The 288,358-nt window shown below is 38.6% G+C and overlaps 1 protein-coding gene across 3 annotated transcripts; it reads right to left on the reverse strand.

Annotated features, from left to right (window-relative positions):
* Positions 1–2,150: 2,150 nt before the first annotated feature.
* angpt1 (angiopoietin 1) lies at positions 2,151–196,887 on the reverse strand. 3 transcript variants are annotated; one of them, XM_002938913.5, is made up of 9 exons: positions 196,162–196,887; positions 104,136–104,291; positions 94,347–94,468; positions 78,921–79,153; positions 59,459–59,586; positions 56,068–56,169; positions 47,134–47,300; positions 15,059–15,189; positions 2,151–3,258 (listed from the first exon to the last, which is right to left on the reverse strand). In XM_002938913.5, the coding sequence occupies exons 1-9, from the start codon at positions 196,474–196,476 to the stop codon at positions 3,098–3,100; spliced, it is 1,515 nt and encodes a 504-aa protein (XP_002938959.2). In that variant the 5' UTR covers positions 196,477–196,887; the 3' UTR covers positions 2,151–3,097. The 3 variants fall into 3 exon arrangements, with proteins under 3 accessions (XP_002938959.2, XP_012820660.1, XP_031759961.1); XM_012965206.3 differs by lacking the exon at positions 196,162–196,887 and adding an exon at positions 170,277–170,366; XM_031904101.1 differs by lacking the exons at positions 104,136–104,291; positions 196,162–196,887 and having other exon boundaries at positions 78,921–79,157; positions 94,350–94,433.
* Between the last annotated feature and the right edge of the window lie 91,471 nt (positions 196,888–288,358).

The raw sequence follows: 288,358 nt of genomic DNA on the forward strand, positions 1-288,358 counted from the left end.
GCGAATTTTTTCACCTGTCATGGATTCGCTCTGAATTTCCGTGTTTCGCCAATTTTTTTTGCGAAATAGGCACAAAAATTTGCTGCAGGAAAAATCTGTTGCGTGACAAAGAAAAGTCACGCACATCCAAAAAATGGCGCACATAAAAAAATTGTTGTGCACATAAAAAAAAAATTATTGTGCGTGTCAAAAAAATTACGTGAACGACAATTTTTTTTGACGCATCATTTTTTAATTTCTCCACAGTTTCGCAATTTTTTTGCTGAAGCGAAACAGGACAGATTCGCTCATCACTATTTAGAAAAAACAAAGAAGCGACTGTGAAGTAAAGAAAAGTTTTGCCTGTGCAGTAGAAAGAAACATGTAGATACCAGCGTAGCTAGTACAATTACACAATATGTTTACACATGTTTCCAGTACCATAACTACAATACAGCAACCCCCATGACCGCTTGGAGGGGGTGCTGGGGACAGAGGGACCCAGACCATGTGGTTTGCTGTATTATAGTCCCCTTTACTAATTTTTGCAGGTGGCCCAGTCATATGTAGTTACACCACTGTATGTTTCCTAAATTTGCCCTGGTTTCTTCCCATACACATAATGGAATTTGACATCCAAGTATAGGTTTTTGGCACAAATTCCTGTGCATTTATGAATATCATGCAAAGGAATTCATATAAAATGAATTTGCTCTTTAATCAGTGGTTTTAAAAGTGTCACATTTCTAGCAAACATGATATTTTTATTTTAAAATCTTTGGCAGGGATTTGGGGCCCAGTTGTGAATATGTATTATCTAATCTTCACTGCACACAAGAGGCTGAGTGGGCTCTGCTTAGAAAACTGATAAGAGACGGCTGAATGTAGACTTGATAACAAACACACTGCAGAGCAAACTTGAATATTTCTATGAATTTATTGTTACATGTAGATATGACTGGCCCTTTAATCTGATATATTTGAATTGCTCTGACAAAGAATTGCTTGACGGAAGGGGTAATAGCAAACTGGACCTTATGACCACTCCAGTTCTCTCTACAATCAACTTGCCACTTCTCATTCCTCTGAATAGTAAGGGGGAGATTTACTAATCAACGAATGGTCCGAAGGCATCAGAATACGTTTTATCGCAATGATCGGTATTTTTGCGACTTTTTTTTTTCGTCGCCGTCGCGAAAAATCGGATTGGTTTTTCCGCTGTTTACTATTGCTCCATACGAAAAAATCGCGGCAGCGATGAAAAAGTTGCGCAAAATACGATAAAGTGACGGCAACGAAAAAGTTGTGACAAATACGAAAAATCGCGAAGGCAGCAAAATTCTCGTTTCCAATATGATTTTTTCCCTTTCGGGATTCGGATTCGTGCATTAGTAAATCTGCCCCTAAGTCTACTATTGATGAAGAGGGTGTTTTATTTTCAAATTCATTTCAAAATACCATGGTTCTGCCTGAGAGGACACGACATTCACACTGTTAGGGTAAAGACACTCAGAGCTACTTAGTAGCAGCTACTTTTTCACAGCTACTAGACTCCAGAAAATCCCCTGCCATAGATAAAACTGAGAATTGCCTCTGCTAAAACACATGTAGAGACAGTGTTTAGGAAATGATCAGCATTGCCTGTTTTACTAGCCACAACAAGTAGCTGCTACTAGTAGCTCCGTGTGTCTTCACCCTTAGGCTTACAAGCCTAAAAGTGGAGTGGTCGAACCAGCTAGGTAATTTAAACCATATTGCCATAACATCATAACAGTATGTATAGTACCCCTTCCCATCCCTTAAATGGAGGCTTTCCCTCAAAGTAGTAGCCCAAGAGAAGCAATATCCAATCATTTGGCCAGTGACTTTATCAACAGATACAAAGATAAGGGATGTTCGATGGACATATATATCTGTGGTCATAACACCCATTGTGCCCTAGGCCTTGCTGCCTTTCTGTGCCTTAAATACTGTATGTTCGAATAACACCATTTATAAACAGGGTAACTTTGCTCCTTAAAAAATAACTAATGTAGTTCAATAAATTCACATTTTCTGTAAAGAAGTCAAATTCTATCGTGTTGGGGAGGGGCTCCAAAAACATGGCTTCCATTTGTTTGTTTCTTTTTGGATAATTTAGTAACAACTTCAAAGAAGAATATAATCCTAGATAACAAAAATAAATCTTAATTTAATGTGTGAAAAACAAACTTTAACATTGTGTGAAAGAATACATTTAATAGCTGTGTATTGTTAAACAAGGGTATCACAAATGGTACTCATCTGCTCGCACATTATACTTCATATACATTGCTCCGGCAAAAAGTATATATATGAGTAACATACTAAGTGAAAATGTACTTACTGCCGTATACACATCTACTACAGCTTATTAAATGCACGTGGCTATGTATTCAGTACAATGTTTTTTTCCTTTTACATAACCATTTCATATTTGAATAGTAGAATGAATATTAATCTTGTATCGTGATTTACGATGGTTTCAGAATAAAGAGTTTGCAGATGTTTTTGTGCTCAATATAATTTGTAACTTCAATAATGAAGGTCTGCGGAAAAAAACATGGAAACTTTCGATTGAACCAAGAACGAAGAAATAATGATTTCTGAATGGTTGACAGGCTGTGGTTGCTGAAGAAAATATGGCTGAATACAAGAATAATCTTCAAACAAAATGGCTTTTAAACAAACCTTTGGGTCTTCTGATGAAGAGGCTCTCTCGGGAGCTGCATCAAACTGATATTTAATATTACTTTGTAACTACTATATTCATATCTACATAGTTCGTTATTAAAAACGTCCCGCTGATATTGTCATCAGGAGAAATCGGAAACGTTTGTTTCCGTGGTAACAATGCAAATCGGGCAGTTTATTTGTCTTCACGTTCTGCTGATGAAAATGTGAAGTTCTTGAGAACATTGTTTTGTTGTATTATGTTTTTTTTGAAATAACATATATTGATGCCTTGTTCCAAGTCAATGAAATTCATCTGAGAGTAGGAAACAAATGTTTCTATGTTTCTGCCAATCAGTCATTTGATGCTGAAATCAGAACTGACTTTAGAACCTTCGCAAATGAACATTGTCTGGTTCTTGAAGAATTAGAAATCCAATGGACGGATCATCATTGTTGTTGCACGTAGGGAGTAACTGGGCCCTTTGAAGTAATGCCACTTTATTCCATTCAGCTTTCCGTGATTCTGCCCCGCGGTGTAGTACATCCCGTTCAGATTTGAAGGACCACATGCGTCAAACCACCAACCTGAATAAACATAAAGGTATCTTATTAACAGCTGAAGGGAACACTAATAGAACATACAAATAGGTAATGTACATACAATTTAAAAAAAAAAAATCCAGTTACCTATTTATCAAATTTTGTATTTGTGTACTTTTGGTATTTTTGTCTACCCTAACCTAGCAATTTTAAAAAAATGAGAATGTTACCTTATTTATAAAAAAAATCTGAATAAATATGTGATCAAATATAAAACAACTGGAATACCCCAAATTTGTATTTGAATCATTATTTGTAAAGGTCGACAAGCTTAAAAAAAATTGAAAAACTCTAATTGACAAAATAATTAACATTTTGCTTTCAAATGCCAAAGTTTTACATTTGAGGTTTTCAAATTTTTCACTAAATAAAATTGTTTTTTTTAAACCTTTATTCAACTTCATGATTTTTAGCACAAAAAAACTTAAGTACCTTGTAAATTTGAGTACTGGAGGGTTTTATATGCTCTGTATCCTTTACAGAATACAAATGCTTTAGACAGACAACTTCTTCTGCATGTAACATAAATCACTGTGAGTTACGTTCTTATTCATTTTTTCAGTTATTTACTATCCATTTCTTTTTCCAGAAAAGTGGTTGATTCACACAGCATAATAATAATTAGAGAGTATAAGGTCCCCAATGATCTCTTGTCTCACAATTTCACTGGTAAACTGGCACTTGTATAGATAGCATGAGTAGGCACTTCCTAGTAGTTGTGGGTAGCTATTATAAATGAACCCAATACCATGTCCCTAGACCATCAGTTATTTTTTAATGGATTCAGATTTTGTACTTACATATATTGTGTAAGTTATTCAATGGAACTATGTTTGAAATGTCACAGTCACTTACAATAACGTCCCCCCAAGCATGTTAAACTCTGCAGTAAGGTTTTATTTCAATCTTTTAGTACTGATAATGCTTTTATGTCATTTATATATCCCCACACAGCTAAAAGAACTTTTAAACTATAACTTCTTAATAGAACAGATCTTACTGCTGGGATTCCCAATGTTTCTTACTCGTGAGCCACAGTCAAATGTAAAAAGACTTGGAGAGCAACACAAGCACCATAAAAGTTCATGGAGGAGCCAAATAAGGGCTGTGATTGGCTATTAGGCAGCCTCTATGCACACTATCAGCTTACAGGGGCTTTATTTGGTAGGAAATCTTGTTTTTATTCAACCAAAACTTGCCCCCAAGTCAGGAATTCAAAAATAACTCCCTGGTTTGGGGGCACTGAGAGCAACATCCAAGGGGTTGGTGAGCAACTTGTTAGCCACTGGTTGGGGATTACTATCTTACTGGTACAATTTCAGTACAAATTGGTAATTACTGTTTTCCAGGTGCTTTAATCAAGTCAAACAATTGATTAGCAAATATGTTGATAAATGTTTCTGCAGCTAGGTGTTGTTTTTACTCCAATATCTTTTCCATGCTAGTGTCTTTCATCAACAGCCAGAATTGTGCTTGGTATCATAAGTACATCTTAATATGGAACCCAAGTGTGACACGATCCTCAGAGAACCATGCTTATATCATAAGAGAAATCTTGACTTGTTAGAGATGTTGGGAGGGAATATGCATTGAATACTAATTGGAACGCCAAGTAGCCTTAATTGTGTGGCTATTCTCATATATCTGATGGAAGTAGGTTGAAAAAGTGTTTTAAAATGTTGTTTCTCAACCTGCCCCTTTTTTAGTAGTTAGGGGACCAAAGTATTTGTGATGGAATCCCTTCTTCTAAATGTAAGAATTTACATTTCTCTAACTGAGGCAATACTAAACATGAATTTGTTATGGTGCTGTGTTAAATATATTTTACATGTTTATATGATAATATAAGTATAATATTTTAACAAGATACCAAGGTATTGAGCTGATTAATAAGGCAAATAACATGGAAAAAGAACATCAAACTATTTCTACTTTCTAGCTACATTTTAACTGATGTTCCATTCTATGTCCTGAATGAATCCAAATGGTCATTATTCAGCCTTCAAGTACCGAACCTCAGTTCACTGCTCCTTCTCCTGGATTAGCGTTTCTATGCTATTCATTTAAAGTGACAGCATATCATTCATCTCCTGGGAGACCAAGAAAGACATTTTGAAACACGACAGGATGCTAGTGAAATGAAATAATAAGCTTATTGAATGTTAACACTGTCCATTGTATGCTGTAAAAATAATTCTGACATTATTTCATAGATCTTTTGGATAATCAACCTTCTGTTCTATTTATCCAAAGCAGCACTTCACAATAAAGACCCATAGGGGAAAAAAAATGATGCCAGAGAGTTTTGGCATGTTTCTTTGTTTCTTCTTTGATTAGGCTGTAATACAAATGGGACCAATAGTCAGCAAAATATACCAAATGGGTTTAATAAGTGTATCATTAATATGCAAAAAACAGAGAAAGAGGCAGAGAAGATTAATATCTCTTTCCATATTTTTGTGAAATATATTTTCCCATGGTGCATACCCTCAAGAATATCACACCATCTGCTGTGTTAACATCATTATAGGGGTTCCTTTGTGAGTGCAATACAATTTTTGTCATCTGATTCTTTAAGCCACAAGTTCACTTTGTCAATTGACACGGGCCACAGTGGGAATCCTGGAACTACCATCATCTTTGAAGTGCTGGTAGGTTCTCCAAGGTTCTCCAGCGCCAGTAGCCACACTGTGAACATTTCACTATAAGAGGTGGGACAGACCCAGTGGCACTGAGCTTAACTATAATATTAGTTTCCAGATAAAGGCCCTGCGGTCAGTATTAGGATGAAACTTTGGACTTTTGCTCCAGTGCAATTTGGATTGGGGCCAGAATTTTTCATCAATCAGGGGACACTCCTGTCCGGTTTTCAGACTAAAAACCAGCTGCCTTTATAAAAATCAGGTTGTCTGGTTCAAAACTGGACAGGTGGCCAATGTAATCATATTCCATCACTTCTTTGGTGTAACTTATACTATGGTGTAACTTATTCTATTCTAGATCAATGATCTAGTTGCTCAGCAGCTAGAATGATACATTAAGGTCTGGAACTGGAGATGAGGTCAGACATTGAACCTTTGGCATCTTTCCAAGTTCTAGACCACTTTTCCACTTAATTTACTGCCTAGTCTGAGGTTTATATATTAAAGAGGTAGTTCACCTCAAATTAACTGAATGTACTCCTTGTCTAATCAAAGTTTCCCTCAATTATTCCCACTTATAATCACAAAGCATCTTATATTTGCTACACTGTTGCAAGAAAAATGTGAATTTTCATGGCGTAAATTCTCTGTGAAATTTTACCATTGTATTTCCTCAAACATTTGCATTTTGCCATAAAGAAATGAACTATGTGCAAAATCACTACGAGGTGACGTAGATAATGTGATGCAGAAGTGGCTGCTCTATCTTTACAATGGTAGTTCACCAGTCTGAACTTGGACAAAGTATCTTGTTAAAACTTATTTTTAGTAAATTGATGAATATTCACTGGAGAAATTTCACCTGAAGAAAAAAATGTCAAAAGAAAAATTAAGGCCCTGCCTCAGCAAAATACGCCTGTGACCCACAAGGACCCTCCTTCACTCCATGAATACTATAACTATAACGAAGTTCCAGAAACATAACTTAGATAAAAAAACACTAAAAAATAAAAAATAAAGTAAATAATACCAATGGGATTATGCAATAAAAGACACTAAGTTTGCCCTGGAACAGCAACCCTTAGCAAGAAGTGCTGAGCAAATCTGAGCCATTTCGCTTCACTGTAAAATTCACGAAATGGCAAAAAATGTGCGAAATGCATTTGACGCGCAACTTTTTTGGCGTGATTTTTTTTTATATACAGTTGAGCTCCAAACATCTCCGGACACGATATGCTGCTAAAACCAGGTCTTTATTGTTCCATCTAAAAACTAGACGTCTAGTTTTTAGATGGAACAATAAAGACCTGGTTTTAGCAGCATATCGTGTCCGGAGATGTTTGGAGCTCAACTGTATATGATATAATCTCTCCCTTCAGCTACAGGTTCGGGGCCCTGAGCACCCGGACCAATTGTGGACTCTGGTGAGCTTTTTCTGATTCTGTATCAATTACAAATTTTCATTGGGGCCCCCTAGAGTTTCCTCACAACTGCGCTAGGTCTGGGGTGTTCACACCCAGACCTATTTATTTATTTGGTACGGGTTTTGATTTGTTTGGGGCTTCAATTTGTTATTCGTTTATATTTACTTTGTTATAAATACTATTTAGATCAGAGGCTTTATTATTTGTTTTGTGATTTTTTTTTACACCCGCACCAGTTTATATGCGACCGAGCCCATTTTGACACAACCATGCCCAGTTTGATGCAACCATGCCCAATTTGACCCGCCTGTGACTTTTTTTTGGATGTGCATCAAATTTTTTCACAAAAGTGAAACAAAACAATTTGCCAATGGCGATATGTGGAAATTCGCTGCCGATACATGCCTGGTGAATAAAATCGCTAATCACTAATAGCAACCAATCAACAGGTAGGATTTACTAGTAAGCTGTTTAAAAGCAAACATCTTATTGGTTGCTATAGGTTACTGCTCCTGGGCAAACTTAGTGCCTTTTATTACTTATAGGGGTAAGATGCTAAAAACTTCACATTTATAAAATTCTATGGAGGGGAATGTAATAAAAGCTGGTACAGGTAAAAAAATTTGCCTTTGCACAAATTTAATATTGCTTTTGCGAATGTGGAAACTGTTTAGCGACCACTTCTGACAGAAGAAAGTTTGTAAATATAATAAAATGTCTTAATGAAAATGTTAAATTTACTCCAAAAGATTACGCCACCTTCAAGCATGTCTTAAAAGTTCTTAATCCGCAATTAGAATTCGCAATGCAGCAACAGTCTAATGAAGAATATACATTGCGTAATGCTTATTTGTGTGAATTTTTTTCCATTTTACAACTGTTTTTACATCCCCCCATATATGTGATTGTATAGTTCAAAAAGTTAAATATTTAATTGCCAAAATGTGACTTAATACTTATATCTACAGAAGTAACATGTTACCTCATTACAGCCATTTTTTTTTTCTTTTGAGGTTAAAATACATCAAAGGGATTTCTGGTAAGCGTCAATATATCCCCTAATGTAAAACGACAGCCCTGTACTCCATCCTTCAGTAACTCCGCTGATATTTTTGGTTTTATTTTGCTTATGGAAACAGTTCAGTGTTGTACACTAATTGCAAGTTATTGTTCTTTGTAATGTAGAAATGCTAGTAATACAGTAACTCATTATAAAGCCACATACGATTTAGATTTAAAAAAACCCTCACTATTCACTTAACCCTTCTACCTTTTTTTGTAAGCCCTGATTATTTCTATTAATTTCACATGATTAATGTCTTATCTTTAAATAATAGGCAATATACATTCATCCAAAACATAATGGATCTTAACCCCCATTCTGCAGGTAATGTCTTCCAATTTTCTTTTTGAAGCTGTAGGGAGAACATAAAGTGGAAGGACACTAAGGGCTAAAAGCTGAGATGAAATGCAGGGCCCCATCTAGAATATGCAGTACAGCTTTGTTCTCCGATAAGCAAATGGGATATTATTAGTGATGAGCAAATCTGTCCCGTTTCGATTCGCTGAAAAATTCACGAACCGACAGTAAAATTTGTGAAACAGCCAACAATCTGCAAAATGCTTTTGTTGCACGCGCCTTTTTTTTGCCCATTTTGGTGCAACAGTGCCTAATTTGATGCAACCACAATGGTTTTTTTGCCGCACAACACATTTTCTTTGGAACTAATGCTTGCGGAAGTTTCACAAAACAATTTGCCAATTGCAAAATGTGGAAATTCAATGAGAATCCATGCGTGGCAAAAAAATTCGCTCATCACTAGATGTTATATAATAGAGACTCCAAAGAGGGGAAGACTGGCTAAGTTTGAGTTGTTTACACTGGAGGTGAGGTGCTTAAGGGGGGTATGATAATTAGAAAAAAATATATAAGGGGACAATACAATAAACTATCTCATGCTTTACCAGTAGGTACTTTCAACTGACATGAGGGCACCCATTCAGATAAGAAGAAAGAAGGTTCCATCCTAATGTTTGTAAAGGTTTTTTTCTTACAGCAAAAGATGTAAAACTGAGGAATTCTCTCCCCAAATCAGTTATACTGTCAGATACATTAGATAGCCTCAAGAAGGGGTTAGATTCCTTTTTAGCAAGTGAGGGAATACAGGGTTATGGGAGATCGCTCTTTGTACAAGTTGATCCAGGGACTGGTACATGTTTGAGTCAGGAAGGAATTTTTTCCCCTCTGCGGCAAATTAGAGAGGCTTCAGATGGGGTTTTTTGCCTTCCTCTGGATCAACTAGTAGTTAGGCAGGTTTCACTTAAATAGAATAGGTTGAACTTGATAAAGAAGTGTCTCTTTTTTCAACCCATGTCCATATGTTACTATTTAAATCTTAATGAAAAAAAATTACTTTTCTCACAGAGATCATAATTTTAAGATAATTGCCATATTTATCCATTTACCTTGTGTCTTCTCACGGGTAGTTTTTCACAAAAGACAAAGAAAACAATAGCATGTCAGTGCTTGATTAAATCTTTTTATCTCTTTGGTTTCTCAAGAAAACTTAAGTTGCTTTACTACAGAGGTATGGGACCTGTTATACAGAATACTCGGGACCTTGGGTTTTCTGGATAAGAGATCTTTCCATAATTTGGATCTCCATACCTTAAGTCTGTTAAAAATCATTATATCTTAGTTGGGATCAAGTACAGGTACTGTTTTATTATTACAGAGAAAAGGGAATCATTTAACCATTAAATAAACCCAATAGGGCTGTTCTGCCCCCAATAAGGGGTAATTATATCTTAGTTGGGATCAAGTACAGGTACTGTTTTATTATTACAGAGAAAAGGGAATCATTTAACCATTAAATAAACCCAATAGGGCTGTTCTGCCCCCAATAAGGGGTAATTATATCTTAGTTGGGATCAAGTACAGGTACTGTTTTATTATTACAGAGAAAAGGGAATCATTTAACCATTAAATAAACCCAATAGGGCTGTTCTGCCCCCAATAAGGGGTAATTATATCTTAGTTGGGATCAAGTACAGGTACTGTTTTATTATTACAGAGAAAAGGGAATCATTTAACCATGAAATAAACCCAATAGGGCTGTTCTGCCCCCAATAAGGGGTAATTATATCTTAGTTGGGATGAAATACAAGCTACTGTTTTATTATTACAGAGAAAAAAAAATAATTTTTAAAAATTAGAAATATTTGTTAATAATAGAGTCTATGGGAGATAATCTTTCTGTAATTCAGAAGTTTCTGGATAACTGGTTTCTGGGTAACAGATCCCATACCTGTACTACAGTCCATGGGGGAAAATAAATTCTCAACAATGTAAAAAGGTGAGAAATATTCTATGAAATGTCATATTCTATGCAAAAGAAATATAAAAAAAAATATTCACATTTAGATAAACCCACCCATCTGTGTTTTTCTTGACTTAACTTTCTTAACTTTTTCATCTGTTACAGTATATTTAGTAGGTAGTAGGGAATTTTTCTATTTATTCCTCCTTGCTGAATACTTACTGGAGCTGTTGTCCAGTGAAGGGGGGGGGCAAATATTTCAAGAGACACTATAATTAAAAATATGTTCATTTGTGCCACAAAAAGAATGTGTAATGTTAGGCAGAGTTTTTTTTTTGTAGGGAGGAAATTATATATTAGTTTTTACTTTCAAAACAAATGTCATAAAAAGTTATAGTTCCTTTTGTAATTTCTAGTGATGTCCGAAATAATTCGCCAGGCATGGATTCGCTGCGAATTTCCGCAGATTGCCATTGATTTTTTTGCAACAAAGGCATCAAAATTTGAGCTATATTTTTGCTGTTTTGCAAATTTTTAGGTACGCAAAGTAAAACTGTTAAGACTCACAGAGCAGCAGTTCTGCCATGCTTTATGATTGACAGTCAAGGGTCAGGAAAGCAAAAGCAAAATTGTAAGTAATAAATAGTAAAGTTGGCATAAAAGGCAGGATTTGCACATAATTTAACCCAATGTCTCTTTGAAAAAGTTTTACAGGGCTTAATATTTTTTTTTTTCTACTCGAAAGCTCCAACATTTTATAAGATTTTCAATTTTCAGCCTAAAGCTCAGTTATTTTTTATCTAAGATATTGTAAGTCTACATCTTTGTATAGATTAATTAGAATGAAAAGATTAATATTGTTCCATTTTGATAAAACAACTTCACCAAAAAAGTAGAATGCCAGAATTAAAACAAACATCCCAAATGAAAGACTGGTTTCAAATAACAATAACAAATAAAATAAAAACTTTTTCACCAATCATGTCTCATACACACACACATAAATTGTGTAATGGGAACATATACTTTCATAGACCTTTCACTATAGCCATCTGCAACATGTCAAGCAATGACTACATTCGAGGTACAGAGACATTACCCCCAGCAGTTTTAGCCTTCAGAGAAAAAAACAATATATTCCAACTCAAACAAATGTTGTTGGCAGAATGATGCATTATATTAAGGGGTATTCTTATGTTCAATTAAAGCTGAGATTTATAGGGCATGCCTATTTGTTGTGCTAGATACACCTGGAATTCCAGCATCACGGTTAAGTAGGGCTGAATTTTGGGTGACCAATAGTGATGATCGCATTTGTCACGTTTCGCAAAAAAATTAGCGAATCTTTGAAAAGATTCGAGAAACAGCGAAAATGATGCAAATAAAAAAAAATTGTGGCGCCCGACTATTTTTTGCCACGTGTAATTTTTTTACAACTGTAACCTCATTACATAGTAAGTTGGGTTGAAAAAAGACATACGTCCATCAAGTTCAACCATAATGCCTATATATAACCTGCCTAACTGCTAGTTGATCCAGAGGAAGGCGAAAAACCCCATCTGAAGCCTCTCTAATTTGCCGCAGAGGGAAAAAAATTCCTTCCTGACTCCAAGAATGCAATCAAACCAGTCCCTGGATAAAGTTATGAGGTAAGATTATGAGGTAAGAGGAGTCCTGGCCTATTATTGGCACTTAAAGCTTGAAACTAGGGATGCACCGAATCCAGGATTCAGTTCATTATTCGCTCAGGATTTGGCCATTTCTGGCAGGATTGGGATTCAGCCGAATCCACAGTCCTGGGTGAACCGAATCCGAAAAATCACATGACTTTTTGTCATATTAACACGGAAGTGGAAAATTTTTCGGGTTGCACGCTGCAACATTTAACCCTTCCAATTAGGATTCGGATTCAGTTTGGTATTCGGCCAAATCCCTTACGGTGGATTCGGGGGTTCGTCCGAACCCAAAAAACTGGATTTGGTCCATCCCTGCTTGAAACATCTGCAATAGGGCACAGAAAAAGGCTTATGGCTCACACCCACTGCCCTTTTAGCTGTTTGTCTTTCATTGTCAGAAAAATAGCCTAGAAAAAGAACTATTTATTACATGTACATCTTACTTGCATAATAAGACTAAAAACTGGTATTTCTGTAAATTGCATCAGTTCTTGTACTTTATTGCAAAACACATGGCACCTTCTTACCATATAAATAGATGTAATTTATAACAGCATCACCCTTATCCAAGAAGCCCCCAGTTTCAGCACCCAGCCCTGCCTACACACACTAATTACCCTCAACTGAAACAGAAAATTGCTGCTGGAATGATAAAACAAAACAGAAAATATGACCATGGCAATGAAACTTCTCCCGCGTTATCAATGGAGCCAATACTAATGAAGCTCTAATCTAAGGCATTTTACAACACTGACATAAACCTGCAGCTCAGAGAGCATAACACCCTGTCAACCAACAAAGCTTCTTAGATCTGAAAACAGAACGCAACAAAATAGATTTTCTAATAAATCTTTTTAAAAGCAGGTACTTAAATGGCTCCAATATCCTTTCATCGTGGTCCAGAAAATGTTGAGCTCTCAAGGTCTTTAGGGAATTTGCTAAAACCATGTATTTTGTTTTTAAAGAGTAAAGGACCCAACCCATAATGAGATGTGCATGGTGCAAGGCTGGAGGCTCAGTGTTGGTCCAAGTTATAAAATGGAACTAGAGGGTGATAAATAATCTAAAAACAGGAAAATCATGCTTAGAACCCATGAGCAATTTCTTATTGAAAATCAAAATGCTTTAATATATATATGGTAACTCTTAGCTAAAGATTTTGATTAATTTGTATTCCATTGTTCATATCATACTCTCGATTTCTTACACATAAGACAACTGCCTGGAAAACTAAAAGCTGGAGGAAAAACCTTGCAGAACAGAAAACATAAACGTAAGTAACAGATTGAGAAACTTTATCTTGGGTTTTTGCTCAGGTGGCTCCCCAGGTTCCACCATGAACTCTATATATGTTGGGCTGTGGTTATAGGAATACTGTCATGGGAAAATATGTTTTTTTTCAAAACCCATCAGTTAATAGAGCTTCTCTATTCCATTTCAAAAACACAGATTTTTTTATATTTAATTTTGACATTTCACATGGGGCTAGCCATTATCTTAATTTCCCAGGGTGCCACAGCCACGTGACCTGTCCTCTGATAAACTTCAGTCACACTTTACTGCTGCGCTGCAAGTTGGAGTGATATCCCCCCCCCTCCCAGCAGCCGATCAGCAGAACAATGGGAAGGGAGCAAGATAGCAGCTCCCAGTAGGTATCCGAATAGCACTCAGTAGTAAGAAATCCAAGTCCGGCTTGGGACTCCCCCAGTTACATGGGAGTAGGAGAAACAATAGGTTACCTGAAAGCAGTTCTAATGTGTAGCGCTGGCTCCTTCTGAAAGCTCAGACTCAGGCACAATGCACTGAGATGGCGCCTACACACCAATATTACAGCTAAAAAAATATATTTGTTGGTTGAAAAATAAAACTTTGAAAAGGTAGAGTGATTATTTTCTATGTAAACAATATAATTTAGAAATAAAAGGACCCCATAAAAATCATGACAGTATCCCTTTAAATATGATGTGATATTTAGAGGCAGATTTAGTAAAACTAGAATTTTTCTAATTTGTATTTGAATTTTTTTTTTTAAACCATGAAAAAACAGTAATTTATCAAAAGATCTGAATGAAGTACAGCTGTTTGGGACAGATTCGCTCATCACTATTGCCCAGTGTTTACAATTACAGTGTGGAAAAGAACTGTAATGCTGCTCATTCTGTTATCTCTTGTTCTCACTGCCATTGGGCTTTTTATCCATATAGGAGGCTTTTGACTAATGTATCTAACAAAGTCCAGTTGCTTTAGACTTAATTCTATTAGATATTGACAAAAGGAATCCACAAAATGCTTAAAGTCCAGATTCTTTAGCCTTAATTTACTAGATACTGTATATCATGACCTGGACGAATGAAAATCTTCTTATTTCTTTTGTCAATTTCAACCATTTATTTTGCAGCTCTAGGTTTTTCTTTCTATACCTTATCAAAATGAATTTTAACTAATCTTTATTTTTCGGTCTAATCTTTTATTTTTTTTTTGTCTGCATGTTAACCATTTACCCTCTTTATTTAAATATAGAAGTGTTAAATATTCTAGTGATTTTGGAACGCAGCACAATTCTGTTTAATCAGGTTGGTAGGTGAGCGGCTAAGTTAACTGGACTTATTTTTGCATCAGCTTCATTTCACTTTTTGTTCAACTCAGGAAAGGAATTTTGCAAATCTTTCTAGAAAATATTTGTACCACTCAATAAGAATAAAAATGATGACAAATACACCTACCTCCCGTCAGCATGAGAGCGCACTTGCACATACAGTTGTCATTGTCTGCATCTTTTGTACTGAAGTCTGCACCATGCAAGATTAGACTGCTTTGCTTCCCCGCTGTCCCACTGTGGCCCTTTAAGTATAATCTACAAAAAGATAACAAACATTGATCAGTTATTAGTGACTTGTAATGGAAATAATCCTTTTAACTAATTGGCAAGTAACATTTTAGAAGACTGTTGAGCATTAAGAACAAAACGTCTGTACTTAGAAAAACATGTAAACCATAAACCATTTTATTTCATGCAATTCAGCCTGTCTACCAAATTTGGTAGACTGAAATATGTGATTTTTTTAAAAGGTATGTTAAATATTTGTCTTTAACTTACAGATGGAGCAATGTTTTGACATTATGAGATTCATAAATCATTTGTTTTGATGGAAAAATGTGAGGTGTGTGGTTTTAATGGAGTAATATAAGTAATATAAGAAGACACGGTGATCGAATTAGCTCCATCTGTAGATAAATTCATATTATTTTGTGTGCAAAACTCCCAAATTCAAATGTTAAAATTTTATTAAGCACAAAAGAAAGATTGCAAGTTCACAAGGGAGTTGTCCAAGGTTTTAAATGATTTTTTTTCAATCTATGTTTGTCAACATTTTCAAATTTTATTGAGAGTTTACAGACCCACTGAAAATGAAGAGTAGAATGTGAATTAGATGCATGGGATGTTTTATTTGGTTTCTTGGAAAAAACAGTTTAATAAATGCACATAATAGTATGAGAACTTTCAGGTGCAAATAAAATAAAAAGTCTGATGATGTTTTACAGACTTTTCTTTTTGCTCTCACTCATTCCTATGTGAAAGACTGAAGCATTCTCCTAATGCGCACAGAGTGTCTCTCCAGTGCCAAAGTACAAGGTAATCATGGATTTCTGTGAAATGGTGCAAAAACATACAAACAGCTATCTGCTTTTTGAATAATTACTTCTAATATTCCTTTAGAGGTGGGAGCTGTATTTCAGTGACAGTAAACCAACTTTATGGTATATTTTCTGTAAATATATACAGGTAGTGATGAGCAAATCTGTCCCATTTCACTTCAATGAAAAATTAGCGAAACTACAGAAAAATTCCCGAAATGGTGGGAAAAATTGGAGAAATGTGGGAGAAATGTTGCGTGAATTTTCTGTAATGCATGACTTTTTTTGACGTGACCGTGCCTATTTTGACACAACCATGCCCAATTTGACGTGACCATGCCTATTTCTCGAAACAATTCCCTAAAGCTGAAATGCGGAAATTCGCTGCAAATCCATGTCTGCTGAAAAAAATCGCTCCTCACTATAACTATATTCAGTCAATAGTAATCAGGCCCGGATTTGTAGCGAGGCCACAAAGGCCCGCGCCTAGGGCAGTAAAAATTTAGGGGCGGCATGCCGCCCCGCTGCAATAAAATGTGTAAGTTTGGCTCCCTTACGGAGCAATGAGCAGGCCCGGATATGTGGCATGCCACAAAGGCCCAGGCCTAGGGCCGCAATAAAATGTGTAAGTTTGGCTCCCTTACGGAGCAATGGGGACCTCTCCCCACTGCTCCGTATCGGACTTTAAATGCTTGCGCATGCTCTTTCGCGGCCGGGGGGTGGTTCAGAGTTTGCGCATGCGCACACGGGGGCGGTGGTTCCGCATTCGCGCATGCGCATACATACCCCCGTTGGCCTTAGGGGCGACCAATGGGGGTGGCCTAGGGGCACCGGAAGGACAAATCCGGCGCTGATAGTAATCAATAAAAAATGTATCTTCACCATTTAAGCAAGTTGAAAAACACATTTTTCTCCCCATTTGGAATTTATCTACTTGCTTAAAAATCCATAAAAAATGTCTTTTGCAAATCGTTATTAACCCATTAATAATTTTTTTCCATAAATATGAACAAAATCACAGTAGAAGGTCAGAATCATGGGACTCGGTCAAGAGTAATGACAATTTCTTTTCACAATTTACTACAAATTTTAAAAATGTGCTGCTTGGATGTTCTTTGAAGAAACTGAACTTTTCCAATATTTTACCCCATGACTATTATAAAACGTTTAGCCATTTTTGGGCACTTTTGTAGAAATGATAGTTTAATCAGGCATTCTTTATAATTATTGATCTGAAAAAATTAACCCTGGTTTTAGTCCCATAAATGCTCAAACTTTAGTTCTAGATTTCTCTATTTCTGATAAAATAGCTTTTCAATTTTCAATTTCAATTTATATCTCGAAATGTGTTAATGTTATTTTTCTGTTTGTATAAAACCTTTTGTGTGAGATATTGTTGGGAAATATTTAGATCTGAAGAATTAAGTTGTTTCCTTCCTTGTGTCACTGGATGCAGCTCAGAGATGACTGATATCAGTTTGAGTTGTACAATAACAGCTTAGGAACCTTCATTTTTCACTTGGGACAAAATAAACATCTTTCCTGGCGTTGATGGAAATAAGATTTTTCAGAATCCGAGATTTAAACAGCAAAATCCCATAGCACTATATCATCAATTCAACTGAAAAAGTAACAGTACCATAGAAAATAGATGGGGATTAGTGATGAGTGAGTTTTTTCGGCAGGCATGGATTCACTGCGAAATCCCACATTTTGCCATTGGTGATTTTTTTCGTGTAACTGCTGCAAAAACTTGCTGCAACAAAAAATTCCCTAATTTCATGTCAGTCAAAAAAGTCAGGCATGCCAAAAAAGTTGCGTGGTAGTCTCATTTCGCATTTTTTTTTTAGCAGTTTTGCAAATTTTTTGGTGAAGTGAAATGGGACAGATTTGCTCATCACTAATGTGAATTCTTTTCAGTTTGGATATTTAATTTATTTCTTAAATAAAATTGCATGCATTTCTATAACATTATATATATTACATATAAATATTATTAAGAAGGTTTACATTGGGATTGACAAAGAAGTAGGAGATACACAATAAAAAGGGCCAGATCTATCTACTTACATATCTATCTATCTATCTATCTATCTATCCATATCTATCTATCTATCATCTATCTATCTATCTATCTATCTATCTATCTATCCATATCTATCTATCTATCTATCTATCTGAGCTCTCTTATTCTATCTATCTATCTATCTATCTATCCATATCTATCTATCTATCATCTATCTATCTATCTATCTATCTATCTATCCATATCTATCTATCTATCATCTATCTATCTATCTATCTATCTATCTATCTATCTATCTATCTATCCATATCTATCTATCTATCTATCTATCTATCTGAGCTCTCTTATTCTATCTATCTATCATCCATCTATCCTTTCATTATTCATACAGGTTATATAAAACTTTAAAAATGGAAATGCCTTAATTCATTTTTTTAACAATTAAACTTATAACAGTTGCTACAGAGTTATATCTCCCTATCAGCTGGGCAAAGCTGCACAGAATATTCCACATCATATATATTTTTGCTCTGCATTGAACTTTTTGGGGATTTTGTAATCAATGGCCTTATGTCTACTGCTTGTCTAGTAGCCCACAGCAACCAATCAGTGGGTAACATTTACGAGCTAGCTGTTTAAAAACAAACCTCTGATTGGTGCTATGGGTTAAAGTATAGCGTATATTGTAGAGTCATTTTGTTGCCAAAAAAGTTGCGCTATAGAAGTGAGAAAAAACACCCGTTGAGCTTAATGTAATTGCAGAAACAAATTTGTGCACATAAGGAAAAATTGTAAGGTGTAAGACTATTGATTTAAATGCATTTGGCAAATTTTTCGCCTTTTTGCAAATTTTCCGTCAGTTTCTGTGAATTTTTTCAGGAAGCAAAACAGGACAGATTCACCTATCAATTCTTATTAACCCTGGTCTTATTAAAGTAAAAATACTTATTTTCTTTAACATTTATAGACTTGATTTGGACCCTTGGCGGACTTCTTTACAAATGTCTAACAGACACAAATATCCTAAATGTATGTAATACTGCAGAACATTAAGTGGTCCATTTGCAAGAATAGGCAAGGCAAACAATACAAATCAATACAAAAGAACAAGAATCAAGCAGAGTTCATAGAACTTGGAATCACTGTTACATAGAAAGGTTTTTACCAGATTTACAGGTAATTGACATTTTTTGCCTGCTGCAAACAACTCAATCATGCTTTTGACAGTGGAACACTCCATATCACTGATTTATGCTCTGAGTCCGTTAAGCATTTTTGAGACTTGGAGGCTGAAGAAGACGAATTCTCCCAAATAAATCATTGACTCATCTATAAAATGGTAAATTAGTTTGTTTCTAAATATTCACTACAGTTTATTGAACATGTTTTTATTATAGTGACAGGGCTAGTGATGGGCAAAAAGTTTCGCCAGGCATGGATTCGCGGCGAATTTCCGCGTTTCGCCATTGGCGGATTGTTTCGCGAAACGGATGAAAAATTTTGCCGCGGAAAAATTTGTCGCACGTCCAAAAATTGTCGCCGGCGTCAAAAAAGAATAGTCGCGGGCGACAAAACAATAGCCGCGCGACAAAATAATAGCCGCGGGCGACAAAAAAAATAGCCGTGCGACAAAATAATAGCCGCAGGCGACGAAATAATAGCCGCGTGCGACGAAACAATAGCCATGCGCCAAAACAATAGCCGCGGGTGACGAAACAATAGCCGCGCGACAAAATAATAGCCGCGGGCGACAATTTTTTTTTGTCACACAACATTTTCGCCGTTTCGCGAATTTTTCGCCGTTTTGCGGATCTTTTGAAAGATTTGCGAATTTTTCGGCGAAGCGAAATGGAACAGATGCGCTCATCGCTAGACAGGGCCCCTTTTATTAACATTCAACACTTAATGCTTATGCCATGCAGTGCTGGAATCCTGAGTTCGAATCCAGTCTGGGTACCTAGGCTCCACTGGGGCAGACACCTATAACCAATCTCTATAAAGTTCTGAGTAGAATGTGTCATCGCTATGTAAGTAACAGATTCATTTGCCAGTTGCTTATCTTAAGCAAGAATATTTTTGTATATTCTAATGAATTCATAACAGCAACAACTTCAAAAACATGTGGATAGTTATAACATATTAATCTATTAAAGATATATTGCCATGCGTCACAAATATCAGAATCACCAACACATATGGAGCAAAACCTTTGGGAAAGAGAACGTTAGGCTACTTAGTAAAATCAAAATCTACAAAGCGGTGAAAGAAAATGGGTAAAGTGAGGGGAGTGCTGACACGGGCTATTAGCAGAGATTTGGGTTGACAGGCAACACGCCATGTTATGACATGGGCAGTAAGCGGCTGTGAGGATGCTAATCATAGGTATTACAGAAGTGCTGGATAATCCCACATGTTTATGGAAGACTGTGCAGTAGTAGGTTGATGAGAACACGTTTTACTGCCTTTCGCGTGAAGCAACCAATTTATTTTGACAGACACAGGCAGTAACACCATTTCAGCTAGAAATGAGACATATATTAAGTCCTTGGTTACAACCAAAATAATCACCAGCTCATGAGCCTAGACAAAATAATTTACATTGTCAGTTCAATAAAAACTCACGCTAATTTATTATTACTTTTCCTTAATTTTCAAAAAATACCAGTTCTGTATTTTAAACAGGGTAAAATAGTTAATTATAGTAGGAGGCAGTGTATGATGTGTTAATATGCATGTAATGTTTTATTTGTTAGTACCAATTCATTGTACCTTCATTTATATCAGAAATAACTGTAAACATGACACTATACATATATTTAATGGGGAACTCCGGCTTCTGAACCAAAATTTGTTAAAGAGCCCCACACAACACAGAACCCCCTAAAATATCACTGTAATCTGTTCCTTCAAAAAGTATCAACAAACAATTTTTATATGCTGAAATCCAGCTGTAAAACAGTACTACTCTTTCTGCATCATTTGAAATCGTGGAAGGGGAGGAGGGACAAAAACACTGATGTTACAACTTCGCTGATCACTGGACTTGCAGTTCAGTCTTTTTTTTAAGACACCCTAGCTATGGGCCTTTAGGTGCCTATATGGCAAATATGTTCCTTCTTATTCAAAGAGAATAGACTGGTAATCGTCATACCAAAAATGAAATCTAAAGCTCACCTTAGGATAGTGGCAACATCATGATAAGGTACCTAATCATAACCTACCATATTTTACTGTATCTGCTTCACTTAGTGAATTAGAAAAAAACATGACACTATTCTTGGTGTATACAAACTGATTTGCTCTTTTATAATGACAATCATAACAGGCTACATATATTATATGCTTGGCTGAACTGCATTACTTTTTTAACATGCAATACCTCCTATACCAGATAACTCTTGAAACTAAAAAAGTCTTGAACATTCTGATTTATATTTGTGGTCATTTTTTTTCCATTTCCCTGTGTATGTTGGCTGCTGTGCATGATCCAACCTATTTATAAGAGTTTAGTATCAGTATCTATATATTTTGGAGATTATTTAAGCAATAATTGAGCAACACAGTCTTGATAAGGAGTTTGTATATAATTCTTCTTGAAATACTTGGAGATCTGTTCCAGAAATGTATTTTTTGTATAATACTGTACATCTGCCAGCTGCCTTCCAAAGTGTGCAAAGTTCTTTTGCAGCCCATTATCTAAGTTCGCAGAAATATGCTGAAGTTATTATAGCAGTAAAGGGTTCATTTTGGCATGTTCCACAAATACTGGGGGTTGTTGAAATGACACTTGAAAGGGTATGTGCTGGCCAGTCAGTCTCTACTACAGACCCTCCAGTCCTTATAAACCATGGTGTGCTGCCATCTCTTATTTCTATCCTATTGAGTGTTTACAATCTTTTGTATCCATATTATTATTATCCATATAATCCTTTAGGGTTTATTTACTTATCCAAATCAAGAAAAGTCCAGTGTGACTATAATAACATTAACTAGCTCCTTCTCAACAAAGCTCTCATATTCTTCCATTTTACGGAAATCTATTAATATCTTGCCTATCCAACAGTTTAATTTTTCTAGGCCCTACGTCCTTAACATTTATTGATGGCATCAGCATCCATAAACAGCATCTCAGATACTTTTCAATCAGAAACATGGCAGTCAGCATTTTCCTATGTCAAATGATGGACACACGAGTGCACCCACATTTCCAGGCAATTGCTGTTCAAATCACTGGGGACCAATTTCGTTGCAAATTTGGAAAAGTTATAGACATTTTTGGGGCTTGTACAAAAAGGTGTTCAGTCTTCATAATCTTGCAAAGCAGCAGCCATGCTATAATGTAGAGCAGGGGTCCCCAACCTTTCTTACTTGTGAGCCCCAGTCGAATATAAAAAGACTTGGGGAGCAACACAAGCACCATAAAAGTTCATGGAGGAGCCAAATAAGGGCTAAGATTAGCTATTAGGGGCCTCTATGCACCCTATCAGCTTACAGGGGCTTTATTTGGTAGGAAATCTTGTTTTTATTCAACCAAAACTTGCCCCCAAGTCAGGAATTCAAAAATAACTCCCTGGTTTGGGGGCACTGAAAGCAACATCCAAGGGGTTGGTGAGCAACATGTGGTTTCGGGCCACTGGTTGGGGATCACTGATGTAGAGATTCTAGATATCTTTAGTTCAGGGCACAGTGGTCACAAATCCACAATTTAGATAGCACATACAGATATAAGATAGCAAGGCCCCAGAAACAACTCCATTCCTGTACTTTTTATGAAAACTGGATTTGATTTTTATAGGAACAGAAAACTACAAAGTTCTAATTAAAAGTGCATGAAAATGGAAATATGTAAAAGGGAATATTTAGGGGATGATGGCATCTCTTTAAATTACTGACATAAAGTAAATCTAAAAAATTGTTTTTCAGTTCTTTCGTATTTCTTGTGGTCAAAAACATGTGCAGTACATGCAGTCCATTTCTACTAAAATAACCTTTTGTCAACATGTCATCCATGAAATAAGAAACACATCAAGCAGTTATTTGTCTTTGGTGGATTTATATAATACTTGAGAAGACAAAATGAAAGCAGAAAATACAATAAATCTATGTAACCACAGTTCATATTCTGGCAGTTTAGGGATTTAGTAGTCGCTGTTGTACTGGCTAATTTGTCCTGGTTACCACATTTTGGAAAAGTCCCGTAAAAGGAATTAACAAAAAGATGTATCATGTTCACTTTATATCTCTCCCAGAGTGACCAAATGTTATAAACACATATATGATAATATTAAATGCTGAGTGATGGGATCCACTGTTCCCTGCTATGGAATAATGCATTTTATTTTGGATTGTAAAACTGAAATGAGAGCATGGTCCTAAAATGTATTTCTCACGTCCATTGCTGGATATTGTATCGGGGTTTAGTTATAATCAAATCTGTCCCATTTCGCTTTGCCGGAAAATTCGGGAATTGTGCAAAAGATTTGCAAAATCGCAAAATTGTCGTCATGCTTTTATTAAAAGGCTGTTTAAATTAGTCACTTGGTGTTTGTAGTTTTAGAGAAAATCAGTTTAGTTGTGGTTTCAAAAACCTCTTTCAATAAATAAACAGAACAGGCTTGTTTTGTCTCCAATAAGAATTAATGATTGGGATCAAATACAATGTACTGTTTTATTACTATAGAGGAAATTTTTATTTGAAAAAATTGAAATATTTGATTAAAATGGAGTCTATGGGAGATGGCCTTTTCAAAATTCTGAGCTTATTGGATACTGGGTTTACGGAATGGATCCATACCTGTATATGTAAACTGGAAAGAAGAAACACTGTAGTTAAATTGGGTATGGCTGTACAAAAAGAGTCAGGACATGATTTTGATTTTGTTTTACTGGGAAAAAAAAGCAAACGTGCCCAGTGACTTCAATGGATTTGGCACAAGACAATACTCAAGAAAAAACACCCATTAACTACAATGCATTTGGCATGAGAAGAAAAAACACTCCCATTGACTATAAAGAATTTGGCACAAGTAAAAACTCAACTGACTGCTGCATTTGGCAAACTCGCTATTTTTTTCGGCAAAGCAAAAGGGGGTCGTTTGCTCACCACTAATAACAGTGCTGTAAATGGACTGCATTATCTGTTGTGTTTGTTTTCAGCATTATTATCCATCAAACTAAAACTTCTTATGTTATTTTATTTATATAATAATCAATTATAAAAATGCCCTCTCTTTGTAATTATGAAAAGTTTATTGAACATGTATGTCATATGTAACAAAAATCAAAAATCCCATTGCCCATTGACGCCAATGCATTTGGTGCTGATCCAAAAAAAACCCTGCATCTTCTGGTTAAAATTTCAGCCTGACTTTCAGCATATGCCAGTTTTCCTCTTGCCCATCTCAGTATAATGAAACACCGCTGAAACATAGGGAAAGTATTTTCTGTTTGGCTCTGTCTTGGCTTTCCTTGTTTTTATTTACAGGCATCCATCTGTTATTCAATATTTCCTTAGATAACTACTAGGAACTTGTGGCTTGTTGTGAATGTTATTCTAAGATCATATTACAGCTACTATTATATCAGGTTCTTCCTTAAGTTCATGCTTTATGTATGTGGTTCCACTTATACTTAACTTTATTGTGCGAGCCCCCATCAGGTGGTCGTGGGGTTTTGTAACAGGATTTTTAGAATAGCGGAATATAATCATGGTTTCCTTTATAAACCACTGCAGTTACAAGGTGGATTTTATTATTCCGGATTGTAAAGCTGTCTTGTTGTTAAAGAAAAATCATCTCAAAATTGTAGCAATTATCTACATTGTTGGTGTTTTACTGAATTTCTTTTTTATATTCTCTAGCAAACACTTCTTTCTCTAACATCTGCACATGTCATGGGTTTATTTCTAAAGCTTTCCAATCTCTATACACAGGCAAGTTGTTCTACAGTAATTTGACCTCCAGTATGAGTTCCGATGATTGGTCCATTGAAATTGCTGTTTTGGTGTTTTGGCAATAACTGGAGGGTTTCCATAAACCCACACTCTCACATGGAGCTGCTTGAAAAAAACTGATGTCCTACTCCAATAGTGTCTGTGCTACAATAATAAAACATCTTATGATTGGAAGCTATTTAAATTGTATTCATTAACGTTTCATCCATAAATTCTTATATTTTTTTCTTATATTTCTGCTCATTTAACCTGAATACTGTAGAACAAAAAGTGAATAAATAACACAAATAACAAAACAAATGCAATATTTGTATGTCTACATTATTAGTGATGAGCGAATCAAAAGGTTCGCGAAACGGCAAAAAATTCGCAAAACAACGAAAATGTCGCGTGGCCACGACTATTCTTTTGACACGTGACTATTCTTGCGACAATTTGGACACGCAACTATTCTTTTGATGCCTGCGACTATTCTTGCGACTATTCTTGCAACAATTTGGACGTGCGACTATTCTTTTGATGCCTGCAACTATTCTTGCGACTGTCGGCCGCGACTATTCTTTTGACACCCGCGACTATTCTTGCTACAATATTTGGACATGCGGCGAATTTTTCCGCGGCAAATTTTTTCATCCGTTTCTCAAAACAATCGGCTAATGGCGAAAAGCGGAAATTCGTTGCGAATGCATGCCTGACGAAACATTTCGCCCATCACTATACATTATACACAAACTGTATTTAAGCAAACTGCTCTGTTAAGAATAGCCCTGATTATATGAAATAACTCACAGTCAACTGTGTATTCAGATTTAATCACCGAATCCCATGGAGCTCTAATGCTTAAACGGAACACCATTCCTGTTGTAATTCCAGTAGCGACTATTTCCTCTGCTTATGAACATCTTGGGAGTGGAATCTGCTTCAAAGGACTGACATTTCAGTCCTCCCTTGAGTACTCTAACAGTAATTTGCATTGATATGGTCATGTATTTCCTCTTCTACTTGTAAATGTGCTTACTATTTACCACAGGGGATTTGTGATGCCATGTGATTTATTTGTAGTTGACTTTACAGGAGAGCACAGAATAAAAAGCATGCGGAAATATACAAATTCCAGTTTTCTGAGTGCTTCGGGCAATTCCAGCTAAATACATAAGCTGTTCCTTCCTTGACTTTATGCAGGCTAGGGCAACATTCATTCTTTTAAAGGCCTGTTATCATTTATTTAAATAAGTGAACAGTAGGGATGAGCGAATGTGTTCGCAAATCTTTCAAAAGATCCGTGAAACGGCGAAAGATTCACGGAATGGCGAAAATGTTGTGCGGCAAAAAAATTTGTCTCCCGTGACTATACTTTTGTCGCCCGCGGCTATTATTTTGTTGCACGGCTATTCTTTTGGCGCCCGCGGCTATTTCATCGCCCAGCTATTCTTTTGTCGCCTGCGGCTATTATTTTGTCGCCGCGGCTATTATTTTGTTGCGCGACTATTCTTTTTTCACGTCTGCAACAAGTTTTGGACACGGCGAATGGCAAAATGCGGAAATTCGCGAATCTATGCCTGGTGAAACATTTCGCCCATCACTAGTCAACATAACTGTTGCTTTATAAATTTGAATACAAGTGGAATAAACTGTTATCCTTGTGCAACATATTCATAATGTTTTTGCTTCCATCTGTCTTATCTATTGTATCCAGATCACTCTTTTCTGTCAATTTAATATCCAGATTAAATTGGTTTCATTGATCAAATCTGACTCTTTAATTTAGCAAATAAGATTTCTTCTTAAGCAGTTTCCCATCTCACTGGGCAGGAGTGTTTTCTTCGTAAAAGAAGACAGATGTTTAGTTTTATATGGTAGCCAAAACACAATGGATGGGAAATAACTACAGTGTATTATTATTCTTCCACCCCCTCCCCCAACAAAAACTAAATTAAGGGGTTTGGATTGGTCAAAGGGCTTTTTGAAGGAATCCCGGGCTTTCCACTGAAACACAGGGGTTTGAAACTAAATCTCTGAAACCAAATGGGTGCTAAGCTGGTTATAACAAGTCACACAAAATGGTTTTATTGCATCCACAGGCCCCATATTTTACTTTGTGGGGGTCATTCAAGAAGATTGGGAGAAGAAGTAAATCAGCATTAAGTGGCAAAAGAATGTGCCCTTTCCATGGAGCACTTCTACCTCAGGTTTGTCTGCAGTCAAGCTAGATAAGAATTCTGGAGAGAGTTGTGTCAGGGGGCATTGACCAGCTCTTTCCTTACACCCTGTCATAGGGTTGGGGTGGTCAGAACCTGGTTCAGTTGTGGCCTTTAACCTCTGTCATCCATAACTTGAGCATCTGAATATTTTAGCTAGAAGTTGGTAGGGGGCAGAAATGGAGATGCCACCCCAAAACCCGCTCCACTTAATTAGAGCACTGATAAAGCCCCAGGGAGTAGCCGCAGCTCTTCAAAACAGAAGAAATACAATGTAGTGTGCCTTCCTTGCTGTAACATTGTAAATACAAACATAATCTTGAAAATGGAAATAAATCCATACTATCTAGAAAGGTGTGTGTTCTCTTTTTCCATATTGCAAGCCAATTCTACTGGTTGTACATAAAATAATAAAGGAACAGGTGCTTCAGTAGACGTAGAGCATTTTATTAAAAGAAAAGTAAAAATTCAATAAACTGTACTTATTTAGAGAAGGGAAAAAAATGTAGTATCAAAGTCATTTTATATATATATTAAAAAAATGTATTTTGCTTTATACATCAGGTTCTATTAACAGCACTAGGTGTCTCTGGCGTGTCACCAGCAGCATATACACAAGCCAGCTGCCAGTTACATTAGTAAGCACGCTTTACAAATACATGTATTTAGATTTGGCAGAAGCACTTGTTAGTGTTCCACCTGGGAATTCACTGTATAAATTATAGAGCACAGTCTGAGGGACCTCTAACCGGCATTCAGTATACAATTGGCAAAGGGATTCAGTTCACAAAACAGCCATTAAAATGCATTCTGCAGCTGCCTAATAGCTGGACATGGATTACTTCAGGGTCAAACATGGTTCTGATGTATGTTCACTAGAGCAGCCATAACATTTATAATTCAATTGCTCAAATGTTACCCTTGAAACAATTAAATACTAACAAAAGGCAAATAATACCAAGAAAGACTCGGAGCTATAGTAACCAGGATGGCTTCCCAGTGCCTTGAAAGAAATCCAAAGTCCCTTTGGCCGTAATACCTGAGATTATTTCTTCAACAAGCTAAAAATATTAGTTAACCGATTCTCTATAAGTGTGAGTATAAATAAACCTTCTACTTTGAGAATGATCGGTTGGTAACTACATCACAAATAGAACAGTGCTCTGCAGCCAAAACTTGCTGAAGGCAACCGTGCCAAGAAAGACAAGTGTAGAACATTGTGAGGATATATCACTTTCAGCTACTCAGTGACTCCTTCGAAGACAGCCATCAGCATGCCTATGTTTATTTATTTAGGTGCCCTGATATGCAGAATATCAACAAAACGTAACCAGACATCTCTCATGTGCATAACTAATGCAGCACGATCATTAATGAAATGATAGTATCGTCAGACCTTTTGTCGGAAGATTTTAATCTTATATTTTTTTATTACATTCCAATTGTCAGTAATCAATAGAGCCTTTATTCTTATGAAAACAAAAAAACCCATATATATAATAAAGTTGCAAATTATTCAGGCCCCCACTGTACTCCCAATACTCCTGCCCTTACCTACAGATACTGATGCTTTGTTAGATGATGGAAGATATTTATGGATTCCTTGCATTTGCTGTATAAGGCTAAGATAAGGATTTAGTGGATTCTTTATTCACCGACCAGTAGGACCATGTAACTTTTCATTTAGGGGTCATATAATAATGTAGTGCTTATATGCATCACTGCATTTTGGGGAAGGAGAACTCTCAGGTGGGCAAATTAAGGAAACCAAACCGGTCATAAGGATGGAAACAAGAAGAAAAGTATTCCTGTTTATGGAATGAAATATATAATAACTGCCTAACCCATCATAAAGGGAAGATACCAGCAGCCCCAAGAAGCCCTGTAAGGCTAGAGGCCCCCCATAAATGCCTTTGGTAAGAATGGTAGCCTTTCCTTAATTAATAGTTGAGGATAAGGGATATTTTCCACAATATAATGTTGGAAGGAACGAGGACTGAATATCAGTGGTGTATAAATGATTAATGCTACAGTAATGGAAAAACTTGTCTGATCAGCAACCACATAAACCTATTAACAAGTACTGTGTATATATACATATTATATGTAGCATGAAACAGGCCATGTCAATGTTCTGGGGAGTATATTAACTTGAAGATGGGGGCCCTTCTTGTGAGCTTAAGTTAACCAATCTAGCAAACAGCTATTCCCAGTAAACAGGCACTAGGGTCTCAAGCAATTTATGGGGCCCTTGTGAATGGCGGCACTACACCAACCAGTGAAATCATTCCAATTTCCAAGACATTTTCTTTTAAACTAAACTAAAACTTAACAAAAAAGTAATCTAGAAAGACCTGTGTCTTGGAAGATGACCGCTCTACATCTTTTTTTTTCTTGCGTTTTTGAGCTTAAGAACTCACAGTATACTCTATATATAAAATATAAATACACGTATGATTAATTCAGATTTGCACTACATGGCAGATCAGAAGCCATTGCAATTTCTATGGCAAGTGAACCTCATTTCTACTTGATGATATGTGATAACTAGGGATGCACCAAATCCAGGATTCACTTCGGTATTCTGCCAAGATTCAGCCTTATCAGCAGAATTCGGATTCGTCCGAATCCATGGTCCTGGCCGGACCGAATCTGAATCATAAAAATCATGTGACTTTTTTGACATGGAAGTTGAAAATTTACAAGACATAATTAGCATATGCTAATAAGAATTTGGATTTGGTTCGGTATTCATCTGAATCCTTTACAATGGATTTGAGGGTTCGGATGAATATGAGAACGTTTGTAATTCTGTGTATCCCTAATGATAACCCCTAATATTAACTTCTAAACTGCCCAGAGTGCACTGAGCATGTGCAATGTCACTGACGCTCCTTACAAAATTAACGATGGTGACGCTTCTTGCACAACCTTGAAGGCCTGGTTTAAAATCGTTTTTGAGATTCTGAAATATTAGGCTGGAAATTTAAAGTGATACGGACACGAAAAAATTACTTTTCAATTCATGAATCTACATAAAAAGTTCCCTATAGGTCATGTTGATCTTTTTTCACTGTTAGGGCTGCTTTTGTAAGTAATTGTTGCTTGAAGTCCCTAAACCTGACTGTTTTGCCGACCTGACTGTCCCTTCTCAGCCTGTCAGTTACAGCTTCTAATGCTAACGGCCTACTGCTGCACAAATATGGCCGCCCCCTCATAGAGGAACATGGGGGATCAGATAAGGAATGGAAAAGCATCAGGAAATACTTTAGGGCAAAATAACAAAGCTCATGCAAAGACAATGTTATGATAGATGTAAAAAAGGTTTCATTTCTGGTGTCAAAATCTCTTTAAGTACAGGTATAGGACCCGTTATCCAGAATGCTCGGGACCAAGGGTATTCCGGATAAGGGGTCTTTCCGTAATTTGGATCTCCATACCTTAAATCTACTAAGAAATCAATAAAACATTAATTAAACCCAATAGGATTATTTTACATCCAGTAAGGATTAATTATATCTTAATTGGGATCAAATACAAAGCACTGTTTTATTTTTACAGAGAAAAAGGGAATCAATTTTAAAAATCTGAATTATTTGATTAATGTGGAGTCTATGGGAGACAGGCTTTCCGTAATTCGGAGCTTTCTGGATATCGGGTTTCCGGATAACGGATCCCATACCTGTATATAAAATACAACATTTCTACGTATTTTTGTTATTAGGGTTTAGTTCTTTAAGAAAATTCTCTACAGTGCCTGCAAGAAAGAACATTGTATAAAATGTTTAAGAAACAACTAAGGAACTATAAAATTACTTTTAGTTACAGATTTCCATTTTTTCTTTACCTGTTCCCAACTCAACAGAAAAAGAAATGATAATATCGTATGATAGATAACAGAGAGGCACATTTTCTACTTAAGTTTTTTGAGTGTCTGTGAGTTTCCTTTTCTGCCGCAGTCCAATTTTTTTTTTTTTTCGTTAACATTCAGATTTTATGCCAGTTCCCATTTACAAAGCAAAATTCTGCTGTGTGAGAATGTTAAGAACGGACTTGGGAATGAAGTTATCACAGATCTTCTAATAAAAATCATATTTTTCGTGGGAATACAACAGCCCATGGTACTTTTGTGATTTTGGCACACAGTAACACAAAATAACGAAATACAGTTTATGATGAAAAAAAATTAACCATTGGTGACCTAGAAAGCACATTTGTTTAAAATATCGTAACATACGTTAGTTTTCAGAAGCTGCCCTCTATGTAGAAAAATATTTGATGACAATTTCAAATAAACTTTCAAGTGGAAAAAAAGGGGGAATAACATCAAGATCTTTATGTAGAGTAAGTTTTCCCTATTTCGTACCATTGTGCTGTTAATAAGATATCAAGTAATGATGAAATGATGTTTGTTGAAAACATCCATCTTGGAATGTTTTAGTTTTCATATGCGCAAGAAAATAAAAGTCAAATAAACAAGAGGAAAAGTACTCAATGTTATTATAAGGAAAGCTAATTATTCACTGCGGTTACAAAGGGCCGTGCTTGCTGCAATGAAGATATATATATACATACATACACACATTAATAATAAGTTAAAATTATTAGTTTACATAAATCATTTTGTGATTTTTTTTTTTTTTGGTATTCAGAAAACCTAAAAACTCAGCAAATGTAAATGTGCTTTTGGTGATTTCTCAAGTGTTTTTTGAATGAAAAAAACATTTTTGATTAAAGAACTTTATTCTCGAAAGCCTGGTCACTTAAAAACATGAAAAAGTCTACCAAAAACATCCAGTCTACCAACTTGAAGATCACTTGAATTTTGCTAGGAGAACTCCCATTGAGCTACATAAACTCACCAGCTTTTAGATGTCAAAAGTCTAACGTTAAGTTTATTGTGCTTAATCAATATCTAAAATTTGAGTTTAAGAAACTTGAATTGGTGAAGTTTAGCACAAAAAAACTGAAATCACTCCCACACACTTATTTGGCTCAAATGCTCCTGCTTGCAGCAATAGGGGAAAAGTCCTGGAGGCAATGAACATAGCGCTATAGAGGGAAGAATAGATGCTATCATGTAAATAAAAGAGACTAGAAGAATAAAGAGGTTGGGTGAGGAAAGGAGGAAAAATAGTTTGGAGAGTGGGCCTATGGTCTCAGGTTTTCTGGTGGGCCCCCTGGGGTCCCAATCTAACACTGGGTTCTATTACTATTCTAGGTACTAGTTCTAGGTACTATTAAACAGACATTAGGGGTTTATGTGCCATAAATCATAAAATCTATGGTGCTAACATGGTAGTACAAAGATGCCAGTGCCATGGATGCCATGTTTTAGGGTTATTTATATCCTTATGGATTAAACACATGCTGGGGTGGTCAACATTCATATTCCCTATGTAGACATCTAATGCAAATATTATGAGGTTGATGTATAATTATTTTCCTCTTGCTTTGTATTCCCTAGTTTCTATGAGGATGCAAGGGAGTCATCTTACAGTTATAGTCTTGACCATTCCTTCTGTCCTCTCATTGCCCTACTAAAATGTTTCTTTTCTTTAAAAGTAATAAGCTGGTGGTGCAGAATAGTGGCCCTGTGAGCATGGCCAGAATGCACCAAATACATCATTAAAAGTGATAAACCCTTATTCACTTATACTCTGTAAACAGACACACATATATAATTTTATTACATAATAGAATATAATTTTTTTTTGTATTGCATATAAATATGACGAGGAGCCACCATGAATGTGATATATTATCTATTTTACCAGCCAATACTCACTGTGTTATTGTGACCCTGCCATAATGTTACTGATCTCTCCCTTGATAGAAGTTTGTCAGTTCATATTAAATGAAATGTAATCAGGTTTAAATGCCCCAAAAGATGCACAGGGAAAACACTACCACACATAGGAAAACTGGGTGATTAATCATATAGGGAATATCAGCTGTCCTGACTCCTTTTCCAGAGGCCAGTGACTAATTACAGGCTATTGCAGATAAAGAAGCAACATATCTTTTCTTTCTATTGTATATACCAATGCACAATTTCAGAATTATGCTCCAAAGCTATATGTTCCAAGATTCCAGCGTACATGCAATTGTCAGCATTCAAACCCAAGACTTCAAACTTCAGACTTCACACAGGAAATGTCACATTTAATACTAAAACAATTCCCTCTCTGTCTCTCATCGCTATCTCTCATTACAGACCCAGCAAAGCACAATCGCCTCTTAAATATTTACAGAGTAAGAGCCTTAAATCTTAACCCACTGGGTGGTATGAGCACCTCTTAAACAATGTGAGGCAGAAGCCGAGAAGGGGTAACATGAAAAATAAGGTTGCTACTAGCTGGTCAATACAGGTCCATTAAGATTAAACTTTATCTTTTGTTACTAACAAGAAGGAAATGTATGAAAATGTTGCTAATATAGCCCACAGCATTCAAAACAGTAGGTGGCCAGTGCTCGGGAGTGTATTTATACATCCATGGCCATGTATCAGATAAGCAATGCGCTGACTCATTAGTACGGCTCACTGGTACTGTCCTATTACATGGTATAAAGTCTGGCAAAACATGATTTATTATGTGCAGGACACGTGAGCGCAATGCACCATGTTTTTACTCTTTGCTCCTTGCCCTACACGTAGAATAATTGGCGCAAATATCTGTACACCAAATTGTAGTGCACAGACCAGCATGCCACATTGAATACAGCTCTGCCCTTTTTTGCAGTGCTTTATTCATGAGGTGCGGGTAGGATGAGGCACATAGGGGCCCTTTACTGCCACCTTTCCTTTTCAGAGTGATAACCCCTAAGATATGCCAGTTAGGTAGCACCAGTTTAGGTGATAAGATCAGGGCACTCTTTTGCCCAACGATGCTGCACTTTGCCCCTCATGCTGGATTTTTATTTTATCCACCATAGGTGCATAGTATTAAAACCTTGCGTCAAAAAAGTCTCAGTCACGTCAAAAATGGCATGGTTGCATCAAATAAATTACGATTGCATCTAAAAAGTCATGGTCAAACTTTGTGTTTAATGTTAATGGCATTTTTGCATTTGTTTTACAATACATATGAGTTTTCTAATGAGAACCCCTCTCTATAACTCATGCATAATCTCTATATGAACATAAAGATAAAACACCAGTTAGCAGTTGTTAATATATATATACTGTATATAAACACACACAGCAGTGAATGTCCACTTTCACCATTTACAAATCCTTAATAATGTTCCATTCTAGACATATTCCAACATAGAACTGTGAGCATTGCAGCATATTCTTCCAACTAAAAGCAAATTATATTTCAGAGGTTATGGGAAAGTCCACAAACAAACTCTTGACACAATACAGAGGAAGTAATGAGCCAGGATCAGGGGGGGTAGGTCATGAATGGTAGGGGCTAAACTTGGGTTTTGACAGTGTTTGAAACAAAACTAGACATAAAAATCTGCATTCAAATATGCTTCAGATTAAATCTGAATGGCATATTTTAAAGCAAATCCCAAATAAAGCAGGGGAGCAACGTGAAAAAAATATTTTTGTTTACACTGTAACTTTTTTTTAAAATTCAAACTGGTTTAGGTAACAGAAAGCCTTTGGCGCTGGCTAAATCTGAGTAAAAATGAAACCTTATACATGAGAATAGCAAGATACGATATGCATACACCGTGATTAGATTTATAGTGCCCTTGTAACCAAATAGCTTGTTACATAAGCTCTCCGTACCCTTGATATAGCTGACAGTTGTGAAAGTGCCAGCCCTTGATCATAAATGACCCCTGCAAGGTCTTCCTAGTCTCGTGTATGCTCAGTTTCAATTCCGTTTATGTTTATTTGCAAACAAAAATTAAATTGTATTTATTTTGTCCATAATACGGTTTATCTATATTCCAAAATGCTTTGAAAAAAACGAGAATGTAGCATTTCAGCTGCTTTGTAAGAATCCATATGCTTTCATGCAATCGCTTTGTGCTACAGCACGTGCCAAAATGAATTATGTGAAACTAAGTCCTGCATATAAAAAATACAAACAGACTGTTAAACATATTTCAACTCCCCTGGCGTCACTTGTTACTGATAAACAAATAATCTAATTGAGTGATTTGCTATTTGCCACCCATTTTGCAAGCCAAGTGTTGTTCTTTTTCACAACTAGACAATGAAGAAAAAAAGTAATGAAACCCAGCAACACAATTCTATACATTCTACATGTATATATATTTCTACACATACCTTCATACAATTTTATAATATATATTAACTTTTGTTTCAAAGTGGTTGTTCGAGTTAACTTTTAGTCTGATGTAGAGAGTAATATTCTGAGACCATTTGCAGTTGGTCTTCATTTTTAATACAAGTATCGGACCCCTTATCCGGAAACCCATTATCCAGAAAGCTCCGAATTACGGAAAGCCCGTCTCCCATAGACTCCATTATAAGCAAATAATTCTGAATTTTAAAACTGATTCCCTTTTCTCTGTAATAATAAAACAGTACCTGTACTTGATCCCAACTAAGATATAATTACCCCTTATTGGGGCAGAACAGCCCTATTGGGTTTATTTAATGGTTAAATGATTCCCTTTTCTCTGTAATAATAAAACAGTACCTGTACTTGATCCCAACTAAGATATAATTACCCCTTATTGGGGGCAGAACAGCCCTATTGGGTTTATTTAATGGTTAAATGATTCCCTTTTCTCTGTAATAATAAAACAGTACCTGTACTTGATCCCAACTAAGATATAATTACCCCTTATTGGGGCAGAACAGCCCTATTGGGTTTATTTAATGGTTAAATGATTCCCTTTTCTCTGTAATAATAAAACAGTACCTGTACTTGATCCCAACTAAGATATAATTACCCCTTATTGGGGGAGAACAGCCCTATTGGGTTTATTTAATGGTTAAATGATTCCCTTTTCTCTGTAATAATAAAACAGTACCTGTAATTGATCCCTACTAAGATATAAATAATCCTTATTGGATGCAAAATAATCCTATTGGGTTTAATTAATGTTTTATTAATTTTTTAGTAGACTTAAGGTATGGAGATCCAAATTACGGAAAGACCCCTTATCCGGAATACCCTTGGTCCCGAGCATTCTGGATAATGGGTCCTATACCTGTATTTGTGTTTTTTAAATATTTCACTTTTTATTTATTCTCCAGTTTGACATTTTGCTAGGGTTCAAATGACCCTAGCAACCAGGGAGTGGTTTGAATAAGAGACTAAAAATTTATAGGAGAGGACCTGCATAGAAAAATATGTAATAAAAAGTAACAATAAAATTGTAGCCTCATAGAGCAATAGTTTTTTGGCTGCTGGGGTCAGTGACCCCCATTTCAAATTTGAAGAGAGTCAGAAGACAAAGGCACAAAATTCAAAACTATAAAAAATAAATAATGAACACCAATTAAAAAGTTGCTTAGTATTGACCATTCTATAACATGGGGAACTACCCCTTTATTGCACAATATGTAATTCATTTTGAAAATGTGGCCATAAGGATCTGTGATACCTTTGAAAATTGTGTTTCTTAAAGGCATAGAAGGCAGTAAGCATTAATAATTAATATTAACATTTTTAAAAGAAAAAGACGTGTTTTTTTTGTAGGGGCTTGGGCAATAGGCCTTCACCCTGTGGTAGACAGGGAAGACACCTGTGTATTAGGTAGAGCCGGACAGGTTAATTTTTTTTTGTATTTTGTTTTGTTTTGGAGAATGATTAAATAAACTGACTAAGGGCCACTTATACAGCATTAAACAGTATGTGACTCTTTTTTGGGTTTATGCAAAGGTCTATACCCCAGTGAGACCACAATCCAACTACCTGAAATTAGTACAACATATAGCTAAACAACGTTCTGGGATCAAAGTCACTCCCAGTCACTGGCAGGAACAACAAAGAACTAGAAGAGAAGGTTCCTTTCCTTTACACAGTGGTAGACCAGCTGATAAAACTCTGGCCTGAATTTGTTAGAAGGCTACAAAGGCCCAGGCCTAGGGTGGCATGTTTTTATGGGAGGCATGGTGCCCAGCTGCATCTGTAATTCCTACATACATGTTGCTCACCAACCCCTTGGATGTTGCTCCGACTGGCTTCAAAGCAGGAGGTTATTTTTGAATTCCTGACTTGGAGGCAAGTTTTGGTTGCATAAAACCAGGAGTACTGACAAACAGAGCCCCCTGTAGGCTGTCAGTGCACAGAGGGACTGCCAAATAACCAATTAACAATAACTAATTTTTTAATATGATTGTGTTGCACCTCAACTGTATATTTGAATGCAGCTCAGGAGCCGCATTGGGGCCTCTGATCTAAACAGTTAAGATGTCTTGCCATGTCCCACCATGACAGCTATGTCTTTAGCTCTATAATTAAGATGCTTAGTGACATGTTTTATTCTCTGTTGGGCATAAATGTATTTTTGTGCAATTTTTGGCCGACATTGCTCAATTCTTAAGTGACTATCACCTCCTGACCAGTACACATCTAGCTTACGTGCATATATACTTGTTAAACCCTGTTGTGTTTATCAAAGCCACTTTCAATTATTTGCCAGATTTGGTGACTAGACGACACTGATTATCCATTCAGACTCTACGTGACTTTTAACAGAGAAAGTCTCATTGACTGTCACATCAATTAATGATTGATCCAAGAAGTACAAGCTAATCAAAAACCTTACTCAGTGCAGTCTCTTTAACCTCCCCAGAGTAATTTAGCCCTTCCATTTAACTGTCAGATCCAACTCAGAAGATAAAAAGTTCACCGTTAAGTCACATTTAACTCCTTTGAGAAGATGGTAAATTTTTGTCCCTAAAATTGTTTTATGTCATCTTCTACCAGTGCTAATCCAAGCCAGACCAATAGCCTGTTGCAAGTATTGACTGTGTTATGTGTTTTTTGGGGTTTGTGACATAAAAGCCATAATTTGTACTTTATGTATTCAGCTGTAGTTTAGGTTGAACATTTAAGAGCAAGGACCTGCCTTCTGTTGGATATGTTGAAGGGTTAACAAATAATGACTAGTGATGAGCAAATCTGTCCCATTTTGCTTCACCGAAAAAATTCACAAATCTTTCAAAAGATTCGTGAAAAGGAGAAAATGTTGCATGCCAAAAAAAACATTGCCGCCCGCGACAGCAAATTTTTCAGTGGCAATTTTTTTCATCTGTTTCATGAAACAATCTGCCAATGGCAAAATGCGGAAATTCACAGCGAATCCATGCCTGGTGAAACATTTCGCCCATCACTAATAATGACCAGTCCTGGTTTTATTGGAGTCTAAAGGTCCCCATACACGGACCGATTGTAGCTGGCGATATGGGTCCCTTGGACCGATTTGGCAGCTTATCGGTCCATGTAGGGGCAGAAACGAGGGGCCTGCCCGACCGGTATCTGGCCTGAAGTTAGCCAGATATCGATCAGGCAGGTTAGAAAATTCAGTCGAATCTGGGACCGCATCGGCTCCTTGATTCGGTCCCCGAACCAACTACCCCATTGCCTCCAATTTAATTCAATCATTTGGCCCCAAGGCCAACTGGCAAATAGTGTTTGTCCATTTTGCCAGTTTCTGCCCAACTGGTTTGAAATCTGCTGTAAATCAGGAAATTGGTCATGTTGATACATCTATTCAGTTAACTGATGTCTGTGTCCATCCGTTGAATAAACACCACCCACATCGGGTCATCTGGTCATCCAGTATAATGCTACTACTAATGGTATATAGACGATCATAGATCCCCAACTTGAAATTATATAGTGAATAATGTACTACCTATTGTAAAATATAAAATATATATTATGTCACCAAACAGTTCCTTGATCATATAAAATCACATGGCCTAATGCTATGTGCTTATATACAGGTGATACAGCTTATATACAGGTTGTGGATTATTATAAGACAAAAGGTTCAGTGAGACATGTGACAGAAATTGCATCACTAGGCACTGATTATAACTGATGACATCACTAGGGACCTTTTATAAGGATATAATTATATTTATGGCTGATGTGTATTATAAAGTTATAAATTGTATGAAGTTGTACAGTACAGTTACAGTAAGTTGTGCATTATTCCATATGTTCCAGGACTAATTACATTACAACAACAATATTTCAGAAAATGAGGCTCATGTAGAAACATTTTAAAACAGTTTATACATATTTTAGTTGTAATGTAGCCTTAATTCTGCCTTGCAAATGACCAAAAACAGAGAGAGTCACTAACTCTGGCAATTTGTCCAACATAAACAGACGCCTGCAGCATAAATTACATGATTCCACATTATAAAATTATAGTTGCTGGCAAAGAAAGTTATACTTTTATGTTATTCATCATTTATTATGTGTGTAAATCCCTGTGTGTCTCTATACAGTGGAGGTCTTAACAATCGCATGCATTTATCATTATGTGCATTTATTTCTTTACATCAGGACAATAACTCACTAGTCGATTTTACACAGGGCTTAAATGCTCAAAATGACCCTCCCCATGACAACTGCCTGAAAGTGCTAGCACCAAAATTATCCCTCCTTTATGTATGGGGCTCTCCAACAGGCCTACCCAGCTGATATCTGCCTGAAAATAGGCCAGATATTGATTGGACAGGTTTAAAAATCTCATCAGAGCAATAGCTACATTGGCTCATTGATACAGTCCTCGCACCAATGGCTGTACAGGTATAGGAACGGTTATCCAGAAACCCATTATCCAGAAAACTCCAAATTACATAAAGGCCATCTCCCATAAACTCCATCTTAATCAAATAATTGACATATTTAAAAATTATTTCCTTCTCCTCTGTAATAATAAAACAGTACCTGTACTTGATCCCAACTAAGATATAATTACCCCTTATTGGGGGCAGAACAGCCCTATTGGGTTTATTTAATGGTTAAATGATTCCCTTTTCTCTGTAATAATAAAACAGTACCTGTACTTGATCCCAACTAAGATATAATTACCCCTTATTGGGGGAAGAACAGCCCTATTGGGTTTATTTAATGGTTAAATGATTCCCTTTTCTCTGTAATAATAAAACAGTACATGTACTTGATCCCAACTAAGATATAATTACCCCTTATTGGGGGCAGAACAGCCCTATTGGGTTTATTTAATGGTTAAATGATTCCCTTTTCTCTGTAATAATAAAACAGTACCTGTACTTGATCCCAACTAAGATATAATTACCCCTTATTGGGGGCAGAACAGCCCTATTGGGTTTATTTAAAGGGACAGTAACACCAAAAAATGAAAATGTATAAAAGTAATTACTATATAATGTAATGCTGCCCTGTGCTGATACAACTGGTGTGTTTTCCTTAGAAAGACTACTATAGTTTATATAATAAAGCTTCTGTGTAGCCATGGGGGCAGCCATTTACAGGAGAAAAGGCACAGGTTACTTAGCAGATAACAGATAAAACCCCATTATATTCTACAAAGCTTATCTGTTATCTGCTATGTGCCTGTGCCTTTTCTCCTTTTTCCCAGCCTCATTGGCTGCCCACGTGTTGACATAGCAGCTCATTTATATAAACTATAGTAGCGTTTCTGTTGCAAACTTACCAGTTTTACCAGTGCAGGGCAACTATACATTATATTATAATTACTTTAAAACACTTTCATTTTTTGGTGTTACTGTTCCTTTAATGGTTAAATGATTCCCTTTTCTCTGTAATAATAAAACAGTACCTGTACTTGATCCCAACTAAGATATAATTACCCCTTATTGGGGGAAGAACAGCCCTATTGGGTTTATTTAATGGTTAAATGATTCCCTTTTCTCTGTAATAATAAAACAGTACCTGTACGTGATCCCAACTAAGATATAATTACCCCTTATTGGGGGCAGAACAGCCCTATTGGGTTTATTTAATGGTTAAATTATTCCCTTTTCTCTGTAATAATAAAACAGTACCTGTACTTGATCCCAACTAAGATATAATTACCCCTTATTGGGGGCAGAACAGCCCTATTGGGTTTATTTAATGGTTAAATGATTCCCTTTTCTCTGTAATAATAAAACAGTACCTGTACTTGATCCCAACTAAGATATAATTACCCCTTATTTGGGGCAGAACAGTCCTATTGGGTTTATTTAATGGTTAAATGATTCCCTTTTCTCTGTAATAATAAAACAGTACCTGTACTTGATCCCAACTAAGATATAATTACCCCTTATTGGGGGCAGAACAGCCCTATTGGGTTTATTTCATGTTCTCATGATTTTTTAGTAGACTTAAAGTATGGTAATCGAAATTACAGAAAGATCCCTTATCCGGAAAACCTCATGTCCCAAGCATTCTGGATAACAGGTCCCTTACCTGTACTCCAGTCATTGTGATACAATTGTTTGGCCCATTTTGGCCTCAAGTTGGGTATATTGAGGAAAGATCTGCTTAACAATCAGTAAAGTTTTAATAAATGGACAAAAGGATCAAACAGCAAATCTGCCTTTTTCTTAGTTTATTTTTTCTTTGAATTTTCTTTATTTTAATGTTAACTTTTGTTTCTGATTCTTGCACGTTAATTAACTAACAGTAACACATTAGCAAAATGCTAATTTCCTTTCTCAATTTTGGCCATTTTTAATAGCTGTATGACTTTAATTGCATTTCCCAGGTATCACCACTTATAGAGGCCCAACATAAAATGTAATAATTAAAAACAAAAGTGACATTCCAATATCTGCTCTGCTCCAAAGGAACAGGTGGTTGAAACTGAGGAGTGGGCACGTACACAGAAATATTCCTGACAGCAAGGAACGTGTTGATAAATAGAGATGTAGCAAACTGTTCGCCGGGGAACAAATGCGCGCGAACATCGGGTTCGTATGCGTATGTTCGCAGTTTTGGTTCGCGCAGCGTTTTCCACCGCGTTTTTTATCGTCGCAAAAGTATTGTACAATACGCCGCACAAGTCACACATGACGTTTTTCCGCAAATCCCGTTTTCATGGTGTTTAGCACGACATAGCAAAAAAGCCGCGTATTTTCGCTAGAATAACTTGCGTTTTTTGCGCAACGCTGTGCCAACAAAGTATTTTTCAGAGAAGTTTTTGCCCTTGATCCCCCTCCTGCATGCCACTGTCCAGGTCGTGGCACCCTTTAAACAACTTTAAAATCAGTTTTCTGGCCAGAAATGGCTTTTCTAGGTTTTAAAGCTCGCCTTCCCATTGAAGTCTATGGGGTTCGCAAAGTTCGCGAATATTCGCGGGTTTTGGCGTAAGTTCGCGAACATGTTCGCGAATTTTTTTTTTTAGGTTCGCTACATCCCTATTGATAAATGTCTTGGGAATTTCTGTCTTTGCTTTTGCAATTTTTTTTAAAAATATATAAATTTTAATTCCATTAGGCACAAAATAAAATGTAATTGCTAAAAAGGATCAGCATTTAATTGTCGATATTATCTATAAAGGGAGGAGGAGTGGGCACACGTTCAGAAACACTTCAGCTTTTTAAACTCTCTTTGCACCATTTTCAGATTCTTTAAAAGTTTCTTAGATACCAGCTAAAAAAAAATCTAGTTCAAGGGCAAAGGCTTTTTATTTTTTTTTTTCAATTTCCCATCCCAGTCTTCTATTCCATGTTTTCTCAAGCTATTTCTGTAAGCATTAGCAATTCTGACATGAGAAAAAGACAAGATCTGCTTGTTCTTGGAGGCTTGAAGCTTTTGGTCCCTATAGTAACCTCTCATGGAGCAAAGTCATTTTTGTATTAGGGGGGGGGGTTTAAAAATACATTTTCTTCAGGCGGAACTTTATTAAAAGCAAAATGTAAAGCGTTAAGCCTGAAAGTAGCTTATTGAGTTTCAAGAAAGTGCTACTTGATACCTCAGGGAGAGGAAGAGCATTAGATAAATGAGGTTATGTTAAATAAAGACTGGTAAACACGGCTGCTGGGCTATTTCAGACTCTGATTGATTTAGGGATTGCAGACGCCACGAGGAACCTTTGCAAAGCATAAATATAAAGAGGAGACGGGTCTGGCACTATGACTTTCCTAATGGACCTTCGTATCTCTTTCTAACTTTGCATTAAGATTTGCGCACTCAGCTGATAAAGTATTTCGTCCTATGATGTGTGGCCTACACACTATTACCATTAGATCGAATTCTTTGGTGCATTTCTATTTGTGGGAGTTCTTTAATAATGATTCATTTAAGTTGTATGAATGACTAGTCAAGTGGAACTGTAAATTAAAGGAACAGTAACACCAAAAAATGAAAGTGTATAAAAGTAATAACAATATAATGTACTGTGGCCCTGCATTGCTACAACTGGTGTGTTTGCTTCAGAAAGACTACAATAGTTTATATAAGTAAGCTGCTGTGTAGCCATGGGGGCAGCCATTCAAAGGAGAAAAGGCACAGGTTACTTAGCAGATAACAGATAAACCCCCATTATATTCTTATCTACTAGTTATCTGCTATGTAACCTGTGCCTTTTCTCCTTTTTTCCAGCTTGAATGGCTGCCCCCATGGCTACACAGCAGCTTATTATATAGTAGCTTTTCTGTAGCAAAAACACCAGTTTTTTTGCAGGGCAACAGCACATTATATTTTAATTACTTTAAACCACTTTAATTTTTTGATGTTACTGTTCCTTTAATGAATAGTGATGAGTGAATTCCTTTGCCAGGCATAGATTTGCAGCGAATTTCCGAATTTCGAAATTGGTTCACAAAATTTTGGCAAAAAATTGTTGTGCGTCGAAAAAAAAGTCTTGGCTGCATCAAATTAGTCACGTCAAATTGGGCGTTTTGCAATTTTTTTCAGCAATGCACATATTCGCTCATCTCTATTAATGGATGGTTTGAAATAAAATTAATTGGAAGAAAAAATGTAGGCTTATATGAGGGTAGGACTTTTATCAGAGCACAGTATGATGGAAAGTAATACATTGAATATTTTACAATGTGCGTTGTAAACGCATAGCAAACTTAAAGATAAGTTTCCATATACAGTGCATAGAGAACATTTACCATTAATTATTTAATGACTAGTGATGAGCGAATCTGTCCCGTTTTACTTCGCCAAAAAATTTGCTAATCTTTCAAAAGATTCGCGAAATGGCGAAAAATTCGTGAAAAGGTGAAAATGTTGCGCGTAAAAAAGAATTGTCACCCGCAGCTATTCTTTTGTAGTGCGTCTATTCTTTTGTCGTGTGGCTATTCTTTTGTCGCCCGCGGCTATTCTTTTGTCATGCAGCTATTCTTTTGTCACCCGCGGCTATTCTTGTGTTGCCCGCGGCTATTGTTTTGTCGCCCGGCTTTTTTTTTTTGTAGAACGGCTATTGTTTTGTCACCCGCGGCTATTGTTTTGTCGCCCGCGGCTATTCTTTTGTCGCCCACGACAATTTTTGGACATGCAGCGAATTTTTCCGTGCCAAATTTTATCATCCATTTCGCGAAACAATCCGCCAATGGAGAAACGCGGAAATTCACCGCAAATCCATTCCTGGTGAAACATTTCCCCCATCACTATTAATAACCATAGAGTCTCTGTGACCATGTACAGTAAGAAAATGATGAAGAGTAACTTATAGACTCTTATAGACTCTGCCTGTAACGACTTTCATCGTTCTTTCTAACTACTGAGAATAGGAATGTGTTACTTCACAACTGTATGAGTGGAGATTTAAGGTTAGATAAACTGTTACTATCTGAAATATGACCTGCCTTTTTAATTCATATAATAAATTTATGTTTTTTTTAAAAAAATTCTGCTCCTTCTGCTTTTGATGACTCCTTTTTTTTTTTTCTTGAACTGCCTCCCCTTCTTTCCCAAGTGATGAGCAATTCTATACTGGCCATACATGGGGCCTCTAGACATAGTAGGTATCTTATTGGTCTGTGTGGCCCACAGACAGGCCTGTCAGACCCATACATGGATGGAAATCTGACCCAGATATGCTTGTTTGGTGACCTCACCTGTGTATGGCCAACTTTGGTTTAAACTGTAATAAAGAATAGTTCATCAAGTCCTTCATTTTCTGTAACTACTGGGAGATCTGATACATTTTTTTCTCTTTCACAATTGCTGCAAGAGGTGGGATCCTATATAAACTGAAAGATTTTTTTATATTAAACGACAGAATGTATTTCAATTGCTATTTCTTGGACTCTTGTTTAAGGTTCTCCTTCTGGAACCGTTAAAGTATGACATTAAAGCATTTTCCTTCAAAAATGTTAGTTTTGAAACAAATTCTTTAGAAAACAAGGAAAGTAAAGTTACCTTTAATCCTTCTATAAAGTTGTTTCAGGTTATTAATAATTTAATAACCTATATAATTTGTTTGTCGCTTTATTTTAAAGCTATCGTTTGATACGACTATTGTTCTGCTTGAGCCTTGAATACCAGTAGGAACATCTTATGTGTGAAGAAGCCATAAGTTGTCAAGATGTTGGAAATGCACATTGGCTTCACTCAGATATAGGCCTCCGTGTTGCTTTCTGATGTTAGAAGCCCCCCCTGTGTCCATTTCCTCTATAAATTAAATCATCTCATCCTGTGGGCTGACATGAAAGGCTTTTGTACTTATGAGGCACTGATCTTGTATTTGGAATGTGATTGCGGGTTGTAGCAGCTGCTCCTTTCTTTTCTGGATACATACAGCTTCCTTACAGCCTGTACATGATCGCTCCTTTCTAGGAGTTTCACTTCAGGGTGCAACCAGTACCAAAATACAGCAGACACTAGAAATGTTTCTGCATATAACGGTAAATACATTGTAATTTTTGTAATTTTATAATACAAAAATCACCGTCTATCAGAGTGATATTCAGTTGCATTTTAACTGTTGGAAGCAGAGGGGAGGATGGTGAAAACAAATGTCTTTTAAATAGTTATATTTAAAGAGATTTTGTCACAACATTTGTTGTTTTATTACAAAATAAATCAGTTCATAGCGCAAACAAGATACTTAATCCAAAATCCAAAATTTCAAAAGAGCAAACAGATATTTTTTATATTTAATTTTGAAATTAGACATGGGGCTAGCCATATTCTTAGTTTCCCAGGTGCTCTCAGCCATGTGCTCTGATAAACTTCAGTCACGCTTTACTGCTGTGCTGCAAGTTGTAGTGATGTCTCCCCCTGTGATGCAAGCGAGGGACATGCACCTCATGTTTATTATGTGAAACTTAATAAACACAAAGGGCTTGTCCCCTGCTTGCATCACTTTGTGTGCCGGTACCTACTTCTTTCTACTGTGCTGGAGGGTGCTGTCTCCCCAGGCTCTGTGCTCCAGGTGGTATCGCTAATAAAGAGGACTGGGAGTGCTTGTGTACATCTCTACTAGTAATGTCACCCCCTCTCTTTCCCAAAGCAGCCAATCAGCAGAACAATGGGAAGATAACAAAATAGTAGCTCCCTGGGACCTGCATTGCTAAAAATGCTCCCATTCCCCACCTAGTGGTAGATATGTGAATAGTAAAAATCCAAGTCTGTCTCTACTAAATCATAACTCTTCCATTTACACTGAGTAGGAGAAACAATAGCTTATCCGAAAGCAGTTCCATTGTGTAGTGCTGGCTCTTTTTGACAGCTCAGGATTAGGCACAATGACCCGAGATAGCTGCCTACACACTAATATTACAACTTGGAAAAAATACTAAATGGTAAAGTGAATTATTGGCAATGCATACAATGTAATTTAGTAACAAAAACTCTACCATAAAAAACATGACAGAATCTCTTTTAGTTAAACTGGAGCTTAAAATCACATTTTATTCAATGAGGCTTAGAACTTTTACTTGCCATAACTACAAACTGGATGTATTTTCAATAAAAAAGGAAAGATGACAGTGTCCCTATATAGTATAGTTCATGTATGTGTGACATAAGCATGTGGGGCTCATTAGACTACAAACAGTTATGAACTGCCGTAGCTAATTGAATACACAGCATATTTTGAGAGTTTGTCAAAAGAGCATTAGAATGACTTCATATTTCTTACCTGTAGTTCTGCTTTTCATTTCCTATGTGAAACCGGTCATACTGGGAATGTGCATGATTTCCTTCCCAGTCCGTTAAATCAATTCTCAGAGAATACTGCCTTTGGCTGGTTAGTGCGAAAATAAACTCATTCCCCAGCCAAAATTCACCAGATGGGCTTCCAAACCCCTAGGGGAAAGTCAGCAGAACAAAATATATTTAGCATTGTTACAGGCTATAATCATTTTACAGGGTCATTCTGATTTCTTGGATTTATATCAATAGAAAAGGGAAAGTCTTCCTTAACTGCTCATTAAATTATATAGGTATAGGTTTTTCTGTACATGGATCTTATTTATCTGCATATTTCCATGTAGTAATCCAAAGACACAAATGAAACAGCATGTCAAACTGTCAAAATATTGATTGAATGCTTAAAGTTTTTCTAATCAAATTGAGCAAAGGTTTGGGATCCATTATGGAGAAACCCATTATCCAGAAAGCTCTGAATTACAGGAAAGCCATCTCCCATAGACTCCATTTTAATTAAATAATTCAGCATTTTTGCAAAGGTTTTTTTTCATGTAATAATAAAACAGTACCTGTACTTGATCCCAACTAAGATATAATTACCCCTTATTGGGGGCAGAACAGCCCTATTGGGTTTATTTAATGGTTAAATGATTCCCTTTTTTCATGTAATAATAAAACAGTACCTGTACTTGATCCCAACTAAGATATAATTACCCCTTATTGGGGCAGAACAGCCCTATTGGGTTTATTTAATGTTTAAATGATTCCCTTTTCTCTGTAATAATAAAACAGTACCTGTACTTGATCCCAACTAAGATATAATTACCCCTTATTGGGGGCAGAACAGCCCTATTGGGTTTATTTAATGGTTAAATGATTCCCTTTTTTCATGTAATAATAAAACAGTACCTGTACTTGATCCCAACTAAGATATAATTACCCCTAATTGGGGCAGAACAGCCCTATTGGGTTTATTTAATGGTTAAATGATTCCCTTTTCTCTGTAATAATAAAACAGTACCTGTACTTGATCCCAACTAAGATATAATTACCCCTTATTGGGGGCAGAACAGCCCTATTGGGTTTATTTAATGTTTAAATGATTCCCTTTTCTCTGTAATAATAAAACAGTACCTGTACTTGATCCCAACTAAGATATAATTACCCCTTATTGGGGGCAGAACAGCCCTATTGGGTTTATTTAATGGTTAAATGATTCCCTTTTTTCATGTAATAATAAAACAGTACCTGTACTTGATCCCAACTAAGATATAATTACCCCTTATTGGGGGCAGAACAGCCCTATTGGGTTTATTTAATGGTTAAATGATTCCCTTTTCTCTGTAATAATAAAACAGTACCTGTACTTGATCCCGACTAAGATATAATTAATGCCTATTGGAGACAAAACAATCCTACTGGGTTTATTTAATATTTGAATGATTTTTTTAGAGGAATATGGTATGGCGATTCAAATTACAGAAAGATCCCTTATCCATAAAACCCCATGTCCATAGCTTTCTGGGTAACGAGTGCCATACCTGTATTACAAATCTTGAGTTGGTTAATATGAAGCAGAACATCTGCCAAAAGATGTGGCCTCAAAGACTCATCTAGCTTACTACTCTTTTAGGGGTACAGACAACTCTGACTGCCCAGGACTGGCCAAGGCTCCAAATATAGTGAGATTGTGCAAAGAAGCATTTGTACAGAAGAGTGGTAAATAATTATGGTAGACCAAGAGGGAAACGGTAGATGGATAGCAAGACGGTAACACTTCAACACTGTTGTCCAATGTGTAATTCCCAAGGGTGACAAAACCTAAGGCCAGTGGGTTTACTTGGATGGGTTGAACTTGATGAACTCTTTTTTCAACCCTATGTAACTATGTAATATGGTGCTTATTTGTGAATCCATATACTAAACCTGAAGGGGGCTTAATAAATCACAGGGGGCTTCAAATATCTTATTTTATTATTCTGCTCTCAAGGGAAAATGAGTCTCTTATGGCTGTCTATATTTCAGGGACTTTTTTGAGATCCAACCATTCAAAATATGTATGTAAAGGGATTAACACAAGAAACCATAAGTAGTGCCACAAGGTAATTTTGCCTGACAATCCACATACTAGTGCCTTAGGGGGTTATGTAAAAAAAATGCACTAAGTTTGCCCAGGAGCAGTAATCCATAGCAACCAATAAGATGTTTGCTTTTAAACAGGTTACACAGTACCTTTTACCTGCTGATTGGTTGCTATGGGTTACTGCTCCTGAGCAAACTTGGTGCCTTTTATTACATAACCAGACTTCTCATCCAAGTGGAACTGCACTGTATCCAGAGTATCAGATAATGGCACAGTGACTAAATTAGCCCAATGTTTTACTCACTGCGACAGCTGTAAAATCAAAGATTAATAAAGATTATGATAACTAAGCTCAAAATATTTCCATGACTCTTGATAGACGTTAGCTTTTGTTTTTAAAACTTTGAGTGAGATAAAAACAATAGTGTACATGGCTATCCCTGAAGAGAAGAAAGACTCCCAGTCTCATTAGAGTTTCTTTATTTGTATTGCGCCCAAATGGTGACGCTTGCCACCTGTTCCTGACAAGTAATATTTTCATAAAGCAAACTCAGCCCGGGTTCTTAGAAAAGGGAGGAACAGAATATTGCTTTGTATATTTTTATATAATGAATTTTAAATGATTGCTGGAACTTCCACACTTCTTTCTTTTTGTAAAACATTGAACGGAGCTGGAGAATGAAGGAGATCTGGCATCTGCTGTGGTTTAGTTAGAAAACAGCAAAGTGAATATAATAAAAACTATCATTTCCAGTGCTAACAACGTTTTTTTATAATGCTAGAGCTTTAAACTAGTGTAAGAAAACTAAAGCAACAATGCAATCTATGTCAATTTAACCTGTGAAATATATTGTGATACTATACTATCCATAAATTATATCCTTATAAACAGTTATAGGGATGTCTATGAAGATTCTCATTCATCCAGGTCATGATATACAGTATCTAGTAGAATTAAGTCTAAAACAACTGGACTTTTCTAAGTTTTTCTTGAAAACGTTTTATCACATCTGGCTTCTTCAGTTCAAATGACAGTGTTGTCATTATTATTATTATTATTATTATTATTAACATTTATTTATACATTTATTTATAAAGCGCCAACATATTCCGCAGCGCTGTACAATAAGTGGGTTTCATACATTGGACATACAGAGTAACATATAAAGCAATCAGGGTTTGGACAAATCCCAAAATAGTGGATTCGGTGCATCCCTAGTTGATTCCAAAGCCGAAGTTCCTCTTTCATTTTTAATTTTCCTTTTTTCTGTACTAATAAAGTAAATTGCCTATAACCATTCTATTAGGTTATTTTTGTGTTAGAATGTGTTTATCAACCTTGGCCCATAGTGTTCTACATTATGGAAAATTGTGGAAAAATGTCTAAGCATTCTGGATAATAGATCCCTTATCTGTAACAGGAAATAATACATGTCAGTATTCATGGCATATACACAATCTCCAACTGATGAGTGAGCCATGATGGGAACCATTTTATGTTTTAAAGAAAATGACCTTAGTAAAGAATGAAAATAAAGATGAAAGTATGGTGGGGTATGGACAGTCCATTTTGAATCAGTTTGCGCCTATACACAAGGTCAGCCTTTCACTGGATTACAGACTGTACTTATCAGCCTTAGCTTCTCTCTCTTATCACCGTTTGAGTAAGGACCCTGGCTACTAACCCCTTTCCCAGCACTAATGGACTTTTAAGCACACAGAAACACTTAACCTGTTTACTCAGACAATTTCTTTTGGGTTTTATCACGTTCAAGGGAGATACAATCCAGACTTCTCTGATTACTGTACTTTAGATAAGGAGACCTCCTATTAAGTGGATTAGCACATTACTGGAAATCAATGGTTGCGATCAAATATGTCCGTAAAAATGCACCTATCCAGATAAAGATAGCCAAAGACAAAGTAGTCACTGTGCCAACTCCTTTGGGACGTGGACCAGTCATTTACGGGAACATTATACTAATAATACTATAATTGTGCGCTTAGAAAAATGATACATTTATCCTACAGGATAGTAACATGCTGTGGAGCTGGGATAGCTGATTAAAACAAGGACAAATTGCCTTCCATTATGCTTTTTATTCCAGAGGGTATTGTTTCAGTCTATACACGAGGCATTCTCATAAGAATCTCGCCAAACTGGAATCAATTTATCAGTAAATATTGCCCTTTTACGTCCTTTTTTTGATCCACCATTTAGTGATGGACTGTGTGCTCCCTCAGAGATCAGCTGACAGGAAATAATGCAGCTCTGACTGTAACAGGAAGTAGTGTGGGAGCAAAAGGCAGAACTCTGTCCATTCATTGGCTGATGGGGCCTAGCATGTATGTGTGCCTTGGTTTGTTTGTGTGCACTGTGAATCCTATGATCCCATGGGGGCGGCCCTTAATTCTTCAGCAGAGGGAAACAGTTAGGGTTAAAGATAAATGCTTTATACAGAACTACTGGGATAATTTACATTTCTAATTTATATTCATATTTGGGTCTATATAAAGACTTTTACCAGCAATCATATTTTTATTAGGGCTGTTATTAGGCAGTCACATATAAAGGCAGGTTTCACTATTACAGGTACGGGATCTGTTATCCGGAAACCAGTTATCCACAAAGATCCGAATTACGGAAAGGCCATCTCCCATAGACTCCATTATAAGCAAATAATTCTAATTTTTGAAAATGATTCCCTTTTTTCTCTGTAATAAAAAAACAGTACCTGTACTTGATCCCAACTAAGATATAATTACCCCTTATTGGGGGCAGAACAGCCCTATTGGGTTTATTTCATGGTTAAATGATTCCCTTTTCTCTGTAATAATAAAACAGTACCTGTACTTGATCCCAACTAGGATATAATTACCCCTTATTGGGGGCAGAACAGCCCTATTGGGTTTATTTAATGGTTAAATGATTCCCTTTTCTCTGTAATAATAAAACAATACCTGTACTTGATCCCAACTAAGATATAATTACCCCTTATTGGGGGCAGAACAGCCCTATTGGGTTTATTTAATGGTTAAATGATTCCCTTTTCTCTGTAATAATAAAACAATACCTGTACTTGATCCCAACTAAGATATAATTACCCCTTATTGGGGGCAGAACAGCCCTATTGGGTTTATTTAATGGTTAAATGATTCCCTTTTCTCTGTAATAATAAAACAGTACCTGTACTTGATCCCAACTAAGATATAATTACCCCTTATTGGGGGCAGAACAGCCCTATTGGGTTTATTTAATGGTTAAATGATTCCCTTTTCTCTGTAATAATAAAACAGTACCTGTACTTGATCCCAACTAAGATATAATTACCCCTTATTGGGGGCAGAACAGCCCTATTGGGTTTATTTAATGGTTAAATGATTCCCTTTTCTCTGTAATAATAAAACAATACCTGTACTTGATCCCAACTAAGATATAATTACCCCTTATTGGGGGCAGAACAGCCCTATTGGGTTTATTTAATGGTTAAATGATTCCCTTTTCTCTGTAATAATAAAACAGTACCTGTACTTGATCCCAACTAAGATATAATTACCCCTTATTGGGGCAGAACAGCCCTATTGGGTTTATTTAATGGTTAAATGATTCCCTTTTCTCTGTAATAATAAAACAGTACCTGTACTTGATCCCAACTAAGATATAATTACCCCTTATTGGGGGCAGAACAGCCCTATTGGGTTTATTTAATGGTTAAATGATTCCCTTTTCTCTGTAATAATAAAACAGTACCTGTACTTGATCCCAACTAAGATATAATTAATCCTTATTGGAGGCAAAACAATCCTATTGGCTTTATTCAATATTTAATATATAAATATTTTAGCAGACTTTGGAGATCCAAATTACGGAAACCCTCATCTTTATCTGGGAAAACCCCAGGTTCCGAGCATTCTGGATACAGGTATCGGACCCCTTATCCGGAAACCCGTTATCCAGAAAGCTCCGAATTACGGAATGCCCGTCTCCCATAGACTCCATTTTAATCAAATAATTCAGAATTTTAAAACTGATTTCCTTTTTCTATGTAGAAATAAAACAGAACCTTGTAATTGATTCCAACTAAGATATAATTAATCCTTATTGGATGCAAAACAATCCTATTGGGTTTAATTAATGTTTTATTGATTTTTTAGTAGACTTAAGGTATTGAGATCCAAATTACGGAAAGACCCCTTATCCGGAATACCCTTGGTCCCGAGCATTCTGGATAATGGGTCACATACCTGTACTAGGTCTCATACCTGTAATATTTTGTAGCATAGCAAAGCTCCCATATTTGTTCCTGATCTATGACTCGTAGGTGGATGGGTGATTTATAGTAAAAAAGGGGGAGCCAAGAGATAGAATCACAGGGTTTCTGAAGAATTACATTAGAAATGCAGTTCTAAATTTTATTTTTAGAAATTACAAATACTATAAAATTTCCCTCACCCTGGAAACGAGGCATGTGTTGCTTTTGTACAAATAACGGGAAATGATAATAAAACAAATACAGATAGAGAAGCTAAAATCTATAAAATCTAAGAAGAAAACCAGACCAAATAAAATGCCATGGGCAACAATTAATCAGAGAGAGATGCTGCAAAGTGAGCAGACAAAGTTGCATGATAACTCACAATGGATTTGAGGGGAGTTACTGGGAAATGCACGGAATGCAATGTATGTTATACAGAGGCAGTTGAAAGTTACATAAATAAGAATACAGAATGGGGAGCAGTGTCTCAACATAGAAAATTGTTGGGAAATATATTCTTAGGATTTGTATTACACAGTAACAGAAATACTTGCTCAGATAGAAACAGGACATATGTGATACTGTATAGGGACTTACATTTGATCTAGTGGATTCATCTTATAATTCCTTAAATCATGTGTGCCACACAGTCATAGCCACATGTACAATGCATTGACCAATACAAGTTATATTACTACATGGGGGTGCTATTCATAGAAGGCACAATAGATTGTACATACACGTTCTGGGGGCCTATCTACTGAAATTTGAGGTTAAATTGTTTAAACACTTCAAGAAATACAAAAAGGGCAAAATTCTTTCAAATTTCTGTTTTCCAAATTAGAATTTTTGTGATTTATCTATCAAATAAATCTCAAATTTTACTGAAAAAATTTAGAATCTAAAACCTAGTGAGCTTCAATAGATGTCAATGTTCATTTTATTTTTCAAGTGTTATTTTTAAACTATATAAAAAATGAATAGAACAATACAATTTTCATTGCGATCAATTGAGCATACTCTTTCTGATTTGAATTTTTTCATAAATATGCTTGAGTTCATGAAACAAACAAACAAACAAAAAACTTAAACTTGAATTTCAGTTTGAACCTGAATTTGAAAATTAATACACTGGTCTCTAAGTTTAGCTATCATTTAGGCCAGGGCGTATGTTAACATGTATGGCCATCTTAAGAAAGGTTGGGACCTTTCTTAAGATGGCCATACATGTTAACATCAGCTCGCTTGGCAACCTCGGGTGGGCAATATAGAGCTGATTCAGGCTATTTCGGTCTTTTGGCCCTGGGGCCAAACGATCAAATTAGAACGGGTATAGGCGCAGTCAGATCCGACTAAATTTTTAAACCTGCCCGATCGATATCTGGCCAATTTCAGGCCAGATATTGGTCGGGCAGGCCAGTTGTTAGTGCCCATACATGGGCTGATTAGCTTCCGAGTCGGTCCCTTAGACCGACTCTGCAGCTTTTCAGCCCGTGTTGAGTTTTGGTGACTAATCTCCCTATGTGTCTTCGCCCTTATTGATGGTGTGACCAAGGAAAAGGTTTGTGATAGTAGGGGGGAGATTTACTAATCCACGAATCCGAATCCCGAAAGGGAAAAAATTGTATTGGAAATGAAAATTTTGCGAGTTTTTCGTCACCGTCGCGACTTTTTCGTATTTGTCGCGACTTTTTTGCCGCCGGCGCGACTTTATCGTATTTAGCGCGACTATTTCGTCACCTTCGCAATTTTTTCGCGGCAGCGACGAAAAAGTCACGACGGGGACAAAAAAGTCGCAGAACATACAAAAAAGTTGCAACGCCGATGAAAAAGTCACAAAAATACCGATCATTACCGATCATTACAAAAAAACCGCATTCGGACACCTTCGGACCGTTCGTGGATTAGTAAATCTCCCCCTAGGTGTCCATTTGCAGCAGGAAGTTTTGAAGGAATTGGATTGACAGCTTGTAAAAAAAAAAAAAAAATTCCAAAGACAATTTTATGAGCAATGTTCTGCTAGCACCTGAATAATGAAATAATAATAATGAAATAATAATAATCAGCCTCATCATGCTTCCCAGCTACTCATTCACTTAAACAGAATTTTTATAAATGAAAAAACCAACCACAACTGCACACTATGTCATTTTTCTAAGGAATAATAAATGGGGATTCTGTTTTATCATGTAGCTCGTGCATCAGCAAGCTGTTGTATAAAGGCCTGGCCAGCTCACAGCCTCAGCCCAAGCTCAACTTGACGATATCACAAAGATCACTGCTAAAGTTAAGTCATCTTTTACCCTCGCTTTGGCCGGATGCTTGACAGAAATCACGAAGCACTTCACTGATTGGTAAAATTAGCTGACATTATTAATTCATCTCATACAAGTGACCTTAATACCATTTTGAATTTCTGTGTTTGGTTCAAGAAACAAACACTGATAAGAGCTGCAAAGTGCCAAGATCCACACACGATATTCTTGTGATTACTTTTTGTTTATGGCTTCTCTCCAAACGTTTGTGTTGCCAAAATAGTGTCGTTTGGAGTTGTCTAGAAACAAAAGGTCTCTTTTGTACTTACCACTTTGTAATCTTTCCAGCCTCTCTGAAAATCGACACTCCCATCTTCTCTGTGCTGAATTACTGTCCAGCCTCCACCTGCCGTGTCCATGTTGCAGTAAACCTTGGGGGAATGTAAATCATTTATAAATCTCACAGTATCTCTTCAGTATTACAATTAAGGTGTTTGTTAACATTGGAGACAAGTATCACCAGTGATGTTGCCCATAGCCAAACCAATCAGCAATTTGATTTGAACGGTTACCTACACGTTAAAATACAAAAGGAAAGATCTGATTGGTTGCTATGGGCAACATCACCAGTGATCAATGTATATGCCCCTAAATATATACCTAGGAGTTACTTAACTGCATCTTAACATTCTGGACATATTTGCTTTTATGAGCACAGGTTACTACTTTCCTTAGGAAGAATAAAAACTTGTGTTACATGTCCCAGAGTTTCTAAGATTCAGTCTTTTTTGGTCATGCTGATAACTAGTGTGCCTTGACAGCACAGTCCTACTTGAGACTGCAGACATTGTCCATTGGATTAACAGAGGTCTTAGTTCATGAACTATAGAACATTAAATGGCCTTATAGTGATGTAGGATTGCTTATTATCTCAGTAAAAAGGTATGGGTTATACTATACCTGAAGTTATATACAGTATTACTAAGGGATGTCCAAGCCTATCTAACATCTGCAGTTTTGTAAAAAGATGCTTGTGAGGGCATTATAGGCAGATAGCAGGGTATTTTTTCCCCATAATGCACCAGAGCCCACCCCTTCAGATTAGAGAATGGAACTTTTATTTGAAGCAGCGTAGGGGTTTTTTCATGGTGGGCAGTGAGGTTTTGATGGCAGATTCTGTTAATGCCTATAAGAGGGGCCTGGATGAGTTCTTGAACAAGCATAGTATCCAAGGCTATTAGTGATACCATAATCTTCAACTAAATAGATATTGGTATAAACAGATGGGCTGTATATGTGAGTGTGTAGATACAGTAGGTCAGAAGAAGTGTGTGTGTGTTTATGTGCATTGGGGTTCAGTTGGAGGGGTTGCACTTGATGGACATTTGTTCACCTTGTCCTGATATGTATATAGCTAAAGTGCATTTATCCAAATTGGCTTATGGGGCAATTAGATAGATCACTACTAGTTTGGGTGCCTGCAGGTCCATTTCATTTCTGACTACAAACAACTGCTTTAAGGGGAACTCCACCCAAACACAGCTTTTTGAAAAGTAAACATCATTTCAAGCAACTTTGCAATATACATCAATTAAAAATATGCAGCCTTTCTGTGATGTTTAATGTAATAATATGATTTGGAACAGTTCCCTAAGCCCCGCCCCCTGTTCCCCTGCTGATCTGGCTGACTACTTTGTGACTCAAATTATGCAACAGTAGTCGCCTGCCCTCAGCCTGCCTTCAGCCTGCCTCCTCCCAATCCCACAATTCCCTGCACACATGCTGTGAATAAGGAAAGGAACATCACAGTTCAATGCTTTATGGGTCTGTAAGCCATTGAGATGTTGTTACAATTTGTAACATCAATGTTTTAGTCCCTCCTCCTCTGCCAGGATTTTTTAAAAAAATTGTATTTATTCATACATTTGAAGGAATAGATTACAGTGACAGGCATATAAGGAGTTTGTGTTGTGTGGGGCTCGTTAACAAATTTTGGTTCAGAAGCCGAAGTTCCCCTTTAAGCTCATTGGTCCGCCTTGATATTCATTATGTCAACTCAAGGGTTAATCTGAACATTATTGGGCTCTAAACATGCACACCCTTGAAATTGGTCAGAAATGGCAAATCTGTGCTGATATCGATTGTATTAGAAAACCAGACTCTAGAAAAAATGAAAATGTAGAGAGTTCTGCCATAAACGGAGAACAAATCAGCTTTGTTCGGGGGAATGCATTTACATTACACGCACTTAAAAGGATGTAAATAATTCCAGTGAAGCAGAAAAAAATTGCTGTCATTTGCTCTAATGTTTTTACCAATACCATTCTTCCATTTGAATCTACTCATATCACCCATTATATTGACAAATGCAATAAGCGTGATGTTTCTTGTATACAATATATACAATTTGGGCTCATCTAACAACCATACACTCGGGCAGCATTGTTGGCCTGTATGCAGTAAACCTTTGAGCAGCTCCTGTATATTTTCTACACACAACAGTTCCACGTTCTGGATTCTTTCCAACTGGAAATAAGTTGAAGTCAACAGTTGCTCATAAATAAGGAGAGGAACTGACAGAGTTGGACATTCTGTACAATGACTCTCAGGCTTTTTTTGCTCTAGTAGAAATGCCTTCAACACATCTGTAATTGTATAATTTGGTGTGATTTACAATGTGTGCAAAACATGCCCACTAAGAATTTTACATTAAATGCAGCTGCGGACGAAATGTAAATGTGAGCATCCACTGTGCATACATTTACCTTGAACTTTGTGGTCAAGGACACTTTCTCAGGTTCTTCTAAATAGGTCTTAAATGTGCAATAAAACATCGTTTCTCAGGAGGTGGTGCACCGAGATCTCAATTGTAAGAGGGGATCTGGCTCACCGGCTATTTATTAAAAGCAGCTTAAACTTTATACTTGAAGGTTATAAAATCTGCCAATCATACAAATAAAATGTTGTTTGTGGAACATACCTGAGACTGATTCGGAAACAGGTCAAAGAGCACTCAGGTGTAAAAGCTCAGATACGTGCCCGTGATGAATTTCATTGGCAGAAAGTATAGGATTTATAGTGAATAATAGTTCTCTGTCAAAAAGCCAAGAGGTGGTTTGGCCTAGCAGACCTTGTGTAGAATGACACCAGTACAGTGACTAGCCAAATGGCTACTAATGGATCCTTTGATAGCAGGGGCATATTATCAGGTTATTTTATAGCTTTCTACCCATTTATCAGAGACAGCTCTGCCAGTAGGCCTCCATACTACCAGGTTAGCAGGGCCCTCACTTCCCCCTGCAAAACAATTTTAAACCCATTGGTCATCTGAGCAGAGGGTCCAGCCAATAAATAGAATGGGGATAGTATTAAAAAATGACTCATGGTGTTCATGATTCACCCTCCTCACAGCCCACAAATCTCACTTTTACACCTCTTGGGGCCCCTAACTTCAATACTCCATGTTCTTCCCTGATCAGGAAACCCTGGGGGAACTATCAGCAGATTTTTCCTGTAATCCTATAAAAAAGCATCTGATTTGTCCAGGCTGACAAGTGGAATTGAAAGGGTCTTTATCAACCACTTACGTCTCCTTTTTGTGCCTTTGGCCTATCAGGCATTAAAGCAAAAACAAAACATCTATCTTCAAGGCTAATAAATCAGCTTAATCTTATAGAAATCTAACTAAACCCCAACAAGATATTCAAAATGACTTTTTACCTTTTTAGGTTCGGATACATTATTGATGTAAATAGTGTATACGCCGCTCTTGTTAAATCCAGCATGGAACAGATCCGAACAGTCTCTAAATGGCTTCTCCTCTTCCTTTTTCACATTCTTTAAGGTTACTGCAAAACAGAAAAACACCAATTCCCTTTTACAAATCAATATTATGGGTATAAGAACCTGATGCAAATATCTCTTTTGTGCATGTGTATGGGGTGCTAAAAGCTTGAGATTCTTAAAGCCAAAGAAGTCTGGCTTCCACTCAATTGTTATTATACATTGAAATGTTAATCAGGCCCCTCACTCAGCAGTACAATACATCTTTATTCCTATCCGCCATGCTAATTTTACTTACGTTTTGTGACACAGCAAACCTCTGCCCTGCAGTACTTAGAATCTATTTGTAGCGCCTGAAGTACAAGATGACTTGTTCAAGATGCCAAGAGCTGACACAGGAATAAAAGCCATGCCTGAATCCTATTCTAAGGAAACACATTCTAAAGGGGCAAATAAAGTCTGACAAAGGATCAGGCCAAAGACACAGAACTGGTGGATCAGTCAAGAAAATGCAAATATATAGAAGGGTGTGCATGCCAAAGGTACAGATTGCATACAATACTGACAGATACAGAAGGTATATGGGTTCTGCTCATTAGTGCTACTGAAAATCTAGTAACTGAACTAGTAAAAAATATTAAAAAAAGAAGGTAACTCTATAAACATCTTAATAAAAGGTGCTCACATGTTTGCACTAGAATCTAAACTTCCAGACAAAGAAATGTAGGCTGTGGTGTTGACCTGCCTCTTGGAATTACTGGTAGTTATTTAGGCAAATGTACTAGATGCATACCTCTGCTGCAATGGTTTTATTCTGGCCTACTAGGTCTATTAGCAGAGATGAAGGGTGCGGAGACATAACTATAACTACCTGAGAAACAGCTTTAGGTCTTCCCACAATAAAATACAGTATGGACTGGCTTCTTTAAGATAACACCACTGACAAATGTATGGATTCCTGCAGTCCATGCACTGGCAGCCTGATAATCCCAACTGATATCTATGTATCATGGATGAGTAGAATAATTTATTTGTTGATGCACCATGTTGACCAATGAATGGCACATTGGCAGATAAAGCAGCACTTCCTGCTTATTTGATCATTCAAACGAATGGAATAATCAAAGGAGGCCATGTTTAACCTGTTGTAAAGAATCCATCTGTTTGGTGCGCCAGCCAATCGGTCAAATACCATAAAGCAGTGATCCCCAACCAGTGGCTCAGGGGCAACATGTTGCTCACCAGCCTCTTGGATGTTGCCCCCAGTGTCCCCAAAGCCAATGCTTATTTTTGAATTCTTCCCTTGTTGGCAAGTTTTGTTGAATAAAAACAAGATTACCCCCTGTAAACTGATAGTGTGCAAAGAAGCTATCAGATAACCCATCACAGCCCTTATTTGGCACCTCCATGAACTTTTATGGTGCTTGTGTTGCTCTCCAAGTCTTTTTACATTTGACTGGGGCTCACGAGTAGGAAAGGTTGGGGATCCCTGCCATAAAGTATTGACCGCCTCAAATGATGGAATCTTTTGGCATTTGGTTAAGTGGCTTAACTCTATGGTTCTAAATTGACAACCTTGAGGTATAGGGAGGGAACTGAGGATTTTGAGACCTTCCTGTTAGTTATAACTTTACAGTGTACCAATGGGAGGCATTAGTGAGCCTTGTGGCCCCAAACATGCATTTTCTATGTAATATATATTCTAGATGCAATGTGAATCTTCAGTTATATTCAGCCCCTTTTATAATAAGGTATAACATTGTTTAGATACTATGATATGATATATACTATATTATAGTCTCCTTCCAAGCTTAAGATCAGTTAGAATGACCCTAAGTAAGTTATTAAGTGCTATTTTACTCATTCCAAACCAGTACATTTGTACTTTTTTCCAAAAATTGTACTCTGTATTGTAACCTAAATGAGTGACTTGTACTGAATTTCCATTTCTAATCAGAAGAAACAGCACTCTTGGTGATTTTCTATCCAGTGGTCAATGGGATTATTTTGAATAAATTCACTTCCTACATTTAATGCCTACTTATTACCGACTGACACATTATGGTAATTATGGCAGAATTTGTTTGGTTAAATACGCCACATGTGGTATTTAATAGCATTTACAGGATACAATGTAAATATCTGTGTCGCTAAACCCGAAATAAGAAATGCACATGGCCATTTTAATTACAGGGAAAAGAAAATATTCACAAGAGCTAATGGCATTGGGAATAAATGTCAGGCATTGGATTTGCTTTATTCCAGGGTAACCCTATACCTCATGTTTCTGCCGTTATGTGTTATTTTATGCGCGTCCATGCACAATACTCATTTGGCCCCAATTACTTAAAGTAAAAATACTCGTTGAGCAGCTAAGGAGTCTATAAATCTCACTGGGGGACGGGAACAATTTTAAATACAAGGAATGTGAAGGAAAGGGTGTGTGTGTTTGTGTCAGAGTGTGAAAGTCTGTATGTGTGGCTGTGTATACAAATACTGTGTGTGCATCGGGCTTCTTCTGTGGGAACGTCTGTAGAGCCAATTTAATAAGCTGTACAAGGGCAGTTATGGGTAACGACCAAACAGCATATTGTTTAGTTTATTACAAATGGATGATTGCATGGATGAAAGCAAAGATGAATTGGTTGCTATGGGTAATTAATATGGTACAATTTAGCACCATGTGAGCTTATCTGTGGGACTATGCTATTTGGTGGGCAAATCTAACCATGTTCTCATAACTCCTCATGTCTGTATGTTGGAATTTCTGTATGTGCTTGTAGGGGACCCATAGGGTTAACTTCTTTTATACCCTGTGGGAGGGAGATTTTTCTGCTAATCCAAGGGTTTAGGGATTCATTCTTGTCTCTGGTTTATATAATAGGAGGAGCACATAGCTCACACTCTTTGGTCTCAACCTATGCTGGGAGCCTGAAGCATAAGACTCCAGTATCAAACTTAGTCGGGTCTAAGGTGACCAGAAACCTTATAGAGAACTGTAATAACAAACTCATAGGAGACTGAGAGATAAATATGGGAGATTAGAAAGAGCAGTATTTCACCCCACCGAGAAGAAGCTACCAATTAAAATGTAGGGCCCACAGATGGAAAGGGGCTCTATTTTCTTCCTAGAAAGGCTTCATTTTACTGAGGTGTCTCCATACCGGTGAGGCTATTCCTCTGGGTTTGCTCTTTCTCCTAAGACTATTGGCGGTCCTATATTATATGAAATTGCTTATATGAATGCTTATATGAATGTTGCTATAACGTTGCACTCTAAAATTGCCTCAACCAGGTTTTTATTAAAGTTACCGTGGGTTAATAAATTATCTTCTAATTAAAAACCACTGGTGCTAGGATGATGCCCCCAAGCCCCTTCACCACGCCCCATGGCCCCCTGCTGTAACACCCACACCCCAATGGACTCCTGTTGACCGCCCAACCCCCCCCCAAATGCATGCATTATAGTCAGCAAGGGCCAGAGCATACTGAGATTTTTCCCAGTGTCCCGCTGGCCCAGTCCAACCATCCAACTAATGTCTAATTCTACATATTATAAATATATCTTGTATATATATATGTAAAGAGGTACAGTTCAGCAGTATCAAACCTTTCTTTTAACATCTAGCGATGGCCTATCTAAAAGAGAGGGTTCCGATGTAACTGTGTTCTATTGGGCAGCAGCTGTGATGCTAAAGGGATTTCCTTCAAACCTCTTTACATGTAACATGTTCAGTGTTGGACTGGCCCAGCAGGATACCAGGAAAACTCCCGGTGGGCCCAGGTGTCAGTGGACCCTCCTGCTCCTCACCATTTGGCCTGCTTCATGGTCATTCCCTATTTCTGAATGGGAATAAAGAGGAGAAATAGATGGAAGAATAGATGCTAGCATGTAAATAAAAGAGACTAGGAAAATAAAGAGGTTGGGTGAGGAAAGTTTGGATAGTGGGCCTATGGTCTAAGGTTTTCTGGTGGGCCCCTGAGGTCCCGGTCTGACACTGAACATGTTGTTTGGGTGTGCATGTCTGTACATGGTATGTATGTAACTGCAACTAATGTAAGAATGTTTATGTGCATGTTTGTGTGTGTTTTTGTGTGACCACCAGTTTATGTTGCAGATTAACAGACATGTGAAGGAACATGCAAGTCATTGTGGGAACTGCAGCTGTCATTGGAGGAGAGCTGCCTTCTACTACATTGACTTAAGAGTCAGAATCAGCAGAGCAGAAAGCGACAAACAAACACTGCTTCCAATTGCAATTCCGTTTAAAAATAACTTTAAGACCACTGAAAATGTTTAATTAAAGTAGCATTACAATTCCTTCCACTCTACACAACATATCATGAGCTAATAGTAACTGTTAGTAATAGGCCGATGGGACCATTATTCTGTTATTATGTGGAAACCAATAAGGCGCAGGGTACTGACCACAAGCCATACAGCAATTACAGGTTCTGGCTCATTTCAGCTGAAGCAGTGATTGAAAAAATTACCTTGGTAATAAGGAGCAGATTTCTGAAAATCTCCAGAAGAATGTTGGGAAAAATTCATTGTTTAGAAAAACAGAATGTGCTGACAAAGTCCAAGATGTCATTCATTTGGGCTAATTCTATTTAATGGCTGCAAACTCTCCGTCTCCAGCTGTGCTAACAGGTCTTTCAGTCAAACCCAGGATCTGTGCCTCATATAAATAATGCAGATACAGGTATGGGATCCATTATCTGGAAAGTTCCGAATTATGGGAAGGCCATCTCCCATAGACTCCATTTTTTCCCATTTCCCTTTTGCTTTTTAATAATAAAACAGTACCTTGTACTTGATCCCAACTAAGATATAATTACCCCTTATTGGGGCAGAACAGTCCTATTGGGTTTATTTCATGGTTAAATGATTCCCTTTTCTCTGTAATAATAAAACAGTACCTGTACTTGATCCCAACTAAGATATAATTACCCCTTATTGGGGCAGAACAGCCCTATTGGGTTTATTTAATGGTTAAATGATTCCCTTTTCTCTGTAATAATAAAACAGTACCTGTACTTGATCCCAACTAAGATATAATTACCCCTTATTGGGGCAGAACAGTCCTATTGGGTTTATTTCATGGTTAAATGATTCCCTTTTCTCTGTAATAATAAAACAGTACCTGTACTTGATCCCAACTAAGATATAATTACCCCTTATTGGGGCAGAACAGCCCTATTGGGTTTATTTAATGGTTAAATGATTCCCTTTTCTCTGTAATAATAAAACAGTACCTGTACTTGATCCCAACTAAGATATAATTACCCCTTATTGGGGCAGAACAGTCCTATTGGGTTTATTTCATGGTTAAATGATTCCCTTTTCTCTGTAATAATAAAACAGTACCTGTACTTGAGGTTTTTAGTAGACTTAAGGTATGGAGATCCAAATTATGGAAAGACCTATTATCCAGAAAACCCCAGGAGCTGTTTTCTAGTTCCTGTATGAGGTTACCTCCTCTGAGCCATCATGGCTGCTCCGATCCATATTAATAACTATAAAGATGCAGCATAATTACACCCCCTGTGCAAAATAACATTTGTCAACATATAAAGAAAAAGCATTTAAAAAGGGAAAGGGAAGTCTTCTTTTAAACAAGATGTATATATCACTCAATGGTGTAAAAGGGCAAAATTTTAGTCAGGATAAATTATTATTATTATAAATTGTAACATTTATATACAGAGTGCCAAAATATTTTATAGACGCCAACATACTGTATAGTAAAAACATAGAGTTCTAACATATCAGCATAAATGATCACCATGACATTTATTTGTGTAGTGCCAACATATTTTATAGATGCCAACTATATTTCTAGAGTTCCAACAAATCAGGATAAATTACAAATATTAACTGTGAATATATTCTGTATGTCAGGGCAGCAAGGCTGCCAGGGCCAGGAAATGAGGACTCTGGAAGAAGCTGAGCATTAGGGACTACAAATAGGCCAATCCAGTCATGTGGCACCTAAAGTTCAGGTCAGGCAGTGAACTAGAAAAGTCAGGAACAGGCCAAAATTCAATACACCAGCATTCAGGAACTAATTGCAAGGTAGACCAACAGTCTAGCCATGGTTTGTATTGCTCTGCATTGAGCCAACTAGGGCATCCAACTCCACAGTTCAAGATCCACTGATCTGAGGTAAGCCCATATATGTGAGACAAAAGGTGAAAATGTGCAACCGTGTTGGCAACCAACTAACGTTGGGTAGGACTCACAGCCATGATGGGAAGCATGACTGGGCAGCTCTTAGGTTGCCCTTCCAGACCTTCTTCTTTAAAGCCATCCAACTTAGGGAAGCAGCCAGAATACAATGGAACTCTTGTCCGAGGAGACAGTAACCATCCTTAAATCATAGGCCCCCTATCCCTGGCAATCATTCATCCTGACTTCAGATAACTTTTAACCTTCTCCTGGCCATTCCTTTCCCCTCCTTCCTAACCTTCCCAAAGCAATAAGGACATTTCCCCTGATTTAGCCAAAGCCTCATTCTAGGTTGCTCAGGTGTACATATTCCAATACCATTTCAGAGTGACTCACAGTGATTTCCATTGACGTCAAGCTACGGTTATCAAAATAAAGTGTGACATAGGTTTAAAGGGATAGTACAAAGACCTAGTTGAAAACATGAGTTCCTGGGAGGGCTTAAAACTGTGCAGGGTAGAGGTGTAAGTTCAGTTGCTTGGGGGGATGAGTTCCCTAATACCTGACAAGTCAATGTAACACAGAGTTGCTGTTAATAACATGTGACTCTGACATTTGCCTCAGAATACATTTCAGGGATGAAACAGAACACTGCGCTAATTTATGACAGTTTCTGAGGACACACCAAGATCTCTCCATTTGAGAACGGTTCAGTAGTTGAATCAGTCTATACATTTTGTCCTCGCAGACTCCAGACATCTGGTTTATATTGATATATTTTTAAACACATGTCCTATCTCATTTGTATCTTCCTATGGGGATTTACCATCTATCTGTTACTCGCTTGGAAACGATAACCAGGTGTCAGTAGATCACTGCGAACACACAGACGGCACCTACAGCCGAGCGGTTTAATGTCCATACACATTACCTACCACATGCTAGTCATTATTGCTATCAGTTTGAGAGATCTGCACAAAGCTATATTTAATGAACTCCTGTAAAAGTAGACATTCATTTAACCCTTCATAGATGAAACATTGTGTATCTTTGGATTAAGAACCTACAAGATGTTGAAAAGCAATTTGAATGTATGCACAGGTGGGTTTAAAGATGTGTTGATTGAATGGATTTATTATATTCTTTATTATATATTTTATAATACTCTTTCAATGTTTACAGTATGGAAAATACCAGATTTATTCTGTATGATGACAGAATCTAAAAAAATCTAAAATTGATTATCTGTGTTCAACGCCGGATTACAAATCCAGGCGCCTGAGGCCGCCCCCCTTTCGCGCGGCCATTTCAACTCCCATATGGAGCAGAGGGGAGAAGTCCCTATTGCTCCGTATGGCCGCAAAACGTCAACATTTTGTTGCGCCGTGGCAGCATGCCACCCCAAAAATTGTGCTGCCCTAGGCCTCGCCATAAATCCGGGCCTGTCTGTATGATTGTAATTGTAGTAATATAGGGCAAAATTAGTCCAATTTAAAAACTCATAGCAACCAATCTGGCAATTTTTTCATCAGTCTAACCAAAACAAACCCCCATGCAGTTTGTATTCTGTTTTTTAGTGACTACATGGAAGTACAAGTGCCTGTGTGGGCTGCTTGTCCCATGCAAGCCAGTTATACTGTTAATGGGATTATGTTATGAAGAAGGATCTAGGGTAGTGACCCCCCAACCAGTGGCTCTGGTGTTGCTTCCAGTGGCCTCAAAGTAGGTGCTAAGTTTTACATCTGTGGCTTGGAGGCAAGTTTTAGAAGCACAGAGACACATTTTTACTCCAAGCAGAGCCTCCTGCAGGCCAGCAGTCCCCATGGGGCTACCAAATAGCCAATCACAGCCCTTATTTGGCATCCCCAAAGAACTTTTTTCATGCTTGTTTGGCTCAGCAACACTATTTACATCTGAATGTGGCTCACAAGTAAAAAAGGTTGGGGTTCCCTGATCTAGGGGTACTTTAGGATAATACACTTATTTGAAGTAAGTAATTCCAGGTTATTGAGTTGTATTAAAAGGGCCATAGATTTGTGGAAGGAGATGGTCATTCTTCCCCTTTAGTAAGGCCCCATCTAGAATATTCAATGCAGTTTCTACGGTCTTCAAAAAGGTCTCAGTTATGAAGAATGGTTGGGATTGTTTACACTGGAGACATTTAGGCAGACCAGACAATTAACTTTATTCAATATGTCTATGAAGATTTTCATTCATCCAGGTCATGGTATATCTAGTATAAATAAATTTGAAGCAACTGGACTTACTAAACAAGTCCAGTTGCTTCAAATTTATTTATACTAGATATAACTTTATTCAAGTTAAATATAATCCATTTATTCAATAACAAGAAGAGAAAACATACTACTTATACATTTAGGGTGTATAAATAATGTTTAAAATGTTTTATACCAACAAATATGGAAAAGTGGTATAAAATAAATGGCTGATGTCAATGGGAAATTTTAAATTAAAAAGTGGTGTTAAGAGTTGTTTTTTTATGGCAACAAATAGCTATGCCACGGAGTTTTATACCCATATATTGCAGGAAGGGGGGTTGTGAAAGATTTACATTTAGAACATTCATAATTATGATGTTAAAATTGTCTTTAATGTTCCCATGCCACAAATCTGTTTTTTATTTTCCATTTGTTTTTATAGTATGTGAAAGCGAATCTAAAGATGGGTAAATTGGGATGAATGTAGTGTATTTTTTTATATTGTGCTCAAAGTACTCACAAATCTGCTATGGTTCCCCTAAGTATTCAACGTGCCAGTACTTATTAGAAACAGCACATTCCTTACTGCCTCTTTTTTCTGTTTCTTCTTATTTATTTGTGTTTTTGAAGATCTGAAGAACATTCACACACTTCTTTGAGATAACAAAAAACCAGAATGGAATATCAGTATTGTTAGCATCACTTCTCATTAGGTCCTTCATGGGTTTGGTGGGGAAAAGGGAGGTGACACCTGAAGAACAACCAAAAGCAACTGGTCCTTTCATCTCCCACAATGGCTGCCCACACATGACACTTGCTATTATAGTTCTTCCTGCCATGGCCTTTTCTTTCAGGCGTCATTTTCACACCATTTCAACTGTATTTAGCAACCAACAATGGTTGTCTGTTTTCCCATTTTATTGAAATAGGTTTTTCCCAGAAAATGCATCAGGGGCCTTTTAATTTGGGTTTGTATTGTTTTTACTTGTCTTGCACCATCATTGCTTTTCCTATCCAGATGTGTTATTTTCTAAAATCTATTATTGCATTTTATTATAACACTGAAGATCTCACATTATGGTGCACTTAGTAGAAACATGTATGTATGTATGTATAACTTTATTTATAATGCTCCACAAGGGTACGCAGCGCTGTACAGTCTTACAGAATACAAAATTACACACAGGGAGGACGAGTGATATAATAAATAAATACAATAAATACATATATGTATATATATATATATAAGTGCCATGTGGTAAGAGACACAGTAGGAAGGAGGTCCCTGCCCCATAGAGCTTACAACATAGTCAAAGTAACATATCTATCAAACTAAGGGATATTCAATTTATAGAAACTCACAGTGTCTCGTAAGAGCAAATAAGGTCAGAGTGATACAGGTAGAGTTAATAACAATGATTACAGAAACAAAAGAAGAAATGTCCAACCTACAATTCACCTGCATATCCCAAAAGCTGATCATAGCTGTACAGTATATGTTTGGTCATTTCCCTATGGGACCAAACTGTAAATTATATCCTTATAAATGGTAATGAATAAAGTACGCCATGTTGTAAAATATAAGGATATTATAAGTCACCTCATAACCTGTATATTGTCATGGAACTCCTCAGGGACTTATAATATCCCTATATTTCACAATAGGGAATACTTTATTCACTATATAATCTACATCTTGGTAATTTCCCTATAGGCCTAAACTGTAAATTATATCCTTTTTGCTCAATCTCATGTCTGGCTTGTGCTATCATTCCCGCTCTGGTTCTGCTCTTTTCCCCTCCAGTTCAGCTTCTTCCCTTTGGTTCTGCTCACTTCCGCTCCAGTCCTGCCTCCTCCCACTTCGATTCTAGTCACCGCTGGTTCCAGTTCCTAGTTTCTGTTCACTCACTCCCTCTCTGGACTCATTCATTCCCTCCCCATCTTGATCTGCTCCCTCCTATCCTGCACCTGCTTGCTCTTTTATGTCCTGCTCACTTTAATCCTGATGTCAAGCCCCTCCTTCTCCCCTCCCATTCTGTCCCTTCTCCCCATTATGCCCCTTCCCCAGTTCTGCTCCATGCCTCTCCAGTTCTGCTTGCTTTATCCTAATTTCGAGCCCCTCATTCCTCCTCAGGTTCTGCCCTTTCCCCCTGTAGTCCAGCCCCTTCCTTTCTGTTCTGATCACTCCCCCTCCAGTCCTGCCCCCTCCCCTTTCAGTTCTCCTGGCTTTCCCTCAGGTTCCAGTCCCACTCCCTTCCCCTCTGGACCTTCTTGCTCCATCACCTTTTCCCCTGCCTGCACCTAATATGGCTACTGATGACATCACTGAAAAAAACAGAGAGCAACATAAGGCACGAAGAACATTACACGTACAAATTCTGTAAATGATAATTAATAATGTAACCTCAGTGTTCCCTTGCGGGCACAGACATTTTGAGACCACATAATACACATGATTTTGTTCTGTGCACGTCAGTTTTGTAAAGTGTGCAGACGGTTTTAAAAAGTGCACACAAAATACATTTTTTGCACACACAACCGAGGAAAAATTTGAGGGAACATTGTGTAACCCCTGCTAAAAGTTATCAGTTATAAAGAAGTCACTTCAGAGTTGACCAAGCCATGTTCCGGTTATGTTGGGTCTGAACACTGGTGGACAGGGAACGATAGTGACAGGGATAGTAATGGGATAGTAGCGCTGGTTCCTTCAAGTTATCAGTGACTCATTTTGATGTAGGAATGCGCTGTTTTGTAAATAATGTATCCCCTATTGTAGAAGGAGTTCCATGACCATATAAAGGAACGAGGCCAAAGGCTGAGTGCTTTTATACTCCGAGGTAACTTCTAATATCCTCATATTTTACCGATATTATTTATAGTTTAGTCCATAGAAAAATAGCTTTAGGCTAGATTGTTTCATTTTAGTATACCTGATACAACACATGTTCCTGGCCCAGATTAGTTATTGATGTAATAAATAGCAGGACATGGAAAGGCTGGGCCAAAAAGCACACCACCAGTTGGACAGTCTTGCTTTATATTTCAAGTGGATGTATTGCAAAGACTTCAGACCTGCACCTGCTTATAATCCTTAATTTATAGCACATCCCAGAACCAAAATAACCCTCATGCTTTACAAGTAGCCGTGCCAGCTAAGCGCGTGCCATGTTCTAGGATGAAGATTTTTATACTTCTTTTGTTAAAGCCTTACTTTGCATTTCCCCCATGCAAGGCTAAATATATATTTCAACACTGTTCTCATAGGTACTGTGCTATAATTCCATAAATATATAGCACAGAAAAGGATTCAGCTCCACAGTTTAGGAAGCTCCGCTCTAGATTATATGATCTCACAAGTAGAACTCCCGCAGGCAGTACTACGAGGTTACATAATCTGCAAACAAAGGGCCTAAAAATACTAAATAATAAAATCCATATTCCGTTACCTAACAGTAATACAGTTTACAGTGTGTATATATAACACCCTTTACTTTGCTTCAGTAAGACTGTGAAACCTATTTCTCTAAATGATCTTTTACAATCGCCCAAGTTCTGGTTTCCTCAGGTGGATTAGAGTAGTAAAAGCGATGCCCCATAAAGATTTGTAGGGTGTTATCTCCTTGATTGAGAGAATCTATTTCAGTGACAGAATGAATTGAGCTGTTTGCTTTTATCAAGTGCAATACAAACCACATGGAAAGCCTCCCATAAGCATGTTGGACTTGTTCCTGGAACAAAAGATGTCAAAGAACGAGCTACTTACATTCGCTGAGTTATTATTTTTTAGGTTGCGACCCAGAGATTCATTTTTAACATATAAAGTGGAGAAAAGATATTTTTTTAATTATGTATTGAAAAAATAAACATGAATGTATGTTATTGACCTTAAGTTTGTTTCAAAATGTTAGATATAAAAAGTCAAATGAGCATAATCCATGTAAGGCATACAACAATACAGTAGGGGTCATTTATGGCACAATCTGCCATTTATTTGCACTTTCCACACTCTTACTTTATTAATGCATTTCTCTAAGTCTCTTACCTATGTTTCTGAGCAGAGAGACCTGTGGCTGCCCCCATGAATACAGCACTACCTGCATTCAACAGCACTGCACTCATGGAGGGGGGAGCACATAGGGTCCCCTACCAATCCCCTAGCTCGGTGCTGTCTAACATATTACATTTAGTGGGCCAATTATTTCTCATATAGTATATATTAAAATGATAATGTCGTACAGTGAAGTCTATGGAGTCTTTGGGCAGACTGGGGGCCTTAAAAATCCTTTGAGGGGCCACATCCAGCCCCAGGCCTCCAGTTGGGCAGCCCTGACAAAGCTTATCCATCATTCAGAAGTGCAAATTATGGAGCAGCGGCATAACTAGTCTGTGCCAGTCCCCCCCCCCCACCCCACAGAAGAATCTTCTAAAGGGGCAGCATACAGGGACTCCTAACCAGTGCAAAGTCCAGCCAGTCCCAGGGCACAAATGATCTCTGCATGAACACCAAGGGACGAATTCACGTTAGAGGGGAAATAAAAAAGGACCACAAACAGAGCAGAAAAGCATAAATGGCTCTTCTAAGTTCATACATACATACATACATACCTATTGCATGCTTTAATATTTAGTAGGAGAATGTTGCTGGGTCTGTGTGGATAATATCCATATGCACAAATGCATTCTTACATACTCCACTAAAACAATAGCTGATTGTGAAAGCTTTACATTCACTGTAAAGGGAATGTCTGCAATTTCTGTAGTATTTAGTAGTAGAGTTACTAATATGTAATAATTGCAAAGCAGTGCAGCTTCTAAGACCCAAGTCTAGACAAATCTTTCCGTTAGACAATTAAATTCAGCTTAATTCTACGTCTATTTCAATTCAACAAGTATTTTACCAGCCATGGTGGGATTTTATCCCTAAGTATCTGATCACCGCTAATCAGTGTTTGCCGTTCCAGGTCATTACAAATAATCCTAAGGTGACGCAGGTGAGAACCAGAACAGGCAGCCTGTGTGCTCTTCTCAGGGCACTTGTAAGGCTATCCTTCTATTTCTCACTTGCATTCTACAATGGAATCACTCTGCTTGATGAAAGATCTTCTAATGGATGGGAACAGGGCAGATGTTTGCCTTCAGTTTGCTACGTAGAGCGGAATCTATGATAATCTCTCATTTGGCTCCTAAAAGCAACCAACTGATGCAAGTTCCTTGATTCCTTCAGTTAAGGTTGTAAATACTGCACGATTGGGGGAGTTGGATAAAACTAATACAAGCTGTAGATCATTTAGCTTTGAACTGTGGGTGGCTTTCTGAAAAAGTAAAGACACACAAGAGAGCGATGCGTGCTATTAATTTTAGTGTCTTCATGAGGAATGAAGTTTGAGTTCCAAGCTGGTTAATCCAACCTTCAGGCTAAGTGCTTGATATCTGAAAATGGCTTTGGAAGTGTAGGACTTGGAAAGCAACTGGTGGAGAGCAAAACTCATTCATGTTAATTCAAATTCTTTAAAAAATGAAGGGTTATTTCTATAGATCCCTCTATATACCATATATATAGTTGGCCAGTATATTCTGCAGCATGTCTGTCCGTGCCCCAGTAGAATTTACAAGCTAAGGTCTCTATCACATACACTGTAATCAATTTGATCAGGAACCAGTTAGCCTGTTATGGTGACCATTAGTGATGATGAGCAAATCTGTTCCATTTCGCTTCGCCAAAAAATTTGCGAATCTTTCAAAAGATCCGTGAAACTGTGAAAAATCCGCGAAACAACAAAAATGTCATGCAGCAAAAAAAATAGTTGCCCGCGACTATTCTTTTGTCGTCCGAGGCTATACTTTTGTCGCCCGCGGCTATTATTTTGTCGCACGGCTATTATTTTGACACCCGCGGCTATTATTTTGTCGCCCGCAGCTATTATTTTGTCGCATGGCTATTATTTTGTCGCCCGCGGCTATTCTTATTTGACGGCAGCGACAACTTTTGGACGTGCGGTGAATTTTTTCATCCATTGCGCGAAACAATCTGCCAATGGCGAAACGCGGAAATTCGCCGCAAATCCATGCCTGGCAAAAAATTTTGCCCATCACTAGTGACCATAGAATAGAAAATCAGATAAGTAATAATGTCGAGAAGACCAACAGAGCATCTGCACATCAGTTTACATTTAGATCCAGTCTTTCTAGTGTAGAGTAAAGCCACTCACAGGCAAATCTGTACCAGGGAAGGAACTAGGGGAAGGCAGAAGAACCAAAACTCTTGGGGGGTGCAGGTCATGTCCCTCTTCTGTCCATCAGTACCAGCAACTGGCTGTGGGAGTGAGGGAGCTATCGCACTCCACTCACACCCAAACTACTACTACACTGATATCATTCACGTCACTGGACCCTCACCCTGCTGCTTGTCACTTTGCATGGGTGTCAGATGGAGCTGAAGCAACTGAGGGCATGAGGTTATTTGGCCACTGATCTGTAATGTTGGCTATTGAACAATTTGGCTGCTAGCATAGTGGGAAAAGGGGGTATTCAATACTTAAATCTGGCCTTTAGGCAGTCACCCATAAGATTATATAGTATTATTCATGGGAACCAGGGGCACCCTTTGGCAAATGATCACATACAAATGCAAGTTTACTGACATATCTGAGAACTTTCTAAATTCCAAGCAAATTCTGATTTCACTGCAAACACACGGGCAGATATTTTCTAGTTTGGTTTGGTTAAAAACAGATAAATTAGACAGATTTATCTGCAAATTTGTAGATTATAGGGGCAGTCAATTAGAGTTAGAGCTGCTCGATAAGGGGCTTTAAAAGTATTGGGTCATATCGGGATCATGAGAAAAATGGGAATGTACCAATTTATGTGTCATTTCTAATCAGTGTCCTTATTTAGGACGGAATTTCACTGAGGCTGATATAGCAAAGACTGAAACTTTAGAAAAGTAAGGTTCAATAATAATAAAATATAAATGAAATATATATATATATATTTCATTTATATTTTATAAATACAATCAAATGATAATTGAGACTTAGGCAGCAGTAAAGGGCCTTGTTTATGTAAACTGGTTCAGGCCTGAGTTTGGGAGCGAGGAAGGAGTCTTTCTGCAACCCCCCTACCACCCACACACACCCTCTCACATTAACCTTAATGACAATATCATGCTTGATTTAAAGCCAACACTTTCTCTCAGACAAGAATATGGAGCTTGGAAATCAGAGGAGTTTGATGACATGTTAGATCCCTATCAAGGTTTGAATAGACTGGAGTGACAATGATAAATTGTGCTACTATAAAACGGTTCACTGCATGTTTATAATTATCCATTATAAGGTAACACTTATCCTCCATCAAAATATTCACCCTGTTTAGTAAAGAACATTCTTTAATTATTTGTCCAAAAAATGTTAATGATTAATCTCTCCCCACATACAAAAAAGCAAAAAGTTAAAAAAAAAACTCATTTTTTATTATTTTAGCTATTAATTCAGCAGCTCTCCAGTTTGAAATTTTAGCAGGTATCTGGTTGCTATGGCCCAGCTTATCCTAGTAACTAGGCAGTGGTGTGAATGAAAGACTTGAAGTTGAAAAGGAGAGGGACCTGGATAGAAAGATAATTCATTAAAAAGTAAAAAAATAACAATAAAATTGTAGCCTTGTAGAGCAGTAACTTTTTGGCTGCAGGTGTTAGCAACTCCTCTCTGGAAATAAGAAAGAAACAAAACAGAAAAGCAAATAATTTAAAAAACCCTAAGAAAGAAAAAATGAAGACCAATTAAAAAGTTGCTAAAAAAGGCCATACCAAGGGGCCGATTCATTAAAACACGAGTTCGAATCCCGAATGGAAAAAATTCAGATTGGATACAATCATTTCTGAAGATCGCAAATATCACGAAAATGCTTACAAAAAAACGTATTAGTCATGGTAATATCGTATTGGCGATCCGAAAGTCACAAAATTTTCGTACCGAACGATTGTAAACAGCGGGAAAACCTTTCTGATTTTTTTTTCACACAAGCGTATGAAAAGTTAGCTTAAAGGTGACCACTCTTTTGAAAATATTTGACGCCTTTTTCTGCCTCTTTCCAGCTTTCCAACAGGGGTCACTGACACCCCAGCAGCCAAAAAACTATATCTCTGTGCAGCTCCATTGTTTTTGTTACTTTTCATTATATTCAGTCCCTCTCCTATTCATCTTTCGGTCTCTCATTCAAACCACTGCCTGGTTGCTAGTGTAGATTGGACCCTGGAAACCAAATAGCTCCTGAACTTCCAAAGAGCTGCTCAACTAAAAGCTAAACATTTCAAATACCATGGAAACTAATTGCAAATTCTCAGATTTTACTGTCATTGCTGACATCATACTAAACGCTTATTTGAGAAGCGCTAAAGGCATTTAACCAGTTTCACAGATTTACTTTGGATGAATGAAAGTAAAATTAATGCAAAAGTACATTTTGTGTGAGATTTGCCTTGCATTGGATTTCCCCAGCATAACAAGCACGGCAAGTGTTTAATTGGAGCAGTGCTGTCCAACTGGCGGCCCGCGGGCCGCATGCGGCCCGCGGCCCCCCTCTGTGTGGCCCTCCACCTGTCTGGCTGCTTTGATGGCTTACTCTTGTGTAAGCTTTAAATGGTATCAGTACTGTGATTAACTGCCCCCCCTGCATGGTTCTCACCTCAGATTCAGGCTGTAATCCCCCTGTATTGTTTAAACATGTAATCCCCTGTGTTTTTCACACTTTTTAATCTCTGCATTGTTCTACCCCTGCAGTGTTCACACCTCAGGCTCAGGCTGTAATCACCCCCATTGTTCCCCTGTTCACACCTCAGGAGCAGTAGAAACCCACAAATAATCTCTGCACACTACAAAAAGAACATATACTGAGGGGGTACTTCAATTAAAAAGTTTTTTAATATATAGTTATTGTGCAGACTGTAGGAGCAGTGCCAGCATTGTGTCACTGTATGCTGCCTGAGAGAGTATGGCAGAGTATGGCACACACAGGCAGGGTAGGGAAGGCAGAGTATGGCACACACAGGCAGGGTAGGGAAGGCAGAGTATGGCACACACAGGCAGAGTATGGCACACACAGGCCAAGTATGGCACAAACCAGCCAAGAATAGCAAACACAGTGAAAGTATGGCACACGCAGGCAGGGTAGGGCAGGCAGAGTATGGCACACGCAGGCAGGGTAGGGAAGGCAGAGTATGGCACACACAGGCAGGGTAGGGCAGGCAGAGTATGGCACACACAGGCCAAGTATGGCACAAACCAGCCAAGAATGGCACACAGGCAGGGTAGGGAAGGCAGAGTATGGCACACACAGGCAGGGTAGGGAAGGCAGAGTATGGCACACACAGGCAGGGTAGGGAAGGCAGAGTATGGCAGGGTTTTGCTGTACTTCAACAATTAATATGGCTATGGTCATGTGATAACATGGGTGTGGTTTCAAGTGGGTGCGATTTCAAAAAGGGGAGTGGTCAAAACTGGCTTCCATTATCGGCCCTCCACCACGTAGGTCGGAAAAATTCCGGCCCTCGGTACAACAGAAGTTGGACAGCACTGAATTGGAGTATATTGTTTCCAACCTGTCAGGCCTTGTCAGGACATTCCGGTAAAAATTCCATAGGGATTTATAAGCTAAAGAGAGATCACTTGTACTATAACATGAGACTTTCTCACAGTTATTTTCCTACAACCTCAGAGCTGCTGCGTTGTCCCCGGTGCAGGTATGCTATGCCTTTAGGTATGCATTCAGGCATGAATTTGCAGCGGAATTCCGCATCTCGCCATCGGTAAATTTTTTGTAGCAAAAGGGCCACAAATTTTGCAGTGGAAAATTTGCGGTTGTGTCAAAAAAGTCGCGCTTCTCAAATTTTTTCGCTGTTTTGCAAATCTTTCCAAGGTTTTGAAAATTTTTGGGCAAAATGGAACGGCACAGACTCGCTCATAACTACTCAGATGACCACATTTGTTCTTTTTTTAATTGCCTTCTTGGTAAACCTGCAGTATATGCAGAGCATAACCTGCTAAATATCGCCACACTTTAGCTGCCATTACATTTAAACATCTTCCTTGATTGTGCAGAAATAAATGGAACTCAAATGTGGATGAACAAACTAGCAAAATATTACCTAAATAATCCCAGATATAATTTCACTGATTTTCAATGTAATTAATCATACACACATAGTAAGTTACAATTATTTCTATCCAGAATCCTCCAAAAGGCCATCTCCTATAGACTTTTTTTTACACTTAAAGGAGACATATCCTATAAAAATTATGAATGTACCAGTGAATTATACTCCTCTAGATATAGAAGGATTGTGCTTAAAAAAGTTGTGTTTCCTGCTGATTTATTGAGAAATTCCACAAAAACCCCACTAGCCCCGACCATCTGTTCCACTTCCTGCTGGTTGAATTCTCTGGATGAGCTGGGGAGCCAGCAGCCCTCAGTACACTGCACTGTAGCATAGGAACCAATCAGCAGCTAGGCTGACCTGATAGGGAACTGAAGCCTGTCTGTGCTTGTGTGAGTGCAGGGCTGTGATTGGCTCTCCCCCTCCTACTGTGCTTCTGGCAGGGACCATTAGGACACGCCCACTCTTCATTTCACACTGGACAGAGAAGTGATAGGATCTATAGGGAGCTCCAATAAAGGGGCCATTGTTACAGATAGGATTAATGTTTAGCCCAAAGTGAAACCAGCACCGTATATTATTCATAATTGCCTACAAAATTAGCGTTTTTCCCATTTATCCAATATGTCTCCTTTAATAAATACCAGACATTCGAGTTTTTGAAACATAATTCCAATTTGAGTTTTTTTAGCCCAAAAAACTTTGAATTGTGAAACAAAAATCAAGCTTGAAAGTTGATAAATCACCCCCTTGATGTATAGACATCAGAGCTATAAAGTATATAAGAGACCTGTATATCAGAGCAGAACAATGGTGCTCTCAAGGGCAATCCTTGGGAATACAGATGCCACTCACCTCCTTCCTTGGAACAGAGTTTAACGAGGTTGTGCACCGTCTCCATGAGCTCCAGCTGCTGTTTCTGCAAGATGCTGTTGTTGTTTGTTGCCTTATTCAGCTGCTTCTCCAGCTCCTGGATGATGTAAATCTGGCGGGACACTAGATTTTGCAAAGATTCCTTTTCTGTTTTTATGGTATTCAGTTCATCCTTGTGTCTCTCTTCCATTTCCACCATTTTGTTTTCTAGCAAACTGTGAATAAGGAAGAATAAAAAAATGGCAATTGAGCAATAGACAGAGCAAGAGATTTTACATTTTATTTGAGTAGTTTGAACATTATTCAGGGATTTTGTATAAGCATCTGTTTGACTGCCATTCTAATTTGCTGCATTGTTCCCTGACAAACTATTTTCAATGTACTAAATAATTTGTACATGAGCAGTCCATGACTTCTAGGAAGGGGATAAATGGTTATTGTGCCTGGGTAGCACCTCCCACATACATATTATATGCCAATGGCGTGGCACTACCATATTCCCCTGTGCTTTACTTAGAATTTATCAATTAAATATGTTGCTCCCATGAAGAACCCCTCCCCCATTTCTGTCGGACCCAACAGCAATACATATATAGCAGTGCTTGTCAAACATTTTCCGTTCAAGCACCCTTGATGATCCAGCCTTGGCTCAAGAGACCCCCTTAGTTCATGAAGTGGGTACTGATATAAAAAATAGTGACAAATCAGTCATTTCATCATCATTTTAAGAATATTTAGATCAGACAACACATAGTACAGGTATAGGACCCGTTATGCAAAATGCTCAGGACCAAGGGTATTCCGGATAAGGGGACTTTCCGTAATTTGGATCTCCATACCTTAAGTCTACTAAAAAATCAATAAAACATTAAATAAACCCAATAGGATTGTTTTGCCCCCAACAAGGATTATTTATATCTTAGTTGGGATCAAGTACAGGTACTGTTTTATTATTACAGAGAAAAGGGAATCATTTAACCATTAAATAAACCCAATAGGGCTGTTCTGCCCCCAATAAGGGGTAATTATATCTTAGTTGGGATCAAGTACAAGTACTGTTTTAGTATTACAGAGAAAAGGGAATCATTTAACCATTAAATAAACCCAATAGGGCTGTTCTGCCCCCAATAAGGGGTAATTATATCTTAGTTGGGATCAAGTACAGGTACTGTTTTATTATTACAGAGAAAAGGGAATCATTTAACCATTAAATAAACCCAATAGGGCTGTTCTGCCCCCAATAAGGGGTAATTATATCTTAGTTGGGATCAAGTACAGGTACTGTTTTATTATTACAGAGAAAAGGGAATCATTTAACCATTAAATAAACCCAATAGGATTGTTCTGCCCCCAATAAGGGGTAATTATATCTTAGTTGGTATCAAGTACAGGTACTGTTTTATTATTACAGAGAAAAGGGAATCATTTAACCATGAAATAAACCCAATAGGGCTGTTCTGCCCCCAATAAGGGGTAATTATATCTTAGTTGGGATCAAGTACAGGTACTGTTTTATTATTACAGAGAAAAGGGAATCATTTAACCATGAAATAAACCCAATAGGGCTGTTCTGCCCCCAATAAGGATTAATTATATCTTAGTTGGGATCAATTACAAGGTACTGTTTTATTACTACAGAGAAAAAGGGAATCATTTTTAAAATTCTGAATTATTTGGAAAATGGAGTCTATGGGAGACAGGCTTTCCGTAATTCGGAGCTTTCTGGATAACGGGTTTCCAGATAAGGGATCCGATACCTGTAATCACAAACTCACTCTAAATGATGCTCAAAATTGGCTTGTAGGATAACAAATTGCCATTCTCTCCAATTCTCACTGGCCTTCAGACTAAGCCACACTTAACACAGCATCACAGGGTACTGTAGTTATTAGATGTATCATATTATATTTGATATTGTAGATAGTGTTAATTAGTGATGAGTGAATCTGCCCTGTTTAGCTTCACCAAAATATTAGTGAAACGACAGAAAAATTGACCTTTTTGACTTGCGTGACTTTTTTTTTAAGCGTCTGCGCTCATTTCGAAGGGACCGCAACAAATTTGACACAACTGTGCCTATTTTTACGTGACCGTGCCTAGTTTGATGCGACTGTGACTTTTTTTGAGGCACGTCAAAATTTTTTGTGCTGAATTTTCACTGAAATTTTGCAAAACAATTCGCCAATGCCAAAATGCGGAAATTTGCTGCAAATCCATACCTGGCATAAAAATTCCCTCATCACTAATGTTAATGAACTATGTGTTGCAAAAGGTTATATTTTATGATTGCATCCACAGTAGGTCGCCCTACATGAACTCCCCTATTCTGTGTGTATTCCCTTCTAACTGTTGTCCACAAGTGTCATAGTATGTGCAGTAGAGAATAAGGGAAGAATATGTAGGGACCCATAGGGTTAAGCTCCCTATGGTGTTATCCCTTAACTTTTCCTTATCTGTGCTGTAATAGGGCAGAGCCCTCTACACTCAGATTACAGTATTAGGCTACCCCCTATAGGTTTAGCCCAGGTTGACCACTCCCCTTGGCAGACTATATAGTTTCTGGCACAAGGAAGTGTCTTCCTCTTTGGCTGCTGTTGTCCTAAGGCTGCACGTCACTGAGCCTGAGGCATTCGGCCCCAGTAAGTAGAACCTGCCAAATTGTAAGTCGGGGACAGGGCCCCGTGAATGAGATAAAGCCAGCACAGTCAGTTATATGTAATAGCACCCTCTAGGAGTGGTGAGCATAATCAGCTTATTTAGTAAGGGCAGCACTAGCCCCATCAAAGGAGACTGTAAGGGTTTAGTCTAACCCAGGCTTTGTATGCCTTGCTGTAGGGACCCCAGTTAAGACGCAGGATTCAGGCAGTTCCTTACCCTGAACCATAGTTGGCTGGAGGGGATCCGTTCCAGTAAAGGGCATCCATTCCTGGCATACAGCTAATACTCTGCATATCCTCCAAGTGGGCTATACTGTTACCTTGAGTGTCACTTCTGCTGTGTTCTCTGTGACCAAGTTCTATACTGCTGTGACTGTGAGTATATACCCTGTTGCACTATTCCATATGTGCCTTTGTCCAATAAAGTATTATCCAGTTAACTGCAAGAGCTCCTGGCGTCCAATCACTTATTATATTGCACAACACCTGTGTGGGTTGTAGTTCAGCAACACCATCTAGCCCTGACATAGCTCCCATATAGCGGAGGCCCATCCTGGGAAAGGGGGTTGCTGTAACACATGCTCTAAGTATCCAACTAGCCTGATATAATACCCCTATTAAGCCAAACAAGTGTTACAAATATATTACATTATAACTGCAAAACATTATCGGAAACCCCAGTAGATTGATGAAAACTAATCGGGACTAATGATGGGCGAAATGTTTCACCAGGCATGGATTCGATGTGAATTTCTGTGTTTCGCGAAACGGATGAAAAAATTTGCCGCGCGACCAAAAATTGTCAAAAGAATAGGTGTGCAACAAAAGAATAGCCGCAGGACAAAAGAATAGCTGTGGGCGACAAAAGTATAGCCGCGGGCGACAAAAGTATAGCCGCGGGCGACAAAAGAAAAGCCGCGGGCGACAAAAGAATAGCTGTGGATGGCAAAAGAATAGTCGCAGGCGATTAAAGAATAGCCACGCAACAAAAGAGTAGCTGCGGGTGACAAAAAATAGCCGGGGGCGTCAAAAGAATAGCCGCGTGACAAAAGAATAGCCGCGGGCGACAATTTTTTTTTATGTGCAACATTTTCGACGTTTTGCCAATTTTTCACCGTTTTCGCAAATATTTTGAAAGATTTGTGAATTTTTTGGCAAAGCAAAACGGGACAGATTTGCTCATCACTAATCGGAATGTTGATGCATCACTATTTATTTCCCTGCCTTTTATTCTTTCAGCACTGGGGAACTTATAATATCTATCCACTAACCATATTTTATTGCTGCCGTTCAGGACCTGGTTTGTAACATTCCTTGTGTACTTGGGCTTCCTCCTACTTTCCCTTTTATAAATATACACTATCTATTTACCGGAATGTAAGTCTGACTTGTTTCAAAAGAATTCTTGGCTGGCTTATTGAAATGGGAGTTTGAATTCCTCTAATGTCCTATATGTTTCTAAAAAAAAAAAAAAAAAAAGATTGGGGAATTGGTGGGACAGCATAGTACATTACAATGTGTTTACTAACATCATCAGTTAGACAAGTTAGAAAACACAAGCGAAGATCTGATTGGTTGCTATAGGCAACATCACCGGTGATATGTATCTCCAATGTTAGTAAATGTGCCCCTTGGTTTTAACTAGTTTATAAATGTTAAAGTCCCTTTACCTCTATACACTTTCCCATTTACAAACCATCTCTTTGTCTGATTTTACATTTTTTAAGTGTTTTACGTTAATTTATTTTAATTAGACTAGAATAATCCTCACAATGGGGGTTATGTAATAAATGGCACTAAGTTTGCCCAGCAGCAGTAACCCATAGCAACCAATCAGCAGGTAACATTTACTGGTCACCTGTTTAAACGCAAATGTCTTATTGGTTGCTATAGAAGTCCCACTGTTGTTCTCTCTACAACTGATTTATAACTACCATATCATCCTCAGCTGTAGATGTGAAATGACTGCTACTGAACGGCAGGTATATGTACGTATTTCTTTGTTTATCAATATCAAATTTTAAACACATGATTCATTGACAACTTTTCTGTACATTTGCAACTATAAATGAATGGAAACGCCCACAATGGTTGATGTGTTCTACAGACAGCTATAGCAACAACACTTTGGGGCCAATTTACTAATCTATGAACGGATCGAAAGCGCCCAAATGCGTTTTTTTCGTAATGATCAGTATTTTGCGATTTTTTTCGTCGCCGTCAAAACTTTTTCGTAAATTTTCGCGACTTTTTCGTAGCCGTTACGACTTGCGCAAATTGTTGTGACTTTTTCGTAGCCCTCGCGAAAAAATCGGAAAGGTTTTCCTGCCATTTAGCGCTCAATACGAAAAAGTCGCGACAATTCACACAAGTCGTACCGGCTACGAAAAAGTCGCAACAATTCACGAAAAAGTCGCAAAATGTTCGTTTCCAAGCCGATTTTTTCCATTCGGATTCGTAGATTAGTAAATCAGCCCCTTTCTGTTTAGGACTAAAACTGAGCTATAGTTATTTTGAAAAGCCGCCAAAAAACCTTCTTGCCAAACTGCAAACTGTTCACTAACTGCTCCTGGAGTCTAATACAGATAAAAAATAAGAGACATGTTCTAAAAGTGTATCTATATAACATTCTCTTCTAATTTAGTCCTCTGAGTCCTCTATCAAAAGAAACACAGGATTTCTTGTCTCCTTTTTTGCAAACATGTTGTTCAGAAAAATCCTTCATTCCGGGGGCCAGAGTCTGCACATCTCTCTCCTCTCTCCCCTTTCCTGCTTCCCCTCCCATAAGAATTCATAAAACTCACTCCCCCAACCTTAGGAATGTGTAATCTGAGCTACAATGGCTAGAGCTACCACAAGAAGCTACTTAAAATGGCAGCTGCTCTCTTGAACAAACAGAGAAAGCTTCTAGGGCTCTTTACTCAGGTATGGTAATGCTTTCTGAAGAATAAATATAGTGTTCTAGGTGGCACTAATGTGGCGAATCTATTGGCAGTAAAATGTTAAAATGACTTTCCTTCTCCTTTATAGGAGAAAAGGCACAGGTTACATAGCAGATAACAGATAAGCTCTGTAGAATATAATGATTTTATCTGTTATCTGCTATGTAAGCAACTTGAATGGCTGCCCCCATTGCTACACAACAGCTTATTTATATAAACTATAGTAGTGTATCTGAGGCAAACACACAACTTTTACCAGTGCAGGGCAACAGTACATTATATTTGAATTAATATAAATTTCTTTCATTTTTTGGTGACTGTTCCTTTAACAGATATGATAAATGATCACAAATTTCAATGTCTAACAGCAAAATATTACATATGTTACATATTACATATGTTATATTTTACAGAGCTCTTAAAAGTCATATATTACCATCATTTCTTTAAATAAACCACTTGGAAAATTGTGTTTTCTTATTCGCTGAATATACTTTTAGCCAAATTGCTGTCTATATCATTCCCTGGTTGCTGGAAGGAGATGAAAGCTGTTCATTTCAGTAATTTGTGATAATCTCAATGCCTATTGCTCATGAGCAAACCGCTATATTTGTATTGGCTCTAAGGGCTAAACTCCTTTAAAGATGAGTTGCAACAATGGAGGGAATTCTGGGAAATGCTGACATAATTGAAAGGCAGTAAAAGCCAACTGCGGCTGCAGTGAATACTGGGTTTCTGTACAACTGCAATTCCTCACACATTGCAAAGGCTACAACATTTCAGCTATTTAGTAAAAATCCCACTGCCTATTAAGGTAATGGCGTAGGAATCACAATGAACTTAACTGTGGCCTATGGGAATGTGCTAATGATATTGTGCATCCCGCAAGCATATAGTAACTGCAACGTTGCTCCGGTCCATTAACCTATCAATAATATTTCAAATAGTTTTTTAATCACAGTTAGTGATGGGAGAAATGTTTCGTCAGGCATGGATTCGCGGCGGAAAAATGTGCCCAAATTTGTCCAAAAATTTTTTTTGACGCGCAACATTTTCGCCATTTTGCAAATTGTGATTAGTGATGAGCGAATCTGTCCCATTTCGCTTCGCCGAAAAATTAGCAAATCTTTGAAAAGATTCGCAAAGCGGTGAAAATGTCGCGCGTCAAAAAAAATTGTCACCCGCGGCACAAAATTCTTGAATCTTTTAAAACATTGAAAAATACGTGAAACGGCAAAATGTCATGCGTCAAACGGCATTTTTTTTTTATGTGGGCGACAATTTTTTCGGTGGTGAATTTTGTCGCCCGTTGCTCGAAAAATCTGCCAAAGGCGAAATGCGGAAATTCAAATTCTCCTCGAATCTATGCCTATCAAATTATTTCACCAATCACTAATCACAGTTATCATTCATGAAATATTAGGAATAAGGTTTCTATGGCTATATAATAATTTACCTTAAATAGTTATGATCGAAGTTTTTAGCCCGGCGTGGATTTGCAGTGAATTTCCTCATTTCGCCATTGGCGAATTGCTTCGCATTACTTCTGTGAAAATTCGCTGCACAAAAATTTGTTGCTTGTCAAAAAAGTCACGGTCACGCCAAATTGGGCGCAGTCATGTCAAAACAGGCACAGTTGCATTAAATTGGGCGTGGCCACGGCAAAAAAGGCGTGTGACAAAAAAAAAAAGGTGTAGGAGACAAAAAAAAAGACACGGGCAATAAAAAAAAAAAGAAAAAAAGATGCGGGCCACAGAAAAGTTGCGCGCGAAATGCGACAGATTCGTACATCACTAATAATAATGAAAAGTTGCCATATTAAAGGTTTGTGGCATAGATTATTTTAACACAGACACTTACTCAAGTGATATACCTCTATTGTAATATCATATTATGGGCCAGATTGAATTCCATGAGAAAACATAATTTTATGGTTTGTCAAGTAAAAACTCATGGGCAGGATTAAATTCGAGGAGAGAAAATGTTTCTCCTTTAGTTCCATTTTTTCCCCATAGACTTTAATAGAGGTTTTAAAATGAGCTGAGTTTTTTTCATTGAATTGCATTTGTCTCTATGGGCTTTTTGCTTTCCATGCCTATTAGTAATTTGACTTGTTATAATATGATTAGCTGAGGTCATTTAGTGATGTCATAATGCAGTCTGTAGGAATAAACACATGTTTAAACAAACATAAAGGTTATATAGAACCAAACAATTGCCTAAATAATGTTTTTCTTCCACAGGTTCTAGGTAGTTGTAGACAGATAATTCTTTGGGCCTGGATAAATGAATGATTGGACATTTATTGTAATATATATGCACAGAACCTTGTGAGTATTGATTGCTACCTATAGACAAATGTCCTTGTAGCTGTAATATTTGATCTATGACAATTTATGCTTTATTTCTCTGCTATTTGTTTGAAGCATATCATCCTAACAACAAACAGATCTGTCAACACTCATTTTGCTTTTATCAATGTTCATTTTGACTAATTAACTTGTCAGGCAAAGCAAGAAAATGAAAGGAGTAGGGATGAAGTGACAAATTTAATGTTAGGAATGGTGAATTTCCTTCTTTGATCATTGTCGCTTATATTTTCAGCCTGCGGACGTGGGACTGAAACAAAACACCCAATGTGTCCAGCTGTCAGCTCTGTGTTTCCTTTCGTTTCTCCCTGACAGAGTGCTAGACGTGCCCAGCCTGACAGTAAGCCTTTTGATATTTATGGGAAATGCAAACTGGGAGTTCAGCTAAGAAAAATCATTTTGATGACGAATAATGAAACTATAATATATGGCTAGACTCACAAGGGAAGCAACAAATATTTTAGTTTTGACAGAAGAAGGAAAGGGACAAATCGCCCAAGATGCTGAATTATTGAAAATTCAATGGGCAAAGTGCAAAGTGAAAATAAAACTGTTTTCTTAATATTTTGTCGACAATCAGGGGAGCTGCTGCAATGAGACAAGTTGAGAAACTCGCTTCAATCGGCAGCACCCCGCAAGTTACGAGGGGTGGCAAAAGGCTGCTCCTGGTAACATCAAGAGCCGAAATTTAGATTTTTCAAGAGATGCAACCATCCCCCAACCTGCACCAAAGCTCCCATTGGCAGGCAAAGGGGGGCATTATTGAAAGGCTCGCCTCAGGGCAGACAGGGGCCCCAAATCACCCCTGACTGCAATGCAACTTATTTCCCCTTGCATTTCAGCTTCATTGAGCCACAATCCACAAATTCAAAGATAATTGGAGCAACTTGTGTAACCCATAGTGGGTGGAGTGGCACCTTGATGGCCTTGAGTGTTCAGTTGGTGGTAAAAGTAGCAGTGCTTGTAGGTGCAACATGCTAAGAAAGGGCTTAACAGATAACTAAGGCATCACACTATATATTATGAAAAAGACACAATTTTTAATAAATGGAAATCACGTAGACATCCAGTTTTTACAGGTGACTCTAAGATTTGCAGCCAAACCCCTTCTTTTTTTTTCTTGGTGCACCTAGATCAGCGGTTCTCAACCTGTGGGTCGGAACCCCTTTGGGGGTCGAACAACCCTTTCACAGGGGTCACCTAAAACCATTGGGAAACACATATTTCCGATGGTCTTAGGAATAATTTTATGGTTGGGGGTCATCACAACATGAGGAACTGTATTAAAGGGTCACGGCATTAGGAAGGTTGAGAACCACTGACCTTGATAAAATAGCTTAGGGGGAATTAAACCCTCCATTGCAAATATATCTGGAAGTTGGACAAAACCAGTAAAAAGTTGGGGAAAATGTTATTAAACTGTATTGTATCCCAGGACTAGAGCTCCCAGCACCTGCTAACCTTAGATAATATTTTGAAATTCACTGGCAGCAATACTTGAGTAATCAACAACTGAAAAACACTTTATGTTCCCTTGAATTAATTTCCTCAGAATCATGTTTCTTATTGTTTTGTGGGAGCAACTAGTGAAATTCTACCACACACTGTGGATACCAGCCATTGAAATCCCATGATATCCTGGAGCTACCAGGAAGTGAATTCCCACCATATCCTGAAGCTACCAGGCAAATGAGTCCCACCATATCCTGGAGTTACTACAATGCAAAATTGTGCATCTTTAGGGTCCATACATGGAGCATTTGCATCTGTACCAGTCACAACAGCAAGGAACAGATCACAGCTCACCAGTGCAATGTAGCCCTACAGCCTTAAGTTTCCCCAGCTTTCTCCATGTTGAACTTCGTGAATGACACAAAAGCTAGGGTCAGGGAATGCCTAAGTGCCACCTCCCACCCTCCTGTATGCTGTGCATACAGTGCTATATACGAAAAGACAGCAACTTAGGTGCAACACTTAGGGGCAGATTCATCAAAGAATGAGTTTGAATCCCGAATCCCATAGGGCTCAATGGCACTCTGCAGCTCCAACCCGGCCCAAGGAAAGTCTCCCATAGGACTCAATGGCACTCTGCAGCTCCAACCCGGCCCAAGGAAAGTCTCCCATAGGGCTCAATGGCACTCTGCAGCTCCAACCCGGCCCAAGGAAAGTCTCCCATAGGGCTCAATGGCACTCTGCAGCTCCAACCTGGCCCAAGGAAAGTCTCCCATAGGGCTCAATGGCACTCTGCAGCTCCAACCCGGCCCAAGGAAAGTCTCCCATAGGGCTCAATGGCACTCTGCAGCTCCAACCCGGCCCAAGGAAAGTCTCCCATAGGGCTCAATGGCACTCTGCAGCTCCAACCCGGCCCAAGGAAAGTCTCCCATAGGACTCAATGGCACTCTGCAGCTCCAACCCGGCCCAAGGAAAGTCTCCCATAGGGCTCAATGGCACTCTGCAGCTCCAACCCGGCCCAAGGAAAGTCTCCCATAGGACTCAATGGCACTCTGCAGCTCCAACCGGGCCCAAGGGAAGTCTCCCATAGGGCTCAATGGCACTCTGCAGCTCCAACCTGGCCCAAGGAAAGTCACGATAACGAAGCTTGAATGAATCCAAAACTTTCATACTTGTTGCGACAAATACGATTTTGTTGCATAAGTTTTGATGCACAGTACAAAAAATTAGCGAAAAAAATCGGCAAAAATATGCAAGGTACGAAAACTTTGAAAAAATACGATTTTTTTGTATTCGGAGGCAATTGTTCTTTGATAAATGGGCCCCTTAGAATGCAGCAAAGGTGGCAAGATTTGTGCCTCAAGGAGCAACAAGCAAATCCGAATGGGGAAAAAAAAACCATTTTGACACATTTTTTTATAAATTAACCCGTATCTGTTATATTTAGACATTTCAGGGCCTTCAGACCTACATTACAATGTTGGTTTGATAAGAAACCCAGTACACATGTGGGATTCATTTCTATACACTCATTTGTTAGCAACTTGCCATGTCACTGAAGAAGACCTAGAAAACGATTTATTTTTTTAACCACAGTCTTAATTTAATCAGTATTGTCTTAAAATAAATATGTTGTTAGTATTAGATTTAGGTTTGATAGCAAAGAGCACTCATCATCGTTATAATCTTTCATCCAATTAATATGTGGATTCTCATAACGTTGTTTCCTCATAAGAAATACTTTCAAAATACATTATTACTTTCATTAATGTAGAAATGGGACTATATATCCTAACATTTATATTTATTGGGTGAATCCTGCATTTGTCTGTCTCGGTAGGCTGTGTTGTTTTAAAATAATTGATTTTCTTTTGGGAGCATAAAGTTAAGTGTCTGTGAGATATCTGTGGATTTATTCCAAACTAAGTAACCAAAAAATAGTAGCTAAAAGTAAAACAATGTTTATTTAAAAATTCCTCTTTAGATGCTGGGGGCAACTGTTCACTTTCAAACTAGACAGCATGTATAGGAGCTGTTAGGGCTACTTTTTCTATGTTAAAATGTGGAGCAAAGTGCGAAAAACAGGTGCAAATAAAGCACCATACTTTGGTGCTCTATACACCACCCCCCATGTTGCAAGACACCCGATCACCCTGTAATTAAAGGAACAGTACACAGTACACTACAGAAACCCTACTATAGTTTATATAAATACCCAGCTGTGTAGCCCCGGGGGCAGCCATTCCTGCACCGGTACAGCTGGGGTGTTTGCTACAGGAACCCTACTATAGTTTATATAAATACCCCACTGTGTAGCCCCGGGGGCAGCCATTCCTGCACTGGTACAGCTGGGGTGTTTGCTACAGAAACCCTACTATAGTTTATATAAATACCCAGCTGTGTAGCCCCGGGGGCAGCCATTCCTGCACCGGTACAGCTGGGGTGTTTGCTACAGAAACCCTACTATAGTTTATATAAATACCCTGCTGTGTAGCCCGGGGGCAGCCATTCCTGCACTGGTACAGCTGGGGTGTTTGCTACAGAAACCCTACTATAGTTTATATAAATACCCAGCTGTGTAGCCCCGGGGGCAGCCATTCCTGCACCGGTACAGCTGGGGTGTTTGCTACAGAAACCCTACTATAGTTTATATAAATACCCCGCTGTGTAGCCCGGGGGCAGCCATTCCTGCACTGGTACAGCTGGGGTGTTTGCTACAGAAACCCTACTATAGTTTATATAAATACCCTGCTGTGTAGCCCGGGGGCAGCCATTCCTGCACTGGTACAGCTGGGGTGTTTGCTACAGAAACCCTACTATAGTTTATATAAATACCCTGCTGTGTAGCCCCGGGGGCAGCCATTCCTGCACTGGTACAGCTGGGGTGTTTGCTACAGAAACCCTACTATAGTTTATATAAATACCCCGCTGTGTAGCCCCGGGGGCAGCCGTTCCTGCACCGGTACAGCTGGGGTGTTTGCTACAGAAACCCTACTATAGTTTATATAAATACCCCGCTGTGTAGCCCCGGGGGCAGCCATTCCTGCACTGGTACAGCTGGGGTGTTTGCTACAGAAACCCTACTATAGTTTATATAAATACCCCGCTGTGTAGCCCCGGGGGCAGCCATTCCTGCACTGGTACAGCTGGGGTATTTGCTACAGAAACCCTACTATAGTTTATATAAATACCCCGCTGTGTAGCCCCGGGGGCAGCCATTCCTGCACTGGTACAGCTGGGGTGTTTGCTACAGAAACCCTACTATAGTTTATATAAATACTCCGCTGTGTAGCCCCGGGGGCAGCCATTCCTGCACCGGTACAGCTGGGGTGTTTGCTACAGAAACCCTACTATAGTTTATATAAATACCCCGCTGTGTAGCCACAGGAACAGCCATTCAAAGGAGAAAAGGCACAGGTTACACAAACCTAATTATATTCTACTGAGTTTATCTGTTAAGGTCCCCATACACGGGCAGATCCACTCACTTGGCGATGTCGCCAAGCGAGCGGATCTTCTCCCGATATCCCCACCTACGGGTGGGCGATATTGGGAGAACGCAGGATAATTTGATCGTTTGGTCATTGGGCCAAATGATCGAATTATAACGACGGGCATAGGAAAAGTTGGTCCAGGGACCGCATCAACCTAGTGTTACTGAAGCAAACACACCAGTTGTACCAGTGCAGGGCGACAGCACATTATATTTTATATACTTTAAAACACTTTAGTTTTTTGGTGTAACTGTTCCTTTAATATGTGCTCGGTTTTCCTTTCATTTTTGCTAATTCCTTCTATCTCCCTCACACTTTCTTCTGCTCTTCACATTTTTGTCTCCTTCCACTTTATCTTGTGCTTTTTTTTATTTTCTCTGCCCCTTTCCTGCTTTTTATTCTGCGCTCCCCTAAATGTATAAACCCTCTCACATTTCCTTTTATTCTATCTAAAATTTGGAAAGAAGTTCTGCCAGCAGTGCTGCAAACACAATTTTAACTGACACATGGCTAAAAAGTTTAAAGAAAATCTGTGTGACGTGCACTTCATTTTTTGGCAAAGCATTTCTGTCCCGTTTCGCTTTGCCAAAAAATTAGCAAAACTACAGGAAAGTTCACAAACACGTTTGTCGCGTGACTTGTGACGCGTTGCACACATTTTTTTGATGCGCCTGCGCCTATTTCGGTGCGACTGCGACCATGACTTTTCTTTTTTTTCTGTGGCAAATTTTTCCTCAAAAGCTTCTCAAAACAATTTGCCAATGGAGAAATGTGGAAATTCTTGAGAATCCATGCCTAATGAACAAAATTCGCTCATTACTAATGCACAAGTAAAACCTGTCTCCTAATCATACCGAGTCCCTTTTCCAGCTGTGATGAAACACATCAAAAAGCTGTTTAATTGTTATTTACAAATTCTAAGACTCTACTGGCTTCCTTTGCAAAATATGAGCTCTGAAACAAAAACAACGTATAGTAATAGTAGCTTGTGACTGTGTTATGTTTATAACTCCATTAGTTGAAAAGGCAAAGATAAGATGACATAAATTCTGCCATAAATCAAGTAAAATGGTTTCATTGACCTCTCTTTCTATGCTGCTATGTTTGTTTGGTCACTGAAGGCCAGAAGTAAAAAAAAAATGTTCTCCTGTTGTGAGAGCAAATGTATGTATCAAATATGAGTAACCTTGATTTCTGCGGCCTAAAATTCATTTCAAAAGGCAACTGCATTCATTTCCTTGATGTTTAGTTATCACAGATGCAACACTCTCTGTTAATTGATTTAGCTGTGAGCATGTTCCCTGCTGGGCTAAAGCTTAGTGCAAGTTTTTAGGATCAAAGAATTTGTCAGCACCTTTTTTTAACACCATCAGAAATGTTCATTCGGAGGCTGAAAATTTGTTTTCTTTAACGTCTCAACTGTTATAGTTTACATTAAGCTAGCAGTGAATTTATAAAGGTTCTTAGAATGTCCTGTTTTCCCAAGTACAGTACTTAATGTTCAGTTTAAAATATATTTGCAAAACTGTAGGTACTTTCCGGATAAAAACGCATTGTGCAAATATTTTTATTTTAACCAAAGTTTATGTAGGATGGAATGTAAGTGGTTGTAAGTGGTTGTAGAAGAAATAATACCAATTCAATAATAGATTTAAGAGTGTGTAAGTTAAATTAAATTAATTCAGTTAAATTAAAATAATTAAACAATATTATATAATATGAGATTGCAAGAGAAAAAAATAAAACAAATTAATAAATAAAAATAATTACATAAAATAATGAGATTTTAATCAAACTTTATGAAGAATGGCAATGTAAGTTATTGTAAAAGAAACAGTAATGATTAAAAATAAAAACAAAAAAGAGAATGAAAAATAATGCAAAAAATATATATGTAATAAAATAGGAGAATGTAAGAGAAATAATAATAATACATAAATGAATAAATAGAAATAAAAAGAGAGAGTAATAATAGTAAAACTTGAAAATACATAAAATAAATAGATTGTGAGAAATAAAATAAAACTTTAAAATAAATAAAAAACGTGAACAAAAATTAAATAAATAATAAATATAAGATTGTGAAAAATAAAACTTTAACATAAATAAAAAACATAAAAAATAAAGAAAAAAGAAATAATAAATATAAACTTGAAAATACATAAAAGAAATAAATAATAAAGATTGTGAGAAATGAAATAAAACTTGAAAATAAATAAAAAAAAACATAAAAAAATAAATATAAGATTGTGAGAGATAAAGCAAATCTTTAAAATAAAAAACTTGAAAAAAAGAAAAAAAGAGAAAATAAATAAGATTGTGAGAAATAAAATAAAACTTTAAAATAAATAAAAAAACATTAAAAAAATAAATAAAAAACATTAAAAAAATAAATATGATTGTGAAAAATGAAAAATAAAACTTTAAAATAAATAAATAGATTTAAGATATATGTCATTTTTCCCCCTTAATATTAAATCTATATAATGCTTACCTGTTTTTTTCCTGGATTTTTACAATTTCATTCGTTTGCTGAATGAGCTGTTTTTCTAATTTGAAAGTAGACAGTGAATTTTCCAGCAGCTGAATTTCTAGTCGTGACGTCTGATTAAGAACCTAGTAAAAATTAGAGACATCAGTGGAACGAGATAACATAGAACGTTTCTGTGGTCATTGCAAAAAGTCTAAACAGAAGACTATATGGTTATTTGGAGATGATTAATGAATTACCCCACCTTAATGAGTAACCTAGTATTGGCAGTGGTGATCAGTCATTGTCACAGAAGGCAAACAGTAATGCACATTCTATACCAGGATGAGTTCTAAAATTACATGATAATAATGAGTATCTAAAGGACACATAAATGAAGGAACTGCAATGGTTATCATACAGTAGACAAACCCTTAAGGACCAGTGGCTTTCTGTTTTGGGGTATTGGGCCAGAAAAATAGAAAAAAATATATTCATTTTTTGTGTTGAATTTAGCTTCTCTTATACAAATATGAATGTGTGCATATTCGCTTCAACACATAACAGTGGGAAAGACCAAATTGTGTGTGCCAGCTGACACATGCTGTTTTACTGGTATCATTATCCTCAGCCACACATTGATGGATCCTAATATTTTATACAAGAGAAACAAACAGAAATGAAATCTGACATATTTTCCTTATAGCAGCCTGAGATGTATTAGGCGCATAGGAACATTAAGGTTTATGCATGATATTGGCTCCACCTCTGGGGCCCTTGGAAAATATTTGTGGTTCTGATCAGGAGGTGAACTGCCGTAATATAATAAAAAATAATCCTTTGGTGTTACATTTCCTTTACAAAAGCAACTTTATTTAATAGTCCAGCAGTAAAGGCCAGCCAAAAACAATGCATTTAATTCTCTGAACCATAATTAAATATTATTATGGTGCTTTATTTAAATACGACATATGCATGGTGGTCTAGCATTAAATCAGTTTTGATGAGCTGGTAAGTTTCTCTTAAACATAAAAAGTTGAGCATACATTTTCTTTAGCTTAAAGAAGCAAGAACCATTTATAGTGCCCAGTGTCATAAACTTTAAAAGTGTTTCATTTGTAGGCTATCTCTAGCTTCTCTGGGGAAGAGGGGGCGGGTGAATTTTGTTCTGTTCCCTGTGTAAAAACTGGCAGACTAATGTTTAGAATATCCTTGAGGAAGAATTACATTAGCAGCGACACTAGATCAGTGATCCCCAACCAGTGGCTCAGGGGCAACATGTTGCTCCCCAACCCCTTGGATGTTGCTCTCAGTGCCCCCAAACCAGGGAGTTATTTTTGAATTCCTGACTTGGGGGCAAGTTTTGGTTGAATAAAAACAAGATTTCCTACCAAATAAAGCCCCTGTAAGCTGATAGTGGGCATAGAGGCTGCCTAATAGCCAATCTTAGCCCTTTTTTGGCTCCTCCATGAACTTTTATGGTGCTTGTGTTGCTCTCCAAGTCTTTTTACATTTGACTGTGGCTCATGAGTAAAGGTGGCCATACATGGGCCAATTGTAGCTGCCCCATTGCTGACCCCCAGGGCCAAACGATCGAATTAGCCTACATGTTCCCCGAAATTGCCCACCCGTACGTGGGGATATCGGGAGAAGATTAGGGATGTAGCGAACCTCAAAAAAAAAGTTCTCAAACGCGTTCGCGAACTTACGCCAAAAAGTGCGAATATTCGCGAACTTTGCGAACCCCATAGACTTCAATGGGAAGGTGAACTTTAAAACCTAGAAAAGCCATTTCTGGCCAGAAAACTGATTTTAAAGTTGTTTAAAGGGTGCCACGACCTGGACAGTGGCATGCAGGAGGGGGATCAAGGGCAAAAATTTCTCTGAAAAATACTTTGTTGACACAGCATTGCGTAAAACCGCAAAGGCAGCTGGCAGACCTAGCGGAAATACGTGGCGTTTTTTGCTATTTCGCACTATTAGCACCATGGAAACAGGATTTGCTTAAACCAGTACTAGGCTGAAAAACGCCATGTGTGGCTTGTGCGGCGTTTTTAGGCCCAGAAAAAATGCAGCGGAAAAAAAACACTGCGAACCCAAATTGCGAACATACGCGAAAAGTTAGCGAACTTCCGAACTTGCGACCTCGCCAAGCGAATGGATCTTCACGTGTATGGGGCACCTTAAGAAAGGTTGGGGATCCCTGCACTAACTGAAGAAGCAAGGAGAGGAATTTCCCACTTCTTTGTTTCATCACCAATGCAACACACTACTATTTCCCATTTTCATCTCTAGGTGGAGAGGATGATAGCATTGGTTGCAGAAAGTGAGTTGGTTCCTGTGTTATAATGCTGTTTGTTATTGAAAGACAGTTTAGAACCGCACCATTAGTATTTCTTATTTAAAATACCTTTATTACATATATCTTAGGGCATTTCAGCCAGAATACTAAACAGCAAAAAGCAAGGAATAAACTAGAAATTGCCTGTATTACTGCATAAACAAATGCCATCTTAGATACAGGATGAAAAAAAGGATAAAAACATGGGAGCACCACCAAATAATTTACATTCATCGGATATGTAATGGGACAGTAACACTAGACAAAGATGGGTTTTGTATGCCTTTAAATATAAAATACTATTACCAGGCACTGTGTTTGCTTCAGGAGGTCTAATAAATTTGAAATCAATAATCTGTGACTTGGCTATAAGGCTGCTGTTCATGTTTAGAGATGTAGCGAACCTCACAAAAAAAGTCCGCGAACCCGTTCGCGAACTTCTGCCAAAAAGTGCGAACTTTTGCGAACTTTGCGAACCCCATAGACTTCAATGAGAAGGCGAACTTTAAAAACTAGAAAATCCATTTCTGGCCAGAAAACTGATTTTAAAGTTGTTTAAAGGGTGCCACGACCTGGACAGTGACATGCAGGAGGGGGATCAAGGGCAAAAATTTATCTGAAAAATACGTTGTTGACACAGCGTTGCGTTTTGTGCTGTAAAGGGCAGAAATCACACTACATTTCTAAACTTGTGTAATAAACTGCTTTAAAACATCCGGCGTCTACATGCCAATCAAGTCGTGTAAAGGTTACAGCTGGTTCACATGCAATTGTGCAGTACACAATGAAAAGAAGAGTAACAGTAATCAGAAAATAAAAGCAGTCCTTACAAGGACTATTGGGTTACAGCAGATGAGATCAGCAGGACAGCTGTCCCCAGCAGCTACATACAGAGCAGTAGAAAGTAGATTACTAGTCAGCAAAGCTACCTAAACTGTCCCTCAAATCCCTGCACAGCTCTCTCCCTATGCTAACTCATCAAGCACACACAGGCAGAATGTAAAATGGCTGCTGGGCTTCGGTTTATATATGGAAGGGAGTGGTCCGGGGGTGGTCCAGGAGGGAGAGCTGCCTGATTGGCTGCCATGTATCTGCTGGCTCTGGGGTGAGAGGTCAAAATTTGGCTCCAGCTAAGGCGAACCCAAAATTGCGAACTTCGCTAAAAGTTTGCGAACTTGCGAACTTGCGAACACCTGATTTTCGTGCGAATTAGTTCTCCGGCGAACAGTTCGCTACATCTCTATTCATGTTCCTAAAGGTAAGCAATGAAATTAGTACTTAAGCTGAGACAAACAGTGGTCGAACGACATTCATGGTGTGGGTACCAGATCCCTTGAATATACAAGGAGACATCTATAAAATCCAGCTAGAAAGAGCTGCACTATGTGCAGTTTGAATTCAGCTCTGCAACATGGATTTATTAAACAGGTTCCTGAATTTTCCTGTACAACCTACAGGTGAAATGTATTATTATTTCATATAAAATTAATCTGTTGCTGCCAACAAAGCTTTCATTTGCAGATGTTTCTGTGCACAAACACACACAATCAGTCTGAAAGTTTCAGCCAAAATCATGTGAAAAACCCAAGATCTTGAATTGTTTTTAATTGTAGTTTTATAACTACAAAAGTCAATAGGAGGTATATTTACAACATTACTTTATTTTTGGAACTTTTTCAAATAGTCAAAATTTGTAAACATGAAATGGATAATACAATTGCTGCAAACAAATGTTTCTTTCAGGAATCCAATCTAATGTTAAAAAACCTTGAATTCAAAAATAAATAAGTCTTCAAGACAACACTTTCAAAAATAATGCACTGTTTATGGTTTAGAAATACCTTGACTTTCTATCATTAGGGTTCAATTATACAGGTATGGGATCTGTTATCCGGAAACTCCATTATGCAGTAAATTCAGAATTACAAGAAAGCCATCTTCCATAGACTTCATTTTAATCAAAAAGTTCTTTCCTTTTTCTCTGTAATAATAAAACAGTACCTGTACTTGATCCCAACTAAGATATAATTACCCCTTATTGGGGGCAGAACAGCCCTATTGGGTTTATTTAATGGTTAAATGATTCCCTTTTCTCTGTAATAATAAAACAGTACCTGTACTTGATCCCAACTAAGATATAATTACCCCTTATTGGGGGGCAGAACAGCCCTATTGGGTTTATTTAATGGTTAAATGATTCCCTTTTCTCTGTAATAATAAAACAGTACCTGTACTTGATCCCAACTAAGATATAATTACCCCTTATTGGGGGCAGAACAGCCCTATTGGGTTTATTTAATGGTTAAATGATTCCCTTTTCTCTGTAATAATAAAACAGTACCTGTACTTGATCCCAACTAAGATATAATTACCCCTTATTGGGGGCAGAACAGCCCTATTGGGTTTATTTAATGGTTAAATGATTCCCTTTTCTCTGTAATAATAAAACAGTACCTGTACTTGATCCCAACTAAGATATAATTACCCCTTATTGGGGGCAGAACAGCCCTATTGGGTTTATTTAATGGTTAAATGATTACCTTTTCTCTGTAATAATAAAACAGTACCTGTACTTGATCCCAACTAAGATATAATTACCCCTTATTGGGGGCAGAACAGCCCTATTGGGTTTATTTAATGGTTAAATGATTCCCTTTTCTCTGTAATAATAAAACAGTACCTGTACTTGATCCCAACTAAGATATAATTACCCCTTATTGGGGGCAGAACAGCCCTATTGGGTTTATTTCATGGTTAAATGATTACCTTTTCTCTGTAATAATAAAACAGTACCTGTACTTGATCCCAACTAAGATATAATTACCCCTTATTGGGGCAGAACAGCCCTATTGGGTTTATTTAATGGTTAAATGATTACCTTTTCTCTGTAATAATAAAACAGTACCTGTACTTGATCCCAACTAAGATATAATTACCCCTTATTGGGGCAGAACAGCCCTATTGGGTTTATTTAATGGTTAAATGATTCCCTTTTCTCTGTAATAATAAAACAGTACCTGTACTTGATCCCAACTAAGATATAATTACCCCTTATTGGGGGCAGAACAATCCCATTGGGTTTAATTAATGTTTAAATTATTTTTTAGTAGACTTTAGGTATAGTGATCCAAATTAGAGAAAGACCCCTTATCTGGAAAAACCCAGGCCCCGAGCATTCTGGATAACAGGTTCCATACCCGTATTATACAGTATATAGTTAGTGATGGGCTAAATAATTTGGCGTCCGTTACGGGCGATAAAATTTGCAGCATAAAAATGTTTTTGCCGTGCGCAACAATTTTTTTAATGCTCAACATTTTCGCCGTTTCATAGAATTTTCTCAATTCCGCTAATCTTTTTAAAGATTCGCAAATTTTTCAGTGAAACGGGACACTATATATAATTAAATGACGAGCACAATCCTTTCTGTAACTAAAAAATATCCAGCAAAATGTAACCTTTCAGAAATTTAACAAATGGCTTTTCTATAGAAAGATATATTGATGACAATATCCCTTTAAACTACGTGTAACCAAGCTCTTGCAGAGAAATGAGTGCCTTTTTCTATCTCTCTGGGTGGTTAAGTGTTGGCACTGGGCAGCACATTATTGACAGAAGGAGTATATTTTTCTCAACTTTTCTCTCTTTGCATTTCACTATTAGTGACCCATTAAAAGCATTTCTGGAGCATGTCCTTGAGGGATTTTTATAGCCTTTTTCTCAGAGTGTCTGTGGTTTAGACCTTGCATAAGCAGACCTGCAGGTTTTCTGATCAGTGTCCAGGAATCTGTCTTTACGTCCTCATTGTGCAAGCGTGGTCTGTCAGATGGGGGTGGGATTCGGGAACACAGCCTTGCCAAAACTAAGCACTACACATTCACAATGTTAGTATAATTTGCTCGTACAAAGGGAAGTTTCACCCTGCCAAATCCTAATATCATGGCCACGTGGACTCAGCCGAGAGCTGTGCTGGAACCATCCTTACCGAGCCACAGACAACAATACAATCATGCAAAGTAATCGCTTCACAAAACCTTGATCAGATTTAGCTAATTCCATTTCCATTGTGTGTTTTTTTTTTGGTTTTCCTACATTTATAGTATATAATAATATAATTCTTTCTGCTCTGCTTTTGTAGTGACCTCAACAAACACAAACATACAATTAAAAAATATGATCTGTTCCATTTATTTTGTTTAATTTAATCCGGAACAGCACCTGGAGCTCTAACAGTACATTAAAGACAGAAAAACAATTAACAATTATTCTAAGATAGAAATGATACAAAATATATATACATACACACACACATAGGCAATTGCACAAAGTCAAATAAATATTTTGGCATATTGCATTCCACAATAAAAACACCACCACATGGGATTCATTCATGATGTTGAGCTGAAGCAAAGTGAGGGTACACTGCATAAGGAGTCAGGTAATACCAAATGAAAAATACACGTCAATAAGTCAAGACAAACTCCAGGGTTTAATTTAGAATATGGGACTATGCACTAGACATGGGTATCCAAATGTTTATGATTATACTCTCCATTTAGTGGTCACAGTGGCCCCTTTTCCCATTTAACTCAATGGTTTAAAGTAGCTGGGTGTCCACGGCCTCTATAATTGTAATATAAACAAGCAATACTTTTCTTTCTGGTGAGATCAGTTTCAATACAATGAATTATTACAAGGTTTTGTATGCATTTAAATGTACTGTTACCCTGCATTTACTTGCGTGTTTGGTTCAGAAATAGTTTACAGTTTATTTATTGAAGCAGCTGTATAGCCATTGTGGCATAATTCTATTTGAAATAGAGCTGTAGGGCACATGTTTATATACAGTAGCAGAAGCTAGACAAGCTGTGAAGAATACAGTGGTTTCTTCTTACAGAAGGAAGTAAACGTTCATGGCTCTACAAAATAAGTGAAATCCGGGGACAGCAAGGGAAGTAGCACCAAGTAAATTTTGCCGCACCCACTCTTTGACTAATTCCTAGGAAAGTTCAAAAACAATATTATATATATTATCCTTTCTTCAGCAATAGAGAAGCTGTGCGGGAAGTTTGGAGGAAATGGGAGGAGGGAAGGGGGTCAGGTGACAGAAGTTCACTCCTTCCTTCTGTCCTAGAATAGCAATGATTGGCTACGGGTTGCCTTTGTTGCCACTGGGATAGTTGGGGGCAGCTTTCAGAGTAGGGGACTCTTGCTGGGATCAATTTTCCAGGGGGATAAGGAATCTGAAATAAGGTCAGTTCCCTTGAAACAGGGATGGATTGTAACCTTACTTTACCTAGAAAAATATATTATCAACATTTCTAAAATAAAAATAAATGACATTTTTTTGGTACAAAGTTTTTGACTGGTACAGTTCTGTAGTTTTTTACCAAATATTTTCATGAATCTTCAATAGAATTTGAAGATGCATTTTTGTTTTTTTGTGTTGAAAAAACATCAATGGCATTATTAGAATTTCTCCATGCATTTAGGTTTGGCAGGAATAATATGTGGGCAAAAAAAAAGTTTTTTTTGCCAGGGAAAAAAAGTGGGGGAAAAAAAAAATGCAGAAAAATCAGCCACTGACCCCAATGTGAAATGTAAAAATTTTGCCATTTAACAAATTTGTCTGCGGTTTCGCAATTTTTTCTGCAAAACAAAATGGTATAGTTTTGCCCACCACTACTATGAAATAGTTTGTAGGTTTTTTGGGTAATATTCTGATTAACTAAATAGTTTGGCTAACCCACAGCTCTTGGTTTGAATTTGAAATAAAAAAAAAAAAGAGCAACAATTCTGCCACATTACCAAATGCATGCGGAGGGTAGCCAATTGGTGGGTCAAATAAGGAAGATCTTTTTGTTTGGCCCTTTGGCCTAAAAATGGATTACATAATGGACACACCACATGCATGGCCCAACACAGCTGTTGGTCTGCGGGATCTCCTTACCAGTCTGATAAATCTGTCTAAGCCTAAAATATTAATTAAGGATGCTTTAAGCCTATAGATCAACCAACAAGTGGGCGAGCCAGCAGTCTGTGTCTGTGTATGGCCACCTTTATACGGCAGCATGAATTGTAAATACGCATGTTCTAGAGTTACCTTATTATAATGCACATTACATTTATACAATTCTTCTAGAGCGCCACTCTCTTATACAAATAGTCAAATAATCAATCTTTTCTCTTCATGCCCAAGCCATTAAGGTGCCCAAGGTATAATTATTTTTAAATTTCTAGAAGGATTTCTAAGAAAACAAAGTTGGAACTCACTGCATGGAAATCTAATGTAGTACAAAGCCGAGCTAATAGACCAAACCTGTTTATTTATACTGACACATGTATCATTCACAGCTAATAGCTGTACTGTTTATTTGAATGTATGTGCTGTTTGCTTTTCTGTCTGACCTTTACCCACTAATGAATGGGGCGTTCAAAATATTCAATAAATAATAACTGGATAGTGACAAGGAACATTAAGTACCACAATTCTCCTCCCACTTTTCAAGAATGGGCATAAGTAATCCATGGGTAAGTTTTAAAAACTCTTAGTAGAAACACCTGGGATTATCTGAAATGCACCTTGTGGGTTTGGGTGGAATATGATGGAATTTTTGCCTTCATCTCTGGGTGGTCCTGGATAGATGAGACTGGGCACAAAAGGGGACCATACACCTTCAGATCCACTCGCTTGGTGATGTCCAAGTGAGTGGATCTTCTCCCAATATCCCCCACCTCTGGGTGGGCAATATCGGGCAAATCCAGGCTAATCCAGGGCCAAACGATTGAATTAGAACGACGGGTATAGGTGAAGTCGGATCAGGGACCGATTTCAGCCAAGATATGGGTTGGGCAGGTCTGTTGTTAGTGCCCCTACACGGGCCGATTAGCTGCCAAATCGGTCTAAGGGACCGATATCGGCAGCTAGAATCGGCCCATGTATGGCCACCATAAGTGGCTTAGCCCAGCAGTAAAGACAAGCCTGTAGTAAGTAAATAATCTCAAATCATCTACATAAAGGATAGACAAATATAACCTCTTACGCAACGGCCATTTTACAGTTGGGCATTTGCTTTGGGTCCATCAGTGAGTATCTACTCTGAAATTATTAGAACTTCTTGTGGTCAAAAGGGCCCATTCACCAAGACTTAAAGTATGGACATATATGTGTGTGCATGCATGAGTGTTTGAGGATGGGAGGCAGATATTCTCAATGTTCCAGTATATGTGTACCTTCTGTGGATTATGTGAGACCCTAATATATCCATAACAGCCAACAACATACTGTATGTTATAGAAGGCTGCCATCATTCCAGAATTACTGACCAATGAGCAAGGCAGGTATAAACGTGAGGCAAAGACTGGTGCAAGATGATAACTTAAATACAGAGATGCTACATCCATCAGGAACAAATATCAGTAAATAAGTTACCCAAGGATATTGCTGTTCCAGTGTAAACCAGGAGACTTACTTGTGTTTCAACATCTGTAAGTTTTCTTGTCTGCTCAGCAGTTTGGCTCAGTAAACTTGTCCCTATCTCCAGCATGGTGGCCGTATGGTTCTGAACTGCGTGCTGCTGCATCTGGGCCATCTCATACTTCATGTTATCCACAATGTAGTTCTCCAGCTGATCAAGAAAGAGAAAGAGACATAGGTCAGTGTTAAAAATAACTTTGTAAATGATGAGGGGAGGGACTCATTTCTAGATTTGAAGTAATTTGACATGAATGTGGTTATCCACAGCAACCAATCAGCAATTGGCTTTGACTTGGTTTTGAGCTGAAAACAAATGTGTGATTGGCTGCTACGTACTAAGAAATAGGCCAGCCTTAGTAAAGCAGCATATGATGCAAATGCAGAAATGCGACTAAAGAGAAAATAATAAAAATATGGAGTATCTCTGGATATTGGAGACATGTATATACACACAAATTACATTTTACTGACGCAGTTTCCTTAATAATTGGGACTTCGTTGTTTATTTTGTTTTCACAAAACAATTCTAATGTGTTTATCCTGGAAATGATGAATCTTAGCTGGAGCAATATCTTCTGCTCAGGAATTCATTGTGGTAATCTTCATTACTCATCTGCATAGATAGAATGACCTCTTTGCTCTACTATCTCTTTCCTGATAACACACTGCCCTGCATATTTGTAGGATGAGGTTTTGGGCATTTTGAGTATCCTGGTAAGATTAATTAGCTAATCTGGGGTGCGATGAAGATGAATCTCTAGTGTTCAAATGTGACTATGATTACATTCTAGAAGCAATATAGATATGTAAGATTAAGGCTCAGGTGTTTTCTAAATACACTGGTGTAGAAATGCCCGTTACCCCTTTGCTGTCTGCCATTGACTTGCATAGCAACCCCTTCTCGCCACTGTAGACAAATACAGACAGTGACAGCCTACATTTTTCAACTGAATATAATATTTTTCTCGCAATACTTTGAGCCAAAAAGAAGAGTTTCAGCCTCCACAATTAGGTGAAAGGGATAAAAGGTTTTACCGAAGCCAACACAAGCAATTTTGACTGCTGCTAATTTTCTTATGAGAAGCAATCCGTGACAATACTGGGTGTTTTGCCATAATAACATTACCTAGGAAAGTTATGATGTCGTTATGATGTCGTATGTGCTATAAGCTTTAGCGTAGCTAATACTGTAATGGCGGAATGGCAAGCAATCTGTCCTTTTGATACAGCATTGAAATAGATTTCTCTAATGATTTATTTTGATTTGTACAAAAGTGACTTGTTTGATTTACAGTTTACTCATGTTGCCCTCAATTCTAATGACTTCTTTGTATAAATTGGCATCACGAAAGTAACGTTAGAAGCCCTAATTGTTTCTAGTAGAGGTATTATTCTTTTTACCTCATCCCATGTATCTATTAGAGCAGGGATCCCCAGCCTTTCTTACTCGTGAGCCACAGTCAAATGTAAAAAGACTTGGAGAGCAACACAAGCACCATAAAAGTTCATGGAGGAGCCAAATAAGGGCTGTGATTGGCTATTAGGGGCCTCTATGCACACTATCAGCTTACAGGGGCTTTATTTGGTAGGAAATCTTGTTTTTATTCAACCAAAACTTGTCCACCAAGTCAGGAATTCAAAAATAACTCCCTGGTTTGGGGGCACTGAGAGCAACATCCAAGGGGTTGGGGAGCAACATGTTTCCCCCGAGCCACTGGTTGGGGATCACTGTATTACAGCATGTTTTTTTATCCCAATTAGACTTAATAATAATAATAACATTTATTTATAAAGCAACAACATATTCCGCAGCGCTGTACAATAAGTGGATTTCATACATTGGACATACAGAGTAACATATAAAGCAATCAATAACCAATCCAAGAGGTGAAGAGAGCCCTGCCCAAAAGAGCTTACAATCTACAATCTACAAGTCTGTACATTACACAGAAAGTACATTATTTCCACCATATTCACCATACTATATTGGTGTAAAAAAATCAAATGTTTTTCTATTGTTTTGTTTATAGCATAGAAGATTTACAGAATGTTACCATTTCCAGACACAATTATATACCTTGCTATAAGAAGATGTAGTTAGTTTGCTTTTCTTCATTATGACTGTGGGTAGCAGTATTCAAGTGATTAGAACGCCCAGCATTAACCTCAGCATGACCTGTATGGCCTGGTTTTACGCAAGTCTATCTCCAGCGCTTATCCATGCTGTGAAGACAGTGCCCACTGTGACACCAAAATGTTTCAAAATAAACACAAGTCTTTGAAAATAAATCCTGGAATTCCCTGTTTTACGCAAGTCCATTACCTCCCTAACAAGAGCTGCATACTGATGGAAAGACACGAGCAAATGCCAATCTTGCACATGTGTTATATTAAATACAGCCTTTAGGTAACACCTTAAGATACTACAAATATTCATACAGGTAAGGTGGGTTATATAAGCATTTACTCTTCTTGCATGATATACCTATAATTTATACTTTATAGGAAACCGAACACAACGGTCCACTTTTCAGGTCCCCATCGTCCAGAAAAAGTGCACTTCAAAGTAAGGGACAATGTACTTAAAACACAAAAATGACTGGTCTAATGCAGAGTGCCAGATCCATTGATCCTACCCAATAGCACACTACTATCATGAATTCACTCATTAGCCACCACAACTCCTCCAAAATGAATCACCCCATAAAACACGCGGACTGGTGAGGGCTGCTCAACCCTCCAGTCTACATTTGCCCACCTGCCCTACACGTTTTGCTACAAACACAGCTTCATCAGGAGAATAAGTATACCCATAATTTGGTAACTTCTTTCAATCACTCTCTGTTATAAAATCATATATATATATACACCATGTCTACAATTGTGAGTCCCATGCCTCCGCCCAGTCCCGCCAGACCTACAGTTAGATTGTGGGCTAGAGAATCCTTGACAATTATGGATCTAGCATCAATAATATTTGTCCTGGACTAATATTCTGTTCTTCATGTAATTATGAAGTAAAGCACTGTATAAAGATTACTTTTAAGCACAAAAAAAAATTGTAAAACATATCCTTACTTATGGTGTAGTCACTGAAACATCTATATGATAAATAAATAGATAGATAGATAGATGATAGATAGATGAGAGAGAGAGAGAGAGAGAGAGAGAGAGAGAGAGATGATAGATAGATAGATAGATAGATGATAGATAGATGAGAGAGAGAGAGAGATGATAGATAGATAGATAGATAGATAGATAGATAGATAGATAGATGAGAGAGAGAGAGAGAGAGAGAGAGAGAGAGAGATGATAGATAGATAGATGATAGATAGATGAGAGAGAGAGAGAGAGAGAGAGAGAGAGAGAGAGAGAGATGATAGATAGATAGATAGATAGATAGATAGATAGATAGATAGGTAGATAGATAGATAGATGAGAGAGAGAGAGAGAGAGATGATAGATAGATAGATAGATAGATAGATAGATAGATAGATAGATAGATAGATGATAGATAGATGAGAGAGAGAGAGAGAGAGAGAGAGATGATAGATAGATAGATAGATAGATAGATAGATAGATAGATAGATAGATGATAGATAGATAGATAGATAGATAGATAGATAGATAGATAGATAGATAGATAAAATTAAATGGCATATTTATACAGGTCGGGTAGGAAGATGAACTGGACAATATTTTTGCACTTTTCTTTATTTTTTTGTGACTATGCCCCTATATATTCACATGTCTTTAGCTCTATAAAACCTTGCGTTAGTTTCTTTTTACAATAGTTTTTTTTCCAAACAGAGCTTCTTTTTCCCATTGTTTCTAATTGGAAGCAAAATATCAAATGTTCAGATATTCAAGAGTAACTTGCTAGCATAACTAGCGTACACACTTTTATGAACTGGCCAGCCAAAGCTTATACATACAGAGTTAACACATAAAGGGGAGCTGCTTGTCTGTTACCCACAGTAGTTTTATAAATATACAATTAATTTGAAGTCACGTTGCCCTTTTTTGTATTATTTACAAATCTTTGAAGAAAAATAAACATGTATAACTATTACCTATGGCCCAGCTGTTAAAATTCATGACATTTATGAGAAACCATGTTTTAAACCATCTTAGCAATAAATCTAAAAGAAATGCTTCTGGGAAACATAAAAAATAATTAAACATTTCCCAAAATCTTCTTTTTGAGGAGATGAAGGACCTTTTATAACTACGTGTTTGTAGCTGTTCTTATACACTGATTGCTTGAAGCAAACAATCACTAACCCCCTAGCCTCCGTGTGAAGGGATTATATTTTGCACTGCTTGAAACTTACCTGTAGGCTAGGTATAAACACAATTATCCATCAGTTACGCTTCAGTATCTTCATTTTTTATTTTTCTGCTTTGAAAATAAATTGAAGAGATGGAAAGCCCTTGCACATTACAAAGGTAGACCTTCAAAGCAGAAAATGTCAAGTGGCTGCACTTCAATGGTTTTGTATGGAACAAGTGAAATGTTTCACACGTGAGTATAATGAGATACAGGTATGGGATCCCTTATCCGTAAACCCATTATCCAGAAAGTTCCGAATAAAGGAAAGCCAATTTCCAATAGACTCCATTAAAAGCAAATAATTCACATTTTTAAAAATGTTTTTTCTCTGTAATAATAAAACAGTACCTGTACTTGATCCCAACTAAGATATAATTACCCCTTATTGGGGGCAGAACAGCCCTATTGGGTTTATTTAATGGTTAAATGATTCCCTTTTCTCTGTAATAATAAAACAGTACCTGTACTTGATCCCAACTAAGATATAATTACCCCTTATTGGGGGCAGAACAGTCCTATTGGGTTTATTTAATGGTTAAATGATTCCCTTTTCTCTGTAATAATAAAACAGTACCTGTACTTGATCCCAACTAAGATATAATTACCCCTTATTGGGGGCAGAACAGTCCTATTGGGTTTATTTCATGGTTAAATGATTCCCTTTTCTCTGTAATAATAAAACAGTACCTGTACTTGATCCCAACTAAGATATAATTACCCCTTATTGGGGGCAGAACAGCCCTATTGGGTTTATTTCATGGTTAAATGATTCCCTTTTCTCTGTAATAATAAAACAGTACCTGTACTTGATCCCAACTAAGATATAATTACCCCTTATTGGGGGCAGAACAGCCCTATTGGGTTTATTTAATGGTTAAATGATTCCCTTTTCTCTGTAATAATAAAACAGTACCTGTACTTGATCCCAACTAAGATATAATTACCCCTTATTGGGGGCAGAACAGTCCTATTGGGTTTATTTAATGGTTAAATGATTCCCTTTTCTCTGTAATAATAAAACAGTACATGTACTTGATCCCAACTAAGATATAATTACCCCTTATTGGGGGCAGAACAGTCCTATTGGGTTTATTTAATGGTTAAATGATTCCCTTTTCTCTGTAATAATAAAACAGTACCTGTACTTGATCCCAACTAAGATATAATTACCCCTTATTGGGGCCAGAATTATTATTTGCTTATAATGGAGTCTATGGGAGACAACCTTCCCGTACTTCGTAACTTTCTTAATAATGAGTTTCCGAATAATGGATCCCATACACGTATTTTTATTAATATAGAAATGTACTCTAACAAGCTATGTGTTTTCTGGCTGCCAGGGTCACATCCCTGACTAACCAAACAGCATTATAGATGGCAAAATAGATTAAAAAATGTGAATGGGAGTACCACGTTGATCAACATTCTCACAATGATTAGCAGCTTCCCATTCTACTTAATGGCAATTAGGCTGCCCATTGCAAATGACATGGAACAAGAAGCATCTTCCATTGACTTTGGCCACTGATCTATTTGCATGACTGCATTGCTTCATGGAAAGAATGTTTCGTGTGACCTTGCCTTACATTTAATGCTTTGAATTTCTAACAATTTTTATTATATTATTATTCTGTTGTACTTAACAAAATCATTTTTAATGTGTCTTAAATCTTTGTCATGCAGACGGTGAAATATTTCTTCTCTGGTAGAATTAGGCGATGAAGATGATGAATGGCTTCAGCAAAGGTGATTATATAGCAGCTCTAGTATTGGCTTTCATGCACCTTTCAGTGACACATATGAAACAGAAAAAGGAAATCAGCACTTAAACCATATAGAAAAATAATACACGTTTGGCTGGAGTCATTACTCCATGTTACATTCTATTAATCAGATTTACAGTTGCCTGCCAGGTATGGTCAGACTAAGCAACAGTTTATGATTGTATCTCTTTTCACAGGGTTTTATGTTTCCACCATTTTTGAACAATGTCAGCAGCATAGCACATCTCACCCATGAAGTTATAAATGACACATAAAACATTATCTTCAGTAAGCTATACTCTTTAGTTTCATGTCCCATTTGTCTTGTTATGCGTTGCTAATGCTTTCAATTATACAGACTCCAGCTAGCAATCATTGTTAAAATTCCTCTGGAGTTGTCAGCAGTATATGAGCGCAGATTATAACCGCGGTGATTTAAGGCCTTACCGAAATACTTCTGTCAAATGTTTCAAAAATGTATTTTGAAGGATATTCTATATGTTAGTCCGCCGAGACGTTTCCATTTGTGTCAAGGGATGTTTACTGGTCGGGTTTTATGGCAAACATGGTGGATACAAATCTGTACAGTAAATCTGTCATTAGGTGAAAGTTAAATAGGTTATATCTGTGAATCTGTAAATAATAATGCAATGGTTCATTTTCATTCCCTCTATAAACTGTAACCAATAGTGGCATATGTGGACTATAACAAGTTCCAATAAACAATGGGACCTGTTTATAAAAAAACACTCAAAAATGAGCAAAAACTGTAGAAAAAACTGTGAAACAAAAATTAACTAAATGCTTTGATTTCAATGGTGTTCATTTGCCACATTTTTCTTGTGCCAAATGCTTTGCAGTCAATAGAATCAATGGAGAGCAAAACAAAAAGCATGGATATAGGTGCCTATACATGTAGCAATAGCAATCTTTCCTGCGAACATTGGATTGTTCGTTTCCCCCATTGACGTTCAGGGCTGAATCGTCAGATATGGAGGTAAAAACAATAGGAATTCTACCTCCTTCTGCCGATTCAGCCCTGAACGTAGATTTTGCTCAATCAGAAACCTTTAACCCACCCGGTTGACGAGACAACCAATATCTGCAGCCTTTGTGATATCGGTCGCCACCATACACGCATCGAATATCGTATGAAAAAGGTTTCATATGATAATATTGGTGCGTGTATGGCCAGCTTAAGTTCTAATAACACTGTTGGTCCTTTTCTGCATTTTTTCTGGTGAGACAAAATGCATGGCAAAGCTCTAATAACGGCATTTATGTTTTTTCTTGCTTTTTCTGCATATATACTAGGGGGTATATTTATCATGCTGTGTAAAAAGTGGAGTAATGTTGCCCAGGCAAACAATCAGCAATTTCAACAGTTAGAAACCCAAAACAAAGCATCTGATTGGCTGCTATAAGCAACACCACCAGTAATGTTTTACTCCCCTTTTTACACAACATGATAAATATACCCCTTGGTGTTGTGCAGCAACGTCTACAAATACTACTCCTTTGCAAAGAAGAATTAGACTAAACATTCCCTAGAATGTGGTGTGGGCATTTATTTTGCTTTAACGTGCCCGTGTCATTTATCATTTGTCAAAGTGAGTATTTCAGACAATTGTATTCTACCATCCCACAGCCTGTCTATAGGAGAGAAGTAAATGTTAGCTTAAAAAAATTCACCAATATGGGCAAAAGTGTATATTCAGTTAATATAAAGTAGATGATGAGTTAATTTTGGCTAATGATAGTCCTGATAAATATCCTCTAGTGATAATAACAGTGGTAGTAAATGCTTTTGTTCAACTTAAGTTCTATGAATAGGACTTGCGCTGAATACTTGTTGCCTGTCGTTTTAATCATAAACAATCTATGTTTCAATCTGTTTTTTTCAAACAAGGCAAATAGAAGCAACTCCCTGTAGATACATCACTAGTAAACAACCCCTTTCCCCCTTTGTTATGACTGTTTTGTTAGCAGTAGTCCATTTTTCATGGGCATTATATGTCCGCTGGTAACATAATTATCTGCCTAGCAAGGACCAAACATGGTGTATTTTCAGTTTCCCTGTTTACCTCGAGAAATAACGAAAACCAGATATTGTCCTTGATTGAGACACAGGCAATAGCAAAAAAAGACATATTCGTTGATCTAATGTTAAATAAGGGAGTGTACTGAATTTGTGAAACTTCTGAAAAACTCACGAAATGCGAAAAATCGTGAAATGTGACCTTTTTGACGTGACCACACCTATTTTGAAGCAACAGAGCCCATTTTGAGGCAGCCGCTCCCAAATAGACGCAACTGTGCCTTTTTTGATGCGACCACACCCATGTTTACATGACCATGCCCATTTCGGCGCGACTGCACCCTATTTTGATCTGGCTGCGACATTTGTTTTGACGCGACTGTGAATTTTCCGCGGTGAAATTTTGCACCCATTTCACAAAAAAATTAGCTTATGCCAAAATGTGGACTTTCACTGCGAATCACTATACAACATACATTGTCATAACACCAAATTATAAAATCATTCGTATTTCTTATGATATGTATCCAGCTGTAAAAAAACTAGCAATACATAATAATAAATACAAAAACACTGATTTATATCATTTCCTTAAAAAGAGGCTTCCTGACATTTTCTGTACATTGATAAAGTTTGTATATTGCACCCCAGGTAGGGGGTTATTCCCAAAAGCTTGCGCTTTGAAATCTGCCATAGTAAATGGATTATAGATATTGATGAGCAAATTTTTTCACCAGGCATGGATTTGCAGCGAATTTCCATAAAAAAAAGGCACACGCGTGAAAAAAGACACGCAACACACGTGTTTCGCACATTTTTTACATTTGCCTAATGTGTGATGGTGTGCTTCTTCCCTTTATGTACTGTACATGTATACCATATATATCACTGCTGAGAAAGAAACTGCTCCCTGTTTTGTTAAGGACTCAAATGTCCATTTATAAAATAATTCCAAATGTCTGTTGAAAATGACAAAAAAACACAAACTGGAGGAAGAAATAGTATATCAAACTTATAAAACCATAGTCAGATGCTCAGTAAGTTATATTCTCTCATTAAATGGTACTTATGTCATGTCTACTAGAATGAAGCCTGAGTGTATGAGAAAGTCATAGATCATATTAAAACAATTCCATGTACATACAAATCATTACAAACACCATGAAAGATCATAAACGTGTTTGCAATTAAATGTACAACTAAAAATAATATATAATATGCCAAATAAATAAATAAATATATATATATATATAGAAAGAGAGAGAAAGACACATTGAAATATACTGTACTTTTAAAGGCTCCAGTATTTACATTAAACTCAACTGCCCATTAGATTTCCTTCATGAAATTTTATGATGAGAAAGTTAAGTGTCTTTCTTTTTTTATAAGTCACAGCAAGCCTCTTGGATTTCGAAGGCTTTCTGTTACCCGTGTCATAGGTTAAGCTTTGTGAATGCCAGCATGAAAACTTTCATTAATCTTCCCATTGCACGAGAGGATGATTATTCTTGTCATTTGTAAGAGTCTCCACTTCTTGTTGAGCCTTGGTACCGACGTGCTGCAAAAATGTGGCTCTTCTAATTGAGTTCATCTGAAGTATTTTGAGACCAGTAAAAGCTGAGTATGTATTGGGAAGTTCTGGTTTGTTTTATAATATAATTTATTATTTGTATAAACCTAATTATATATGATATCATTATAATATCCTTTATTCCAGTTTGTGCCATCCGGTGCACCGTGCACCTCTTTGGACTGATTTTGGATAATTTGTAATGCAGGGATATTTAGACAAAACTAAAATATCCTACTACCAAATTGCAGTTAATATCACAAACTGTATATTTGTCTATGAAAGCTGAAATTAAAAATGTCATTATTTCACCTCTGGAAATGTGTACAAGAATTTTATGTTGTCTCCAAAATGCCATATCCAAATCTAATTTGATTCTAACACCAGCTTAATGCTACTTAACAGTTTTCCGCCTTTATGAGGTGTTCAGTTCACTTGGCACATACCGTATGTTGCTAAATACATTTGACTTCCAGAAGATTATTCTTGAATGTCTGGAAGGACTTTTGTGAGTGTTTTGGATATAGAACTAAATATAATCTTTCCTAATGCGTGAGTTATGATCCCAACTAATTATTTGCAAAATGAGCATCTGTAGCTGAAATGGCACAAATATTTACAGATGTGTAAATATACAGCCCTGAAACCTGTCCTTAAGTACCCCCAACAGCCAATGTTTGAATTATATCACTTCCTGTGTAAAAACAAATGGAATAGCCGTGAAATCCCTCACTGTGCTCAGTCTTAAATTCTGGCACGTTCAGAGAACAGCTTTACAATTCTGCATTACATGATGCAAATGTTATCACTGGGTAATGTATATATTGAAATACAGATATGGGATCAGTTATCCAGAAACCTGTTATCCAGAAAGATCACGGAATGCCTGTCTCCCATAGACATCATTTTAATCAAATAATTCAATTTTTTAAAATTGATTTCCTTTTTCTCTGTAATAATAAAACAGCATCTTGGACTTGATCCCAACTAAGATATAATTACCCCTTATTGGGGGCAGAACAGCCCTATTGGGTTTATTTCATGGTTAAATGATTCCCTTTTCTCTGTAATAATAAAACAGTACCTGTACTTGATCCCAACTAAGATATAATTACCCCTTATTGGGGGCAGAACTGTCCTATTGGGTTTATTTAATGGTTAAATGATTCCCTTTTCTCTGTAATAATAAAACAGTACCTGTACTTGATCCCAACTAAGATTTAATTACCCCTTATTGGGGGCAGAACAGCCCTATTGGGTTTATTTAATGGTTAAATGATTCCCTTTTCTCTGTAATAATAAAACAGTACCTGTACTTGATCCCAACTAAGATATAATTACCCCTTATTGGGGGCAGAACAGCCCTATTGGGTTTATTTAATGGTTAAATGATTCCCTTTTCTCTGTAATAATAAAACAGTACCTGTACTTGATCCCAACTAAGATATAATTACCCCTTATTGGGGGCAGAACAGCCCTATTGGGTTTATTTAATGGTTAAATGATTCCCTTTTCTCTGTAATAATAAAACAGTACCTGTACTTGATCCCAACTAAGATATAATTACCCCTTATTGGATGCAAACTAGTCCTATTGGGTTTAATTAATATTTTATTCATTTTTTAGTAGATTTAAGATATGAGATCCAAATTATGGAAAGACCCCTTATCTGGGGGAGCATTCTGAATAATAGGTCCTATACCTGTACATGTAAATCATTATGGAACCATACAACAGGAAGACATTAAAAACTGGTAAGAAAGGAGGATCTGAATCTCAGTATATAGTTTTTTTTCCCACAGAAACCTTAAATGTTGAAAGAGGTGCTATAGAGGACCTACAGATAGAGATGTAGTGAACTGTTCGCTGGCGAACTAATTCGCGCGAACATCGGGTGTTCGCGAACTCGCAAGTTCGTGAACTTTTCTATGTTCGCAATTTGGGTTCGTGTGGCGTTTTTCCACTGCGTTTTTTCTTGGCCTAAAAACGCCGCACAAGCCACACATGGCGTTTTTCAGCAAATCCCGTTTCCATGGTACTAATAGCGCGAAATAGCAAAAAACGCTGCGTATTTCCGCTAGGTCTGCCAGCTGCCTTTGCCTTTTACGCAACGCTGTGTCAACAAAGTATTTTTCAGAGAAGTTTTTGCCCTTGATCCCCCTCCTGCATGCCACTGTCCAGGTCGTGGCACCCTTTAAACAACTTTAAAATCAGTTTTCTGGCCAGAAATGGCTTTTCTAGGTTTTAAAATTCGCCTTCCCATTGAAGTCTATGGGGTTCGCAAAGTTCGCGAATATTCGCACTTTTTGGCGTAAGTTCGCGAACGTGTTTGCAAACTTTTTTTTTGAGGTTCGCTACATTCCTACCTACAGAAAAAGGTTCTTTTTATCTGGGAGAAAATGGGTATATTTTGGCTGAAAAAGTAGCAAGATATATTGGAAAGAACATCAGCTGGAAGTTGAAATGAATGATGAATTTGGAAAGAATCATTTCAGATTCACATCAATAATCCTTTCAGACTCTGTGGGTTGGAGGAGCCTGACGTTCTCTAGGTAATTACAGAAAAGTGCGTTTGATACATTTTATGGCAAATACAGGAATGTCCAACAGCATAAGGAAATGAAAAAATGATTACTCTTCTTGTAAGGCTTCCAACACTAGAAATAAAATAATTTATAAAATCTTTTATTTTGAAATGATTAGACAAGCACCCGTAACAGACAAGTAGTGTAGGATAAAAAATATGGCGCACTGTATAAGATGTATCCTTCCTAAAAAATCTTTTCCTTTCTAATCAACAAATATACAATGACTCTATTTTTAATTCCCATGGCCACCTATTATACCTTGATATGAAAATATTTGTTTTCATTCATTATAATGGCAATGTTGTAGCAAATCCTTTTATTAGTTGCTTTGCTTTAAGATATAAGTAAAAAAACAACACATATCAATGATTATTTGTTATATTAGTGCATGTTCTGTTCCACTGTAATTAGAACACAGTAATACAGTATCCTTATCAGACTGCTACTAATTAATACAGGTATGGGACCCATTATCCAGAATGCTCGGGACCAAGGGTATTCTGGATAAGGGGTCTTTCTGTAATTTGGATCTCAGTACCTTAAGGGGCTGATTTACTAAGACACGAATTCGAATCCGAATTGGAAAAATTCCGATTGGAAAACGAACATTTTGCATCTTTTTTGTATTTTTGCGATTTTTTTCGGCGCCTTTACGACTTTTCGGAAATTGTCGCGACTTTTTCGTTACCAATACGATTTTCGCGAAAAAACGCGAGTTTTTCGTAGCCATTACGATTCGCTCGTATCTTGTCGCGACTTTTTCGTATTGAGCGCTCGTAAGCGGCGGGCGAAACTTTCAGACTTAGCATGATTTTGGAAGCCTCCCATAGGACTCAATGGCACCCTGCAGCTCCAACCTGGCCCAAGAAAAGTCACCATACTGAAGCTTGAATGAATCCGAACGCTACGAAAAAATCGCAAGATTTTGCGCAACTTTCGGAATGGCTACGAAAAAGGCGCGACTTTTCGCGCAAGTTTTAACGCTATGAAAAAATCGCAAGATTTTATGCAACATTCGGATGGCAACGAAAAAGTCGCGATAATTTTCCAAAAGAATCGCCAAATTCCGATCATTACGAAAAAAACGCAATCGGACGCATTCGGCCAGTTCGTGAGTAAGTAAATGGGCCCCTAAGTCTACTAAAAAATCAATAAAACATTAATTAAACCCAATAGGATTGTTTTGCATCCAATAAGGATTAATTATATCTTAGTTGGGATCAATTAAAAGGTTCTGTTTTATTTCTACATAGAAAAAGGAAATCAGTTTTAAAATTTTGAATTATTTGATTAAAATGGAGTCTATGGGAGACGGGCATTCCGTAATTCGGAGCTTTCTGGATAACGGGTTTCCGGATAAGGGGTCCGATACCTGTACTAAGAAACCCAAACCAATGGTTATAATTAAGAGACCCGTAAGGTTAAATCAGGGTCTGTAAGAACATAAATGTAAAGTGAAATCAGAATAACTATAAGTTCCTATTAATGAGACTAACGGCTCATACCAATTAAACAGTTGAGGATCCTTATCAGACTGCAACCTTTACAATAGCCGTGGCTAATAATTTTATGGGTGCAGGAGCCTACATTAATGATCTACAGAACTGAAGTTTCCTTGGGTTAGAGAACATGGGAAAGCTTGGGAGATACACTATTCGGATATACACTGTAGTGATAAAGTTCTGGTGCATGAAGCAAAGACAGTGAACAATTCACAGTTGTGCCAGCTCCAGAATTCTGCCATGCAGCCTGTTTTGGCAGAAACAGCCGTAGATAACTCACCAAGGTGAAAAGGATAATCCAGGTGCTCCAACCCCAAACTCTCAGATCAAGGGAACAGACCAACTGTTAGCACAGAAACAAAAAAGGGGTGGCACTCTAAACATCCAAAAGACAGGCCATTTAAAAAAGTAAAAAGAAAAAATCTTTATTATACACTCAGCTCATGAAACCTGACGCGTTTTTGACACTTAATCAGCGGTTTCAAAAGAAGAAGAAAAATACAACCTGTTGTGCTGGGAAAACACAATTTTCCAGCACAGCATTATTTTCCTCCCCTTGCCTTCCAAGTCAACCAATAGGATCGGACCAGCCCAGCCATCCCCATGTCTATCTTAGGAACTGTATGGGTGCAGGTTTAGAAGAAATTGGCAATATGAAAGGCTTAGAAAGGAGCTTCTCTAACAAGGCAGGGCAATTTATATTCAATTGCAGGGCTAAATGTTCCTTAACCACAAAGTAATTTTGGCTTCCCATTGGCTCCAGTTCATTTTGGTGACAATTCTCAGTTTTGCAAAATTTGCGAAATTAAACACTGCAAGTTTGATCATTTCTAGTGATTTTATTGAGCCATGTGTAATGTGGCAGCAGTAAGTTATCCCCAGTGATAGACTGCCCTCACTCACTGTCTAATGGGGCAGTTTACTAATGGTCAGATTTTTTTCTTCTAGTTTGTATTTGTAGTCTCAAATAGTGATGAGCGAATCTGTCCCATTTGGCTTTGTCGGAAAATTTGCGAGTCTTTCGAAAGATTCGCGAAATGGCGAAAACGTTGCGCGTAAAAAAATTGATGCCCACGACTATTCTTTTGATGACACAACTATTCATTTTGACGCCACGACTATTCTTTGATGCCCGTGACTATTTTTTGACGCGCAGTGAATTTTTCTGCTGCAAAGTTTTTCATCCGTTTTGCAAAACAATCCTCCAATGGCGAAACGCGGAAATTCACTGTGAATCCATGCCTGCCGAAACATTTCGCCCATTACTAGTCTCAAAGTCACCGAAAAGAAAAAAATCATGACTTTTGCGAGATTTACAATGTGACAAAACTGCGACCATTCTGAATTCCAACAATATGCCTTCTAAACTTGTACAGATCATGTAGAAGTCAATGGCACATGCCCCTTCCCTTCCCTGGAAGATCTTTCTTTGCTTCAAAACTTTTAGATGTTTTCCGATTTTTTACTGATTTTTGTGTGACAATTCAAAAATTGTAGGATTTTGTAACTTTCCCAAAGAACTTTAGGTTTTTCGTAACTAATAATAATAGAGTTTTAGTAAATCTGCCCCTAAGTGTACAATTCAGAACCCCCTTCCTGGCTACTCTCTATATCAGCATATCTCTGTCCCATTACTCAGCAGCTCAATAACACCAAATTATCTCTGCAGTCAGACTAAAGCGGTGCTAGAAAGTCATTGCCATCTACTGACTTATGAGAAGTCAACTTATTAATAAGTCTAGCACACTAAAAATATAACTGAAAAACAAACAAACAAAAGAAAAGTTTAAAATGGAAAATGTATTGAACAATTCAAATTTAGATTTTTGGTAAGAAAAATAAGTACATTTTGCTTTAAATGGATAAATAAATAAAACATTGTTTAACTTATATATATATTTTATTAGTATACCATATTCATCTACGTATGACTTTCTAAACCAGCTCTATCCAGGCATAGAAAGGAATATACATTTATAAAATGAAAATGATTGATACATGTTGAGTTGGGCTGACAACCTTTGGAACTGTAATAGAAAACCCCAAATTAATGAACGTTCTCCAGAAAATTTGCTTTGTATTAATTATCTACAAAACCTCTTTCTTGCTTTTGTCAGTGTACAAAATGCACAAGTAAATTCTGGACGGAGAGACAGCTTGGTTGCGGGAAACCTCAGGTTAAAGGTCGTTGTGTTGTCTGGGAGTGACATTTGCATCAGAATGTGAGCAGGCACCACTACTAATGCCGGCTTTTAGGGCTTTATTCTTGAGTAACTGGCACTTTGTTAGTGAAAGGACTGTGCTACTTGGCATGGCCACAATCCAGCGCCACTTGTTTCATTACATTAGAAAGGTGCAAGAGCACTCAGCTAGCTAAAAGTAATGGGGTGATGGGCTGGGATCTTTTTCCCTAAATTGTCTGTGAATAAGCATTAAAATTAGAATAAATGACAATTCAATAGACCCAAGTATGAAGCCTTGATCTGGAAAAGATATGCACTGCCCTAAATGTATTTAAAAGGCAAAACGTTAAAGTCTGGCAGGTTATTTTACATTCTTGTCACTTGTAGACTTGGAGCATATTCCTGTTGGGGTAAAAAGCTAAATTTTTTAAACCAATGTCTAGTATTCCCCTTCCTGATCCCCCTACAGCATGGAGTGATTCTTACTATGGACCTCACTCAACACATACCAGAGTGAGCATATGCTAGTATGCACATCTATAAAGAAAGTGGGCTAAGTGGTCAGTCAACCAATCTACCAAAATCAATCAACCAATCAACCAAAAATATTGTATCGGAGCTTAGAGCCCACATCGTTTCATCCACATTCATCCAGTGGCCTAACATGGGCCTTTTACAATATTGTTTGCCTTGATATACTGGTTGTCACCCAAGTGGACATTATACTGAGTAATAATTTGGCTATTCAGGCATAGACAATAAAACCACCTAACTATATATATTGTATGGCTAGGGTAACTTCAGAAACCCACAAAGGGCCATTTCAATTGGTAGACTGAGAATGAATCACTGGTACTTTAATAAGGTGGCTTTCAATCCATATGCTATCAGTCATATTGTGCAATAAGGATTACATACACTTACTAGGGCACTGAAGGCAGAATTCCCTAGGGCACTGAAGGCAGCATTAGCTGCTAGCTAATTGCTGATTGACAATTACTGAGACTAGCTCAAGGTACAGGATTGTAACTTATACATTGTACATTGTTTGGTGGTGTAGCCCTGTCCTTAGCTTATGGATATGGTGCAACCTGTGCTCTTTAACCTGTGTGTATGAATGGCAAGTTAGGGGACAGGTAAGTAGAGGGAGGGGGGAAGGGATCTATATGCCTCACCCTACTCAAACACAGACAGCGCTAATTTCATGGGGTGAACACAGGTCTCTGCAGCAATGTATCTACCTGCAGGGTGCATAGTGTAAAAAACATGGTGGATTGTACCCAGCCTGTACTATGTATTCATCTGCATTAGCTACATCAAATGAGGGCATACTACATGAACCAGCTCTAGTTTTAGGATGCAATAGTGTCCCCTTGATATACACTTATAGAGGTATTTAAAGGAATACTGTCATGGGAAAACATGTTTTTGGGTTAGTTTTTTTTTTTTTTTTAAAAACCCCATTAGTTAATATATCTTCTCCAGGAAAACCCTACATTGAAATCCATTTTTCAAAACACACAGATTTTTTATATTTAATTTTGAAATTTCACATGACATGGGGCTAGTCATATTCTTAGTTTCCCAGGGTGCCACAACCATGTGACCTGTGCTCTGATAAACTTCAGTCACACTTTACTGCTGTGCTGCAAGTTGGACTGATATCCCCCCCCCTCCCAGCAGCCGATCAGTAGAACAATGGGAAGGGAGCAAGATAGCAGCTCCCAGTAGGTATCAGAATAGCACTCAATAGTAAGAAATCCAAGTCCGGCTTGGGACTCCTCCAGTTACATGGGAGTAGGAGAAACAATAGGTTACCTGAAAGCAGTTCTAATGTGTAGCGCTGGCTCCTTCTGAAAGCTCAGACTCAGGCACAATGCACTGAGATGGCGCCTACACACCAATATTACAGCTAAAAATACATTTGTTGGTTCAAGAATACAATTTTAAATGGCAGAGTGAATTATTTGCTATGTAAACAGTGACATTTCGAAACAAAAAGTACCCAATCATAAAAATCATGACAGTATCCCTTTAAATAAGCGACTGCTCACTGCAGACAATCAGTTTAAACCAAACACACCTACAGTATATATAAGGAGCATGTGCAAGTTCAAGATCAGCTGTAGATTACTAACTATTCTGTATACAGACTAGGGCTTTAAAACTAGCTTGTTTCTGGAAAATATAATGAAAACATGTCATTTGAAACTGATTAAAAGAGAAGCAATAAAATGTATTTTCTGAGAATTACAGGCCTTCCATAATGAAACAGGCAAGATTTCTCAAAGTATGTTGTACAATGAAAAAAAATATTGTTCTGAAAAATAAAATAAGATCAATCTGTCCCTAGAGATCTAGTACTGATTGTGAACATTTTATATCAACAGGAGAACAGCTGAAATGATAACGTTTGTTGGATCTAAGAGTTTTCAATAAATTGCCAATAAATGGTTAACATTTTAGGCACGGAATACATTTATAAAATTTGTTTTATCATGAAAATCAGCCATCAAAATAGGTAATGTGTTTTATCTCTTTTTTTACTTAATTATTCCTTGCGCCCTGTTTCCATGTGAAAAATTCAGCTTTATTCTCCAGATGGTTAACACATGGTCCCTTATTTACAATACATAGGTCAAGCAAAAAACCATGGAAAGTTCTGGAGAGTTTCTTTTAATATGTTGAATAAACAGTTGTAAACATTACATAAAACAATGCTTAAAAATTTCAATCTATTACTGGCAAATGGTTTTCAAATACTCAGTGTAGTCCAATATTTATAGAATTATTAAGACAAATAAATGAAGAGAGAGGCATTAAATGCTGTTGAGAAAAGGTTGGCACTGAATTAGTAGTTTATTGCTTTTTGGGGAATATTTGCATAAGGATGGGACAGGTGGGAAATAACAGACATAAATGTACGGCGTAATCAGAAAATCAAGACTGTATGATATGTATGTAAGTGTGTTCTTTTCAAAGTAAATGAAATAAATATATATTTTTTTGGTACATTACTTAGTAATTACATTACACTAGGGGATCTTATTCATCAAAGTACGATCACTCCGATGGGAGGCTTCCAAAATCATGCACAGAAGGTTCAAAGTCAGAAAGGTTTTCCCGCCGTTTACGATCATTCAATACGAAAATTTTGGATCGCCAATACGATATTATTGTTACTACGATTTTTTCGTAAGCATTTTCGGGATATTTGCGATCTTCAGAAATTATTGTATCCAATCCGAATTTTTCCCATTCGGGATTCAAACTCGTGATTTGATGAATAGACGTCTAGGTGGGCTGTAGTAGTAGTGTGCTGGTTGGGCCAAGTTAGCACATTAAGTGCAAGGCCAAGCAATATGGACAGCACTCCATGACTAGTGATGAGTGAATTTTTTCACCAGGCATAGATTCGCAGCGAATTTCCAAATTTCACCATTGCCAAATTGTTTCTCGAAACTGCAGTGAAAATCCAATGTGAAAAAAATTTGTCACGCATGGAAAAAAAGTAGGCACGGTCACATCAAAATGGGTGCAGTCATGCCAAAAATACACGCACAACATAACATTTGCATGACAAACGCGTTTCATGGAGTTTCTGCTGTTTTGCCAAATTTTCCTATGAGTGATTTTTTCGCTGAACCCAAATAGGACAGATTAACTCATTACTATCCATGACTCTTAAATTATAAAAATGCCTTTATCAGCAATACATTGATACAGACTATGAACCACAACATTTCAGGCCTATGTAGGCAGGAAACATGCAGTTTGTGGTCTGTGCCAATGTATTGATAATAGGGATGCACCGAATCCTGGATTTAGTTTGGGATTCAGGACAAATCCAGCCTTTTTTAGATGGATTCGGTATCGGCCGAACCGAATCCGAATCCTAATTAGCATAGGGTTACGTTTTAGGGGGGAATTTTTTTTTTTAATTCAGGCAGTTTATTGAGAAGATTTTACAGCAGTTTCAGCATATATACATTACATTTATGAGGCAGAGTTGGGGGGAAAAATTTTCACTGCACGCTGCACTGAACCCAAAAAAGTGGGTTTGGCGCATCCCTAATTGATAATAAAGACTTGATTTGGTTAGAAAACAAAAAATGTTGTCCAGATTGACAGATAACCATGGTGAGACCCAAATGAAAGGAAGCTGAAAAGTAGAGATGTAGCGAACTGTTCGCCGGCGAACTAATTTGCGCGAACATCGGGTGTTTGCAAGTCCGCAAATTCGCGAACTTTTGGCGATGTTCGCCATTTTGGGTTCGCCGCGTTTTTTTTGCGCCGCGTTTTTTTGCCTCAGTTTTTTCCGCCGCGTTTTTTCACTTCGGTTTTTTGACTTTGCGTATACATAGGAATAGCTTGCGTTTTTTTTTTGGCGTTATTTTTTGGCGGTTTTTTTGCGATTTTTTTTTTTGGCGTGTTTTTTACAAAGTATTTTTCAGAGAAGTTTTTGCCCTTGATCCCCCTCCTGCATGCCACTGTCCAGGTCGTGGCACCCTTTAAACAACTTTAAAATCAGTTTTCTGGCCAGAAATGGCTTTTCTAGGTTTTAAAGTTCGCCTTCCCATTGAAGTCTATGGGGTTCACAAAGTTCGCAAATATTCGCGAGTTTTGCCGAAAGTCAGCGAACGGGTTTGCGAACATTTTTGGCGATGTTCGCTACATCCCTACTGAAAAGGTGCTTAATGCTAGTTATATGTGACTTCAAGTGCAAAGCACAGCATTCTTGTGCACAAAGAAGCCCTGTAGGTTAACACTTACTTTGGGTAGGCATTAGGTACAGTGCTTTCTTAGTAGGTTGCCAGTTTAGACAGGCAATCTATAGATTCTGGCAAATGCCAGAGTGGCTGCTGTAAGATGCCATAGACAGTCACTATTTATTGGGCTGGTGGGGGGCTGTTTGGGCCTCTGTGTACTTGAAATGCCAGGGCCTATTTTGAATGCAGGTTGCACCTACAGACATTCGTAATTGTGCTAAGCGATAAGTATATTATTAGGTTCAGCCCTGAAAAACACTTTATTCACTTGGCACCATTATAAATGTCTATAAATGAAAGCTGCACCAACCATCAATTCTGTTCCCTACCTGTCACAAATCTTCGCACCTCCAGAATAAGACACCAAAACATTAGCAATGGATACCATTGAGTTATATTACAATTGAATGCTGGGAAACAATAGTGCATTATGGACCAAAAAAATACAATCTGAGCTGTGTTTTTTTTTTACTTTGCGCCAGAAAAATAAATCATAAAATAAATAACTTTTTGATATTTCTTATCCTAATTTGTACCCTGCCAATTATTATTTTATTTAGAATTTCTGAAGATATCCATCTCATTTAGAATTTAATAAGAAAGACAGTCATTTCTGCACTCACCAATATGACGCAGTTCAAACATTTTTGTGGTTGAGGTCCCAGAATTTCATTGAGGCAAATATGTGTCTAGAACACAGTCAATGTCTGAAAATCCTGGTATATCAACAAGTTGCGGAATACAAGTGACACAAAGATATTTTTATCAGAAAATAGAACCTAGATAGATTTATAGTTTTTTTCTGAGGTTTTTATATTGTTTAGCAAACATAAAAATGTATTTGGACAAAAAAATAATAAAAACATAACAAATGGTGTATTGTGGCTTAAAAAAGGATGTATTACTGTACCCATTACTGCGGTCAGGAATACACACAGTTGGAATGTATAATGTGTAGACTGCAACAAAATTGTAGCTAGATGGTATCAGTTTCATTGAAGGATGGAAACTTGAAGACTCCAGTGTTGCTGCCAGAAATCTGGTCAATGATTCAGATCATTTTGTTTTCAAAAAATATTTTGGAAACAATTCCTTAATCTGTTGATTCATGAAAACTTAATGTTGGGCATATGATATTTAACTAAGTATGTAATGTGAGCGCACTTTGTTTTGCAGGGGACATTGGCTCTAAGTCATAAAGGGAAGCAGAATACTTTCACTTTAAAGGAGAACTAAAAAAGAAGTAGGATAGAAATGCTGTATATTATATTCTGGGGTTCGCCACACATCCAAAAAGAATAGTCGCTGGCGACAAAATAATAGTCGCGGTCGACAAAATAATAGCCGCGGGCGACAATTTTTTTTGGCGCACAACATTTTCGGCGTTTCGCGGATCTTTTGAAAGATTCGCGAATTTTTCGGCGAAGCGAAACGGAACAGATTCGCTCATCACTAACTACAGCCCTTTAGAATTTGAAATGTCCACAGTAGCTTCCCATCTTTTTTTTTTCAGCATGCTGTCAGTTACTGAGCTTAGGGACCCACTAACAATATACTGTATATAGAGAATGTAGAAGTCACAAAACAAGGCTGATTAGTAATTAATTTTCATGACCGCTTAGCAACCAGTGCAATTGGCATCCCACTTTGATTATCAGCCCTATGGCATCAGCTTCTATGACAGATGAAGTTCATTTACTGCTCAATGATTTGTGATGACCCCTAAGCTCAGCTTCTCAACAGCTGCACAGGCCACACTGAGCATGTGCAGTGTCCAAAAAAAAAAATCCAAGATGGTGATCTTCTGTTGACAACTTTGTTACATAGTTACACAGGGTTGAAAAAAGATCAGAGTCCATCAAGTTCAGTCTTTCCAATAAACCCAGAACACACAACCTATATTTACCAATCTATACACTCACATACATAAACTATATATACAACCACTAATACTAAGGGGCACATTTACTAACCCACGAAATGGCCGAATGTGTCCGAATGCGTTTTTTTCGTAATGATCGGTATTTTGTGATTTTTCGGAAAATTGTCGCGACTTTTTCATAGCCATTACGAATGGTTCGCAAAATGTCGCGACTTTTTCGCAGCTCTCAGTTGCCCCCAAAACAGGTGGTTATTTTTGAATTCCTGACTTGGGGGCAAGTTAAGTTTAAATTAAAAATAAGATGTGCTACCAAATAAGTCTCCAGTAGGCTCATAGTCTGCATATAGACTGTGAGGTTGGGGACCCCTAATCTAAAACATTCATCATCCCAATGGCAAATTGTTGGTAGATGCTGGTAGCTGGAAAGCTAAAGTGCTTTGCCCTAACATTTTACCATTGCTGACACGTACACTTAAATAAACATCATTCAGACTTACACCTCCATATATTGTAGCATAATTGATTCAAAATTCATTTTTGGATCTTAATTCATTTATATCAAACTGACAATTGAAACATGCCTATAGGATGGGTAACTTCTCACCATTAACACAAGGCCCAGACTGCTGATAAGTGATGAAAGTTGCCTTTATCCATCGTAGAAATGTAAATCATTAAGGTTCTAATCAGCAAGTTGTGATTAATTGAGCAAGATTCCCATGTCAATCTATTTATAGAATAAAAAGATCAATAACTCTGCTAGAAGGAGTTGTTCTATTCTTATCAAGGATTCCCGTTAATGACACATTGGCACAACAACAAGAAAAAAAAATGAACAAAATATTTCTCCAATGCAGGAAAAAATATAGCGGTTTTTACCAAAATCAGATTCAAAGAGAAAATCTGCACATGACAATGACTAAAATTGTAACTTGTGCATCATATGAGCTGTTGTGTATTGTCTTGGAGCTGTTTTGGAAGAGATTTCTTTTAATGAAAAGACAATATTTAGTCTACGTGTTTTTAGCTAAACTCTCAAGTGCTCTGTTTGTTGATAAAGTATTTGTAGCAACCAAAGCAGAAAAAAAAGTGCCGAAAAGATGCGGCCTTGAATGGATTTCTAGGAATGACACATTCTGTTTTAATTTACTGAAATGAGAAATAAGATTATTAAACAGTTCAGCTGACGAAACACATATTTGTTTCTACACTGCTATATTTCCATCTTATGTATCTTTGGTTATTTTGTTTTTAAAAATATATATTTCATAACCATTATCCTCCCAAAAATCTGCTGATAATGAAAAAACTGAGGTATTAGGCAACATTAGGGACATTAGCAGCCCTGCTTCATATGTTGGATTTGTTATTAATCCTGCTTGTGTTGGGTTAATAAAGAAAGATGAACGGTAGAAAACCTGGAGAACAACAGAGCAGTACAATGTTGTAATAGTTCAACTGGACAGGAAGAAAAACATAGAGAAACAGATACCGCAGTAGATGGGTGAGTGCATAAAAATAACTGAGGGTTACAGGGTGAGAACCTTGCCTCAGGCAGCATAGAGTGGCTAGTTACCAGGGGCTGCAAAATGCCACCTCTGGCAATTTCAGTTTTTGAAAACTGAAACTGAAATTCGGCTCTAGTGACGTGGCCCCCCCAGGACCGGATCCAACGTAGAAGAGATAAGCACGGAGCGGGTAAGAGGGGCAGCCCTGGGGCCACCCCCTTACTGGTTACAGGCAAATTAACCAAAGAATGTTCTTTTTGATGTTAATAATAAGGTTGGTTGTGATACCTGTGAGATGGTTAGCTCATATTCACCTGTGTGATTCTCATTTAGCCTCCTCGAAATACGCAATAAATGTGCAAAAATCACTCCACAGAACAGATGCACCAAAGTAAGTGCAACTGTAGGCAAGTTAAATGAGCATCTTTGGGTGAAAGTACCTTTAATGAAAAGCAGTGATCACCAACCAGTGGCTCATAAACAACATGTTGCTCACCACCCCCTTTGATGTTGCTCCCAGAGGCCTCAAAGTAGGTGCCATTTTTAAATCTCTGGCTTGGGGGCACATTTTGGAAGCACAGAGACACAGTTTTACTCCAAGCAGAGCCTCCTGCAGGCCAGCAGTCCACATGGGGCTACCAAATAGCCAATCACAGCCCTTATTTGGCATCCCCAAAGAACATTTTTCATGCTTGTGTGACTCACCAACACTTTTTACATGGGGATCCCTGAAGTTGGGGTTCCAGAGTTCCCCCTGCAGGCTGCGTCAATAGATGCTCTAGACTTGAGCACAGTGGATCACGCACAAATGTCATATTAACAAGTACTTGAAATGATACAAGCCTCATTGACAATCTCTGGATGCAATTTCATCCAGTTTGTCTAATGCACAATTACACTCAAATTTGACACTGGAATTTGGGGGAAAAACACTGCATTGGGGGTGAAAAAATAATGGTCACCCGAAACTGTATTTTGCACATTGCACTTGTGGTCATAATTGAGCCTTTGATCTGCAGAGATTGTGGAGAAGCTGTGACTTTATATAAGAGGAGCAACTAGCAGTGGAGTCACTGGGTATGAGTACACGGGTACGGACATTTAGGAAAAGCAAAATACAGTTTAGTTATTTGTGTGCGGGGGAGGTGCAGCAAATATTCTTTCCATAAAGGCACCCAGGGGGACAACTGAGTTTCTAATATCAGCCCTGACTCTCATTCTGTAGTGAATAATGTTCCAGTTAAATTTAAGTCCTATTAAAAAATCTGTAAACTGTTCAACTAATAGGGGTGCTGGGATTGATAGCTGACAACTGCTAGGGAGGGGGGCTACATGTTTCATTTCCCTTCGCTGTTAGTAGACTTTGCAGGAGCTCTTCAAACTTTATCTTGGCATGTAATAACTCTCATTTCATTCTGAAATCGGACTTGGCTCACGACGAATGCCATGTAGCCAATAATATTATGTGTGGGTGGAAGCTCTGGTTGCCTTTCAAGTTCCCTTTCCCAAAACTCTTGAAAAAATGTCAAGTCAGAATACACAATGCTAGATCCATTATGACAATGATAAAACAAATGCTTCCATTAAGCCCCATAATTGCCTGGTCAAGTTACCAAATAAGGGCTAGCGAGTCAGTCAGCTGATCTCTCCAACAGGCGGTGAATGTGGCAGATGACCATGAAACATGCAGTTCTTATTCTTGAATGTCCCATGCAGAACGTATATGCTCTTTTACCCTTGAGTAGTAATAAATACTTTATATAGTGCAGAGTAACACATGCACAGGTTGAAGTAGGACTTTAATAACCGGTTTTCAATCCAAATCCTTGGCACTGGTATCCCCCAACTGTTTGACAGCAATGATTTAGTGAGTGCTCCCAAATTGCCTATTCAGAATGGCAGTATAAATGCAGAAAACATTTGTTTTGCTCCAGTATCATATTTTGCAGACTTAACTATTTGGATGAAATAAAATTGTAATCATTTCACAAGTAATTCATATGCACAGAGTCTCTAATTAGAACATTACAAGGGTTTCTTTGCTTTGCTTCACAATATTCTCTAATAGTGCAAATTGCAGTGTAAGTGTATCTCTCTCATTGGTGGAAGCTGTTAAGGGTGCAACCTCCTGTAGACAAGCTTCTCTTATAGGGATCTAAAGACATATCCTATTAGCTACCTGGGAGAATTTAAACTGGAACTTCTGGCTTCTGAACCAAAATTTTCTAAGGAGCCCCACACAACACAGAAACCCCTAATATACACATTACTGTAATCTGTTCCTTCAAAAAGTATGAATAAATACCATTTTTATATATTGAAATCCAGCTGCAAAACAGGTCTTCTTTTTCTGCATCATTTGAAATCCTGGCAGGGGAGGAGGGACTAAAACACTGATGTGACAAATTGCAACAACTTCTCCACAGACCGCATACAGGAACTACATAACCCACAATGCATTGCACTGATGTTCCTTTCCTTATTGACATCACGTGTGCAGGGAATTGTGGGATTGGGAGGAGGCAGGGTGAAGGCTGAGGGACAGGCGACTAATGTTACATATTATTTGAGTGACAAAGTAGTCAGCCAGATTAGCAGGAGAACAGGGGGCGGGGCTTAGGGAACTGTTCCAAACCATATTATTGCAGGAGTATTCAATCAAAACTACTGATATTCCCTATTACTCTTTTAATAATAGTTCCCATTTCCATCTGTATCGTCCATGTTCATCAGCAGAAGTCACCATTCTCCAATGTTTTTTTCATGGGATATCTTTGTGAATGTACATCATTCGCCATTTTCAACTGCACTTCCCAAGAGCATTATATCACTTTCTATTCCCTACTGTCCATAAGGATAACCAGCAGCTTATCCACTATCTGACAGTGCATTTATTTAAGTCACAGTCACCATTCCCCACTGCGCTATTGATGTGAATAAACAGCAGCCGTTGTTCCTCACGTCTCTGTCAATGACAGTCCTACTGCACTCAGGATAAGAGCCTGTAACAGTCATTCCCTTATTCTGTATTAATGGAATGTATATGTCTGAGAAACTGTGCTTAGTCTATATGTTATGGTCCGGATCACCAATTAATATAATCTTAGTTATATACACAAAGTCTCTCTGTTAATGCATATTTAAAATAACCACTACATCGTAAACATAATACGTTACTTATGTGTAAAGACTCTTATGCAGACTTACCTACAGTATATGTTGTGCACATTAACCCAAAGGAACCTAAATCAAGACACAGGAATTGAAAAAAAAATCTATTAGAATGTTTTGTGAATTTCTCTGAGGGAACAAATATCCCAAAGGGCAAAGGCATTAATGACAGTGCCTTGAAATGATTTGAAGAATGTAGTTTCTTCATGCCGGCCTTGGCAAACTACATCTGGATTCAAACAGCTCCCTTGGGGAAGGAGCCTTGGGGAAGGAGCCTGCTTGTTTAAAGAAAGATATTAACTAGTCCATAAAGTAAATGATAGTATATAAAGGAAGGCACAAAAGCACATGAAAGAGCTGCTAGACGTACTGCACATGTTTCAGGGCTTCAGGTTTTTCCTAAGCTGAATGGAAGAACAGAACGGTGATAATATTCCTATTGTCCCTCACTAAGAGCTGCTACTGAGCTCAACAATGGGTCATTCTGGGTTCATTTTGTTTGTTGGGTTCTCCGTCCCATCACTTATATATGCAAGTTGTTCTGTCTTTTATTATTATAAGCAAAATATACCATGATCAGAAAGAGAAGATTTCAAAAAAGTGCATTAATCATCTACAGTGACATCTGAGCCAAATGTCTAGATAAAATTTGCTGATGTGTAGATCAGTGTTTCTCAGCACATTTGTGTCCTAACTTTTGCTCAGGGGTACATATTTCTGTACATATCTGAACATTTTTTCTGATCAGCCATCATTTGATACCTCCAAGAATATCTAGAACCAACAAAGTCTTCATTAAATGGTCATTTGGCATTGATTCTGGCAATGGTTGATACATACAAAAATATCAGTGCTGTCTGTTTTATTGGAGCCCCCATCCATTGCTTTTGGTCCTTTTTAGTTGATACATGTTGATATGAGTTTCATGAAAAAAATACAGGCCAAAGAGTACAAGGCTGAAGTAAATGTAAACTCTACTTTAACAAGCCTCTTATTATAGGTCAGGGTTTCCTTTCTTACTCATGAGCCACAGTCAAATGTAAAAAGACTTGGAGAGCAACACAAGAACCATAAAAGTTCATGGAGGAGCCAAATAAGGGCTGTGATTGGCTATTAGGGGCCTCTATGCACACTATCAGCTTACAGGGGCTTTATTTGGTAGGAAATCTTGTTTTTATTCAACCAAAACTTGCCCCCAAGTCAGGAATTCAAAAATAACTCCCTGGTTTGGGGGCACTGAGAGCAACATCCAAGGGGTTGGGGAGCAACATGTTGCCCCTGAGCTACTGGTTGGGGATCACTGTTATAGGTTATGCCACACACAATATTGCTAGAATATTACTGTGAAGGTCTTTGCTGCTAGTTTGCAACCTACAGTCTGTATAAATACTCTCTTAAATATAACCACCAACTTGTCACTGGAGCTAAAATGACCCAATATAGCAACCAGCCCATTGAGCAGAACGTATATTCACTCAAACATTAGTAAAAGGGAGACAGCTAAGTGTTTGATTGTAGTGCTCATAGTTACAGACTATGAGAGAAAATTACTATCCATGCTTATTTGCTTAATTGCTTTATTCAAGGACTAACTTTTCTTTTCACTAACCGAATAAGAAAGTTCAATAAAACATAATAGTCCAGATGCAAATCCATGATAAAAACATATCCCTTTTTCTTATTTATGTATCCCACGTTCACCAAATAATTGAAAAATCAGAAATTCCAGAATATAATTAGATTTTTTTTTCTCTTATCAAATAAAATGTAACCTAGTGTTTCAAACCAGATTTCAAGCTATAAGGTACAAGATTACTGCCGTTACCATTAATACAAGTGCTATATGTTAAACAAGAGATGAAGGGTATTAAGAAGGTTATTTCTAACCATCTTCCTCTAAAAAATACATTTTCCTGATAAAATAAAGAGAAGAATTCAACTCTATAGACATGTTCTAAAGAGCGTAACCACTATTCATATTCTATGTACCTGCTGTGAGAACTCCATATAGCTAAAAACAAGTTCTACATTGAAGGCCTGAACATCCCTGAAAAGCTTCCAAAGACTTTTCAATTAAGTAGAGTTCATGACATCATGCAGAAGGAAGCTGAAAAAGAAAATCATGGGTTCCGTGGAGTTGCCTCCCTTTGATTTGCCTTTATTTAGTAGATTAGTGAGTATATATATTTTTTGTACTTTGCTATCATACGGTCCCACAAACCCACTCATCACATATGTAAAATTGAGGGATACCCCCTATTAAGAGAGAACCGATTAGCTCATGTCTACTTCTTGACCCACATATTTTCTAGAATTAGCTGATGGGAAAAGCCGCACTTCATACAAGAAGAACACAAAACCGAATTGTGTGATGAATGAGAAATGGTTTCTCTCTTTAAAGAGGACAAATCTTACGCCTTCAGAGATGGTGTTAATCCCGTCTTTTAATTAAAGTATTAAGGTTTAAGTAAGGGTTAAGTACTGAGTCCTATATGAATACCCACACTGCATAATTTGACATAGATGCCATGCTTTCTTCAGGGCTCTGGAATAGAAGGATAAGTGCTTGTTTGCCTAGGCACTTTACATTTGTGGAACCTCAAGGTTAAAATCCATAGTGATACTGGACAAAAACATAAATCAAGTGTCTCAATGCATCTGCAATACAGGACTGATTTATTGAAAGATTTTGTTTGAAGTTTGCTTAAAAAAGACCAAAACACACATGTATTACTTAAAAGTAACATTTTGGCTCATATCAATAATATACTTTTTTTCAGTTGTAATGTAATAAATCTACGTTGCCAATGTTCTATTGGTATTTATATGATTTCTGTGAAAATGTTTGCATTCAAGTAAAACCACAGACAGATGGTAAAAATTATAATTCTAAAGAAGAAAAAAATCATTATATGTGGAATATTTACCCTTCATTGAACATTTAACCCCTTTTATACATAGACTGCAGACTCTATGGCATAAAAGTACCAGCACTAGTTTCAACATTTCCAATTTCATAGACAAGATACAGTCAAGCAAAGACAGGGTTAAATAATAATCTATATGGGGTGGGGTTACATATGGTTATGTTATAGCAATTGTCACTATTGCTCTATTTTTTTTTTTTTTTAAATCTTTATTAGTGATGGGCGAAATGTTTCGCCAGTCATGGTTTTGCGGCGAATTTCCGCGTTTCGCTATTGGCGGATTGTTTTGTGAAACAGATGAAAAAATTCGCCACGGAAAAATTCGGCGCACGTCCAAAAAATTTCGCTGGCATCAAAAAAGAATAGTCGTGCGACGAAATAATAGCTGCGGGCGACAAAAGAATAGCCGTGGGCGACAAAAGAATAGAGATTCTATTTATTCTATATATTCTATATATTTACAAATATAATGTCAATTTACTATTAAAGGGTGCATATTAGACTGCCATACAGGGAGGGCTTGAACCAATTATGCCTAAAGGTTGAAGATTTTTTTCTGTTAGCATTTTTGAAGATCAAATTTGTTTCACATTTGTAAAAATGATTCAAAACTTTTCTCCAAAATCAAACAAATTGAGATTTTTTTTTTCTCTGACTGTTCTTTTGAGTAGTGGTAGTGATGAGCGAATCTATCCTGTTTTGCCAAAAAATTTTGCAAAACTTTTTGAAAAAAGTTATGAAAATTTACGAAACTGGCAAAAATTCGACTACCTCATGACTTTTTTTGACGTACGCAACTTTTTGTAACGCGGACGTGACTTTTTTGACATGACAACCTGTTTGTTGCGACCACAACTTTTTTTGACGCAACTTCAACTTTTTCCTCACTTTGTTAAATTGTTGCAGCAGTTTCAGAAAAAATCGCCAATGATGAAACACAGAATTTTGCTGAGAATTCATGGCTGGTGAAAAAATTCACTCATCGCTAATGAAGTGTCTGTAATGACATTTTGGAACGTCTACTTTTCACGGGAATGGCATAAAACTTTGCCAACGTTTTCAGTTTTCAAGTCAAACTACAGTGATTCCAAAGCTAATTGGGTTTTTTGCCACAGGTTCATTTTGAACTGAAATTCACAATATTTTCTGCTTTTCGTTAAATAATATTATAAATGGCTGAAACTTGTCCAAATAATGGGGATTAGTCTCATACTCACGAGCTCCCCTCCCAGGAGAACGCCACCGCAGGCGAGAGCAGGAAGGAACCTTTATACTCTTAAAATCAATACCACCTAATGCATAAATCAAATTACAGCTGATTGGATTAGGTCTACACATGGCCAGGGAACATTTCCCTTTAGATCTGGGAATCCAAATAACGTTCTCACTTCAGCATTTCCTTTCATCTCTTTTAAACCTATTTGTTTTCCATCGGTCGCATTTACCTCTGTAACCAAAGCAAAGCAGCAAAGATGTATATCAGCAATTGAGTTAAAAAAAAAACCCAAAAGGATCAATTTACTGATAATTAAAGTCCTTATACACTTGGATCCTAAAACATGTTATGAAATCTAAAAAAACTGGATAATTTTGGGTTTATTATAACAAAAATGAGCAATGATATTTGTTATATTACTATTTATAATATATTTAAAATGTTTCATTAGATATTGTATGTGTAAAAAGGATCTTTCAATTTTTTGAAATTCTGGAAACGTAAGAAGTTCTTGTTAGTTAGATCCAGAAAGTTTTCTAGATATTCATAAAAGTTAAAAAATAGATGGAGTTTGATCTACAGGGAATTACTGGCTGACTATGCATTGGGAATTCAATATAAAGGGTTCCTACAAGCTAGCCTTAAACAACCCCATTGGGGAAAAAGTAATTTGGTAGTGATGAATCACTGTCATTTAAGTTAATCAAGATTTGTACATCTCCAGTTACAGGGTAGAATTATATTCATGCCATTAGGGGTGGTCCTGCCATTGGTCAAGATGAATATCTTCTCAGCAGCACAACCATATGATGTCAAACAGCTTAACTGATTATAACTGATGACATCAGCGAGCACCATGTAATCAATATATTTTACAGGTTATTTATTCTTATCTAGTATATATGTTTAAAAGGTAAATATTTGATTTTAATAGAGATTACTAAACTATTAATTCCTGCTAAAGCCAAACCAATGATCTTGGGCTTTCGTGACAGTATCCATGACTGCCTGTACTTACAGCTGCTATTCTGATACCTGCTAATATTAACTGTGCTTTCTCTGCAAATACAGGAATTCTTCTAAAAATAAGTGAAGGCAACCTCCAAGGCAGTTTCGCCTTCTAGGTATGTAAAAACCCTTCTTAAATAATGCACATTATAACTGTATAAGTAAAGTATGGCATTAAAAGGCATAGTGGGGCATTTTACAGCAATAAAAATATGGGTGAGGATTGCAAATATAGTAGAAAAAAGGTGACGGCAAAAGTTGACTAAAGTAACACTTTATTTTGGTGTTGCCCAACCTGTGGCCTTTCATCTGCTCTAAAACATTTCTCAGCATCCACCGACATTGAAAGCTGCAGGGGCTGCTGGGAATGGTCATTTTTTAACAGTTGAAAGGCTGTACGTTGGTAAGACCTACTTTATATGTTGTGCCCCCCAACATCTAAATCTCTCTAGATGTTACATCTTTATACACATGCGTGTAACATATATCAGCTGTCTGCATATAAGCCAAATATTAAAAGAAAAATCAAAGTACACTGCTCTCTTATAAACTTGGATAAATATGGTTAATTAGAGCCAGAGAACAATCTGAACTTCAACTAAGACTGGATAGTTAATGATCTAGATTGCTTAGCCCTGATAGAAAGAGCTCCATGAAAACCAATATTCTAATATCTACAAGTTAAACATTCAATCCAGTTTAAGAAAACACACAAATCACACAACATCAAAACGTGCATCTGAGTTCAGAAGGACAAAGGGCACAACTTTGTCTATTTATGCCTTTTAATTTTCCAGCTTTGAATTAAGAAAGAGTAAAGGCTTGAAAGAAAGCATTGTAGAAATTAGACAGAACACTGAGAAGTGCAACAGAAGTAGTATAATTGGTCAAATGGAACCCAGATGCCAATAAGGACTGTACATTAAAGCAGTGATGTCACTTGTGGCCACCGTGCCGTTGTAAATGGCTTCTCTGCATCCCCAACCACCCAGTGCAGTTTCATTATTTTAACTCATTACTGTTTGACCTAAACCCAACTATTCCCTTTACATAGTACTGGGACCCCATAGAACATTATGTTGGGTCCTTTTTTTTTTGTATAATTTATTTTTTAAACACTTAGGGGCTTATTTACTAATCCACGAAACGGTCCGAAGGCGTCCGAATGCGTTTTTTTTCGTAATGATCGGTATTTTGCGAATTTTTCGGAAATTGTCGCGACTTTTTCTGCAGAGAGCCATTGAGCCCTATGGGAGGCTTCCAAAATCATGCTAAGTCTGAAAGTTTCGTCCCCGCCGCTTACGAGCGCTCAATACGAAAAAGTCACGACAAGATACGAGCAAATCGTAACGGCCACGAAAAAGTTGTGCAAGTCGTAATGGTTATGAAAAAGTCGCGACAATTTACGCAAAGTTGTAACGGCGACGAAAAAATCGCAAAAAATAAGAAAAAGTCGCAAAATGTTCGTTTTCCAATCGGAATTTTTCCAATTCGGATTCATGGGTTAGTAAATGTGCCCCTAAGGGACACATTCATTAAAGTATGACAGGTCCGATTACAAAAAAATTCATATTTTTTCCAAAGTTTACAACTTTTGCATATTTTCTGCTATATTTTCGTTAATTTGCACAAAAATTTTTTTTGTGCAAATTGAATATTATTACCTATACCTATGGCATCCTTGTGCCTGCTGGCTCTGTGCTCTACATTTTGTGCCAAATTTTATATCCGGTGTGATTTTTAAATGAGCAATAAGGAGCATGCTTAGTGGACTTGCATTTGAAGTGTCTGTATATGACCCCCTTTGTTTTGGGAGTTTACAGAACAGGGATCCACTACCTTTTTTACTCTTCAGTCACACATAGATGTAAAAAGTATTGGTGCCACACAAGCATGAAAAAAGTTCTCTTTTTCTTTGCTTTCAAAACTTGTCTCCAATCCAGATATTTAAAAATGGACACTGACTTTGAGGCCACTGAGAGCAATATCAAAAGGGGTTGGGGAGCAACATTGCCACTGGTTGGGGGCCACTGTTATAAAGGCTGCTGGCCCAGCATATCTATGGCTGCAGTGTGTGTACTTTTGTTCTTAAGATGATGATGTGAGTGTAAAGGTGGCCATACACGCACCGATATTATCGTACGAAACCTCGTTTCGTATGATAATCGGTGCGTGTATGGTATGTCAGCGAGCCGACCGATGTCGCAGGAAGCTGCTGAAATCGGTCGGCTCGTCGATCGGCCAGGTTAGAAAATTTTGATCGGGCGCCATAGAAGGCGCCTGACCAAAATTCTCCCTTCAGAGCTGAATCGGCAGAAGGAGGTAGAAATCCTATTGTTTCTACCTCCTTACCTGCCGATTCAGCCCTGAATGGTGTGTGGCGGATCTGACGATGTTTCGTGCGATCGATGGTCGTACGAAACATCGTCAGATCGCCACGTGTATGGCCAGCTTAAAGGTGCTTGACCAATTATTATTGCAGAATCTACAGTGCCTGTAACACTTTGTACTGTACTGATATTTTTCTTTCAGATGTAAATCTGTAAGGCAAAAATAGTTATTCCATTTCTACGTATTTAAATGACTACATAAACTCTGCTATGTGTATATGGCTTCAGGCCATTCTTGATAAGGTTCTGATGTCACTGTTTCATGCCTAACCTAATCCATCTTCTTCTCCATCTATTGCACTGTACTATTCACACATTAGGTCATTTTTTGCTGTTGAAATACACACCATGACTGTTATCTTCTCTTCGATTCTGTCTCTCCCTCCTTATTTCTAAATAATTTATCGTTTTCTAAAACCAACTTATTGCCATTGGAGAAAGTCCTATTAAGTGCTGCCAATCCCCAGAGCCCTGAAGAGGTTACATTCAAACTTTAGACCACATTTTGTGTTCTTGTCAGAACGAAAACAACTGATGCAAATATTTTCCTTGGTGACCGCAGATCTGTCTGCAACATTTCAGTTGAACCGGAGCTAAAAATAATCCTGTCCTGTGTAATTTGGCTAAATTCATATCTCATGGTAACTACCAAGGGAAAACTCGCTGTAGGAATATTGATTGTTTTACATTTATCTTTTTATCATATTTATTTAGTTTTTATTCTGCTTATTAGATAATAATTCTCTGCTATTTCTCTAAAATGATTGCTTAAGCTAATGGCCCATGAAGCTGGTCCTCATTTGTTTTCCTACTCAAAATGCAATGTCAAAACACCACAACTCGCCTGCCAACTCATCACATTAAAGTCAATAGTAACTGGGTTAAATGTTCAACATCATTGCTCGCAAATATAGTTACTATGTACTTTCCCCATGAAAATCACCTGTTTTGGTAATTTCCAAGTGTCCATAACCTACTTCATATAAATACCAAACCAGGGCCGCTGCTGGCCAAATGGGTGCCCTAAGCAGAAATTTACTTTTGTAAACACCTACTATAGGGGCCAAAATAGAACTTTATTCAAATAAAAGTAAATAGACAGTACCCCCTCATAGAAAGCGCCCCCAATTGACCCCATAGACAGTAGCCCCCACATACAGTGCCCCTAATAGCCCCCATAGACAATGCCCCCATAGTAAGTGCCCCCAATAGCCCCCATAGACAATGCCCCCATAGTTAGTGCCCCCAATAGCCCCCATAGACAATGCCCCCATAGTAAGTGCCCCCAATAGCCCCCATAGACAATGCCCCCATAGTAAGTACCCCTAATTGCCCCCATAGACAGTAGCCCCATAAACAGTAGCCCCCCGTACACAGTAGCCCCCCCCTTACACAGTAACCCCCGCCGTACACAGCCGCTCCTTCTTCTGCAAGTTGCAGAGCAGCAGAAGAAGCCGATGGTAGGGTACAGCCAGCGCATCTCGCTGTGCTTGATAGTTCAATGAATGTCCTGGAAATGCGGGACATTGATTGAACAATCCGGGACAGCGGGATGCGCTATAAAAACCGGGACAGTTGGGGGGTGTGTTATAATATATAAAAACAATTTTTTTGAGCAGCTGGGATGGTGCCCCCCTGGGAGTTGGTGCCCTACGCAGACTGCGTATAGGGAGCGGCGGTACTGTACCAAACTATCTTATCACTCTATTATCGATTATCAATCTACTCATCACTAGCAGGTTCCAAAGGCAAGATTGTTTTTGCTATTGCTCTACTGAGAACCTCATTTTGTTTCATAGGGATATAAACTCATTTCTGCATGTTCCTCAGACAGGATTTGAATCCAAGTCTCCATTTAGTCTTGTATAGGGCAAAAGAGTAAAACTATGGAAATCTGTGATTTAGGGTTTAGCTTGTAAATCAGATGAGCTTCTTGCCAAGATCTACAGGGTCATAGTTTTTTTACAATAATATAACAACTACCAAAGCTGAACTAATGTATGAAAACAAAGCAGTTAAGAAGTTGGGAGTTTATATAATCACATTGATTCCCCACTTCCCTTATGAGCCTAATGCATGACTTGACTTGTTGGAAATCATTGAAGCACGTACGGTCAAGCTGATGGCCTCACTGACTGGTATCTGATTACGGCACAGTCACATATCAATTATAAAAAAAGAAAAATTCCATGGAGCAAGAACTACATTAGGCCATGGATGTGGTCCTCTCCCAAGGTATCTGCAAGGGCCCAGCAATTGGATAAGTCCAATTTAGATTAACACATTGGGTAGTCCCCAATGAGCAGACCTACTCTGGTCTGGCCAGTTTAACCAGTCCAGAAGTCCTCTTTGTAACTTTATATTTCTTTTGTGTCTGAAGGCCTATGCTCAAGAACATTGCAGCTGTTTGAAGAACTAAGGCTACGTTAATGGTAACATTTTGAAATGTGTTACCCTGGTGTATTGGATTTCTTTATTTGTTCAGACATAACCTACTACTATGCTTTGTTCATACATACATTAATGTTTGCAGATTATTGTTTGATATATTTACAGATAGTCTTCCAATTATTAATTGTTTATATCAGCTGTCTTGGGTTTAGCACACTGTTTGCTTTTTCAATTATAACATGCTGGGCAATGTTTCCATTCTGTAACCTCTGCTGAGGCCTCCGCATTAGTATCTGATTTCATCCCCCCAGTTCCAGGGCATTTTAACACACACACATTATTACTTTGGATCTTAGCTACTTGCACTGACAGATGCCATGTCTACCTATAAATGAGAATAGATCTGATAAAGCATTCACATGTTATTTATACCTTTCTTTGGGAATCTCCTCTATTGAAATAGTCAAAATCTGTTCCAGAGTAAATTGTGGAGACCGAAGTATTTTCTTCCAACTTGAGATTTGGCTGAAACTGATCAGTTGACCAAATCTGACATTTTAAGAAATTGCTGTGTCTGCACATACTGTATGCAGGGAATAATGTACCCACTGATTGAAAATATAAGGATGTTAGAAGCCATATTGTGTCCATATGCACCTTCTGTACATCTCATGTAACTGCAAGGTGACTTCTAATATGCTCACACTTTACAACAGGGGGGTACTTTATTTAGTAGACAACTGCTTGGGCATCTCCATTGGGCAACTATTACACAAAGCCAACAACTTTTACACAATATAAACCATGCTTTGTTCTTTTTTGAATGTTAACCTATAAAAAGCTCTTCCTAGTAGGATAGACCACACAGACTGAGTTAGGTACGGTATGAATCTGAAAAGGTCTAAAAATGGACAGAAAAATGTATACTTATGTGACTTAAAAGCATGTTTTTATGATGAACATTTTCTTTTTGTGTTATGTGGGCTCTAATGATACATTTTTGGGACACAGAGATTAGTTTCCTACAATGTGTCTTCAATATCTCAATATCTCAAATCGATTATGGCTAATTCCTATTCAATAGCAGTTATAGGTTGGATAGATTGGAATTAGTGATGAGCGAATTTTTTCGCCAGGCATGGATTCGCAGCAAATTTCGCATTTTGGCATTGATGTATTGTTTTGCAAAACGTCTGTGAAAATTCGTTGCGGAAAAATTTGTCATGCAGAATTTATTTAGTCGCGTGTCAAATTCGGTGCGGTCGGCTCAAAACCGTGTCAAAAAAGCAGGATGACAAAAAAATAGATGCAGGCGACAAAACATAGACGCGAGCGACAAAAAAGCAATTGCGCGAAAAACGCTTTTCGCTAATTTTTCTTGCCGTTTTGCGAATTTTATGGCGAAGCGAAACGGGGCAGCACTAATTGGAATTAAAAACAGGGCATTCATGTGCTCAAAAACTCTCTAACAACAATCCTTTTTTTTATTATGATGCAGATACATCTCATATAACATTTAGAAAAATGAACACAGGTTCTACACCCGTATTAATGCATAGCTTGCACCTAGCAGTGGCTGCAAAATTCATTGGAATTTGAGATGATACATGGGTTGATATTGGCTACCAACTAGGCCACTATTTACCAAGATGGCACCTTATAGGAAAGTGTATGGGGGGCCAAGGTCAGTTATTGGCAAGGAGGTCTGGAAATTAACCATCAAGTAAGAACTGCAGCAGGCTTTGTATTTGATCTTCTTTCAACAGACCTCCCATGTGACAGGGTGAAACTATCGGATCCATCAGACATTTCCTGGTTGGCTAGACCAAGCAAAGAAGCAAGTGTACCTTAAGAAACAGATTTATTAAATATTCACTATAGACTGATGGATTTTTTCATCTCTTTGGATTTATATGAGAAAAGGAAAGCAGTCACGGAATTGTTTCATTAAACTTGTGATCATCCCACTTTTAAAAAGGGTTACAAGGGAAGAGCATATTTCAAAGCCAAGGGCAGATGGTGACATTGTGAAAAAAATAAAGAAAACATTGCAAAGGAAGGGGTGTGACACCGAGATAGATGTTCATAAGCAAAGTATTGTAATTTAGCTCCCCAGAGCTGAAACTGGAGAAGGGGATGCCTAGCCAAAAATAACTATGAAAAACATTACTTAAAAAAATATTATACTTATTAATAGACTGAGAGATGATAATTACTAAATCTCTGGTTCCATGGAAAGTAGGTAAGAATTAGGGTCTGTAGCTTGGCATTTTATAAAGCACTGACATAACTCTGTGTTACTGGGCTTCTGGGTGAAATATTTTTAGGGAGGGACCATCAGGAGAGAGGGGGCATGTTTCACATGTGTTGTAAATCGAGGACCCCTATCTGGCCCCCTATTACTGGGCTTCTGGGTGAAATATTTTTAGAGAGGAACCATCAGGAGAGAGGGGGCATGTTTCACATGTGTTGTAAATCGAGGACCCCTATCTGGCCCCCTATTCTATGTATCAAGTTGTCAACTTGTGTTCCATTTTAAGGACTGGCTATAGGTAGCTCTGGGCAACTATTGCTCACATAAAGGAACTGTAATGTTGGGGTCATGCATGGTAAGCCAGAGAGGTCTTTAGCCTTGAACCCAACTGCCATCTCCTAAACATTTTCACTTTCTTGTATTGCTGAGATGGAATTCAGTTATGTTATTAGTCTGTTTTCAAGGCTAAATTGTGCTAAAGTTACAGTGTTATTGACAGTTTAGTGTGAGGCAATTACCATGCAACCTATAATGCATATTGGAGAATCTACATGTCGATCTGCCCCTGACCCCTACATTTTGCCCTACCCATCAGGCCATTCTGATCCCTGCAGCATAATTATTGGAACAGTGATGTCTATAACATTGTACATTTGCCTATCAGGTCATTGTGACTTCACAGTATAACAGTTTATTTTCTTCTTGTCTTCAAATTACTCTATCAGAATGCCTAGTCTGCTCTGAATTATAAACCACAAACACTGATATCATTAGAAGACAAGACAATAAGCAAAGCCAGCGAGATGCAGAAAATAAAGGTGATTTTGTTTCACTATATTTCTCTCTGCAAGGCATTTCCTATCTGCAAATTGGTGATATGAAATTTAAGGACGCAGAGCACAGCAATAACTACTGTTTAGTAACTAGTCTTAATTACAGACTATGCATCATATGATGAAATTGTCAGTCTGCGCTGGTGATCTGTCATTGTGCAGACATTTGACAGACTATACTATCTAACCTTTCGCTCTTATCTACAATTAAACACATTAATCAAGATAAGTGCCAAAATGTCTCTCTTTAAATTGCTTCCACTTACTCCATTTAAAGGGGGCATCTACCTACAGCAGTCATTGCATAAGACTTTGATTAACTTGTTCTTAAAGTGATAAAAGTTTTAAACATTGCTCAGATTTAATGTAAATTTTATAGATTTTGTGTAATTTAATCTTAAAGATTAATATCATAGTTAGAGTTAGGGATGAGCAATGTTTTGGGCAGGCATGGATTTGCAGCAAATTCCGCATTTCGCCAAACTTTGTGAAAATTCGACGCTCCAAATTTTTTTGTTGCGCGTCAAATTGGGCACGGTCGCAGCAAAAATTGGGCGCAGTGGCGGCAAAAATTGGGCACGTGGTGACAAAAAAGACACGGGCGACAAAAAAAAAACGTGTGACAAATGCGTTTCGTGATTTTTTTGCCGGTTTGTGAATTTTCTTGGCGTTTCGCGAATTTTATGGCGAAGCGAAATGGGACAGATTCGCTCATCACTAGTTAGAATAAGCAGGGTCATTGAACAACCAGAGGCAAGCAGAAATGTGAAGAAAATAGGTGCAGAGCACCATGGTTTTTGCTGAGAAAGATGTAGCCTCCTCCTTTTTTGTACCGATTGATGTCACATGTTCGTGTCACGTGTGTGTGGGGTTTATGGACACAACTTTCCATGGAACATGTGCATCCATATGCACAGGTCTTACAAAAATGGGTAAAACGCACATCTAAAGCCCTGTATTTACTCCTTGTTCATTTATACAGGGCTCCCCTGCTTTACCCACTGAAACTTACGCCAGATTTGCCAACAAAGGCACCATTTGGGGAAGTCGAAGTGCTACGGGGTGAAATTTTTTTGTCCCAAAATATCTCAAGATATGTAGTCACTGCTTATGTGGTTTAAGGTTGATAGCCTCATTAAGAGTTTTGCTTTGAAAGTGGAATATGAACAATGTCGCTTTGAACCTATGAGATCAAATGTATGAACAGCTTTCAGTTCTTATTCACATTCACAACATTATTCAGAAAACCAATTGAAGGGGACAAAGCTGTTCCATGTAGAGACTCTGAGCTCTTGAAAAACTTTCTTCCGAATGAAACCCATTGGGTGAGGATGTCAATGTCCCCATTTTTGGGATAAAAGAGTGACAGCATTAGTTAGAGTGCCAAGGAAATGTGTTACTGTGGAATATAGATAAGCTTTCCTTTGTCACACATACAATAATTGTTATATAAACATTCAAAGTAGATTTTATTTATAAAAAAAGTTTTGATTACATTGCAACATTTTACAGCAGAATACCTTTGTGCTAAAATTACTTTTATAGTGATTGTTTATTAAAAAAGTCAAAAAAACTATATTTATGGCAAAGAATACATTCAACGTGCCATTTGCGTTATTTTCTAGACCATTCTGGTACTCATTAAAGCTGAGGAAGTCATTATTCTAGTGATTTCAAGCCTTGACTATTGTAGCAGTATGACTCTCTAATTGTTATTAATCATCAGCTTTTAAAGAACGATACCACACAACAGGAACAACAAACGGTTTCACTTAACTAGTTTTAAAGTGATACTGACACTTCTCTATATTTTATCAGAAACTTCAGGGTTTCTCTGCATCAATAGGCACAGCAGGGCTTGATTTGTAGATTGTAAGCTCTTTTGGGCAAGCTCTTGTATCGGTTACTGATTGCTTTATATGTTACTCTGTATGTCCAATGTAAGAAATCCACTTATTGTACAGCGCTGCGGAATATGTTGGCGCTTTATAAATAAATGTTAATAAGAATAATAATAATTTGGAACGGCGAGCAGGAAGGACTAAGCGGCACAGAGTGCCACTATACGGAAGTGCAAAGACTAATGAGCCCTATTATCTCTTGCTTTCTGGCATAGAAATCTTATGAAATGTTTCAATACTGAGCAAATAAATTCTTGCATCTTAAGAGGTAATAGTCTTTAATGAACAGTAATTTGTTGCATCTACAAAGCACAAATGTATGACCCTCGTGTATTTAACCCAAACCAGAGCAAATACGTATACTGCTATGAGATAATCATAAAACTAATAATGAAGGATAATGTCCCATTGAGTTATCAATCATTTCTACTTCATGGTGCTTTAAAGAGAATATATTAACAAAAGAATAGCAAAATAATGCAAACTCAGAACTCTACTTCAAATGAAGGTAAAGTTTCCCGGTAAATGACATTGGGCACATTTATCAATCACTGTTCTAGCTCATTTATCCAAGTCAATCCCAAGCAATTTTGGGGCATTACTAGTAATGAGCGAATTTTACTGCCAGGTTTCGCTGCAAAAAAAGCACCTACAGACTCCAATGTGTTTTGCAAATTTTTGCCATTTCTTGAAGTTTTTGGTGAAGCAAAGTGGGATCAGATTCACTCATCAAAACAACTAATAACAAAATGATTGATTTAACAGGGAATATAGGCTTCACAAAAATAGTAACAATGCCAATAACCTTCTATAGGATTTGATAGGGGTAAGTTATGAATCCACCATGTTGGTGCTCTAAAATGGACACAATGAAGGTACTTATTGATACAACCCATTCCTCATTAGATTTTTAATAAATCTGCCTCATTGCGTCTCTCTGTTCAAAGTTTTGCTTTTGATTCAAATTTTAACTAGCGATGAGCGAATTTTTTCACCAGGCATGGATTTGCAGCGAATTTCTGCATTTCGCCATTGGCAATTTGTTTTGAAAATTTGCTGTGTAAAAATTTGTTGCGCAAATTTTTTTTGTTGCGTGTCAAATTGTGCGTGGTCGCGTCAAAAAAGGGCGCGGTCGCTTCAAAAAAGGACGCGGTCGCTTAAAAAAAGGCGCGGTCACAGCAAAAAGTGTGGGCGACAAAAAAAAAAATGCGGGTGACAAAATGACAAATGCATTTTGCAAATTTTTTGCTGTTTTGCGAATTTTCTTGCCGTTTGCCGAAGCGAAATGGGACAGAGTCACTAATTTTAGCTTATTGTTTTCATTTGAGTCCTTTAGACCAGGGGTCCCCAACCACTGGTCCTGGGACCAGTGCCGGGCCATGGGCTGTGCTGAACCGGGCCACCTCTGGTCCCAATTACTTGTGATGCCAACTCCCTAATGCGTTACACAGCTATGACAATAGCTATGCGAAGCCCAGGAAGCTTTCTACTGATTACAACAAGGACCAAAGTACTTTATTAAGCTGTATGTAATAATAATATTAATAGTAAAGTGCATAATATAAAATTTAACTAGCACTAGTTGCGCCGCACCCCACATCCCCGGTCCTTGGAAAAGGGTCCGTGGTGCTTTAGACAGATTCTTCATCCCTTCTACTCCATTAAATATCTTTTCATATCCACCCATTCCAGCAATATAAATCAAGGCTTTGCCCCAAACAACTTTCTAATAACACACACACAAGCTTTACGAGGGCAAAAAAAAAAATAAACATTTGTTCTCGTTAGTGTCCCTGTAACTTTATACTGCTTTACCCTTCTCTTCTGCTTAAAGTCTTTAATCATCCCCAACTAATACCCCTGGGAATGGTGAATATGTCCTTGATGCATTATGTGTGATAAACAAACAAAACATCTAAGGAAGAAAATGGAAGTGTGTCCCTGCAGCTTTAATGGCTACCATTTTCAGTGACAGAGGAACGAAGTGTAACGGACTGCTAATTAAAGGAAAACCATGTGTGTCATTAAGAGGTTGTTAAACTCCTTTACTGGACACCGAATTGTCACTTTGTCATTTTGCAGAGGATGAAAAGGTCACGGAATCTGAAACGTAACTTTCTGTGAATGTTGTGCAACAGAGATATTTCTATTGGGTATAAACTGGGGAAGGATTAACAGGCGGACGCTATATGGTAAAGAAATGTCTTTTAAAATAGCATACTGTCAGGCCGGGAATGGGTCCGTGAAATATCATTTCTTTCCCCTCTGAGCTGCTGGAGGTTATGTCTCTGAATACTGGAGGTCAGCATCTTATTTCATTATATAAATCATATCTGGTGATCAGTTAGAGGAGCTGGGCCACAGCCACCCAATGAAATCATGGATGTACCTTGACTACAAGTGTAAATAAAGGGTTATAAATCTTATTATGTAATTACCCATTTTTAATTCAATTTACATTTTTAAGTGCCACAGTCAGTGAATTCTAATAGAGCATATCCCCTTGAAAAACAGAACTTTTCCACCATAAAGGAGAACTAAAGGTATAATTACCAGGGGGCATAATGTTAGACATTACAGGATAATAATACTATAATATAATAGGTCACCTGCTCTCATGTGCCGGAATACTGCCCCAGCACAGGGCATTTCTATGGAAGCTCATTAATCCCAATCTTCTTCCTCTTGTGTCTCCTTTTCTCTGGGCCCAGGCAGGCACACTTGTCCAAGTTTGGGTTTCACAGATGGAACGTCTACAGAAATACCCCAGGCCAATGCAGTTTTTTGCTAACAGAAGCACTGGCCGGGGGTATCAGGTAAGCAAGCTTTGGGCACCCCTCAGTGATACCTTTAGTTCTGCTTTAAGATCATTAAACCAACCCTGTTCCTTTATTAAGTATTTATTGGGTAAAAAAATAGAATTTTGAATTATACTTGGGTGCATTTGTTCCTAGATTTAAGATACTGGTTTTGCCCCTTCAGACGGATTTGGTAGCTTATCAGCCTCTGTATCTGTATCTGAGTCCCTGCCATGGGTCTTCCTGAAATCTGCCCAAAAATTGGGCAGATGTCAATTGATTTTCCAGTTGGATTGAGGGCCACATCTTCAATCTGACTGCCTGCATAGTGGCAATTATTATCCTATTGCTGGCCAGAGAGCTAAATTACCGGATCAGTCTGATATTGCTCACCTCATTGGGCTGCTTTGGTCTGACCCCACCCCCCAACCATGACAGTCTGGCCATGCCTCTAACCCAGGGGTCTCCAACCTTTCTTACTTGTGAGCCACAGTCAAATATAAAAAGACTTGGAGCACCATAAAAGTTCATGGAGGAGCCAAATAAGGGCTGTGATTGGCTATTAGGGGCCTCTATGCACACTATCAGCTTACAGGGGGCTTTATTTGGTAGGAAATCTTGTTTTTATTCAACCAAAACTTGCCCCCAAGTCAGGAATTCAAAAATAACTACCTGGTTTGGGGGCACTGGGAGCAACATCCAAGGGGTTGGGGAGCAACATGTTGCCCCTGAGCTACTGGTTGGGGATCACTGCTCTAACCAATAAACAAATAACTAGAATCGCAATACATTGGATATTTACCTTATGTACCTAGCATATGCACTCCTTTACAGATTACACTGTTGTTTTTAAGAATTCATTTTTTCATTAAACATTTATTTTTAAACTAGAATGGGGTAACGTTTGATTTCCCCACTGGGTTTGACCTGAAAGGAAGAATGAATGATCCCTTTTGGCCATTCTAATAACTTGCTTTTATTCTCTGTATTATGATTTTATTGTCGCTCTGTTACTTGTTAAGGCTCCGCACAAGTAAAGTATATAAAATTCTATTATTTAATGAACTCCAGAAATAACATCAGTGAACTGTGAAATAACTCATTTTTAATCACATCTGAGACATTATTATATTGTTGTCATTCTGTTATACAGAACCGTGATTAGGTTAACAAATAAACTGAAACACATGTGACTTCTTATAATACACAGAATCGTGATGCAAGGCACATACTAGTGATGAGCGAATCTGGTGAAAATGTCGCGCGCAAAAAAATTGTCGCCCGCAAACATTCTTTTGACTTGCAACTATTTATTTTGACGCCGCGACTATTATTTGACGCCCGCGACTATTCTTTGACGCCCGCGACTATTTTTAAACGCGCGACTATTTATTTTGACGCCCGCAACTATTTATTTTGACAGGCGACTATTCTTTTTGACGCCCGCAACAATTTTTGGTCGCACAGCGATTTTTTTCATCCGTTTCACAAAGCGGAAATTCGCCACAGAATTCGCAGAAATCCATGCCTACCGAAACATTTCGCCCATCACTAGCGCATACTAATAAATAAGTGAAATGCATTCAGCAACATATAAGAGTTTACAATAAGTGCCAGTTTATTTAAGTGATATTTACATGGTATAGTACAGGTAGAGGATCTACTATCCGGAATGCTTTTGTTTTCTAGATAAGGGATCTTTCTGTAACTGGGATCTCCAAATTACCATCAAGTACAAGGTAGTGTTTTATTATTACAAAGAAAAAGGAAATCATTTTAAAAGATCAAAAAAGTATTAGGAATGATGTGTTTATAACGGACTCTAGTGAAATGGCCTTCCTGTAATTCGTAGCTTTCTGAATAACAGGTTTCTGAATAATGGATTCCATATCTGAAGCTAGTAATTCAGTAATTCATTGTTTTGCAAAACAATTCTCCAATGCCGAAATGCCGAAATTTGCTGCTAATCCATGCCTGGCTCATCACTACATATAGATACATACTTCTGAACTGGATTTTGATATATAGATTTATTTTGAACCCCAAAGTGTGAGTTCACTGCTCACAGAATATCCTGCTTCTGCGCATATGCATTTATACAATGGAGCCAGAGCTGCTCTATAGCCTTTATTAGTTGAGGTGTCCCTAACAGCGAGACATATTTTCAAAATGCAGGGAATGGTATGATTTCTTCATATTGGGATACAGCCATTAGCATGCATTTGGTGACTTTCCCCACTTTACAGCCAGGGAACAGGGAAAGGCTGTTAGAGATTTTATTTGACTTTTTATGGGTCATAGCCTTATTAAAGATGCAGAGCTGTCAGTTAAAGGCAGGGACAAATCAAACACAGAGCCATAAAACCTTAGCAGGGCAATGGCATAAGCATAGCATAACTCAGTGAATCCAGTTAAATGGAGTATAGCATTATATTATACGAGACCGAGACTGTGTTCTGTGTACAATTAAATGATAATATCATCCTTAGGTAGCTTACTGTACACAGCTATAAGGGCTTTATCTCTTTATATCTTTGTGAGTGCCCGAAATGCGTCAGGTCTCTGTCTTTTAACCTTTCCATTGGAGCTGCAGCCATCTCCTGTCTATTCAGGCTTTATCTCCTACATATAATCCACAGAACATGTCAGAAACTGTCTTTAATCAGAGACTCTACAGGAAGAATAAAGGGGTCATCGACCAGGCTGCATTCCTACAGAAGAGATTGATTTGTCATTTCGGAAGATCCCACATATGATAAAGGTATGAAAGTAGCAAAAAGATACGGCTATTTCCTATGCCTTAAGCTGACCACACACATAGCAATTTAATTGTATGAAATGAGGTTTAGTGCAATATTTGGTGCGTTTATGGTTGATCAACTCAATGACAGATATCACAAAAGCGTTGGATATCAGGCGGGACAAAATATTTTGATTGGGCACCATTGAAGGCAGTGTCCCTTGATGCCCACACTGTCTCCAGCATTGAGTTGAATATTGTGGGTTTATGAGCTATAGATTTTGGCATTAAACCCACCTATAATTCACCTTTGTATGTGTCTCTACCTGATTTGTGCAGCTGGTGTGCCTTCCTGTACCTTGTAATGTATTACATTGAACTGCTTATACTGATCCTATGATGAACTTCCCATGATAGCAATGGTTAGTGTTGGCATTATATTTATTAAACGGATTATACCAAAAGCATTGACTGTTTCTCAAGATATCTATAATTTTAAGGGCATGTCTGCTCATGGCCTGTATTTGGATGTCTGGAGAGATATTTACTATGCAGGCTACCAGGAGTTATCTCAGGATAACAAGGAACAAGAGCAAACTAGTAGAGAAAAGCATAAATATCCAGCAAAAGCTCAGAGGAATGTTATTGAACTGATCTCTTCCATCGCAGATCCTGCACTTTGCAATTCTTATCAGAGACGTAGAGACCAGATGTTCAGCATGTGTGCGCATACAAATACCCAATCAGAATACAGTTGGACAATCAAAACGGCACGCTCAAAGGTTTGGTTTACTGAAAAACCTTAAGAGAACATGTTGTATTGTTTATATAGCACACGTTCTAAATCATGGTATGCCCCACATTCAATGGAATACCAACATTTATTGCAGCAAAAGTTACACATGGAGCTCACACAGTGTATTGACACACTAAAAACTATTATTGTGGTATGGTATCCTTTGCTTAACCCTTACTCAACCTTTGTTAAGAGGAAAGGAAAGGGGGTTTTAGGTACACAGATGATATACAACTAGGTGAGTATGTAACCCTTTCTTGGCTGTAACAAGCCAACAGCACGGCTAGATAGGCCTTGAGCATGGGGTACACGTGACTCAATCCTTCAGGATGGGCCTTCGCTATGTGGAAGTAACCAAACGGAGCTATGGTGTAGTGCAACTACAACCCACTGTAGCTGTGTGCAGTGCAGAATAACAAATGGGCGCCAGAAGGTTCTTGCAGTTTAACAGTAGAACTGGTTTATTTTCAGCAACAAGCAACTTGCAGGGTTATGCAATATACTCACACACATCAGTTAGCATAGCTTTCTCTGAGGACAACACAGAGAGGGTGCACACCCGCTCCTCCCAACTCCCCTTGAGCCAGGCAGGATCAGTGCCACCGGTTCAGTTGCTCACTCTGTGGAACAGCTAGCTGGATACCACACTCCTCAGGCCCCACGGCAACTTTGGATCAGGGTTCAATCTACCTGCCTCCTAGGTCTAAACCGTGGCCCTACACTAAGGCAACAGTGCCTGTCTGGAAGGGTACTCCCACAGCTACTTTCCTCTGAGCCAAACTGCTCGTGCTCTCTTCCCTCACTATCTCACTTTCCTAGAAAGTGCTCCACAAAACTTGCTATCTAACTGGTCCTCATTCACGGGGTCCCTGTCCCCGACTTCACCAGAGTGGCTGACCACACTCTGGGGCACATGGCTTTACTGGAGGCCTAGTTCCTTTGCCTCCAGCACAGTGCTCCTTCCCCTGTGAACACAGGCAGCCAAAGAGACAGACCCACCCCCTGCTAAACACTATATCAGAGTGCCAAGGGAGTGGTCTCCCTGTGAACCAATAATCACACATCTGAACTCAAAACTGATACAGGGGTCTTTGCCCAGTAACAGCACAAAACCAGGAAGCTGCAGGGTTTAAAGCCATAGGGACTAGTTAACCCTTTGGATCCCTACAAGTATATGGATGCTCATCTCCTATTTCTTTTGTTTATATGTCAATACGATGTTATTGTTAAAGTTGTTATACATAAAGTTGTATACTTTTTATTTCTAAATTACCCTGTTTACATAGCAAATAATTCCCTCTGCCATTTAAAATGTTATTCTTGAACCAACAAATGTATTTTTTAGCTGTAATATTGGTGTGTAGGTGCCATCTCAGTGCATTGTGCCTGAGTCTGAGCTTTCAGCCAGCGCTACACATTAGAACTGCTTTCAGGTAAATACAGAGAAAAACAAATTCAATTATAACATTTTGAATTATTTGATTAAAATAGAGTCTATCAGATATGGCATTCCCATAATTCACATTATTATGGATAATGGATTTCTGAATAATAGTTTCCATACTTGAACAACAGTCCTTGACAGAATTTTATCTGTAAAAGTTTTATATGTAAAAGTTTGTGAAGAATTTTCTCAATTGTTGAATATGAAATGTGTTTGTCATACAACATAAACCTGACACTGCCATGTTCCTATGATATGAAGGATTCCCCTTTACTTTAACCTTAAGACTCCAGTTCTCTCCCACCTGCTGTAAGTGACAAATATTTTCTGCTCACAGAATGTCTGGCTACCTGCCAGTGCTGAGTAGATGGGCTCAGATGGATTATCGACAACCCCAAAGGTATTTGTAAACAATTTGCTACATGTGCTAAGGGACTTGCACCTATTAATTGGCACATATATTACAACTAAAATCCCTGGGCAAGATATTAAATGAATAATAACAAGAAGAATTGAAAATATTGCTTCCAGCCTAATATTGATAGTGTTTATTTTGTTTATGTAACAATAGGTCACTAAGACCCCCACAGGGCCCAAAAGTTAAGCTGGCCATACACGCACCAATAATATCGTACGAAACCTCGTTCTGTACGATATTCGGTGCGTGTATGGCAACTCGGCGAGGCGACCGATATCGCAGAAGGCTGCTGCTATCGGTCGACTCGCCGATTGGGCAGGTTAAAAGATTTTGATCGGGTACCATTGAAGGCGCCTGAGCAAAATCTGCCTTCAGGGCTGAATTGGCAGAAGGAGGCAGAATTCCTATTGTTTCTACCTCCATATCTGACGATTCAGCCCTGAATGTCAGTGGAGGGTTGGAATGATCTTTCATGCGACCGATGGTGTGGCCAGCTTTAGGTAAAGAAATTGGTTTTATTATATGGGGGACATTGGGCTCATAACCAGATATTCCTGACTGCTACAATGTTGCACTGGATTCCTTCAGTTTAAGGGGGAGCTTCTCCAGTGTGTAGACTGTCACTTTACCTACCCACACAGAGATCCAGCCATTTAACCCAATAGCAAAACCAACAAAGGGGTTGATTATGAACACACTCAAAAGTGCAAGTGTTCTAAAATAGATGCAATGTAGGGTACAGATTAAGCAATTTATTCAAATACCATATATACTCGAGTATAAGTTGATGTGAATATAAGCCGAGGTACCTAATTTTACCTAAGAAAACTGGAAAAACGTATTGACTCGAGTATAAGCCTAGGGTGGGAAATGCAGCAGCTACTGCTAAGTTTCAATAATCAAAATAAATACCAATAAAATTACATTAAATGAGGCATCAGTGGGGCAAATGTTTCTAAATATTTTTTACAAAGAAAAACAGTAAACTAGCTCTGTAAGTGGAGAAGAAGGTCAACAAAAACAATATGGTATCAACAATGATGCCTTAAGAGTACTACCCCCTTAGCTCAATCAGCAACCAAGCTAAAACACAAAGTTAAAATCCTTCAAAACTATGGTTTATATAGAATATAAAGTGCAATTTATAGTGCAGAATGGGACAGGTGAGGATGGTAGATGAAGATAAATTTGGGAGTGGGCCAGGGCACTGAAGGGTCTGGTTGCGGGTGGCCTAATTTGCACACAAAGGACAGAGGGTGCTAGCCTAGAGGGACCCATGGTACCCGACTCAAGTATAAGCCGAGGGAGACTTTTTCAGCACATTTTGGGTGCTGAAAAACTAGGCTTATACTCAAGTATATACAGTAATTGTTTCTGCTCTTCCACATGGTTCCCAATGTGTCCATCCCAACTCTCCTGATAAAGGGTGTGCAGCTGTTCCTACTGATGCTGGGGAATCCTAGAGCTACCGCCACTGTAGGCCTGGATGTAACTGCAGGATACAACTGTTGCACACTGTTGTATGTGGAAGTGATACAACCTCCTACTCTGAAAAGACTAGCCACATTTTCCATAATTCTTTATAAATTCTGCCAAAAATACAACCTGCCTATTGGCCAACAAGGATTTGGGAAGGATAGATTTGGGGACTTGTGTATTCTTATAAAAAAAATGACAAATATGTAAACATTACACTGTATTTGGGAAGCCATGGTTTCAAAATATAATATGAGCGGCAAAAGAAAGTGTTTTTATACATTCATGGGGTTCACAGCACAAAATGTGCAAGTAATTATGAACTTGGCACAGTAGCACTATTTATTTTAAGCTCTCTCTAGCTGATTTGTTTAAGGATGTTTACTTAACCAGGCTCTATAAAGCATGCTGAAGAACATCGCTGGGACTATGGGCTGTGAGACAGCTTCAATTATCAAAACAACAGGAGCAATCAATTCAAGATAGACCGCAGCAGATATGTTGTCTGAGAAGAGGACCAAAGGTGCCTTATCTCTCTTAACATTAGAGATGCTTTAAGTGTTATTTTAAAGCAGTGATAGCCATGGAGACAGGGATCCATTATCTTATAACAAGCATGTTGGTGGGAACCATTCAAGATTGCATTATATTTTCGTGAATGTCGTAACCTAAAGACCCTAAAGAGTTTTACTTTTTTTTTTTTTTTTTAAAGGAAATGTCATGCTGAGGTTGTCTAAAAGCTCAGTCTCTGCATAAAGATTTGGGACTATTTAAACTTTACTCTCACTAAATAGTACTAGAGTATGGTCCTTTAAATCCCAGCTGGGGGGGGAAATATGGATTTAACGGGCATGAATTCTGATTTAAAAACAATATAATGGCATGGAACAAAATGGAACAGCATGGAATTTTTTAAAAAATCAAAGAGAAATCAGCCCAAGGCTGCCAAGTCAATTTGGCCCCTGATTAACTGAATTAATGGGTCAGTGAACACTAAAAAATATCACTTGGGGTTATGGTCTAATCCCCAAAAAGTGAATATTTAAAAATAAATAAGACGGAGCACTAATACATATTGTTCTATATTCAGAGGCGCAAAACAATTTATCTGGATTCAAATTCTGTTGAGTTTTCTTTCAGTCAATAAATTAATTTATATATCTTCGTCTGTCGTTGGTCTTCTGATTTAGTCAAATTCTTACAAGGCAACATGCTTATTCTGTTCTGATAGTGCTATCAGTGCTCTTAGCCATGGCTACAAAAAAAATAATTAAGAAAGAAGCATTCAACAGGGACATGAACTTGAAGAAGCAGTTTTAAAGCTAGTTCCACTAACAGAGGGTCTTCATAGTCTAGGGCAGCGGTCCCCAACCTTTCTTACTCATGATCCACAGTCAAATGTAAAAAGACTTGGGGAGCAACACAAGCACCATAAAAGTTCATGGAGGAGCCAAATAAGGGCTGTGATTGGCTATTAGGCAGCCTCTATGCACCCTATCAGCTTACAGGGGCTTTATTTGGTAGGAAATCTTGTTTTTATTCAACCAAAACGTGCCCCGAAATAATTGCCTGGTTTGGGGGCACTGAGAGCAACATCCAAGGGGTTCTGGAGTAACATGTTGCTTATGGGCCACTGGTTGGGGATCACTGGTCTAGGGAGAATGAGTCGATTCATTTTCTATATATATATATAATCTAATGTGAAAAAAACATCTAAAATATTATGATTCCCAACTATGCCTATGTAGGCAGGATAGTTTATAGGCTTAAATAGGGAAGGGACTTGAGAGAAACTGGGTGGAGTTTGGGCATGAAACTGGGCATGACTCCAGGTTTCCAATCTGAAATAATGAGAGAGTAAATTCCATACCAACTCCTGTTTATTAAGGGAAAAAAACTATTTTTAATACACGGTGTTGGGTTTATGTTGACACATATATAACTTTAAACTTGATAAGCTAAAATGTGGTTTGAGTCAGTAAACTGACATTTCTGGGTAGAACAAGAGAGAGAATTCTATGATTGAAAATCTGTTACAATAACATTAATTCCATTGTTATGTTTTCACGCCTGCTACAAAGGAGTCACATGAGGTGACCAGAATAGGAAGACCAACATTAACATAGTTTAAACATGATTAAGTTTGAGAAGATATGGAACCCATGGCTAGAGTCTCCAGCAACCGTTACCTAGAATACTTCTATGCACTCTCCATCCCTTACCCCCCCCACCCCTTTTCTCTCTCTCTTTACTATCATACTCCTTCTTTATAACAAATTTAGCAAGGGAAAGCAAGAAGCAAGGGAAATTTCACAAGAGCTAGCACTTGTTTTGTGTGTCTTCCTAATGATATGAATGCAAAAATGTACCTTCACCCGCACTCCCTCAGCTCTCCGACCATTCAACGCTCGGTGCACAGTGTTCAGTGGGATCGGCACCCTCCCCACAGGTTCCGGATAGGTAGATAACAACGGCACTCAAGAGCTTAATACGGGACTATGCCCTTCAAATACTTTATTGCGGAAAATGCAACGTTTCGAGGCAAAGACTGCCCCTTTGTCAAGCATGCATTTTCCGCAATAAAGTATTTGAAGGGCATAGTCCCGTATTAAGCTCTTGAGTGCCGTTGTTATCTACCTATTCTTCCTAATGATGTGTCATTGCTTGCTTAATTTTACTAATAAATGTTCTGGTTGCACTCATTAATGGTCCATCTTTGCAAAGAAATTGAATGTTGTGAATATAATGATGACGATAAAACAGTGGCTCCTTAGATGTCCCTGCCTTTGGTTAATGCTTTCCTATCAATGTACTTAAGCAATTAGATTGTAACAGGAGATGGGGTTTTTATTTCATTTCATTAAAAAAAATCTCCCCCCAGCAAAATCCTGCTCAGTTTCCCTGTAAGTGGTTGGACATTAGTGACATGCTTACGGCAGATGTTTTCCTTTTGATGACTTACAAGTTAACTTCACCGTGCATGAAATTTAGCTTTCAGTAAAGATTTGGAAAAACTAATAAAAAGAGATGCACTTTTATGACATGCCTATGGCCAAGAATTATGGCCACATCTGTAGAGGAGAATCTGCTGGAAAGGAACAGATGGCAGTAAGTAAAGTTATCCTAAGCTCTTAAAACGAGAGGTCTCGGTAATTATTGACAAAGCATTAGTATCTCTAAAGCTGCTGTTAGCTTTTTTTGCAGTGGTTTTCTCTCTTGGAATGACTAAAATGTAAATATTTAAACATTTCACAAAACGGTATACCTGAAAGGCGCATGAAAGGATATCCTGGAACCTATCGTGTTCTTTCATGCCTTGTTCCACTTAACACTGTGGATAATTTCACAATTATTTGAAATTGTTCAAAGCAGATAACATATCTTACACAGACTGAACAAGCTCATTTATGTGCGCGTGTATTAGATTTCACCTAAGAAGGAACAGTAAGTTAATGTTTTTAGTTTGTTAATTCAGTCGAAGTGTGAATTAAAATATGGCCAATTCATTTATCTCAGCCAATTATTGCTCTGCTTGTGTAAATATCATACATTTGGACCATGTGAGAACAATTTCCTTCGCACGATGAAGCTTCAGATGAAAGATACCTTTTAATTGGTTCTAAATTACTTTGTTAGTCTTGTATTCTTCTGTGGGCAGATAATGTGGAAAATTGGGCCACCATTGCAAAGACTGTGTTTGCCAGAGGGTGGAGAAGTTTACACATGGGAAGGATGGAACCAGGACTAGGGTCATAGACTTGGCCATGTACAGTCTGTATTATCATTCTATTAACTATGTATAAATATATACGGAGACCACATAATCTCTCTAATCATGAGAGTATTCATTCCAATTAGAAGAAAGGAGGTTACATCTAAATATTCAGAAAGGGATCTTTACAGTGAGAGCTGTGAATTTGTGGAATTCTCTCCCTCAGACAGTCGTACAGACTGAAACATTGGATAGCTTCAAGAAGCGGTTGAATGGCTTTTACGAAGGATAAAGGGCCACTTTGCAAGATGTAGGCTCATAACGTAATAAACATAATTCCTAATAATATACTTTCAGTATTATACAAGCAGTGTATTGCTTTACCGGTGATGTCTAATAACCTGTTCAGACTCTTCTCCTGTCACAACATAAAGTTCCCATTGTGGGCAGGCAGGGAAAGTACTTATACATGACTCCTGTTGCAGAGGGACATTAAGTAAGAGCACATTCAACAGTTATTCATCCTTTTAGCCTTTGGTGGTTCAGTAGGTCTAGCTATGCCCATATAGACGTGAACTTGTTGCTGGCAAATCAAGGAACAGGCATAAAAAACAAATTTGGGCAAACTTAATCGAGGCCATTCAAGATCAATTACACACGTATGGGGTCCCTAGAAACCTGTTATCCAGAAAGATCCAAATTATGGGAAGGCCAGTAACTTAGGACCATCAGTACATAAGGCACAAGAAAGCAAATTTTGCAACTAGAATTATAACAGCCCAAAGTTAGTATGAACAACCAAAAGCCTTTTATCCCTGGGGGTCAGTTATATTGCACAAAAATCACCAAAATATAGATGCTAGCATTAATTTTTGGGTTATTTATATGTCCCCATCCTATTTTGCCTCACTCCCCTTGCTAAGAGCTTGCCAAATTTTCATTTTTTTTTTTTTTATTTGTGTCAAGGACATTGTTCCTTAGAGGATCGATAGCTTCTACTTAAAACTATTAAGTGTATTATAAGTATGTACAGTTATTTATATACCGTGTCTGTTGTTTCTAAATCTATATACATGTATCTATTCTATCATTTTACCATTTACCAAAAGCACACCATGAATGAAAGGATTTATATGTGTATGGATTTCTTTAGACTCGGGGAGGCCGATTTATCAATTTTGATTTAGAAACTTCACCTTTTTTGCCTCGATTTTCACCAAATTGCAGAAAAACTTGAATACAAATTTCAACAAATTTGCCCCTTATAAACTCATCTAAGAATTGACTCAATTCGATATATACAGTAAGAAACACTTTATGCAAGTTACAAATTAGCCTAATAAACAAAAACACTATCCCCTCAATAACAGACCTACTATACTTCAGATCTGTTTAACTTCCACACTCTAGGTCATTGAAGGACTACTTAATTGTTTTACGGTTTCCAATAAACTACACATTGGTCAGTGAAAATAACATGCCCTAGGTACGTACATTGGGGGATATTTAAACCCTGGATGGTAATAAAAGCCTGAAAATGAAGAGCTCTAATCCAACTGATGAATGAATATTTCATGAACAAGAAAGTAAGATATAACCTAGCTATAGCTATTATGTTTCTATTATATCTGAGAGACAGATCTATTTGGAATGGTTCTAAAATCACTATGGACATAAACGTTGACCAGAAACCAAATTAAACAGCCATTTTAATGTGGATTGATGTCTATATTTTCTTAGTGAATGAATGTCTTTTCCTTTTAAACAAGTAAATGAAAAACTAAACAAGAGCAATGAGCCGTCACGATAACAGAGTGAATGCAAAGGGAAAGAACATTTATGTCAAACTGGAAATCTCAAGGGGGGATCTGTTGGCATGAAACGTAAATGTTACATTCTGTTTTGTCTTTAAATTAATGGAGAATTTAAGGGAGCCATAACCAAGGCTATAATACTTAGCACCTTCAACTCCCAACCCACAAAACCACACAGCTTGAGCTAATAAATGCATATAAAAATGACTTTCTAGGCTTGCCAGAGGGCCTCAAGTTCTACACATTTCCCAATGAGATCTAAACGGTCAGACGTGGAACTGGAGTAGTGATTAAGATTTTTTTTTTTTTTAAATCTAGATAACTTTGTTTTAACAAGGATACAATTTGTCAGGAAAAATGTAATTTAACCTTACTATTGAAGTAGAGAGAATTGCAGTGAAATATCTAATAACGCATTATTAGCTTTCTTACATACACCAAAAAGAAGGGGATTTGGGGAAATCATACTAATTTTTGGCAAGTGTTTTATTAAAGTATAGATTTTGTCAGTGAGGCTCAGTGTTGGACTGGGCCACCAGGATACTAGGAAAACTCCCAGTGGGCCTAGGGGTCAGTGGGCCCCCCTGCTCTGCTCCTGACCATTTGGCCTACTTCATGGTCATTCCCTATTTCGTAATGGGAACAAAGAGGAGAAATAGATAGAAGGATAGATGCTAGCATGTAAATAAAAGAGATTTGGAGAACTAAGTGGTTGAGTGAGGAAAGGAGGAAATGTAGTTTGGCGAGTGGGCCTATGGTCTAAGCTTTTCTGGTGGGCCCCTGGGGTCCCAGTCCATCACTGGTGAGGCTGCATATAGTATCAGTGTAGCAACTTATAGAAAATAATGCAAATTATACAATAAGAGAATGGCAACCAATAAGGAGAACACTCTCAGAGAAGAGAACCCACCACGCACTGTTTGCAGTTTGGAAGAAGAAATGTAATCCTCTGATGGAGATCAATGTGTTTGTCCCTATTTTATGGCAACCTATTAGAAGTAGTCATGGATATTTTGCTACTTATCGAAAGTTTTTTCAAAGTTACTAAAATAATGGCATTTTGGCATCAATTTGCATGATTACATCCAAAATTACTTTTTGACGATGTAGGTAATTCTAGCTTCAATAGAATGGCAATGTTCCTTTGCACTACTAAGGGGGGCATTTACTAATGCTCAGGTTTTTCCCGATTCTTGTTTTTGTGCCAAAATGGAAATAATTTAAATTTTTTTCAAGATTTATTATGCAACAAAACCTCAACAAATCTGAATGCAAAAATATACCATCTAAAAGCTGTCGAGATCATGTCGAAGTCAGTGGCACATGTCCCTTTTACAACGGAAAGATTTCTCTTTGCTTCTTGGTTTTAGAGGTTTTCAGGTTTTTTTGACGCTGCCATGTATACGACAATATGAAAAAGTTGCAGTTTTCATTTGTGGAAATGAATTTATTCGTGGTTTCAAAAACTTCTAAAACAACTAAAATTCAAATTTTGATAAATGGGCCTCCAAGTGTTTAATCATTCTCATACATTAACCAAGAAGGTGTCTTTAGGCGAGGAAGATAAAGATGGATAAAGATGGTGTTTTTAGCAAGGAGGGATGCAGTGTAAATATCCACTGCAAGTGGTTACTACAGAAAGCTCTACCATTACAATTACTAAATTGATGCCTCGGGCATGAAAATGAATTTCCCTGATCAAGATCCCCAAGGAGGAAAAATATGAAACATTCCATACGGCTGTGTGATCCTGGTCCATATGAAACCAAGTGCCAATTACACACAGTAGCCAATAAAACAATGGCTTTGCGGCTATTGTAAATGTTAAGACAACGTGTCAGAAACCAAGGGATCTGCATTATGTCAATGAAAGGAATGGCATATTCTGTAGGATTAGGGGGAACCTGCAGCCACCACCTTATCTGTCAGATACTTTCTGCTATGTGATAAATTCTTCTCAGCTTTCAGTGGGTTAACACTTAAAAATACCACTAATGGTGCATTCAGGCAATTCCAAGTAGTTCCCAGCCCTGTTTATTTCTCTTGCTGCCATGCCTATAAGATATATTATAGTCATAATTCCTTAAATCTTTATGGGGATTAAAAAAAGATTCAGGGATGAGGCTGAGATATTCTCCAACAATTATAATTTACAAAAGATATAATACAATATAAGCCTATAATGGTACTAAATACTAATACTAAAACGCATTTTTTGCAAGTTTTATGTTGTTATTGAACTTAGAGCCTGGTTGTAGTCCTGATAGAAATCCGGAAATGTATTTCTTGTGTTGTCTTTAGGAAAAACTGGGCTCATTTATCAACACTGGGCAAATTTGCCCATGGGCAGGAACCCATAGCAACCAATCAGTGATTGGCTTTTTTCAAAAAGCTGCTGGTAGAACAATGAATGCAACAACTTGGTGTGTTGTCTGCCTTCTAAGAACCAAGTGTGACCCACAATGTGGCCCTGAAAATTAACACAATGTGCATGTGTCATGGCAATAGTCACAAAATCGATCCCCTTCAGTTAATAATTTAGCTGAAGAAGCCACTTGGATGAATAATGAAAGTTTTCAAAAAAACTCAAAGTCCAGTTACTTTAGACCAGGGGTCCCCAACCTTTTTCACCTATGAGCCACATTCAAATGTGAAAAGAGTTGGAGAGCAACATAAACATGCAAAAGGTTCCTGGGGTGCCAAATATGTGTTATGTTTAGCTATTGGTAGCCCCTATGAAGGCTGGCAGACAACAGGAGGAACTGTTTGGCAGTACACATGGTTTTGATGGAACTAAAACTTGCCTTCAAGCCACTGGCAGCAACATCCAAGGGGTTAATAAACAACATGTTGCCCCTGAGCCACTGGTTGGGGATCACTGCTTTAGAGTGGCCATACATGGGCTGATTGTAGCGGCTGATTTCGGTCCCTTGGACCGATTCGGCAGCTAATCAGCCCGTGTAGGGGAAACGACGACTGGCCCACCCGACCGATACCTGGCCCGAAATCGGACAGCTCTCGATCGGGACAGGTTAAAAAATTCAGTCGGATCGGAGACCACATCGGCTTGTGCCTATTCCAGTCGTTTTAATTCAATCATTTGGACCCAGGGCCAAACAACCGAATTAGCCTGAATTCCCACGATATAGCCCACCCGTAGGTGGGGATATCGGGAGAAGATCCGCTCGCTTGACGATCTCTCCAGGCGAGCGGATCTTTACGTGTATGGCCACCTTTAGACTTCTGTTAATGGGAAGTGACCTGTGAGCCACAGAAGAAACAAAACTATTCACAATGAGCTTCATAGGAGACTTTGAAACATCAGTGTATATTTTATTGTTCTAATTATCTATATTAACAAGTCTTTCAGTAGGTATCATTATATAAATGTTACCCATAAAAAGATTTACTGCAGCTTATTATGTATAAAACATGACAATAAAAAGGGAGGTAAAAAATGAACACAGAGCTCGAAAAAGGTGTTTTCTAGCAATCTGAAGATGTTTAAAAGGCACCGTATATTAATAAAATGCACAGAAATGCATAATATATGTTTAACATGGTCATTACAACTATAAATAATCATCATGTGAATATAATTGGTTTAAATGTTTGGCTACAGGCTTAATTGTTCATAATACTGCCGAATAAGTCCAAGGGACTGATATCGGCAGCTATAATCGGCCCGTGTATGGGGACCTTAAGGCCTTGTCTTGCTGCGTGGTTACTGTACATGTTAAAATCAAAATTGTTGGAATATTTTGTTTGCCAAAATTTTCTTGAATAAAAACAAAATCGAACTCAGATTTTAATGTCAGCCCCATAGGTTCTAAATAAAATGTGCTCCATCCATTACTAACCAAATAGCAATAAGGAAAAGCAGCAGCCTTAAAAGGACACTAATGGCCAGGGGTAACTTCCTAGTTACTGCAGAGCAAAGCTGGCCATGCACTGAAAAGATCCACTTTCTTGGCGATTTTGCCATACCTTTCCCTGATGTGTCCACCTTGAGGTGAGCGACATCAGATTGGACCAAGTGATTGGATTCCATTCATGGATATAGGCCGTCGGGACGAATACCGCATCACAGAGTTGGTTCGCTCCTTGTCTAAAGCGACTTTCAAACCTGCCCAATCAACAGCTGCCCTCTTTTCACCCAGATTAAGCCCCACAATGGCAGCAGATAACCAGCCAACTCAGTCCATCAGCAGCATTGGTCAGCCCATGTACGGCTATCTTAAGACAGCAAAAGTAGCCCATAAGTATTACCTGTACATGTGAAATGGTGTAGTTATCAGTGGATATGGGTAAAAGCAACTTATTGTGGAAAATCAGTTGCAGGCCAGGTCAGTAATAGTACAAGCAGTACAAGATGCCCTTATTTGCACCCTTACACTATGGCTAAATTACAACCCCATACTTCATCCAAATTCCTTAATGTGGGGTGTTATTTCGCACAGTCATGAAAATATCCTATTTTGTTTCAGTGGTCTCATATAATTCAAATGTAGAAATACATCATGGCCCTTGATAGTAGTGTTTTACTGCCTGTTAACTGATGACTCTTGGCACGTCTATGAACAGTAAATAAAAACAGAAACAAATCTTCCTCAAATCGAGTAACAGAGCCAAATTACTGCTCTCTAGAAAGTGAAATTAAAGGCCATGCTTTCCCCATTATTAAGATAATTAACCCACTGAAACAGCAAAAGGGGTTAATTGTCACAAGTCATGCAAAACACAACAAGATAACTATACAGGCTTAACTAGGGATTTTGCAATTACCGTATATACTCGAGTATAAGCCGACCCGAGTATAAGCCGAGGTACCTAATTTTACCTAAGAAAACAGGAAAAACGTATTGACTCGAGTATAAGCCTAGGCTGGGAAATGCAGTCGCTACTGCTAAGTTTCAATAATCAAAATAAATTCCAATAAAATGACATTAATTGAGGCATCAATTAGGTATATATTATTAAATATTTATTTCACAGAAAAACAGTAAACTAGCTCTGTAAGTGCAGAAGAGGGTCAACAAAAACAATATGGTATCAACAATGATACCAGTAACTACCCCCTTAGCTCAATCAGCAACCAAGCTAAAACGCAAAGAGTTAAAATCCTTCAAAACTGGATTCCTCATCATCATCTGTATGTCCAAACAGAGCTTCAGCTTCAGCTGGTGTGAGGTTATCAGCATAGACATTGTCATCACTGAGTTCACAGTCATCACCATCACTGCTGTCATTCTCATATAAAGCACTGTCTTCACTGCCATCCATAGCATTACTAATGCCACATTTCTTGAAGGCGCGTTGCACCATGTCCTCTGGAATGTCTTCCCATGCATCTCGAACCCACTTTGCTATTAATTCTATGTTGGGCTTCATTAGATTTCCAACTTTTGTCAGTCGGGCTTGACCAGATGACATCCATTCATGCCACATCTTTCGCACACGGTCTTTAAAAGGTTTATTTAAAGACACATCCAGGGGCTGCAATACAGATGTAAGCCCACCTGGAATAACAGCCAAAGTAACTTGAGAAGACTTTGCTAGTTCTTTTATGCCATCACATGTGTGGGCTCTGAACATATCCCAAACTAGCAATGATGGTTTCTTCTTTAAGGCTGCTCCTGGTCGTCCATTCCAAATTTCTTCCAGCCATTTTTTGGTTCCATCTTCATCCATCCAGCCTTTAACATGTGGACGCACTGTAATTCGTGGTGGGAATTTGACCTTTTTAGGCAAGGTCTTTCTTTTAAAAATTATGACAGGCCGCAGCTTAGTTCCGTTAGCCAAACATGACAGAACGACTGTAAAATGGTTTTTTTCATTTCCTGTTGTTCTAAGGAAAATAGTTTTGTCTCCCAAACTTGCCACAGTTCTGTTGCTTGGAAGATCAAAAGTCATAGGGGTTTCATCCATATTCCCAATATCTCCCAGGTCATAATTATGAATCCTTCTTTGTTTTATGATGAATGATTGGAATGACATCACTTTTTCTTCAAGGTCTTGCGGCAACTTCTGTGAAATCTTTGTTCTTTGTCGCAAACATAGGCCAAACCTATTCATGAAGCGGCTACACCATCCTGCTGACGCAGCAAATTTTTCAATGCCTGGTGCTTTAAATTTGTCATCCTTAGCCATTTGAAGGGCACGTAAACGAATTCCCATGCGTGTTACACAGTAACCATTTTGACGACACGCTATGACCCATGCGTGCAATTCAGTTTCCAGAACCCCAAAAGAAGTCATTAAACCACGTCGAGCTTTTTTAGCCTTTGGAATCTTTTCCAAGTCAGCCTTCATTTTCCGCCACTCCCTCACTTGTTTTTCATCAACACAAAATTCCCTGCTTGCAATACTGTTATTGCTCTCTTCTGCTCTTGACACAACTTTGAGTTTGAAACCAGCTTCATATGACCTGCGTTTTTGTTTTGGTCCAGAATTAGTGGTACCGGTATCCATTTCTAACTGGATAAAAAAGAGCACCTAGAAACAAAAGTAAAAGTGCTCAGTGGGAGTTCATGGTTCTAAAAAAGTCATGATTTAGATACACATAAACCACAATAATGCACAGTATAAATATAGATAAACAGGGCAAACAGGAAAACAGAAGCTGGATTTCTAGTGCACAGATAAGCAGAATTCCATTATGCTAGAGGATTACCGTTATCTGTGGACTGGTAAATTAAAAATATAATAACAACCCTGTTTAAAAAGCCACTATGATTAACAGTCTTGAAATATACCGGTAATAAAAACCTACGGTACATTTATTGAGGCATACCTAAAATATCCACAACCCATAAAAACATGTCTGGAGGTAAAGGGGCCCCTTCCTCTATTCAATAACAATTTTTTGCAAATGAAGCTGCCTGCTACATGCCTCTGCAAATCCACCTGTCACTAAGCTTGAGCAATGCAAAGTAGCAATTAAATTGTATGGTGCAGTTCATACCCAAGCCATTGTGAGCATAACATGGCAAAGCATTGGACTCAACTTTACAGCTGTGGACAAGGAGTATGTAGGTGTAGTATGCAAAAGGACCACTTTAATTCTTAACTTGCACAGTGGTTTCCCTGGTGCCTTGAAATTTCTGCTGTCCACCCTGCCTGTTTCATATGTGGAGTAATCCATCAGAAAAAGCACAGCACTGAATATATTTTATTTGTCAAACAATGATTTAAGCAATCCTACACATTGATTTACATTATTCATATTGTTATGGTAACAGAAAAAACACAGATATTTAGATAGATTAGCTAGTGATTTAGCTAGTGTGCATGCTCTTCAATTATCCCCAGATGTCTCCATGCCTGTTAACATTACTTTTCTGCACTACAATCTTACCACTATTGGTGCTGCTGAGGCTGCTGATATCTCCGGGAGTGCTAGCAGAGCAGAAGCGTGCAGGAAGGGGGGCGCGTGACGTCACATCCGCCCGACGCGCAGAAGAGCAGGAAGCCTGGCGGTGAATCTGGCAGAGGCTTTGACGGCGGGTCTGGCAGCAGGTCTGGCGGCGGGTTTGGCAGCCGGTCTAGTGGCGGGTCTGGCAGCAGGTCTGGCGGCGGGTTTGGCAGGCGGTCTAGTGGCGGGTCTGGCAGCAGGTCTGGCAGCAGGTCTGGCGGTGGGTTTGGCAGCGGGTATGGCGGCGGGTCTCGCAGCGGGTCTGCGGCGGCACTTCTGGGGGCTCTGGTGGCTGTGGTGGCTCTGGCGGGTCTGGCACTGGCAGGGGAGGCGGTAGGATTTATACATTGGCTCGAGTATAAGCCGAGTTTGAATTTTTCAGCCCTTTTTTGGGGCTGAAAAACTCGGCTTATACTCGAGTATATACGGTAAATGTGACATATTTTATGTTTTGTTTGTTTGTCTTCTCAAGCAGATCTGTCACTAATTCTTTACAGACATCATCATCTTCATTAAATTGGTTTGCACCGTATGTAAAGCGACTATAAGGCAAATCATGCTACAGATCTCTGCTACTGAAGGGACAAGAGGGTATCCCTGAAAATATTGCCCAATGGCACAAATGGCTTTGCCCATGAAACAGAAATAAGTGCCAAATAAAGGTGATGAAATTGCTGAACGCATGGCAACATTGGGATTTAAAGAGGAATATTTATGATAAATGCATCTCCAAGTCTTTGTTGAAATCTATGCAGTCCCACAGTAGTTAGATATTAGATTTCAATAGTTTTTTATTGACAGTTTTTATTTTATAAACATATACAGAAGGAAAGGGGTAGTTACGTATACATTTCCACTTATACAACATTAGTATCAATATACTACAATGTCACATTTGCTATATGTCGTCATGTCTCTTGTTTTTGGGCTCATTACGTGGAATCCTTCCGCTTATCCATTAGTGTATAAGAATTAAGGGGGGGAAAAACTATAGGAAGTAGGAAAGGAGGGGAGGGAAAGGAGGGAATAGGGGGGAGCAATAAAAAGGAATCTTAGGAGAAATAGAAGGTTTAAGATAGGGAAATTTATAACTGGGAAAGGAAAGGAAAGGAAAGTAGTTATATATTATATATCATATTTGCCATCTTTATTCCGTGCAGTAATAGATAGAAAACAAAACCCTTGCCACGCTTGGGCTCTAACTAATTGACAGGGTTCTTTCCCTCTCTGCAACCAGTCCCTTACTGGGGAACCCAGCTTAAGCCCCAAAAAATACAACTCCACAGAGTTCCAATACCTTTAGAGAGTCCTTTTGATTGGGGAAAACCAGCAGCACTTCAAGCTGTCTCACACAGGCACAGACCCTCCCTCTCAGGTTTCAGGTCTCAGTCAGTGTGAGCCATTCACTCTCTCTCGCTGCAGACAGATCTACTAATTATCCCCCAGGTGAGACTCCCTTGGGGAATTAACTCACTCAGGGCCACTATACATAAGGGAGTAGGAAATATATTTCCCTTCAAATTGTTTTCCTATTACCAGTTCACACATGATAGAAACAAGAGGTCCTCTGCACTCACCCATTACCAATATACAGGGCGGACTGGGTCCCCGGGACACCGGGAAAAAACCCACACCTGACCCTTGCTGGTGCTCCCCAACCGACTGTTTTCCTGCGGGTGGTTAGGGGGTGCAGCGGAGGCCCCTAAGGGGTGCAGGGGACACGGCCAGTGGGGGCACCTATTAGGAGCCCTGCACCCCCCAGTCCGACCCTGCCAATATATATAGGACATTAAGCTACCACGAACGTAACAAATGTTTTTTATGCGGCTGACAATTATTTGTCGCACAGTGAATTTTGATGCCCGTTTCGGAAAACAATCTGCCAATGGCAAAACATGGAAATTCGCAGCGAATCCATGCCTGGCAAATTATTCTACACTCACTTTTGTCTGATTCATTAAGAATTCTACTGCTTAATTAGAAATGTTATATTGTTTGTCAAGCCCCATGCTCTGACAGATGCAAGGGCATAATTAGAAAAAGAAACATCGGCATACCCTATTAGCTTTCACAGTTTTACTATGATACCCTCTGGCATCACTCTTCAGACCAATCCAAAAATGTTAGCATCAAGTCCCACAATGCTACTCTGATTTTCTATTGGTATTGTTCAAAGCAAATTTTTTGACTACCGAGTGTCCCCAAGCTCACGCTTTCCGTAACTACAGTCCAACTTGATGATCACATACTCACAACTCACATATGACTTCAGTATAAAGACTTCTACATACACTACTAGAGCAGCTCTATGTGAAGCAGGTTTTTCAATTTTGCAATGGAAATACATAATTTTCCCTAATCTTCCATTGCAGCAGACCACAGAGCAAGACCTGAAGGGCACTGTACACACTGGACAACTTTGCCTGTGGGCAGTAACTCATGGCAACCAATCAAATTGTTGCATCATTGTTCTACCTGCAGATGGCTGAAAAAAAGCCAATCACTGATTGGTTGCTATGTAATACTGCCGGTGGGCAAATTAGCCCCATTGCTGACAAATGAGTCCCAGATTTGTGTATCTACAAAACTAATGGGGGTTAGATACTTTCTAACACTTTCTAATAAGAAATAGGTCTTTTACACATTCAGGATGAACGCAAATAAAAGTTAAAAAACAGCCTGTTATAATCCTATTTATGTAGAAACCAAATTGAATTGCCTACTAATAAATCATAGTAAAGTAGTCTCCTGAGACTGATGGAAAGAGAAATAGTTTTCAATATGAGAGGGAAAAAGACTTTAGCCAGATCTTTACACAATAACACAAACAGAACTCTTCGTTTGGATTCATTTGAGTAGAAACAAATTTATCATATAATTTATCATATAATCCAGCAGAAAGAGAAAAAAGTCAATCAAGAGCAGAGAAGGAAAACCTTGCAGCACATTGACCATGAATCAGTTGATCCAGCAGATTTCCACTCTTCTAATGACTTTAATCATCTTGGCATGTATGTTTATATAATGTTTTCAATACAACCATCTTTACATTTGTAGAGCTCCAAGGAGTGCTTATTTGGTGGTATGTTGGATTCCTTGAAGACAAAAAAACAGAGAGAAATCTCTCTCCCTAAGGGGAAATGAAAAAGCAGAGCTATTTTGTTTCTCAAGTTATTATATGCATATGTTTCTGGATATCTAAATATAAATTGAACAGTTTGGTAGCACAAAGCTGCTTTTATCATAGGACTTCCCATTGACTCTTTAATTCCTGTTCCTGGCAGCCCTCATTAATCACGGTCACTAAGAAGGAAGTAGCAGAAGGCAAATACGTAGGTGCTAAGCAGGCCTTCAAGCTGGACACATATGTCTTTGTGATTCACACGGGAAACTTGTCTCATTCAGCTGCATTCCAATAGCTTTGTTTAAAGGCAGACAAAATCAATATTCTATAACAAAATCAAAGGCCTTTTACTTTGTTTAAATCACTGAAGTCAGTAAATAGTTAATGTTTGGTGATATTTAGTGATGGGCGAAATGTTTCACCAGGCATGGATTCGTGGTGAATTTCGGCGTTGGCAGATTGTTTTGCAAAATTAATGAAAAAAACAAAAAAATTGCTGCACGGCCAAAAATTGTCGCAAGAATAGTCGCAGGCATCAAAAGAATAGTTGCGCGTCAAAGGAATAGTCGCGGGCGTCAAAAGAATAGTTGCGGGCATCAAAAGAATAGTCGTGGGTGTCAAAAGAATAGTCATGCATCAAAAGAATTGTCGTGGGCGTCAAAAGAATAGTCAAGCATCAAAAGAATTGTCGTGGGCGTCAAAAGAATAGTCACGCATCAAAAGAATTGTCGTGGGCGTCAAAAGAATAGTCAAGCATCAAAAGAATTGTCGTGGGCGTCAAAAGAATAGTCACGCATCAAAAGAATTGTCGTGGGCATCAAAAGAATAGTCACGCATCAAAAGAATTGTCGTGGGCGACAATTTTTTTTTCTGCGTGACATTTTCGCCATTTCACAAATTTTTCGCCGTTTCAGATTTGCTCATCACTAGTGATATTCCCAATTATTATTCCAGTTCTGTCTATTTATAAATAGCGATGAGCAAATCTGTCCCATTTCGCTTTGCTGAAAAATGTACTAAACTTTAGAAAAATTCACAAAACTTAAGAAAAAATCTAGAAAAGTGGAAATTTTTGTTGACATGCAACAATCTTTTTTGTTGCACTGCAAATTTTTCCACGTTTTGTTGAAAAATCTGCCAATGGCGAAAAGCGGAAATTTGCTGCAAATCCATGACTGGCTAAAAATTTTGCTCATCGCTATTTATAAACCTTCAGTTTTGATGTAAATGTTTTGCAAAAATGTGACACAAATTCTATTTTGTTTTTTTTCTGACTTTGGGCCACTTTATAAGGAAATTTGACATCCACTTCAACCAAAATTTAGTTGATATTGATGGTGAATGTATCCCGTTTCGCTTCGCCACAAAATTCGTGAATCTTATAAAAGATTTGCAAAACAGTGAAAAATCAGCAAAATGGTGAAAATGTCACACGTCAAAAAAAAATGTCACGCACGTCATTTGTTTGATGTACGCAACTTTTTTTTTATTTGCACAATTTTTTGACACATGTGACAATTTTTTCGTGACAATTTTTTGTCTAGCAGCAAATTTTTTTACCCATTTCGCGAAACAATCTGCCCAAGGCTAAATGCGGAAATTCACCACAAATCCACGCCTGACGAATTTTTTTTGTCCATCACTAATAGTTGACTTTTTTCAATCTTTTCTATCACTATTCTTTTCATCAATTCCAAAGTTAATTTGGGCTGAAAATAAGGCAACTGCCCATCAAGTTCACCTCCTCCATGTGATCCCCCATAGTGATGAGCGAATCTGTCCCGTTTCGCTTCGCTATAAAATTTGCGAAAGAGCAAAAAATTGGCGAAACACATTCGTTGCACAATTTTTTTGTTGTCTGCGTCTTTTTTGTTGCCCGCGGCTATTTTTTGTCGCCCACGCTTTTTTGATGCAACCGTGCCCAATTTTGATGCAGCCACGCACTTTTTTGATGTGACCTTGACCAATTTTTATGCGACCGTGCTCGTTTTGACGCACGACAAAAAATTCACACAACAAATTTTTCAGCAGCGAATTTTCACCGAAATTTCGCGAAACAATTCCCCAATGGCGAAATGCAGAAATTCTCTGCGAATCCATGCCTGGCGAAAAAATTTGCTCATCACTAATCCCCCAGCATCACTGCCCCACATTAAGGAAAGCCTGCCCCACTTCCAATGTGGAGGAATAAAGATCTGGGTAAAAAGTCATCAGTATTTTGTCCACATCATTGCAATGCAAATAGATTATAGGATTCCACAACAACATTTTGCTGCCAAAACTATTTCACTTCAAAGGAAACACAATTAAAGCTTTTTGCTTAGGTCTTTTAGTGAAGGTTTTCTGCTGGGGCACTGAAGTGGTTAACACTTCTACTTTGACAATATCTAAATAGGGTGCTAATACTTATTTTAGAAAAATGAGCATCTGGTTTCAGTTCCTTTAAAATTTATTGTACTTTTTCCCACATTGTACGACACAAAACTCTAAGTGAATAATAAGAATACATGTGGGAGGTCATCAGCACCATACAAATTCTATATATATACACATACATACATATTAAACAATTACAAAACACATATGTATTTACCAATATAAGTATTTTTGTAGAAAATCTGTACAAGAATAAAATAAGGATAATCAGAACATCTTCTACTTAAAGTGCCAATATCACACCTCTTTTTTTAGGCGCATGGAGTGACTTTCCCGCAGGACATTCTAAGCTGGAGACACATGGAATAATACACATTGGATAAGCCAAACCCAAAATTTGCACATTTCACTTATGGACAAGTTCTTACTTTGTGGCTCCATCTTGGAAGTATGTAGGACTAGTGATGAGCGTTTTTTTTGTAAGGCATAGATTCACAGCAAATTTCGACATTTCGCCATTGCCAAATTATTTCGCAAAACTTCTGTGAAAATTCACCATGGAAAATACCGTTGCATGTCAAAAAAAGTTGCGGTCACGTCTAATTAGTCGTGGTGATGCCAAAATGGTCGCAGCAAAAAAAAAGACGTGCATGTCAGAAAGAGACGTGGGAAACAAAAAAGTCATGCAACAAACGTGTTTCGTGAATTTTTCTGTTGTTTCATGAATTTTTTGCTGAAGTGAAACGAGTAGGGATGTAGCAAACCTCAAAAAAAAAGTTCGCGGACGCGTTTGCGAACTTACGCCAAAAAGTGCGAATATTCGCCAATTTTTACGAACCCCATAGACTTCAATGGGAAGGCGAACTTTAAAACCTAGAAAAGCCATTTCTGGCCAGAAAACTGATTTTAAAGTTGTTTAAAGGGTGCCATGACCTGGACAGTGGCATGCAGGAGGGGGATCAAGGGCAAAAAATTCTCTCACGGAAATATGCAGCGTTTTTTGCTATTTCACGCTATTAGCACCATGGAAACGGGATTTGCTGAAAAACGCCATGTGTGGCTTGTGCAGCGTTTTTAGGCCGAGAAAAAACGCAGCGGAAAAACGCCACGTGAACCCAAATTGCGAACATACGTGAAAAGTTCGCTTGCGAACTCGCAAACACCCGATGTTCGTGCGAATTAGTTTGCCCGCGAACAGTTCGCTACATCTCTAGAAACGAGGCAAATTCGCTCATCACTATATGTAGGACTAGAACAAACCAACCAGAGCAACAAAATCATAAAACATATATTTTATGAGTAGTAAACTCACACAGGGTTTCCTTTATGAGCCCGAAAGCTTGGGCAATCATAAGTCAAGCTCTTATTATTTGATATAAATAGAAAAAATTTGAATGAAAAAGTTTGCAATCTAAAACCTATAGATGAAGTTTTTCCGATAAGAGTTTTTTAATGCTACCTATCAAGAAAAGTGTTCAATTGTGATGATTTTTTTTGTAACTGAATTTTGAAAAAATAAACTCTTAAAGCTCTAAACAACTGAATTACATTTTTGTTCACAAATGACCTTTAACATCAGGATGGCTTATTTATAAAGCAGTGCTTCTTGCAATGTCACTGTTCTACATGAGGTTTAATTGTGCTGCTATGATGTGTAGCTGAATATCTACAGAGATTTGTGTTTCATTCCCACGAACAAACATGCAGCTTTAAGAACAATCATCTAATAACCAAGCAGAAAATGCGCCTGGACGTTAGGCTTTTATTTCCTCATGTCACGAAACTCTCAAGAAAGGAAGTCTCTGAAAATCATTTTCATAGTTGGAAGGCAATTATTTGTGTTTGTTTTCTCAGAGTTTAGCTTAGTAACAGAATAATCCTTCAGTCAATAGGAATCTTAAACCAAACCGGAATTTTATCAGTGCCTCTTTATTCCATTGTGTTTTTTCCTTAGTGCTAGGCAAGGGCCAATATCCTTACAATGAAAGCCGCTCTCTGTCCCTGCATTTACTCTGGGCAGTGCAATATTTAGTGAGGAGATAGCATCTTTAAGAAAAAACAAAGATACTCAGGGAGTCACAGACCTGAAGATGGCCCAAGGATGTGTTACAAGAACAAAGGGTCTTTGTGTTGAACATTAATTAGATCTGATACAAGACAAAACATTGGTATCATTGGTGGCAATGGCAATGGGTGATTATCAAATTCATTATTGTTATGTCTTTAGACCACAGATTAGCTCATCTGTAACATTATAGGCAATTAAAGAAATGAAATCCAAATATCATCATACAAGAGCAACACCTGCCAGATTTGATATAATTATTGAGAGAATAATCAATATCGGAACCTTAATTTCCCATCACCCAATACACATCACAATTATATTATGGACCCTTATAGTAGTTGACATTAGTGATGAGCGAATTTTTTCTCCAGGCATGGATTTGCAGCAAATTTCCGCATTTCGCCATGGGTGAATTGGTTTGCTAAACTTCCGTGAACATTCACCGTGGAAAAATTTGCGACAAAATATAGACGCGGGTGACAAAAAAGACGCGCGTGACAAAAAGAAATTGCACGACAAATGCATTTCGCTAATTTTTCCCTGTTTCGCAAATTTTATTGCTATTTCGCAAATTTTATGGCGAAGCGAAACGGGACAGATTCGCTCATCACTAGTTGACATACAACAGATCTGCATGTGATATACAAAGGAGTGGGGTCCTTTAGATTTTAAAGATATTGTGATGTATACAAGAGGGGTCACCTATTAGGTGCAGGGCGGTGGCTTAAATTTTTTTTCCAGCCTCTGTATAAAAGAAACCCTGAACCCCCACCCCCATGGCTTTCTTTATATTTACCACCCCACCACTGGTGCAGGGCAAGAAGCAAAGTGCAAAAAAATGGGCACAATCCACCACATTTGTTTACATCCCACACCTTGAAACATTGACACAAGTCTCTGAGCTCCAAAGAGTAGGGCAGAATTTTGGAGTGTTGTATTCATGAGGGGAAGGCATAGGGAGGGCAGATGGTAATGCAGTGATCCCAACCAGTGGCTCATGAACAACATGTTGCCACCACCCCCTTTGATTTTTCTCCCAGTGGCCTCAAAGTAGGTGCCATTTTTACATTTCTTTCTTGTAGACAAGTTTTGGAAGCCCAGAGACACAGTTTTACTCCAAGCAGAGCCTCCTGCAGGCCAGCAATACACATGGGGCTACCAGCCAATCACAGCCCTTATTAGGCACCCTCAAATAACTGTTTTCATGATTATGTGGCCCCCCCCAACATTTTTTTACAACTGAGTGTGACAAGTAAAAAAGGTTGGGAAACCCTGTGGTAAGAGAGGGCTGCCTTGTGCCTGTTGACATTGCACTCTGCTCTTATCGGTCAGTTGGAAATCCACCACTAGACGCAGGAGCACAGCCAGACCCTAATAGCAAGTGTTTCACTATAAATCAATTACCCTTGAAAGGCTAATTTCAATTAAAATACCTGTTGCCTGAGCTCTGTGTGAGTCTGAGCTATGGGAAAATGATGAGAAAAGAAAGTTTAGCTGATGCAAAAGAGACCCATCCAAATGTAATGAAACCTGAACCCCCGATGTGACAAAAATAACATCACTATTAAATGTAAAGGGCTTAAAAAGCGAGATATTTATAATCAGTAATTTTTCTCTTACAACTATTATAGATTTAAGAAATGTAATGTTTCAGCACTTTTCTCTCACAGCCTAGGGAGCAACCAAATGACTCATGTTGCCTGGAAGCTGGCCATTCCCATCGCTGGCTCCCGCTGGGGTCCGTTGGAAATGACTGAATCACGCCGCCTCAACCAAACTATCCTATTAAAATATAATATCCATTATATAATACAATGAGCCAGTTTTGGTCTTTTGGTCCAGCTAGCCGTAGCAACCAATCAGCAGTTAGTGTTTCACGGGCCTACTGCAGCTGGATTCATAAAAACAAGACTTGGATTCATCTGGTCGCTATGGGTTACTAAACTGGGCAAACGTACGTTATTAAGATTCTACACTGCACATAAGTTGACATTCAATGAATAAATGAAAGAAATAAAGGGAAAGGAATTACAAGGCTCTCCGTTTATTCTATCAATGAGCTTTAAATAAATATATGAGATGAGGAATTCAATGTACATACTCTACTAAGGCTGCAGAAACCTTTCACTGCCTAATGCTAAAAGCCTCTATTAACTTTACATGATGTCTTTAGTTACTCTTAGGACAAACTGTTCCCTTGATCAGTTTAATATAAATATATATATATATACATATATATGTATAAACCTGTTTATATAAATCTCTCTGTTTCTAACGCAAACAAATCCAGCCTTCGCATAAAGCAACTCTTCAATATATTTCATTTTTACTGAACGGTTTAATGAATCCCAGACTACCCTTTATTTTAGTATCTGTATTACATTTAGATGCTATTTGACATTTTTATCTGCTAACTAAGGATAAAGGGTAAGTCAAATGAGAATTGTCAATAACTTACAATAAGACATTACAGGCATTTCAAAGGGAGCAAGAGGACTTTTTTTCCTGGTCCTTGAGCATCTTGGGAGTAATTCATGGGGTTAAAGTAGATAGAAGCACATATGACATTGCATAGCAATTGTTTCATTGAATTCCTGGCTTGGAGTCAAATTTTGGTTGCATAAAAAACAGTGGTACTGCCAAACAGAGCCCCCTGTAGGCTGCCAGTCCTCATAGGGGCTAACAAATAACCAATCACAGCCTGTATTTGGGCTTGTGTTGCTCCCCAACTATTGGCAGCTTATTGGCCCATGTGTGGAGCCCACTGATGGACCTGTCCAGCTGGTATCTGACAGAAAATTGTCCATGGAGACCATATTGATGTGGTCTCCATCCGATAGGCCTCCATAGGCCACAATGCATTATCTGATCACTAGTGATGGGTGAAATGTTTCGCAGGGCATCTTGCCATTGGTGGATTGTTTCGCAAAATGGATTAAAAAAATCGTTGTGAAAAAACTCTCTGCGCGTCCAAAAATTGTCGCCCGCGTCAAAAGAATTGTCACCCTCGTCAAAAGAATAGTTGCGCGTCAAAAAATTGTCGCGGGTGTCAAAAGAATAGTCATGCGGCAAAAAAAAATTGTTGCATTGTTGCAGGCGACAAACGAATAGTCGCGGGCAACAATTTTTTTTGACAAAAGCCATTTTCGATGCTTCGGGAATTTTTCGCCGTTTCACGAATGCTTTGAAAGTTTCGCAAATTTTTGGGCGAAACGGGACAGATTCACTCATCACTACTGATCACCTTAAAGGTAGCTAGCCAAATCGGACCCAGATCTGCTCATTTGGTTACCTAACCAAACGAGCAGGTCTGTGCATGTATGGCCACCTTTACTCCGCCAACATTCCAACATGAGTATCAGATGTTTTCTTGCAAACATTGCATCACATTACATTATAAATGCTACATTTTCATTGGTTGCTATAGCTTAAGAAGACTGGAACACCTGTCTTAATGAATTTTTATTAACTTTTAGTATAGTATAGATGGGTCTATTCTTCCTTTGGTTTTCTGGTTGTCAGGGTCACTAGCATCTTAAGAACTGTGACTGCGTGTTGCTAGGGTGCTTTTGCCCTATCAACCAGATAGCAGTTATATTTCCAAGCCTTCAAGTTTCAGAACATAAACAATAACGACTAGTTGCAAATGTCTTAGAATTCTCCAATCTACACCATAATGAAAAATCATTTGAAATCCTGGTAGCAGAGAAGGGACTAAAACATTGACGTTACAAATTGTAACAACTACTCCACAGCTTATAGACAGCACGCAGGAACTACATAACCCACAATGCTTTGCACTGTGATGTTCCTTTACTTATTATTTGGAACATGCAGGGTGAAGATAGGCTGAGGGCAGTCTCAAAGTAGTCAGCCAGATTTACCACTTCCATGGACTTTATCAGTTCACATAAAAGTTTCAAAAGGATTTCAACAAAATTCAAGAGATGGCAAACCATTTGTAAATAAGTAAAATGTTACTGAATCCCATTGTTTCAGTAGCTAAAGTCCTGAGTTGAAGTCTTTGAGAAAATGAGTGATTTCTTTTTTCATTTTGCCTGGAGTTCTTTCTTCTCATTGAGGAGATAATGAGACTTTTGAAAAGTCTGAGTTGATATTTTAGTGATATTTTGGGCAAAGTTGATGGGAAAGTGTGCAAAAACCAAGAAATTGTATCAACATTAATAGTTTTTGCTGAAAATAACATTTTACACATTGGGTAAATTAGAAAAAAACAACAAAAATCTGTAAACTGTTTTACCACTTTGTATATTACAAAATGGCGAGCAAAGTAGTTAGAGAGATGTACAATTCATTCATAGGCTCATTTATTAACATAGGTGCAAATTTGCATCAGTTCAGATTTCAGACATTTGGCTTCATTATTCTAACTGCAGTAGACTGATCAAAGCCAACTGCCAACCAGTTGCTCTGGGTTACTGCACTATTGTTACTAATTAAATCCTGATGAATCCTGGAGAATGCAAAATCTTTGCAGCCCTTTGTCTGTCTCTTATTTAATTGCCTGGAACAACAGGATTTTATATACTGGAGTGGTACAAAGGTCTGTTAAGTGTTTACTTGATAATTTAGAAAATACTCAAACCATAATTGACAAAGAAAGTATTTTCTGCGACATTATATATTATAATGCATTGTAATTGTATAATACATTTAGATTAAAGAGACATAGGTACATCAGGTTTTCTGTAAATCCTTATGTATTTTCCAACCCCCACCCCAACAGATCAGTTTTTAATTTAAAGTTACAGGGGAAAAACTCCATTTTGGCTTACCTCCATCCTCTTGTGTCTTTGACTTATTGCAACTGTATCTTGTATTTATTTATTTATTGTTATTTATTGTTATACTTTGAGGCACATTTACTAATCCACGAATGTCTGAAAAGCGTCCGAATGCGTTTTTTCGTAATGATCAGTATTTTGTGACTTTTTCGAGCGCTCATAATGGCTATGAAAAAGTCGCGACAATTCACGAAAGACATAATGGCAATGAAAAAGTCGCGACAATTCACGAAATTTGTAATGGCTATGAAAAAAGTCACGACAATTCGCGCAAGTCGTAACGGCTACGAAAAAGTCGCAAAAAATATGAAAAAGTCGCAAAATGTTCGTTTTCCAATCCGAATTTTTCCCATTCGGCTTCGTGGATTACTAAATCAGCCCCTTTGTATTTATGTATTAATACCTTAATAACCCCCTGTTTGTATTAATGTATTCTACTGTACAGCGCTGTGTACATAAGTAGCACTTTATAAATAAAGATATACATACCTACATACCTACATACCTACATACATACATACATACATGCATACATACATACATACTAATGGTAAAACTGGAAGATTTTATCCTGGATCAAAACAGAAATGTTTTACAAGTATTTAATAAGTACTAAGCCACAAACCAGTTTTTCTTAGAAAGGCATTTTAAACCCATCCAATTAATAACTCACCACCTGGTCCCTAAGTACAGCATTCTATAACAGTAAAGAATTCCTCCTATGCTGATTGTCCCTTTGGAATATCTCTTTCAACTCTACAGTATTTTTTGTACACTGACCTTGCGTGTATGGACTGACACGTTTACCTTTAGTCTTACAAGTTACAAGTCTTGTAGCTTCTCCATAGTACAACTCCATTATACATTGGTGGCAGTATTAAGTAGTTTTAAGAGATAAATGTAAAGGTATAGGACCTGTAATCCAGAATGCTCAGTACCTGGGGCTTTCTGGATAATGGATCTTTCCGTAATTTGGATCTCCATACCTTAAGTCTACTAAAAAATCATGTAAACATTAATTAAACCCAATAGGGCTGTTCTGCCCCCAATAAGGGGTAATTATATCTTAGTTGGGATCAAGTACAGGTACTGTTTTATTATTACAGAGAAAAAGGAAATCATTTAACCATTAAATAAACCCAATAGGGCTGTTCTGCCCCCAATAAGGGGTAATTATATCTTAGTTGGGATCAAGTACAGGTACTGTTTTATTATTACAGAGAAAAAGGAATCATTTTCAGAAATTAGAATTATTTGCATATAATGGATTTCAATAATTCAGAACTTTCTGGATAACAGGTTTCCGGATAAGGGATCCCATACCTGTATAACAAAAAAGGATGAAAGGATATAAAGAAATAGTGGGGGTTAGAGGAGAAGAAAGAATAACACTGCTGGAAAAGATAGACAGAAAAGGGAAAAGGTAGAAGACAACATTGAACAGAAGAGATAAATGGCAGATAATGTGAGAAGGTGGCCAGGGAGGTGGGTACCATATGTTAAAAACATGTACCTGGTATTTGACTATAATGTTTCTCATAAAACTTGGTTCCTGTCTGTTTAAAATCAAAAGCTAGAGGAACATTTTACTGGACTCTAAACTATCATTCTGCTCATCTTCAGTGAGCTCCAACTCCGAACACAAAATCCATGTGTCTGAGAAAACATTACGGGGGCTATCATTTATTAATAATTTGTTTCCCATACAGGAATCCAGCAGGAATGAAAAAACCTTGTTCTAAAGCCAGACCCCAATTGAACATGAAGCACTTTATGTGCCTTGCCTGAGATCTGCAACATTACTATCAGCCCACCAATCCTTTCTACACGTGTGTATGTGAGCCTACGAGGTTTGCAGCTGCTTCTCAACTAAATGTAAACATGACAACACCATCAATCCAATGGTATACTGTGTCCCACACTATGGGAAGTGTTATATGGTCATTCTCCGAACGTCTACTTGGACTTTCACAACCTGCAACACAACCAGCGCGCCTGATGAGGTGACATCTTAGTTATTTGTGATTGATACATACAGCAAAACCATGAATTGAAACCCTCAGACTGCAATAACATTAAACTAAACCAGCAGAAAACAGAAGCCAAAAGCAGATGGAGAAGTCACCCTAAAATTGTTGGAAGGGCTAATCTATGCTTTTCAGATATAAATCTGAATTGTTTAATTGAATTTACCATCATTAATTTTTAGAGAACTAAAAATATTATTTTTTATTATTTTTGTTACCTTGTTAGCGGTGCATTTGTTATACAAGATTAGGGCTAGTCTTTTAGAGAAGATTTTCTACCCACATGCTTAGTATTCTGGACACAATGAGGGTGCTTTTAGTATATGGAAAAGTTGCCATTCTCCAAACCTAACCAATAATGCTCTTCTTTGATTTCCTCTTCTCAGCAACTCAGATTGTGTCTGAAATGTTTAAATCCATGATCCCCCAAGCTATTCTTCCCATGTCCATCTCCCTAGGGATCCCTAACCTTTCTTACTCGTGAGCCACAGTCAAATGTAAAAAGACTTGGAGAGCAACACAAGCACCATAACAGTTCATGGAGGTGCCTAATAAGGGCTAAGATTGGCTATTAGGGGCCTGTATGCACCCTATCAGCTTACAGGGGGCTTTATTTGGTAGGAAATCTTGTTTTTATTCAACCAAAACTTGCCCCCAAGTCAGGAATTCAAAAATAACTACCTGCTATGGGGGCACTGAGAGCAACATCCAAGGGGTTGGGGAGCAACATGTTGCCCCTGAGCCACTGGTTGGGGATCACTGCTCTAGATATTGGGTTAAACCTAGGATCGGTTGTTCTTACCCCTTAACCTGCCAAACTCCACATGGAGTACATAAAGGCAATGCCCTCCAAAGCTGTTTTTTTTTTATATTTTATCTCTATATATAAAGTCATATTAGGTAGTTAGGTAGTTAGCAAGCAAATCGAGCAACCAAACTTATTTAGCCATTGTGGCAAGTGCATCCAACCAGGAGTTTCTATGTTGCTTCCAGGGCCGGAACTAGTTGTAGGCAGAAGAAGCACCTGCCTAGGGCCGTGAAGGGGCTCTAGGCAGGTACCTCTGTTGCCACCCCTAGTCTGGGATCTTTTACCCCGACATTTCCCAGTGCTCCCTCCCTGCACAGTATCTGTGTGCCTTGCGTCCAGCACTCCCTCCACTGCGGCGTATCCCCATGGGGGGGGCGGTGTTGGGGGAAGTGGGAAGTGGTGGCCGCCCAGGTCGCCTAGGGCGCCAGGCCAACTTGGCCCACCTCTGGTTGCTTCCCTTGCAAAATAAGTCAGTTAAGAAAAGTGTTTATTCTCCAGAGCTGTTTTTGGTTGGTTATATTTCTATTCCAAGAACCTATTAGGTACCCAAAAACCACACTGCCAATACAAAGATACTTTCTTTTATTGAAGGATCTTTAGAGTTTATTTCAGTGGCCTACTGGGTAAATTTTGACACCTATAATTGAGTTTTATGTGTTAGTATTAGGGCATAGTTAGTCTGATGCAGAAACCTCTCCCATGTTGAAATCCCACACAAATATTCTAATTATTTAATTGAATTTACCATCATTAACAGCCAGGGGATCTCTAAAATCCTTTTTCTTACTATGAATACAAATATCTGAGGTTTGGCTTCTCTATGTGTGATCGGTTAAGCCGTTTAAGGACAATAAAAAAAAGTACTGAGATCAGTCCGTTACTAAAAGTAAATCAGAATAAGCTGTTAAATGCTGTATATTCACGGTCTACTGGAAAGTTGCTGTAAAAAAAAAAATCAAAGCTGAATTAGTTAATTCTAACATCAATGACAATTAGATCTTGCGCAAAATGCATCCTGTGCTAGAATAATAGAAAATGTAATCTCATTCAGCTAACAGTGGGATAGGGTTCGGCATACTTGGCATGCCTGGGAGCATTTTTTGCTAAGGTAACTGGATTAACAGTGTAAACTGATTGTAGGGCTGTCAGCAGGAGGGCCGGGCAGGCAAGTGTGGAGTTTAACCATCCATAGTAGGCATCCCACTCTTGGCCAACCAGTCTTACTTATGTAATACTTGCTGAAAATAATGGCTTTCCCACACCCTCTCCAGTACAAATGGGCTGCTTACAGTATTCACAGTGTTGCATTGACACTTTAGACACTTTTTTAAAGGCCTGACATAATGAGCCAAGAGATGCTTTCAAAGCCAAACAAAGGAACCCTTGAGGTGAAGAAAGCTCTTTGGATAGTGTATGCACTGGGACTACATTAGAGTAGGGCAAAAGGTTTTACCATGTTCAGAAAATGTTACAAAATGACTAATTACATCACATAAATATATAATTATTTACATCAGGGCCAGTCTGTAACCCCCCCCAACTAAGATAAAGCAACCCATGTCTGCCCTCTCTAATATATAGTAAACTTTATTGTTTTGGATCATTTTATTTGAATATGTGTTCAAATAAGTTTTTTTTATAAAATGTTCTATGTAGACAATTGTCTACACACAAATGCAAAGCTTAAAAGGAAAATAGTATAAAGTTACCATCATTGGCTGTGGCACACACAGAAAGTCGCACAAATATTTTATATGCCACTTTGTGGAAACTTCCCACTGGCATACTCCCACTCAACATCACAGCCACATATTTTTATCTTAATATATTTCCCTAGAAAAGTTCCAAAATAATTGTATGCACATTCTTTATTGTATTAGCAACAGAAAAGCTGGCGTTAAGTTTGGAGGATGTGGGAGGAAGTAATGGGGGTCAGTTGACAGAACACCACTCTTTTCTCACTTTCCTTTCTCCTGTCCTAGATAGCAATGATTGACTGGGGGGGGGGGGGGGGGGTCTGTTGCCACGGGGACAGTCGCAAAACTTCTGCCCATAGTGAGCCATGAAGAAGGATTATACACACTTAACAGTATTCTACATTGAATTTTAAAAAAATCGGCACACTGTAATCCCAACCCCCACTCCACCCAATTAACCTCAACTATAACTATTTGTATAAAATAGCACATGATTATATTTAATATATTTAACATGGGAAAAACCCTACCAATGAGCTTTTTATTACTGCTACAGTATCATTCTAAATGCCCATACCCTGAGATTCTGCTTTCGGTACCCAGTCATTAGATGGGTTAATGGATGGAGTATGAGTGCTGCACACAGTTGTAAGCTATTTATGCAATGATGTGTTTGGCATACGCACACAGGCAGTTCCTATTTCTGTTCATTAACCTCATGTATTGTTTATTACACGCTGATTATAATTTCAAGCAATTTGCCATGTTTTTAAGACTCAAGAGTCTAGCTGGGATTATATCATTCCATTCATACTAATGTTATATGTTGAGCTTATTTTCTCACAAATACACATGCAGTTAAAGAGCAGAAAATCTACTTACTTGTGGCACAAATTTAGCATGGAATAGGAAAGGGGCATCAGTGGGATCATGGTCCATATTGGAGCAACGACTGTGTGTATAGTCAATAAATGCTACGAATACCTTGTACATCTGCGTCACAATATACAGACTTTGCAATAAAATAAGTACAGACCCAAACAATATGGGGTACTAGTACTTGTGCTAAACAATATGCAATAAAGTGGTTTTTAATAACATAAAGCAGAAAAAAATGTTGAAGAAAGTCTGAGGACCATTTGAGAATGTAAAAAGAAGGCATATCAAAATGAAGGACAATTCTATGTGGCATCTTAGATCTGGCCATGGTTCCTTGCTTTCCTTGGAATTCTGGGTTGTGTAGGCCAAAAAAAATGGCCCTACAGATATATGGGATAATGTAAGTCCCAATACCAAAGGGCACATACTGTATAACCCATCATAAAGCAGGGATCCCCAGCCTTTTTTACTCGTGAACCACACACAGATGTAAAAGGTGTTGGTGCCACACAAGCATGAAAATAATTATTTGTGGATACCAAATAAGGGCTATATGGTAGCTTCATGTGGACTGCTGGCCTGCAGGAGGCTCTGCTTGGAGTAAAAGTGTGTTTCTGTGCTTCCAAAACTTATCTCCAAGCCAGAAATTTAAAAATGGGCACCTACTTTGAGGCCACTGGGAGCAACATCAAAGGGGGTGGTGGCAAAATGTTGCTCACGATCCACTGGTTGGGGATCATTGTCATAAAGGATTGGGTTGTTGCTAAAGATTCCTGTACTAGGGCGTACCACCAAGGTCAATACATCCAACGTAAAACACTATTCATTAGAAAATAAAATAGAAATCTACATTTCCATTTGCCCTCATCCTCATGAATTCTGAGCAAGCATTTATGTAAAAATAGATGGTACCCCAGCTGTTTACTAATGCAATTTCAAATAAATGTGCTCGTCTCATTGTGTTTACTTGGGTTATATTGTGAGGTTTGTTCAAATTAGGCAGTTTCCTATGGAAAAAAACAAAATAACATCTGCATTTCGGCTATGTAAGAAGAATATTTTGTATCTTCCCGTTTGTTTGGCTGCCTAAATGAAACATAAGGAATGCAATCTGTAAGAAATGTGATGTCTGCGCTCTGTGCTGTATATGAAGCATCTCCTATTATGGTTTGTGGTGAGACTACATGATGTCTCTCTGAGAATGTTCTTTCAAGTCTCTTTGCCTGATGACAGCCAGATCTGGCACTGGAGAACATCTTATCTATGACAAAAAATAGGCCTTGCTATAAATCACAGTAGAGATCTCCAGTAAGGGTATTTGACTCTCTATTAAAGTATTTCCAATTTGTTCCTGCTTTCATCCACATTGCTATAATAACTGCAAGATATGGGTTTTATTTTGGCAAACCATAATAGTCAATAAGTTCCAGATTTTACTGGAACATATTCAATCAAATAGTCAGATAATAGCCTCTGTCTAATATACTCGGGTGAGGTCTTTTGGGGCACTACAAATAAACAGCAGTTGTTTTAGATTTTGTGGGGTCTCTAAATGCAAGTGCTTTATTGTCTACATATTTGCTCACCCCCACCTGCTGATTCCTATCTTTGTTTGACTTTTGTCTCTCTTGCTTTAGCATCTTGCAACTCTTCTGTACTGCCTGGGCACATAACACTTGTACTGCCTGGGCACATAACACTTTTACTGCCTGGGCACATAACACTTGTACTGCCTGGGCACATAACACTTGTACTGCCTGGGCACATAACACTTTTACTGCCTGGGCACATAACACTTGTACTGCCTGGGCACATAACACTTGTACTGCCTGGGCACATAACACTTGTACTGCCTGGGCACATAACACTTGTACTGCCTGGGCACATAACACTTTTACTGCCTGGGCACATAACACTTTTACTGCCTGGGCACATAACACTTGTACTGCCTGGGCACATAACACTTGTACTGCCTGGGCACATAACACTTGTACTGCCTGGGCACATAACACTTTTACTGCCTGGGCACATAACACTTGTACTGCCTGGGCACATAACACTTGTACTGCCTGGGCACATAACACTTGTACTGCCTGGGCACATAACACTTGTACTGCCTGGGCACATAACACTTTTACTGCCTGGGCACATAACACTTTTACTGCCTCGGCACATAACACTTGTACTGCCTGGGCACATAACACTTTTACTGCCTGGGCACATAACACTTTTACTGCCTGGGCACATAACACTTGTACTGCCTGGGCACATAACACTTGTACTGCCTGGGCACATAACACTTGTACTGCCTGGGCACATAACACTTGTACTGCCTGGGCACATAACACTTGTACTGCCTGGGCACATAACACTTGTACTGCCTGGGCACATAACACTTGTACTGCCTGGGCACATAACACTTTTACTGCCTGGGCACATAACACTTTTGTAGAACACTATCTACTTTGGAACAACCTCAAGACTACCTACATATACTTATCTGCTGCATAGTTTTAAAAACAGGACCTGTTGGGCATCTGACCCAACTATGATGGGCCACAAAGGTTGGGACCTATAGACAAGTGTTGCTCCTTATATGGATAATGTTATATATTTAATTACTCCTTTTCTAAAGCCAAAAAGAACGTGAAGGAAAAGTCTAGAGAACACCTTTAGCAGCACTAAACTTCCAAGCAAATTAATAAAAGGAATGGCCTTTATCACCATGCTCCTGTCATTGAGTAGCCTGAGCTTTATAATGCTCAACTTGGACACATGTCATCTGAATGTCATCTGTCTATTGACCCTTGACCCTTGATCTGGAATTGATCACCCACTGCCTTATATCAACCATGGGTGCTGCTCGCTTTGTGGCAAAATGAAAGAGTCAATAATCTCCTTCTACGAGCTTCATTACAACCATAAGGTTTGATTGAGGTGTGCAAGGCCCAGTGGGGCTACTACCCCAAGGGCCCCCACACCCCCCGACTGCTCACTCACCCACCTGCCCACCCAATGCCAGCCCCTTTCCCTGCACATACATACCTTATATTTCACTGCAATTGGGGGAGGGAGGGGAGCAGGGGAGCAGCAGTGGGGAGTGACAGGTAAGGATTGGGTCTGAGTTGGCAGGACCCACAAGCGGCCGGGGCCCACCTGTTTTATTCCTGATGTCCTGCTGGCCCAGCCTACCTATGTACAACCTACAACACAATGACAATATGGGTGGAAATATTGCACTTTTGTGCATCTGAATGATAAGCAAACTAGGGGGTGTTCCACCCACCACTCCCCCATATGTATGCAGCAAATATATATAAGTACCACTCCTTTGCTATTTAAAAGTAAAGAGAAGCACTCTCTGGCCTAGAGATTTCTAAGGACACATTTATGCCACATCATGTGTTTTTTTAGGACACCCAGGACTTCTCTCACAACTACAATCAAGCATTAGGAAAGCCTTCATTGCTCTGCGCCGCCGACACACGCACGGTGATAAAATGCATCCTGTGCATAAAAATGAGCGGAGACAAAATGAATTGTGTGTGTGTATAATACGAAAAGTGTGACTGTAAATCAATCCAGTATGCGCTGCAATGGGGGAAATGGGTTTTGTCTCTGCAGCTGGTGCTGAACTACAAGTCGGGCACCCTCAGCAGCGGATTCCAAGGAAATGGTGCAGCTGTTTTAGATTAAAAGTTTGTCATGTGCAATACGGTCTGCAGAAGGGAATGGACTTTTATAGTCCCAGCTAATAATTATTCAACTGTGGAATATTTGCTTTATTGGCCTCATGTGTTAAGGGCCTTGCTCATGCTGGGGGCTCTTGCTACTGTATCACATACAAAGATGAGAGAATGTAATTTAATGGATTACTCATTTTGGTTCCCAAGCAGTTTGACATGGAAAACATTGTACAGGTATCGGACCCTTTATCCAGAACCCTATTATCCAGAAAGTTCCAAATTACGGAAAGGCTATCTGCCATAGACTCCATTTTAAGGAAATAATGCACATTTTTAAAAAATATTTCCTTTTTCAGGAGCAAAATTTTGCCATGGAAAATTTGCGGTCGCTTACAAAAAAATGCAGTTGTGGTTGCGCCAAAAAGTCACGCATGTAAAAAAAAGTCACATTTCGTGAATGTTTAGCTGTTTTGCAAATGTTTCCGATGTTTTGCCCATCATTGATACCTTGTCCTATACCAGGGACTCCCATTACTACAGGAGGTGCAGTACAGAATGTTCTCTCCCTTACCTGTGCCTGAGCACTGGGTGCATCACTACTCACTCTATGTATTCTCCTCTTGGGAGAAAACACAGAGCTACTAGTAGCAGCTACTTGTCGTGGCTACTTAAAAAGACAGTGCTGATCATTTACTGATAATTGTCTCTACATGTGTTTTAGCAGAGGCAATTCTCAGTATTGTCTATGGCAGGGTATTTTCTGGCGTTTATTAGCTCTGACAAGTAGCTGCTACTAAGTAGCTCAGTGTGTCTTCACCCTATAATGCCATGCCACCCAAAGGTGACTTTTAAAATGTTCTTCATGCCCCTTTAAAGCCATTGCCAACATCCTTATTTATCCCATGGTTAAATTAAGCCTTACTTATAGACAAAGAATAATAATGTTTTAGGGCAACTTAGCACCCCCAAAAAGAGACTGACTGCCATATATATGTATAAAGTTATAAGCTCTGCTATAGAAACCTATTTATTGATAGGTTCCCCAATCAAAAAAGTCCCTTTCGTCTCCTGGTTCTACTCAAGTTATGAACAAAATCCATAACTCCCTTAGCACAGCCTGAAAGAGAATCTTAAACATTTATTGCCTTTATCAAACATCTTTACAATTTCTAGCACCCAAACACAAGCATTTTCAGACAGACCCAGACAGAGACGCCAACCTAGATCCAGTGGGAATCTTGGCCACGCCTCTGCTGGCCTTGGCCCCACCCCTTCCCTGTTGTGCAAGATATTAAAGGACTTTGAGTGACAATTCTATAATTGGGCAAGTTAGGTTTTGGGTGCAAATTACTAAGGAGTTATTACTGAAGGAGACTGGGGGGCAGAGGCTTACAATAGGTTAAGACATTTTATTTTAACTGTATGTTCCAATCAAGCTATGCCATATTAAACTGAACTTAATTTAATGTAACAGACAGTTAATGCTAATAAATACTGTTTTGCATTATTCTTGCTATAAAAATAACAACATTATCCCACCATGTCCCCGCGGATGCTCCGTGTTTTACTGTTCTGAACCACATGGTATAGCAGAGTGTCAGCTTGCATCCGTTCAGGTCACAGCCCAGTAACTGTACAGATCATTTTCACTTATTCATAACATTTTTTAAAGGGGAAAAAATAAAGCGACTGCTTGCTGCAAATCAAAGAGTTCCCAGACCAATAAAGTCAGTATTAGCAACTTGCCTGCTGGGGGTCAAACTCCTGCCAGAGAGGAGCAAATATTTGCACTGTAGCGGAAAAGGACACATTTAAATTGTACAGAATAAACTGGAACAGAATTTTACTTGCACTTTCATTACAGATACCTTTCAGTATGGGGGGGGGGGGGTTGTGCAAGTAAACCCTATAGCCCCAGAGGGTTGGCTAAAGCTGCAGGGCCCTGGCACCATGGCACTAGGAACGCTGGTTATAGTTCTGCCCTTGGTATGCATAGAAAGGCAAGGGTCTCAGTAATATTTGCACCATGCAAAGTGCAAACAATATGCACCCCCCCATCCCCTATCCGCCTCATTAATTGCACATCATTGAAATCAGTATGTTAGGGCTGTGGTGGATAACGCTGGCCACAATGGGGCCTGGCACTTAACACCTGCCCTATGGCTGCACTTTGCCCCCCACACCAGAAGCACAGCCAGACCCAGTAAAAACTCTGCTGCTTTTGCACTTCTTCCACCAGTCTCCGTAAATAAACCCCTTTATAATTGGGCAGTCTATACAGCATCCACCTGTTGGTGCAGGACAACTGGCAGCAGGGAATTCTGGGAATTGTAGGTTAATCATAGCTGCAGATTTCAATGTAAGGTCCACCAACACTAAATACATCCTTCAATGTATTGGTCTTAATTGTATGTGTTAGAATACGCTATGGCCTTAATGTCAACCACCTGCTTATTGGTTCCTCCGTGAATGTGGGGCCACCATCCTTGATAGCTTGCCCTGAGCCCTTCAACCCCTTGAGGTCCCCATACACGGGCCAATTATAGCTGCCGATATCGGTCCTTTGGACCGATTCGGCAGCTTATTGGCCAGTGTAGGGGCAGAACCAAGGGACCTGTCCGACTGATATGTGGCCTGAAATTGGGCAGATATCGATCGGCCAGGTTCAAAAATCCAGTTGGATCGGGGACCGCATCGGCTCGTTGATACGCTCCCCGAACCGACTGCCCCATTTCCGCGCCCTGGGGCCAAACGATCGAATTCGCCTACATGCCTCCCCGATATCCCCACCGTAGGTGGGGATATCGGGTGAAGATCCGCTCGCTTGGCGACATCGCCAAGCGAGCGGATTTGCTCGTGTATGGCCAACTTTAGGGCTGCCATGCTGGGGGGAAGCCAGAGAATTACTACTTTTATCACTTCATACTCTCTTCTCTTAACCTACCAATTTGTCATTTAAATCAAAGCCAGGTTGCTATGGTTTAGAGACCCTAGCAACTAGTTAGCAGCATAAAGATCAGTTTCAAATTGCCATTATAATACTTATGACATAATACTTAAATATTATTGATTATGACTGCAGTTAATACTATAGCAAGTACAGTATGAGAGGGAAGGCAATTTATTAATATATTAATTTGGTTTATCTCTTCATATTAATTCATTGACCCATTCAGTGTTTAATACATTGTGAAGTTCTATCTCTGCTTCAAACATTACAAGAGCATTCAAATTCCAACTCAATAAGTGATCTCAGCACAGTCCCTAGTGGCCATGGGCAGCAATAGCAACGACAGACAGAGGTATCTGCTTCATTCGAAGCTTCCTATGCAGTGAAAAGTGGGTGCAGGGGTTTCTGCAAAGGAACTGGTATCAGAGGAATTATTTATTATAAGAGTTGGGTGATAGAACAAGGGACAGGCGGTACTTACAGCGTCTCCTCTGGTCCAATCCGTAGGCAGCAGTGGCAGCACAACAAACAAAATATGCCAAGTCAGTAGAACCCAATAACTGAGACATAACAGCAACAAACAAATGAAAGCAGATTATGAAACATATTTTAGGATGGACTTCCAAGAAATTTTCAGACCTTGGCATTCCAAATATTATACTCCGGAAACATTGCAAAAGCCACTTACCAGCAGTGAATGAACCCTCTGTCTTATAGCTTAGCCTTTAATCTCTATTGTGTTGCATCTATTAATAATGTGTATAGTTCTAGCTTTGCCATACACAGCAAGACAAGTATGTGTCAGTACAGGTATAGGACCCGTTATCCAGAATGCTTGGTACCAAGGGTATTGCGGATAAGGGGTATTTCCGTAATTTGGATCTCCATACCTTAAGTCTACTAAAAGATCAATAAAACATTAATTAAACCCAATAGGATTGTTTAGCATCCAATAAGGATTATTTAGATGGGATCTTAGATGGGATCAATTACAAGGTACAAGGAAATCAGTTTTAAAATTCTGAATTATTTGATTAAAATGAATCTATGGGAGACAAGCTTTCCGTAATTCGGAGCTTTCTGCATAACGGGTTTCCACATAAGGGATCCCATACCTGTACCACCTTATATTAGAACTGTCTATCCTGTAGCTGTTGTTCATCTACAACTGCCAGCAGGGAATCCTGGGAATTGTAGTAGAACAGCAGCTGGAGAGTTGCAGGTTTGCCTTTAATCCCATTGTGTTGCAAGTTTATGTCTTTAGGTAATATATGAAGCTCTGCTGTGGGATCTGGGTATAAATTCTAAATACAGAAGCACATTGTCACACAGGGTTAAACCCTCTCATTCCTGCTGCCTAGTGCTTCCAAGGCAAGGAATGCCTTCGAGTGATTTAAAGACACTTCCCAAACGGTTAATAAAGAACGTTCCTTGAAAGGTTAGATCAGTCACTGATTATATTAGCCAGGTATGCCCAGTGACATTTACCCCTGCATAGCTATCTGCAAATAGATGTTATAATAATCTCTCTGTACACTGGGAGCCATTGCCCTAGTCTTTCTAAAATCCCAATGAGAACAAGATAACCCTGTATCCCTCAGCAGAGAAACTTTATACCAAGTACATGAGCTGCCACGCTGATTGCAATTACGTTCTCTGTCTGTTCAGGTTTTGCATACGAAATAATGAGATGAAGTCTCCCCTCCAGGGCAAGATACATGGTCGCTGCTAATTGAACTATAAAGCGCTGCCTTCTGAATAGACATTAGACATACAGGCTAATAAAGTTGCTCCTGATTACAGTTCTCTTCTAGTTTGGGAGATTTAAAAGCATTTCACATAGGAAATAATGACATGCTGTTTTTTTTACTCCCAGGAGGAGATAGAAAGTAACCCCTAGCTGTCTCAGTGCAATGTACATGCGGCGACTCTTGATTTATTATCCTTTATTTATATAGCTCTGGCATGTACACAGCGCTTTCTATAGACTGTTTATCACTTACAGCAGCCCCTGCTCCAGTGGAGCTTACAATCTACACCAGGAGTCAGATAACCTATCTGCCTTAGGGGAAACAGGAGGACTAAGAAGAAACCCACATAGACACATACAAACTCCTGGCAGACAGTGCCCAAGTCAAACTCAAACCCAGCACCCCGGTGCTACAGGCCAGGGCATGTGTCCTACCAACTAAGCAACTGTGCCAGCCTAGCAAATACCCCCTAGTTGCCCAGCCCCCAGACTAAGGTACAAAGTAACCCCCTATGCAGACTCACAGTGCACTTTCTGGCTTTAATTAGCACAGACTGTACATGCAGTTGCCATTGACTCAGACTGCCCTGCAGAAGTTTTACCAAGCTGCCCACCCCCAGGGTTAGATACCCTTGTAACTGTACCAAGGCAGGGCCATAAAACAAAGCACTTTATTTACATTACACATTACTGTACATACAGTATATACCTACCCTTACAACTGTCAGTTCTGTATTGCCTTCCATACAACCACATGCTGCATATTAACTAGTTATGGTACCAAGTGCTGAGCTATCAGGCACCATGCTATCTAGTTCCGTTACTGTACATTTACAGTACATACATGCAACAATCACTTCTAAATACTTGGGGTTAACCATGAACAATAAAAATAAAATATGCTGACCCCCCCACTCCCTCAACCCCTATAAAAAATACATAAAGAACTCTCAGTGGTCCCATGTCCGAGGCTTCCATAACATTTGTAACAGCAAAGCAACCCGGCACTTACTTTCTGCAGCCACTGAGTGTAATTTTCCATCACCAGTTCCAGATGCTGGAGTTTCTGGGAAGAGAAATCCTGATCCATTTGCGGAGCATCCCTCTGCAGAGCATTGCTGTTGTACTGCTCCGTGGTGCTGCTGCTGCTGCTGCCCTCCTTGCAGTTGGCCTCTTGCTCAGGCAGAATGAATGTGTAGGTGCACTGGCCATGCTGGATCCGGCTGTATCTTCTCCCATTGCTGTCTGTGCCTTTCTTCTGCATGCTACATCCAACGTTAGCCATCAGGGCAGCAGCCCACCATAGGATAAAAGCCACATATACCATATCTGATGCAAAATAAAAATCCTTATGGAATGATGAAAAAACAAAAATCAGGTGAAATTGGGAGAAAAAAAGTCTGGGAAGTGAGTGCCCAGTTTTATTTCACCCCTCTGGGATATGTCTCTTTGTAGCCCCAATAGATAGACTTAGTGCATGGCAGGCTCTATTGTTTGGCTCTCATTGGCCGCCCAGAGATTAGCCAGTCCACTGCACATGCATAGCCTGGTCCCTCTCCTCTCCACTCACTGCTGGAGAACTGCTATTTTCTCCCAGAGCCCAGTGAGTTTTATTAAGACTGCACATTCAAGCCAAGCTGGAAGCAGCCTGCAGGATGACTTGACAGGAATGTGTGTGTATATAGGAGTGCTACCCGTATGCTACGCTGAGCATGGCTGCTGCTGCTGGTGGCTTGGCCAGGAAAGGGATCATTTTACAAAGTGGCTGCATGCTTGACCTCAATCAAGCATGGCTATTCTGCATAACAACTAGCAGCCCGGGACAGGCTTCAGGCAGCATTTTTGTCCTTGTCAGTTATCAGCTTTTTTTTACCTCCTTCTTCTTTATTTTCTCAATGCAGCAAATGAATGTAGGGAAAGAAGCAGGAAATTGGGAACCATTCATTTGTAGATTGTAAGCTCTTTTGGGCAGGGCCCTCTTCACCTCTTGTATCGGATATTGATTGCTTTATATGTTACTCTGTATGTCCAATGTATGTAACCCACTTATTGTACAGCGCTGCGGAATATGTTGGCGCTTTATAAATGAATGTTAATAATAATGTCACGTGAAAGAGCAACGTTAAAGAAAATGGCAGCACAGGAATGGGATCCATTCTCCGGAAACCCGAAAGTTCTGAATTGCAGGATAGCCATCTCCCATAGACTCAAATAATTCACGTTTAAAAATGATTTCTTTTTTCTCTGTAATAATAAAACAGAACAGGTATGGGATCCCTTATCCGTAAACCCATAATCCACAAAGCTCCGAATTACAGAAAGCCTGTATAGACTCCATTTTAATCAAATAATTCAGATTTTTAAAATGTATTACTTTTTTGTAATAATAAAACAGTACCTGTACTTAATCCCAACTAAGATATAATTAATCCTTATTGGGGGCAGAACAGCCCTATTGGGTTTATTTAATGGTTAAATGATTCCCTTTTCCCTGTAATAATAAAACAGTACCTGTACTTGATCCCAACTAAGATATAATTACCCCTTATTGGGGGCAGAACAGCCCTATTGGGTTTATTTAATGGTTAAATGATTCCCTTTTCTCTGTAATAATAAAACAGTACCTGTACTTGATCCCAACTAAGATATAATTACCCCTTATTGGGGGCAGAACAGCCCTATTGGGTTTATTTAATGGTTAAATGATTCCCTTTTCTCTGTAATAATAAAACAGTACCTGTACTTGATCCCAACTGAGATATAATTACCCCTTATTGGGGGCAGAACAGCCCTATTGGGTTTATTTAATGGTTAAATGATTCCCTTTTCTCTGTAATAATAAAACAGTACCTGTACTTGATCCCAACTGAGATATAATTACCCCTTATTGGGGGCAGAACAGACTAGGATAATAAAGAGTTTGAGGGAGAAGAGGAGGAATTAAAGTTTTGAGAGTCTGACGCTGCATATACTAACATTTTATTTTGGCTAGAACCTCCACTCAACATAGAAATAATGGGTCTTGATCTATTTTTTCTGCATTGGTCTCAATGGGTAAAGACACAAAGGGCAGCGATTATCACCTTATACATAGTATGTGCTAGAACCCATGGGTCAGTACTGCCTGGGACACAGTCACAGTTCGCTCAGGAACATACTCTATGCAGAAGTGAGAAACCCATTCACTTGTGGCGGTGCTGGAGATAGGGGATATGTCTGCAGGGCTAACAATGGTTTGAGAACAACTGAAATGGAGATTTTTCTATAGACTTATGGCAAGAGTTAAAAAACAAAGCTATGTGTAATATACAAAGGCTAGGGCCCCATTCTTACATTCTGGGGGAAATGTCAGTGGCGTCCAATCTTCAAGCCTCCATCTGTTGTTGAACTACAATTCTTGAATTCCAATGGGCATATTTATTATAGCGTGTAAGCCAACATCGCTGGTGATGTTGCCCATATTAACTATGTCTTTGCTTTTGTTTTCTAACTTGTAACTGGTTGCTATGGGCAACATCACTGGTAATGTAGGCTTACACACTATAATAAATATGCCTCCATGTGTGAGTGAGTGCTGGGAATTGTATTTCAGAAACAGCTGAAAGGCTGGGACATCACTGATGTATAGAATGAAAACATATATCAGCTGTCACACAATATAATGTACAAATAATGTACCCTCTTCAGAAGGAGGGGGGGGGAGTAAGCATGATATTTGTGCTTGTTACCATATAATGGCCCACAGGTGAAAGGTATCCTAAGGTTAAGGATGTCATCTATGACCAGGAACTGACAGCTGGTGTGGGGCTTGTGTAACCAGCGGTCTTGTTGTGGCATCATTATCTCCCTAGTAACGTGAGGTTAGTTGGCATCTGATAATGATTCCAGTTACATACAGTAAATGCTGGGTCTGAGCCCTAACTGTAGCTGGTTTTTATTGCAACATTTATATATAAATCACAAATAGACTGATCCTGTGAACATTTCCCAGTGCATCTCCATACAAAACAATCATCTTTTCAGGAAGACATAAAACTAAAAACTCCATGTTATTAGGGCAATAATGACCCATTCCTGGGGTTTTTTTTTATTCTCATTAAAATTCAGTGGTTACAATAAGGTCTCAATATCCCTGGAGTGGGTCATTAGTCTGGTGGTTTGCCTCCATCTAGACCAGGGATCCCCAAACGTTCTTACTTGTGAGCCACAGTCAAGTGTAAAAAGACTTGGGGAGCAACACAAGCGCCATAAAAGTTCATGGAGGAGCCAAATAAGGGCTAAGATTGGCTATTAGGGGCCTCTATGCACCCTATCAGCTTACAGGGGGCTTTATTTGGTAGGAAATCTTGTTTGTATTCAACCAAAACTTGCCCCCAAGTCAGGAATTCAAAAATAACTCCCTGGTTTGGGGGCACTGAGAGCAACATCCAAGGGGTTGGGGAGCAACATGTTGCCCCTGAGCCACTGGTTGGGGATCACTGCTCTAGAGGCAATAGCCATCAGCGGGTTGGGAATTTCCTCTAGACAAGAGCAAGCCAACTGAATTTCAATTGTTGGACCGCTGGTCTGGCTGTCCAAAATGTTTCCAAGACAATTTTAAGCTCCATAATTTCAATTTGTATTTTTTTTTTTTTTATTTATAATTTTGCTTCTTAGGGCAACATGCATTATGTAAAAAAGGCTGCAGTAACAGTAGCCAAACCAGCTGAATGAACATAACCCTCCCTCCCAAACTGTGCAGATACAGAGTCACGTGTGTTGGTTCAAGTGCACTTCCTAGTTCTTTCACATTTATAAACCAAAAATCTTAAAAAAATGTTTAAACCATCTTGTCAGATATTAAGCCCTTTCAGCTGGCCAAGCATGGTGGGATCTGTATTACTTAACAGAGGGATGTCAACAAATTTTACATCCTGGTTTTAAAAGCTCCACTTAAGGTTGCATCCTTATCCCTTTAAACCCGGCAGACATAAAAAAGACCACATTCTGATTGGCCGAAGGCTGTATAGGAATGCAGGCTGTTGTAATATGTCTATATGTTAAGGGGTAAGGTAGCAACTGTACCTCCAGCAGATCCAGATGGCATCACCAGCTGTAGAACTGGAATTAAAGATAGAGCTGTGCAGAGTCTGACCAAGAGCAGCAACCCATAGTAATGAATAAGATGGCTGTTCTTAAAGAGGTGGTTCACCTTCAAATTAACTTTCAGTATGATGCAGACAGTGATATTCTGAGATAATTTGCAATTGGTCTTCATTGGTAATATTCATTGGTGTTTGTGATTTTTCATTTATTTAGCTTTTTATGCTAAAAATAACATGGTAGTCTTACAGAGCAATAGATTTTTGTATGTCGGGTCAGTGACCCCCATCTGAAAGCTAGAAAGAGGCAGAAAAGCCTGGGGTTTTCCGGATAAGGGATCTTTCTGTAATTTGGATCTCCATAACTTAAGTCTGCTAAAAATAATTTAAATATTGAATAAACCCAATAGGGCTGTTCTGCCCCCAATAAGGGGTAATTATATCTTAGTTGGGATCAAGTACATGTACTGTTTTATTATTACAGAGAAAAGGGAATCATTTAACCATTAAATAAACCCAATAGGGCTGTTCTGCCCCAATAAGGGGTAATTATATCTTAGTTGGTATCAAGTACAGGTACTGTTTTATTATTACAGAGAAAAGGGAATCATTTAACCATTAAATAAACCCAATAGGGCTGTTCTGCCCCCAATAAGGGGTAATTATATCTTAGTTGGGATCAAGTACAGGTACTGTTTTATTATTACAGAGAAAAGGGAATCATTTAACCATTAAATAAACCCAATAGGGCTGTTCTGCCCCAATAAGGGGTAATTATATCTTAGTTGGTATCAAGTACAGGTACTGTTTTATTATTACAGAGAAAAGGGAATCATTTAACCATTAAATAAACCCAATAGGGCTGTTCTGCCCCCAATAAGGGGTAATTATATCTTAGTTGGGATCAAGTACAGGTACTGTTTTATTATTACAGAGAAAGGGGAATCATTTAACCATTAAATAAACCCAATAGGGCTGTTCTGCCCCCAATAAGGGGTAATTATATCTTAGTTGGGATCAAGTACAGGTACTGTTTTATTATTACAGAGAAAAGGGAATCATTTAACCATTAAATAAACCCAATAGGGCTGTTCTGCCCTCAATAAGGGGTAATTATATCTTAGTTGGGATCAAGTACAGGTACTGTTTTATTATTACAGAGAAAAATTAGAATTATTTGCTTATAATGGAGTCTATGGGAGAGGGCCTTTCCGTAATTCGGAACTCTCTGGATAACGGGTTTCCGGATAAGGGATCCCATACCTGTAAATGCTACCTTCTGATCAGTTGCACATTTAAATATATAAATAAAGGACATGCAAACACTATATTTACCTACCATTTATATAAGTTGGGTACATCTCCATTTAAACAAGTTGGATATCCACTGCATATGAATTACATATCAAAGCCATATGGAAAATGTTAAGGGACTGCATGTTTTTTTTGACTTGGGGTTACAGCCATTTACCATACCCCCCCATCCCTTTACAGCGCTATTTATTTGCAGATCGAGCCCCGGCAATTAGGATTTTTCTTCCACTAAATATGAAAATGACAAGAAACATCCCTCAAATAGTTATTAAATGATTGGTAATTTATTTTCTATTAACGGGGCCCTGTCATTTGGGGCGAATACAGAAACTATTGTACTCATGAAGGAATAGATTTAATTCCAGTATGGTGAAAGGAAATACCTATTTAAGTGCTGAAATGTTAATAATGTTAATTTCTCCTATGATAAATGACAGTGTGTTAATGAGCTCCGCCTTTCCCCGCGCTACAGGATGCCACTGGGTGTTATTTATTAACAGCTAAAGGCCCCTGTCTCTATCTCTGTAAAATAAATATAAAGAATTAACCTGCCCGTATGCTATTGGAGTGTGGGAGGAAACCAGAGGAGACCCACAAAGGCATTGGGAGAATATACAATTCCTTGCATATAGTGCCCTGGCTGGAATCAAACCAAGGACCCTAATGATAACTGGCATGCATATATCCATAGAAGGGATGTTCTGTACAATGAAATAACCTTTATTCTTAAGCTGGCCATACACTTAAAAGATCTGCTTGGTTGCCAAATGAGCCAGATTTGGCCAAAGGTCAAACTGTAGGCCAAAAAGAATTGCTGCCCAAGGTAGGTAATACTATGTGGCCCCACATTCCTCCATCCCCTCCCTCTAGGTACACACACACCAAGCTGTTTTTTGCTTTCCCCCTTCTTTTGCCAATTGTGCTTTGATTGGGGGGGGATGAATGAAAAAGGAAGACCCCATTTTTTCTGTATAGTTACCTGAGTGCTGTCTCTTTTAGTTGCCACCCTGGACACAGGGTTTCTATACTGAAATATGCTTCTGATTATATTATATATGTATTATATATTATATTTCTGCCAATGGCAGTATATGCCCTAAAGCATATCCACATTACAGATCTATACAGTACACCTGACTGTGTCTATTTGTTAAGACAAGTTTGCAACTAATAGGTTATGTTCCTATCCTTAATCTAACTCTGCCAATAATAATAAATAATAAGCCTATCTATCCAACACACTGTGACCTGTATTTATTAACATGGGTGCAAACATGTCCCATTGCAGTAACCCATAGCAGACTGCTCACTAGATCGGCCCCTGGGTTAGCAGAGGATGCGTAGGCTAGGGTGTTCCTTGCAAACTCAACATGTATTTAAGGATAACATATGTGAATGAAATAATTTCACTTTCTTCATCCATGTCAAATGTGAGTAAGTGTGAGTAAGATTTCCAGCTAAAACACTGAAATACTGAGCTCTCTAGAAGGATAAAGGACAGAGGACCCCTTGTGGTTTCTAAAGGTAAAACAGTCTAGGATTCACCGGCTTTTTGTTGATGTTAGTGTTCGCTCTGACATATCCCATGCATCTTGTCTTTCCAGGGAAACTAGAGATTGCTTTTGTTTTGGGGCCTCAAGCTCCTCCAGTCATTCATCACCGGCTGAGGAACCAACAGAATGGCTCTCGGTTATCCATCAGTTCCATGGAAGGAATGTCATACAACTTAAAACGATACCAGGGACTTTCTACTAAAAAGAGTTGAAGGAAAAGTACTTAATGATGCACTTCTGTCTCACACAGAGCTCCATGTATTTCAATCTTGGTCACATACATTCCTATATCTTCACCTTGTTTCCACAATAGAGATGATGGGTTCTAGATAAAAAAAAAGTAAAGATTAGTAATTGTTAAGCATGGAATTCTTTAGAGTGCGCTATGATGGAAGGGATCCAGGCTGAGCAACAAAGAGTTCATTTTGAAGGCATGTTGCATGAATAATTCCCAGGAAATGGGATTCACCAGGTGTGCAGAACGACCAGATTGGGTTCAGTGAAAAAATACTTATCTCATGGTTTATCATGTGAATATTCCATTGGGATGTATGGGACATATTGGAATTGAATTAAGGGATAGGTTTATCTCATGGAGGGTTGGAGCACACCTAAACGTATCAACTAATTGATTCCATTATAGTCTGCTACGTTGCATTCATGAGCATTTAGAGCTGACGCATGTTCAAATTTGCATTATTATGCACTCAGCATGCTTTGTAAATGCATAAAAAAACCACCTTAAAAACCACCTGTGTATTAGGGCTCATACTCATGAGTGATTCTACCTTCACTCCCCTGCGGTGGCGTTCCACCTGCATACGACCTACATTCCACCTTCATTCAGCACTTACATATGCCTGTTAGTAAAGCCCCATTAGGAAGAATGGAAGAATTATTCCTGCGCTCTCCTGCAGTGGAACGCACCACAGTGTTTTTACTAATTTTTTTCCATTAAGTATTTATTTCATGTCTGTATATTACATATAGAGGCCTTCATGAGTCCTTCACATACCTGAATAGTTTCTGTGCTGTCTCCAGTAATGCTCTCATCTACCCCACTGCCCCATTAAGGCTTATTGACATTTCCTAAAGGTAGCTGCAGTGATGCCTGGAATTCCCAACAGCAACCCCCAGTTCACATGAGAAAACAATACATGACATTGTTGGCACCACACTAACACTAGAGGATTTTTTGGGTTGAAAAGCATCAGTATCAGCATCAGCCATAGTCATACCAATATCATTGGTGGCCCCCCAGTCCTGACCAATATCCATGTACTATTGATATTGGTTACTTTGTGTATTGGGCAGTTTTGAAAATTGTATCGACTGATGTACCATGTTGGCCAGTTCATTTGCTAAAGCAGATGGAGCAGTAGGAAGGCAGCCCTACCATATGTCGACCCCCTCCCCCCCCCCGGGTACATTCACTGCTCATTCAGCCATGGGCCAATCAGGTGGAGGTCCATGTACTAGTGGTACACAGTGGGTTTGCTTGTGGGTTTGCTTGTGGGTCAGGCAAGCTCAGGGTACCAAATTACCTGCAGTGGCGGGCCTTCACCAATATTTCGCCAGGCATGGATTTGCGGCGAATTTCCGTGTGAACAGATGAAAACATTTGCCGCGGAAAAATTCTCCACACAACAAAATAATAGCCGTGGGTGACGAAAGAATAGCCATGCAACAAAAGAATAGCCGTGGGCGGCAATTTTTTTGGCGTGCGTCATTTTTGCCATTTCACGAATTTTCCGCCGTTTTTGAAAGATTTGCTAATTTTTCGGTGAAGCGAAACGGGATAGATTCGCTCATCACTAATGCTGATTACCTGGAAATCATCGTTTGCATTGGATTCCAGAACTTCAGATCTTGTCAGATGGTCAGAGAGAGTTTTTACTTCCCTTGTAGGAGAAGAGAGGGAGCCGATTGAAAACCTTCTCGTGGGATGAATCTGAATCTGACAATATTATTCTTTTTCATTCTTTATGACCTAGTGATATTATATTATCCATATCTGCATTCCTTGGGCTCTCAGTCAGATCTGTGCTTCTGGGTATCTGTTTACATTTCTCTGGCACTAATCTGTAGGTCAGGGATCGGCGACCTGTGACAGCGCAGCTGTGGCTAATCCTTATGTTTGGGGCTCACCCACGTCTATTTCTGTGAGAGGGGAAAATATTATACTGCCATTAATGTCTAATCTCCCTCACTAGGTTAGTGGCCTCTAGGTTTTCAGATTCATAAAGAGGTACAGCCTGTGCTCTGGCCCTAATCTAATGAAAAAATCAATTACTGTCTAACCTGAGACCCTTTAGTTATTGTTAAACTATTTTAGCTGAGCTGAAGCGACAGGTAGCTGCATACTGAGTCGTGGCTAATGGGTGCAAATGGGTGTTTGTTTTTGGATTTGTTTATTGATAAACTTTAGGTGGGGATTTTAAATACTGTTTCTATTTTTGCTGATGACACTAAATTGTGCAAAACTATAAGTTCCATGCAGGATGCTGCCGCTTTGCAGAGCGATTTGATGAAACTGGAGAACTGGGCAGCAAACTGGAAAATGAGGTTCAATATTGATAAATGGGATGTTATGCACTTTGGTTAAAATAACATGCTAGTTATACACTTAATAGTATGGTGTTGGGGACATCCTTAATTGAGAGGATTTGGGTAGAATTAGCTGTGTAATTCCAGGCAGTGTCATTCTGTGGCTACTAAAGCAAATAAAGTGCTGTCTTGTATAAAAAAGGGCATTGACTCAAGGGATGAAAACATAATTTTGCCCCTTTATAGGTCCCTGGTAAGGCCTCACCTTGAGTATGGGGGGCAGTTTTGGGCTCCAGTCCTTAAGAAGGATATTAAGTTGGAGAGTGTGTTAGTATCCTTCTTAAGAGCTGCGGAGACGTACAACTAAACTGCTACAAGGAATGGAAGAACTAAACTGTCAGGGTTGAGGTTATTTTCTCTGAAGGAAAGGTGCAGGGGATATTTTTATCACATAGAAAAGATCAAAGAATCAGAGACCACCCCTTTAGATTTACCTTTAATGTGGTTCTTCATGGTGAGGGCAGTAAGGTTGTAGGAATACCCTGTTATTTGTTGTAATGATGGCAGATTCTATGAATACCTTTAGGAGTGACTTGGATATCTATCTATCATCTATCTATCTATCTATCTATCTATATCTATCTATCTATCTATCTATCTATCTATCAATCATCTATCTCTCTATCTATCTATCTATCTATCTATCTATCTATCTATCTATCTATCTATCTATCTATATATGTACCTATCTATCTATCTATCTATCTATCTATCTATCTATCTATCTATCTATGTACCTATCTATCTATCTATCATCTATCTATCTATCTATCTATCTATCTATCTATCTATCTATCTATCATCTATCATCTATCATCTATCTATCTATCTATCTATCTATCTATCTATCTATCTATGTACCTATCTATCTATGTACCTATCTATCTATCTATCTATCTATCTATCTATCTATCTATCTATCTATCTATCTATCTATCTATCTATGTACCTATCTATCTATCTATCTATCTATCTATCTATCTATCTATATATCTATCTATCATCTATCATGTACCTATCTATCTCTCTCTCTCTCTCTCTCTCTCTATCTCATTGTAGGTTGTGGTTCCAGTTGATAAGACCCACACAGGTTTTTAACTAAAAGGCTTTAAACTGGATATCCTTAAAGGAGAAAGAAAGGTAAAAACTAAGTAAGCTTTATCAGAAAGGTTTATGTAAATACAGCCATAAGCACTTACAGAAACGCTGCACTGAGTCCTCTATCAAAAGAAACACAGGATTTCTTGTTTCTTTTTTTGTAAACATGTTGTTCGGGTGTCTGACTTCCACTCTCAGAAAAATCCTTAATCCCTGTGACCAGAGTCTGCGCAGCTCTCTCCCCTCTCCTGCTCCCCCCTCCCAAAAGAATGCTAAGAATTCCCACCCATAGGAATGTGTGATCTGAGCTATAACGCTAGACTGCAGGCAGGAAGCTATTTAATATGGCAGCTGCTGTCTTAAGCAAATGGAAAACGCTGCTAGGACTCTTTACTCAGGTATAGCAATGCATTCTGCAGAATAAATATAGTGTTCTAGGTGGCACTAATGTGGCAAATCTATTGGCAGTAAAATGCCAAAATGACTTTCCTTCTCCTTTAATGAAACTAAACTTTGTAACTCAATATAATCTGTCCTTGTGTGTGTGTATTTGTCAATAGTTGTTTTTCCCTAGGGGTCCCCTATGATACTGAGGGCCAAGGGCAAATATGCCATCAGCCCTACCATGAAACTGTTTCTTGGTTTTCAGTAGGTGTTTTTAAAATTTTTGGTCCAAATCTTGTAATTCCTTTTTGCCGTGCTCACCTGCTTCTGTTAGTGGAAAGAGAACTGAGCCGTAAAAAGATATTGTTTTACATGTTCCAGTATCGCTTCATCATCAAGAGGCAGAGCTTCTGTCTTGGCTTAATGTCCTCCTTGCAGGTGTCCAAATACTGGAGTTCTTTTAGGCTTAAACATTTAAAGAAAACAGATGTGCTGAACTTTCCATCCTATTCTCTGGTGTTAAATGGAAGATTGTAAGATAACGAAAAGATGTAACAATACGGAAACAAGATAAAAAGGGTTTGGGGTAGGGTTTTTATTCTCCCTAAAAATATACAATGTGGCTCATTGTTTACAGAAAATATTTTTATTTACTGATGTGCATTCATACATATAGTATGGCATCATCCCATTGTTTTTGTGGTAGAATTATTTTTTTTAAATTAGTAAAATGGAGCTCAAAATGGAGCTCATAGTAACTAATGATGTCATCTTTGGGCAGGCAGATGCCCAGACATTTGACACTATGCTGCAGTTATGAATGCCTATGGCTAATTTAACAATACGTGACTGAATATGCACAGATATAGTAACTTCTGCCCATATTGACCAGTGATCCCCAACCAATGGCTCAGGGGCAACATGTTGCTCCCCAACCCCTTGGGTGTTGCTCTCAGTGCCCCCAAACCAGGGAGTTATTTTGAATTCCTGACTTGGGGGCAAGTTTTGGTTGAATAAAAACAAGATTTCCTACCAAATAAAGCCCCTGTAAGCTGATAGGGTGCATAGAGGCCCCTAATAGCCAATCTTAGCCCTTATTTGGCTCCTCCATGAACTTTTATGGTGCTTGTGTTGCTCTCCAAGTCTTTTTACATTTGACTGTAGCTCACGAAGTAAGAAAGGTTGGGGATCCCTGATATTGACTGTCAGTGTATAAGAGAAAATAAAATATGGCATGTAATACAGTAACAACACCTGCATATAGGGGTGTAGAGGGCCTAGTTGGCTAACTGAAATTGGGCAGGTTAACTAGAAACCAAATACCTGTAATGGGTTGTCTCATTTTCAACAGCAGTGTTGATGACTTGGGCATCTTGAAGTATGTTAGGCAATGGATGCATCCCTCAAAGTGGCATTAAAGAACTAAGACACTTTTTCCCCTGCTTCCCTGAATGGGCTCTTGTATGGCCTCTGGTGGCACCATCTCCTCTATGCATGTAAAATTCGTCCAAGGTCTTCTCTTCTCCCAGGCATCCTTTGCAGCTCACTACCATTTTCAGCTTAACGTTCCACCCCTTGGCTGTTGGTGACAATTTCCTGATGATGTTAGTGGGCAAAAGCACCAAGTGCAGGCTGTTTAACGTAAGCTTAACCTTACAGGGTCAACTGAGTAGAGGATAAATACCCTCTACCCTCATACTAGGGAGATGTTAATATATTAATAAACATATTCATGGCTTTTCTAGCATTGGATAAAAAAGACATACTAAGTGATAGGGTTGCTAATCCTGGACATTTGATTCATTTATATCCTTGTACTGTATATGAATGCCTGTAGTTATAAAGTCAAGGAGACACAGAGTACTTAAGCACCTAGACCATTACTCAATGTGTCAAAACAGGACATCTGAGCTACATGATTGTTATTAGAAAATCAAGTAACATTTGACATTTAGGAATAACAAGTTACACAAATACAGTTAACTAATAGGGACATCTGTAGAATTTCAGTTGTAAAATGGCCATTTGGAAAGCATTAGAAAGCACAAAATAATAGAGTAAATACATATTCTTGTCTGCGTCTGCTAAGAAAAACAAAAAACCAAATATATGCATCACAGATGTCACACTATTGCAAAGATTGCATAGTCTACATTTTCTTTAACAACTGATACTCCAGTCAGTCAAAGCCTTGCACCTCTGAGTACCACTGAGCAGTGGAACAGGCAAGATGGCCTTTTTCAAGTACTTAAAGATAGTGGTGGCCATAGTGCATTTTGGGCCAATGCATGTTATGGACTTATCTTCCTATTTAATTCCAGATTCCCATAGAGCCATATTAAATTTAAATTGTTTATCACATAAAACCCTATTGCAGTCAAAGGGGGAAAAAAATTGGAAATCAATTAGGAAAAAATGGTTTTTGCTTTTCAAATCGAATCTGGACACGATCGTGGCACATTAAGTATGAAGTATGTGTTCTTGGGTGGTTGGGTGGCCAGCGGGGAGCCCTCGGAGGGTGTAGGCTGGGCCCCACACACCCCAGTCCGACCTTGCAACCATAAGTTGTCATGTGATAAACCACACATGATTTGATTCTGGCCCATTATTTCTTAAGCAAATCAAATTTTTTATACAAAAACCTACCAACCACAGTGCTAATGCCAGTGTTGTTTTGTTTACACAATTTTAATTCTATAAATGCAGAAAGAACTGATCTGACCAATTACAGAGGTTTTATTGTGGTCCTTCCTAAATACTTATACTTTCCCTGATATTCAAGGGAATAACACTTTTGCTCTGGCCTAAAATGACATTTTGCTTGGTCCACTTATCTCCTGTCCACATCCGAAACTCATTATAACTTTTTTTTTTTATATATAAATTTAAATTATCTTGGACAGTTTGTTCTTTGCCACTTCGAACCCTACGGCCCAAGTTCATGTGATAAAGAAGGAAGTTGAATCTTTTTTTTTTCTTTATTTCTATCTTCCCTTGTATATTAATGATGGCCAGCCTACGGTTTTATTACGCAAGGGAATAAAGGGTTATAGAATACTGCAGATTCAGTAACTTAGAATAGAAGGTTCTGAATTTACTACAATTTTCCTTTGATGTGACAAACAATAACCTCGAAAAATATGCACTGGCCGTGTTATAACATATATTATGGTGTTATTACTGTAATGGTGCATGTGTTTTGAATATATTCTAGTGATAAATCTATTCCAGTTATTCTGATTTCCTATTGACTCTAGCATGTGACTGTGGGAGGATATAAGAACTAAGCAAAATATCAACATCTGGTATTATTATCATTTATTTATGTAGCATCAACATTTCCCATGGAAGAACATAGAGCTTTGTAGCAGATAAATGATGAACATAAGCAATTATAATTTAAAGCTGTAAACATTGTCCAAAATCTCTGCATTTCTGGATATACAGGAAAAAAAACCCATTTTATTCTAGCTCAAATAAACCATATTCTCTGCATTGCTATGAGCGTGTTTTATATTAAAATAAGAATGGCTAGGATCAAAAAAGAAATTGAATTTACACTGCTTATTGAATGTATATTGTTAAATACCCTGGAAAACGTAGTTTAATAAGCCACATATCTAAGCTTTGGGTTTATTATTATTTTACACTATTCCAGGTGACTGTTGGGCAATCTATTTTAGAAGATATGGGATCAAGTTTTGGAAAATATTGAATTGGAATGATAAAGGGCCTAAAACATGCTAAAAATTACTGCAAGTGGGTGCAGACCCTCTCATGTCCTCAAATGCCAATATCCCAATAACCCCGGGGAAGGTACATGGGTAGATATGCCTGGGAAGGAGAAAGCTGGCCATACTTTTAGCAATAGAATCAAACAAGGTTTTCAGGTGGATTTTAGTTCATCAGTTGGGCAAGTTTGCGAATTTCTTCTGTCTTTGCACTATGATGGCCATTGTATTGTTCATCAGCAGACAAAACTATATTTATATATTTTTTTTTCCAGGATTTTTCCAGTGGATTTTTGGCCAATTCAGCTACCCACACACTGGACCAAATCAGACTGATCCAATCATTTAGGAGGCCAATGTTATGTGTTGTGCAGGTTGGATATCCCCAGATTACTTTTACTTTTTACCCTTAAATTGGGGCCCCAGCAATTTGATCTTTAACTCTGGCAATAGGTAACAAAACACCTTTTCAGATTTTAGACTTCTGTGGGGATTTGTGAGATCCTTTTGAATATCATAGGTTGTACAAAGTCTCAGTTCTTTATTATTATTATTATTATTATTATTATTATTATTATTATTATTATTATTATATGGAGCTGTAAAATGTGTTAGAGAAAGAGGGAAGTGAATATATCAGGCTATTCATTCTCTGCAGTCAATACTTTTAGAAGCCAACGTTGCCATCATTGGTAAGGCCTATGCCTATAGCTCAGGAGATTAGCGCGCCTAAATTTTGGTGTTTTGGTCCTTGGGGCTGTGTGCACTATAGAGCACCAGGAAGCACAATGTGACACACAGCACTGTGTTGCGCCTCTCTGATGTCACTTTTGACACCAAATTTGATTTTTTCTATGTACTACAGTCCCTGCCTATGTTTAGTTTTGATCTCCTAGTTCTTGACTCAATGCCTATTGAGACTTTAATTATTTCCATTACTGCTTGCCTGCCTTGACCACCATTCTATCTGACCTTCTTCTGCACTGCTCTTTGGTTCAAACTCTGCTATGTTTAGGTTCCCTGTCTGTCTGCAGCAGAAAGTTCCAGGGTCCCAAATGGGAATTAGTAAAGACTGGTCCCAGCAGGGGTCTCCTGCTCACAAAAGAGTTTTATCTCTCAGGCAGTCCCTGGGTTTCTTATTCTCAGATTGTGACACATCTGTTCCCTCTGTAGCACCACTTTACTCTCAATTAGTCTTGAATTTGACTTTTCTCAACCCATGCATTTATGCCTGGATATTCTTCTTCTTCTAAACCTTTCCTCGGTGTGTCTGCAAAAGTATCCCTGCTCCTTCAACATTCTCCTATACCTGAGTCCTGTTTTCCTCTCAGGGGTTAAACATCAAGATATCTTTAGGCCACTAGTGTCAACCACTTTGGTAGTGTATGTGGCTCTTCAGTTTTAATGACAACGATGACTATTTTGTTACAGTGTTTCTGTTACAGTGACGTTATCCTACTAGGTTGTCATCAGCTCTTCATAATGGTATTCCAGCTTAATCCCTTGCTATCTTTCCTTCTAGTAAAGCAAGAGGCTGTTTGCAAGTACAGATGTTCATTGCATTTCCATTTAGTCTCTAAAGCTAAATGTATCAGTCTCTATTACCTGGTTTTTCGATTTCAATTCTATTTCTGGAGGCACATCATTCCTGTTTTATCTAGCTTTTAGATGCAGTTCTGGCCTGTTGATTTCCAGCCAGACATTCCATATGACCTAACATATTTCTTTTTAACTTAATTTATCAGTGATTTTCCCTGGGTTTCAACAGTTTTTATCCAAAACATCTTTTTAACTCTGTAAACCTGAGCTGAAGGGTTGATGAAGGGTTACTATAAAATGAATTTACTTGGTAATTAATGATCATTTGTGATTGAGATGCATGCTGGAGACGGCGCTGGCTTCTGTGTGGTTTGCACTGGAATTTATTATTATCAGACATGCAGTATGTGTATTTTTTAGGTGTCAACATAATGATATATTGCTATATCATCTTGAAATGCAATATCTATGAAATCCATATGCCGCAATCATGTATTGCATGGCTGTTTAGAAACAAATTAAATACAAAAGATTAGCGACAATCAACCATGATAAACATCAAGAAAATGCATTTTTATATTTCTTTGCCTTAAAGGGGACACACTATGTGAAAAACAATATTGTGCCAATTAATGGTTCTCATCCATCTATAGAAGGAATTTGCTTTAAAAAGTAGTGTTTCATACTGATTTATTGAAAATTTCTCCAAAAACTCCACTATTCCCGCCCATCTGTTCCACTTCCTGCTGCCTCCTTTCCCAGGATGTGCAGGGGAGGTGACGGCACTCAGTACACTGCACTGTAGGATAGGAACCAATCAGCAGCTAGGCTGACCTGATAGGGCACTGAAGCCTGTCTTTGCTTGTGTGAGTGTGAGGCTGTGATTGGCTTTCCCCCTCCTACTGTGCTTCTGGCAGAAACCGTTAGGGCACGCCCACCCCTCATTTGAAACAGACAGGGACCTTATAGGATCTATAGGGAGCTCCAATAAAGGGGCCATTTTTACAGATAGGATTAAATTTTATGCCAAAGTGTAACCAGCACCATATATTATTCATAATTGCCTACAAGAGTTATCCTATATGTCTCCTTTATTAAATGATTGAAAACCTCAAATTGCTTCTATAAGAGTTTAGTTTGATATCAGCTAAAGATCAGCCTGAGGAAGGGTTCAACCCATCCATGGGTGTTGGAATATTTGCCCTAATTTGACAGCTTTCTGCTTAGTTTGATATTTTTTCCTCTTCTCCTGTCCAATACACACATTAATCCGCTGGGTAAAGGGATAACAAAGTTGCAAAGCTATAGTGCTCTGCTGATAGGGTAAGCCATGTGTATAAGATAAAGATGTTCTCAGCTAATCCATTGTTGGCTATAGCTCTCATTTCTACACACACAGTATTAGTGTTAGTTTTTCACATTACAGAACTCCTGTAACACATAAAAGCAACTGGCGGTGGTGGGAGGAAGAGACAGACAAGGGGAAAGAGTTGGAAAGGCTGCTCGGCTTTAACAGACTTTTTCTCTTTTGTTGATAAGAATCAAAACATTTTTACAGGATAGCGTGGAACCTAGAACCCTCCCTGCAACAACTTTCAGGGATATGCAGATTCTTCTGGACCAAATTAAACCTCTGGGAATACTTTCTCAGTACAAAAGTTATTTTCCCACCCAAATACACCATACTAGATAATACTCGGGGGGAGACTTACTAATCCACGAATCCGAAAGGGGAAAAAAACGGATTTTTCGTCGCCGCTGCAACTTTATCGTATTCTGCACCACGATTTCGTCGCCGTCGCATTTTCTTTGTATTCAGGGATTGTAAACGGCGGAAAAACCAATCCGATTTTTTCACAACGGCAACGAAAAAGTCGTGGAAAATATATGAAAAAGTTGCGATGCAGACGAAAAAGTTACGGAACATACAAAAACGTTGCAACGCCGACAAAAAAGTCGCAAAAAAATACCGATCATTACGAAAAAAACGCATTCGGACGCTTCCGGTCCGTTCATGGATTAGTAAATCCCCCCTAAGGAGCCACGATGGGCCATACCTGAGTCTCCCAGTTGAAATAAATTCACAATTTTACCAAACTCGAATGTTTGCTTATTTATTAAAAAATTTGAACATAAAAAACTGTAAAAAAAATAATGAATGCATCAAATTTACATTCTACCTATTATTTTCAATGGGTCTAGAGTCTAATACGTAAACTCACAAGGCTTACATTCAATTTTTTCATTTTTTTCAACTTAATAAATATCCAACATTTGAGTTTTGGAAACCATAATTGGAATTTGGAAATTTTTGCACAAGAACATTTGAATCTTGGAAAAAATTCAAATTTGAACCCTGATAAATCAACCTCCTTAATCAGCAATTTAATTGTAAAGGAGTTCATTATGAAATTATTGTACATGCACAAATAAATACAGGGCAATAAAACAGAGGTATACAATACAAATAAAGGTGGATAAAATCTACAAACTTAAGCTCCCATCCCTTTTAGATGTACCGGTGGAGCATAGGGATTGAAACACTCTTGGCAATGGGCAGTCTGATGGCTGTGCCCATGTAACATACACCAGATACATTCCGCCAACTTTCTTTGGTCTGAGAGTTATAAACTGCTGAAGCCATTTATATTCCATTAATTCCTATCGAAGGAAACTGAGACAGGCCCTGTCAGTGAGGCCTTTCACATTATACCCTATGCCCACCTGCTATTTACATTCAGTGCCCAGGGTTACCTGGATCAAAACTGGCCACAAGAGCAAAGCAGAACAGTAGCATACAATTATATACAGGTATAGGATCCCTTATCCAGAAACCCATTATCTAGAAAGTTCCAAATTACGGAGAGGCCGTCTCCCATAGATTCCATTATTAGCAAATAATTCTAATTTTTTAAAATGGTTTCCTTTTTCTCTGTAATTATAAAACCGAACCTTGTCCTTGATCCCAACTAAGATATAATTACCCCTTATTGGGGGCAGAACAGCCCTATTGGGTTTATTTCATGGTTAAATTATTCCCTTTTCTCTGTAATAATAAAACAGTACCTGTACTTGATCCCAACTAAGATATAATTACCCCTTATTGGGGCAGAACAGTCCTATTGGGTTTATTTAATGGTTAAATGATTCCCTTTTCTCTGTAATAATAAAACAGTACCTGTACTTGATCCCAACTAAGATATAATTACCCCTTATTGGGGCAGAACAGCCCTATTGGGTTTATTTAATGGTTAAATGATTCCCTTTTCTCTGTAATAATAAAACCGTACCTGTACTTGATCCCAACTAAGATATAATTACCCCTTATTGGGGGCAGAACAGCCCTATTGGGTTTATTTAATGGTTAAATGATTCCCTTTTCTCTGTAATAATAAAACTGTACCTGTACTTGATCCCAACTAAGATATAATTAATCCTTATTGGAGGCGAAACAATCCTATTGGGTTTATTCAATACTTAAATGATTTTTAGCAGACTTAAGTTATGGAGATCCAAATTACGGAAAGATCCCTTATCCGGAAAACCCCAGGTCCCGAGCATTCTGGATAACAGGTCCTATACCTTTAATATATTTTACAGTTAATTGTTTTTGTCATCTCCATTGCACTTCTATATATAGGCCCCTGTGAATGAGCCTGAGTAGCCTTCCATGGGAAGCGTAGACAGCACATTTAATAAAGAATAAATGAGACCACACAAAACTTATTGGTGGGGATAAAAGTCCGCAGCAGCTTTATTGATTTAAAGGTATATTCACAAAGAATATAACTAGTTAATCGTTACCGTACCAACCATCTATTGAACCAGCCAGCCCCTGATTAGAGATGTAGCGAACTGTTCGCCGGCGAACTAATTCGTACGAAAATCGGGTGTTCGCAAGTTCGCAAGTTCGCGAACTTTTAGCGAAGTTTGCAAGTTCGCGAACTTTTAGCGAAGTTCGCAATTTTGGGTTCGCCTTAGCTGGAGCCAAATTTTGACCTCTCACCCCAGAGCCAGCAGATACATGGCAGCCAATCAGGCAGCTCTCCCTCCTGGACCACCCCCAGACCACTCCCTTCCATATATAAACCGAAGCCCAGCAGCCATTTTACATTCTGCCTGTGTGTGCTTGATGAGTTAGCATAGGGAGAGAGCTGTGCAGGGGTTTGAAGGAGAGTTTAGGTAGCTTTGCTGACTAGTAATCTACTTTATACTGCTCTGTATGTAGCTGCTGTGGACAGCTGTCCTGCTGATCTCATCTGCTGTAACCCAATAGTCCTTGTAAAAGCAGTTTATTACACAAGTGTAGAAATGTAGTGTGATTTCTGCCCTTTACAGCACAAAACGCAACGCTGTGTCAACAACGTATTTTTCAGAGAAATTTTTGCCCTTGATCCCCCTCCTGCATGCCACTGTCCAGGTCGTGGCACCCTTTAAACAACTTTAAAATCAGTTTTCTGGCCAGAAATGGCTTTTCTAGGTTTTAAAGTTCGCCTTCTCATTGAAGTCTATGGGGTTCGCAAAGTTCGCAAAAGTTCGCACTTTTTTGTGAGGTTCGCTACATCTCTACCCCTGATAACAATAAATACAGCAGGCTGCCTTGACGCAATGAAAGTTTCCCTCCAATACAAACACCTGAGACAATAACCTTCTGCTGCGACAATACCCATTTTTTTTTTATATAAATATATATATATATATATATTTTTTTTTTATTTCTTAACATTACAACCAAATGAAAAAATGCTAGGGCGGGTGGGTGGGTTGGACACCTCTCCGTCTCTTCACCAGGCTGTCCCACGCAGAATGCCAGGTATCCCTCCAGGAATTCTCCTTATATACCCCTAGTATTCCCGGGCTTTCTCCGTTGCCAACCAGCTGACTACCCTAACAACCAATCACTTAACTGGGAATAGTGTGCCCTTGCCACTAAGCTCCCCTTTCCCTAGACTACCCGATTCTGTAAACTTACAATTTAACCCTTCATTGGCTGTCACTTCCCCATGCTCCTGCCGGCTTATAGCCCCCAGGTTCCATACTCCCAGCGCACATACAGTATTTTCTGCTACTAGACTATAGTCCCCCCATGCCCTTGTCATACCCAAGGAGTGTAACAGTTCTGCTGGACATCCCATTCCCCGCGCTGTTCCTCGGCATGTCCTAAGCCGCTTGGAGAGTTCTGTAATGAAACACCTGTTCTCACTTTCCCAGACCAATTACGAACGTTTCTCTATTTTCCTTTCCCAGACACATCGCTGGACAAGCAATATAATAAACGTTTCCTCTTTATTTGGAGTCCAAAATTCTTTCAGCAACAACAGTTTTATCAGCAGCAATTTTACTGTTTTTTGTAAAAAGAAAAACTTGAAATGCAGAAAGCAATTGCACTTATTTAGAGAGCTTGGCGGCCTTCAGTCCTGCATATACCCCTTAAATGCAATATCTGCATTCAGGTTTATATTTATCTTATTTGCGAGTATTTGTGCGCAATGCTTATCTCAACAGAAAGGAAAAGACGGGCGCAGCAATAAAATATTTAAGCATTTAAGGGAAAACAAGCTAAAAACAACCATATGCAAATAAATTAGCACTGCGCAAAGCTTATAAATGACCGCCAATTGGTCTTCATTATTTATTTTATAGAGTTTAATAATTTGTCCTCTTCTTCTGACACATTCCAGCATTGAAATGGGAGTCAAAGAACTATTGTTCTGTGATGCTTCAAATTTATTGTCATTGTTACTTTTTACAACATATTTTTCTGTTCAGGTCCTTTACTATTAATATACCAGTCTCTTATTCAACTCACTCCCTGTTTGCTAAGGTAATTTGGAACCTAGCAACCAGATAGCTGCTAAAACTCCAAACTGGACTGGGATTTGCTCTGTGGATGCTCATCTACAATTTAGTGACGTTACAATAAGCCTATGGACTTTCTATGGGGATTGTACAAGACAATGTGATTCAAACAATTGTGGTTGTATCATACAGTATGGGGCACATTTACTAACCCACGAACGGGCCGAATGCGTCCGATTGCGTTTTTTTCGTAATGATCGGTATTTTGCGATTTTTTCGGAAAATGATCGCGACTTTTTCATTACCAATACGATTTTTGCGAAAAAACGCGAGTTTTTCGTAGCCGTTCCGAAAGATGCGATTTTTTCGTAGCGTTAAAACTTGCGCGAAACGTCGCGCCTTTTAAGTTTTAACGCTACGAAAAAAGCGCAACTTTTCGCGCAAGTTTTAACGCTACGAAAAAATCGCAACTTTCGGAATGGCTACGGAAAACTCGCGTTTTTTCGCGCAAATCGTATTGGTAACGAAAAAGTCGCAATAATTTCCGAAAAGTCGTAAAGGCGCCGAAAAAATCGCAAAAAATACGAAAAAGTCGCAAAATGTTCGTTTTCCAATCGGAATTCTTCCAATTCGGTCGGAATTCGTGTCTTAGTAAATCAGCCCCTATGTGTTCTGCTTTTTTATACGGTTGGAGGGCCCCCCCCCCTTTGCTTTACCATCTTTAACCTTTAGATTTTATTGATGTACCTGTACCTGTGTATGTATTATATGTATAAACATGGGAAACCGTAATTAATTTAATTAGCTGTGGCCATGTTTAGTTAAATGGTGCCATCTGAGTCCTTATTTATTTATTCAGTTATTACTTCCTTCGGCAGAGTAACAACATTCCGCCCGCTGTGGGTGAGCGAAGGGGGAATGAAGCTGACATGGGCAGATTTACTAAAACGCTAACAATTTTCATTTTTTTAATTTTAAAATTCAAATAAACTCTGGCTTTTACTAAAAAATATGAAAAGAAAAAGTGGAGGCAGAAAAAGTTGTGAAAATTCTACATATTTCAACTTGTCGCACAAAAAAACAGCGTCAAAAATCCAAAACCTCTAATGTTTCGAAGCAAGGAAAAAAAGAATCCTTCAGGGAACGGAAGAGACATCTGCCACTGAATTCTACATGATCTCGGCACGTTTTAGCTGGTGAATTGTAGGATTTGGATATTTTGCCATTTTGACACATAGTAAATCTTGGGAAAGCCACAACTTTTTTTTCCTGTGACTTTTAGCGCTAAAAATACGAATTAAAAAAAAATCTGACGGTTTTTCACATTTTTCAATGAATTGAGCGACTGATAAATCTGAAATCCTTTCATACCACAGAGCAAAAGAAGATCTTTCAGTTAGAATTAGGACAGCTGCCCAATGAATTCCACATAACCTCGACAGCTTTTAGATGGCGTATTCTTACTTTCTGTTTTAACGCATAATAAATGGAGAAAAAAATCTATTTTTTTTCCCTTTTTTTGTCCAAAAAATGCAAATTGTGAAAAAACCCAACCTTTAGTGAATGCCCCCTTCTTTCTTATTGTCCCCTGCAATACCTACTTGATTTATGCAGGTGCATCCGCTTTGCAAAATGGCAAAAGTCAATGGTTATTTTTTGCGACAACTTTTTCCATTCCACAGCGACTTTTTTTGCAGCCATTAGAGTCTATGGGCATTTTTTTGCAGTGAAACCTGGCAAAAAAATTTCACTCATCACTGATCCCAACCTATATTCTAAGACCACTGATATATTTATTACCTGTACAGGTATGGGATCCCTTATCCCGAAACCCATTATCCAGAAATCTCTGAATTATGGAAAGCCTGTCTCCCATAGACTCCATTTTAATCAAATAATTCAGAATTTGAAAACTGATTTCCTTTTTCTCTGTAATAATAAAACAGTACTTGTACTTGATCCCAACTAAGATATAATTACCCCTTATTGGGGGCAGAACAGCCCTATTGGGTTTATTTAATGGTTAAATCAGGGGTCCCCAACCGCCGGGCCGCGGACCAGTTCCGGGCCGCGGACGGCATGGCAGTGGGCCGCAGCACCCCCTCCCCCGCGTCGCATGTATTACGCGCTGCGCCCCGCCCCCCTCGGTCCGTGGAAAAAGATTTTGTGCCTTCTACCGGGCCGCGGGGCTAAAAAGGTTGGAAACCCCTGGGTTAAATGATTCCCTTTTCTCTGTAATAATAAAACAGTACCTGTACTTGATCCCAACTAAGATATAATTACCCCTTATTGGGGGCAGAACAGCCCTATTGGGTTTATTTAATGGTTAAATGATTCCCTTTTCTCTGTAATAATAAAACAGTACCTGTACTTGATCCCAACTAAGATATAATTACCCCTTATTGGGGGCAGAACAGCCCTATTGGGTTTATTTCATGGTTAAATGATTCCCTTTTCTCTGTAATAATAAAACAGTACCTGTACTTGATCCCAACTAAGATATAATTACCCCTTATTGGGGGCAGAACAGCCCTATTGGGTTTATTTAATGGTTAAATGATTCCCTTTTCTCTGTAATAATAAAACAGTACCTGTACTTGATCCCAACTAAGATATAATTACCCCTTATTGGGGGCAGAACAGCCCTATTGGGTTTATTTAATGGTTAAATGATTCCCTTTTCTCTGTAATAATAAAACAGTACCTGTACTTGATACCAACTAAGATATAATTAATCCTTATTGGATGCAAAACAATCCTATTGGGTTTAATTCATGTTTTATTGATTTTTTAGTAGACTTAAGGTATGGAGATCCAAATTACGGAAAGACCCCTTATCCGGAATACCCTTGGTCCCGAACATTCTGGATAATGGGTCCCATACCTGTATTACCCTTCACTGTGGTCTTGGTCATTACCTTAATACTGGACATGAGCTCTGGAAGCTTTGTGCATGTATATTATTGACCAGTAGTTTTTACTGCCAAATTCATATACAAACACTGTCACTGTCAAAATGCAATGATTCCCCAAGCTACAAACTTCTTAATAAGTCTTAACCTCATTTTCAGTCATAAATATAAATAATATTTTGGGAATAATGTCCTGTTAATTGTGTGAATCATATACTTCAATGGTTTATACTAAGCACCTTCTCCCATACACATTCTGTTCATAAAAGAAAGCTGCTATATCACCAGCAGTAAGAAATGCCGATGGAGTTGCCAGATATGGTTACAGAATGATTTTTACTGTATTTTCTCACATACATTAAAGTTGTTGATAAGTAAACCCAGATGATCTGTTTAATTCATTTATTATTAGATCCTAAGCTTAAATTCTCAACTTTAAAAGTTCTGTAAAAAGAGAGTAATGGGCGTGATGCAAAAGTGTCAGATTTTCAAGGACATTTTACAGCTAAAAATGTTTTTTTTAACAATTTGCTAAAAAAAAATAAAAGGAAAGGAAAAAACGTGATGGAAAATTAGCTGTCAGATTGTAGAATAACGTAGGGAACGTTTGGGAAATTGAACGATTCCCAATTCTCCAGTCACTCTCACCTTGTAGTGTATCAGTTACTGGAGTTAAACTTGGTATAAAGTTGTTTCATTTTAAACAAAAATGTATATGATTAACAGATGCCTTGTCTTTTTTGTCATGGTTCATTTTCAGCCTTCTGACAAGGAATACTGTATCTATACAGACTTGTGCAGACCCGATCTTCCTTCTGGCAACACCATCAACATTTCTTACTGCTGGTGATATAACAGCACTAGTTTTCTTATAAAAATGCTCTCTTTTATGAACAAAATGTGTAAGGAAGAAGGTGTTCAACATAAACCATTGAATTATATGATTCACACAATTAACGGGACATTATTCTCAAAATATAATTCATATTTATGACTGAAAATGCGGTTAAGATTTATTAAGAAGTTTGGAGCCGTTGCATCAGTCTGGATGCCAGTGCGTCAATTTCAGTGCATTGGCTCTCCCTTCCTTGGGCCTATAAATAGTGATGAGTGAATCTGTCCCATTTCGCTTCGCCATAAAATTCGCAAAACTGCAAGAAAATTTGCGAAAAGGCGAAAAATTCGCTAAACATGTTTGTCGCACGATTTTTTTTTTGTTGCCCAAATCTTTTTTGTTGCCCGCGTCTATTTTTTTTGTTACCCACGCTTTTTGACGTGACCGTGCCCTTTTTTGCAGCGACTGTGCCCTTTTTTTTGGCGCAAACAATTTGACGCGACCGTGTCCAATTTGACGTGTGACATAAAAATTTTGCGCAATGAATTTTTCCTTGGCGAATTTTCACAGAAGTTTCGTGAAACAATTCGCCAATGGCGAAATGCGGAAGTTTGCTGCGAATACATGGCTGGTGAAAAAATTTGCTCTTCACTACCCACTATAAAAGTTCTCCTTGATCTCCTGGCGTTGTATCCTGTGAACCTGACTTCTGATCGTGACCTATGCCTGAATATTGACCTTGAATCTCTGCTGCCTGCCCTGATCTGAAACCTGCTGACCTTACTTTTTGTCTAATCCCTTGGTACTTCATATTGGCTTCCTAGCTACTCTCCACTGCTGCGTTTTCTGTACCCAGCCTCCAGCTAGTGTGAGGCAGTTGTGAGCCTGAATTCTTCACAACTACTGCTCCAGCTTGACTATTGTTTGGTTGAAAGATAAGGGGCCAGATGAAGAAAATTATATCATGGTTAATCACATGAAAACTCCATAAAAGTCGATGGGGAAATCTGGACCTTAAATTTCTTAATTTTCTTATTGAATGGAATCTAGAAGTGGTCATTGGGTGCATCTTAACAACCGGCAAGCAGTAAAGTAAATTAATGACCCAATTCCCCTTCCTGAACGTCTAGATTCAACAGCAAAGGTTGAGCCTTCTTGATCTTTTAAATATTAATGCTTTTGTGGATCTTGAGAAGTTTAAAACCCCTACATTAGAGGGGAAAAAAATTCAAATTATTTTAAAGTCATGAGTACAGGTAACCGGTCATCCAAAAAGATCCGAATTATGAAAAGCCTGTCTCCCATAGACTCCATTTTAATCAAATAATTCAGATTTTTAAAATTGATTTCCTTTTTGCATTTAATTCCCTTAAATCCCTTATCTGGAATACTCTTGGTCCCGAGCATTCTGGATAAGGAAAGAAGAGTCTATTACAGCATGACATATGGGCTCCTTGGCAATCTATGAAATTTACAGCAATAAAGCAGATGTGGTTGGTTTAAGAATTGTATTGTGCCAATGTATGGGCCATAGATGAGGTAAAAAAATGACATTTAGAATACAGAAATGCATACATCTGTGATTATTTAACCATCTTGAATATAACAGTACTCACTTTACCCCCTTCTGTATCTGTATTTCATTCAATGACCCACAAGGTCTCCAGATAACAGGATGTGATCACACCCTTCCCTGCAATATCCTGCTGCTCTTGGAAGACTAATAACCTTCAAATAAATGTGCCATTTACACAAAACTCACTTGACCCTCAATTTCAAACACCCATCCCTATGGGCAACACAGCCAGTAGTTTATATCCACCCAGTCTGAAAGTGTTTGCAGACAAATCCTAGAGGACTCCCCAGTGCAAGAGTACAACCTACACATTCTATCCCATCTCAATCCATAGTCTTGATCTGGTGGAAACTCATATATATCATTTCAGGAAAGAGGATTAACTGACACCAGTTTCAATTTCCTGTGTTTATTTTAAAATAGTGTCCATTTTTGATGATTGACTCTTTTTTAGTAAATGAATTCCCAGTATTGTAGCGTAGGTTCAAAGCTCATTATAAAATATTCAGCTTCGTGTTTTGTTAAGAGTATGGCCTTTCTGTAAAAATATGTATTATAAGCATACTTGTCTGGTGTAAAATAAACAAATACTTCACATTGCATTAAGCCTAATAAGGTTTAATGTAAAGCAAAAAGGTGATAACTTTTCCCCCATTAATGTGTTCAATAAGCAGGGCTAATTTTCCATTTAAACCGAGGAGCCTAATGAGTCCACCTTCACAAAACGTCTTGTTTTCAAATAGTAGACCGCAAATAGGGTTTTTTTTTAGTTTTTTTTTTAAGTTTTCATTTTTTGAAAATACTGGTATAGGTATATGTTCTTATGAAAGCTTAGTAAGCCTTGTCAAAACTCTACACTCTTACAGTGTTCTACATCAGTAAAGCTTCAAGTTGGGGAGAATGCTCAGTGAGACTGAAATCCCTGAGAAATGCTGGTGATCTGGCCCTGACTGGGATTCTAAATAGGCCCTGGCATCTCAAGTACACAGAGGCCCAAACAGCCCCCCATCAGCTCAATAAATAGTGATTGTCTATGGCATCTTACAGCAGCTCCCCCAGAACCCACAGATTGCTAGTCCATTAAATAAACCCAATAGGGCTGTTCTGCCCCCAATAAGGGGTAATTATATCTTAGTTGGGATCAAGTACAGGTACTGTTTTATTATTACAGAGAAAAGGGAATCATTTAACCATTAAATAAACCCAATAGGGCTGTTCTGCCCCCAATAAGGGGTAATTATATCTTAGTTGGGATCAAGTACAGGTACTGTTTTATTATTACAGAGAAAAGGGAATCATTTAACCATTAAATAAACCCAATGGGGCTGTTCTGCCCCCAATAAGGGGTAATTATATCTTAGTTGGGATCAAGTACAGGTACTGTTTTATTATTACAGAGAAAAGGGAATCATTTAACCATTAAATAAACCCAATGGGGCTGTTCTGCCCCTAATAAGGGGTAATTATATCTTAGTTGGGATCAAGTACAGGTACTGTTTTATTATTACAGAGAAAAGGGAATCATTTAACCATTAAATAAACCCAATGGGGCTGTTCTGCCCCCAATAAGGGGTAATTATATCTTAGTTGGGATCAAGTACAGGTACTGTTTTATTGTTACAGATAAAAAGGAAATCATTTTTCAAAATTAGTATTATTTGCTTATAATGGAGTCTATGGGAGACAGGCTTTCCGTAATTCGGAGCTTTCTGGATATCGGGTTTCTCAATAAAGGGTCCCATACCTGTACAACATTTTTATATTGAGGTCTCTAATTCTCAACTTATTTTATATGATAATATGTTCTTCTGACTTTCACTTCACTTTGGTGTTCAATTTTATATACATGTGTGATAATTGTATTCTCAAAAAACTGCATGTTGTGTTTTCAATGCTAAAATTGAGCCATTTCAATCCATGAGTTTTAAACACACTACAGAAAATGCCCCAAAAAGTAAATTATTATTATTTAAAACTAACTTCTTATAAATAAGGCCCATATGTATTTTGGGTATACTTTATATGATGTACCTAGGTATAAATATTGTGTAAATATTAGTTGCTGGTCAGTACAAGTGCCATTATTAAACTTATTAGTCTAATTTTAGATTGAAGTATGAAAGTTAGTTATGGGGTAACTATGGGGAATTTGACGCTGCTTAAGCCATTTTCTAAATGCACAGACTGATGTACTAATTTTCATAGTCAAGCGGAAATTAATCACAATTGCAGGCAACTTTTCTTCCCCGATTCTGTTTTTTCCCTGAGCGCTAGCATATTTAAGAGAAAAATACAGAATATTTTTTCACACATTTTTTTGCAAAAGACAAGTCGAATACCAGCAAAAAACACCATTCTATTCATTTTTGAAATGAGACTGAACGTTTTGAATGTTTTGATATAAAACTTGAAAAATAAATATAATGACTTCTATTGAGACTTGCCAGCTATAACCTGCTGAGTTATTTCTGGTGAATTTCTTTTTTATTTTAAATATTGACTATAGAAGGTTTCAGAAAATACTCACATGTAGTGATGTGAGAATCTGTGATGTGAGAATCTTTCAAAAGATCCGCAAAACTGTGAAAATATTGCACAGAAAAAAAATTGTCACCCGCCACTATTTTGGTGCCCGCGACTATTCTTGCGACAAATTTTTGATGTGTGACTATTCTTTTGACTCCCGCGACTATTCTTGCGCCAATTTTTGGATGCACAGCTAATATTTCTGCGGCAAATTTTTTCACCCATTTCGCAAAACAATCCGCCAATGGCGAAAATTCGCTGCGAATCCATGCATGGCGAAATATATTGCCCATCACTACTCACATGTATATTTTCATTCATGTTTCTCTAGAATTGAGAAAAAATGGCAACTTGCTTTTTGTCTTAAAGAGACAATGAGGAGAGGCTTGCACATAAGAGCCTATATGCTGGATAACCAGGAGAGTAGCCATAAATGGTAGAACTGAGACCAGACGCCATGATAAACTGAATTTGAAATTTAATAAACAAAATGTGATAACACAACACTAAGTACTAACCAATTGCCAGAGGCAGGCTTATAAAGGACCTTTATTGAATGAAAAGAAACACATGGAGATAACAAGGTGGGTGGAGGGAAGGGAGCAGACAGAAGGAATACAAAAATGCACATTAAGGAAACTGATCAAGACCATTACAAAGAGCCCCCAGTGGCTCAGTTGTTTTGAGCAATAGCATACAGTCCAGGGTTCGAATGCAGGCAGATCCTGGCACTTCTTAATAAATCTACCTGTCAGGCTTACCTCTGCCAGATGCTTGGATTGCAGGAAAGATGACTGAAGCACTCCCCTATGCTTCCCACTGAGTACTCAGATCCTGGATATGCAGACAGGGTGAGCTCAGATGAGGAATAGCAGAGGTGCTAATAACTGAAGCACAGGTCTCTGCTGAGTTCGGAAAACAGGAAACACAATCAAGCAAGCAAAGTCACAAGGCAGGCCGTAGGTCAGGACAGGCAGCAAACAGGAGTGTGATGAACAAAGCCAAAGGTCAGGACAGGCAGCAAACTTGGAGAGTAAAGACGATCACCTCGCACTGGACTGAAGGCCGCGGCGTCTTTTTAAACGCGATGCGCATGCGCTTGTTTTCGCGCGAAAATGCGCCGAAGCGTGCGCACGCCGACGTGACCGCATCAACGCGCGCGCGCAGATACGCACGGGTGCACGCGAATAATCGCACATGCGCCGAACGGGCGGCTTGGCGCGAGCAGTGCAGATCGCCTGACATTGCCCCCCCGAGGTGCGACCTCCGGGCGCAAGTAGGTGCTGGTTTTTCAGGATGTTTCTTATGAAAACTTCTTACCAGCAAGGGAGCATGAACATCAGATGCAGATTCCCATGAGTTTTCCTCTGGTGGATACCCCTTCCATTGGATCAGATATTGCAACCAACCTCTTCTTATTCTTGAATCCAAAATTGATTGAACTTCAAACTCCTCAACACCTTCGATAGAAACAGGATCGGGAGGCTTGGCACTTCTCCCCACAAAGCGATTCTTGACCACTGGTTTTAGCAACGCAGCATGAAACACAGGATGAATCTTGTAGGAAGACGGTAATTTCAACTTAAAGGCTACCTCGTTTTCCTGTTTTGTGATTGGAAACGGGCCAACAAATTTCTGACCTAATTTCTTAGTTGGGCACGGAAGTTTGATATGGCGAGTGGATAACCACACAGAATCTCCCAACTTAAACTCAGGATCACTTCTTCGCTTGCGATCTGCCAAAAATGTAAAATTTCTTTGAGCCTGTTTCATAGCAGATTGAATTATTCGAACATTATTAGAAATAAAGGAAAGTCTATCCTGGACCGCTGGCACTGAAACTTCTTTAGGAAAATTTGGAAGAACTTGCGGATGAAACCCAAAATTGGCATAAAAAGGGGTTTGTTTAATGGAAGAATGCACAGAATTGTTATATGCAAACTCCGCTAGTGGCAAAAGTTCATACCAATTGTCTTGTAAAAAAGACGAAAAACAACGCAGATACTGCTCAAGGGTTTGGTTAGTTCTCTCTGTTTGGCCGTTGGATTCAGGATGGAATGCAGTAGAGAGAGCAAGTTTTATTTTTAAAGCATGACAAAGGGTTCTCCAAAATCTGGAAGTGAATTGTACCCCACGGTCGGAAATAATTTCGTCCGGAACCCCATGTAAACGAACCACCTCCTTGATGAAAACCTCAGCAGTGGTTACTGCAGACGGAATACTGGTCAGAGGAATGAAATGTGCCATCTTGGATAGCCGATCAACAACCACAAAAATAGTGTTAAAACCATGAGAGTGAGGAAGTTCAACAATAAAATCCAAGGAAACTGAACCCCAAAGTCTGTCAGGTATAGGTAATGGATGAAGGAGACCTAAATGTTTGGAGCGTGATTCCTTAAAACGGGCACAAACCACAAGACAAAACATATTGATTACAGTCTCTGATCATCCCTGGCCAATAAAAAGATCTTTTAGCTAAATCAATAGTCTTGCGCCCCCCCATGTGACCTGCTAATGGATGATGATGAATTAATCGAAGAACATCCAATCGTAAAGCTTCTGGTACAAAAATTTTGTCCTTAAAAAATAGAAGACCATCTTTATTCCGAAGTTGATCAGAAGGAACTACAGAAGAGGATTGTTCCAACATCTTGGCAACTAGATCAGTTTGTAATAACAAAAAATTTTGAGAACTTAGGATGGTATCAGCTTGAGTTTCAAAATTCTCATCATGGAACATACGAGAAAGGGCGTCGGCTTTATGATTTTGGGAACCAGGTCTGTATGTTATATGAAAATTGAATCTGGAAAAAAATATGGCCCAGCGAGCCTGTCTTGGTGTTAGACGTTTGGCTGTACGCAAATATTCCAGATTTCTATGATACGAAAAGATGAGAATAGGGTGGGAGGAACCTTCTAGATATTGACGCCACTCTTCGAAAGCTACTTTGATGGCCAGAAGTTCTCTGTCAGAAACATCATAGTTCTTTTCGGAGGAGGAGAGTTTTTTTGAAAAGAATGCCACAGGATGAAGAAAATTCTGAGAACCGGACCTTTGTGAAAGGACAGCTCCCACAGCAGTCTCCGAGGCATCCACTTCAACAATGAACGGTAGTGAAGGATCAGGATGCTTGAGGATAGGAGCAGACGTAAAAAGTTCCTTCAATTTGTCAAAAGCAGACTGAGCTTGAGAAGACCAATGAAAACGTTTAGTGGTACTGGTTAAGTCAGTGATGGGAGAAATAATCTTTGAGAAATTGCGAATAAACCTCCTGTAAAAATTAGCAAAACCGATAAACCTCTGTGTCGCCTTTCGATTAGTGGGAACTGGCCAATTCAGAACCGCTGAAACCTTCTTAGGGTCCATGAGAATCCCACCGGTTGAGATGATAAAACCAAGAAATTCAATAGAGGTCTTGTGGAACTCGCATTTTTCAAGTTTAGCAAACAAAGAATGTTCTCGTAACCTGCTGAAAACTTTTCTCATATGAATCTCATGTTCTTTAATTGAAGAAGAAAAAAACAGAATGTCATCCAAATAGACTATAACGAATTGATCAAGGAAGTCTCTAAAAATGTCATTAACGAGGTGTTGGAAAGTGGCGGGTGCGTTACATAATCCAAATGGCATCACGAGATATTCAAAGTGACCGTAACGTGACCTGAAAGCTGTCTTCCACTCGTCTCCCTTACGAATTTTTACCAAATTATACGCACCACGTAAGTCCAATTTAGAAAAAATTTTAGCCTCTCGTAAGTTCTGAAACAATTCTGGAATTAAAGGAAGAGGATAACGATTCTTCACAGTGATCAAATTCAATTGCCTATAATCGATACAAGGTCGTAGCGAATGATCCTTTTTCTCAACAAAGAAGATACCGGCCCCAGCTGGAGATGTGGAAGGACGAATGAACCCTTTTTCAAGATTTTCATCGATATAGTTCTTCAACACAATCAATTCAGGCTCAGATAAAGGATAAATGCGACCAAATGGAATGGCGGCACCCGGCAACAGATCGATCGGACAATCATACACCCTATGAGGAGGAAGAGTGTCAGCACCTTTCTCGTCAAAAACATCTTTGAAATCATGGAGGTAGTTAGGAACAACAGTAAATTGAGTGTCAGCTGCAGGAGACACTGCCAACGAGTGAGAAATCTCTAACAAATGAGAAGAAGAACAAGTCTTAGAATCAAAATTAATGTCCCTAGTGTTCCAATATTATTGATGGGTTGTGCAGTCTTAGCAAAGGAAACCCCAGAAGAATAGGAAATAAAGGTGAAGCGACAACATCAAATGAAATGGTTTCAACATGTTTAGAGTTCAAAAATACTTCCAAAGGCAAAGTCTCTAAGGTAACAGGACCAGAAGTGATGGGCGAACCGTCAGCTGTTCTCAATGATAGCGGTTGCATCTTAGGTCGAGTGGGCACAGCATGTTCTTTAATGAAGTCGAGATCCATAAAACAACCACAGGCTCCCGAATCAATGACCGCTGTGCTTTTGAGACAGTCCTGAGGCCACTGTAAAACAACAGGAAATGAAAGAGATGTTGGTTCTCTGAAAGTCACACAAGGAGACATTGCAGGACATCTAGTCTTACCCTTTGGACGGGTTGGGCAATCCTTCAGGAAGTGACCAGGTTGACCACAATATAGACATAAGTTTAACTGGCGTCTACGAGCACGTTCCTCAGAAGATAAAGCAGACCTCACTAGACCAATTTGCATGGGTTCAGAAGTGTCAATCGCAGGGGCAGCAACTTGAAAATTCCCAGAGGTTCTCGGGGACGACCAAGACACTGAAGAAGGCTGAAGTCTTTCTGCACGTCTTTCCCTCAAGCGACGATCAATTTGGACGGAAAGGTCAATAAGTTCCTCAAGACCCTGAGGAACTCCCACATGGGCCAATTCATCTTTCAGAATTTCTGACAGCCCAATGCGAAACTGATGTTTTAAAGCCTGCTTATTCCATTCAGTATCAGCGGCATAGCGACGGAAATCCGACACATATTCTTCTACAGGCCTTTTACCTTGTGTCAAGGAGCGTAGAGCCGCTTCAGCAGTGACTTCTCTATGGGGGGTCATCATACAGCTGAGCCATAGCATGAATGAAGGTATTAGCATCAATCAGAATAGAACTGCGACGCTCCAACAACCAATGAGCCCATGTCTGTGGTTCCCCCGATAACAAAGAAATCATCACCCCAACCTTAGTTTGTTCTGAAGAAAAGGTATACGGCTGAAGAGAAAATAACAGTCTGCAGCTATTAATGAAAGTGCGAAACTGACGTCTGTCACCAGCAAATTTATCAGGAAGCGGTACCTTGGGTTCAAAAGGACGTCCTGTGTACTTAGCAGAAGGAGAAGCAGACATAGAAGGCACAGCAGGTGGGACAGGGTTAGATGGATCACTCAGCCCTTGAACCTGGGTTTGTAACTGCTGATAACTACCTTGCAAGTCTCTCACAGCTTGGGTTAGTGATGCCAATTGCTGGGATATTTGATCAAAAGGGGAAGCAGCAGATTCATCAGCCGGATCCATCTTTATCTTGGCGAGGTGATACTGTCAGGCTTACCTCTGCCAGATGCTTGGATTGCAGGAAAGATGACTGAAGCACTCCCCTACGCTTCCCACTGAGTACTCAGATCCTGGATATGCAGACAGGGTGAGCTCAGATGAGGAATAGCAGAGGTGCTAATAACTGAAGCACAGGTCTCTGCTGAGTTCGGAAAACAGGAAACACGATCAAGCAAGCAAAGTCACAAGGCAGGCCGTAGGTCAGGACAGGCAGCAAACAGGAGTGTGATGAACAAAGCCAAAGGTCAGGACAGGCAGCAAACTTGGAGAGTCAAGGTACAAAGCCGAAGTCACAAACCGGGAGTTCAATCAAAATGCAGAAGGGAGCCGAAGTCGGGAGCAATTGCAGGGGTCAAAACCAGAAATCAGGAACAGGAACCGCTTAGTGTCAATCAGTAAAGACGATCACCTCGCACTGGACTGAAGGCCGCGGCGTGCGCTTGTTTTCGCGCGAAAATGTGCCGAAGCGTGCGCACGCTGACGTGACCGCGTCAACACGCGCGCACAGATACGCACGAGTGCACGCGAATAATCGCGCATGCGCTGAACGGGCGGCTTGGCGCGAGCAGTGCAGATCACCTGACACTACCCCTTTCATCATCATTTGTAAATAATGTTCTCCCTATTGTAAGATATACCAACAGATGTTCCATATGATGGAACAAAGATATAGACAGAGTTCTTTTATACATTGTAATGGAAATCCAAAGTGATGGACAAAAGGGTGACAAAATTCACCACGTTAAAATACAGCGGGCGTCAAAAATTGGGGAAAAAAATTGTTGCGCGCATCAAAAAAGTTGTTGAGCTTGTCAAGAAAATTACTCGCATGACAATTTTTTTTGGCGTGCAACATTTTCACTGTTTCGCAGATTTTCTAGATTTGCGGATTCTCAAAGATTCGTAAATTTTCATTCGAAGCAAAAACAACTCATCACTAAAAGTGATATATAATAGTCTCATAATTTACTACAGGGGGTACATCTTTTTTTTAATGTTACATAATGTTTTTTTTTTGCACTTTATTATGGCAAAAGTGACATAATTAATAATAATAACCAATGACATAATCTTTATAGTGAATAATGTACTCCCTATTGTAAAATAGAAGCATATTCTAAATTATCATAGAGTTTCATTACCATCTAAAACCCCATTAACGAAGGCCAAGTGCCTTTATACAGGTAATATTTTTAAGAAGTGACTTTTAGGGGCTATATTTTTGTTAATTTAACTTTTTCGTACTTTGCAACAATTTGCGCAACAAAATCATATTTGTACGAAAGTTTCAGATTCATTCAAGCTTTGGTATTAGGACTTTCCTTGGGCCGGGTTGGAGCTGCAGAGTGCCATTGAGCCCTATGGTAGACTTTCCTTGGGCCGGGTTGGAGCTGCAGAGTGCCATTGAGCCCTATGGGAGACTTTCCTTGGGCCGGGTTGGAGCTGCAGAGTGCCATTGAGCCCTATGGGAGGCTTTCCTTGGGCCAGGTTGGAGCTGCAGAGTGCCATTGAGCCCTATGGGAGATTTTCCTTGGGCCAGGTTGGAGCTGCAGAGTGCCATTGAGCCTTATGGGAGACTTTCCTTGGGCCGGGTTGGAGCTGCAGAGTGCCATTGAGCCCTATGGGAGATTTTCCTTGGGCCAGGTTGGAGCTGCAGAGTGCCATTGAGCCTTATGGGAGACTTTCCTTGGGCCGGGTTGGAGCTGCAGAGTGCCATTGAGCCCTATGGGAGACTTTCCTTGGGCCAGGTTGGAGCTGCAGAGTGCCATTGAGCCCTATGGGAGATTTTCCTTGGGCCAGGTTGGAGCTGCAGAGTGCCATTGAGCCTTATGGGAGACTTTCCTTGGGCCGGGTTGGAGCTGCAGAGTGCCATTGAGCCCTGTGGGAGACTTTCCTTGCGCCGGGTTGGAGCTGCAGAGTGCCATTGAGCCCTATGGGAGACTTTCCTTGGGCCGGGTTGGAGCTGCAGAGTGCCATTGAGCCCTATGGGAGACTTTCCTTGGGCCGGGTTTGAGCTGCAGAGTGCCATTGAGCCCTATGGGAGGCTTTCCTTGGGCCGGGTTGGAGCTGCAGAGTGCCATTGAGCCCTACGGGAGGTAAGGGGTACATTATTTTGGTATTATTTGGTATAATACATAGGCAACACAGATCCTAGAGCTGCTGCCACCTGAGTTCTGCACTGGAGTCAAAATCCCACTCCGCCCCAGTAACTGGCTGCTCCTTATTCTCACCTTATGACAGGAGTGGCCCTGTAGATCACTAAGCATCACTTATAGCTAAAGGCATCTCTGAGCTCCATTACTGTGTATTATAGGGTTATATTTACTGGGTATTCATGACTATTGTGTGTTATGAAAATATAATAAACACACAATCCCTTTGTGGTCTTTAACGTTCAACTTATTCTTAGTGGTTTTTGAGTCCCACAAAGTCCCACGTCCTTCTTGCCAGCATGCGTGTGTATTTATTTAGCCTCCATTTTCCCTAGATTGTGGTTATTGATATATAAATTAAAGGCATGCTTACTTTGTTGCCAAATAACTTCATTTTTAATCTAATTTTTTTTGGCAAACCCAATCACAAGCCCAAACTTATTTCACATTTTAAAACTTCACAAACAGAATTTGTCGGCATTTTATTTATTGTTTTGTTGGCTATAACTCTCTTGGTATAACCTACCCCTGGTTTCAGAGTAAATCCCAATTTATAAGAAGGGACTGCAAAACCGAACTATATCCATTTCATAAACCGTTGCTTTTAGTCTTTTACTGCACCGAAGCAAACAAGAACGTAGACAATATTAGAAAAACTTTAATAGGAAACACTGTAATATAAAACATACAGTTCTAATTAAAAGCAGCCAGCACAATCTATTTCCATAATGCTTTTTAACTTTGTAGAACATGTCTGTTATTTTTGTGTTTAATATAAGTATTTGTGTTGTTTATTGCCAGGGATTATTTGATACCCACCGATGTAAACTCAAAGGTTGAATATGGACTTCAATTATCACTGTTTATCCAAATCGTATGACGACTCGGAGTTATCAAATAATTAAAAAGCAAAATCAGTTTAAATAAACAGTTTTATCTTAATCGTTTAATTGTGCACATTGAACAAATTACAAAGTAGGATTTTTTTTAATGAACAGCATCAATCTTCAGCAGCGCATTTATTGGGGAAAATATGTAGCGGAGAAGAAAATTACACTTAATCACATGTGACTATCATTTGCTATAATTATTTGCTTGCAAGTGATTTCTGTTTAACCACAACATTATTTAGCAAAATATCAATATAAAATAATTGTTCCTAGATAAGCAAGGAGCTTTGGCGCTGGGACATTGTTTTTCCATTATTTCAACTTTGTTTTCATTGCTGTTCAAGCACATTAGAGCAATTTTGGCTTTTCCTTTTTGTGGTGCAGCTCAAGAATGAATTTCATTTCAAATTTGATTCTTACTTGGCATCAAGACTACATTTAGACTAAAATCATGTTCTGATATATTATCATGCAAAGGGATGTTTGTTTTTACCCTCTATCTGTAGAGAAAAATAAAGCAAGTTTGATTAATATTAACATAATACTCAGGAAGCAATTACCAATATCATCTTTAAAGGAAAACTGTACCCCCAGAATGAATACGTAACCAACAGATAGTTTATATTATGTTAAGTGACCTATTAAAGAATCTAACCGAATTGGAATATATATATCAGTAAATATTGCCCTTTTACATCTTTTACCTTGAGCCGCCATTTAGTGATGGGCTGTGTGCTCCCTCAGAGATCAGCTGACAGGAAATAATGCAGCTCTAACTGTAACAGGAAGTAGTGTGGGAGTAAAAGGCAGAACTCTGAGGAAGGGCGCCCATCGTTGCGCCCTTAGCCACTAGTCTCAGCCCTGTTCCTTTCATCTTCTTTTTAAAAACCACATTTATATAAAACAGATCAGACTAGATTAGTACTATTTTTAACCATGATCACCTTTATTTAGTCTGGCAAACTGACTTAAACTTTAAATCTATCAGGCCAGCATCATTCGTATTTATAAGCCATCAGTAGCTTGCCCCTGTTTTGTGCCATTTTTTACAAAATGTGAAACTGAACTCACGACAGCCTGACGGAGAGAAATTTCACCACTCCTTAATCCATTAGATGGGGCATATTTTGCAAAGGGAAAACTCTAACTTTCACCCATTGATAAATATAAACCTAAAAACCCAATAAAAATAAACAGAGATCCTCATTTTGGTAAATGAGTTTTAACCCGAATCTGTTATTTTATGTTAAAACTTGGATTGTGATCATGAAAGTAAGAAAGCAGACTAGCAGCGAAGGAGCTTGTAAGTATCATTCATCATGGCTGAAACTCTTCAGTTCATTATTTCCGTATCCACATTTTCCCTTTGCACACATATGTGCCTTTAGCAAAATAAGAGACCAGGAGACAATTATGATTAAGGAGACCCTTAAGCATTGTTAACCTATTTACTTTAGCTGTAACTGCCTAATTCCTGCGCATTACACAATTTTAAATAAATAACTTTCCTTTTGGGCTTATAGCGCTATAGGTTGTCCAAAATCTGATAACCTAGCCCACCATGGTAATGTGCTGAATGCAGCCAAGCCATACATTTTAAATTAAATATGACATCATGGGTTGATACATAGGGGAAATTTGCATCTCATTTATGTTTTTTAAGAGAAAATAAAGCCCTGCTGGAGCAACAATCTTTAATGGATCACTTGGCAATGAGGATTTAGGAAGTTCAAACCAAAGGAAATTGGCCAAATAATGTCAAACAAATAAAGGCAGGTCTGAGTATATGGATGTGAATATCCAGTTAAATTAGGCTTGCTAGGTTTTGAATCAACATACTATTCAAGATTCTTTTGCCAGGTTCCGATTCATGTGCAATAATATTACCAAGACCAACAGACATTGGTTTAGAAAGCAGTTGTTTATGATGCATTGTATTATTACTTATAATGCCGTTCTGTAATCCAGGGGTCCCCAACCTTTCTTACCCGTGAGTCACAGTCACATGTAAAAAGACTTGGAGAGCAACACAAGCACCATAAAAGTTCATGGAGGAGCCAAATAAGGGCTGTGATTGGCTATTAGGCAGCCTCTATGCACCCTATCAGCTAACAGGGGGCTTTATTTGAAAATTTTGTTTTTATTCAGCCAAAACTTGCCCCCAAGTCAGGAATTCAAAAATAACTCCCTGGTTTGGGGGCACTGAGAGCAACATCCAAGGGGTTGGGGAGCAACATGTTGCCCCTGAGCCACTGGTTGGGGATCACTGTGTAATCCTTTAGCAAACCTTCAAATAACTTGCCAACCACCAATGTAATACTTACTGGCTTATAATTGCCAGACTGAAACTTGCACCTGGTATGAAAAATCTAAATAAATAGACACCAGAGACCCAGGTTCCTGAGTGCACTCTAAATTGCTAATTCTGACCTTCTGATTCCTGACCTTATGGCCTGTTTTTTACTCTGCTGCCTGAACTACTACTCTGAGACTCTTTAACCCTTTTGGACTCTGCGTGTTGGACTATTTGTTTACCTAAACTAATCTTCCTCCTTCGTCCTGACTACAAACCTGATAAGAACCAAACAGGCCCTTACAGAAACCTGGGAGTCTGGTGTCTTTTTCACATTAACTTTCAGTTAACTTTAACTACTTACCATATCTGATATCAGCCATTGGCTAGATTGAGCTGAGCCATCTGTACCCCTGTCAAGTGGGACTTTTAACTCTGACTCCTCAATTGTAAACTATGAAGAAAAGAACTGATTAAGTACATATGCTTTTTCAAAATATTTGTCAAAATGTATTATATTAAGTTAGGCCACATAGGGTGGTTCTTTATGCTCTTACATTTCCATAATAAGGGAATACATTGACAACAGTAATGATTTCATTTTTGAAATGGTGACCATTTCTGTTGTGTTATAAGCTGAATACTTAATGTCCCAATCTTTGCTCTGAAGTTATGATCTTAAGAGTCTTAGTTTACCCAGTGTATATATTCTATGTTAATTAACATTAAATGAAATAACATTATTGTCACTATTTCCCCAGAAGTTCTGGTACTTGCTTATTTGTGGATCATGTGGATATTCATTTCTCTTGGACCCACCAAGGCCATTTTCCCCATATATTAAGAGTCTGTTACTACCATTTGTTTATATATATATATATATATATATAACACACAGGTTTCACCAACAAAGGCTTCAGAGATGCAGCCCCGAGTGAAAGCACTGCTGCCACATAGAAATAAAGTGCTAGATCTCCTAAATGACACCTTTTTATTAAGCTTTTAGGGCACAAAAGCGCTAAGAGTAATGCCCAGAGCTCTACTCACCTGCTTCTGGTCTTTGACACATGTTTTAAGTACCAGTACTTGTTACAGAGATTATAATGCCAGTACATACAATGAGCCACTTCCCACTGGCACCAGTGACAAGCACTTTGGGTCACCCTACATGGAATATTAGTGGTCAAAAGTACACCATTAGTCCATCACAGGATGCAGGGGTTTTAAATAAGCCTAATAGGATTGCTCTGCCCCCAATAAGGGGTAATTATATCTTAGTTGGGATCAAGTACAAGTACTGTTTTATTATTACAGAGAAAAGGGAATCATTTAACCATTAAATAAACCCAATAGGGCTGTTCTGCCCCCAATAAGGGGTAATTATATCTTAGTTGGGATCAAGTACAGGTACTGTTTTATTATTACAGAGAAAAGGGAATCATTTAACCATTAAATAAACCCAATAGGGCTGTTCTGCCCCCAATAAGGGGTAATTATATCTTAGTTGGGATCAAGTACAGGTACTGTTTTATTATTACAGAGAAAAGGGAATCATTTAACCATTAAATAAACCCAATAGGGCTGTTCAGCCCCCAATAAGCGGTAATTATATCTTAGTTGGGATCAAGTACAGGTACTGTTTTATTATTACAGAGAAAAGGGAATCATTAACCATTAAATAAACCCAATAGGACTGTTCTTCCCCCAATAAGGGGTAATTATATCTTAGTTGGGATCAAGTACAGATACTGTTTTATTATTACAGAGAAAAGGGAATCATTTAACCATTAAATAAACCCAATAGGACTGTTCTTCCCCCAATAAGGGGTAATTATATCTTAGTTGGGATCAAGTACAGGTACTGTTTTATTATTACAGAGAAAAGGGAATCATTTAACCATGAAATAAACCCAATAGGACTGTTCTGCCCCCAATAAGGGGTAATTATATCTTAGTTGGGATCAAGTACAGGTACTGCTTTATTATTACAGAGAAAAAGGAAATCATTTTTAAAAATTAGAATTATTTGCTTGTAATGGAGTCTATGGGAGATGGCCTTTGATGGAACTTTCTGGATAACGGGTTTCCAGATTAGGGATTCCATACCTGTAGTACTTTCCATTAAATTAACAAAATGGCAATTCATTTATTGATCCTCAAACCATGAGGATCAATTTTAGGAACCATGAATTTCAAAATACTTTATAATCATTTCCAGTTTCACTTCACAGGCAAAAAACACTGTTTTATCAATAACTTACTGTCCTTCAGACAAATGTAACACAATTTATTGTATTTCCAACTAGATATTTTAGCTTTTCATTTTTCATTAGAAGGCAGATATGTGTTATTGCATACACATGGACAGACACATTGCAGTAAGGACGACCTATGTATTGAAAGAGCCGTTGGTTTAGTAAGCCCCTGCATTCATGTTCAGCCTATGGCTTCCTCATATTGAAGCTGATTTTCCTTTCACAGAGAAAGGCATGTTGCACCTTTGAGTGTGTCTGATTCCAACCATGCAGAACCATTTAAGAGGCTCTTATACAGGTGCAAAGCGTCAGTGGCCGTTGTTTCGCTGTTATCGCGTTCAGCGGCTACGAGCATGTAACAGCTCACGCACTGAAAATAGCTCCGACACATTGGGCAGATATATCATCCTTGGGAAGGAACACAAAGTGCTCTGTGTCGGCTTCACCCAGCAAGTGAGACGTGACATACAGCATGCAGCCCTGACAACTTACTGAAAGGGGAGGTTTAAACAATTACAACTTTCACAATTTATATTATAATCATCTATATGTAAAATCACCAAAGATAAATACTGAGGGAGCTCGGGGGGATACAAAAATAATTCTTGCTTGTTTTTCAGAATTTGAACATGTCTACATGAAATCAGCCACCTGGGCTTCTATAGAAAAGGGAGCAGCCAACCCTCTTCTGCATTGTCGGACTGGGGTGTCCGTGGCCCACCGGGGCTGCCAGCTTTGGGCCCCCACCCCAGTCATGAACTCTTCAACCTGCAGTCGTGCCTCCACCCTCCCCACACGCCGTGTTGCAAGCCGCACTGCACTCCATGCCACGTTCTTTGACTTGCGCCGCATTTTTAGGGGGTGAGGGTGGAGGGCCTAAGTTGCTGGCAGGTATCAGGGCAACATGACCACTTGTTCTTCTTCCCTCAAACCAAAGAGATTAACGTAACACTTGTGTACCAGGTCTAGTAACCTAGGGAAACCCACAGCAACCAGTCAGCAGGTAGCATTTACTTGTCATTGGTTACTTTACCCCACAGGCTTTGTTCTGTGTGAAAAACATTGTTTTTCCCTCACCGTCACCAATCAATACATGCAATTGAGAGAAAGCACATGCTTTCATCACAAAAGAATGAAGCCTCCTCAGCTCCACCACCAGAATTAGGTGCAAGTGCCCAGCAGTCAACTATGGGAATTATATTTTCTTTATGTTTTTTTTCTATATAGGCACCTGAGGGCTTCCCCCTAAGGCAAGGATCCCCAACCTTTTATACCTGTGAGCCACATTCAAATGGAAAAAGTGTTGGGGAGCAACAGAAGCACAGATAAAGTTCCTGTAGGTGCATATAAGAGCTATAATTGGCTATTTGGTAACCCCTATGTGGACTGGTAGCCTATAGAAGGCTCTGTTTGGTGTTACACTGGGTTTAATGCAACCAAAACTTGCCTCCAAGCCAGGAATTAAAAAGTGAGGCCAATGGAAGCAACATCCAAGGGGTTGGGGAGCAACATGTTACTCACGAATCACTGGTTGGGGATCACTGCAGGGCCTAAGGCTACTGCTTTTGGCATAAGCCTTCAAGCGCCTACATAGAAAATACTTTTCTGAGCCAATGACACTTGAATTGTCTGTAGCCTATTTCATTTAGTGCATGGGCTCAGTAACCATTGTACCGACTGTATTTATCAGAAATAATGGCAGGAGAACAAAATCATTCCCTTAGCCATGTAGGATACACAAGGGAGATATCCATGTCACTGACCATTTTGTCAATTTACCCAGATATTTTTGCAAAGATTAAACAACCTGCATGTATTCTGTTATTATGTTTACTGTAGTTTTCCCAAATATATTGGCAAAGGGCAGAGAGATGTAATCCTACGAATCCTGAGAATGCTGGCATTGAAAATGATGCATAAATAGGTCAACTAAATTGGCAATAATGTTTTGTACCTGCCTTTCTTTGAACATCTATTGCACAGCGCTGCGTACATAAGTAGCGCTTTATATATAAAGATATACATACATACATAAGGACAATTAAGATGTGGGTTGCACCTCTCTGTCTGGTTTACTATTTAATATTTACTGATATATATACAGTATATATATATATATATCAATCCAAATGGTGTCCGCACTCCAAGGCTCAATATTCTGCGGGGTGCATAGCCAAAATTATGTGTATACAGAAAATAATCATCCGTGGCCAGCACACCCTTCAATGCTTTATCAAAAATTTATTGAAAATATATTGTTTAAAACCGACGTTTCGGTCCTCATTAGGACCTTTCTCAATGATGAGGACCTAATGAGGACCGAAACGTCTGTTTTAAACAATATACCGTATTTTTCGGACCATAAGACGCACCGGACCATAAGACGCACCAGTTTTTAGAGAAGGGAAATGAAGAAAAAAAGATTCTGAAACAAATAGTGTCCTAAAATATTTTATGTGCATTAAAACCCAACCTGTACCAGCAGCACCCAACATATTCCCCCCCCATCTGTACCAGCAGCACCCAACATATTGCCCCCCACCTGTACCAGCAGCACCCAACATATTGCCCCCATCTGTACCAGCAGCAGCAATCAGGAATTGCCCCCATTTCCTGTAAAAGCAGCCTACCTGCTCAGGCCTCAGGATGGTTTTCCGCGCCGCACCACAGCGCCTCTGTCCCTCTGGCTGCCTTAGTTTGATATAGCCAACAGATATACTTTAAGAAAAGGTTTTTTACTTGCCCGTGTGGTCTCCGTGCAGGGCCTCCTCTATTTACCGGCGCTTAGCTCTGGCGCTGTGCGCATGCACAATGACGCGCATGCGTATGGGCATGCACGTCATTGTGCATGCGCACAGCGCCAGAGCTAAGCGCCGGTAAATAGAGGAGGGCCCTGCACGGAGACCACACGGGCAAGTAAAAACATTTTTTTTAAGTATATCTGTAGGCTATATTCGGACCATAAGACGCAGGGACTTTTTCCCCCCACTTCTGGGGGGAAAAAAGTGTGTCTTATGGTCCGAAAAATACGGTATTTTCAATAAATTTTTGATAAAGCATTGAAGGGTGTGCTGGCCACGGATGATTATTTTCTATATATATATATATATATATTGCAGTTTAGTAGTATTCTTTGATAGGCCACTTAATATGATATAAACTATCTTTTGGGTAAGTATTCATTCTGGAGGTATAGTTTTCCTTTAATATGGAAGGCCTTGAGAAAGGTCCCAGGGAGGACCAAAACCTGACGTTGGCCGTATATGCACATTTAAAAAATTTTTTTTTATTTAAACAGCAATCCCAGTGTTGCTGGTCTTTTTTGTATGGTATATATATATATATTCAAATAATAAAAATAAGATGCGTTCCTTTTGTTTAAAAAATCCTGTTGTGCACCAGCTTTTTGCCCTTTTAATATATATACAACATGTTTCCCTATGGAATCAATTACTCCGAGGCATTTTCCTTGAACTACAGTTGCCTTTCAGTCATGTATATTCTACAAAGTCATACAAAGTCATTAAATGAAGTGCTCACTTGTATAATTACAGATAACCCGCAGCTTACAGAGTTTTTTCATAACTTCATTTGCCAGAACTATAAATCAGTTACAGTTTAACTATGCAATTTACTGAGCAAGCGAAAAACACCAGAACATCCCCTATTTTATGTAAAATCAAATTATGCTTAATATTATTCCACGAGCATAAATCACCAGTAAATTAAGAACAGAGTAAAAATGTCACTAAAATACATTAGTAGTTTATTAGCTGTTGGGAGAGGATGAGAGAAAATGTTGTTTATGGGATAATATTCAGGAAAGGAGGCTGAGCAGAGAATATTAACCACATTTAATAGATTGCCCTCAAGTGGTTCTGAGCTCATACATGGCGTGATTGCGTAATATTATATAACTACACAGTAGTGAGCTCTTACTCTCATCTCTCCTGGTCTTTGGGATAGGAGATCATCCTCCCATTCCTTAACTATCTGTAAATATCAAAAGGCAAAGTTCTAAACAATTTTAAACCAATAGACGGGGGTGCAATGAGGCTGTGACCATAACATTTATACAACAAGAGGTCCTCTGCACTCACCAATTATCAATATACAGGTATAGGACCCATTATCCAGAATGCTTTGGACCAAGGGTATTCTGCATAAGGGGTCTTTCCGTAATTTGGAACTCCACTAAAAAATCAATAAAACATTAATTAAACCCAATAGGCATGTTTTGCATCCAATAAGGATTATTTATATCTTAGCTGGAGTCAAGTACAGGTACTGTTTTATCACTACAGGGAAAAAGGAAATCATTTTTAAAATTCTGAATTATTTGATTAAAATGGAGTCTATGGGAGACGGGCATTCTGTGATTCGGAGCTTTCTGGATCCCATACCTGTATTATGGACACTGAGACATTTTGTGCTACTAAAATGACCTCCCCTTTAATCAAAACAGGGATTCTTTGTCCTTATAATGCCCAACCTTTCTTACTCATGAGCCACAGTCAAATGTAAAAAGACTTGGAGAGCAACACAAGCACCATAAAAGTTCATGGAGGAGCCAAATAAGGGCTGTGATTGGCTATTAGGCAGCCTCTATGCACCCTATCAGCTTACAGGGGCTTTATTTGGTAGGAAATCTTTTTTTTATTCAACCAAAACTTGCCCCCAAGTCAGTTATTCATAAAATAACTACCTGGTTTGGGGGCACTGAGAGCAACATCCAAGGGGTTGGGGAGCAACATGTTGCCCCTCAGCCACTGGTTGGGGATGACTGATATAATGCAATAAATTCAAACTGCATCAAAGTCATTTTTAGTAGCTTTACGTCCTTAATATATTGATTATGGGTGAGTGCAGAGGATCTCTTGTCTTTTTCCATAAAATTCATATATGAATGATATCAGCTTTCCAGAGATTACTGTACATTTTTGTTTTGCCATAACGTGAGTAGAGAGAGTGCACATAGAGCAAAGCAGATTTTTATTGGATGATTCTCTTGAATCACGTGGACTACATGCTTTACAAACACAATCCGATTATATACATATCCAAAATTCTAGTAAGTTCTAGATAGTCAGGAGCAAGGCCATTTATTGCAATTCATACTAAAAGAGGGGTCTGATATCTCTGTAGAACATCTGTATTGAGGAAAGTGGATACATAACAAATACAGCATAAGAGAGTGGGAGAATGCTTATTTCTGATCAGGATTATAGATCCTCACCACTCACTCACAATTAATATGTTCAAAGGCTATTAAATGAGCATCTGGTTTAACCCTTTGAATTTTTTTATGTCAAAGCCAGTGTCAGGGTTAATCAGACTTATGGATCTGGAGGTTGGTACTAGAAAGAAGCTTGACACTGATAGTCTAGAAGCGATGTATCCATTAGGTAAAAAATGTTTGTAGTTAGACTAAAGAAATAGTCAGGGCAGGCAGCAGGACTGTTGGTACTAGAAAGAAGCTTGACACTGATAGTCTAGTAGCGATGTATCCATTAGGTAAAAAATGTTTGTAGTTAGACTAAAGAAATAGTCAGGGCAGGCAGCAGGACTGTTAGGAACAGGCAAGAAGTCAAGAACCTGATAATAAGAGAATTGCAAAGCCATTTAGACATCCATCTGAACCTGGTTCTTTGGCTGTCAAGGCCATATTGAAACCCCAAGGATTATGTGACAGAAGCAAGGAATTATGGGAGCTACAACAAGGAGCTGGACACTATCAGAAAGAATGTTGTGAGTATTAACAAATATTTTAGTCTTTATATAGGTTTACATAAAGTGTTATACACATAGCCACCCCCATCTTCCCAATGGGGCTTTCCCCCTCCTTTCCAATGGACCCTGTACTTACGGTTTGCCCCATGGTAAAGACAGGTCTGGCAATTCTACATTTTATCTGGAACGAGGTACAGAGAACAGCTAGACCTGGGATCAGTGTAAATGGTCCCTTATGGCTATATAAAAAGTATCAGTGACACTAGTCATGTAAGTTAAAACAATGTTATTATGAATTATGACAAAGACATATTCAACCACATTATTCTGCTTTCCAATGAGGGTTTTAAACTAAATGTTTCTGTGCAATGAGGATGTGATCACATAGTTTAAAGGAGAATGCAAGTCAAAATGTAAAAAGCATACTGCCCAATAGTCCTCCTATTGTTTAGTAAAAACGCCACACTTTTGGCTCACCTAATCAAATATTTACTCAGTCACACTTACTTCACATTTTCTAGAACAGGCAGCCATCTCTAAAAAGGTATTCTCCCTTCCTTTCCCTCCTTGCTTCATACTGCACATGTGTTTCATTCCCTCCCCCCCTCCCCTCTGCCAGATCCGCTTCTGATTGGCTGGTGGGCATGTGTAGCTCAGAACAGGAGACAGGATCAAGTTACACACATGCTCAGAGAATAGGAAGGCTGCCGCTGGCACCTACAGGAAGGGGAGAGAGATTTCAGTGATGTCACTGTAGGCTTCACACTGCTGTAGGCTGCCAGCACCATATCTCAGAGAAGCAAGCAGGGATCTGGGAATTTAGATATGCAGTAAGTACTTAAAAAGAATGCCTTTAGACTTACTTTTAATTTATATTAACCTTTCATTGTCCTTTAAGCAATAACATATTTTCAAAAAGGACCAAGAAGATTATTATCTTGTACTTGGACTTTTGTTATCCATTTAGATCTGACAGATGTTCAAACAGGAGGCATTTATTGTGCAGGTGGGTGAGAAACTATCCTTGTATAAACATCAGTAGTCTACATGCCTACATTACTTGACTTCCAATCATAAATTTATGTCAGAAGAACCACCGTGAATAAAGGCATTAATAAAAGTGATATAGGAGAGAACTTGGACTGAAACCCAAAACAAGAGATCTTCAAACAGATCACTACACAGATAAACTCTTATTTACCCAATATTCCATTTCCATAAAACATGGCCACTTTAATCAGACATTGGGAAGGAACCTTTCCAAGACACTGCATTGGATCTCAGGTTTCAGCAACGGACTTCCCAACAACTGTAGTAAAGCGCAGATTCTGGGAGAAGCAATGTTCGGTTCAACGACAGCAAATAAAACTCCAAGATGAAACGTGAAAACAGCTAAATAAATTCTTTGTTGTTAAAATGATAAATGTTTGCAATAGTAAATATAATTAAATGTGTTGGGAATGGCATGATTTCAAAGAGGAAACATTTTAATGCATAGAATGGTATGTCTGGGAAGACTCAATGTAACTTCCCAGATTTCTTTAAACTCCCCCCCCCCCTCCTTCTATCACCTTTCTGTAGTAAGAGTTATGTGCCAAGAAAGCTCTCAGCAGATGGGATATAGCACAAAGGAATTCTTTTCTTCTCACAGGGCTCACAGCTGTATCTGACACATCTTTTACACCGAGGCTTGTAAATCCATCCAAGACTTAGTGGGAGAGAGCAAAGATGGCGGCGTGAACAAGTGCACCTGACGCTAAAACCAGCGCAGGATTATATAGTTCTTTACAAAATGAATAGTCCTTTCCCTAATATTTGTTTCAAAAAAATCTCTGCAGACACTAAATGGCCCAATACCTTTACACGTCTCCTACCAATTCTTCAGCCCACCTCTAAAATTCTTCTTGTACGGCACTTTGGAATTCCGCCCCTCACCGAGACTGTCTACTATCCTACATCAACATCTGTTCTGGGAAGCTCAGAAGCCCCCTCTAATAATCCTGTCACTATTTCTTGTTTAGCAGGTTGTCCCCTGGTTAACTTCCCTCCTGATAACACCACTTATTATTGTATCTCTGAAAGCTGACTACTGGCTAATCCCTCCATCTAATGTATTTATCCCCAGGGAGAGGAAAGATATTATCTCCAGAATGCAGTATTAAACTGTTTGAAGTTGGTGTCTCTCCTAAAGCAACAGGCAAAGGCTGGTTGTCCATTGGGTCCTTTTAAGACAAAAAGTTAAAAGCACATGAGTTTTTTATGGATGGAAAGTGCCAGAAGCAACACTTTTGAGCACATTTAAAGGTGGCCATACACGGGCCAATTGTAGCTCCCTTGGACCGATTCAGCAGCTTATCGGCCCGTGTGGGGGCAGAAATGACGGTCTTACCCGACCGATATCTGGCCTGAAATTGGGCAGATGTCGATCGGGCAGGCTTAAAGATTCATTCGGATCCGGGACCGCATCGGAAAAATGATCGAATTAGCCTACATTTTCCCGATATCGCCCACCCGTAGGTGGGAATATCGGGAAAAGATCCACTCGCTTGGCGACCTCCCCAAGCGAGCAGATCTTAATGTGTATGGGCACCTTTAGTCATAAAAGCTATTTGTCATGACCACAGGCCAAAACTGGAATTGCCACCTTAGTGTCACCTCAGCACCTAAGGGTGCTCTCTACAGTATTCCGCAGCAAGTGCCTCAACTGAAACTCTTTCCATCTGGCTGCAGAGAGAAGGGGACCATACAGGGGACATTAAAAGACTATACACTGATGTCTATATGCTACAAGAAAGAATTTGCCTTTCCATGGCCTACACAACTTCAAAAAAGTCTTAAGTGTTATACAGAATTTTGTAAAGGAATAAAAAATAATGCACTCATGTTGAACTATTCCCAAAATGAAATGGTTAGGAATATACTTTGCAGAGACCTAACCATAACAATATTTGTAGTATAAGTCATTTGAAACTGTATCCATTCTGCCTTAATACAGCCAGATGCATTATTATTGTGTCCCCTATGCTATACAGGTATAGGACCCATTATCCAGAGTGCTCTGGACCAAGGGTATTCTGGATAAGAGGTATTTTCGTAATTTGGATCTCCATACCATAGGTCTACTAAAGAAAATCAATAAAACATTAATTAAACTCAATAGGATTGTTTTGCATCCAATAAGGATTAATTATATCTTAGTTGGGATCAAGTACAGGTACTGTTTTATTATTACAGAGAAAAGGGAATCATTTAACCATTAAATAAACCCAATAGGGCTGTTCTGCCCCCAATAAGGGGTAATTATATCTTAGTTGGGATCAAGTACAGGTACTGTTTTATTATTACAGAGAAAAGGGAATCATTTAACCATTAAATAAACCCAATAGGGCTGTTCTGCCCCCAATAAGGGGTAATTATACCTTAGTTGGGATCAAGTACAGGTACTGTTTTATTATTACAGAGAAAAGGGAATCATTTAACCATGAAATAAACCCAATAGGACTGTTCTGCCCCCAATAAGGGGTAATTATATCTTAGTTGGGATCAAGTACAGGTACTGTTTTATTATTACAGAGAAAAGGGAATCATTTAACCATTAAATAAACCCAATAGGGCTGTTCTGCCCCAATAAGGGGTAATTATATCTTAGTTGGGATCAAGTACAGGTACTGTTTTATTATTACAGAGAAAAGGGAATCATTTAACCATTAAATAAACCCAATAGGGCTGTTCTGCCCCCAATAAGGGGTAATTATATCTTAGTTGGGATCAAGTACAGGTACTGTTTTATTATTACAGAGAAAAAGGAAATCAATTTTAAAAATCTGAATTATTTGATTAAAATGGAGTCTATGGGGGACAGGCTTTCCCTAATTTGGAGCTTTCTGGAAAATGGGTTTCCGGATAGTGGATCCCATACCTGTACTAATGTGCATCATTGTGTTATATTTTGTATTTCCTGCTCTCTTTTACTCATGTTTTCTGTCCATAACTAAGAAATATTAATATACATATATTGTACACATCTTCCTGATTTATTAGCTTTGTGAAATAAAACAGCATCAGTTTGCAATAATATTGCCTGAATTACACAACTCTAATTTAAAATCAATCAAAACTATTTCTGGCATAACAATCTTGGAGCTTTTCTTCAACAGTAAATAAAGAAAATAACAAATGTCCTATAAGCTGTTCCATTACACTCATTTAAGTCTTAGGGGCCGGTTTATTAAGGATAATCATGCTTACTAGTCGTTAAAAAATACAGATCCAGATGTAATAATTTGTTTTCTCCACTGAAATGATTTGTTATAACATGGAAAAATTTGTTTACATCATTAATCCTTGCTTACAAACTCAAATTGGTTTCTGACAAATTGACACATTCATCAGCTTTGATAAATGTGTCAAATTGTTCAAACACTTTCCCAGCTGTCAGGATTACCCTATAGATTGGGAAGGTGTATCCATTTAATATAATAAACCAGGTAGACTAAAGATACCAGAGCTTATAGGAAACACATGGCAATAAAACACCAGACTTCGGAAAGAAGTCATTTTCATATTTATACACCATACGAGAAGTAACTGATGTGTCCATTTTTGTGTGTTTGTGTGCACATTCAATTCTTTAAACCATTCCATAAGATCTTCTGGGTAAATAAGATGCCTAATTTAATTCCACATTTACAAACATACTATTAAACTGATTTGGCATGTTGATAGAAGGCCCATTATATACCAGTAATGGAACTGTTCGGGGCTTAATGCCATTCGTAGAGGTAAACACATTCATAACTTCACTGACACCCTCATTAAGGGCGGGCAAACGAAACGAGCTTCCACAATAATCAGTGACATCATTGCACGGTAAGGTTAGAAAAAGCAAACAAAACAATAAACCAAGCCCATCAAGGTGAACTGTTACCAACCCTTCTCCCTCATCATCAACTATACGTTTGTTTCATGTTCAACCATGCTTCACACACATTTCAGATCAATGTTAAACTCTAAAGGCCCTTTGTTAAAGATAAGAGAAAAACCATAGCACCTTATTAAATTTCAAAAATTGGAATGAGCGATTTGTTTTAAACAGTTTGCTAGATGTACAATAATCAAATAAAGATCTGATTGCTACCAGGTAACTGTCTGGTACTATTTAGCACATATGTTAGTGGTTTAGTCCTTATGGCAGACAAATTCACCACATTCTGATTTTTCTAAAATACATTGGTGATTTCCACAAAGCTGGTAGATATCTAAAAAAAAAATGCAGAATTTATTGTACAATTTATTGTACAGGTATGGGATCCCTTATCCGGAAACCCATTATCTAGAAAGCGCCGAATTACGGAAAGCCCGTCTTCCATAGACTCCATTTTAATCAAATAATTCAGAATTTTACAACGGATTTCCTTTTTCTCTGTAGTAATAAAACAGTACCTTGTAATTGATCCCAACTAAGATATAATTACCCCTTATTGGGGCAGAACAGTCCTATTGGGTTTATTTCATGTTTAAACGATTCCCTTTTCTCTGTAATAATAAAACAGTACCTGTACTTGATCCCAACTAAGATATAATTACCCCTTATTGGGGGCAGAACAGCCCTATTGGGTTTATTTCATGATTAAATGATTCCCTTTTCTCTGTAATAATAAAACAGTACCTGTACTTGATCCCAACTAAGAAATAATTACCCCTTATTGGGGGCAGAACAGCCCTATTGGGTTTATTTAATGGTTAAATGATTCCCTTTTCTCTGTAATAATAAAACAGTACCTGTACTTGATCCCAACTAAGATATAATTACCCCTTATTGGGGGCAGAACAGCCCTATTGGGTTTATTTAATGGTTAAATGATTCTCTTTTCTCTGTAATAATAAAACAGTACCTGACTTGATCCCAACTAAGATATAATTACCCCTTATTGGGGGCAAAACAGCCCTATTGGGTATATTTCATGGCTAAATGATTCCCTTTTCTCTGTAATAATAAAACAGTACCTGTAATTGATCCCAACTAAGATATAATTACCCCTTATTGGGGGCAGAACAGCCCTATTGGGTTTAATTAATGTTTTATTGATTTTTTTAGTAGACTTAAGGTATGGAGATCCAAATTACGGAAAGACCCCTTATCCAGAATACTCTTGGTCCTGAGCATTTTGGATAACAGGTCCTATACCTGTACCATTGAAAAAAGTCAAGACATGTTACCAGCCAAGATGGTATGTCTTTTCTATGGCAATAGGTTTCCATGGCATGTTGATAGAAGGCCCATTATATACCAGTAATGGAACTGTGCGGGGCTTAATGCCATTTGTTGAGACAAACACAATCATAACTTCATTGACACCCTCATTATTGCATGGTAAGGTTCAAAAAAAGCAAACAAAACAATAAACCAAGCCCATCAGGGTGAACTATTACCAACCCTTCTCCCTACTCATCAACTGTTAGTTTATTTCATGTCAAACCATGTTTCACACACATTTCAGATTCATTTTAGACTCTAGAGTTTGTTGAAGATGCATGAAAACAATGTCAGAGAAACCATAGCTCCCATCTAGAGTGTAAGCTCTACGGGGCAGGGACCTCCATCCTCTTGTGTCTTTGACTTCTAACTTATTGCAACTGTACCTTTTATTTATTTATTTGTATTTATTTATTTGTATTTATTGTTATACTTTGTATTTATCTATTATTATCTTAATAACCCCCTGTTTGTATTAATGTATTCTACTGTACAGCGCTGCGTACATAAGTAGCACTTTATAAATAAAGATATACATACATACATACATACCATAGTATCATATCATATTTAAACAATTGGAATAAGTGATTTGTTTCAAACAGTCTACTACATGTTCAATAATGAAATCAAAGATCTGATTGCTACCAGGTAACTGTCTGGTACAATTAAGCACATATGTTAGTCCTTATGGCAAATTCCCCACAATCTGATTTTTCTAAAACACAATGGTGATTTCTACAAAATTGGTACATTTCTAAAAAATGCAGAATTTATTGAACCATTGAAAAAAGTCAAGAAATGTTACCAGCCAAGATGATATGCAACCCTCCCTAATGTCAGTGGGAGATAAGTGCTCCTGTTTGTATTCCTAACCCTGCTCTACTCCACACAACTCATTCCTGACACACAATGGCACATGGGGCACGTTGCCGGAGACTTTTCCCAAGGAGAACTTGTCAAGACAAATGCCAAGTAATATGTATAAAAAATATATGGCGATCTCTGTAGTTATGGTGCCTACGTGAGATTAATGTGAAGGCATGGTGTTTGCATAAATCCTCAACATGTGCCATAACTTTCTGTCTTGGGACTTTTGCCCAGGAAATTAATCAGGAATAATATATGACTCTAAAAAGTAAAGGTTTTTGGGGGGGTTTCAGCTTATTCAACTACCCTAGAAATCTTTATGCCACTATATATATATATATATATATATATACACAGGTATGGGACCTGTTATCCAGAACGCTCAGGAAATGGGGTTTTCTGGATAAGGGATCTTTCCGTAATGTGGATCTTCATACTAAATATCATTTAAATATTGAATAAACCCAATAGGCTTGTTTTACCTCCAATAAGGATTAATTATATCTTAGTTGGGATCAAGTACAGAGAAAAGGGAATCATTTAACCATTAAATAAACCCAATAGGGCTGTTCTGCCCCAATAAGGGGTAATTATATCTTAGTTGGGATCAAGTACAGGTACTGTTTTATTATTACAGAGAAAAGGGAATCATTTAACCATTAAATAAACCCAATAGGGCTGTTCTGCCCCCAATAAGGGGTAATTATATCTTAGTTGGGATCAAGTACAGGTACTGTTTTATTATTACAGAGAAAAGGGAATCATTTAACCATGAAATAAACCCAATAGGGCTGTTCTGCCCCCAATAAGGGGTAATTATATCTTAGTTGGGATCAAGTACAGGTACTGTTTTATTATTACAGAGAAAAGGGAAATCGTTTTTAAGAATTAGAATAATTTGCTTTTAATGGAGTCTATGGAGTTCCATAATTCGGAACTTTCTGGATAATGGGTTTCCGGATAAGGATTCCCATACCTGTGAATATATATATATATATATATATGTATAATAGAAAGAGTGCCGCACTCACAGGGACTTGATACAAAAGAAAAAGTGTTTTTATTGAAAAAATTCCAACGTTTCGAGCACAACCACTGGTTGGAACGTTGGAATTTTTTCAATAAAAACACTTTTTCTTTTGTATCAAGTCCTTGTGTGTGCGGCACTCTTTCTATTATATTTTTGTTTTTGACCTGCACCAAGGGCATTTGGACTTGTATAGGGTGCGCTCCTCCCTGTGTACTATATACAGTATATATATATACGGAAATGTATACGGCAAGCTGAAATCTTTTATTGCCTATTTTTTCATACTATTATTTTTTATATACTTTTTTTATACCGTACATTTAATATTATATTTCATTAAAAATAATAAAACTGCAACAACATCTCGTTTTAAGATAAAACTGCTATGAAAATATAAAGTCCTGTGAATGGTAAGGCTTTTACAGGCAGTAACGGAGCAGAATCTCGTACAGGCCAGTTATGGAAGAAATAATTCTTCATTATGGACATGCAGTGAATAAATTACATAAGGAAGGTAAAACAAAAGTAGGGCCCCAAACTGCTTTGTTTAAACTATTTTTATGGGTCTTTTGAGACTCTCACCGGAATAAGAACATTTAGATTAAATGAGGCAACAACCATTCTTACCATTATTATGTTTTTCCACCAGTGCATAACTGGATTCCCCTCCTTGGAAAGACATCATGAAAGCACCGAGACATAAAAAAGTAATATTCTTAACTAAGGGAAGAAAGGCAAAACATTAATGTTGTATATCACACACAGTTCTTGGGGTCTGGCCCCTATAACAATGTATAAGTTATGCCAAAAGGCAATATTTTTTATATTGGAATTTAGAGTAAAGGGGGATTAAATGAATCAACTCAATAGTAATTCAATTCTAACACTACAGAGCAGTAGATATTATTGCAGTGGGGAATATCTATAATACGCTGTAGATTCTTACTAAGCCTTTCCTATGGCAATAGGTTTCCAATACAGGTTTAGGATCTGTTATCCAGAAACCCAATATCCAGAAAGCTCTGAATTATGGAAAGCCCGTGTCCCTAAGGGGCACATTTACTAACCCACGAACGGGCCGAATGCGTCCGATTGCGTTTTTTTCGTAATGATCGGTAATTTTGCGATTTTTTTTCGTATTTTTTGCGATTTTTTTCGGCGTCTTTACGATTTTTGCGTAAAAACGCGAGTTTTTCGTAGCCATTACGAAAGTTGCGCAAAGTCGCGATTTTTTCATAAGCGTTAAAACTTGCGCGAAACGTCGCGCCTTTTAAGTTTTAATGTTACGAAAAAGGCGCGACTTTGCGCACAAGTGTTAACGCTACGAAAAAATCGCGACTTTGCGCAACTTTCATAATGGCTACGAAAAACTTGCGTTTTTACGCAAAAATCGTAAAGACGCCAAAAAAATCGCAAAAAAATACGAAAAAGTCGCAAAATGTTCGTTTCCAATCGGAATTTTTCCAATTCGAAATCATGTCTTAGTAAATCAGCCCCATAGACTCCATTTTAAACAAATAATTCAGAATTTTAAAACTGATTTTCTTTTTTCTCTGTAAAAGTAAAACAGTACCTTGTACTTGATCCCAACTAAGTCATTATTAATCCTTACTGGATTCATGAAGATCTAAATTACGATAAGACCCCTTATCTGGAATACCCTTGTCCCAAGCATTCTGGATAATGGGTCCTATACCTGTATTACCATTGGGTTTTAAGCTTCTTTTGTAGGAAATCAACAGAAACCTGCTAATAAGGAATTCTAAGAATGGACAATGCGGTCGGCAGCCATTAAATCTCAATATTTGGAAGTGGTTTGTGTTGCACAGTTACATCGTTAGTTTGAGTTGAAATAAGACAAAAGTCCATCAAGTTCTCCAATATATAATGTGTGCATATATATATATATATAAATATATACATACATATACACACACACACCTATACAGACCTATTAATACACTCACATATATAAAAACTAAAAAAAATACACATACCTATAGTGCACTTAGGGGCAAATTTATTATGCTGTGTAAAAAACAGCAACAAAATTTGCCTTACCAGGGACCTATAAAGAGGCAAAATTATCTTTTCATCACCGAAATTCTTCTCAATCAATGATGCCCCAAACATACTACCATTTGATGTATAATGATATGTATCCTAGTAGAATGTTTTTGTTTAAAGGGAACTTGGCTCCAGTAGGAAGGGCCTTGATAATAAAAAATGTAAATGTTAATCTCTTATAAGCAGGCCTTTATTTTAATTTTATCATTGTGTTGATGTTGGTAAAGTGTTTCTTATTGGAAAGATTTATATCTTATACTTTTTGCAAAACAAAAGTAAACCCAATGTCCCTGTCTCTAAAATTACGGGCAAACCTCTACATATTTAAGGTCACACAATATAGAAACCAATTATAAATGACTAAACCAAAGTTGCCCTGTGGGAAAGTACAACGTATGTGGCTGCTCGGGAGAAATGGGAAGCCTTTTATAAATAACCTTGGATAACACAAAAAAGTATTTTGAATGGCACACTGGTAAGGGAAGGTATTATACTTTATAAAGGTTGCTCTCTTGTTTCCTTATGGTCCAGTAATTCCATACTATATATATAGACAATGTCAAATATAATATAAATATTAAGGCGATCAGGTGTAATGGAGTACAAAGGACCATCTGTACTCTTAAATTCTTGATAGACAACTACAGGCCCAGCTTGAAAGTGGATCAAGTTTCTCCCACAATAGAGACATTTTATGTTTATCATTCCTAGTGATCATTATACTTACACCTATTAAATCAGTATTGAAATGACCCCAAATTAAGTTTGTTCTTTAGCACATATCCCTAAAAACATTCTTTATATGCTTATTACAGTGTTGTGTAACTCTTTTGTGTTCAATGTCTTAAACCTTACTTGAAATGAAGGAAGCACTGAACAATGTGGTCTTCATCAGAAGTAATGTAAGAAGACAGTATTATCTGTAAAGACAGAACAAGTTTATCACCCGGTATCTCCAAGGTGCTGCCTAGTACTTAATAATAAATGACATGGTATGCTGTAATCCGCTTCCATAAAACACATGAATTCCATACATTGAAATGTTACTATCAATATAAATTCTTTAAATCATCAACTTGCAAATTCATTTATCTATAGAAAATTTTATTTTTTTTTCCTACATAGTTTCATGGTGGCTGGGGCGAAAATGAAAAACGTGTGTTAGATTTGTCTTCCGTTGATTGATGGTAAGGAAAGCTGAACCCATCTTTGAAGGGGAAATTCGTCTTGAGATTTATTCTTGTGTGTGTGTGTTGTAGGGAGCAGTAACATTGCAATTGGTCTCTCCATTTTTTTGTGTTTTGGGTGCTTGTTTGCTTTTGTATTTTGATTTACTCCATATATGTAGCCCTATATATGTAGTCCTATATATGTAGCCCAATATATGTAGTCCTGAGCCCTGCCCTCTCTTCTGAAGTCTGCAGCTCACTGACAGCAGGGGGCCCAGTCAATCAAGTCAGTGCAGCACAACCAGCCCCCCCTAACACCCAAGAACCCACAAGGACTGTCCCCCAAGATGGCAGTTCTGGTAGCAGGACTGGGTCGGTTTCTCCTGCTGGCCCAGTCCAACACTGGAACAATGTTCTAGTCTTCCCTTGCTCTTGAAAGGGGACTGATGCAAAAAAGATGGGGGCTACATAAAAATAACACAATTGTAGTTGGGAGTAAGGCATGTTGACTGCATGACAGATACAGTTTGTGTAAGTTGTAGTGGGATATAAATAGCCCAAGTATTACTGCTGACTTCTACCAAATGTACCAAATGGTTCTAAGTTACTAAGCTTTTTATGTAAACGACAGTAACAGCCTACTGTGCTTGCAAATAAGATTCACCTTTATAGCAAGTAGGCAAGGTATTCAAGTTTTTATTCCAAGGAGCCTGTAAAAAGGGGTTTTTGGCTATGAAAGTTAAATACCAGCTATTGGTAGAGCATGGGGTACATTGGGACTCTCTTTCCCTGGATGGGCCTTCGCTAAATGGAAGGAACTACTGGATGGTGTTGTTGAAACCTGTCAGCTTGGCACTGCTTGGAAGGCAGTCTGGATAGTTACTCCAATCCTCAGGTTGATAACCTCTAGCTTGTATGGGTCCTACAGCCGACTGTGGAACAGGGATTTACACTGACCTATGTCTAAAACCGTGTTTTGGGGGCTTGTTTGCTTTTCTATTTTGATTTATTTACTTCATATAGGTGTGTAAAATACTATTTGGTTACAAGGTTCAATGATCACAACAACCGCTGTATTTTGTACTGATCTTGGGGACATGAGATATGGAAACATTATGGCAGAATCTATGTAGTAATGGCACCGAGCTTCTGTACCATTGTATAAAGAATATATAGAGCAGAGAGAACACAGACTGCTACAAAGCTGAAGGCTTTAATCAGAATTATTTTAGTCATCTACTGTTCTCACTCATCTGCTTCAGTTCTTTCCTGGTAGTCCCCCTATATCCTGGCAGCTACGTTCCTCATATTCATTTTTTCACATGTTCTCCATCATCTCCCTTATTAAAGAAATCCCAAAGGATGTATAAAACCAAAATAGGTATCCTGTGTGCCTAAACCCCATTTCCTTTTCAGAAGCACATAGTTTGCTTCCTTTTGGGTTTTAAAGTTAAAATATTGCTGTTACAATAACACAAACAAATATGTATACTTCAATTCTTATACTTTAATAGAACATGAGATGTATGTATGACATTGTATTTGCTGTATTTGTAAGAAAATATAAGATCCTCCCTTACCACAACATCACTGCTCTGCTACATAGTGAAGCAATGGGAGGCAATAGTTAACATTATCCGCCAACAAGTCATCCCTGGCTGAGCCAGTGAATCCCTGAGAAACAGCATGGACTCTCTTTGCTTGCCCCAATGGGCTCCAATTCCCATACCACCACCGCACAACAGCGGGTTCATTTTTAAATAGCCTTTATAGTTGCGTTCTTCATGTCCCAGAATGGTTCTTCTGGTCTTAAATTTTAATGAGAACCAAGGGAAAAAATAGATTTCTTGATAAAAGAAGCACAAACTGTACTTATAATACATTTAGAAAGAGTAGCTTTACTAGCAATGGATTCAAGCAGAAGGTATCAATCCCCTAAGGAACAATGCAGTGTTGAACTGGGGTGTCTGAGGCCCACCTGGGCTGTCACCTCAAGGGCCCCCCACCCCAGTAATGAACCTACCCCCAAGGGAGGCCTGCAGTGCTGCACTTACTTAATTAGCCGGGCCCCCTGCTGTCAGTGGGGGGCAGAAGCTCAAGTTCCTGCATGTTCTTTGCCCTACACAACGATCCATACTGTTAATTTATTCACTAAAGTTATGATAGAACAACACAGGGAATGGATGGGTGAAGTTTGTACTTCCGCTCCAGCCCATCCAATCCCCATGCAGCTTTATATGGGCTTACACTTTACTAACAAAAGTGAGAGCAGTCCTGAGCCCTGCCCTCTCTTCTGAAGTCTGCAGCTCATTGACAGTAGGGGGGCCCAGTTAATCAAGTCAGTGCAGCACAACCAGCCCCCCTAATACCCAAAAACCCACAAGGAATGTCCCCCCAGATGGCGGGTTCTGGGAGCAGGACTGGGTCAGTTTTTCCTGCTGGCCCAGTCCAACGCTGGAGCAATGTTCTAGACTTCTCTTGCTCTTGCAGGGGAACTGATGCAAAATAAGATGGGGGTTACATAAAAATAACACAATTGCAGTTGGGAGTAAGGCAAAATAGCATGTTGACTGCATGAAAGATACAAGTTGTAGAGGGATATAAATAACCCAAGTATTACTGTTGGCTTGTTGGCTTCTACCAAATGTACTGGATGGTTCTAAGTTACTAAGCTTGAGCCTGGCAGGTTTAGTGATTGGTGGATAACCACTTTTTATGCACAAGACAGTAGCAGCCTACGTTGTCTACTGTGCTTGCAAAATGATTGACCTTTAAAATAGCAAGTAGGCAAAGTATGCAAGCTTTTATTCCAAGGAACCTATATAATATCTCTCCAGTGCTGGCAATGTAACAAACCAGACACCTACAGATTATCTAGTCTTATTCTAGGTTATTATCACCTGGTTTACTGGGTAACAAAAATGGATCCTAAATAAAGAAAACTAGCATTCAAGGAAGAAAAGTGCATTGGGTAGTATGGGCATGCCACATTGTACTTTGTTCAAACACAAGACCAGCAGTATTAGTATCTGTATCTATGAAGTTATTATATATTAAGGGTATTGTATAGGCATGTATCCATGCTTGGAAAATTTGAAATAAGTACAAAATAAATAAATAACGTCAAAGAACAACAAACAGGACCTTTGCACAGAAGGAAAAGGTAATGTGATCTATATAAATGCATCCAGTTCCATTAAGAAAAATAAAATCTCATCCCAAGTAAATAACCAACTACGGAAGTCTGGAAACAAAAAGAAATGTAAAAACATTATTATAAAATACATATTTGCAAGACAAATAAATATATGAATCAAAAAAATAAACACAAGGAAAGAGAGACATGTATTATAATACAGCTGCAGTTATGATGATTAAAAATACAAATTAACAAGATTAATGGGGCAGATTCACTAAATCAGGAGCTAAAGTTCACCAGTGCATCCATTCAGCATTTTTTTTTTATACATAGTAGTTGCCTGGTTCTAAATATTAGATGACACCTTCTGATGTTTTAATCCTGTGTATTATTTTCTATAAAGGATGGAGCTCACAGCATGTTGGCTGATTCACCCCATGTGCCAGTTGCACCATGGATGCCCAAACACAGAGCTAGGCACCTCATTAAACTGATCAGGGCTTTCCCATGTAGAACAGACAGCTGGTTTAAGAGAATGATTCTTTGGGCTGTATACTTATTATAGCATGCCTTCTCCTATTTTTGCCTGGTTGTTATCCATCTACAGTGTTGGACTGGGACCTCAGGGGCCCACTAGAAAACCTTAGACCTAGGCCCACTCTCTAGACTATTTTTTCTCCTTTCCTGACCCAACTTCTTTATTCTCCTAGTCTCTTTTATCTACATGTTAGCATCTATCCTTCCATCTATTTCTCCTCTTTTGTCCCCATACAGAAATAGGGACTGACCATGAAACAGGCCAAATGGTCAGGATCAAGAGGCCCCACTGACACCTGGGCCCACCGGGAGTTTTCCTGGTATTCTGGTGGTCCAGTCTGACACTGTCCATCTAATCTCTATGGCCCGGGAAATCCTACCTACTACACCTCTTACCATATAGCAGTTAATTTCTGTATATTAATTCTTATTTACTCATGTGGGAGTGGCTGGAAGTGATAAACCCTTTGAGAAGACCCAACATGGTGGGCAGACATATAGAAAAACAGAAACAGTGAAGTGACTGTTTCTGTTCTTCAATATTTCTGGCCACCATGTTGGGTCTTCTCAAAGGGTTTATCACTTCCCGCCACTCCCCATTTAACAAGAATGATGCCAGGCCAGTTGCTAATGCAGAATGGTGCCACTGTCAGAATTCAGAGGATCTAGCCAACTACTGGGGAAGATAAGTAGACGAGTCACCCCAAACATACAGCTGCCCCAAAGGGAATATTCTTACAATAGCCTAATCATGAGCAGAGAAATGGACACACTGCACATATAATATATAAAAAGCAAATACAAATGTAATCTCCAATATTATATCCCGAGAATGTTCCCTTTGCCAATGCGAGACCACAAATGATAGCATAGCAAATCTCTATGTGTTGTATATTTGCTTTGCTGATCTCAAAATAGAAATCACAAATTGTTAAACTGGGCTATAATAAGAGCCTTCATTTAACAGAACATGCCCAGGCATTTTATCATGACTTTGCAAATGTAAAACCTACTCATTCTATTCAGGTCGCAGTTACAGAGCCAAACCCAAAATAGCATGGTGCCCTGTGAATGGAGGCAAACTGTAAAGCCAAGTGTTTGTACTGCATCCCACAAATATATGTCTCACTGTATATATTGGTCTCATTATAAATCATGTGGAGTCACGTAAATTATCCAGCGACGGCGCAAATCTGTGCAGTCTTGTCCAGCTCTTTAAAATGCTCCAAATGGGATGCCCAGAGTTGCTGGATGTATTTTTATGAGCATTAGTTTTATGGATATTAAAGGGGAACTCTGGCTTCCGAACCAAAATTTGTTAAAGAGCCCCACACAACACAGAAACCCATAATATATTGATCACTGTAATCTGTCCTACGAAAATGAAAACGTACAAATGCTGAAATTCAGCTGCAGCTACAGTTCTTTTCTTTCTGTATCATTTGCAATCCTGACAGGGGAGGAGGGACTAAAACATTGCTCTAACAAATTGTAGCAACTTCTCAACAGCTTACAGACAGCATACAGGAACTACATAACCCACAATGCATTGCACTGGGATGTTCCTTTCCTTATTGACATCACGTGTGCAGGGAATTGTGGGATTGGGAAGATGCAGGCTGAAGGCAGGCTGAGGGTAGTCGACTACTGTTACATATCATATTCATGATACAATAAAATTACTAGCGATACCTCAAAACAAAGAAACATAAAAATGATTGTAATATTTTACGTACTGGTCACAAAAAAATAACCCAAACATGGTGATAATAATTAATTAATACAAGTTACTGCAACATTTAAAGGAGAACTAAAACTTAACTAAAGCAGTAAGGTGTTGTACATTATGTTTTGGGCAACCACAACCAGGGCAACCACAGCCCTTTAGCAGGGATGATCTGTGCCCCCATAGAAACCAGTGCAATTAGCATCTGAACTTAATAATCAGCCATTAAGTTTAGCTTTTCAACAGCTGCCCAGTGCATACTGAGCATGTGCAGTGTCAGCGACCAACCCAAGATAGGGACCTACTGTGCACAATGTTGAAGGCCTGGAACATTACTTATTGAGTTACTGAACCTTTAGGCTGGTGCGTTAAGTTGAGTATTAAAAATAATCATTTCTAGCCATGTTTAGGGTTTAGTTTTCCTTTAAATTGAGTGCAGCATTATATCCAGTAGGTAAAGTAAAAAAGATTTTACATTAGGAATGAACCTAGGATGCTTTATTGGATGTTTTTAAGGAATGTGCTGGAGCTATTTTAATGAAAGAATGATAATAATAACAGCATTGTGTATCTTATCTGTAGCCAAATTAAACAGGAAAAACCTCTCTATAACCTTAAGAGCAGTAGAAAGCAGTATAAAAGCAAACACAAAAGCTAAATACATAGTGCTAATGCTTAGATCCTGCTTCTACAGTGTTCCATACTAATTTCCATGCCCTGATAGTCTGATCCAACTCCTCTACTGCAGCTTGGGTAAAGTGCCTTCCTAGTGCAGAGGCTGGCAGTTCAGGTTCCTAATGGCATCAGTGCCATTCAGTAGTGATGAGCGAATTTTTTCGCCAGGTATGGAGTCACAGCGAATTTCCGCATTGGCCAATTGTTTTGCAAAACTTCTGTGAAAATTTGCCACAGAAAAATTAGTCGCTCGTAAAAAAAAATTGTTGCGCATCAAAATTAGACACGGTCGCGTCAAAAAAACATGGGCATTGAAAAAAATGCGTTTCGCTAAATTTTCTTGCCATATTGCGAATTTTATGGCAAAGCGAAACAGAACAGATTCACTCATCAATACCCTTTAGGGCTTGTCCCTGGGGTGAAGGCAAAAGGCAAGTATGGGAGGATCAGTATGAGGGGATGGGGGCTTCAACTAATATATATTGTAAATGGAACATCTTTCATTTTCTCATTGTAACTGTTAAAGGGGAACTCTGTTCCTTCAAAAAGTATGAATAAATACCATTTTTATATGCTGAAATCCAGCTGCAAAAAAAAGTTTTTCTCTTTCTGAATCATGGCAGGGTGAGGAGGGACTAAAACACTGATGTTACCAATAGTAACTTCTCCATAACTTACAGACAACCTGCAGGAACTATATAACCCACAATGCATTGCACTGTGCATCAATCAAAAAACACTAGTTGAGGGGGTGCAGGCAAGCATAGCAGGGGTTAAGGACTTCTATAGAAGGCGCTAAGAACAGGGCATGGATGTTTTCTCCAGCACTGAGCGGAGGTGCTGTTTTGCACCCCTTAGTGCTGTTGTATCTTTGCCCAGGGCATACGATTAGTGATGAGGAACCTGTCCCGTTTCGCTTAACCGAAAAATTTGAGAAACTACTAAAAAATTTGCAAAACAGCTAAAAATTTTGAGAAATGTGGCTACCTCACAACTTTTTCGACATGCATGTTTTTTTTAACACGATTGCGTCTTTTTTACGCAACCGTAAAATTTTTGCTGCGACTTTGTCGTCACCTTTTTCCACACTGAATTTTTGCGCCAGTTTCACGAAAACATTTGCAAATGGCGAAATGCAGAATTTCACAACAAATCCAAAATTTTGCTCATGACTATACATGATCCCTATAGAAGTTCAACTGGGGATTTTATACAAACAGTGATCTGCTGCCAATAGAATAGAATAATTATTTACAGCGCCAGATTTCTTACCTGGGCGCCCAGAGGCCGCCCCCATTTGTGCCCCTGCGCGCATACGCAAACAGCAATCCCACCCCCCGCGACAGTCACATACGGAGTAGTGTGGAGAGGTCCCCATTACTTCGCATAGGAGCAAAATTTCAACATTTTGGAGCTGCGGGGCATCTCCAAAATTGTGCCGCCCTAGGCCCGGGCCTTTGTTGCCTCTCCACAAATCCGGGCCTGATTATTTAGTTATTGCAGTCAAGGCCGGATTTGTAATTCTGCCGCCCTAAGGCCGCCCATGTCCGTCGCCCTCCGCGCATGCGCAATCGGCACCCCCTGCGCATGCGCGAACTTGCGATCGGCACCCCCTTCCCTTATGCATACGTGGGGTGTAAACATTCGCATATGGAGCAGTGGGGGAGAGGTCCCCACTGCTCCGTATGGGTGAAAAAGCTCAAGATTGTGGTGCGGCAGGGTGGCATGCTGCCCCCAAATTTGTGCCGCCCTAGGCCCGGGCCTTTGTGGCCTCTTCGCAAATCCGGGCCTGATTGCAGTCAGTGTAGGAACCCACTATATCCATGTAAAAATGATCAAGACAAACAAGACATTTTTGGAAGGGTAAAATGTGCCTTTATTTCTGATCAAAGTCTAATTACAAACATATAAAACAGTGGATATTGTCACAGGAGAGTCTTCTATTTTTACCCTTTGTATTCTAATGGCATATTAGATAATGGGGGATATTTTTCATCCTATTGCTCTTTTGAAGGGTGAAATTAGAATATTATCCTGTGATGATATTTATGCTAAAGAAAAAACAAAATCCAAAATCTGCACTAGCAAACCATTTCCTTTCTGTTTGTTTGGAGAAGACATGCATTCACATCTGGATAAAATAAATAATAATAGAACTAATGCTTTATCCCATTTATGGGACTGTGAAACCACCCCTTGTCCTGACGCCGGTTACAGCCATCACTGGGATTTTGGTGTTGCCTGAAACTGGGAGATAATTTAATGTACATTTTATCTGGGAGTCACGGCACACAAGGAGACAACCCTTTGAAGTGTTTGACAAATCCAGTAGCACTGCTTAAACAGAGGAATGTGTATTTTTATTTCCTAACAACCTTATATCAGGCCCAGTTAGATAAATATTCACTACACACTCAGAGCTTGCAGAGGTTGTATGACCGCAATCAGTTAAAATGCTTCCAGACGGAGGGGTCATGCAGTATGTTATCTGCTTTATAGAGGCCGAAATGAAGTTAAATGCTTGAGGGATGCTCTCGCCTGCCTTGTCGTTGCAATCTATCTCTTTAAGTTATTAGGCCTGATAAGTTATGGGGAAAAGCGTTTGAGAAATTAGCCCTGTTGCCTTTTTCAATGAGGGAAGGAATACAAGGTCAAGTTTTGGAGAGGAGTTTGATGAGCACCATAATGCAAAGCCAACCATAATTGTAATTTATGTAGATAGCCCTATGGGGAAGGAGAGGACTGGGTATTTTGTTAAACAAATGTCAAGGCAGAAGGAATGCTGAGACTCTACTGCTCCAGGCCTGCCACCAGGCATGTGTTATCCGACAAAACCCTGTCCGACCTACACAGGAGCAGCAAAGGGGGCAAAGTGCCAAGCAGAAAGGGTGTGACTGGAAATGAAAAGTCTGCCCAGAGCTGTCACCGGAATAGCCCCATGCACTACTTGGAAAACTGTTAAAGTGTGAAGGAGGTGATGATATCAGTCCTTTAATTTTAGGTTGAGTCCATTTTAAATGTGACAATTTTATCTCCTTCCAATGTATTTTAATTATATATATACACTGGCAGCCAGCATGGCTAACATGCCTGCAGACTCCACCGCACAGCAACCTTGGTCAGACCACCAAGCAAAGTATTTCATAAATGTTTCTTTTTCTGGAACTGTAAATCTTTTGAGATGCAAACCTGATACAGTAATTAGTGTCATCCGTTACCAGTGAGGCTTTAGCCTGCCACTAAATTCTCCTCTTTCTGCTGGAATTGATACAATTAAAGGGACCTGAGCAATTTTGAGACCAGTGTGCCTAAAGGTGGCCATGCACCTTGCAATTACGATCTTTCCTGAGATCATTGGTCAAAGGAAAGATCGTTCCCACCCTCCACTTATGTTCAGGGCTGAATCGTTAGATGTGGAGGTAGAAACAATAGGAATTCTACCCCTACCTGACAATTAAGCTCTAAAAGCAGCTTTTGCTCAGGCACCTTCAATGGGGCCCAATCAAATTCTTTTTTTTTTCCGCCCAATCAACGAGACGACCGATATTCAAGGCTTTTCCAATATCGGTCATCTCGTCAATCAACAAATAAGGATAATATTGGTGCCTGTATGGCCAGCATAAGTCCTACACAGGACCCCATGTCCAGTTTGCTCTGATGACTTGTGCAACTACATGGGTAAGGGAACCTCGGAATTATGGGCAACTTGGAAGTGGTGGTAATTGCAGGTTTTTCCACTAGTAGGTTATAGCAGCAGCAGATCAGACACTAATGCCATTATTATTGTTGCACACATTGGAAAGCTGGAAGTAACTACATCCCCTCTTTGAAAATGTTTGCAGATTCGACTTGGTCCATATGCGCTTTTATGGTTGAATTCTGAGAAATCACTGCTGGATTGTGGTTAAAAAAACATTGAGCTCTAAATTCAAAAATTGCACTAGGGATGCACCGAATGCCGGATTCGGTTTGGGATTTGGGCCGGGACTCCAGCCTGTTTTTGAAGGATTCAGATTTGGCCAAATCCACAGTCCCGGCCTAACCGAATCCAAATTCTAATGAGCATAAATCAGCATATGCTAAATAGCATTTGGAAGGGTTAAATGGTAGGGGGGGAGGAATTCGCTGTGCGCCAATCGTATCTGGGCAGGGGTAGTTTTAATTGAAGCGTATCTGGGCGGGGGTAGTTTTAATTGAAGCGTATCTGGGCAGGGGTAATGTTAATTGAAGCGTACCTGGGCAGGGGTAGATTTAATTGAAGCCTATCTGGGCAGGGGTAATGTTAATTGAAGCGTATCTGGGCAGGGGTAATGTTAATTGAAGCGTATCTGGGCAGGGGTAATGTTAATTGAAGCGTATCTGGGCAGGGGTAGATTTAATTGAAGCATATCTGGGTAGGGGTAGATTTAATTGAAGCGTATCTGGGCAGGGCTAGTTTTAATTGAAGCCTATCTGGGCAGGGGTAATGTTAATTAAAGCGTATCTGGGCAGGGGTAGATTTAATTAAAGCATATCTGGGCAGGGGTAATGTTAGTTGAAGCGTATCTGGGCAGGGGTAGATTTAATTGAAGCGTATCTGGGCAGGGGTAATGTTAGTTGAAGCGTATCTGGGCAGGGGTAGATTTAATTGAAGCGTATCTGGGCAGGGGTAATGTTAGTTGAAGCGTATCTGGGCAGGGGTAATGTTAGTTGAAGTGTATCTGGGCAGGGGTAGATTTAATTGAAGCATATCTGGGCAGGGGTAATATTAGTTGAAGCGTATCTGGGCAGGGGTAGATTTAATTGAAGCGTATCTGGGCAGGGCTAGTTTTAATTGAAGCCTATCTGGGCAGGGGTAATGTTAATTGAAGCGTATCTGGGCAGGGGTAGATTTAATTGAAGCGTATCTGGGCAGGGGTAGATTTAATTGAAGCGTATCTGGGCAGGGGTAGATTTAATTGAAGCGTATCTGGGCAGGCGTAATGTTAATTGAAGCCTATCTGGGCAGGGATAGATTTAATTGAAGCATATCTGGGCAGGGGTAATGTTAGTTGAAGTGTATCTGGGCAGGGGTAGATTTAATTGAAGCATATCTGGGCAGGGGTAATGTTAGTTGAAGTGTATCTGGGCAGGGGTAGATTTAATTGAAGCATATCTGGGCAGGGGTAATGTTAGTTGAAGCGTATCTGGGCAGGGGTAATGTTAGTTGAAGCGTATCTGGGCAGGGGTAGATTTAATTAAAGCATATCTGGGCAGGGGTAATGTTAGTTGAAGCGTATCTGGGCAGGGGTAGATTTAATTGAAGCGTATCTGGGCAGGGCTAGTTTTAATTGAAGCCTATCTGGGCAGGGGTAATGTTAATTGAAGCGTATCTGGGCAGGGGTAGATTTAATTGAAGCGTATCTGGGCAGGGGTAATGTTAGTTGAAGCGTATCTGGGCAGGGGTAGTTTTAATTGAAGCCTATCTGGGCAGGGGTAATGTTAATTGAAGCGTATCTGGGCAGGGGTAGATTTAATTGAAGCGTATCTGGGCAGGGGTAATGTTAGTTGAAGCGTATCTGGGCAGGGGTAGTTTTAATTGAAGCCTATCTGGGCAGGGGTAATGTTAGTTGAAGCGTATCTGGGCAGGGGTAGATTTAATTGAAGCATATCTGGGCAGGGGTAATGTTAGTTGAAGTGTATCTGGGCAGGGGTAGATTTAATTGAAGCATATCTGGGCAGGGGTAATGTTAATTGAAGCGTATCTGGGCAGGGGTAGATTTAATTGAAGCGTATCTGGGCAGGGGTAGTTTTAATTGAAGCGTATCTGGGCAGGGGTAATTTTAATTGAAGCGTATCTGGGCAGGGGTAGTTTTAATTGAAGCCTATCTGGGCAGGGGTAGTTTTAATTGAAGCGTATCTGGGCAGGGGTAGTTTTAATTGAAGCATATCTGGGCAGGGGTAGTTTTAATTGAAGCCTATCTGGGCAGGGGTAGTTTTAATTGAAGTGTATCTGGGCAGGGGTAATTTTAATTGAATCGTATCTGGGCAGGGGTAGTTTTAATTGAAGCGTATCTGGGCAGGGGTAATTTTAATTGAAGCGTATCTGGGCAGGGGTAGTTTTAATTGAAGCGTATCTGGGCAGGGGTAGTTTTAATTGAAGCATATCTGGGCAGGGGTAGTTTTAATTGAAGCCTATCTGGGCAGGGGTAGTTTTAATTGAAGCCTATCTGGGCAGGGGTAGTTTTAATTGAAGCCTATCTGGGCAGGGGTAGTTTTAATTGAAGCGTATCTGGGCAGGGGCAGTTTTAATTGAAGCATATCTGGGCAGGGGTAGTTTTAATTGAAGCCTATCTGGGCAGGGGCAGTTTTAATTAAAGCGAATGTAGGGATCCATAGGGTTAACTAGTCCCTATGGCTTTAAACCCTGCAGCTTCCTGGTTTTGTGCTGTTACTGGGCAAAGACCCCTGTATCAGTTTTGAGTTCAGATGTGTGATTATTGGTTCACAGGGAGACCACTCCCTTGGCACTCTGATATAGTGTTTAGCAGGGGGGTGGGTCTGCCTCTTTGGCTGCCTGTGTTCACAGGGGAAGGAGCACTGAGCTGGAGGCAAAGGAACTAGGCCTCCAGTAAAGCCATGTGCCCCAGAGTGTGTCAGCCACTCTGGTGAAGTCGGGGACAGGGACCCCGTGAATGAGGACCAGTTAGATAGCAAGTTTTGTGGAGCACTTTCTAGGAAAGTGAGATAGTGAGGGAAGAGAGCACGAGCAGTTTGGCTCAGAGGAAAGTAGCTGTGGGAGTACCCTTTCAGACAGGCATTGTTGCCTTAGTGTAGGGCCACGGTTTAGACCTAGGAGGCAGGTAGATTGAACCCTGATCCAAAGTTGCCGTGGGGCCTGAGGAGTGTGGTATCCAGCTAGCTGTTCCACAGAGTGAGCAACTGAACCGGTGGCACTGATCCTGCCTGGCTCAAGGGGAGTTGGGAGGAGCGGGTGTGCACCCTCTCTGTGCTGTCCTCAGAGAAAGCTATGCTAACTGATGTGTGTGAGTATATTGCATAACCCTGCAAGTTGCTTGTTGCTGAAAATAAACCAGTTCTACTGTTAAACTGCAAGAACCTTCTGGCGCCCATTTGTTATTCTGCACTGCACACAGCTACAGTGGGTTGTAGTTGCACTACACCATAGCTCCGTTTGGTTACTTCCACATAGCGAAGGCCCATCCTGAAGGATTGAGTCACGTGTACCCCATGCTCAAGGCCTATCTAGCCGTGCTGTTGGCTTGTTACAGCCAAGAAAGGGTTACACGTATCTGGGCAGGGGTAGTTTTAATTGAAGCCTATCTGGGCAGGGGTAGTTTTAATTGAAGCGTATCTGGGCAGGGGCAGTTTTAATTGAAGCCTAACTGGGCAGGGGTAGTTTTAATTGAAGCCTATCTGGGCAGGGGTAGTTTTAATTGAAGCGTATCTGGGCAGGGGTAGTTTTAATTGAAGTATATAGTTTTCACAGTAAATTAACAAGCCAATATCATCTGAACCAAATAAATACTATATATTTATTTTCTTTGGCAATTGGTTATCATTTTCAGGTTCTACAGTGGGTATTGATGGGAAATGTGGCTTTTGACACAATATCGATGTACTTGCCCTCTATGGCCACAGAGCACAGTCCTGCGAATCTTAGCTTGTGTGGTTATGTTTTCTTGGCATTTATCCCTGAATTTAATGAAGCCACTTTCTCTCATTTGTTATGAATAATAATTCTCTCCAACAACAACAAAAATGACATACTTTGTGGAAATACACTTTCCGTAAATTTGTAGGGATGAATTACTGTCACTTGTAATAGTCTCTCTTCCCCTTGGTAAATTGTCATCTCATGTTCTACCGAGGCCAAATCGAGTTGAAAGGTCAAAAGAACACGTCTAATTACAAAATCTGAGCATCCATCTTAAAGCGCCCAGTGCATGTCAGGGTTCTAAAAAGGAAGCTGAGGTTTGGGATCCGTTAATTAGCGATAGCGAGACTTTGTAGGAGTAAATAAATTAGTTTGGGTTCAAGGGAAATGCTGATAAATAAAAGTTTATTAAAGAGGAATGCAGAATAAACACTCTGTCTCTAGGTCTTGTTAACCCCGGAGCAGCAAGGTCGGAGGAGGGGCTGCATGACCCAGCCCAGCATTACTAGCGGGGATAGGTCAGTTTAAGCCAAAAGGGGGGGGAGAAAAAGGGGGGAGGAGAGGGTATATAGGAGAGTAGCGAGGGCTGGCTATCCACCATTTTGGGAGATAGCAGCAGAGGAAAGGTCCCCACCCGCCCTCCCCTAGCTGGGGGTTGGTTCTATTGGGTTACTTTATTGTTTCTAGCTGTCACTCATGTGGCCTTGGAGGGTTAGGGGTACACAGTATTTAGCTAGAAAGGGGGGAGAAACAGGAAAATTACGTGGGTGATCGGCGTCATGGTAGTTGTCACAGCTTTGGCTGGTCCTTGTCAGTCTGCCGGGGAGGGGGGCTGGTTCTGGTATGCCAGATCGGATAGAGTGGATAGTCTAACCCCTAAGGTGGGTGACCATTGATGGATGGAATAAGAAAGGTGCGCTATAAAGAGCTAGGTGGGTACTGAACATGGCTAATTGAGAAATGGGAACGGATAGGTCCCGGAGGGGCGGTGGTTATCCTCTGAGCTAGGGATTTGGTGGCTGGAGGATAGCATGGCTCAGGGTGGTTGTGGAAGGGTAGACTGGCAAGGGGCTCGGGGTCAGTGCTTTCGATTCGTTAATGTTTGCAATTATTATTTTGATGTATTGTTATGACTAAACATGTTACAAGTTTGTATTTAATCTATTTGCACTGTTTGTCTTTATAAATAAAGCTGTGGCCATTATCATTTCCAACAATGATATCGTCACGCAGTTTTTATTGGTGAGTAAGGTGTGAGCAAGTGTAGGTGGATGCGTGGGTCATGTTTAATTAAACACAGGCAATCTTTTTTTGGGGTCCGCCTGAACTAGACCTAATTTAATGATCGCTGTTTTTTATTTAATGGTGAACTAGAGCTTGATATGGAATGAAGGTAAAAATAAAGGACATAGGGCTTGGTGTATCGGCCCAGTGTTACAGCAGCCCTATTGCAAGGAACAGCATGGGAAAACCAGTAGGTGAGCAAAACCGAAGGTTACAGTTCCCAAACTAACCTTCAACCCTAATAAATAAATCATTACAACTATTTCAGCACATATTGATTTACTAGTTAGATCGAAAGGGAAACTCTTTGCTCCCATGTCACGAAAAAAATTGCCAATGGCGGAATGCAGAATTTCGAAGCATCTCTCTAAGTAAATTGTTCAATGACTCAAAGCTTCCCAATGAATATCATCTTCCACTATCTTGGTGGGGATCACTAAAGACAAACGGAATGCCGTCTATGAAAGGAAGGGCTAAAGATATAAAGAAACCTCTATAAATACCTGTATTTATAGAGGTTTCTTTATCTTTAGCCCTTTCTTTCATGGAAACTGTTATCCAGAATGCTCAGGACAATTTGGATCCCCATACCTCAAGTCTACCTCCATTCATTAAGGTAATACAAGGTACAATACAAGGTACTGTTTTATTATTAAAGATACATAGGAAACCATTTTTTTTAAATATGTCTTTATTTGCACCAAAAAATACATACAAATCAGAATGAAACATGCCAATCCAGTCAGGAATAGGGTTATATGCATAAATAAATAAATTGGGGTGGGGCTACAAACATTCCACAATTAAAATCCGGTATTATTAGCTGTATTATAAAACCTTATACCGGAGCATTTATACATGCAGGTATTAGTCAGGTCGGGGATCCAATGATATATTCTGCTCTGTGCACTTAAAGATCCCCTTTCCTTTCCCTCCTTATACAGTTATGGCACCTGTTATCCAGAATGCTTGGGACCTGGGGTTTTCCAGATAAGTGATCTTTCCGTAATTTGGATCTCTATAACTTAAATCTACTAAAAATCATTTAAATATTGAATAAACCCAATAGGCTTGTTCTGCCTCCAATAAGGGGTAATTATATCTTAGTTAGAATCAAGTACAGGTATTGTTTTATTATTACAGAGAAAAGGGAATCATTTAACCATTAAATAAACCCAATAGGACTGTTCTGCCCCCAATAAGGGGTAATTATATCTTAGTTGGGATCAAGTACAGGTACTGTTTTATTATTACAGAGAAAAGGGAATCATTTAACCATTAAATAAACCCAATAGGGCTGTTCTGCCCCCAATAAGGGGTAATTATATCTTAGTTGGGATCAAGTACAGGCACTGTTTTATTATTACAGAGAAAAGGGAATCATTTAACCATTAAATAAACCCAATAGGGCTGTTCTGCCCCCAATAAGGGGTAATTATATCTTAGTTGGGATCAAGTACAGGTACTGTTTTATTATTACAGAGAAAAGGGAATCATTTAACCATTAAATAAACCCAATAGGACTGTTCTGCCCCAATAAGGGGTAATTATATCTTAGTTGGGACCAAGTACAAGGTACTTTAATTACAGAGAAAAAGGAAATCATTTTAGAACTAGAATTATTTGCTTATAATGGAGTCTATGGGAGACAGGCTTTCTGTAATTCGGAACTTTCTGGATAATGGGTTTCCAGATAAGGGATCCCATACCTGTATTGTGTTTATGAATTTGTTTTTGTCTGTAAACCATTCACAGCATGTTAAATCTTTCAGGGAGATCTATTGCAGAAGTCAGCATTTTTAATATAATACTTTCATAATACTGTGATGGAAAGTGCTGGCCAAAAAGGTTGTTTTCTCTCTGAGCGGACTGTGGTTATCGCAAATGCCAGTGTTCTCCCAGTCAAGCATGACAGATATGGAACTAGTCATCAATGGAAAAAATGTAAGCGATCCTAAAAGTGAAACAAGCATTTAGAACAGACAAAGTAATGAGGGAAAAGGTAACTGGGGTAAGAAACAGCAGCCAAGAGCAGTAGGAACAACGGCTGGAAATATACAGGATATTAAAAAAACAGCCATGGCTCAGACTGGCAAAGCTGCAATATGTTCCAGCAATTCTCCAATGGGTTTCTAGTTATATTATCATGAACTGTAAATAAGAACATATAAAAAAACATTTATTTGAGAGGATTATATCTGCCTGGCAGGCAAAGTTATTTTCTCAGTTTAATTTTCAGTTTTATGAATTTATAATAAACAGCATCAGTTATTTATGGATTAAACTTGGAGCTTCTGCATCTGTATTCTTTAGCAGGTTTGTATACAAAAGTATTTTTCAGGTGATTTATAGCATGTGATTATAATTTGAGTGTCTGGAACAATTTGACATTTTCTGCTTTAAAGTGGAAGCACGTGGGGTGATTATTGGGCAACACTGAGTTTACCCACCTTATTGAAGGAGGTGTCACAATCTCCCTGAGGAGACGCTGTGGGTACCAGGAAGCTGCGAGCCTAAAGACTGGGTAACCCGGGTGTAACCGTATACCACTGAACTGATCTTAGAGGCCATGATAATCAATGAAAGAGAACTTTAATTAACAAAGTGATAACAAGTAACGGTGCATATTTTGATATACAGACTTGAATAGCTGAAATCATCAGGCAGAGACTTAATCCAGTCGTGGACAGGCCAAAGGTCAGTACCGAGGAATCCAAAGAAAAAGGACAAGGAGGGACCAAGAGAGAAGGAACAAGGCTGGGGTCACTGAAATGAACCTCAGAAGGCAGGGACCAGGAACAGAACCTCAGAAGGCAGGGGCCAGGAACGGAACCTCAGAAGGCAGGGGCCAGGAACAGAACCTCAGAAGGCAGGTGCCAGGAACAGAACCTCAGAAGGCAGGGGCCAGGAACAGAACCTCAGAAGGCAGGGGCCAGGAACAGAACCTCAGAAGGCAGGGGCCAGGAACAAAACCTCAGAAGGCAGGGACCAGGAACAGAACCTCAGAAGGCAGGGGCCAGGAACAAAACCTCAGAAGGCAGGGGCCAGGAACAGAACCTCAGAAGGCAGGGGCCAGGAACAAAACCTCAGAAGGCAGGGGCCAGGAACAAAACCTCAGAAGGCAGGGGCCAGGAACAGAACCTCAGAAGGCAGGGACCAGGAACAAAACCTCAGAAGGCAGGGACCAGGAACAGAACCTCGGAAGGAAGGCAGGGGCCAGGAACAGAACCTCAGAAGGCAGGGACCAGGAACAGAACCTCGGAAGGCAGGGATCAGGAACAGAACCTCAGAAGGCAGGGGCCAGCAACAGAACCTCGGAAGGCAGGGGCCAGGAACAGAACCTCGGAAGGCAGGGGCCAGGAACAGAACCTCGGAAGGCAGGGGCCATTTTATTTTTGCACGGGTGACAAATTTTTGATGTGGGAAATAATTTTTTGACACGCAGCGAATTTTGTCACCTGTTTTATAAACAAATCTGCCAATGGCAAAGCGCAGAAATAAGCCTCAAATCCATGCAAGGGGAATTATTTCGCCCATCACTAATAACAAGGGTCTAGATTTGCGTGATAAACACTTAGTTGACACACAATACTTTGTCAGTACATGTTTTTATATTGTGCTTAAGGTATCAAAAAAATTGTTTATTTCCTTACAGTACATTCTCAATAAAAATAGAATTTAAAAAAAAACTTGACATGAACAGCAATATGTTTGTAAAGCAAAACTGAAACCAGATCTGAGTGGGAAAGCCAGATCTATTTTGATACAAGACTCTGGGATACTGGATTGGCATATGTGATCCCACAGTGGTAATTATCTGTGTACTGCATTGAATTATATTACAAATCATAAATCATCTTCTTAAGTGATTCCAGAATGATCAGATATTGTCAGTAAGGTTAGATTATTACATCTAACGAGAGCTTGCAGAAAACAGTTACATTCCTGAAAGCTGGAACAAATCCCCAGCATCCTTCAAAAGACGTGTAGTAATGATCAAGATGAAAGCCCAAAGCAATGCAAGTGATCATGAGGAATATGAAATGATTTATACAAAAATAGAGATAATATACTGTTATGTTACATTCGTACTTAAACGACCAGAGTAATGTATTCATCAAAGTTGCCACTTTAGAGGTAGAGAAAAGTTAGGGATCTATTCCAACAGGAATTTAATAAAGTTAAGTCTAATTTACCTTTGGTACAAAGTCCATCTGACCAAGTGATGCCATCTTGGCTTCTGTTCTGCCCTGTTGTCTCCAATCCCCTGCATGTACTGCCTATGGCATTGATCCCCAACCAGTGGCTCAGGGGCATTATGTTGCTCCCCAACCCCTTGGATGTTGCTCTCAGTGCCCCCAAACCAGGGAGTTATTTTTGAATTCCTGACTTGGGGGCAAGTTTTGGTTGAATAAAAACAAGATTTCCTACCAAATAAAGCCCCCTGTAAGCTGATAGGGTGCATAGAGGCCCCTAATAGCCAATCACAGCCCTTATTTGGTTCCTCCATGAACTTTTATGGTGCTTGTGTTGCTCCCCAAGTCTTTTTACATTTGACTGTGGCTCATGAGTAAGAAAGGTTGGGGACCCCTGGCCTATGGGACTGTGTATGCACGTGAACCACAACAGGGTCACCAGTGCCTTACAAAATGGTACACAAACCATATTACAGCCTTTTTTTCTCCATTAAACAGCATAGTGGAGGCCTGGGACCCTTGCCAGCCTTCTCCTATTTTAGTAAGTAAGATATACATTCCCTGCACCAATTAACAATACTAGACAGTGCAGTGATTTGTGCAGGCTCTGTATGGGGAAATTCTACACAGCCATATAAAACAGGCAGAGGTATAAAATACATATTTCACTGCCATCAATCTATCCTTCTGCATAATGAATCATAACACAGCTTATTAAGGGACATGTTTAAATATATTTTTACCAAATTGTCTCTATGGATTTTTTAAGGTAGGAATCAGGAGAATACAGCGATACTCATCTGTTTTGCTGCATTACTCACTCAAGCCTTCATTCTTATTGTGGATCAGGGCTGTCGAACTGGAGGTCTGTGGGTCAGAAAGGAAATTTTCATGGCCCTAAAACTGCTTGAGAGCACCAAAGACCTCTATGGGTAACATCACCAATAATGTATACTCTGGTCCCCCTAAACATATACAATCATGAATAGCTGGCCCACTATTGGAAACAGTAGGACAGTAGTGATGAGTGAATCTTTGCAGCTTTTTTGACACACAAGACTTCTGTTGACACAATCATGACTTTTTTGACACGACCGCGTCTTGTTTGACCTTTTCTGCCACAAGACTTGTTGACACAACCACAACTTTTTCTCCCTCTGCAAATTTTTTTGTTGCGGCAAATTTTCACAGCGGCTTCGTGCAAAAATTCTTCAGTGGTGAAATGCAACGTTCCAGGGTGAATCCTTGCTTGGTGAAAAAATTCGCTCATCCCTATTGGATAGCACTTTCCTGGATATTTTTCTGGTTTTACCATCTGCCCTGCCTGGACCTGAAACTTGAACCTTTGCTGCCTGCCCTGACCCCTTGGCAATGCATGGTAATTCTGACAAAAGCTGCCAACCTTGACCGCTGGCCCAAACTTCAGTTACACTTCTTCTGCCATAAGTAGTACCCCAAGAGGGGTTGATCTATGTATGATGCCACAAAAAGCCTGAGAACCCAAAAAGAATTAGAGTATACCCAGTATCAGAGAAGCTATCTAGCCTCGCCAATGGAACTAGACTGACAGTTTGTTTTCTGGATCTGAATTGGCCAATAACTTTATACAACTAGGTTACTGCCTAGGCAAGTACACCTCCCTCAAGCAATAACAATAAGCTTTTCACTCATGATGAAAGAGTTTTATGTAAGTAGATAATTTTTATTTATGTTAAATAAAGGATAAAATAGCACTTAAAATAGTTATAGTGTTCCTTTAATAATGTAAGATTAAAATACGAGAATGTGAAATATATTCTAGGGATTCATAACATATTGTGTTTTCATTCTGATTCTAATACTGACGCTCAACATGTTCCAACAATTCTATTACTAGCAGCACTGATCCTTCTAATCATTCCATTGCACTGCCATCTAAATACAGCACTCATGGAAATAACCTAATATTTCTTTATTCCTGTTATTGTTCATCCTTTCAACAAAAATTGCTGAAACTGGCAATAATCCTTAACTTACATACCAAAAATCCTTTCAGAAACGAATCAGCAGACAAACCACAGACAGGACCGGTACAGACTGGTATAGTACAACATGCAATGTTAACCCCAAATAGGGGTTCTGGTCTATAAAACGATATAATAGGATGAGAATCATGTAGAATACAGGAAAAAATTCCCAATTGGATGACAAATAATAATGAAAAAGAAGACATAGGGGCAGATTTATCAAATCACGAGTTCGAATCCCGAATGGGAAAAATTTGGATTGGAAATGAAAATTTCTGAAGATCGCAAATATCCCAAAAATGCTTACAAAAAAATCGCATTAGTCACGATAATATCGTATTGGCGATCCGAAAGTCACAAAATTTTCGTACCGTACAATTGTAAACAGCGGTAAAATCTTTCCGAATTTTTCATGCAAGTGTTCGTGCGGCGTACAGAAAAGGCGTGCGCCGTACAAAAAAATTGTACAGACGCCCGAAAGAATTGGCGAAAATAGGCTCGGAGCGTTCGGGATTTGGTAAATGTGCCCCATAGTGAAAGCCATGTCGTTAATGAATCAGTGCACTTATACTGCCTCAGTCATGTCAACATGTAGGCACATATGGGTTTATTTATCATTTTTCAAGTTTGTGAATTTGAATTTGAGTTTGTTTTTCTAAACCAAATAAACTTGCATATCGAATGCTGGCTTATTAATTCATAAGAAAAACTCATTGGAATAAAAAAACTTGAATACCTCGAAATTTCCAAGTTTATAAACTCAAAAAATTAAAAAATTTTAGAGTTTTCAAAAACAGCTTGAATTTGCCTAGGAAAAGTCCCATTAATTTCTATAGAAACTCGCAAGCTTTAAGATGACAGTTGTGGTTTAGTTTTTTTTTTTTTTTTTACACTTAATAAATACCAGACATTAGATTTGCCAGCTTTAGAGTAAAAGATAATTGGATTTTGGATATCTGGGCATTATACTTTTGAGAATCTTGGCACCCTACATACATGGTCATTTCTTCAGGTGGAATTGGATCTGTCTCCCTGTCTTGCCTGCCCTGAAATCAGGAAATGAGCCATTTTTTCCCCTCTTTATTTCCTGCTGTGAATTTAGAGAAAGCCTTAAGGTGGCTGTGTGCACACAATGTTTCATACAATATTTTATGCATGCATAGTGGGAGAAAAGGTGATTTTATCGACAAAAGCCCTGGATTTTTGTTAACACGTTAATGCCGAATCACCAAATAGGGGTAGAATACTTTTGTTTCTACCTCCATATCAGACAATATTATCAGCTCTTAATATTAGTAGAGATAGAACGAGGGGTAGGCAGAAGAGGCAGTTGCCTAGGGCGCAACAATTGGGGGGCGCCAGACAGCCTCTCCTGCCTACCCCTAGCCCGCTCACTTTAGTCATTGCCCCCACCGCTTGTCATTAGCGGTGGGGGCAATGATCTATCGCATTGCAAACCCCCCTCCCCCCATGACTGTGCATGCACGCTAAAGCAAACCCCCCTCCCCCCATGACTGTGCATGCACGCTAAAGCACACGTGGGGGGGCGTGGGTTGCCTAGGGCGTCAGCTTGGCCCGCCCCTGGCAACAGCATCCTTTTTTTGACGTGACCGCACCCAATTTTACACACAATTAATTTTTCCCGCAAATTTTCACAGGAGTTTTGCGATACTATTTCACCAATGGCGAAATACGGAAATTCACTGAGAATCCATGCCTGGCAAAAAAATTTGCTCACTAATAAGAAACAATCATAATTGTACCGTGTATGGCCTGTGTGGCCTGTGTGGTCAGTGGGAAATGGGGTTCTTCTACATAAGGGACGTATCCATATTTTGGAGCACCGTTAAAATTAGCAAAAAACCAATAGGATTTTAAAATTCAGTTAAGAAACCAACCCATATGTAAAATCACAATATCTTCATTAGCTTACTTATTGTGTATTTTGACGTAAGATAAACTATTATGGGTGGTCTGAACTTGAGCACCGAGAATTCAGAGCAAATCATACAGAAATACATTTTAGCATCACCAGATATATCAGTTTTATAAGCATTATTGTGTTCCTAGTCCTGATGGAATTAAGATACTCTGTGAGATAATATGGCCTATTGAAAGTTAGATTCATTGGGCTGTTAGCAGCTCTACATTTAGGACGCTTTTAGAGAAATATAGTCCATTCTGGAGTCATTTGGGCTTTTCATTAACCTCGTACTGGAAACTGAAGCACTCTCGGGTTTTAACAGATAAACATCTGGTGCATTTCTATGGCCACCCAGATAAAATGTAGTAGCAAATCATTCTATAACTCATATGTTGAACTGCGAGGCTTTCCCAGGAGACAGGAGCACTGTTCTTTGCTATACCCGTTATTTCACCATATTACAAAAAAGTATTGTACTAACGGTCTTAGCCCAAATCTCTTCACAGATCTTTATCAGCATTGCTGTGTGTGGCCTCCCATGGTATCGCCGTAATGACGGATTAATAGTTTGTTGCTAGTATGCTAAGGCTATGGACATCATTACAGCATTTTTGTACAGCCATAATAATGCCATTATAATACAGATGGTGCAATGAGTAAATGCAAAAAAAGATTGTTTCTGTGAAAGGTATAACTGCTAAGAAGTTACTTATTTACATTTCCACATTACTGTGTATGTCAGCATATTATGGGAGCTATAGTCCCTAGTAGGGATGTAGCGAACCTCAAAAAAAAGTTCGCAAACGCGTTTGCGAACTTACGCCAAAAAGCGCGAATATTCGCGAACTTTGCGAACCCCATAGACTTCAATGGGAAGGCGAACTTTAAAACCTAGAAAAGCCATTTCTGGCCAGAAAACTGATTTTAAAGTTGTTTAAAGGGTGCCACGACCTGGACAGTGGCATGCAGGAGGGGGATCAAGGGCAAAAATTTCTCTGAAAAATACGTTGTTGACACAGCATTGCGTAAAACCGCAAAGGCAGCTGGCATACGCAGTGTTTTTTGCACTATTTCGCACTATTAGCACCATGGAAATGGGATTTGCTTACACCAGTACTAGGCTGAAAAACGCCATGTGTGGCTTGTGCGGCGTTTTTAGGGCGAGAAAAAACGCAGCGGAAAAAAACACGCAGCGAACCCAAATTGCGAACATACGCGAAAAGTCCGTGAACAGTTCGCTACATCTCTAGTCCCTAGGGTGAGGGGCGAGGGATGATACAAACAGTCTGTATTTTTCTATATAATTATTTTGAAGATTTGGAATACAGCAGCAGTTCCTTAAGCATGGCGCCCAAAGCAAAGGTCAAACTTGGCATTATAAAGAGGATTGAGTATAATAAGGTGATATCTGAATGAATAGAACAATGAGATGTTTGTTTGTTTTTTTTTTTGTAACTTGAAATTTTTATTCTTATGTTTCGCAGTGGCACAGACATTGTTATCAACAGTATTTGTATTGCATATTTGTATCAATTGCCTTCAATAAAGAAAAAAAACATGAATAAAACAGGAGTATATTTTTTACAACTTATAAAGGAACGGAAGAGGGGGAAAGGAAGGCGGAGGCAAGTATATCCGGGTCTATGGGGGGGGCCTCTTCAGGGACTTTGTGGTAGATGGTATGTGGAACTGATGTGGCTCCTTTGGGTGGAGTTGGCTTCTGTGTTTGTTTCCTGGTATGGGTTGGGGTTAGGTAAATGAGGGGAGCACTCATCTCATTATCCAGGCAGCGTTTCTTTGTGATCAAGTTTTTAAACACAAATTAGCACAATAGAGTTTTCCAGTTTGAAAAACTCATGCTCAAGTTTTGAAACAGAACTTTACATAATAGATAGCAGGCTGGCTTAAACCAGGCCATTACAATTTAGGAAATGTCAAATCTTAGGCATTTCATGTCCTAGAGTGCACTTAATCATGAGTCTATGATTAGGTGCCCCCTAAGGCACGAAATGCATAAAGCTTGCAGTAACTCCATCTTCTAAGTCTTAATGGTCCAGTAAGTCTGCCATTTATCATGTAAAGTGTTCCCTAACCACCCTTAAGCTGAAGGTTTGGTACATGTACACCTGGACTTTTCCCCCCATGAGCGATGGGGAGTTTACCCCATCCTTCTGAACTCTTCATTGATTAAATTATTAGGTTTTCAGATTATGTGTCCTAAGGCTTTTTTTGTTGCCCAAAATCTACCCATACTTCTTATAAACCAGTGATACTTGTATGTTTTATATTTAATTTTGAAATTTCACATGGGGCTAGCTATATTCTTCATTTCCCAGGGTGCCACAGCCATGTGACCTGTGCTCTGATAAACTTTAGTCACACTTTACTGCTGCGCTGCAAGTTGGCGTGATAGCCCCGCCTCCCCTCCCAGCAGCAAATCACCAGAACAATGGGAAGGGAGCAAGATAGCAGCTCCCAGTAGGTATCTCAATAGTAAGAAATCCAAGTCCGGCTTGGAACTCCTCCAGTTACATGGGAGTAGGAGAAACAATAGGTTAGCTGAAAGCAGTTCTAATGTGTAGCGCTGGCTGAAAGCTCAGACTCAGGCACAATGCACTGAGATGGCACCTACACACCAATATTACAGCTACAAATACATTTGTTGGTTCAAGAATAAAATGTTAAATAGTAGAGGGAATTATTTGCTATGTAAACAGTGTAATGTAAAAATAAAAAGTACACAAAGTACAAATAATGACAGTATCCCTTTAATCTGGAATTCTGAAATTAAAATAAAAATGTAATTTGCACAATCTCTCAAAGACGGAATATTTGAGCCCATAATCACAGTTCTCATTAATGCACAATCTTTATTTATGGAATGTTTCATTATCAGTAGCAATGTTTGTGGTTGAGAAAAATACCCAGTGTTAGCATGCTTGCTCAGAGATAGTGGTACTGGCCAGACAGAAAGGGGGAAAAATCAGATCCCTTGGATTTAGATGAAAAAATATCCTGTATTCTCTAACTGTAAGTGAGTAATTAAACTAATCATGCCAGCGAATGACTACATCGGCTTCCGAGGATGTGATTAAGAAATAAATATGTGATTTCACTATGACCTTAGAAACAAAAAAAAACATTCTTAATAGGTTAACCCCTTTTGAAACGGACAGGATTTGGCTTTCTAGAAACATTTCTATATATATCAAAGTATATCTGCATAGATGGGAATGGGAAGCAAATACATTCAAATCAATAAGAAAACATTTGTTTTATTTCATGATCATTCAGTTATAGTCTAATTTGGAACTAAATCTGATAAACATTATTTTTAATATAAGCTGGGTGTTTGTGTGAAAGGGCCATTTTACACTTACAATTTCCCTCATTTAAGGGCATAAGTGTATTGCCATTGTTTCATAGCATATCATAAAGATTTGCTCCAATTATGCCTGTATAATTCCCTTTTCTTCTTTTTCCAATTTAGCACTCTCAAGTGTCATGAGACAATTCACACTCTAGGGCAGTGATCCCCAACTAGTGGCTCAGGGGCAACATGTTGCTCCCCAACCCCTTGGATGTTGCTCCCAGTGGCCTCAAAGCAGGTACTTATTTTTGAATTCCTAACTTGGAGTCAAGTTTTGGTTGCATAAAAACCAGTTGTACTGCCAAACAGAACCTTCTATAGGCTGCCAGTCCATACAGGGGCTACCAAATAGCCAATCACAGCCCTTATTTGGCACCCTCATGAACATTTTCCATGATCGTGTTGCTCACCAAATCTTTTTACATTTGGTTAAAAAAAGGTTGGAGATCCCTGCTCTAGATCATGAACCTACACTATTGTCTTTTAAAGGGGAAATATACCCCTTTTTTACATGAACTTATTCAGTTGGGCTAATGTTAAAAGGAGCAACATGGTCACCTTGTGCTGCAGGGGCCATTTCCCCTCCCTTAGGCTCACAGAATGCTCGATCCCATTCTCACCTTGTTGCATTGTGAAACGATGGTTACTGGGACTATAGTTCCTATGCTTTCCGGATATTCTCTGCACCATGCACTACGGAAACAGAGGGATTTCAAGTCCCAGAATCCATTATTCCCTCATGGAATAAGGTGAGGGAGGGGTTGAATTAAACTGTGATCATAAGAGGGCAGTGAACTGGTCCTAGCGAGCACAGAAAGACTATTATGGTATTATGGAGTCAATAATACTATTTGTGTACTAAACTCCCCCTAGACCCAACGCGTTTGAGACAACCACAGCTCAAATCACAAGAGATCCAACCAGATGGAATCAGTTAATGTTTTCCAAGTTTCCCAGAATAAATATTATGAAAGTGAATGTCATTCCAAGCCTTCTGTATTTATATCACACTTTACCCCTCTTAATCCCAAGATTCACACTCTGTAAGATTTATGGGAACCAATTTAACCAGATCAAACCTGCAAATGTTCATAAGAACAAATATGTTCTGGTTTTCCTAATTTTGAGGGGCACTAAGAGACAAGGGACCATACAGTACAAGGAATACTTGTGCCTGAAGCATTGGCAGGTATAGAGTGCACTATGCATCTTATGCTGGATTAAACTTTGTTACGAGGAAGTTCCAGTTCCTTGCATCACTTGGTGCTCCACAGCTTGTGTGTTCCAGATTGGGTGCTAGAGTGCACTCGTGCCACCTACCCCTCCTGTATGCAGCAATGGCATTTACAGTCATTCTAGGAGCTCAAAGAGTTGTGCCTTAGGGTGCATGTAAGAGCAAGGTGCATATAGGAAAGGCCATTGCACCTTATCCAATTGTTTGTAAATCGGTCCCGTCATGTTTTGACATTTCTCAGAATTTCTTGCATCTGTTCAAATCCAGCTTTTGCCTTGTACAGCTCTAATAATAATGCTTTAACTCACATTCATTATACAACGTTGTTGTCCCCTACTGTGTAACTGATGATGAAAAGATTAATATCAGGTTGAAGTGAATACAGTTAATGCACTGTGCTGTGATGTGCCGAGGCTTGCCTTGCAAATCCAGTATAACTACCACACTACATCAGGAGAAATTAATGTGCCAACTGAGAATGATTATTCTTTTCTTCTTGACATCTGTTCGCTGAAATCCCATTTTAAAAATGATTTTGTAGCCTTCCTGAAACACATTTATTGAAATGCGCTGGCACAAACCTCAGCATCCAGTGTGACATTCCCTTCCACCATGCCTCGGTTCTTTTGTTCTGCACAATAAATTCTTGGTCTTTCTTTCAGATGAACTGAAAACTCGTCAAAACATGAATTTTTTGGCCTAGCAACCAAGGTAGAATAAGCCCATATTGGATAGCAAATATACTGTATTTAGAGAGCTTAGTATTGTATTTTAGATCAGTAAATAATCACAGCTGATATCAGGGGCATCGTATTTAAATACATAAATCAAAACCAAACTGCAGTCAATTACCAAAAATATTAAATGCGACCTGCAAAGAGTGTGGTGTAAAATTTAAACATCAGAAATAGTGATGGGCGAAATGTTTCGTCAGGCATGGATTCGCGGTGAATTTCTGCGTTTTGCCAATGGGGGATTGTTTTGCGAAACGACCGAAAAAATTTGCAGAGGAAAAATTCGCCGTGCGTCCAAACATTGTCGCGGGCAACAAAACAATAGCCGCGGGCGACAAAACAATAGACGGGCAACAAAAGAATAGCCGCGGGTGACAAAAGAATAGCCATGGGCGACAAAAGAATAGCTGGGCGACAAAACAATAGCCGGGCAACAAAACAATAGCCGGGCGACAAAACAATAGCCGCGGGTGACAAAAGAATAGCCGCGCCACAAAAGAATAGCCGCGGGCAACAGTTTTTTTTTGACGCGTGACATTTTCACTGTTTTGCGAATTTTTCAGATTCGCTCATCACTAATCAGAAAGAGAATTTCATGGACCCTAATTAGCTCCCACATGTCACTGTCATATACATGCACATTATTTATAAAGAAAATCAGGCGGATCTTCCAAATCCTTGAACTCTTAGGCCTGATGGTCAAGAAGGAACTACAATAAAATATACACTGGCTATCTAAACTGACCCCTCCCCTCGGCATCTGTGACATTGACATGAGATTTATATAATCAGTTCTCATAAGAACCTTTTTATCTTCTCACTCCCTAATCTTTAGGGTAGAAAAGGGTTTCTTAGAAGCTTCAACGACCTGAGTCTTGAGATATGGATCCTAAATACAAAAAATGGTGGTGTGATTTACCTTTGTAACTAAAAACCCCTGTTTTTTGTCAATATACTGTATGCACTAGCATGAAACTAACAGACAATTTACTTATGAAACAGGGGACCAGGGAATGTGCATTGATCAATCCCTTTTTCTTTTTGTAAAGGTAGAAAAGGGTTTCTCCGCAGCTTCAAATGCCTGAGTCTTGGGATATGGTTCCTACATACAAAAAATGGTGGTGTACTTTACCTTTATATCTTCTTACTCCCTAAGCTATAGGGTAGAAAAGGGTTTCTCAGCAGCTTCAACGACCTGAGTCTTGGGATATGGATCCTAAATACAAAAAATGGTGGTGTACTTTACCTTTATATCATCTCTTTCCCTAAGCTTTAGGGTAGAAAAGGGTTTCTCAGCAGCTTCAACGGCCTGAGTCTTGGGATATGGTTCATAAATACAAACAATGGTGGTGTACTTTACCTTTATATCTTCTCACTCCCTAAGCTATAGGGTAGAAAAGGGTTTCTCAGCAGCTTCAACGACCTGAGTCTTGGGATATGGATCCTAAATACAAAAAATGGTGGTGTACTTTACCTTTATATCTTCTCACTCCCTAAGCTTTTGGGTAGAAAAGGGTTTCTCAGCAGCTTCAACGACCTGAGTCTTGGGATATGGTTCCTAAATACACAAAATGGTGGTGTACTTTACCTTTATATCTTCTCACTCCCTAAGCTTTTGGGTAGAAAAGGGTTTCTCAGCAGCTTCAACGACCTGAGTCTTGGGATATGGTTCATAAATACAAAAAATGGTGGTGTACTTTATTAAATGTATAAATACTTTCTTTCCTCCTTCCTCTTCAACTATCAAATTAATTTTATTTAAAATGTAAGATTTTTATCTGTAAGATTTTGGAATGGCTTATTTGTTTTATTGTAGTGGCTCCCAAATGTAGCGTGGGTCTCTCCTTGGAGATTAAATGGACTGTTTTAAGCACTGAACAGGGTCATCTTTTTGCAGATTTTGGCAAAATGTGATTTTTCCAATGAAGCCGTTATTTTCACATGCTGTACATCATATCATGGAAACCACATTGGCAGTGGAACAAGTGAAGGACCTATTAATCTCCTAAATTTTATTCCTGTTTCTGGTTTTTGTTTTCTCCCCATAAGCCAGCATAATTTACAGTGTGAGATTTTCATAAAACATAGTTTAGGTCCCTATTTCAAGCTGACAAAGTTATTCATTAGATTGTAAGCTCTCTGGGGGAGGGATTCCTTCCTCCTATCTCTAACGCCTGTCAATTGGGGAAGATTTAACAAAATTATTATATCTCAGCACAACAGAATTTACTCACTTTCTTATGAGATTTTTGAAAGCATATTTATCAGTGGGTGAAAGTTAGTATCCACCGGTTGGTAAATACGCATCTAAATATCCCATAGGAATGAATATCAAGGGGGTGAGTTTTAGGGATGTAGCGAACATCGCCAAAAATGTTCGCGAACCCGTTCTTTCGGACTTTCGGCAAAACTCGCGAATATTTGCGAACTTTGCGAACCCCATAGACTTCAATGGGAAGGTGAACTTTAAAACCTAGAAAAGCCATTTCTGGCCAGAAAACTGATTTTAAAGTTGTTTAAAGGGTGCCACGACCTGGACAGTGGCATGCAGGAGGGGGATCAAGGGCAAAAATTTCTCTGAAAAATACTTTGTAAAAAAACCGCAAAAAAAAAACGCAAAAAAAAACGCCAAAAAATAACGCCAAAAATGTATACGCAAAGGCAAAAAACCAAAGCGAAAAAACGCGGCGGAAAAAACCGAGGCACAAAAACGCGGCACAAAAAAAAACGCGGCGAACCCAAAATGGCGAACATAGCCACCCGATGTTCGCGCGAATTAGTTCGCCGGCGAACAGTTCGCTACATCTCTAGTGAGTTTTTCTGTGGCAAGCGCTAATCTCACATTTTGATAAATCTGCCATATATATCATTGTAACTAGGGATGAGCGAATCTGTCCCGTTTCGCTTCATAGAAAAATTTGTGAATCTTTCAAAAGATTCGCGAAACGGCGGAAAATTCGTGAAATGGCGAAAATGTTGCACGTCAAAAAAAAATTTTCGGCTATTATTTTATCGCCCTCGGCTATTATTTTGTTGATCGGCTATTATTATGTCGCCCGCAGCTATTATTTTGTCGCCCACGGCTATTATTTTGTTGACCGGCTATTATTATGTCGCCCGCAGCTATTATTTTGTCGCCCACGGCTATTATTTTGACGCAGGCAACAATTTTTAGATGTGCGGCGAATTTTTCAATGTCAATTTTTTTCATTCGTTTCGCGAAACAATTTGCCAATGGCGAAACGTGCAAATTCGCTGCAAATCCATGCCTGCCGAAACATTTCTCCCATCACTAATTGTAACTCTATATATGAATGTTTTCAATTACTGCAATACTCGCACCCCCACTCTTTAATATTAGGGGCACATTTGTTAGATTTATCTAAGGTTATCAATCAAAAAAATCTCGAATATCCAAATGAAAAAAATGGCAAACAACCCTGAGAGCTTCTATAGAAGTTGATGGGGGTATATTTTCAATATTCAAGATATTTTGAATT

The sequence above is a fragment of the Xenopus tropicalis genome, chromosome 6 (genome assembly GCF_000004195.4).
Source record: "Xenopus tropicalis strain Nigerian chromosome 6, UCB_Xtro_10.0, whole genome shotgun sequence".
Classification (NCBI taxonomy): Eukaryota; Metazoa; Chordata; class Amphibia; order Anura; family Pipidae; genus Xenopus; species Xenopus tropicalis.

What these genes read in the sequence shown, in the direction of transcription:
- angpt1 (XM_002938913.5), bottom strand. Translation starts at nt 196,476, where the DNA reads ATGGTATATGTGGCTTTTATCCTATGGTGGGCTGCTGCCCTGATGGCT. An exon ending in ATGTATCCGAACCTAAAAAG is followed by an intron (nt 56,170 to 59,458) that starts GTAAAAAGTCAT and finishes CATTCCCCCAAG; the next exon opens with GTTTACTGCAACATGGACAC. An exon ending in GCTGGAAAGATTACAAAGTG is followed by an intron (nt 47,301 to 56,067) that starts GTAAGTACAAAA and finishes ACTTTCCCCTAG; the next exon opens with GGGTTTGGAAGCCCATCTGG.